Consider the following 277959-nt stretch of genomic DNA (forward strand, 5'->3'; position numbering starts at 1 on the left):
GCGATCTGCTCACTGCAAGCTCCGCCTCCCGGGTTCACGCCATTCTCCTGCCTCAGCCTCTCGGAGTAGCTGGGACTACAGGCGCCCGCCACCATGCCCGGCTAACTTTTTGTATTTTTAGTAGAGATGGGGTTTCACCGTGGTCTAGATCTCCTGACCTTGTGATCTGCCCACCTCCGCCTCCCAAAGTGCTGGGATTACAAGCGTGAGCCACCACACCCAGCAATTTCTTTCATAATAGTAGAATCTATTTCCCCACCTTCTTGAAGAATCTGAGCTTAGCCATGTCACTTGCTTTAGCCATTATGATGTTAGCTGACTTGACCCAAGTAGAGGTTTGAAAAACTGGCCGGGCCCAGTGGTTCACTCCTGTAATCCCAGCACTTTGGGAGGCTGAGGCGGGCGGATTAACTGAGGTCGGGAGTTGGAGACCAGCCTGACCAACAAGGAGAAACCCCGTCTCTACTAAAAATACAAAAAATTAGCTGGGCATGGTGGCGCATGCCTGTAATCCCAGCAACTCGGGAGGCTGATGCAGAAGAATCATTTGAACCCTGAAGGCCAAGGTTGCGGTGAGCCGAGATTGCGCCATTGTACTCCACCCGGGGGAACAAGAGCGAAACTCCGTCTCAAAAAAAGAAAAAAGAAAAAGAAAAGCCGCCTGTGTGTTTCTGCTTCTTCTCTTGCTTCTCTGTGATCACCATGAGAACACACCCAGAACATTCCCAGGGTGACCTACTGAAGGGACGTGAATGACACATGGAAGAAAGCTGACTTGTTCCAGCTGAGGCTATCCTAGACAACCCTCAGCTGACTACAAAGTTTTTTTTTTTTCAGACAGTGTCTTTTTTTTTTTTTTTTTTTGCGACAGGGTCTCACTCCATTGCCCAGGCTGGAGTGCAGTGGCTGGATCACAACTCACTACAGCCTCAATCTCCCATGCTCACTCAAGTGAGCCTTCCACCTCAGCCTCCCAAGTAGCTGGGATTAGGAGCCACCACCCTGCACAGCTAAACTTCAATTTCTTTATCTGCTAAATGGGCATACTGCAAAAACTTGTGAAAATTAAATAAGATAAAGTAGATAAACAGTATAGTGCAGTAGCAGGCACACATAGTAAAAACCCAGCAAAGTCCCTAGCTATTTTCTTTTTCTTTTCTTTTTTTCTGAAACAGGGTCTTACTCTGTCAACCAGGCTGGAGCGCAGTGGTGTGATCATGACTCACTTCAACCTCTGCTTGCTGGGCTCAAGCAATCCTCCTACCTCCACCTCTTGAGTAGCTGGGACCTCAGGCACATGCCACCACACCGTGCTAATTTTATTTATTTATTTATTTATTTATTTATTTAGAGATGGAGCCTCACTCTGTCACCCAGACTGGAGTGCAGTGGTGCGATCTTAGCTCACAACCTCTGCCTCCCAGGTTCAGGCGATTCTCCTGCCTCAGCCTCCTGAGTAGCTGGGATTACAGGCGCATGCCACCGTGCCCAGCTAATTTTTTTTTTGTATTTTTATTAGAGATGGGGTTTCACCATGTTGACCAGGCTGGTTTTGAACTCCTGATCTCAAGTGATCCACCTGCCTTAGCCTCCCAAAGTGCTGGGATTACTGGCTTGAGCCACTGCACCCAGCTATTTTTGTATGTTTTTTAAGAGACAGGGTCTCCCTATGTTGCCCAGGCTGGTCTGGAACTCCTGGGCTCAAGCCATTCACCCACCTCAGCCTCCCAAAGTGCTGAGATTATAGGTGTGAGCCACCACACCCAGCCTTTTTTCTTTCTTTCTTTCTTTCTTTCTTTTTTTCTGTACAGACAGGGTTCCCTATGTTGCCCAGGCTGGTCTCTCAGGTGATCAGCCTGCCTCAGCCTCCCAAAGTGCTGGAAATACAGGCATGAACCACCATGCCCAGTCCCTATTTTCTTTTCTTTTCTTTTTTTTTTTTTTTTTTTGAGATGGAGTCTCACTCTGTTGCCCAGGCTGGAGTGCAATGGTGCCATCTTGGCTCACTGCAACCTCCGCCTCCCGGGTTCAAGCAATTCTCCTGCCTCAGCCTCCCAAGTATCTGGGATTACAGGTGCACACCACCACCCCCGGGTAATTTTTGTATTTTTAGTGGAGACGGGGTTTCACCTTGTTGGTCAAGCTGGTCTTGAACTCCTGACCTCAGGTGATCCACCTACCTTGGCCTCCCAAAGTGCTGGGATTACAGGTGTGAGCCACCGCGCCCAGCCTATTTTCTTTATATTAAAATATTTTTGGCTGGGCATGGTGGCCTGCACTTGTTATCCCTGTACTTTGGGAGGCTGAGGTGGGAGGATTGCTTGAATACAGGAGTTTGAGACCAGCCTGAGCAACATCAGGAGACCCCATCTCTACAAAAAATTTAACCAGCCAGGCGAGGTGGCTCATGCCTGTAATCCCAGCACTTTGGGAGGCCGAGATGTGCGGACCACGAGGTCAGGAGTTTGAGACCAGCCTGGCCAACATGGTGAAACCCCGTCTCTACTAAAAATACAAAAATTAGCTGGGTGTGTTGGTGGGCACCTGTAATCCCAGCTACTCAGGAGACTAAGGCAGGAGAATCGCTTTAACCTGGGAGGCAGAGGTTGCCGTAAGCCAAGACTGTGCCATTGCACTCCAGCCTGGGTGACAGAGAGAGACTCCATCTCAAAAAAAAAAAAAAGTATGCCATCACCCACAGTTAAATTTTTTTTTTTCACAAAGGCAGTAAGTGGCAAAGCTTGGATTTGCACCCAAATATTTAGTGTCTTTAACCACTTGGATGTCAGATTATAGCAACTAGAAGCCATTTCTTTTTTTCTTTTTTCTCTTTTTTTAAGACAGAGTTTCACTCTTGTTGCCCAGGCTGGAGTGCAATGGTGCAATCTCGACTCACTGCAACCTCCGCCTCCAAGGTTCAAGCGATTCTCCTGCCTCAGCTTCCCGAGTAGCTGGGATTACAGGCATTCACCACCATGTCCGGATAATTTTTGTATTTTTAGTAAAGACAGGGGTTACACCACGTTGGTCAGGCAGGTCTCGAACTCCCGACCTCATGATCTACCCCCCCTCGGCCTCCCAAAGTCCTGGGATTACAGGCGTGAGCCACTGCGCCTGGCCGCTAATTTTTGCCCCACTAATTTTTGCCTCAGGAGGCTGAGGCAGGAGGATTGCTTGAGCCCAGGAGGTCAAGACTGCAGTGAGCCTTGATTGCATCAGTGCACTCCAGCCTTGGGAATAGAGAAAGACCCTGTCTCCAAAAAAAAATACTAATAATAATCGCTGGGCGCGGGGGCTCACGCCTGTAATCCCAGCACTTTGGGAGGCTGAGGCGGGCAGATCACCTGAGGTTGGGAGTTCGAGACCAGCCTGACCAACATGGAGAAACCCTGTCTCTACTAAAAATACAAAATTAGCTGGGTGTGGTAGTGCATGCCTGTAATCCCAGCTACTCGGGAGGCTGAGGTAGGAGAATCGCTTGAACCCGGGAGGCGGAGGTTGGAGTGAGCCAAGATTGTGCCATTGCACTCCAGCCTAGGCAACAAGAGCAAAACTCCATCAAAAACAAAAACAAAAACACACACAACAGATACACTCAGAGATTGCGCCCTCAAGTCATATACTGCACATGACAAGTACAAATACCAGAGCTAAATCCTAATACTCTCCCCATTCTGAGTTTGTTTATTGAGGCTTCAAGGCACTCAATAAATGTTTGCTGAATGAATGAAAGAAAGCCAGAATTCTCATTTGATTTCATATTAGGGGAATTGGCCCTAAAACTATTTAAGAGGCAGACTTAAACTTATACACAGGTCCCAAAACTTAGGCCATGTCAAAGGACAACATTACAACAAATTTAGCTTAAAGATCTCAGTTGGCATTATTTTCGATTCTAGAATCAGGCAGCACTTCATTCCGTAAAATAGAATAAATGTTCCATGAGCTCAGCAGAAGAGGTTGGCTTTTTTTTTTTGAGACGGAGTCTTACTCTGTCACCCAGGCCAGAGTACAGTGGCATGATCTTGGTTCACTGCAACCTCTGTCTCCTGGGTTCAAGCGAAGTTCAGGCGATTCTCCTGCCTCAGCCTCCCAAGTAGCTGGGATTATAGGTGCGTGCACCATGTCCAGCTAATTTTTGTATTTTTAGTAGAGACCGGGTTTCACCATGTTGGCTAGGCTGGTCTTGAACTCCCGACCTCAGGTGATCCACCCACCTTGGCCTCCCTAAGTGCTGGGATTACAGGCGTGAGCCACTGCACCTGGCCTGAAGTTGGTTTTATAAACAGAGAAGAGCTGAAGAAAGCAGAAGTAAGGAAGAATGTATTAAGTTACTTCTCAAAGTTTTTTCTTTTCCTTTCTTTCTTTTTTTTTTTTTGAGATGGAGTTTTGCTCTTGTTGCCCAGGCTGGAGTGCAATGGCACAATCTCGGCTCACCACAACCTCTGCCTCCCGGGTTCAAGCGATTCTCCTGCCTCAGCCTCCCGAGTGGCTGGGATTACAGGCATGCGCCACTATGCCCGCCCGGCTAATTTTGTATTTTTAGTAGAGACAGGGTTTCTCCATGTTGGTCAGGCTGGTCTCAAACTCCCAACCTCAGGTGATCCGCTCACCTTGGCTTCCCAAAGTGCTGGGATTACAGGCATCAGCCACCACGCCTGACCTTCTTTTTCTTAGAGACAGGGTCTTGCTTTGTTGCCCAGTCTGGTCTCAAACTCCTGACCTCAAGCAATCCTCCCACCTCAGCCTCCCAAAGTGCTGGGATTATAGGTGTGAGCCACCACACCCAGATTTCAAAGTTTTTTTTTCTTGTAAGGTGGTGAAAGGGAAGCAAAACAATTGAAAAACAACTGATTAGTTAACATCGGGTTTCTTCAGGTTCTTTAATCCTTTTTTTGTTTAAGGATTAAAACAGAGAGAACTTCATTATCATGTGGTTAAAGATTTAAACTGATCTTTTTGAGAAACTGGCTGTTATCTCTCCTTATTTTTCAGAAGGTCGGATAACAACTTAGTTTAGCATGGGTGACTCCATCTTGAGTTTTAGTTCTATCTGTTTTGGCCTAGTGCAGTCCCTTCCCTCCCTCCTTCCTTCCCTCCCTCCCCTCCCTTCCTTCCTTCTCTCCCTCTCTCCCTCCCTCCCTTCCCCCCTTCCTCCCTCCCTCGCTCCCTTCCTTCATTTGTTTCACTCTGTCGCCCAAGCTGGAGTGCAGTGGCACAATCACGGCTCATTGCAGCCTTGAATTCCTGGGCTCAAGCCTTCCTCCCCCTCAGTCCTAGCTAGGACTACAGGCATGCGCCACCATGTTTGACTAATGTATTTTTTTTTTGGTAGAGAAGGGGGGTCTCACTGTGTTGCCTAGGCTGATGGCTTTCTATAATTTTTATTTAATAAATGAAGTGCTGTTTCCAACTCAACAAGGCCATTAACTGGCCAATGAGAGGATCAGATCCCAAGGGCCATTGGTGGTGAGAAGGGGAGAGACTGACCCACAGGGAATTAGCATTGGATGTTAAGAAATGGGAAAGCACATTGAAACAGAAAGGAGATGAGTCAGAGGAGACATTCCAGGTGAGAAGCAGATCCTGTAAAATGTCCTGTGGGTTGAGAGGAGGGGAGAGGTGGAAGGAGCTTGGGAGAGCCCAGACTGGTGCCTGGACCATCTGGCTGTAGCAAAGGCAGGAGTCAGAAAAAAGTCTGGAAAGCCACTGAGAAGGCCTTGAGTGCCTGCCCGAACATGAGGAGTTTGTTCAAGGAGATGGTTTATGTGTCCCCTCCTCTGAAAAGCCTCCCTGGGTACTCCCAGACCAGGCCAACCTGACACATTTTTTCTGGGGCACCAAATTCCCTGTGTCCCACTCAGATTACTGCTTGATGCCTGCTCCTCCATGGCTATGTAAGCGGCCTGAGGGCAGACCCTTCAACACTCCTGTGCTCCCACCAGGGATAGGCAAGGAGGAGGCGAGTGTAATGAATATCATGCACCTCATGGATTTTCAGTGGGGATCAAGACGATGTTTTGTGAAACCAGTTTGGTGTGGGGGGGGGGGGGTGGTTTGCTGGGGACACTTTGAACTGTGTGGGACCTAAGGCAGGGCCATTACCAAAAAACCTAGAAGTTGAGAATATACCCCACAGCCTTGGCAGTGGCAATGGGAAGGCAGAGATGGGCAGCTAAGGAGTGACCGTCTACAGGAGCGGCCTCTGACTCAGGGTGGCCGTGAGCAGAGGAAGGCACAGTGGCTTCGGAGACTGGTGAGCAGCAAGGAAGAGAAATCCATGTGAGGCACGGACCTGCCTCCTCCCTGCCCAACCCTGTGTGCTCTCAGCTCTTCCTCCTCTACCCTCTACAAGTTACTTTTCCCACTGGACAGCACCCTTCGGGGTCTCTCTGTCAGGCACAAGGGTTTGAGACACATTCCACAGCGTGACACAGCCTGGGAATAGGCTTTATTGGGGGAAGAAAAGACAACAAATCATCAAGAGAAGCAGCATGGGTTCTTTGACCCTCCTCTCATCACCCTCCCCACCCTGCTGGGTGTGGGGGTTTGCGGCGAGGGTGGGGAGGGCCCCGAGCCAGAGCAGCCAGGCGCTCTTCCAGTGTGCATTCCAGTGGGAGGGCCTTCCTGCCATCACGCTGCCTTTGTGTAGAGCTGGCATGAAAAAGCATCTTTGTCAGTGGAGGTACACCAGGCTGCTTGGCACCATGCAGTCTAGATTTGGGGTGCCAGCCCATTACAGGAGCTGTCTGAGAACACCAGCATTTGAACACCCTAGTCCTGTAGACATCGCAGTGCCTCCCACTGGTGGAGGGGGCTGGGGAGAGGGAAAAGCATGCATGGAATACTCAGAAGAATCCCCAGTCTCCTGGTGAACTGAGCATGGATGTGCCCCCTCTTGCCAGGAGAAGGGAGGGCTATTCCTAGTTAGCCCATTCTGCAGGCCACCCAGAATGGAAGTCCAAGGACACGTAAAGACACTCATCCGGCCGGGCGCAGTGGCTCACGCCTGTAATCCTAGCACTTTGGGAGGCTAAGGAGTGGATCAGTTGAGGTCAAGGGTTCAAGACCAGCCAGACCAACATGACGAAACGCCGTCTCTACTGAAAATACAAAAATTAGCCTGGCATGGTGGAGTGAGCCTGTAATCCCAGCTGGAGGCTGAGGCAGGAGAATCGCTTGAACCCAGGAGGCAGAGGTTGCAGTGAGCTGAGATTGTGCCACTGGACTCCAGTCTGGGCAACAGAGTGTGAGATTCCATCTCAAAAAAAAAAAAAAAAAGACTCACCCATTCTACTAGGCATTACAACCAGGGGGATCCCCCATGCCCTTACTAGGATAGCACTCGGCTTTTAACCTACCCACAGCCCCTCTCACACATAGCCTGGTAGTAGTGTTATTTAGGTTCCTGCAAATCTGTTTTTTGTTTTTGTTTTTGTTTTTTTTTTTAGCAGACATGGTAACCAACATCTAAGTGCCTCTTGCACTCTAATTCACAGCTTCCAAATTTCAGAGACACCAGACATACCAAATGCATCTTGCCTTTCCTCAGTATGGCCCACCTGAGACTTTAGCAAGAAAATATTCACACTCTTGAGGAAGCCTAACCATCCGCTGGAAATTAATTGGATAAGCTGCCCTCAGCGGGGTCAGAGGTCAGGTTAGAGCAGGTCAGGTTAGAACATAAGAAGGTTGGTGAGCCCAGCCCCACACAGCTATCACAAAAGTCTGTGCCATGAACTTCACAAAGTAGGTTCACCTTAAGGTTCAGTGGAGCCTTCAGTGTGTCCTTAGCCAAAGCTGTTTGGAAAAAATTGTGACATTGGACACCGGGAGTGATTCCAAAATTGCAAAGGAAGAGCTGAGATAAATGGAGCTAAGAGATGTATTGATTCATACTTTGATTCCAACAACCGATGCCCACTCACATGTTACTCACCAGATGCCACATACACACTTAGCCACATGCACGTTCACACTCTCATATGCATCCATTTGGTGCCTGCCCACGTCCATTGCCAAATCCCATACTCCAGGTAAAGGGAGGTTGTATGGTTTCAGTCTCTTCAGTTATGAAGTGGCCTTTCCTAGAAAAGTCCAGTTTTTGCCTGTTAGCCCATCACCTGATCTTGGTAATGGGGGTGGGGTGCCCCTTCACTGGATCACTCAGACAAATATGCCAGGGATCTGCTTCAGTAGGCCAGATCATTACTTTTTGTTCTCTTTTTTTTTTTTTTGAGACAGAGTTTCGCTCTTGTTGCCCAGGCTAGAGTGCAATGGCACGATCTCAGCTCACTGCAACCTCTGCCTCCTGAGTTCAAGCGATTCTCCTGCCTCAACCTCCACAGTAGCTGGAATTAGAGGCATGCACCACCATGCCCGGCTAATTTTTTGTATTTTTAGTAGAGACGGGGTTTCTCGATGTTGGTCAGGCTGATCTCGAACTCCTGACCTCAGGTGATCTGCCCGCCTGGACCTCCCAAAGTGCTGGGATTACAGGCGTGAGCCACCGCGCCTGGCCTTTTTTTTTTTTTTTTTTTTTTTTTTTTTTCGAGATGGAGTTTCTCTCTGTCGTCCAGGCTGGAGGGCAGTAGTGTGATCTCAGTTCACGCAACCTCCGCCTCCCGAGTTCAAGTGATTCTCCTGCCTCAGCCTCCCGAGCAGCTGGAATGACAGGTGCCCGCCACCATGCCCAGCTAATTTTTGTATTTTTAGTAGAGATGGGGTTTCACCATGTTGGCCACGCTGGTCTCAAACTTCTGACCTCATGATCTGCCCACCTTGGCCTCCCAAAGTGCTGGGATTCAGGCATGAGCCACTGCGCCCAGCCTGTTGTATTATTATCTAGTGAACTGAATCCCATCTCCTCTCACGTCTTACTTTTATATCCCAGGAGTCCAGTGTTCACCTTTAACGTATCCAGCAACTGCTCAACACACCGCAGGAGAAGCTGGGTTTTGCTGATTCTGGTTCCTGACCTTTGGGCACCTCCAGCAACCTTCGATAACTCCCTTCTCTCTCTCTCTCTCCACACATACACACACACACACACGCACGCACGCACGCATACACACACACACACGAAATCATGATTATCCTTATCATTTCAGCTCAGATAGAATTAAATCCACATTTGGGCCTCGCACTGTGGCTCACGCCTGTAATCCTAGAACTTTGGGAGGCCAAGGCGGGCAGATCATGAGGTCAGGAGTTCGAGACCAGCCTGGCCAGAATGGTGAAACGCCATCTCTACTAAAAATACAACAACAAAAAAAATTAGCGAGGCATGGTGGCGCGTGCCTGTAGTCTCAGCTACTCGGGAGGCTAAGGCAGGAGAATCGCTTGAACCCGGGAGGTGGAGGTTGTAGTGAGCTGAGATTGCGCCACTGCACTCCATCCAGCCTAGCGACAGCGAGACTCTGTCTCAAAAAAAAAAAAGAATTAAATCCACATTTTACAAGCATCTTACAAAATGGGGCCTCTACATCTGAGGTGCATACAACTGGAGCAGGAGGGGCACATTTTTGTCACAGGTGAAAAAAACAAAACAAAAACAAAAAACAAAACTAGTGGATATGGTGGTTTAAGTTTAATGAATACATGTAAATTTATTTTAATGCATTCAGGTGACTATGTCATAATAACTTGTTCAATATACTGAATGATTTTAGGCTAAGGAAGGATTTTTTCAAATGAAAGGGTTTGGATGGACACTCGGTGACTCTCTAAAATATACTCTTCAGAGGAGGTAAAAATAAATACGTGAAGGTAAAACGGCAGGGTGGGGGTGGGGAAAATGTGAGGCTGTTGTGTGCAAGGAAGGGCGGGTATTCATACTGAAACTGCAGAACTAAGCAGGTGACAGCTGCACACCGCTCCTTTCCCTGGCCGGGCTGCCCCCAGCTCAGTGACATCACAGACTGTGACGAACCCAGACGTATTTGGTGGAAACCAAGCCACAATCTCAGAAGCAGCGCACAATTTGAGTAGAAATGAGTTTTTTTTTTGTTTCTCTTCCCTAATACCCGCAGAACCCCTACACTCCCGTTATCCTCGCAGCCCCTGGCTGACTGTGTCCGACCTAACTTCTCGCCCCCTGGTTTCAGAACATCCTGGCAGCGGAATAGAGGGCGTTGGGGGGCGGTGCAGGCCAAAACTTTTTGGGCTGCCCCACCCATGCCTTTCCGGTTAGCGGTGCAGCTCCTTAGACGAGTAGGCTAACCACAGCCCACCCGCCTTTCTTCCAGCGATGCAACGATCTGTTCGCGGCTCAATGCCGCACGCTGTTCAAAGCCGAGGCTGGAGCTGGTGCTCCCCGAAGGCCCCGCCCAAGGAAGGGCACGCTTGCGTGCTCGCGGCGGCGGCCATCTTGGACTCGGGCAGCCGCCCACCTCTAACCTCTATGGCATCGCTCGGCGAGGGAGGCCACCCTGCACTCTGGGCCCCCTAAACCTGTGCTCACGAGCCCCACATTGCCCTCCGGCCTCCACGTAAAACTCGAGCCAGTTTCCTGGTGGCAAGTCCTCACTCCTTGGGTGACTCTGAGAAAGCACCCGTTTCCTTATCTGTAAATAGTAGTTTGAGTACCCCCACCCCCGTCTCCTACCTATTATTTGGGCAGATGATGAACTCTCAGCATAAAGCCTGGCACATAGTATGTGTTCTATAAATGTTGTCTGTGAGCTTTTCCTGTACACTGCGGGGTGCCTTGTAGCAACCACCTTCCAGCCACCACTGCCTGCAGCGCCGCCCTTTCCCTTTTCCAAGATCGCGTCTGTACTAGACTCTGAAGACCTTGTGGAGGGAAAAGGGGCTTGGCAAGCCCACCCCAGGAGGGTGAAAGTGAAACTCACGAGTTCTCTTGGACTTGCATGTGACCGTTCTGGAAGGACGTCAGAAACACAGACCAGGGTGCCCAGGACTGGAAAGACTGTAGATTTTGGAACATTTCAACGCCCCCATGCTTGTTATTTTTATCACCCCTGGCTGGGTACCCATAGGGACTCCCAAGCAGCATAAAACTAGAATGAAAGCCCTGTGTGTGTGCTGACTGTGGAGACATCAGGAAGGGGGAGCTGGGACATTGTGTCCCAGGCAGAGCTAAATGTGGGGGAGAAGGGCCTTTTGGACCAGCGTGGGTGGTAGCCCCAGGGTGGGAGAAGAATTCAGCCCAGGTCAGAGGTGGCCTGTGGGGGTCCTCAGATATGTGCAGCTGCTCCACCAGCTCTGTAGCTAAAGGACCTCCCAGACTTCCTAAAGGGTGGGAAACTGCATGAAACCCAAAGAGATGAGAGAAGTTCATGGGGAGGGGCGAAGGCCTTCCATCGGGGTGGGGGTTTCAGAACCATACTCAGACCTCTATGGGATTCTGGAGGCCTAGTGCGAGGTTTTATTCAGTAATAAGCCAGATGCATGCCAGGCATGCCCAGGTTCCCACAGTCTGGCCTGATGGAAAGAGGGGTAGCAGAGAATACAAAAACGACTAAGTCAGGGTGAGGGGATTGCACAGTTTATTTCCAAACACTCAAGAGGATAGGGGGTGGCCTATGGGCTCCGTCTGCCTCCCCTCCCTGCATTTGGCTGAATCAAGAACTTCTCCCCCCTCACCCCCAAGACCCTAGGCTGTGCCCAATAGAGAAGGCACTCTCACCCCACCCTGAGGAGACCTAGACAGGTGAAGAGCATGGAGGGTGGGGGGACAGAGTTCAAGTATTCACAGTTCCCGCATCTACACCCCTGGATTACACTGTGCCAGAGCCATGAGGAAGGATCCCACCTCCGGGATTCCTAGTGGTGTTGATAGTCCTTCTCCCACTTAGAACCCTCCAGATGAGCTCCCTACTCCTTTTCCCTGACATAACAAACCAAGTCCTAAGCCCTGTAGTCTGGGCAAGGAAGGGCCTTAGCAGGCCACTCACCCAAGGCCCCCAGGGATGGGGGTGAGAGCCTTCACCTGTAGTGAATGGGTTGGGAGTAGGTGTCTATAAGGAGAGAGGAAGGGAGAGAACTGAGAGGACCTTGGGAGGCAGGCTTGGAGGCTTCTGACACATGAGTTCAGACAGCTCTTGTCTGCGACTCCACCCCACCCCACACCCCAAGCCCAGAATCCCTGAGAGTCCAACTGCAAAGGCAGTATGGCCGGAGGGAGGAATGGGAGCAGGGGGAGAGTTGAGCAGGACCCTGGCCCCCCTCTCCTAGTAGGTCCTGCTCCTGGGACACATGATGCTTAGGGAGGGCCAGGACCAGGCTCAGGTCCTAGTCCCATCTCTTAGGGTGCTGATCTTCCAGAATAGCTGAATCCTGGGGAACATAGACCCATCAACCCCCACACCCCAGACGTCCTGGCCTCAGGTAGAATGGTGGGAATGGGCTCTCCCAAGGGTATTATAAAAAGCTAAAACCGTTAAACACTTTCTGGGGAGAAGTGGCTCCCAGTCTCTTGCCTCCCCAAGTTATCAGTCTCCCCAGCGCCTATCAGACAGGGCTAAGGAGGTCCCAGAGAGCCGAGGGAGGAGATGGCCACAGCCCCTGGGCCCAGAGAGAGGGCCCACTAGCACCATGCAATGTTGAGGTGCCTCTGCAGCCTGACTGGCCCCCACGCAGGGGCCCTCCGAAGCTGGAGTGCACACTTGCTAAAGCTTCTGTACTCTTGAGGGGGGACCCCTGCAAGGGAGCAGAGAAGGCAAAGACTTCGCTTAAGTCCAGGCAGGGGTCTGAACTGGGACCCCAAAGGGCACCCTTGGGAGTCATGATTTGAAGAATCTTCGTACCACAAACTGGCCCAACAGAACCACACCCAGAACCACCAGCACGTTCAGGATGGGACCATTGCCCAAGTTCAGGGCTGCCACCTGCCGGGAGAAACAAGGTGGTCACAGAGAGGCTGGCAGAAGATGTAGGAACCCGAGGAAGGGGTGGGGCCTGGGAGAGGGGCAGCCCCAACAGCAGGGAGGACATTGCAATCCTTGGATACTCACCCAGCCACCCCTCTGTGCAATCCACCGGGCAATGCAGTGATGCAGCATGAAGTCGACCACGAAGCGCGTCACCTGGCCCAGGAAGCCAGTCAGGCCGCGCTGGTAGACGTGTAGGGCCAGACGGTAGCCGAAGCCCAGAAGAGCCACCACACGGCCCCAGTTGATGCCACTCTCAAACAGGCTGTGGGCAGAACATCCCATACCGTTGGTGGAGAGCCCCCAGGAAGCCCTTCAGCCTGCCTGGCCTCTCCCACCCCTCTCCCAGCTGGAAGCTAAATAGCTTAGCTGTGAATTAAGGCCGCAGAGGCTGCCCCAACCTGGCCTGTATTTGGGAACAACCTGGGTCTCTGCGAAAGGAGAAAGCTCAAGGGCAGATGAGCTGGATGCCACTGCTGGGGTGTACACTCAGGTGCAAGGGGGCACAGAGAGGGCAGACGGCAGAGCAAGTGGATGGAAGCAGCGAGGAGATTACCTGTGGGTGTTGCTGCTGGCCTGGCAGCCCGAAGGACAGCAGAGAGAAAAGGACAGAAAAGATTAGGGTAGTTCCTGTCATCACAGTGGTATGAAGGCTGGCCTCTAAGTTCACGGACTGGATATTTCAGCTCTGAGCACTAATTCTAAAATCTATCACTTACTCCTACCTTCACCTCCAGCTTCAAATCTACTCCGACACTGACCTCCCTAACTCTGGTGGTAGCAATGGCTAACACTTTGTAAGGTGGACACTGATCTAAGCATATTTTCCCTATTTTACAAACCAGGAGACTAATGGCTAGGAAGCTTCACGAAGGCAATAAGTGGCAAAGCTTGGATTTGCACCCAAATATTTGGTGTCTTTAACCACTTGGATGCCAGATTATAGCAACTAGGAGCCATTTCTAGGACCTGGCAGAGGTTAGCACTCTCACCATCTTCAGTGTGATATGTGGTTTCAAATTGGAACCATGAAGGACAGCTGTGTCCCAGCTGGGCTGGGGAGCTGTGGGGGACGTCCCCACCTCAGGCCCCCTCTAGAGTCCTGATCTAACCAGTCAAGACCTTGGAGTCAGAGCTCAAAAGAGCTGTGAGCTAATGCCCAAAATACAAGTCTGGGACCCCAAAAGAGAAAAATAGGGGGCCGAGACCACATGTGAGTTCACAGCAGACATTGGACACTGACAGAAGGCGTCTCCCCATGCCGGGAGTGCATCATGCAGGCAGGGTATGGTGTGGTCGTGACACGACAGGGGAGTGACTGGAGCTGGCAGGGAGGTGGCTGGGGTACCTGGAGGCAATCTTGGTGAAGTACTCATAGGCATTCTCTGCCGTGGGCTGCAGGTGCTGTAACATGGTCTGGAACTCTGAGTCATAGCGTCGGTTGATGTCGTCCCCGATGATGGCGAGCTGCCGTCCCACCTGCCCCATGGTGCTGTAGGAGCAGGAGGCACGCAGGTGAGCCGGTAACCAGGCAGTCGGGGCCAGGCCCTGGCTCATGGCAGAGGGATTCTGCCTGAGCTGTCCATGGCCCTGTGCACCCCTTCTTGGAGGTCTCCGACAGTGTTCTAAGACATGAGCACTGGGCTCCGGGACAAGGGGCAGGCATGGGCTAAAAAGGATACAAGGTCCTGGATGGGGGTGGGAGCCCAACATAAAAGAGGGGCAACCATGAGAGGAGGGCAAGACCCCCCAGGCCTCCCCAGCTCCCAGGACCTGCACAGAGACCCATGTGAGCTACTGCCTCCCTGAAGATGTCCTTGTGGGCCCAGCGGTTGTAGCTCACCTGCTAGGTTGCAGAGGTAAGGTGACCATCTCTGGGTCGGCAGGGGCAGCCGCCCCTTCAGCCTCCTGTTCCTGCTGATGGCGGTAAAAAACGTAGCTGCGGAAAACCTCCTCTGTGTCCCGGGCTACCTGCTCCTCTGAGGATCAAAGCTGGGAGTCAGGGAGAGAGGGCCGAACCCTGGCAGCTCCATGCCTTATAGGGGGTTCACTCTTCCTAAGGCCATAGCCGTCGTCACCCATGGAAAGAAATATCCCAGCCAGGCGCAGTGGCTCACGCCTATAATCCCAGCACTTTGGGAGGCCGAGGTGGGCAGATCACCTGAGGTCGGGAGTTCAAGACCAGCCTGACCAACATGGAGAAACCCTGTCTCTACTAAAAATACAAAATTAGCCGGGCGTGGTGGCACATGCCTGTAATCCCAGCTACTCAAGAGGCTGAGGCAGGAGAATTACTTGACCCCGGGAGGCAGAGGTTGCGGTGAGCCGAGATTGCGCCACTGCACTCCAGCCTAGGCAAAAAGAGCGAAACTCTGTCTCAAAAAAAAAAAAATGGCCGGGCGCGGTGGCTCATGCCTGTAATCCCAGCACTTTGGGAGGCCAAGGCGGGCGGATCACGAGGTCAGGAGATCGAGACCATCCTGGCTAACATGGTGAAACCCCGTCTCTACTAAACAAAATACAAAAAATTAGCCAGGCGTGGTGGCGGGTGCCTGTAGTCCCAGCTACTCCGGAGGCTGAGGCAGGAGAATGGCGTGAACCCAGGAGGTGGAGCTTGTAGTGAGCCTAGATCACGCCACTGCACTCCAGCCTGGGCAACAAAGCGAGACTCCATCTCAAACAAACAAACAAACAAACAAAAAACAAACAAGAAAAGAAATATCCCTACTTCAGCGCCTTAGCCGCCCCTAGAGCTTATGCTGTGTGGAGAGTTGTTCCGGCACTTGCATTGAGTCCTCACAGTAGCCCTGGGAGAAGGCAATCCCCAGCTGGCAGGGGGAAAATGGCACAGGGTGTCTAAGTAATGTGTACAAGGTCATACAGCCAGAACAAGCCGGGGAGCCGGGACAGTCCCGGGCATTTGGGGTCCTGAATCTACGTTAGTACATCTCAGCTCCGCAGCACTTTGCGTGCAGGGAAATGTGGGAAACAAAATCTGAAATTGTAGCCGCGGCCCAGAAAAGTCACACAGGGAGATAGTGACAGACCTGGGACCTGATTCCCAAGTCCAGGGAACAGCCTGCCGTGAGGTGTGAGCTGGAGCTTCCCTGGCTGTCTCCTGGGAAGAGGGAAGGAGGGCAGCCATCTTACTTCCTCCCCAAGTCACAATAATTGCGTTCCCTGTTGAGCAGACCTGACTGGGTGATTGGCCAGCTTACTTCCTTATTTCTCCCGCTGGAGGGATACAGCAGTCAGGCCCCACTCTACTTCCTGCCTCCCTCGCCCGTGACCCCGCCCTCTGCCCCGGTGGCACTGTGCCCACCTTACACTCACTTCCTGGCGTCTCCCAACCTCCAGGTCCTCCCCAGTCCAGACTCCTCCCCCTCCCGGGCTTAACCTTGACAGCAGCTCCAGCCTCTGAGCCCGTGGGTGGGGAATACTCTTCCCCACCCACAGTGGGTGAACCGAGGCGAAGGAGCCTGCCTGAGTCCTGCTGCTTCCATCCTCACGACAGCACTCATGGTTATGGGATGGGCGAGGGGGCAGGAAGACCCTTACCAGAAGCAGAGGGCAGGGCAGGCTCTCCGCACTCCTGCCTGGGAGGACCTGGGCCTTGCCCCGAAGCCATTTTTCAGGTCTCAGTGGAGGACGGGATCAGCCTGCGGGGATGGGCGAGAAAAAGCAGAGATGGGGGTGAGCACAGACCTGTGACTGGGGACCCCATACAGGTTGCCATGTCCACATAGGAGGGAGGATCCCCCATTCCCAGAAAGGCCCTTAGTCCTCTGGGACTTTGGCCAGGGTGGTCTCAAACTCCTGACTTCGTGAGTCTGCCTCGGCCATCCACAGTGCTGGGATTACAGGCGTGTGCCACCGTGCCTGGCCTCCTCTGGGACTTTTTATTCTTACTCCAGCATGGGTCCCAGTGAAGTCTGCTGGGAGGAAACAACTTACTGAACACTTCACTGGTGACCCTTCGAGAGAGATAGGGTAAGAAGGTGAGGCAGCCAAGGGCAGACTGAAGTATCTGCACCATTGAGGAGGGTGTGGCTGCAGCAGTGCCCGCTGGCTCTCAAGTTCATGCCACTCCTGGGGCAAGAGGCTGGGGGGTTTTCAGCCGTTCCTGAGGCCTCCTGCAGCCCACCCAGCACATGCTTGTTGCAAGCGAGCCACTGCCCAGCCAATGGCCCATGAAGGCCGCCCTCAGAGGCCCTACTTCCCTCTGGCTGGCCAGAACACACCTGTTTTTTAACTCTGGGCTGTTAGCCGCAAACATTTCCTGAGAGCCTAAGATATACTCTCCCACTTAGGAGTGCTCTGTGGGTGTTGAACACTGGAAACTCACATGAACCCAGCAGGGTGAGCGCCATCATACCCACTTTACAGGCAGGAAAAGTGAGGCACAAAGAGTTGAGTGCCCGAGGTCACGTTGTTAGTCACGGAAAGTCAGGTTGTTTGTCTGAATCTCCGTGAGTCCATGTACTCAACACACATGTAAGGTTTCTTTTCCAGTTTGTGGACCTCAGAGTGTGTTCTTTCTCAGGGCAACTTTCCCTATTTGCCTCCTGTCTGTGCCTTCCCCACTCCTGCCTTGCAGTGACCGGAGGGAGCCCTCAGGACCAAGGCCTTCTTCGAAGCCCCATAACCTGCCTCATTCTCCCACCACACACATGGTCTTCTGTCCCCAGCCCCAATTTTCCTCTTTGCCTGGTCCTGACCGCAGCCCCAACCTGCTGTGACCCCTCATCAGGGCGAGTGTTTCCTGGATGTCAGCTGTTTCACTTTCAGTTTGCACCCCTCCCAGAGCCCCATTTCCCCAGGCAGCCTCCAGCCCTCAGAAGGAGAGCACCCTCCTCCTATCCCAGAGGGAGGGGGTGTGCAGCCCCACCCTGGGCCAAGCACACAGCCCCACCCCCACCGCCCAGAGCCTGGGGACCTTCGCCCACCCTCCTTCCGCTAGGCCTGGGAGTGTTTTCGAAAGTGCCCCAGGAGCTCTCAAGAAGGGGTGGAGGAGGGCTGGACCACCTGTGCCCTCACCCAGCTCCCCACTCCTCCTCACTCTGCTGGACAGGGACAGGGCGAAGGCAGACCCTCCTCTCCTCCACCTCTAGGGGCAAGGCCTTGTTAAAACAGAACTTTGCTGCCGGGCACAGTGGCCCACGAGGTCAGGAGTTCAAGACCAGCCTGGCCAACATAATGAAACCCCGTCTCTACTAAAAATACAAAAATTAGCTGTGCATGGTGGTGTGCGGCTATAGTCCCAGCTACTTGGGAGGCTGAGGCAGGAGAATCGCTTGAACCTTGGAGGCGGAGGTTGCGGTGAGCCGAAGTCGCGCCACTGCACTCCAACCTGGGCAACAGAGCGAGACTCCGTCTCAAAAAACAAAAAAAACAGAGCTTTGCTTGCCTCCCACCCCCCGTAGCTCCTTAAATAAGATGGCCTTCCTTCTTCCCCAGTCTCCAGGACCCGGCACCCCCAGGACAGTAGGGCTGGAGGATGCTGACTGCACCCCCAACTCCCTCTACCAACACCCCAGGCTCCCGAGGGGGGCAGGTAGAGCCTCAGAACACCCCCCAAGGCCAGCAACCTATGCTGACTCAGGCCTAGCTCTGCCTCCCCATCCAAGTGGCCTAAATTCCCGGTGAGGGGAGCCACCCCCGACTTCCTGGGCTTGCTGGGCCCCGATGAATGTTCCCCAGGGATACATGCCTGGCCAGGCCCTGGACCCAGTCTAGGGATGTTGGGCAGCAGGAAGCGCTGAGAAATTTCTCTCTGCCCTTGACCTTGGCTCTGACCTCCTCTCCCATCTCCAAGACTGTTAAAGGACCCAGTTCTTACAGTTCTCTGGCATCCAGGGCTGGGGCAAGAGGGCAAGCTTGAGGGGCAGCCAGAGGCAGGCATGGCACGATCAGTTCCCCAGCCGGGGCGGCAGACCTGCCCAGGCAAGCCTTGAGCTTCCCCTTCCCCACCCGGCTCCCGGCAGGCTCCCTGCCCCACCTTGGGGCTGGGGCTGCTGAGATCTGGGAGGAGGGACAGGACCCTTCCAGCTTACCTGCCGGGATCCTGGCCCAACCCGGGTGGCTCAGCAGGGTGGAGATGGAGGTTCCGAGGGGTTGGCGGCTGCTGCTCCCAGGGGCTGAGTGGGAGCCCAGCTTCCAGGAACGGGCGTCAGTGCATTCCCGGCATCTGGATGTAGCCTTTGCTTGTCCCTGTGCAGCCGGAGGGACCCGCGAGACTCCAGTGATCATAGAGGTGCCAGCGGCACCCGGCTCCAATCAGCTCCCTCTAGAGGAAGTTGCTCTATGGCCACCGGATGCAGACGCACAGGCCGACAGCCTGTAGGGGTGATCTGGGTGGGCCAGGCCCAGGAGCAGCTCCCGCCCACTTTCCCCACCCCACCTCCCAGCCAGGCAGAGCGGCTGTTAGTGGCCCACTGCTTTTCCCATCCCTGATTCTCAATCCTTGTCTTTGATCTTCTCTCCCACCTCTACATCAGACAATACCAATAAAAAACCCAGGGTGAGAAGTTTCTTAAGCACTGCTGCTTGCCTGGCACTTTAGCAACTATTGTCTCATTGGATCTTCTCAACAACTCTTGTAAGTGAGCGCTGTTGACAATACCCATTCAGATGAACAGAGGCTCAGCTGGTTTAAAGTGCTTTCTCAAGGTCACTGACCTGGGTTAATAATCAGTTCTGGGCCGGGCGCGGTGGCTCACGCCTGTAATCCCAGCACCTTGGGAGGCTGAGGCGGGCAGATCACGAGGTCAAGAGATCGAGACCATTCTGGCTAACATGGTGAAACCCCGTCTTTACTAAAAATACAAAAAATTAGCTGGGTGTGGTGGCGGGCGCCTGTAATCCCAGCTAGTTGGAAGGCTAAGGCAGGAGAATCCCTTGAACCTGGGAGATGGAGGTTGCAGTAAGCCAGGATTGCGCCATTGCACTCCAGCCCGGGTGACAGTGCAAGACTCCATCTCAAAAAAAAAAAATAGTAATAATCAGTTCTGTAGTCGCATTGGGGAATACTAATACTAAATTGAGATTCAACCTGCAATTCAGACCTATGCACCATGCACCTTGGTGGTCTCTGGATATTTGAAATCCTGAAGGTGATAATAAAGTAAACGGAGATTAAAACTCAATAGAGGCTGGGCACAGTGGCTCACGCCTGTAATCCCAACACTTTGGAAGGCTGAGGTGGGAGGATTGCTTGAGCCCAGGAGTTCAAGACCAGCCTGGGCAACAAAGTGAGACCATGTCTCTACAAAAAAAAATTTAAAAATTAGCTGGGTATGGTAGTGCACACCTGTGCATTTGGTGGTCCCAGCTACCTAGGAGGCTGAGGCAGGAGGATCACCTGAGCACAGGAAGTCGAGGCTGCAGTGAGCCATGTTTGCACCACTGCATTCCGCCCTGGGCAACAGAGCAAGACCTTGTCTCAACAACAACAAAAAAGACAGCCAGCTGCGGTGTGTCACGCCTAGAATCCCATCCCAGCCATTTGGGAGGCCAAGGCAAGAGGATCGCTTGAGGCCAGGTGCAGGAGTTCCAGGCCAGCCTGGGCAACAGCAATACCCTGCTTATACAGAAAAGAAAAAAAAAATTAGCAAGGCGTGGTGTTGTATGCCTGTGGTCTTAGCTACTGGGGAGGCTGAAGTGGGAGGATTGCTTGAGCCCAGGAGGTTGAGGCTGCAGTAAGCTATGATCGCACCAGGGCAAGAGGGAGAGTGTCTCTAAAAAAAAAAAAAAAAGGCCAGGCACGGTGGCTCACACCTGTAATCCCAGCACTTTGGGAGCCTGAGGCAGGCCGATCACCTGAGGTCAGGAGTTCAAGACCAGCTTGCCCAACATGGCGAAACCACGTCTCTTTTAAAAATACAAAAAAGGGAGGCCGAGGCAGGTGGATCACCTGAGGTCAGGAGATTGAGACCATCCTGGCTAACACCATGAAACCCCGTCTCTACTAAAAATACAAAAAAATTAGCTGGGCATGGTGGCGGGCGCCTGTAGTCCCAGCTACATGGGAGGCTGAGGCAGGATAATGGCGTGAACCCAGGAGGCGGAGCTTGCAGTGAGCCGAGATCGCGCCACTGCACTCCAGCCTGGGCGACAGAATGAGACTCCGTCTCAAAAAAAAAAAAAAAAAAAAATTGGTCGGGCACGGTGGCTCACGCCTGTAATCCCAGCACTTTGGGAGGCCGAGGCTGGCTGATCACCTGAGGTTGGAAGTTCGAGACCAGCCTGACCAACGTGGAGAAACTCCACCCCTATTAAAAATACAAAATTAGCCAGGCGTGGTGGCACATGCCTGTAATCCCAGCTACTCTGGAGGCTGAGGGCAGGAGAATCGCTTGAACCCAGGAGGCGGAGTTGTGGTAAGCTGCGATTGCGCCATTGCACTCCAGCCTGGTCAACAAGAGCGAAACTCCATCTCAAAAAAAAAATAATAATAATAAATAAATAAAATAAAGCTGGTCGTGGTGGCGTGCGCCTATAATCCCAACTACTCGGGAGGTTGAGGCAGGAGAATTGCTTGAACCCGGGAGGCGGAGGTTGTAGTGAGCTGAGATTGTACCACTGCACTCCAGCCTGGGTGACAAGAGCGAAACCCCGTCTCAAAAAAATAAAATAAAAATAGGGCCGGGCGCGGTGGCTCACGCCTGTAACCCCAGCACTTGGGGAAGCTGAGGTAGGTGGATCACGAGGTCAAGAGGTCGAGACCATCCTGGCCAACATGGTGAAACCCTGTCTCTACTAAAAATACAAAAATTAGCTGGGCATGGTGGCGGGTGCCTGTAGTCCCAGCTACTCAGGAGGCTGAGGCAGGAGAATCGCTTGAAGCTGGGAGGTGGAGGTTGCAGTGAGCCAAGATTGTGCCACTGCACTCCTGCCTGGTGACAGAGCTAGACTCCGTCTCAAAAAATTAAAAATTAAAAATAAAAACAAGGCCGGGCCCGGTGGCTCTGGCCTGTAATCCCAGCACTTTGGAAGGCCGAAGCGGGTGGATCACGAGGTCAGAAGATCGAGACCATCCTGGCTAACACAGTGAAACCCCGTCTCTACTAAAAATACAAAAAATTAGCTGGGCGCCGTGGCAAGCGCCTATAGTCCCAGCTGCTTGGGAGGCTGAGGCAGGAGAATGGCGTGAACCCAGGAGTCGGAGCTTGCAGTGAGCCGAGATAGCCCACTGCAATCCAGCCTGGGCGACAGAGCGAGACTGTCTCAAAAAAAAATAAATAAAAATAAAAACAAATAAATAAATAGACTTAATGGTGTCTGTGCTACCACCTGGACACATAAAACCTGGATGCTAAGAGGGAAGACAGATACTGCCTGGCTGCTGGGAGTGTTCTTGAGGACAGAACAAACCCAGGAAGGACAGAGGCCTGTGCAGTCCTCAATAGCCCCTGCGCTCAGGGTTCAGTTCCCTCCCTGCCTCTCCCTGTTTGTTCCCTGCCAAGCTTCCTGGGGCTGTCACATCTTCTCCTCCAAGTCTCTACCCCCTTTCCCCCAAACCCCCTGCCTGCCCCCCACACCTCCTTCCCTGCTTCATCAAACCCCTGGCCCCTCTACCTCCAACTAATCTCCCCCAACCCCCCGTCCTCCCCAATCTTTGCCTCCCAGAATTCCGGGAAGTTTCCAACTGGAGGTTTTAATTTGAAAACTCCTCCTGTTCTTAAGCAGTTGGTCCTGGGGTGGCTGCTACAGGATCTGAGTTTGGGACCTTCTCAGGATGGAGGCCCCAGCTCCGAAGCCCCGATCACGAATTTTGGGCTGCTCCTCCATGTTCCGCAACCAGGGTGCCATTTCCCTGATGATGAGCCGAGAGGGACGTGTGGGGAGGAGGAAGCCAGGACCATCTGCCTTGCCGCCCCACCCCTTCTCTGTAGCTGTACCCGGGGGCTTCTCAAAACTGTCACGGCAGCCTCCCTTAAAGCTGGGCATGGGGGATATGGTGACCTATACCTGCAAGAGCAAGAAGGCCCGGGGTGGAGAGGTGAAGTCAGTTCTGCCCATAGCAAGCCAGGAGGTGTCGGGCAACCTGCCTGAGAAGGAGGGGAAGGAGCCAGCAGGGGACGCCTCCAGGAAAACAGGGGCCTCAGACAGGTGAGGGGCTGGAATTGGGGGGTGCCCAGGTGGGCAAGGCCTGGGACAGAGGTACTAAGAAGAGGCCTGGACATGAGATGGGGGAAGGGCATGGGCCTGAGATGGGGGACCCATGCTGGGGAGGGTCTGGGGAAGGAGGCCTTGGATGGGTAAAGGTCTGGGACAGGGCACCTGGTGGGAAAGGACAGGGAGATGTGGGTGGGGCCAACGGACAGAAGCATCTGGTGGGGAGGAGGCTGGAGATGGGGGTTTGGGTTGGGGAGGAGGCAAAGATGGGGTCTCCTTTTTGAGGGGTTGTGGATGGGGGATACCAGATATGAAAGAGGACGGGCTAGAGAGTAGAAAGGGAATGTGCCAGGGCCGGGGGAACGGGGGGTCCTGTTGCTCCCAGCTCCTTCTACAGGCCTGGCAGCCATCCCCTGTGAGGACAGGGACCCCCTCTCACTCTGTTCCCCACCCCCTCATCACCCTACTTTTGAGAGCAATAATCCCCTTCTATAATGAGGACCCCAGATGCAGAGCAGGGGGCTGATGGGAGAGGAAGGCTGCAGAGGGCCAGCAGACCTGTGGGTGAGCCTTGGGGGAGGTTTAGGGGGTCTCTGCCACATCTCTGAGCCACACCTGCCTCCCTCACCTGACTGTGCTTTGGGATTAGCAGCCACTTTATCCAGATCCTGCAGTTGAAGGAAGAATACCTGCAGAGAGCCACAGGGCCCCGTGAGGTCAGCCCTGAGGCCTCCACCAGGGAGAAGGCGTGTCTGTTTGAAGGTGAGTGTGGAGGCCATAGGCATAGGGGAAGCGCCAGAAACGGACCCTCTTCTTGTAGAACTTCTTAGGGGTGCGGGGCCTGGCAGGACACTGGACACATTTTGAGGCACTGCTGGAGTTGGACTGCCTGGGTTCAAATGCCAGTTCTAACATGCTGAGCCGTGCGATGGGTGGCAGCTTGCTCAACCTCTCTGCGTCTGTTTCCTCGTCTTTAAAGTGGGAATATAATAGTAGCTATCCTTGAAGGAAGTTGCAAGGATGAACTGAGATACTCTTTGTAAAATGCCCAGAATGGTGGGTGGCACACAGTAGGCATTTGCTAAAGAAAACAGGGCAACCCCACCCACAACTCAGCCCCCTGTGTGCTTGCCCTCCAAGACCTGGACCACCCCACTTGCTGCCAGGCTGTCAGTGACCACCACCCCATTCACAGGAGACTGCATGTTGGCCTCTTCCAGGGTGGAGGCAACTCCCTGGAACCACTTCCACGGTTTGGACAAGGAGCTTCAAAATTCGGCCATGACCAAGGTCTGTGGGTGATGGGGGCATGAGGCGTGGGTTGGGGCCTTTCCCACATCAGGCTGGGCCCCAGAATATGTGGTCTGGGCCTGGAAGGAGCAATCCCCTTTCTTAACCTTTTGGGACATGTTCCCTCCTGCTTCCTGCAGGCCTGGGGTCCTGGGCCTCCTCACCTGCTCAGAGACTGGCTGGACTCCTCTCCAAGGCTTGCCCAGTGAGGAGAAAAGTGAGGAAGAGAAACTGAAGGAAGAGGACAGCTCATTCAAGTTCTGTGTCCCAGGCATTGTTGCCCTCCAGTCGCCACTGAACAACGCTTTCAGATCCACAGACACAGTGGGTAAGGGTTTCCACCCTTCCCCTCCCACATGCCCCCAGGCCCAGGAAGCCTCGCTTTGACCGGCGGCTCACGGGTGCGATACCAGCAGGTACCACCAGATGGTACCAGAGGACCTAAGATGACCACCCGAGACCGGGGAGCAGCGTGTGGCTGGGCTGGAGGCCGCACTAGGTATAACTGGGGTCTTCCTCTGGGTTTGGGAGGTGGTGACTGCGGGGGTGGTACTACTCAAGCACCACCCTTTCCCCAGCCCAGAGGCTTCTAACGCCTTCAGTGGCTGCCTCCATCCCTGGTTTTCCCATCATGCACTGCTGTGACAGAGCCCCAGAGGGTCCTCTCTCCCAGTAGAGCCCCGGGCAGCCCAGATATGGACAGCAGTTGGGTTAGTGGTGATAGCATACATAATATGATGAAAATCGTGGTTCACATTTACATAGCCATTAATGGGGCAGACCCTCTTTAAGCACTTTTCATAAAATCCTGCATTTTACAACTCTGAGGTAGGTCCTATTGCCATCTCCAGTTCACAGTGAGAACTTGCCCAATGTCACACAGCTAGTGATGGGCAGAGCTGGGACTTGAGTGCAGGCAGTTTGGGTTCCAGATCCAGGCTCTTGAGTTGGTTGGTGGTGGGGGCAAATACTTGCCCCTTGCATGCTGTCCCCAGAGGGTGAAGACGCAGGCTCTCATGCTGCCACTGCCAGAGAAGGCCCTCAAAGAGTGAGCTTCCTGGGGAAGGCAGGGTGAAGAAGGGTGGTGCCTGGCTGGCTCCACGTCCTGGAAGAAGAAAGGGCTGTGGCTGAGGATGAGCAGGAACCACACAGAGCTGGGATGAGGCTCAGGGAGCGGTTGCACCTCCAGGTCCTTGGGTTCCCAGCAGGCTGCTCCACCCTACTCCTGCCTGTCCCCTGCCATCTCCCTGTCCCCTGCCATCTCCCTGTCCCCTGCCATCTCTCTGGCTCTCAGGTTTCCTGGAGTTGGAGTTGAAGAAGCTTCTGGGAATGCAGCAAGAGTCCCACCTCTGGAAGCTAGGCAGCCAAGAGGGCCGAGAGCTGCTTACCCTGCCAGAGATCACCCTAGTGGAGGCGAGCATTGTGGATGGCCAGGTACGCTTGGCCCGTGCCAGACCACCAGCCCCTTCCTGGAGAAGGTGGGGCTGGAGGCTTACCATCCCCTCCAGGCCCTGGGCCCTGGTTCCAGCCCCCACTGCCTGGGTAGGGTAGGCATAATGCCTTCTTGGTGTTAGTATTTCTGAATTCAGGACCCTGGCCCCGTGAGTGAGTGCACACTGCATGCACATAAACACACACACACACTCTTCTCCATCAGTCTCTCTGTTTCTCACTTGACTCAGAGTCACAATGTCCATTTTTTTGTCTCAACTTTGCTATTCATTTGCTGTGTGGCCTTGGTCAAGTCCCTTCCTCTTTCTGAGCCTCAGTTTCCTCATCTGTAACATGAGTGAATTTGTCTAGACAAGCTGTAAGGCTTTCCTGTGCATCTGTAATTCACATGATGCTATGTTTTTCTAATCTCTCTCCCATTTGCGTCCACTCCAAACACAAATAGGCTCAGGGGAGCGACCCCACTGGGTCAGACCGAGTACCATCCTGCTGCTCCCCTTCCTTGACATCAGCCTTTAAAGGTTAGGCCTGTCTCAGCTTCTCTGAGTTCATGTTGATGGATCTGTTGAAAATGTGTTGATGACCTTTTTGGTTAATTTCCATCCATTCATCTTCTCGTTCTTTTATTCGGTGGACATTTGCCCTGACAGTCTGTGTAGCTTACAAAAGGAAAGGGCATGGGGTTTGGAGGCCAGAGGTTTTAGTCTGGCATTAGCTTGCTCTGTGATGTTGAGTAGAGGCCTCAGTTTCTTTACCGGTGAAAGGGGACTGTTGCAAGGACCTCCTGAGATGATGAGTGTGCAGCTGTAAGCTGCAAAGGCACTCCCTTGCGGGGGCTTAGCACAGTGCGATTCACTTTGGAGTAGTGCCTATCAGAAAGACTTGCCACCTGGGGCTGGGTGCAGTGGCTCACGCCTATAATCCCAGCACTTTGGGAGGTTGAGGTGGGCGGATTGCTCGAGCTCAGGAGTTTGAGAAAAGCCTGGGCAACATGGTGAAACCTTGTCTCTAAAAAAATACAAAAATTAACCAGGCATGGTGGCGTGAACGTGTGGTCCCAGCTACTTGGGAGACTGAGGTGGGAGGATCACTTGAGCCCCGGCAGTTGAGGCTGCAGTGAGCTATGAGAGTGCCACTGCACTCCAGCCTGGGCAACAGAGTGAGACCCTGTCTCAAACAAAAGGAAAAATATGCCTGCTGGGCACTGAGGGGCATCCTTCTAATTGCCCCAAGCCTGCATGCATGCCCATGTGACAGGAAGCCCCTGTGTTACCTCATCCACAGCCACCTGTTGTCAGCACCTGGCAGAGCCCCTCACTTTTCCCCAGTGGGTGTTTTTTTTTTTCTATTATCTTAGGTTTATTTTCTTATTACTATTACCTTTGTTATTATTTAGGTTCATTACCTTCTTTTTTTTTCTCATGATTATACTTTAAGTTCTAGGGTACATGTGCACAACGTTTCAAAGGTCCTGTCCTCATCACCATTCCCATCTCCCCTTACTGCCCTCAGGGACACTGCGCTGAAGGGGAAGGAGGCTGCCCCCCAGCCTTTGGGGAATGCTGGGAACCTAGGGAGGGGCACGGAGGAAGCAGCAGCGCCACCTTGGGCTTGAGGGGAGGGCACAGACCTCCCTTGGGGTGGTGTCCAGAAGTGAGGGAGGGGAGGGACTGGCTGCGGTGCTGACTCCTGGGGCTTCCAAGGAACCCCCCAAGTTGGAGGGAGAAGGGATTCTCCATTTTGTGGCAGGGAGGTGGCTCAGGGTTGGTGGAGATGTGCCAGCCGAGGGGAGGTGGGGGAAAGGTGTCCTCGGGTGCTTGTCTCTGGGGGACAGGGGGAAGGTTATGAGGTGCAGAGAAGACTGAGGCATCTTCCTTCACCCATTTCTGTCCCCCAGTGCCTGCTTCTTGAGAAGGATGAGATGGGAAACTGGCCTCCGGAGTGAAGCTGGTGCTGGCCCCGAGTCTGCCCTGCCCAGATCCCCGGAGCTAGTACATGCGGTATGTCTCTTCTTAGGGTACATCTAAGGAGCCCCTGTGGCCAGCGGGTCTTGAGACACAGTGTCCATGTGTCTGTAGGATGGGCCTGCCCCAAATTCTATCCCACCCAGCCAACTCGGACCTGTGATGTTATTAATAAAAATCTGCTTGACTTTGGCCTCATTGTTGGCTGTCTTTGGACCCCGCCCCCCAATCTTCAACCCTGGAGCAAGCCCAGTCTATCTGAGGTCTTGATCTAGTCCCCAGTCTGTGCCCATGGGGCTGCTAGGGCTGCCCTGCTGCAGAGTGAAGGGGTCGCAGCAGGGCATCTGTGCAGAGAGGGCAGGAGGTCTGGTTGGCCTGACCTGGGGCTGGGGAAGGACCCAGGGCCCAGAGTGCCAGGGGACCCTGCTGCCCACAAGCCCTGCCCCTGTTAGGAAGGGTGTCCCTGACTTCCCTGCTTCCCCAAGTTCCCAGGCCGTGCTGCAGCCTCCTAGGGAGGATCCGGGAATTCTCCAGCAGGAAGTTCCTGCCCAGCCAGCCCAAGGACAAAGCCAGGAAAGAGGCCCTGGGACAGGGGATCTGCCTCGGGAGGGCGGGCCTGGGTAGGCCAGGGGTCCCTGGTGTCCAGTGTTGCCTACTCTCAAAAGTAAGGGTGGGCTTGGGATGGAGTGCATAATGATGGGCCTTACTGGGAGGGAAGGAGACTGACACACCTGACTTCCCAGAGATGAGATGGGCAGCAGGGCCAGGCCTAGTTTGGACACCAGGAGGTGCTGTTCACCAGAAGGTCCTGCTGGCTTCCCTGTGGGGTCCCCCGTTCCTTCCTTTCTTTCTGCCTGGGTCCAGGCTCTGAAACCCTTCAGCAGATGTATGAGAAAAAGAGCTCACTGTCCCCAGCTCTTTTCAACATGACTGCTATCCATGGACGCTTGTCTGATGGTCCCCATGGGTCCCCACTGTGTCTAGCCCAAGGCCTGTTGCAGAGCTGAAGTTCAATATCAGAACATGATGGCTATTCTTAGTAATTGCTGTGATTGTTAACAACAGCTGTTGGTTGGATGGCCGGCCCTGTGGCCACAGACTTGGCATGGGGAGACAGAAACTGTAGCAGCCTGGTCCCCTGCCCTGGCCCAGGCCAGCCCAGTGAAGGTGGGAGACCCTGCCTCTGTCCCCCAGCCTGCAGGGTGTGGGTGGAGCCTGGAGAGGCTGAGGGCTTTCTCCTGGACTTCCTGGCCAGAGCCCATGGAGTCCTTGACTCAGACCCTGAGCTGGGGCCGGGTGGAAGGGCCCATCTGGACTGCCCCCCTGAGTCAGCCAGGAGGCGGCCTTGTGACCAGATGACTCACCTGTGCCCTAATTGCCCTGTTAATCATTTCCTCCCAGAGTGTTCTCTGTTGGGAAGGGTGGGGCCTTGCAGGGCTTCCCTGGGAGCACCTGGATGAGGGGGCACAGGCGAGGGGGGCAGAAACCTTGGTTCGGGGTGTGGGACCCTGGGCTGGTCACCCTTCCTCTCTGTTCCTCATTTTCCCTGTCTGTCCAGTGAGGCCCATGGCACCTTCTCGTCCACTCTTGGGATTCCTCTGAACTGCGGGGCTCTGTGAGGCTGGGAAGTGTGGTGTGCTGGCGCTGTCCCTGGAGCAGGAGGGGGTCTGTGTGCTGGAGCAGGCCTGAGGGCGTCTTCCCAGACACACAGCGTCCTGGGCTGGTTTCTGTGGAAGGGCTTGGCTTGACATTTCTGGGTGGTGAAGGCAGAGGTGACCCAAGGACCTGCTGTCGGGGAAAGCCCCGTGGTGAGAGCCCAAGCGTTCCTGAAAGGCCTCAGAGAACACTGCAGGCGCAGGCCTGCGGGGCGGGGCTGAGGACTGGGGATCCTGAAGGGCCTCAGAGAACACTGCAAGGGCAGGCCTGTGGGGTGGGCCTGAGGACTGGGGAGCATTGCAGCATTGCCTTCTCCCCCTTGCATGGAGACATCTGGGGACGGCTTCCACGGACCCTCCTGCACCAGCACACTCACTTGGCCGAAGGGCCAGCGGGACTGAAGCCCAGCCCATCACACTCACTCACCAGGCCCTGGGAGGGGTAGCATCCCCCCGGAGGGTGCCTTTCCTAACTTGCTCAAAAGGGACAATGGGCTGGCAGTGGCCCTGATTGGGTCCATGAGGTTTGGAGCATTGCGAAGGGACTTGCCAAGTCTGTCACTCTCCTGGTCTCTCTCTGTTGGTATATAAGTGTGTCTCTGTGTGTGTGTTTCTGTCTCTGTCCCTGTCTCCCCATGTCTCCCAGTGTCTCTGTCTCTCTCACTATATCTCAAGTGGGATGACGGCAAAAGCAAAGAGGCACTCAGGTCCATTCTGAGAGAGTTTAGGGACTCAGTGGTGGCTGAAAGGAAGGCAGTGGGTTGGGTCATTTAGGAACTGGGGGTCAGGGTGGGTGGTCCCAGGAAAATGTGGGCAGGGCCAAAGGTAGGCCTGTCCACCTCAGGAGACTGTATGATCCCCCTCCTGTGGCCCCCTGGCCAAGACCTCCCAGGGAGATGGTGCCTCAGGCTCTGTCTGCGGTCACTAGGGGTCAGCCTCGCCTACACTAGGGTGAAGGGAGGGCAAAACTGGAGATTTTGCTCCGCTTCTCAACTGGGAGATGAGCTGGAAAGCAGAGAGGCAGAGGGGAGAGACTCAGCTGGGTTGAAACCTGGCTCCCACTGCAGTAAGCTCATATGATGGCAGACAAGTCTCATATCTCTCTGAATCTCAGTCTCCACATCTGTGCAATCGGTGAATCATAGGCTTCTCATGTGAGCTGAATGAAGAGCTGCTTTGCTCATAGAAGATTCTCAAAGAATCTGTGGGGCCGGGCACAGTGGCTCGCGCCTGCAATCCCAGCACTTTGGGGGCCATGGCAGGTGGATCACCTGAGGTCAGGAGTTCGAGACCCACCTGGTCGAAATTAGGAAACCTCATCTCTACTAAACCTCATCTCTACTAAACCTCATCTCTACTAAACCTCTACTAAAAATAAATTAACTGGGCATGGTGGCAGGCGCCTGTAATCCCAGCTACTCGGGAGGCTGAGGCAGGAGAATCACTTGAACCTGGGAGGTGGAGGTTGCAGTGAGCTGAGATCGCGCCATTGCACTCCAACCTGGGCGACAAGAGTGAAACTCTGTCTAAAAAATAAGAATCCATGGAACCATTTTTATGAAGCATCTACTACATCCTAGTCCTGTTCTAGGCACTGGGGAATAGAGCAGTGAGCAAGAGATACACAACCTCCACTTTGGGGGGCTTACATTATTGCTAGTGAGATAAACAACAGATACGCCAGGCTGAGAGGTGCTATGAAGAAAGCTGAGACTGGATAGTTGGGGGCATATCACAGAGGGATGGGGAGGCCTTGCTGAGGAGGTCGTGTGCCGGAAGCCAGGGAGGGAGCCATCTGGGGGAAGGGCAGCCATGGGCACAGCGAGCGCGTCGCCCTGAGGCAGGAGCAGGCCTGGTGGGTTTGATGAAAGGGATCCCTAGAGCTGAAAAGGCATACGTGGGAGGGGGTGGGACAGGAGGTGAGGTCAGAAAGGAAATGTGGAGATGTGCTTTGCTGATCAGGGGTTTGGGGGTTAGTTTCCTTCTCTTTTTTTCTCTGTCGCTCGGGCTGGAGTGCAGTGGCGCGATGACAGCTCACTGCAACCTCCACTCCTGGGCTCAGGCGAGCCTCCCGCCTCAGCGAGGACCGCAGGCGCGCGCCACCGCACCAGGCTTGGGTTTCTCGGATCCAGTGTGGAGTGATGTGATGTGGTTTGGGCTGCCGAGGAGGGAAAGCTGTAGGGGGCGGGGCCTGAAACAGGGAGGCAGGTTCCGAGGCTGCCGCAGACGTGGGGCGGGGTCGTCTGGCTGTGACTTACTGCAGAGGGTATGAGGGGGAACCAAGAGGGTCCTTACCACTAGGGGGAGCGCCTTGGCCAGCACCTCTGCTCAGTGGGGAGCCAGGCCCCGCCCCAGGTGGTACCCTCCCCCTTGCCCTACATGAGGGGCTTGTGGGGGACTTTGTCTCCATCATCCTCAGGGGGGAGCGGGGCGGCTTGGGACCTGGAGTCTGGGAAGAGTCGAAGGCCTGTGGGCGGCCGAGGTCACGCGTGGGTGCCTGCGGGGGGAGGGTGGAACCAAGAGGTTTGCACCGCAGTGCCTGTGTGCACCGAAGTGCAGCAAACACGTCTCGGCCGCGACTGCCCGGCCACCCCAGGCTCCAGCGCAGCGTGCGTACCTGGGCAGGCACTCGCATCTGAAAACTGCCGAACCGTGCCACATTTCCTTCCTTCTGGCCTCGCCCTCAGGGGTCGACCGGCGGCGGAGTGCGGGGCCTCCTGTGCTGAAGGCAGCTCCCTGGCCTCCAGAAACTCAGTCAGTGGTGGGAGGGCCGGAACAGACCCGCGCAGTTAAGAACCAGATGATGATGATGTTGCTGTAGTATAGTTTGGAGAGTGCAGAGAAGGAAGCAAGCAATGCCAGCAGGAAGGAATCCAGAAAGCTTCCAGGAGAAGGCACCATTTATGATTTGGGCTTTTATCAGGAGGAGGAAGTTGACAGATGAAATAAGGGGAGGGCATGCCTGCCAGGCGAACAGTCTGTGATTGGGAAGTGTACAGTCTGCACCATGACCCCACTGTCCACCTTCCTGACCAAGTAGGAACCATTTGGACTCCTCTATTGTCCTGGGCCTCCTTGTTTAGTCCACCCTTTTATTTCATTTCATTTCATTTCATTTCATTTTATGAGATGGAGTCCCGCTCTGTCGCCCAGGCTGGAGTGTAGTGGCGCGATCTCGGCTCACTGCAACCTCTGCCTCTGGGTTCAAGCGATTTTCCTCCCTCAGCCTCCTGAGTAGCTGGGATTACAGGCACCTGCCACCGCACCTGGCTAATTTTTTTTTATTATTATTATTTTTTGAGGCGGAGTCTCACTCTGTTGCCAGGCTGGAGCAGGCTGGAGTGCAGTGGTGCTTTTTCAGCTCACAGCAACCTCTGCCTCTCGGGTTCAAGCAATTCTCCTGCCTTAGCCTCCTGAGTAGCTGGGACTACAGGCACGCGTCGCCACACCCGGCTAATTTTTTGTATTTTTTTTTTTTAGTAGAGAAGGGGTTTCACCATGTTGGCCAGGATGGTCTTGATCTCTTGACCTCGTGATCTGCCCATCTCGGCCTCCCAAAGGGCTGGGATTACAGGTGGAAGCCACCGCACCCTGCCTTTTTTTTTTTTTTTTTTTTTGAGATGGAGTCTTGCTCTGTCGCCCAGGCTGGAGTGCAGTGGCGCGATCTCGGCTCACTGCAAGCTCTGCCTCCCAGGTTCACGCCATTCTCCTGCCTCAGCCTCCCAAGTAGCTGGGACTACAGGCGCCCGCCACCATGCCCGGCTAATTTTTTGTATTTTTAGTAGAGACGGGGTTTCACTGTGTTAGTGTGCCTGACTGATTTTTGTATTTTTAGTAGAGATGGAGTTTCACCATGTTGGCCAGGCTGGTCTCGAACTCCTGACCTCAGGTGATCTGCCCTCCTTGGCCTCCCAGTGTTGGGATTACGGGCGTGAGCCTCCACACCCAGCCCACCCATTTATGTTTAGCTTATTTTGTGTCCGCCATCTATCCCACTCAACACCCCCACTCTCACTGCCTTTGCTGGAGCCCTAAATCACCGCCCTGGCCTTCCATCCTCTCACTGCATCTGCCTCACCACTGCCAGGGTGCTGTTGGCTCTCTTCCTCTCTCCCCCCCTATAACCCCTACCCATCCTGTACAGCTCAGCCATGGCACCTACTCCAGCCCTGGTTTCCTCACAGCTCCCTGGTTTTAGGGCTAATAGGATTCACTGCATGTGTTTACTTGCTCTCCCCACGAGAGACAAACACAGCATGAAGGCAGGCCCTGGGGTATGGGTGGGGGTTTCGGGGGAGCTTTGTTTCCATTGTCTGCAGTGTCCAGCATGCTGTCAGGTTCAATATATGGCACTAGACTGAATGAGCAGAGGGTGGCTTGCAGAAGGACGCTTGCGAATAGGGGTGGATGAGAGCTGGAGAAGCAGGCAGGGGCTGGATTACATAGGGCCTTACAAGCCAACTTAAGCAGCTTGGCGTTCATCCTCAGGGCAATGGGAGCGAGGGCTGGAGGCCTGGGAGAGTGGCCTGGTAAGATGTACAGCGAGGGGAGCAGGGGCTAATGTGGAGGCCTTCACAATGGTCACAGTGAGTGAGGAGTGGACCTGAGCTGGGACAGTGGCAAGTGGAGTGGACAGGAAAACAGAGGAGAAGTGGTTCTCAACTGGGGGCAATTTTACCCCCGCTCCTCGAAACATTTAGCATTGCCTGGAGACATATTGGTGTCACAACTGGGGGAGTGCTACTGGCATCAAATGGGTAGAGGCCAGAGATGCTGCTAAATATCCTACAATGCACGGGACGGCCCCCCATGACAAGGAATGATCTGGCCTAAAGTGTCAACAGTGCGGAGGGTGAGAAACCCTGCCCTAGAGGAAAACCCAGAGAATCGCCTGCTGGATGGAGGGAAATGGAGCGCATCTCAGCCTGAACTCTTGGAGCCACGCTGAGGCCTGGCTCTTCTGTATTTTAGCCATGTAATAACCCTGAGCGAGTCACTCAACCTCTTTGCACATCGGTTTCCTCATCGTTTTTTTTGTTTCGTTTGGTTTGGTTTTTTGTTTTTTTGAGATGGTGTTTCCCTCTTGTTGCCCAGGCTGGAGTGCAATGGTGTGATCTCTGCTCACTGCAACCTCCGCCTCCCAGGCTCAAGCGATTCTCCTGCCTCAGCCTCTCAAGTAGCTGGGATTACAGGCATGCACCGCCACACCCAGCTAGTTTTGTATTTTTAGTAGAGATGGGGTTTCTCCATGTTGATCAGGCTGGTCTCTAACTCCTGACCTCAGGTGATCTGCCTGCCTGGGCCTCCCAAAGTGCTGGGATTATAGGTGTGAGCCACTGCGCCCAGCCGGTTTCCTGATCTTTATTTTTTTATTTTTTATTTATTTATTTTTTTGAGACAGAGTTTCGCTATTGTTGCCCAGGCTGGAATGCAATGGTGCAATCTCAGCTCACTGCAACCTCTGCCTCCTGAGTTCAAGCAATTCTCCTGCCTCAGCCTCCCGAGTAGCTGGGACTACAGGCATGCGCCACCATGCCTGGCTAATTTCGTATTTTTTTTTTTTAGCAGAGACGGGGTTTCTTCATGTTGGTCAGGCTGGTCTTGAACTTCCAACCTCAGGTGGTCTGCCCGCCTCTGCCTTCCAAAGTGTTGGGATTACAGGCGTGAGCCACCACACCGGGCTTTCCTCATCTTTAATAAAGGTATTGGGAGGATTAAGTGGTTGAATGCATGTTGAGTGCCTAGGAAGGAGACTGACACATAGTAAGCACTATGTCCCTGAACTACTGTGATTTTAAAGCATCAGGTCGACTGGGCGTGGTGGCTCACGCCTGTAATCCCAGCACTTTGGGAGGCCGAGACGGGTGGATCACGAAGTCAGGAGATTGAGACCATCCTGGCTGACATGGTGAAACCCCGTCTCTACTAAAAATACAAAAAATTAGCCGGGCATGGTGGTGGGCGCCTGTAGTCCCAGCTACTCGGGAGGCTGAGGCAGGAGAATGGCATGAACCCGGGAGACGGAGCTTGCAGTGAGCCAAGATCGCGCCACTGCACTCCAGCCTGAGCGTGACAGCGAGACTCCATCTCAAAAAAATAAAAATAAAAAAAAAAATAAAGCATCAGGCCTCTGTCCAGACTCCTGCACTGACTCCACATCACCCCAGTCCTTCAAGGGCTGACAAGACCCCTGGCATCTGGCTCTCCCTACGTCTATGACCCCATCTCCTATTGCTCTCCTTCTTGTTCTACATGCTCTGTCCACCCTGGGTTCGTTTTTTTTTTCGAGATGGAGTCTCACTTGCTCTGTTGCCCAGGCTGGAGTGCAGTGACACAATCTCGGCTCCTGGGTTCTGCCTCCGCCTCCCGGGTTCAAGCAATTCTCCTGCCTCAGCCTCCCAAGTAGCTGGGATTACAGGCATGTGCCACCATGCTTGGCTAATTTTTGTAATTTTAGTACAGATGGGATTTCACCATATCGGCTAGGCTGGTCTCGATCAACCTAACCTCAAATGATCAACCCGCCTCAGCCTCCCAAAATGCTGGAATTACAGGTGTGAGCCACTGTGCCCAGTCGCACCCTGGGTTCTTTGCTGTTCCTTGCCCACACCCAGCTTATCCTACCTCAGAGCCTTTGCTCTTGCTGTTCCCTCTGCCTTGGAAGCCCTGCCTCTGGGAGTCTATGTGATTCACTACCTCACTTCCTGAGGCCTCTGCTCAGCTGTCACTTTCTAAGGGGGTATTTCTAAACCGCATAATGTTTAAAAAAAAAAAAAAAAAAAAAGGCAATGGGTGCCGTGGCTCACACCTGCAATCAGTCCCAGCACTTTGGGAGGCCAAGGTGAGTGGATCACTTGAGCCCAGGAGTTTGAGACCAGCCTGGGCAACGAGGTGATTTTTTTATTTTTCAACAGCTAATTTTTGTATTTTTAGTAGAGACAGCGTTTCGCCACATTGGTCAGGCTGGTCTCCATGCTGGCCAGACTGGTCTTGAACTCCTGGCCTCAAGTGATCTGCCCGCCTCGGTCCCCCAAAGTGCTGGGATTACAGCGTGAGCCACCGTGTCCAGCCTATTTTGCCCTGCTTTATCTTTCCTCAGATCACTTTCATCATCTAACATATTATATATTCAATTTATTTATATGCTTATTGTCTGTCTCTCTTAACTGGAATGGAAGTTTCTTGAGGGCAGGCACTGTTGCCTGTTTTGTTTGCTGCTGTGAGCCCAGCTACCTAGCATATATAAAGTTTTCCTTAAATAGAGCCAGGCATGGTAGCTCGCATATGTAATCCCAGCTATTTGGAAGGCTGAGGCCAGAGGATCACTTGAGCAAGACCAGCCTGGGCAACATACCAAGACCCTGTCTCAAACAAAAATCAAACATAAAATATTCCTTAAATAGTGCATGAATGAATGGAGTGAGTGAAAAACTCTACTAGGAGTCAGAGAAGTAGGAAGGGAATGGAGAGAAGATAGGATGGTAGAAAGGAGTGCAGGGGCTGAGTGGACCCTGAGAGAGGCTAGGGTCCTGGCCTGGCCTGGCCTGGGGCACAGAGCCTCAATCATCTGCTTTCCCCAGGCCCTTCCACCCAGGTCTGCTCTGCTTACCAGCTCCTAGACATGGCTCTTCCAGCCCAGGCAGATGGCCAGGCCTGAACAGAGTGTCCTTTCCCCTCTGATAAGCTGCCTCCTTTCATGGGCACGAAGGGCAGGACGTGTCCTGCTACTCAGGAAGTGCCCAAGGGCCTGGGTGGGCCCCTGGAGTGGGCAAGGGGCTGGGCACTTGCCACCTTGGCAGCTACCCTGTGCGGAGGCAAGGCAGAGAGGAGCAAGGGGCAGGGGCCAGGGCAGATCCCTACTCCTCCCCAACATGCCCCACTCCTCATTCAGTCAACAAGTCTCTATTTTAATTTTTTTTTTTTTTTTTGAGACAGAGTTTCACTCTTGTTGCCCAGGCTGAAGTGCAATGGAGCGACCTTGGCTGACTGCAACCTCTACCTCCTGGGTTCAAGCTATTCTCCTGCCTCAGCCTCCCGAGTAGCTGGGATTACAGGCGCCCCCTACCATGCCGGGCTAATTTTGTATTTTTATTTATTGATTGATTGAAACGGAGTTTTGCTCTTGTTGCCCAGGATGGAGTTCAATGGCACAATCTCGCCTCACCACAACCTCTCCCTCCTGGGTTCAAGCAGTTCTCCTGCCTCAGCCTCCTGAGTAGCTGGGATTACAGGCATGCACCACCATGCCTGGCTGATTTTGTATTTTTAGTAGTGATGGGTTTTCTCCATGTTGGTCAGGCTGGTCTCGAACTCCCAACCTCAGGTGGTCCGCCTGCCTCTGCCTCCCAAAGTGCTGGGATTACAGGCGTGAGCCACTGCACCTGGACAACAAATCTCTATTGAGAGGCTGTTGGGAGTACAGCTGTGAACAATCCCTGCCCCGGCTGGGTTTCTATGATTGGCTGCAGCTCAGCTTCTTTTGAATCTGAGACCAGGTGTAGGTTTCCAGCCCCCCTCACCCCAACAGGCCTTTTTTTTTTTTTTTTTTTTTTTTTTTTTTTTTTTTTTTTGATACAGAGTCTCACTCTGTCGCCCAGGCTGGAGTGCAGTGGCGTGACTCGGCTCACTGCAACAACCACCTTCCAGGTTCAAGCAATTCTCCTGCCTCAGCTTCCTGAGTAGCTGGGATTATAGGCACCTGCCACCACACCTGGCTAGTTTTTGTATTTTTTAGTAGAGACAGGGCTTTGCTATGTTGGCCAGGCTGGTCTGGAACTCCTGACCTCAGGTGATCCACCTGCCTCAGCCTCCCAAAGTGCTAGGATTACAGGTGTGAGTCACCGTGTCCAGCCCTGAATACAATTTAAATGCTATGTAAATGGTTGTTATACTGTACTGTTTTAAAATTTGTGTTGTTTTTTTTTTTCAGATATTTTCAAATGGAAGTTGTTTACATCTGTGGATGTGGAGCCACAGATACAGAGGGCCGACTGTAGTAAGCAGAACATTGCCTCAAAGCCCTTCCCGGTTCATTCCTTAGTCCCTGCCTACTACGGCTCCTAGGCTGAACCCTTGCTGGACTGGACCCAAAGCTGGGCGATGGCTCACTGGGCTCTGAAAATGCAATGAGGGAGTGAGGCAGACTGCCCATCATTCCTCCAGCCCCCAGAGGGTAAACAGAAAGCACTTGGCCAACCCTGATGGCAGTGAGCAGCCACGCACCTGACAGATGAGCCACTAGCAGCATGTCCCACCCCAGTCCCTACTGTTTGGCCAGGACCAATATGTCCCTGATGTTTGTCTTTGTGCCCATGCTGGCCGTTAGCCAGGCCCTGCCCTCAGCCTCTGGCACCCCACGTCTCCAAGGCCTGAGCTCCTATCCCTGGCCTACTGGCTGAGCAGGGCGAGAGCCGAATGAAGACAGGATGAGCCGTCACCAGGGATCCCGGCCTCGGGGAACTGAGGCCTTAGATGTGGCTGGGGCTGGAGTAAACACTAGACTGACTGGCAAGAGAAGGGCATGTGGGAGGGAGGCTGGGAAAACGGGTGCCTCTGGAGGGACGGGAATGTCTGGGGCTGATGGAGGGAGATGTTTTTCTGTCTACCTTTTTTTTTTTTTGAGATGGAGTCTCGCTCTGTGGCCCAGGCTGGAGTGCAGTGGCATGATCTGATCTCAGCTCACTGCAAGCTCCACCACCTGGGTTCACGCCATTCTCCTGCCTCAGCCTCCCGAGTAGCTGATACTACAGGCGCCGGCCACCACGCCCAGCTAATTTTTTTGTATTTTTAGTAGAGACGGCGTTTCACCGTGTTAGCCAGGATGGTCTCGATCTCCTAACCTCGTGATCTGCCCATGTCAGCCTCCCAAAGTGCTGGGATTATAGGCGTGAACCACCACGCCCAGCCTGTCTGCCTTTTTGTTGTTGTTGTTTGAGACGAAGTCTTTCTGTGTTGCCAGGCAGGAGTGCAGTGGCGCGATCTCGGCTCACAGCAACCTCCACCTCCCAGCTTCAAGCGATTCTCCTGCCTCAGCCTCCTGAGTACCTGGGACTACAGGTGCGTGCCACCACTCCCAGCTAATTTTCGTATTTTTAGTAGAGACGGGGTTTCGCCATGTTGGCCAGGATGGTCTCAATCTCTTGACCTCGTGATCCACCTACTTCGGCCTCCCAAAGTTCTGGGATTACAGGCATGAGCCACCACACCCGGCACCCTGTCTGCCTTTTTACCACTTGAACGTTCCTTGTGACTGTGAAACCCGGTCCAAATACACGCACATACATGCTTACATGAACACACAGATAGATGACAGCTGGGAGAAAGCTGCAGCAGTTGCCCTGGATGCCCTGCCTGCATCCCTCAGCTTTCCTCCCCACCTTTGAAGGCTGTTTACTGAGCTCTTTGGCAACTCTCTGCCCGAAGGTCTTTTTTCTGGCTGTGGGAGGTTGGCTGGTCATGGCCACAGGGCAGGCTGGAGGTGCTAGGGAGTTAAGGCCCCAGAAGCAGGCTTCAAACAATGATCGACCAGCAGTTGATGAAAAACCCTGCTGGGCACGGTGGCACGTGACTAATCCTAGTGACTCAGGAGGCTGAGATGGGAGGATCACTTGTGCCCAGGAGTCCAAGGCTGCAGTGAGCTATAATCCTGCCACTGCACTCAGGCCTGGACAACAGAGCAAGATCTTTTTTTTTTTTTTTTGAGACTGAGTTTCACTCTTGTTGCCCAGGCTGGAGTGCAATGGCATGATCTTGGCTTACTGCAACCTCTGCCTCCCAGGTTCAAGTGATTCTCCTGCCTCAGCCTCCCTCGTAGCTGGGATTACAGGCATGAGCCACCATGCCTGGCTAATTTTATATTTTTAGTAGAGATGGGGTTTCTCCATGTTGGTCAGGCTGGCATCAAACTCCCGACCTCAGGTGATCCACCTGCCTTGGCCTTCCAAAGTGCTGGGATTAGAGGCATGAGCCACCGCCCCCAGCCAAGTCTCACTCTGTCGCCCAGGCTGGAGTGCAGTGGCGCGACTTGGCTCACTGCAACCTCCACCTTCCAGGTTCAAACGATTATCCTGCCTCAGCCTCCTAAGTAGCTGGGATTACAGGCGTGTGCCACCACACCCAGCTGATTTTTGTATTTGTTTAGTAGATACGGGGTTTCACCACGTTGGCCAGGCTGGTCTCGAACTCCTGACCTCAGGTGATCCACCTGCCTTGGCCTCCCAAAGTGCTGGGATTACAGGCGTGAGCCACCGTGCCTGGCCAAAAGATATCTCTAAAAAAAAGGGGCCGGGTGCAGAGTGGGTCATTGCTATAATCCCAGCACTTTGGGAGGCTGAGGCAGGAGGATTGCTTATGGCCAAGAGTTTGAGACCAGCCTGAGAAACATGATGAGATCACATCTCTACAAAAAGTAAAAAATTATCTGGGCGTGGTGGCATGCACCTATAGTCCCAGCTACTTGGGAGGCTGAGGCAGGAGGATCGCTTGAGCCCAGGAGGTTGAGACTACAATGACCCTTGATATTGCCACTGCACTGCAGCCTGGATGACAGAGCAAGACCCTGTCTCAAAATAATTAATTTATTAATTAAACTAGAAACCCCCTGCTGCCAGGCAGCTTGCTTGGGTCAACTCTGAGGCATATTCTGGCCTGGCTCCCCGAGCTCCCCAGAGGTAACTGATTCAATGACACCTCCATTCTTGGCATCCTTCCCTCCCCTGCCTCACTTCTTCACTCCTTTGCTGGTGTTTGCTATGACCACCTCCATTCATGTGTGTGTCCTCTGACCTTTGTCTCAGGGTCTGCATTCTGGGGACCCCAAACCAAGACAGAGATACCAAGATGAGTCTTCAACAAACTTATAATTAGACTGAGAGGTGAAATCCACAAAGTTAGGATAATGAAGTACTATTAATAATAAGAGAGCATATATAATAAATTTAGCCATGATGACTTGCCTCTTTTAAGCACTGGCTCTGTGCCAGGGACTGATCACTGGGCTCAATGTCTGTTATCTTATTGAATACTCACCAGAGTCCTTGTGTCACTCCATCTGCATTGCTATAAAGAAATACCTGAGACTGGGTAATTTATAAAGAAAAGAAGTTTCATTGGCTCATGGTTCTGCAGGCTGTATAGGAAGTATGACACCAGCATCTGTTCCTGGTGAGGGCCTCAGGAAGCTTCCAATCATGGTAGAAGGCAAAGGGGGAGCAGGTGTCTCACATGGTAAGAGAGACAGTGAGGGAGAGAAAGAGGTAGTAGGTGCCACACTCTTTTTTTTTTTTTGAGATGGAGTTCTCGCTCTTGTCGCCCAGGCTGAAGTGTAATGGCACAATCTCAGCTCACCACAACCTCCACTTCCCAGGTTCAAGCGATTCTCCTGTCTCAGCCTCCCAAATAGCTGGGATTACAGGCACACACCACCACGCCTTGCTAATTTTTTGTATTTTTAGTAGAAACAGGGTTTCACCGTGTTAGCCAGGCTGGCCTCAAACTCCTGACCTCAGGTGATCTGCCTGTCTCGGCCTCCCAAAGTGCTGGGATTACAGGCATGAGCCACCGTGCCCGGCCGGTGCCACACTCTCAAACAACCAGATCTCACGTGAACTCAGAGCAAGAGCTCACTCATCACTGCTAGGAGGACACCAAGCCATTCATAAGGGATTCACCTCCATGACCCAAGCACCTCCCACCAGTCCCCACTTCCAACATTTGGGATTACATTTCAACATGAGATTTGGAGGGGACAAATATCCAAACCATATCACATTGCCCCATGACCCCCCAAATCTCATATCCTTCTCACATTGCAAAACACAATCATTCCTTCCCAGTAGTCCCCAAAAGTCTTAACTTGTTCCACCATCAATCAATCAAAAGTCCCAAGTCCCAAGTCCAAGATCTCACCTGGAGATGAGTTTCTTCCACCTATGAGCCTGTGAAATCAAAGACAAGTTATTTATTTCCCAGATACAACGGTAATACAGGCATTGGGTAAACATTCTTTTTCCCAAAGAGAGAAATTTACCAAAAGAAAGGGTCAAGACACCCCACACAAGTCCTAAATCCAGCAGGGCAGTCATTAAATTTTTTTTTTTTTTTTTTTTTTTTTGAGACAGAGTCTCACTCTGTCCCCCAGGCTGGAGTGCAATGGTGTGATCTTGGCCCACTGCAAACTCCTCCTCCCAGGTTCCAGCCATTTTCCTGCCTCAGGCTCCCAGATAGCTGGGACTACAGGTGTCTGCCACCACAGCCGCTAATTTTTGTATTTTTAGTAGAGACGGAGTTTCACCTTGTTGGTCAGGCTGGTCTCGAACTCCTGACCTCAGGTGATCCACCACCCTCAGCCTCCCAAAGTGCTGGGATTATAGGCATGAGCTATGGAACCCGGCCCAGTCATTAAATCTTAAAGCTCCGAAATAATCTCCTTTGACTACATGTCCCATATCCTGGGTAGCTCTGCCCTGGTGGCTTAGGAGGGTGCAGCCCCTGTGGGTGCTCTTTGTTGAAGCTGAGTGCCTGCAGCTTTACCAGGCTCAGTATGCAAGCTGCCCGTGGCTCTACCATTCTGAGGTCTGGAGCATGGCAGCCTCCTTCCCACAGCTCCACTAGGCAGTGCCCTGATAGGGACTCTGTGGGGATTCCATTTCCACATCTCTCCTCCCCTGTGGTAGGCTGTACCTCTGTGGCAGGCTTCTGCCTGGGCACCCAGCCGTTCTCATACATTCTCTGACATCTAGGGAGAAGCTGTCAAGCCTCCTTCATGCTTGCACTCTGTTCACATGCAGACTTAACACCACATGGAAGCTGCCAAGGCTTACGGCTTGCACCCTCCAGAATGGCAGCCCAAGCCATACCTGGTGCCCTTTGAGCCACAGCTGGACATGGAGCAGCTGGGATGTGTGCAGCCCTGTCTCAAAGCTGGGCAGGGCAGCAGGACCCTGGGCCTGGCCCAGGAAACCAATCTTTCTTCCTAGGCCTCTGGGTCTGTGATGGGAGGGGCTGCCTCTAATGATTTCTGAAATGCCTTCGAGGCCTTTTTTTTTCCATTGTCTTGGATATTAGCACTTGGCTCCCTTTTAGTCTTGAAATTTTCTCTAGCAAGTGATTGCTCCACAGCCTGCTGGTATTCCTCTTCTGAAAATGCTTTTTTCTTGAGCTGAGCACAGTGGTTCACGCCTGTAATCCCAGCACTTTGGGAGGCTGAGGTGGGTGGATTGCCTGAGGTTAGGAGTTCAAGACCAGCCTGGCCAACATAGTGAAACCTTGAGTCTACTAAAAATACAAAAAGTTAGCTGCCATGGTGGTGGGCGCCTGTAATCCCAGCTACTAGGGAGGCTGAAGCCGGAGAATCGCTTGAACCCAGAAGGCGGAGGTTGCAGTGAGCCGGGATCATGCCATTGCACTCCAGCCTGGGCAACAAGAGCAAAACTCCATCTCAAGAAAAGAAAAGAAAAGAAAAGAAAACGCTTTTTTCTTTCTCTGCCACATGGTCAGGCTGCAAAGTTTCCAAACTTTTAAGCTCTGCTTCCCTTTTAAATATAAATTCCAACTTTAAGTCATTTATTTGCTCCCATATCTGATTATAGTTGTTAGAAGCAGTCTGGCCGCATCTTGAATGCTTTACTGCTTAAAAATTTATTCCACCAGATGCCCCAGTCATCACTCTTAAGTTGAAACTTCCACAAATCCCTACAGCATGGGAACAATGCAACCAAGTTCTTTGTGAGGGCATAACACGGGTGACCTTTGCTCCAGTTCCCAATAAGTTCCTCATTTCCATCTGACACCTCATCAGCTTGGCATTCACTATCCATCTCACTATCAGCATTTTGGTCACAACCATTTGACCAGTCTCTAAGAAGTTCCAAACTTTCCCTCAACTTCCTGTCTTCCTCTTAGCCCTCCAAACTCTTCCAACCTCTACCCATTATTCAGTTCCAAAGCCACTTTCACATCTTCAGGTATCTTTATAGCAATGCCCCATTCTTGGTGCCAATTTTCTCTGTTGGTCCATTCTTGCATTGCTCTAAAAAAATACCTAAGACCATGTAATTTATACAGAAAAGAGGTTTAATCGGCTCACAGTTCTGCAGGCTGTACAGGAAGCATGGCACCAGCATCTGCTCCTGGTGAGGGCCTCAGGAAGCTTCCAATCATGGTGGAAGGCAGAGGGGGAGCAGGCATACCACATGGTGAAAGAGGAAGCAAGAGAGAGAGCAAGGAGAGAGGTGCCACATTTTTTTTTTAACAACCAGATATCGTACAAACCCAGAGTAAGAACTCACTCATTACCATGAGGAGGGCACCAGTCATTCAAGAGGGATACTCCCCCTTAACCCAAACACCTCCTACCAGGCCCCACCTCCAACACTGAAGATTACATTTCTTTTTTTTTTTTGAGATGGAGTCTAGCTCTGTTACCCAGGCTGGAGTGCAGTGGCACAATCTCGGCTCACTGCAACCTCTGCCTCCTGGGTTCAAGCGATTCTCCTGCCTCAGCCTCCCAAGTAGCTGGGACTACAGGTGCGTGCCATCATGCTCGGCTAATTTGTGTATTTTTAGTAGAGACAGGGTTTCACCATATTGGCCAGGCTGGTCTCGAACTCCTGAACTCGTGATCTGCCCACCTCGACCTCCCAAAGTGCTGGGATTACAGGTGTGAGCCACTGCACCTGGTGAGGATTACATTTCAACATGAGATATCCAAACCATATGAGTCCTCTACAGTTGTTACTTCATAATCCCTATTTGACAGATAAGAAAGATGAGGTTTAGAGAAGGCTTTTGTTCAAGGTTAAGAGCTATACTGGCCGGGAGTGGTGGCTCACACCTGTAATCCCAGCACTGGGAGGCTGAGACAGGTGGATCACAAGGTCAGGAGTTCGAGACCAGCCTGGCCAACATGATGAAACCCCGTCTCTACTAAAAGTACAAAAATTAGCCAGGCACAGAGGCGGGCGCCTGTAATCCCAGCTACTCGGGAGGCTGAGGCAGGAGAATCGCTTGAACCTGGGAGGCGGAGGTTGCAGTGAGCCAAGATCACGCCACTGCACTCCAGCTTGGGCGACAGAGCAAGACTCTGTCTCCAAAAAAAAAAAAAAAAAAGAGCTAGGCAGTGGCAGGTTGGCCTGGAGAGCCTAGGCCCCAAACAGGGATGGTCCCTAAGCACTGACTGCATTGTGGAGAGCAGAAAAGAGAGAGGCTAGAGGTCCTTGGCATGACCTTTCAGGTAGGGAGACATTTAAGCTGAGCCTTGAAGGATGGGCAGACATTGGGAAGATGAAGAGTCCTGTGGAGGGCCTTCGGCCTCAGTTTTCTCATCTGTCAAGTAGGCCTAATAATAGTACCCCTCCCATAGGGCCATTTGGGGATTAAGTGAGTTGATATAGACATAAAGAGCCTGTAGTAAGTGTTCACTAAATGCTAATTATTATTGACTATGAATGGGAACAATGTGAGCTGTCGGGTGTGGTCCTGGCTGGAGGTCTGAACAGGTTCCAGAGGCAACCTTCCAGTTCCCGATCCCAGCACCCAGGCCCTGAAGGGAGAGAGCTGGAAAGGCCAAAAAAAAAAAAAAAAAGTTAATCAGTCTGGAGAGTCTGGAGCCCCTGAACTTGGGATTTTAGTCAGGCAGGCTGCATTCCTGCATTTTCCTTTTTCAAAGAACATCACAACCTCTGTCACCCAATCTTCACATCTCCATTCCTGACAACCTGGAAGTCCTCCCTGCTGTCTAACCTCTTGGCTTCCTCCTGTGTCTTTTGTCTGTGGGGCAAAGGAAGAGCTAATGAATCTCAGTGATTGGCACTGGAGTTGGCTGGAAGCAGGGCAGCTGGAGCCTGTGTGTGGTCCACAGACTGTGGTGCCAGAGAAAACTCACCCTGGGTTCAAAGGCCTGTCTGGCTCAGGATGGAGGGAGTGGGCCAGGGGTCCCCACTGGAAGGTGGAATCAGAGATCTTGGAGGCAGCTGCAGGTGGAGGCTGGAGACAGGCCTTGGTGAAGTCCCTGTCCCAACGTCGAGGTTCCTCCCAGCCACTGCTGGGGAAGTGTTCGGGGCAGGGTCTGTGAGGGGTCCTCTGCCGGGCTGCTGTGCCTTTGTCTGGGCATGACTCCTGAGTGAAAAGAGATTCTCCTCGCAGATTCCCCAGCTGTGACCCTTCTGCAGCACGGAGGTGACGCCTCCAGGCTCTGGCAACAAGCAGACCCAAGTTTAAGTCACAGCTCTGTCACTTATTAGCTTGTGACATTGAGCAAACCCCTTCACCTCCCTGAGCTTTCCTTATGTGAAAAATGAGGATGCCTTGCTGGCTGTACAGCCTTCACCAACCTGTTAAACAGCTGAGTTTCCATTCCCCATCTGGAGCATGGGAATGATCTATTAGCTGTTTGATCGGCAGCAAGTCCCAACAGCTTGGTAAGCCTCAGTTTCGTCATCTGTAAAATGGGGACTGGAATGAGTTAAGACTAAGCACCAACACACCTAAGCACCATGGCACCACCTAGGGGTGGGCATCGGGTGTTGGCGATGGTTGGTTATTTTTTCCTCCTTTCTGAATCCTCCCCACATGCCTCACCCTGGGTAGCTTTCCTCTCCGCTCTCCCAGCCAACTCCGGACAAACACGGAGAGCTGCTGGTATGCTGGGGTCACTCCTGGGAGTGGCTACATTTTGAAATAGAGCATAGAATGACAGCAGTGCCAACCACAGGAAGGAGCTGCTGAAGTTCAGCTTGGCCCAATCCATGTCTATCACGGGCTTGCAGGGGGTCAGGAGCTGGGTTGCAACTGGGGGTCATGGCAACCAGCGGCACCAAGGCCCTTGGGGAGTCCTCTCCTTCATGCCCCTGCTTTGGCTGGGAGGGGAGAGGAGACTGCCGGCGCAATGGTTCTTCGGGGTTGGTTCACCCGGGGACTCAGGCTGAGTGGGGGCAGTGCTTGGCAGGAATCCATCTCTGTCTTCTGGGAACCACCCTTTGGAGCTCAAGGAGACTGATCACAGGCCCTTCTATCCCTGGAGACCCCCTTCCAGGGACCCTGAGATTCCACACTTTGCTGCTTCCTGCAGCAAAGTGACAGGGATCCCAATGTTTCCTGTGAAATGAGCCCCGCACAGGGCTGGCACACAGCAGGCCCCCACTGAGGGTCTGTGGGATGAATGAGTGATTGGAGATGCGGAGGAAAAAGCAGAGCACGTAGGTTGGCCCTCAGCGCCCCTCCGAGTCCTTCCATGGGCTCTGCTAGGCTGCTCCTCTGTCCTGGGCTTCCTCCCTCTCCACAGGGACATGGGAATGCTGGGATTAACGTCCCCAGTACTACCCTCAACCAAGAAGCGCAGGAGATAGTGGTTAAACAACCTGCTCCCCACCTTGGCTGTCCCGCCTGTTGGTGGGACAACCTGAAGCTGTAGGGCACAGCCCCTGAGAATGTCGCCAGCAGGGTAGAGCCCCCGTGCCAACCAGGCTTGTGCTTCCTGGGGATCTTCTCCCAAATAAACCGCTATCCCCAAGTCCTGGCCTCAGCGTCCACTTTAGAGGAACGCAAATGAACCCAGGGTCCCAAGCTTTGCTACTACCAGCTATGTGACCGTGAACAAATGAAATAACATCTCTGAGCCTCAATTTCCTCACTCATCTGGTGTTTCCATGATGGCTGCTCTCCACCGTGGTGAGGGTAGCAGGGTAGCATTGCCTGGGAGGGTGGGGTGCAGTCTATGGACTGAGAGCACCTGGCTGGTTTCCTCTGGAATTGCTCTCCTGGGGTGGTGAAGCTGTCTGCATACTGTAAAAATGGATGCATGACATTGCACATTTTTCAGAAGCCGTGGAACTGCACAAAACGAAAAATGAGCCCTCATGCAAACTGTGGTGTTTCATTAATGATAATGTATCAATATTGGTTCCACAGTTGTAACACACATATCACACCAGAGCACCACGGTAATCACAGGGGAATCTGTGAGAGGGTGAGGGGGGTATATGACAACTCTACATTATCTGCTCAATTTTTCTGTAAACCTAAAACTGTTCTGCAAAAATAAAGTCTCTTAATTAAAAAGAAGAAGAGCAATCTGTGGGCAGCCAGCGCAGGGCTTTCTTCAGATTTGCTCTCCCAGGAGTCCCACCCACCCTGGATGAGGGTCAGAAGGGAGGAGGACGTTGGCTGGCCTGCCACATGCATCAGTTAATCAGTGGGATGATTAAGCCACTGGACTTCTTCCCTGCCCGGGATTCCAGGAGGGACTGGCCTGGTCACAATGTGGACTCAGGAGGTTAGAATTTTCCTGTGAACCAGGCGGATGCCCTGCCCATCCCAAGGCCCTCGGGAGGCTGGGGAGGGGAAGCAGGTGTGGAGAGAGAATGAAAGCCACCTCCCCAAGCGTGAAGTTCTGTCTGCTACTACACTGTGACATGCCCCATCACCCCCTCAGTCTAGGGGCCCCAGAGGGCAGAAAAGTCACCCTCACACCCCACATCCTGTCATCTCCAAGGACCGCTGTAATTTGCTCTTGACTCCCTTGAATCTGCCCACTTCTCTCCTTTCCTGTTTCCCTCCCCCATACCCAGCCCCAGCACCTGGACCCTGTGGCAGCCCCTCCCAGCAGTGCTGCACTCAGAGACTGGGAGTGGGCTTCAAAACTCAGCTACCAGCCAGTCCTCCCAGGCAAAAGCCCTCCATGGCTTCTCATTGCTTAAGACAAAGACCAATCCCTTCCTGTGGCTCCAAGTCCTGCCTGGCCTCGGCCCCATCTCTTGCCGGGGCCCCTCCTGCTCCATTACAGCTGCGCTGCTTGCTCCTTCCTGAAGCGTGTTCACTGTGTTCCTTCCTGCCTCTGGGCCTTTGCACTTTCCATTCCCCAATGCTTGGAATGTCAGTTCAAGTGTCACTTCCTCAGGGAATCCCTCCTGCCTCTCCCTGCCTCCCCACCCATCCCCTACTGCTCTAGCCTCCCTTGGGAGAGCTCCAGTCTTGTATCATCACACGCTACTCTCCCACCGCACATGGCAAAGTTGCAATATAATTTAGGTAAGTGATTCAGACCTGCACCCAAACTTGAATTCCAAGAGGGCAGGGCTGTGTCTACTTGGGGTCACTATAGTACCCGAGCATCCTGTACAGCACTTGGCACACAGCGCAGACTCAATAAATATTTGTCAAGTGACAGAATGCAGCCCTCCACCCCAGACTGCTTGCCTCGAAAGTTAGAGGCTGGGTTTGGTCAACCACAGACTGGAGAGCCCCTTCCAGAGAAAACCTGCCCAACTTTGAAGGCCAGACTCTGAGGATTTTTGCAGCGCCAGGGCCTCAGCGCCTGGGGATGCTTCTGAGTGCCCTGGTTGCCTTGGCATTCTGGTGCCTGGCTGGGGGTTGGGGGTTGCACTCCTGCAGACCTCAGTCAGGTCTCCTCTGTTCTTAGGCTGGCCCAGCAGCCGGTGGGGCTGTGGGAGGAAGAGGCCGACTGCTCAGGCCAGGCCTGCTCTACATCTGGCCAGCAGCCTCCCCCGTTGCCCTAGGACAAGGGCCCCAGTGTCTGCTCAGCTTTTACAAACAGCAGGCCTTTCTCTCCCTCTCCACTCTGGAGCCTCAGCTGTGACCCCTCCCTGCCCCCTCGGAAGGCACAGCCCTGGATGCATGACCTTTTCCTTCTGAACGATTCGGAAACAGAGGCTGACAAACCCTGCGCAGGAGCAGGTCCTGTATAGTGGGTGAACCCCTCTATTTCATCCGTTCCCAGCTTTGGCCGGGCAGCCAGGGCAAGGAGTGGCTGGGAGGGCCTTAGTCCTGCCAAGGTGGGGTGGGGTGCGGCTAGAGGCCAGGCCCAGCCCAGGTGGACTTGACGTCATGCTTTTCACCTCTGTCTCTGTCAGACAAAGCCTGCTCCTTCCTGCCTGGCCCTGCCCCCGGGGGAGTTTTCCATGCTGCTCTCCTTTCTCAACAGGATCACAGGGCTGATGCTTCCCCTCCCAACCCACCTTTCTTGTTGGCAGGTGAAGTGCCAAGGCCTGGGCACACTCACAGAGACCTGCACCGCTTCCCTCCTGGTGCAGGGTCCCCCTTCAGAGTCTGGAGACAGGAAGAATGGCCAGAGGCCACCCCCCTCTCCTTGGGAGCTCCTGCCAGGATGCCAACCTGGGCTTCAGGATGGGATGACCTCAGAGGGCAACTCAGAACTGTAATTAGCCTCCACTGTAATCCCCGCCACTCCCAACTCAGACTGAGAACTCAGGGGGCTTGGCAGCTCAGCCCAGCCCCCCAGCTTCCTCCTCCTAGCCAGCAGGTGTAACAGGCACTCAAAAACTGATTACTAAACAGGGAAGGGGACTTGGAGGCCTGATTTGTGGAGCTCTTGATAAAATCTTGCTTTATACATGTCCTATTCTTGGTCATCCATACAAAACAAAATTCCACCGTTAGATGGTCATTCCTTTAGATCTACACGCACTTGTCTTTTTTTTTTTTTTTTTAGAATCCTCAGGTCTAGGCAAATAATGACAATTACAGACAATATTTGTTGACTGGGCGAGGTGTTTCACAAAGTAGTTACTTATGCTAGATATTTCCATCTGCCCCTCCAGCTCTCTGTCCACTCTTCTGCCCTGGCTCTGTGCCCCAAGAGGCTGACCTTTGTGGCCTGAGTCACCCAGCTCCCTTGCCCTCTGGTTTCCCATTAAGCTGTGCCAATGGGAGGCACTGGTAAGAGACTGGAGGGCGGAGGAGAGAGAGGTGGGGGTATCCGTTCTATCAGGTCCCGCTTCCAAAGCCAGACTGGCAGTGTCTGGGCCTTGCCCTCTGGAAGGCTGTATTCCCCTCCTTGGCCTTTTCAGGCCTAAGTGGTATCAGCTTCCTGCAGTTGCCAGCTCCAGGGTGCTGCACTACCCTTGGTGCCCACACCTCTGCAAATCCATCCATTCACTAACCTCTTTTTTTTTTTGAGACAGAGTCTCACTCTGTCACCCAGGCTGCAGTGCAGTGGTACGATCTTGGCTCACTGCACCACCACGCCTGGCTAATTTATGTATTTTTAGTTAGAAACAGGTTTTCACTATGTTGGTCAGGCTGGTATCGAACTCCTGACCTCAAGTGATCCACCTGCCTCGGCCTCCCAAAGTGCTAGGATTACAAGTGTGAGCCACCGTGCCAGACCACTAACCTCTCTTTAATCACTTGTTGGGAGTGTGTTGCCAACTTCCTGCCAGGACCTGGCAGATACGGGTCTACATTTTTATTTTACATAGAAGGAAATGGAGACCCAGAGAGACTGGGAGCTTCTCTACCCAGTTAGTGGCTGGAGCTAGGACTCCAGTAATTTTGCTCCAGGACTTGTTTTTCTTTTTCTTTCTTTCTTTCCTTCCTTCCTGCCTTCCTTCCTTCTTGCCTGCCTGCCTGCCTGCCTGCCTTCCTTCCTTCTTTCCTTCCTCCCTCCCTCCCTCCCTTTCTTTCTTTTTTTTTTTTTTGACAGAGTCTTACTCTGTCGCCCAGGCTGGAGTGCAGTGGAGCAATCTCGGCTCACTGCAACCTCTGCCTCCAGGGTTCAAGCAATTCTCTGCCTCAGCCTCCTGAGTAGCTGGGATACAGGCTCCCGCCACCACACCTGGCTAATTTTTGTATTTTTAGTAGAGATGGGGCTGTTGGCCATGGCTGGTCTTGAACTCCTGACCTCGTGATCCACCCACCTCATTCTCCCAGAGTGCTGGGATTACAGGTGTGAGCCACCGCGCCCAGCCCAGGACTTGTTTTTCACTGTGACTGTGAAGGTGCCCTGGGAGATGTCATAGGTTACCTACCCTATGACCTATCCTCTCAGGGAAGAGGAGGAGGGGGCACCTAGTAATGGAGTGTCAGCCTGGGGAAGACCTGGAGTAGCGGCCCCTTGGTTTCAGGACTCCAGCACCAGGGGGCTTATTCCAAGGCCAACACCAGAAGAGGGCAAGGGGCAGGCTTTCTTTTTTTTTTTTTTTTTTTTTTTTTGAGGCAGAGTATTGCTCTGTCTCCCAGGCTGGAGTGCAGTAGCCCAGTCTCGGCTCACTACAACCTCTGCCTCCCATGTTCAAGTGATTCTCCTGCCTCAGCCTCCCAAGTAGCTGGGACTACAGGCATCCGCCACCACTCCCAGCTAATTTTTGTATTTTTAGTAGAGACAGGGTTTCACCATATTGGCCAGGCTGGTCTCGAACTCCTGACCTTGTGATCCGCCCGCCTCGGCCTCCCAAAGTGCTGGGATTACAGGCGTGAGCCACCGCGCCCGGCCAAGGGGCAGGCTTTCTTCTGTGGCTGGTGGGAATCTCGGCAGCGGCTGACTTTCATCTTTTGCTTCACCAGGCTAGGACCATGTGTTGGAGTTAGCTGGCTGCATTCCTCCAGTCCCTTGCATGTGGTAGGTGGTTAGCAAATATCTGAAAGAAATAGATGTGGCATTGATGACTGGGGCATGGGGGTGGGGGTGAGGAAAACAGAACAAGTTCTGTCTCCTTTCTAGCCTTCCCAAGAAATCGGGTGTGCCAGTGTGTCTGAGTATGTGGATGAGAGTATGTGAGTGAAAGTGTTGGTGTATGAGTGTGAAAGTGTATAAGGGTGTGTGTGTGTGTGTGTGTGTGTGTGTGTGTGTGTGTGTGTCTGTAGGCTCCTGGGGCAGGAAGCACTGTACACTCTCCCTGGCTGTGGCTAAATGGTTACTGTGGGCTGGGGTGCCTGCCCAGGGCAGCTTATAGCATGGGGAAGGAATTCTCTGGGAACCCCAGCAGGCCTGGATTGGCACCCCACCCACGGCGGGTGACCCAGCTGGATGGCTGCTACACTGAGTCAGGCCTTCTGGCCCGGCCTCGCCCCACCCTGCTTGGCCCTGCTGTCAAATCAGGACTGAGGGTCAGAGGAGCCCTTGAGAACTCCCTATTATCTGCCCCCAACCACGAGACTATCTGTCTGCACAGCCAGCTGCCATAAAGAGGGTGTTCTCCTACGCCTCCCTATCACAGTCAGAGAGGGCCAGTCAGAGCTTAAAGAACAGTTAGAGCCAAGGGTGGAATCTGGGAAGATGATGTGAACCCTGTTTACAACGAGGTGGACACTGAGACTTAGAGAGGTCTGATCCTTGTGCAAAGCCACACAGCAGAGCTGAGAGCAAGTCTCTAGAAGGTGGAGGGGAAAGAAGGACATTGGTGGAGGACGCCTCGGTTCAGAGCTGCTTGCCCCTCCCCAGATCCCAGTCCCCTTCCCCAGCCCCAGTGTCCTCTCCTGAGTCAGGGAGAAGGTCTGGGCACTGCCCGCCTTCCTTTCCTTGCGTTCTCAGGCCCAGGGTGGATGCAGAGTGTAGGAGGAGGGTTTCCTAGGGGCTCCAAGCTGGCACTTGGAGCTTGGGGGTAATGCTTTGAACATCTTTATTTGTATCTATTTTTGGTTATAGTTTATACAGCCACATAGTCTGAAATGTAAAAGTTTTAAAGCCGGGCGTGGTGGCTCACACCTGTAATCCCAGCACTTTGGGAGGCTGAGGCAGGTGGATCACCTAAGGACAGGAGTTTGAGACCAGCCTGCCAACATGATGAAACTCCATCTCTACTAAAAATACAAAAAATTTTTTTAAAAAATTAGCTGTGCTTGGTGGTGCACACCTGTAATCCCAGCTACTCGGGAGGCTGAGGTAGGAGAATTGCTTGAACCCAGGAGGCGGAGGTTGCAGTGAGCCGAAATAGTGCCATTGCACTCCAGCCTGGGCAACAAGAGTGAAAATCTGGCTCAAAAAAAAAAAAAAAAAAAGTTTTAAAAAGAGATAGGGTAAAAAGTGATCTGTTCACCAGTCTCTGGCCCCCAGACCTCCCACACAGAGACCCCTAAAATCACTGGCTTCCTGGGAATCCTGATCAGAGCTTCTTATTCTCTTTGGGAGGTGGGGCTAGTGGGTGCTGGTAGATACCCAGCCATTGAGGTTGGAGCCTGGGCCGGGCAGATTGGTTATGAAGGGGATGATGGTGACCTCCTTCCTGGGCCTGAACTTGGCCCCAGCTTAACAGCATTCCACTCAAGCCACTCAGAAGAGGTGCAGCCCGTCAGTTCTTCCCAATTCCTTAGAGCATCTCTGGGAGCTCTGTACTCCCCACCCAGGGGACCCAGGCACATGACACCCTAAGCTAGGGCTCCCACAGTCTCCTTGTGTATGTATCTCCTGGTGTAGTTTATATACTTTCCCCACTTCTTTCTCCCTGACAGTTCGATTCCACACAGATTTATTAAACACTTACTATTTTCTTTTTCTTTTTTTTTGAGATGGAATTTTGCTCTGGTTGCCCAGGCTGGAGTGCAATGGCACGATCTCGGCTCACTGCAACCTCTGCTTCCCAGGTTCAAGCGATTCTCCTGCATCAGCCTCCCAAGAAGCTGGGACTACAGGCGCCCGCCACCACACCCGGCTAATTTTTGTATTTTAGTAGAGACAGGGTTTCACCATGTTGGCCAGGTTGGTCTCGAACTCCTGACCTCAAGTGATCCACCTGCCTCAGCCTCCCAAAGTGCTGGGATTACAGGCATGAGCCACCGCACCCGGCCTAATTTTTGTATTTTTATTTTTTATTTATTTGTTTATTTATTTATTTGAGGTGGAGTCTCGCTCTGTTGCCCAGGCTGGAGTGCAGTGGCACGATCTCAGTTCACTGCAAGCTCCGCCTCCTGGGTTCACACCAATCTCCTGCCTCAGCCTCCCAAGTAGCTGGGACTACAGGCGCCTGCCACCATGCCCAGCTAATTTTTTGTATTTTTAGTAGAGACAGGGTTTCACCATGTTAGCCAGCATGGTCTCGATCTCCTGACCTCAAGTGATCCACCTGCGTCAGCCTCCCAAAGTGCTGGGATTACAGGCGTGAGCCACCCCGCCGGCCAATTTTTATATTTTTAATAGAGATGGGGTTTCACCATGTTTGCCAGGCTGGTCTTGAGCTCTTGACCTCAAGTGATCCACCCGCCTCGGCCTCCCAAAGTGCTGGCATTACAGGTGTGAGCCACTGCACCCTGCCAAGCAAGCACTTACTATTTTCCTGACTTGGTCTGGAGACACAAAGTGAAGTGGACACAGCTTCCTTCATCTAGCTAACAGTTGGCTCAGGGAGCCCAGAAAGAACAGAGTGTTTCAATCCAAGATGGCTCATGATATGTTCTCTGATAGTGTGGGAATAAAGAAATCTCATGTTAAAAAGTCTGTGTTGGTGAGGATATGGTTCACTGGGCACATTACCATGTAGCTGGCAAGAGGGTAAATTAGAATATCCAAGTTGGACAATAATTTGGCAACTCCTCGGAGGTTGACAGTGCACCTTCTCTATAATCCAGCAATTGTACTTTCTAAGTTTTTACTCTAGAGCAGGGCTTTTCAGGCTTTTTGACAGGTATCCTCAATAAGAAATATATTGTGACCCACAGCACACATACCATGCAACAGACAACTTTCACCCTACTAGTTACCCTGATGATGTGTTACAAACATTGATATTTCCTAGTCAATTTTGAGTTTTAAAAATGCTGATCTTGGCTGGGCACGGTGGCTCATGCCTGTAATCCCAGCACTTTGGGAGGCTGAGGCAGGTGGATCACGAGGGCAGGAGATCGAGACCATCCTGGCTAACATGGTGAAACCCCGTCTCTACTAAAAATATAAAAAATTAGCTGGGCGTGGTGACAGGCACGTGTAGTCCCAGCTACTCGGGAGGCTGAGGCAGGAGAATGGTGTGAACCCAGGAGGTGGAGCTTGCAGTGAGCCAAGATCGTGCCACTGCACTCCAGCCTGGGTGACAGAGCAAGACTCCGTCTAAAAAAAAAAAAAAAACGCTGATCTTCACCCACTAAGTTGATTTCCTAAAGCATTAATGGGCCTGAATCCATAGTTTGAACAACACTGCCCTAGAGACACACATGTCTGTGCATAAAGAGACAAGAATGCTTATTGCAAAATTGTTGCAATAGCAAAATTTTGATAAGTCTTTATCTGGGACCTGTCACCAGCAAAATGGATAAAGCAATTGTGATATGGTCAGGAAATAGATTATCACACAGTAGCTATGTATCAAAGGATGCACACACAGTGATAACATTTATACAAAATATAAGACCCTGCAAAGTGATATCATACATTGTTTATGGATACATTGAAATGCGATGCAAACATAAAAACCTGCATGAAATGAAACCCACCCAAATCAGGATAGTGGCTGTCTCTGGAGGGAGAGAATGTAGTTGGAGAAGGGTGCATAAGGAACTTCAACTGATTTTTTTTCTTTTTAAGACAGGATCTCACTCTGTCGCCCAGACTGGAGTGCAGTGGCATAATCATGGCTCACTGCAGCCTCCTTGATCTCCCTGAGCTCAGGTGATTCTCCCACCTCAGCTTCCCAAGTAGCTGGGACTACAGGTGCACACCACCATGCCTGGCTAATTTTTCTTTCTTCTTTTTTTTTTTTTTTTTTAGAGACAGGGTTTTGCCATGTTGCCCAGGCTGGTCTTGAACTCCTGGGCAAAAGTGATTTTCCAGACTTGGCCTCCCAAAGTGCTGGGATTAGATGTGAGCCACCTTGCCTGGACACAACTGAAATTTTTTAAGTTTTAATTCTTTTTTTTTTTGAGATTGAATTGCACTCTGTCACCCAGGCTGCAGTGCAGTGGCATGATCTCGGCTCACTGCAACCTCCACTTCCTGGGTTCAAGTGATTCTCTTGCCTCAGCCTCCCGACTAGCTGGGACTACAGGCATGTGCCACAATGCCTGGCTAATTTTTGTATTTTTGGTAGAGATGGGGTTTCACTATGTTGGCCAGGCTGGCTGTGAACTACTGACCTCAGGTGATCTGCCTGCCTTGGCTTCCCAAAGTGCTGGGATTACAGGCATGAGCCACCGTGCCCAGCCTAAGTTTTAATTCTTTAAAAAAAAAAAACCAAATTTGGCAAAATACAAAGATTTGACAAAGCTAGAGGAAAGATACAGGGCACTCACTGTATTTTTATCTATTACTTCTTAAAATATTTCATAATAGTACTTAAAAAATTGGTGCTCCAGTACTTTAGGGGAGAAGACTTTATTCTGACCATGGGAAACTGAAAAGGGGAAGTGCCAGAGAGAGCCACAGGAGCCCAGGCACAGGGGTACGAGTGGATGAGGTCCTGGGGAAATGAGAAGGGACACACTGAGTCCTTCCTGCCTGGGATGCTGTACTGACATGTTGGTATGGTACTCTCTCCATTTAACAGATAAGCAACAGGCTGAGAGAATGCCTGCTAGAAAGTGGCAGGGCTGGGACTCTAATCCAGGCCTGTAAGAGTCAGAGTCCGGGCCGGGCGTGGTGGCTCACACCTGTAATCCCAGCACTTTGGAAGGCCAAGGTAGGCGGATCATGAGGTCAAGAGATTGAGACCATCCTGGCCAACATGGTGAAAACCTGTCTCTACTAAAAATAACAAAAATTAGCCGGGTGTGGTGGTAGGCACCTGTAATCCCAGCTACTCAGGAGGCCGAAGCAGGAGAATCGCTTGAACCTGGGAGGCGGAGGTTGCAGTGAGCTGAGATCGCGCCACTGCACTCCAGCCTGGGCAACAGAGTAGGACTCCATCTTAAAAAAAAAAAAAAAAAAAAAAAAGGAGCCAGAGTCTGCACTCTTGGCCAGTCCACAGCATGGATCCTCCTTGAGGAGCAATTGTGTTTTCTGCAGAGGGTGGGAGGACAGCAAGACTTGAGGGTCTGGTGTGTTGGGCTCAGGTCTGTAGACTTCTGTGGGCAGTGAGGAGGCATAGGAAGGCTTCAAGCAGGAAGCAGGGGAGGGAACTCACTGGAGCTGTACCATCTGTTTCTTAAACTTTGGTCTTCGTTGTTGTTTAACCAACAGAACCTTTCTTGAAACAAATTCTAACTCAGAACGCAGGTATATAAAATAGCTTACAGTGGAGCTGATTTGGAAGAAGCAGGTGACAGGGGCCCAGAGCCCTCACCTCTGAGACCTCCTGGTTGGTGGAGAGACAGAGGCTCTAAGTACTCCTAGGATGCCGAGGGGTGGGGAGAACCAAGGCCATGTGCTTTAGTCCAGAGAGACCCAAAGTGGAGTGACCGCCATTCCTGGCTGCTACACCTCGGCTGAGTTATGGAACCATCCATATGGATGTCAGGGGAGGAAGGAGGTGGATTCCTGAGTGTGGCTGTGGCACAAGTTCTGAGTGCAGCCACTGGAGGCAAGTTTTCAACTTGTCCCTCTTCATCCTCACAGTCTGGGGAAGGGAAAAAGGCAATTGGGCCCAGGCTGACAGCTTAATCAGAGCCTGGTGCCCAGCAGAGGCCTGACATAATAGGCCTTCAATAAATGCTTACGGAATGAAGGCATATTTTTCCCTTCTAACTTTTGGGGAAGATACAGGAGGCCTGACTCCTGGGAGCAAGTGAAACTGTCCCAGGGGCTGCCCCTTCTCAGTGAGGTTCCAGTGACCCATCGCTGTGGCTCAGTTGGTGTGGGGTAATAGGAGAATACCGGGCTAAAAATCAGAGGCTTGATTGGCTTCTGCCTCCAGTTGCCAGGAACCTGCTGTGTGCCCTTGATGGGTGGTGTTCCTTCTCTTGGCTTTGGTCATCTCTTTTTGGCACAGTGGACTGGATGAGGTTTTTTAAACTGCAGTTTGCAACCCATTTGGGACATTAAAAAAACCAATTCAGTGGGTTACAATCAGCATTAAAGCAACAAGAACACAACTGAAATAGAATAGAAAATATCAGCGTGCATCAAAGGTCATAAGAGTAAGTATTGTTTGGTGAACTATTGTTTTGCTTATATATAGATGAAGGTGTGGACTGGTCTGCTGTAAAACTTGTTACTGTTTGCCCTGGTGAAAAAACAAAACAAAACTGTAAAACACGGTACTTAGCGATCCTGGAGGTGTCCTTCCCTTCCACATCGTTCCTGGGGTCTTCGTAAAGCAAACAAACAAACAAACAAACAAAACAACAACAACAAAAAACCACTGCCTGGGGCTCTTCTCCTCCCAGGGTCAGCAGCTGTCTCTTTGCTTTTAGCTGTCTCCACCCCTCCCCTAGCCTCTCTTCTTCCTGCTTCAGTCACCGAGTCCCCTCCTCCCTTTCTCCCAGGGACAAACGCCCCCCCACAACTCAGGAAGTGGGGTTGGGGTGTCCGAAGGGAGCAAAAGTGATCGAATGGCGGTGGCAAAGGGCACCCTATCTTAGGCGTTCAAATAAAGGACTAGAAAGCAAACACCCAAGCACCGGGGAACAGAACAGAAAGTAAGCGAGCCGGGGACGCGAATTTGAGGGCAGGACTTCGGGAGCCAGAGCCTGGCGGCGCTGCCGCAGCGGGTCACTCCCAGGGGGCCGGCACCCAGACTTGGCATCGTTAGCGCTTGGGTGCGCTATCAACTAGCGAAGGTAATTTTCATTCCTGCTTTTTTTTTTTTTTTTTTGAAAGGAAAGACGGAAGGAGCCAAGAGTTTTGGAGCCAACTCCTGGAGAGGGAGCGGCTGAACTGATTCGGAAGTTGGATCTCTTTGTACACAGGAATGCGGAGAGAAAAAAAACAAAACCCACCCCATTGCTTCATTTCCCCTCCAAGCCTGAGCACTTTCTATTGTGCAATGAAAAGGCTTTTCACGTTGAGAAAAATGAATCCCGAATTTGCTCTGCAAAGGGATGAGCGCGCCTCTGGGCGCCAGCCTGCTCTCAGCTGGGCGCGGAGACCGCGCGGTGGCCGCAGGGCGGCCGCGGCCAGGGCGCTCCAGGGCGCGTCCTCCGCGAGCGGCCCCGGGGTGACGCCCGCCGGAGAACTGGACTCCCCCTTCCGCGGGCGCCTGTACTGGCTCTTAGCCAGCCGAGGGCCCGGGTGCAGATAGTCCGGGAACCCCGAGGGCGGAGAGCTCCCCACTACGCCTGGGCCTCCCAGGGATGGCAGTTCCGAGAGCCCCCTAGACCCGGTGCCGTGCAGGACGCCTTTGGGGATCAGGAGGGCTGGCGGCGCATTCGGCGTCCGGGAGGCCGGGCCCCGGACGCGCGAGGAGCGCGGGGCGCGGGGAGGCGGGCCGGTGCACATGGGTGCCGGCGGGCGGGCTGCGGGGGAGGGGGGGCGGGGTGTGGCCTCCCCGCCTCCCAGGCGGGATTTGCATGTGTGGTGGCCCCAGACTTCCTGCTCCTTCTACGCTGCAGGTACGCGCGGGCCGGGCGGGGCGGGCGGGCGGCGGGCGCGCCAAGACGTGGGCACCTCCTCACCCGGACCCCGGGCCCCGCCGCGCCGCCTCCTGGCTCCCGTGGCCGCCAGCCCGCCCCGGCCGCAACAAGCGTCGGGCTCCGAGGTGAGAGCGCACCCCTCTCCGCTCCCCGGACGCCTCAGTCCTCCGCACTGAGCTTGGCCACGCGCCCCTAGGCGCCCCCCACGCCCTGGGCCCTGGCGGCCCGCAGCCATGAGTGAAATGTCCAGCTTTCTTCACATCGGGGACATCGTCTCCCTGTACGCCGAGGGCTCCGTCAATGGCTTCATCAGCACTTTGGGGTGAGTGAGCCGAGTTCGAGAGGGGCGCGGGTAAAGAGGGGGCGCCGTGGGCCCTGGTGCCAGCTGCGTGCGTCCAGCCGCCGCCGCCCCCCGACAGAGGGCCTGGACGTCCCCCTAGTCTCAAGGAGCGGGAACGGCTCGCCTCCTTCTTTTACAGAAAGGAAGTGAAGTGTTTGCTCAGGTAGGACTCGGGCTCCCTACTGGAGTTGGCAGGAGGAGCCCCCCTCGGCGCAGCCTCTACCCTCCCGCGCACGCCTTTGGAGGGGGCGGAGGGGCCAAGGCTTCCTTTGCAGGTGGTCCCGGAGGCGGGCAGGTGGGTGGCTGGAGGCTGAGTTGGGGAGGGGCAGCCGGGCCGAGACGTGCCCGGCTCTGAGGGTAGGGCGGAGCGTCGGGAGTGGGCAGGCTCAGCTTGCAGCCCGTAATCCTCTATTACCGATCCCGTGGTGCCTTTGAGGGGTCGCACCTTCTCCTCACAGCTCTCTGCCTGTTCTTCCCAGCTTCAGTAGGAGTGTCTTCTCAGCCCTCCCCTTCCAGGCTTCAAGGTCCTGGCCAGCTGCCCCTTCTCCCCGCCTCTCCCATTCAATTTCCTGCGCCGGTCATCTGGCGCCCTTGGGTCCTTGGTTCTAGCTTCTCTCCAGCACTTCACAAACATTAATTAATTCTGGCCGCCACCTCCCAGGGTCTGGGCTGGATGAACAGGGAATCAATTCACGTCCCTGGAGAGGGCCAGGCCTGTAGCAGGGAGAGGGCAGGAGAGAAATTAGGTAGAGAGGATGGGTTTATCTTCAGAGGAGCAGCTGGGTGATTCGCTGGATGGGAGCGTAGGTGGTTTTTCCAGCCAGACCCCAGGGCAGGGTCGGCTACCTTTGTCCCGTTTTCAGTCTGGGGGCCTGGGTTAAATTGTCTCATCCTCCCAACCACACATGGCTGTCCTCTAGGGTACACCCACCCTCCTCTGCTGATCCACTCAGTGGGACCAGCCAGCCGTGTGGTGCCTTCTCTCTATGGCCTTGGAGGACAACCTGGCACCCTTAGCTCAGGACTGCTGCTGGACAGGGCCCAGCTCACCCCAGGCCTGGGAGGTGAGGGATCACTGGTCTCTCCCAGGGTTGCTGGGAGTTACCTTTCATCTTGGTGTAAAGGGAATGGATTGTGGGATTGGAGGGCTGGCTCTACCAAGCAGGGAGTTCTCACCTGGCATTCCAGAGTGCCCTGCTCGCCTTCTCGCAGAACCATCCAGGTCCCTCCTGGTGCCCTCCCTTTCACACGTGGAATCCCTGGCTGTTTGTCCCCACTTCCACTAGATCTGACTTCTTCCCAGCTTCCTAGAGGATGGGGGTGGAGCCACATCTGGGCCAGCATCTGTGCAGGCCTCCTCCAGAGAGCAGTGACTAGGCCCTGGCTGCCCTGAGGCCAGGGCTGCCCATAGTAGGTACAGAGTAAACACCTCTGATAAAGCTGAGGGAAGGAGGAGAGGGTGTGGGGGCTGGGAGGGACATAGGGAAATATCGTGGAAGTCCCCTCCTAGTGTCTGAAGAGCACCAGGGACTTTTGGGAAATGACCACCTCTGTTGCTTAGTGCCTGGCTTAGGGCTGAACACATGATTTTCAAGCGCCTGTGAGTTTTGTTTGTTTGTTTTTTGTTTTTTTTTTTTTAGACAAGGTCTCACTTTCTCACTCAGGCTAGAATGCAGTGATGCAGTCTCGGCTTACTGCAGCCTTGACCTCCGGGGTTCAAGCAATCCTCCTGCCTCAGCTCCCAAAACTAGCTGGGACTACAGGCACATCACCACACTCGGCTAATTTTTGTATTTTTTTTGTAGAGACTGGGTTTCACCATGTTGCCCAGGCTGGTCTCCAACTCCTGAGCTCAAGCAATCTGCCCACCCCAGCCTTCTAAAGTGTGTGAACCACCGTGCCCTGCCTAGCACCTGTGAGATTTAACAAAATCAGGGAAAACATCTTATTGCTGCTTCCCCTGCCCTCGTGCAGGCCTCACTCCCTCACAAAGGATTCCCTCTGTTGCCTCCAAAACTTCCTCCCACCTCGGCCCTTCCTGCCCCAGGAAGTGCTTCCTCCAGTCCACCTTGATCCTGGGGCAGATCCTGGTGACCTCTAGAAAGCCCTTCTACGCCAGGGTGCCCCCTCCCTCTGCAAACACCTCCAACATCTCCTGATGTTCCACCAGCGGACGTCCACCCTCCTAGCATGGCTTGCTAGCATCAGCCTGTGCAGGTCTGCGTCATAATTTTCTGGGGCTTTTCCACCTTCCCATACCTGGAACTCTAGGTGCACCACATGACTGCAACCTGTCCCGCGCTCTCAGTCTCTTTACCTTTGCTCTTGGGTTGTTCCCGCCCTTTAGCAAGTCTCCACCTGGGTAAATCTGTCCCACCCTCTAAGGCTTAATGCAAAGTGGCCTCTTTTGAGAAATCCAGCTTCCCCTACCCCTAGGGCAGAATTAACCCTTCGTCCTCTATGCTTTTGAACTGCTTTGTACAAACCACTCTCTGGTGTTCCTCACATTGGAGGCTTCCCTGTAGGCCCATCTAATGCTGGGCACTTTGCCAGGATTAACACCATTCATATATTTAGCAGGTCCACAGGCACTGTACTGGGTGCTGGGAACTTGGTGGTGATTAAGGGAGCTGTGCTTCCTGCTTCCTTGGAAGTTAAGAGTCAAAGAAGGAATGATTTGTAAGTGCTGTAAGTAATCAGTCCAGCAGCTTCAGCGTCACCAGGAAGCTTGTCAGAAATGCAGAATCTCAGACCCTGCGCCCGTCCTACTGAATGAGAATCTGCATTTTATTAAGATCCCCAGGGGACTGGTGCATTAAAGTGTGAGGAGTGTTGCTCTGAGTGATTTTCTCTCTGCCCCATCCTCCTCAGAATCCTTCTGCCTCCTTTCTGAACTCTGGTCCCCTCTGCTTTTCCCGAGGCTGTTGGTGCCCATGTCTGTGAACCCGTAGGCTGATTTGACTGAATTCCTGGGCTAACCCAGTGCCCAGTGTGTGGGCCCCAAGAGGTACCCAGTAAGGGCTGGATAAAAATGAATGTGTTGAAGGCAGGGGTGGCCTTGGTGGGCAGATGGGCCAGGTCACCTGGGAGATGGGAAGGGGGCATTGGTTGGGGAGGGAGGCAGAGGCAGCATTCAGATTCTGGCCAGAGCTCTTCAGTGCAAAGCGGAGGAGGCCAATTAGAGCCTCCTGGAGAATTAGGGGTCCTGGTGAAGATTGTACATTAACTCTAGGTGGGAAGGACGGGAGGGATCTGGGGAGTGGATCCAGGAGCAGTTGAGACCGCCGGCCGGCCAGCAAGGGAAAGCAGGCCTACGCCTGTTCTTGGCAGGAGAGCAAGGCCAGTGCCAGCGCTTTATCCCTCACCCTAGGTGGGAGCAGCAGAGGCCAGGGCTGGAGTAGCTGATTAGGGCCAACAAAAAGTGGAGGATTGAATGTGGCCTCAGGCCAGTGGCTAGGGAGAACTGGCCTTGGGTACACAGGGTGGACCCATCAGGATCTCAACTCATCTCTTGAAGATCTCTTTTTTTTTTTTTTTGAGACAGAGTTTCACTCTTGTTGCCCAGGCTGGAGTGCAATGGGGCGATCTTAGTTCACCGCAACCTCAGCCTCCTGGGTTCAAGCGATTCTTCTGCCTCAGCCTCCCGAGTAGCTGGGATTACAGGCATGTGCCTCCACACCCAGCTAATTTTGGTTTTTTTTTTTTGAGACGGAGTCTCGCTCTGTCGCCCAGGCTGGAGTGCAGTGGCACGATCTCGGCTCACTGCAAGCTCTGCCTCCCAGGTTTATGCCATTCTCCTGCCTCAGCCTCCTGAGTAGCTGGGACTACAGGCATCCGCCACCGTGCCCGGCTAATTTTTTGTGTTTTTAGTAGAGTTGGGGTTTCACTGTGGTCTCGATCTCCTGACCTCGTGATCTGTCCGCCTCGGCCTCCCAAAGTGCTGGGATTATAGGCGTGAGCCACCGCGCCCCACCTTAATTTTGTATTTTTAGTAGAGACTGGATTTCTCCATGTTGGTCAGGCTGGTCTCAAACTCCCGACCTCAGGTGATCCGCCCGCCTCGGCCTCCCAAAGTGTTGGGATTACAGGCATGAGCCACTGTGCCTGGCGAAGATCTCTTTTGAGTACCCGGAGAGGTGGCCCCAGACCCACAGAAAGTAAACTGGGGGAGTGCAGGTGAACTGGGTCTTGGAGCTGAGCTTTCAACATTTGTCAAAGTGCCTCTGCCCACCCATGGCTCGGCCTTGGAGCCTCATTTGGAGCTCTCAGGGCCTCTGGACCTGGATCACCCAGGGCTGGGTAATCATAGTGAGTAGGAGACGCTGCCTCTTACTCATGGGGTTCCCTGTCTACCTGCCAGCCTGACCTGCTTCCCTGGAGGTCAGGACCCAAGAAGTATGGGGGTGAATATAGAGGAAGCCCCAGGTCTCCAGGCTCAGGATCCCTAAGTCAGAAACCTCAGAGGCATAGCTCTCAGGAAGGGTGTCTGTCTCATGTTCCATCACCAACTTGTTGGGTGGTTTCCGTTTTGTTTTGTTTGAAATGGGGTCTTTGTCACCCAGGCTGGAATGCAGTAGTGTGATCTGGGCTCACTGCAGCCTTAATCTCCCAGGCTCAAGCAATCCTTCCACCTCAGCCGCCCGAGTAGCTGGAACTACAGGCATGTGCTACCACATCTGGCTAGTTTTTGTATTTTTTATAGAGATGGGGTCTCCCCTTGCTGCCCAAGCTAATCTCAAACTCCTGGGCTCAAGTGATCCTCCCTCCTCGGCCTCTCAAAGTGCTGGGATTACAGGCATGAGCCGCCGTGCCTGGCTGTTGCTGGATGTTTTGAACAATGCCCTGCCTTCTCAGAGTGAGTTTCTGTCAGCCTGCATTATCCTCTATGGTGCTCTGGCTGTACCTGAGAATCGCCTGGGGATTAAAAAAAAAATTTCAACTCCCAAGTCCCATGCCAGACCAATTGAATCACCATCTCTAGGGCTGAGGTCTGGCTGTTAGATTTTTAAAAAGTTCTCCAGGTGGTTTTAATGAGTACCTGGGGCCTGGATCCCTGATCTAGGGGCCCTCCTAGGCTGACAGGCTGTGAGGAAACCTGCCTGCTAGGTCTACCTGCCCCTCAGCCCAGAAGGCCCATCTCTTTGCCCTCATCAGACTTCATAATGTCATTCAACAAACATTTATTAGGCATCTACCATGTGCTAGGCAAGGCACTGTTTTAGGCACTGCAGAATCAGTGGTAATCAAGGCACAGATCCAACTTGTTCCATTCTGTGCAGTGGGGCCCTTTGAGCCTAAGTCTCTGAGACACATGTAATTCCAGGAGTGGGGGACTGCCTTTCCCTTGCTGATAGCATTCCCTGGGTGGATTTCAGACCTGTCTTGGCTTTCTTTCTTTTTTTTTTTTGGAAAGAGTTTTGCTCTTGTTTTCCAGGCTGGAGTGCAATGGCACAATCTCAGCTCACCACAACCTCCGCCTCCCGGGTTCAAGCAATTCCGCCTCAGCCTCCCGAGTAGCTGGGATTACAGGCATGTGCCACTACGCCTGGCTAATTTTTTTGTATTTTTAGTAGAGATGGGGTTTCTCCATGTTGGTCAAGCTGGTCTTGAACTGCTAACCTCAGGTGAGCCGCCTGCCTCGGCTTCCCAAAGTGCTGGGATTACAGGCGTGAGCCACCGCGCCCGGCTTGGCTTTCATTTAATTGTGATTTCATTGGAAGAAGATGTTAGACTTCTGTTCTGTATCCCAAGGCAGAGTCTTGGTCTTAGCCTAATCCATGCAACTCATTTTTTGAAAATATATGTATTTTTTCAGATTAAAAAAATATATACATTCCATGGAGAAAATGTGAAAAACTCAAAAGAATGATCTGTAATACCACTATGGCTTACATGAACATTCCCTATGACCTTCTAGCCTTTTATATTCATAAATGAACATTTACAAACAATATCGAACTGCACGTATGGCTTTGTACCCTGTCCTTTTTTGGATATATATAGTGAGCGGTATTTTCCCATGCCAACACACCATTGTTATGGCTGCACAGCCATGGTATGCTGTACCTTAATTTATTTAAGCAACTCTAGTATTCAGCATTCAGGCTGTTTGTACATTTTTGCTGTTAAGAACAATTTGCCCTGAACATCCTAGTGCATACATGCCTGAACACTTGTCTAGTTATAGTTATCCTCTCGAGTAATACGTTTCCAGAAATGGCGATCAAAGACAAAGTACACCTTTAACTCTTAGGCTGTCTAACTTTTTGTGTTTCTGTGGTGGTGGAGGGGTATAGGAACAGAACTCGGTGCCACAGAGGGTCAGACACGATTCATGTCATGTGTGAGTGTTGCACTAGCATGTGGGGAGTAAGACCACCCTCTGCCCTTAAGGTTAGGTACCAGGCACTTCCCGGGCAGTGCGAGGATGTGATGGAGAAGGGATGAAGTGGAGAGGGTGTGGCGCAGGGTTGGCTCAGCCTAGACCCAGTGCCACACATCCACCTTGGGACTCCAGGGTCTCAGGCTGCATCCAACTGCTCGGCCTGAATCCTGCCGGCCTGAAAGAATCCTGCTGGAGCCACTTGCTTACACTCTGCCCTGCCCTACATTCCTGACCCCATATCCCCTCCCTAGCTTGGCCCATTGGGGTGGTGGCTTGGGTTGGGGGTGGGGACACATGCTGAGTTTTAGGGTGGGGCCACACCAGCTTTCTGTTTTCAGCTTAGGGGGAGGTTTCTGGGTTTGGATGACCTCTGCACACATGCCTGGAGTCCCTGCATGTCCACCCCCAGCCCTGCTCTCTAGACTTCACCCCATATGGGGCTGGGGCACCCCTTTCTGGGAGAGAGGGCTGTGTGAGTGGAGGGGAGGAAACCTGGGGTAGGGGAAGGAGGAAAGCAGAACCCAGATCTCTACTAAGTTCATCACAGGCCTCTGAATGTGAGCTCTGAGCCCCCTGGGTATGTCAGGCTGGTCATGCGAAAGGTGCCAATGGTACCCAGCATTTGTACCTGCAGTCACAATTCCCTGGAGTCAGGATCCCTGGCTTGGAGAGCTTGGGGTCACACAGCAGGGAACTGAGGAGAGAAGGTTGTAGGGCCTTTCAGGCTAGGGACTGTGAGAGAAATCATGGGTGCAGAAAAGAGGCTGGGCGTTCACAACACAGTGAGTCCAGGGTGTGGGCTGGGGACAGAACTGGGTGGAGCCACATTACAGAGGGATTTCCACTTGGGGAGACAGTCAGGAGAGACTCATTGCAGAGGCTTCAGTGAGGGAGTAAAATGACCAGAGTGGTATGTTTTTTTGGTCAGCAGGTGGGCAGAGCCGGAAGGGGCTGTCAACACAAATCTCAGTCCAGGAGCAGCTGCAGGTGCTTGAGGCAGACACCTGTGCATATTTGGTTAGCAAATTGCTCTCCCCATCACTCAGCCAGCCAGCCATTAGCCCTTCCTGCACAGTGCAGGAGAGCCCTCTTCTCCAGTATGAGTCTAGAAATAGATGATGGGGGTGATATAGGTAATGGGAGGGAGAATTAAGTCTGTGTCTCAAAGATGATGATGATGATGGCATGGGTAGACTTTACAGATCACTTATGTTGGGCGGCCCTGGCCTTTACCTATGGTCTCACAGCCTGAGGCATAAACATAATTCAGGAAAAGTAGCGGGAAGCATTTAGAACACCAATTTGCTTACCACCTAGACTTAATCATTGTTTACAGGGGTCACATTTGATACGTGTATTTTTTGCTGAAGTATTTTATGATAAATTACATACATTGCATCTTTTTCACCTCTAAATATTTTATTATACATCCCTATGTAACTACAGTGCTGTGATCACACCAATTAATAGTTTCCTAATAGCATTCAGGGCCCCATCCATAGTCAGATGTGCCCATTGTCCTCGGTGGTATGATCAGAGTTCGCTGTAACCTCGAACTCCTGAGCTCAAGCGATCCTCCTGTCTTGGCCTCCCAAAGTGCTGGGATTACAGCCACTGCACCCAGGTTGTCCGTGTTTGACCGACCATTGGTTTCTTTTTTTTTTTTTTTTGAGATGGAGTTTCCCTCTTGTAGCCCAGGCTGGAGTGCAATGGTGCAATCTTAGCTCACTGCAGCCTCTGCCTCCCGAGGAGTGATTCTCCTGCCTCAGCCCCCAGAGTAGCTGGGATTACCAGTGCCAGCCACCACGCCCGGCTAATTTTTGTATTTTTAGTAGAGACGGGTTTCACCATGTTGGGCAGGCTGGTCTTGAACTCCTGACCTCAGGTGATCTGCCCGCCTTGGCCTCCCAAAGTGTTGGGATTACAGGCGTGAGCCACCACGCCGGGCCTGACCATTGGTTTCTTTAAATCAGGATCCTAGGCCGGGCGCAGTGGCTCATGCCTGTAATCCCAGCAATTTGGGAGGCCGAGGCAGGCGGATCACGAGGTCAAGAGATCAAGACCATCCTGGCCAACATGGTGAAACTCCGTCTGTACTAAGAATACAAGAATTAGCCGGGCATGGTGGCGCGCGCCTGTGGTCCCAGCTACTCGGGAGGCTTAGGCAGGAGAATCGCTTGAACCCGGGAGGTGGAGATTGCAGTGAGCCGAGATCGCGCCGCTGCACTCCAGCCTGGCAACAGAGTGAGACTCCGTCAAAAAAAAAAAAAAAAAACCATCGAGATCCTGTCAAGGTACTCGTGTTACATTTTCTTATGCCTCTTTAATCTAAAACAGCGCCCCGCCCCCATCTCCTTTTCTACCATGAACACTGAGTTTCTGGCAAGGCGGGGTTGTGGTGTAGGCTGCTTCATTTTCTGGATTGATTTGTCAGGGCTGCCTTTGTTGCTTTGTTTCCCAGAGAGCTCTGCGGAGGTTTGGAGCCAGGGCGAGCTGGCCTGAGGGTCTGCCCTGCCGAGGGTCCTACAGCCTCAGTTACTCTGTCAAGTGAGAAAGACTGAGGGAGTCCAGTTCTGGGTTATGGAGAGTGGGAGACAAGCCTGGGGCTGGCAGGCCAAATATATGAGGCAAGGGCTGGCTGGCGGCCCATGGTTGCACCTTTTCTCCCTCTCTTCCCAGCTTTCCCTTTGGCCTCCTGCTCCCTGTCTTTCTTCTCCTTGGCCTTACAGATATGTCCTCCCATGCACCCAGCACCGCTGTAGACCCCAGGACTTGTCGTAGAGACCCCAGGACTTGTCAGAGAGCCTGCCTGACCCTGACAGCCAGAAACCCAGGCCTGTGGCAGAGACAGGGTGGCACACTGGCCCCGACCTTTATTTCTACTGGGCCAAGTTTAGTTGTTCTTGCTATCTCCATTCTTTCTGGAGAGACTATTTGGGTTCTCTGCGTGTGTGGCTTATTGCCCTTTCTAGACTTTAAGCTTTCTGAAGGCTTTAGCTGTACTTGTTTTAAAATTCCATATATTCCATATACTGCCTGGCCCCTTGGTTGGCACAGGGTGGATTCTTGGTAAAGATATGTAGAGGTAAAGGAAATGGTTGCTTTTGCAGGGATGCAGGAGTTAATTTCTTTTCTCTGATGAGCCAGGAGCCCCAACCAGTGAATCTGGGTTCCTCTCTTAACATTCCGCCTAGTAGGTGTGACTTTGGCTATCTGGAGAAAGGGCCCCCCAGGCTTCCCACCCACCACCAGCCCATCCCAGTGTTCTGACAGTGCCTGCTGTTGGAGTGGCCTCCTTGGGGCTGGCCTGCATCTGTGGAGTGGTGGCCAGTTGTAGGGTCTAGCCCTACGGGGCTTAGTGGGTGTTCTCCCCATGTGCGGAGATGAGAGATTGTAATAAATAAAAGCACAAGACAAAGAGATAAAGAAAAAACACCTGGGCCAGGGGGACCACTACCATCAAGACGCGGAGACCGGTAATGGCCCCAACGGCTGGGCTCGCTGATATTTATTGCATACAAGATAAGGGGGCAGGGTAAGGAGGGTGAATCTTCTAAGTGATTGACAAGGTGAAGCAAGTCATGGGATTACAGGATAGGTGGCCCTTCCCTTTTAGGTAGCCGAAGCAGAGAGGGAAGGCAGCATATGTCAGCGTTTTCTTCTCTGCACTTGTAAGAAAGATCAAAGACTTTAAGACCTTTACTATTTCTTCTACTGCTATCTACTGCAATCTTCAAAGAGGAACCAGGAGTACGGGAGGAGCATGAAAGTGGACAAGGAGTGGGACCATTGAAGCACAGCACCAGAGGGAGGGGTTTAAGCCTCCGGATGACTGCGGGCAGGCCTGGATAATATCCAGCCTTCCACAAGAAGCTGGTGGAGCAGAGTGTTCCCTGACTCCTCCAAGGAAAGGAGACTCCCTTTCGCGGTCTGCTAAGTAACGGGTGCCTTCCCAGACACTGGCGTTACAGCTTGACCAAGGAGCCCTCAAGCGGCCCTTATGCAGGTGTGACAGAAGGCTCACCTCTTGCCTTCCAGGTCACTTCTCACAATGTCCCTTCAGCACCTGACCCTATACCCACTGGTTATTGCTAGGTTATATTAGTAATGCAACAAAGAGTAATAGTAAAAGGTAAAGATTAATAGTGATTGCTAATTGTCCATGATCATCTCTATATCTAATTTGTATTATGACTATTCTTATTCTAACTATTTTCTTTATTATACTGAAACAGTTTGTGCCTTCAGTCTCTTGCCTCGGCACCTGGGTAATCCTCTGCCCACAGCCAGTGTCTGGGGCTGGGAGCCAGAAGACGTGGGATCTGGAACTTGCTGTTCCATTAACTTGTGTGACCTGGGCTGGTCAGTTTCTCCTCCATGCCCCAGGGACAGTTTTCTCATCCACAGCTGAATGGGGGAGGGGGAGTTGTTCAGGGTCCCTCGGGGATTTCCCCAGTCTGTCATTCCCCCTCCCATGGTGCTCTGATGGTGGCCAAGCTGGTAGGTGCAGGTTTTGAGTCAGGCTCCCTGATAGTCACCTGCCCCACTTCTATCTAGCTCCCTTCCTCCTCCTTATCTAATCTTTCCAGACAGCACTGACCTGCCCTGCTACCTTTCCCATGGCGCCCACCTAGATCTCAAAGTCCACGCAGGGTGGAATGGGGTAGAATGGGATGTAGCTGTCTTCCTCTCCTACCTCAGATCAAGGTCTTGGGGTGTAGACCCCGTGGGCATTTCAGGGACTGTGTCCTCCTGCAACCCTAGAACAAGCTGTCAACCAGCTCCTTTCCAGAGGGCCCAGAACAGCCTTGCCTGCCCACAGGCCTCCAGCCAGGACCCTTTCCCTGTAGCCCCATCCTCCTGCTCCCTCTGCTGTTCAGACTGGTCTTGTGCCTCCCAGTGGATGGAAGGCGCACTGCAGGGACTGTCCTCTGGGCTCCTGAGCCTCTGCTGGGCTGGTCCTGAATGGAGGGGAGAAGGGGACACACAGGTGTAGCCAGGGCTCCTGTCCTCGGCACTCAGCGTGGTCGCAGGAGATCCCGGAGGGTGGGGACCACACCCAGCACATAGTAGGCTCGTAGTGAGGTCTGTTGAGTAGATGGAGACCTGGGTTGTGTCTGTGCCATTCTCTGACCAGCTGTGTGGCTCAGGGGTTCCATCCACTCTGTGGGCCTCACGACTGGACTGTGGTAAGAACACAATGAGATACTGGATGTAAAAACGATTGATAAACTATAGAGTCGCGCGATGGAGGGGCAGTTTTTCTGTGATCTTGGCTGGGGTACCACCGGCCTCTAGGTGAGGGGCGATGCCAGTGGTGGGCGTAGCGGGGCGTGGGCAGAGAACCACGCGGGAACCTCAGTTTGGCCTTGAGATGGCAGGAGTGGGATGGGGCGTCATCCTAGTAGAGGCTGGACAGTGAGAGATCGGTGGGCTGGTAAAGGGTGGGAACAGACCTTTTCCGGGGCCCGTGGGTGGAGGGACGTTGTGGGGAGGCGTTGGGGAGAGGGGGGTGAAGCGAAGCGGCCACTTACCCCTGTAGAGCGCGGCTCTGGTTTCAGCGCCCAGGTGCGCACTCAGCAGGGCACCTGTGGTCCGGCTAGTTTGATAAACACAGGTGCCCGCCATAAGGAAGAGTCGGGGTGGGGCGCTAAGGCCAGGGACGTCGGTGCCAGCAGGTGGGGAGGGGTCCCCCGGGGCCGCCCTCCGCGGGCAGACGAGCGGGGAGAGCAGGAAAGCGCGGGCGCAGCGGCACATCACCCGCCCCGCCCCCAGGCGCGTCTGGCGGAGGCGCGGCGTCCTGGCAGCGGCCGGCAGTCGGAGGCAGGCCGGGGCGAGGCCGCGCTGGCCCTCCCTTGGCGGCGGCGGCGCGTCGGGGGAGACGGCTGCACGTGGGACGGCGAGTTTCGCTTCGCCGCGGGGGCGGGGGCGGGGCCGGGGCTGGACGCCCGGAGGTCGCGGGCCGGGCCAGGCTGGGGGCGGGGCGGGGCGGGGCCGGGGCGGGGCCAGGGCGACCAGACCCACGCTCTCCCGAGCCGCGCGGACCCAGAACCGCTCCCACCACGCAGCGATGTGGAGGTCTCGGCCTCGCCCGGTGAAGCTCCCTCTCCATCCAAACTTACCTAACTTGTGTCCCGGCCCTCGGGCCTCCCTCTGGCCCCAGGTCTCCCAACAGCCTATCTGATAAGAGCTTTCTTGCTTATCTGTTAATGACTTCACGCGACGCTCCCTCCCGTTCCCTCCTGCTCCCCTGTCGCCGGAGATCACCTTCATGGGATCCCTTAGGCCTAATGAGTATGCACAGAGACACGGGTGAGGGGAGCTTGGGGGCACGGTGGGACCTTGCAAACATCTGCCCAGGGCCACCTTTATCTACACACACCAGGTGGGGGCTGCGCTCAACTTCTGGAGAATAAAACAAGGAAGGCAAGGTGGCAAGGTGCCACCCCTTGGAGGTCTTGGGGGACACATAATGGAGCCTAGCATTCCCAGATGATGCCTGTTTTGCTGGTCCTGGCGGACCCAGGAGAAAATGCCCAAGGTCCCATCTCCTGCCTCCCAAGTCCTCACTCCTGACCGACCCTCCCTGCTTTCCGTAGCCCTGCCCAGGGCTTGCTTCTCTGCTCCGGTCCCTTCCACAGACCATTGTCGTCTGCTCAGCTGCACATCTGGGATGTTTTCCTTCCCAAGCTTGTTTGAATTCCCCTCCGGAGTCCATGCTCCCCTTCTGACCGTTCCCTCCCTTCTCTAAGTGGCTTCTGTTTGCACTCCTTGCTTTGTGGACTGCAGGGCACTGGCATGGGGAGGGGCTGAGCTGGAGAGGCGGGGCTTCAGAAGCTGTGCCAGCGTGGGCTCGGACAAATGGACATCCACCTAATGACCAGGTGGGCTTGTCCAGAGGGGTGAGGAAAAACACTTTGGCCCCCAAATTTGCATGTCTTCCCTGCCTGTGTGACCCAGACAAGGAGTTCCCAGGAGAGGCGTGGAGGGGTCAGGGATGAGGATGAGTTTTTTCCTCAAACAGGGACCCTCTGAGGAGGGGGACTCTGCGGCCTCTTCCTCTTTCCCCCGCTACAAGGCCCTGTGTGCTGGTCAAGATGGGGGCTGTGGGGACTGCCGCCAGCCTCTCTTTAGCTGCACAACTTCCATGCTGCCCTGCGGCTCCATCACCCCTGGTCAATGCTTTCTTTCACCATCAAAATTCATCCATCCTGTGTCCCCTCCCTTCAGGGCTTTGCTAAGAGACAACCAGCTAATCTGATTCACTAATATCTTACAAGAAATTCTATGAATTATTCAAGGCTCTGAGCAGCTCCTGCTTCTCCCACACCTTCTCTGATTGGCCAAGCAGTGACCTCTCCCTTCCCTGAATTCGGACGAAACCCACGGCTGGTACCACCAGTCGGCTCTGATACATATTCTTTATGTTATTTATCTTCTGAGTATGTGATTTGTCTTCCCAATGAGATTTTAAACTCCCTGAGGCAGGGACCTTGTCTTTTGCTTCTTGTGTACTTTACTGCACAGCTAGTAAAACGAATTAATTAACTCAGTATGTATTTTGTGTGTCCCCTCTCTGCACCAGGCAGTGGTTTGGGTGCTGAGGATACGGCAGGGAGCAAAACAGACACGTCTGTGCCCTCACGGCACTTAACATTCCATGGGGTCAGGCTAAGGGATAGTAAAAAAATAAGTAAACTAGCTAGCCAACCAGGTGGTGATAAAGGCTGTGGATAACAATTACACAGGGAGGGGCATACTGAGTGTGGCAGGAAGCAGTTTGCAATTTTTAATAAAAATGGGAGAGATGGTCTCCAGTCTCCATGGGAACAGGCTTGTTTGAGCCCAGATCTGAAGGAGGTGAAGGTCCTGGAGGTAGAGGGTTCTGGGCAGAGGAAACAGCCAGTGCCCACTCCCCTGGGGGCTTTGAGGAGCCTGGACGGGGCTCCAGGGCTGGAGCAGAGGGGTGAGGAGAAGGGGGATGGGGAGGAGATGCGATCAGAGAGGTGAGGGGGTGGACCACGTGGGTCTTTCAGGCCATGTAAGTTCTTTGGTTTTATTCTGAGATGGGTGGTTCTCGCGAGTTCTGAGTGGAGTGCTGGCCTGATTTGACTTACCTTTTAAAGGGATCCCCTGGCCGGGCTCGGTGGCTCACGCCTGGAATCCCAGCACTTTGGGAGGCGGATGCAGGTGGATCACCTGAGGTCAGGAGATAGAGACCAGCCTGGCCAACATGGTGAAACCCTGTCTCTACAAAAAAAATAAAAATAAAAAAAATAAAAAATTAGCTGGGCATGGTGGCAGGCACCTGTAACCCCAGCTACTTGGGAGGCTGAGGCAGGGAATTGCTTGAACCTTGAGGCGGAGGAGGTTGCAGTGAGCCAAGATCATGCCACTGCACTCCAGCCTGGGTGACAGAGTAAGACTCTGTCTCAAAAAAATAAAAAATTAAAGGGATCCCCCTGCTTCTGTGTGGGAAATAGGCTGAAGGGAGTGAAGCGGGAACCCAGGAGACCAGTGAGGAGGTAGTTACTGAAATCCAGGTGAGAGCTGGTGGGAGCCTGGACAATGTGGTGGTGAAAGTGCCAAGAAGAGGTCCAATTCTGTACCTGATTGTGTATTTTGAAGATGCAGCCCACAGGATTTCCTGACAGGTTAGTTGTGAGGTGTGAGTGGAAGGGAGGAGCCAAGGATAGGTCCAAGGTTTTTGGACCAAGCAGTTGGAAGGATGGAGTTGCCATCGACTGAGATGGGGAGGACCTCTGGAGGAGCATGTTCCAGTGGGAGGCCAGGAGCTCAGCTTGCACAGGCTGAGTTTGCGATGCCTGTGGACACCCAAGTAGAGATGCCGAGTAGGCAATTAGATCTCCGAGGCTGGAGTTCATGGGAGGTGAATGTGGGAGTTCTCAGTGAAGGTATTGGAGGTGCTTTTAAGTTCATGAGTGTGGTCAAGATGCGCAACGACATGAGTGCAGATGGAGAAGGGAAGAGGGCCAGGGACTAAGCAGGTGCTGGAGGTGGGGAGAGAAAAGGAGACAGAGGACCCTCTGCCCACCCTGTCATTCTGCAGTCCTGCACAGCGCCTGCTCTGACGCCGGGCTGCCTGGTTTCAAAGCCTGGCTCTGCGGATTGTTTAACATCTCCATACCCTGGTTTCTCTGCCTGCAAAATGGAAATAACAAAGTAGAATTAGAAACTTTAACAATATATGAAAACATGAGGCAGTTCTCCAGTACTCTGGGGACACCACCTGGATGTCGTGCAGTTCAATTCAATTCTGACACTATCTACCTGGAGTCAGTGTCAGATCCCACAGGTGGAAAGCTCAGTCCCCCAAGACTAACGTCACCTCAGACGCCAGTCGCAAGTCCGGGCTTCTGGTGCTTCTGACCAAACAGCCATAAATCAGGGGTTCCCACAACCCCCTCTTTATGTTTAATAATTTGCCAGAATGGCTCACAGAACTCAGAAAAACAGCCAGATGGAAGAGATTAATATGGAGCAGGAGATACAGAGCTTCCAGGCCCTCTCCAGGGGTGACCCCCTCCCAGTACCCGCATGTGTTCACCAGCCCAGCTCTCTGAACCTGGTTTTTTGTTTGCTTGTTTGTTTGTTTTTTTTTAACGGAGTCCCGCTCTGTTGCCCAGGCTGGAGTGCAATGGCTCAATCTCAGCTCACTGCAACCTCTGCCTCCAGGGTTCAAGCAATTCTCCTGCCTCAGCCTCCTGAGTAGCTGGGGTTAGAGGCGTGTGCCACCACACCTAGCTATTTTTTTTTTTTTTTTTAGACGAAGTTTTGCTCTGTTGCCCAGGCTGGAGTGCAGTGACTCGATCTCGGCTCACTGCAACTCTGCCTCCCGGATTCAAGCGATTCTCTTGCCTCAGCCTCCCGAGTAGCTGGGGTTACAGGCGTGCGTGCGCCACCACACCTGGCTAATATATTTTTTTTCTTTTTTAGTAGAGATGGGGTTTCGCCATGTTGGCCGGGTTGGTCTCAAACTCCTGACCTCAGGTGATGAGCCTGCCTCGGCCTCCCAAAGTGCTAGGATTACAGGCGTGAGCCACTGGCTCCTGGCCCCTTTTGGGTTTTTACAGAGGCTGCCTTACATAGGCATGTTTTTTGTTTTGTTTTGTTTTGTTTTTGTTGAGACGAAGTCTTGCTCTTTCACCCAGGCTGAAGTGCAGTGGCGTGATCTCGGCTCACCGCAACCTCTGCCTCTTGGGTTCAAGCGATTCTTCTGCCTGAGCCTCCTGTGTAGCTGGGATTACAGGCGCGCGCCACCACGCCCAGCTAATTTTTGTATTTTTAGTAGAGATGAGGTTTCACCATGTTGGTCAGGCTGATCTCGAACTCCTGACTTCATGATCCACCCACCTCGGCCTCCCAAAGTGCTGAGATTACAGGCATGAGCCACCGCGCCTGTCCACATAGGCATGATTGATTAAACCATTGGCCATTGGTGGTCAACTTAACCTTCAGCGGCTCTCTCCTTCCAAGAGGAGGTCGTGATGGGGGTGGGGCTGAAAAATGGGAACCCTCAAATTACACGGTTATTCCCCGGCAGCCCCATCCTCAGGGGCTTTCCAAAAGTCACCTCATTAACATAAAACCAGGTGTGGTTGAAAGAGGCTTGGAATGAACAAAATTCATGCCATTTCATCTTTATTGCTTCCGATCTATTTCAGGAACTGGATACAAAAATCTAAACATTGTAACTCTTCTTGCCTTTATCACTTAGGAAGTTACAAGGGCTTTAAGAGCTCTGGCCAGGAGCCGGGATGAAGACCAAATATATATTTCTTATTATATCATAACGCTTTGCACTGTGCAAGGTGTTAATCATTCCAAAGAAAACACACAGAGGCTCCGTTCTCAAGGAACTCACCTTGTAGACACAGCAAGTCAAGAAGTGGGGAGAGACGCTGCCAGGACCAGGTGCTGGAACATGAAGGAGGGAGGCCCACAGGGGCTGGCCAAGGAAGTCTTTGCAGAGTAGGAAAGCAGAGCTGAGGGTGGAAGGATGGAGTTTTGCTAGGCCTGTGGCTTCATGGGGCCAGAGTGGAGTGAGTATAAAGGCACTGCAGGCTGCCAGGACTGTCTCTGGAGAGTTGAGAGCTCCAGGGACCTTGGGATCAACTGGAGGTTTAGTAGAGTTGGGGCAAGGAAATAGTGAGGCTAGCTAGGGAGTAGGTAGAGGTCAGATCACAAAAGACCTTGTTAGGCTGGGCATGGTGACTCACACCTGTAATCCCAGCACTTTGGGAGGCTGAGGCAGGTGGATCACGAGGTCAGGAGTTTGAGACCAGCCTGGCCAAGATGGTGAAACCCCGTCTTTACTAAAAATACAAAAATTAGCCAGGCGTGGTGGCGGGTGCCTGTAATCCAAGCTACTCAGGAGGCTGAGGCAGGAGAATTGCTTGAACCCGGGGGCCAGAGGTTGCAGTGAGCCGAGATCGCGCCACTGCACTCCAGCCTGGTCAACAGAGTGAGACTCTGTCTCGAAAAAAAAACAGAAAAGACCTTGTTAACCAACCCAGGGAGAGGAGGTACAGAAGGAGCATGGGCTTTGAAATCAGCTCTGTGGGTTTAGGCAAGTTATTTGATATTCAGATTCGGTTTTCTCCTCAGTAAAATGGCACTAAAAAGAAGCCCCTTGCTGGGAAGTTGGTGAGAATTCAGAGGTAACAGGCGTGGAGGTGTTGAGACAGAGTTGGCCTTTGACATGGTGGGTGATCAGCATCACTTTATCTTAGAGGCTGGAGTGGCATTGACAATTTTTAAATGCAGGAAGGGTGGCTGGATGGGTAGATGGGTGGATGGATGGGTGCATGGGTGGGTGGATGAATAGATGGATGATTGGGGGCTGGGTAGATGGATGGGTGGAGGGATGAGTGGATGGGTGGATAGATGGATGGGTAAATGAATGCCCTCAAGAGATGCAAGATTAACGCCAGCATGGCTCTAAGAGGGAAATTGTCCTAGGGTGAACCAAAGAGGAGAATATGAAATGAGGCCTGACTGAGACTGGGAAGGCGTGAGAATCATCATCCTTCCTTGGAGACCTAAAGACTCATGCCGCTAGTTTGGTGTCTCCTGTGCTTCTCTCATCTGTCTGTCTCTGGTCTCTCTCTGCTTCTGTTTCTTATGCTTTTTGTCTTTCTGACTCACTGTCTCCCTTCCACTCCTCTACGCTTTTGTTTTTCTCCTCCTCTCCTGCTCCCTTCACCCACTGCCCGTCCCATCAGGTCAGCAGGGTCTCAGGGCTGGGACAGGAGATACACCTGCAGCATGTGACAGGCCCAACTAGTGGCAGAGTCCCCCCAGGACAGCTGCAGCTCCAGTCAGGGGGTTGGGGTGGGCTGGGTGTGCTTCTGTGGTCTTCCTGGGGTTCTCCCTGCCCCCAAGAGACACCTTGCCTTTCAACGGTGGTGCCAGGAAAGAATGACTTGATGGTGGGGAGCTTGTTAGAGATGGAGGAATTATCTTAGGGGCTCACTGGTGCCCTGGCATCCCCTGCTCTAAGGGAGGGATGCTGTGGGAGATAGTTCTCTTCTCTCCTGCTGACCGAGCTGCTTTGTTCCCCAGGCTGGTGGATGACCGCTGTGTGGTGGAGCCCGCAGCCGGGGACCTGGACAACCCCCCTAAGAAGTTCCGAGGTAAGACCTCCGCTTCCTCTGCCCCCGCCTCTCCCAGGCTGCAGGGTCCTGGACCTGCGACTGAATTTATTCAGCTGCATTCAGCCCCAGTGGCTGGATTAGATGTGGCGCTGCCCTGCAGACCTCATTCCGCTGTCGGCAGAATCCCCCTTGGCTTGCACTGCTGCCATCTTGGCACAGACGTGCCATTCCCTTCATTTTCTGGGGCCACACCCCACTTCTCAGGGTCGCATCCACTTCTGGCCAGGGGCCCATTCTCCCCCCAAAATCCCCACAGCCACAGGGCTTTCTTTGTCTGTGTGACTGGATGTTTTCTGAGGGAACGGGTGGAAAAGAGAATTGTCTTAGACTTTAGGAGGCCCTAGTGACAGCCCTTCCCTGTGCCTCAGTTCCTCACTGCATGGTAAGAGATTTGGACCCCATGGTTTCCAGAACTCTTCTGACCCTGGCTGTGTCCTCAGCCCCCTCCTGTGTGTGAGTCCTGCCCTGCAGGAGGCTCTAATAACAAAGCCCCTTGGTGGGAAGTTGGTGAGAATTCACCTTGGGCAAGTGACTTCATTCACGGGGCCTTGTCCTGAGTGGTCAGTGGGCTCCTCGGGCCACCCAGCAGGCTGAGGGCCTTTGTGGGGATTAAACAATATCCTGGCTGTCATTATGCCAAGCCAGGGTGAGGTGCTATTGTTGTGCTTACCTGTGAGGGCTGAGACCGACTGACAGTCAGACAGACAGGTCCTGGGCGTGTTGGGTAGGGTAGGAGCAGGCAGCAACACGCTGGGTCTGCTGCCACCAAGTCTGCCCGCGTGGCTGCTCCTCCGGGGAGAGCTTAGCTGGGATTGTCCTTGAGGGGGATGCTGGAAGGGGAGCGGGATTTAAGACAATCTGGAGGCATCCTTGGCTGGCTGGCTGGCTGGCTGCCAGGGGCCTTGCCCATCACTTGGAACCTGCAGAGGGGCCCCCTGTCTGCAGTTCTGTTCCTGCTGCCATCACGGGGCTCTGAGTGAGGGTTTTGGCTGGTGGAGGTCTTAGGTGGGAACTGCCCTGGCCCTGGACGAACCTCACCACCATAAGGCCCCTTCACCCTACACCGTTGGCCCCTGCTGCCTCTCCACCTCATCCTCTCCCCCTTGCCCCTCCCACTTCCCTGCAACCACACCAGCCTCCCTGCCATTCCTCATGGTCACCAGCCACACTCCCACCTCTGCATCTTTGCTGTTCCCTCTGCCCCGAACGTTCTTTCTCCAAATATCCACGCAGCCCAGATGCTCAGCAGCTTTAGGTCTCACATCTTCAGCAAGGCCTTCCCCGACCACTCAATACAAAATCGCACTGCTGGCCCCACCTGCCTTCCCTGCTTTCTTTTTCTCTGTAGCATGAATCTGCTGTGCTCAGTGTATTTTATTTGTTTGTGTTTGCCATTTTTCTGCCCCGCTAGAATGTCAGTTCCACCAGGGGTGGGATTTCTGTGTTTTTGTTGTTGTTTGCTGTTTTACCTGCAGTGTCTGCCACACGGTAGGTCCCCGAGCACATTTGAGTAATCAATGCATGCACAGGGCCCCTCCCCAGCATCCTCTTGCCCTGCCCCTCACTCAGGCCTGGCTGCTCCGTGTCCTGTTGTTGTGACCCACCCAGAATTCCCCCAGTGGAGCCCAGGCTCTGTGGGTTTCATGTGCTCACTTGGAGGCACAGCTCTGACCTCGCCTGTCCCAGTTCCCTGAAGGATGGACGGGTAGAGACAGGAGGCCTGGGCCTCTCCTGGAGTCAGAAATGGGAGGGCGTTGAGGCTGCAGATGGAGGGTGGATTGCCATCTAGTAGCAGGATTTAGTCTAGTTCTTGGAAAGAACTTAGAGACAGAGAGAAAGAGAGAGGTGAGCGTCCCATGGGTGGGCTCTGCCAGGACCGGAAGGGGAAGCTTTGCATGTGTGTCGAGGTGTGTGTGGGCAGCTGTGTGGTGTGACAGGCTGGTGACAGGGAGGTGGGTGTGACTACTCTCTGACTACTAGTGAGGTTGAGCACCTTTTCATAAGTTTTTTGGTCACTGAAAATGTACTCTTTTTTTTTTTCTTTTGTTTTTTGAGATGGAGTCTCACTCTGTCACCCAGGCTGGAGTGCAATGGCACGATCTCAGCTCACTGCAACCTCCGCCTCCTGGATTCAAGCGATTCTCCAGCCTCAGCCTCCTGAGTAGCTGGGATTACAGGCACGTGCCACCACACCCGGCTAATTTTTATATTTTTAGTAGAGACGGAGTTTCACTATGTTGGTCAGGCTGGTGTCGAACTCCTGACCTCGTGATCCACCCACCTCGGTTTCCCAAAGTGTTAGGATTACAGGCGTGAACCACCACGCCTGGCCGAAAATGTGCTCTTATTCCTTTTTTTCCTTTTTATAAAAGCAAGACAAATACATGATCTAGGATCCCCCACTCTACCCTGGTCCTCCACTCTACCCTCCTCACTCAACCTCCTTTCCCCTTCTCCAGGGGCAACCATATAAGAAAATCTAACTAGGTAATTTATTCATTCTGTTAAAACATCAAAACATCATACAAACACACACTGAGAGTCTGCTCCCACCCTCTTCCCACCCCCCACCCCCTCCACCACTGCCTCTTTAGGTCATCACTGTCTTTAATTGCTTATGTCTCTTCCAGTGTTCCATTCTGCAAATACAAACATATATCCAGATTTTCCCTTTTCTTACAGAAAGATAGCATTCTATATACACTATTCTGTTTTTTTGCTGGTTTTGCTTTATAAATCTTGCTGTAGACAGACCCTTCTGGAGATCTTTCTCTCTTAATATATAGAAGCTCAAACTTCCTCTTTCTCTCTTTCATTAATTATATTCACTTTAGCCAGGTGTGGTGGCTCATGCCTGTAATCCCAGCAGTTTGGGACACCCAGGTAGGTGGATTGCTTGAGCCTAGGAGTTTGAGACCAGCCTGGGCAACGTGGTGAAACCCCGTCTCTACAAAAATTCAAAAATTAGCTGGATGTGGTGGCACACCCCTGTAGTCTCAGCTACACAGGAGACTGAGGTGGGAGGATCGCATGAGGCCAGGAGGTCAAGTCTGCAGTGAGCCGTGATTGCACCACTGCTTTCTAACCTGGGCGACATAGTGAGATCCTGTCTCAAAAAAAAAGATGAAAAAAAAGTATATTCATTTTAGTTGCATATCCTGGACAACCGTGAGAAAATAGTCTCCTACAAATTACATAGTAATTTGTCTTAAACATTAAAAAAGATTATTTATTTATTTATTAAGACAGGGTCTTGCTTTGTTGCCCAGGTCGGAGTGCAGTGACACCATGGCTCACTGCAACACTGACCTCCTGGACTCAAGCAATGCCTCACCTTCCAGAGCAGCTGGGACTACAGGTGCGTGCCACCATGCTTGGCTAATTTATTTATTTTTTGTAGAGACAGGGTTTCACTGTGTTGCTTAGGCTGGAAAATAAGCGAACTCCTGGACTCAAGCAATCTGCCCGCTTCGACCTCCCAAAATATTGGGATTACAGGTGTGAGCGACTGTGCCTGGCAAAAGTCACTTATTTTTAATTGTGGTAAGATTCACATAACAGGGAGTTTACCATCTTAACCATCGTTAAGTGTACAGTTGAGCAGCATTCCGTACATTTTCATTGCTGTGCAACCATTACCACCATCCATCCACAGAACTTTTTTCATCTTGCAAAACTGAAACTCAATACCCATTAAACAATAACTCTCCATTTCCTCCTCCCCCCAGCCCCTGCAACTACCATTCTACTTTCTGTTTCTATAAATTTGATTACTCTTGGTACCTTATATAAGTGGAATCATACAGTGTTTGCCCTTTTGTGACTGCCTTATTTCACTTAGCATAATGGGTTCATCCATGTTGCAGCATCTGTCAGAATTTCTCTTTCTTATGGCTACATAGCATTCCACACATAGAGTTATGTGGCTCTATTGTAATTTGTTTCAGCAGTCCCCCTGATGAACTCTTGGGCTGTTTCAAGTCTTTTATTATTCCTGTTGGTGCTGCAGCAAAGACTCTCTTCTGTGGTCATTTTATGTAAGCGCAGGTGCGCTCCGAGAATGCAGGCCCAGCACTGAGGTTGCTGAGGCAGAGGGCGGGAGCTCTGTGATTGCCACTTGCCCCCCACTGCCATTGTATCATTTTGTACCCTCACCAGCAATGTAATAAGAGAAATCAACCCCTTTTAACTCTTTTCATGGTTTCTTCTGCTAGCTACCCCCGTGTCTCCAAATGTTATGATTATTCTATTTCTTTTTCTTTTTCTTTTTTTTTTTTTTTTTTTGAGACAGGGTCTTGCTCTGTCATCCAGGCTGGAGTGCAGTGGCGCAATCATGGCTCGCTGCAGCCTTGACCTCCCAGGCTCAAGCCATCCTCCCACCTGAACCTCCTGAGCAGCTGGGATTACAGGTGTGCATCACCACGCCTGGCTAATTTTTTTATTTTTTGTAGAGACGAGGTCTCACTGTGTTGCCCAGGCTCGTCTCAAATTCCTGGGCTCAAGCAATCCTCTTGCCTTGGTCTCCCAGAGTGTTAGGATTATAGGCATGAGCCACAGTGCCTGGCCACTACTGCTTGATTTACCAATTTTAGAGTATCTGTTGGTGCTAAGATAGATGATAATTTAACTTTCATGGCCTGTTCTTCCACTGCCCCCCTCATCCTCTCAACAGCATCCTGTGGCCTGTAGATTCTCTAGGGTCACCTTTATAAACCTGAGAGTCTCAGTTACCCTTTTTTTTTCTTCCTCATTCTGTCAATTCCTCCAAGCACTCTGTCCATGTCTCCCTCCCACTACTGCCATGTGTATTTTTTTTCTTTTCTGAGACAGGGTCTGGAGCGCAGTGGCACAATCATGGCTCACTGCAGCCTGGACCTCCAGGGCTCAGGCGATCCTCCCGCCTCAAGCCTCCCAAGCAGCTGGGATCACAGGTGCATGTCAACAGACCCAGCTAGTTTTTAAAATTTTTTGTAGAAATTGGGGGTCTCACCAAGTTGCCCAGGCTGGTCTTGAATTCCTAGGCTCAGCGATCCTCTTGTCTTGGCCTTCCAAAGTACTGGGATTACAGGTGTGAGCCACCACGCCCAGGCTGCCACGTGTATTTTTTTTTTTTTTTTCCAAGACAGAGTCTCGCTCTGTCACCCAGGCGGGAGTGCAGTGGCGCAATCTCATCTCACTGCAACCTCCGCCTCCCAGGTTCAAGCAATTCTCTGCCTCAGCCTCCTGAGTAGCTGAGATTATAGGCTTGCGCCACCATGCCCGGCTAATTTTTTTGTATTTTTAGTAGAGACGGGGTTTCACCATCTTGGCCAGGCTGGTCTTGAACTCCTGACCTTGTGATCCACCCGCCTCAGCCTCCCAAAGTGCTGGGATTACAGGTGTGAGCCATTGTGCCCAGCCTATACCACATGTATTTTTATTTATTTTTATTTTTAATTTTAATTTTTTTTGAAATGGAGTCTCGCTCTGTCGCCCAGGCTGGAGTGCAGTGGTGCAATCTCGGCTCACTGCAAGCTCCGCCTCCCGGGTTCACGCCATTCTCCTGCCTCAGCCTCCCGAGTAGCTGGGACTACAGGCACCCGCCACCATGCCCGGCTAATTTTTTGTATTTTTAGGAGAGACGGAGTTTCACCATTTTAGCCAGGATGGTCTCGATCTCCTGACCTCGTGATCCGCCCGCCTCGGCCTCCCAAAGTGCTGGGATTACAGGCGTGAGCCACCGCGCCCGGCCGTATTTTTATTTTTATTTTGTTTTTGTTTTGAGATGGAGTTTCACTCTTGTTGCCCGGGCTGGAATGCAATGGTGCGATCTTGGGTCGCTGCAACCTCTGCCTCCCGGGTTCAAGCGATTCTCCTGTCTCAGCCTCCCAAGTAGCTGGGCTTACAGGTGCCTGCCACCACGGCCAGCTAATTTTGTATTTTTGGTAGAGACGGGGTTTCTCCATGTTGGTCAGGCTGGTCTCAAACTCTTGACCTCAGGTAATCCGCCTGCCTCGGCCTCCCAAAGTGCTGGGATTATAGGCGTGAGCCACCGTGCCCAGCCTATTTTTATTTTTAATTCATCAAGACTGAATGACCTTTCCATTCTCTTCCGTAACCACAATGACATCTTGGGTGTTTTGTTCTATAGGTTGAGTCTAAACATTGAAGGTGATTGGAAGCAGATGCAGGCATTATTTCTTGCAGAGCTTGTACATTACTGCAACTGTATAACTTGCTTTGCTCTCTGTCCTTGACTTGGATCCTCTACTCTGGTGCTTGATTGAGCAGCAGAACCATCTGGGGTAGAAAGGGAGTTGGGGAGAGGTGCCTTTAAATATGCATATTCCTAGACCTCACCCCAGACCTGCCAAGATCTGTGGAGGGCCTGGGAGTTTGTGTATTTTAAAGCTATCCCTCTTGCCCTGGAATGATGGTATGCAGTGGCAGTGGGCATTTGGAGTGGTAGGCACCTTAGTGAGTATTGGATGAATGTTGACTGACCTTATTTAATAAATGAACAGCCTCTTGTCTGCAGCCTCACCAGCCCTGTGCCCCTTCATCCACAGGTACACACCCCGGGACACACAATCCTTACTTTAGGAAACCTCCCTGGACCCTCCACCTTTTCTCATGGCCTTTGATGCCACAATTCCTGTGTGGGCCCAGTCTCCTGGCTACCCGTCCACCCTCCTTCTCTCTGCCCTTCAGCCCTGTGGTTTAGTGACAGGGAAGGCTCAGGCCCCTTCTGTGGTTCTGACAGGGCTGCCTTTGGGCAAGGAGCCCAGCGCAGTAGAAGCCTGGGATGTGTATGGCGATGGGCCCCAAGTCTACCTACTTTTTATTCGTTCACTCAGCATCTTCTGGCACGTGTATGTGTGGGCAAGGCTCCGAGGGAGGATCTATGTCAGAGAAAAAGTTGAATCTCACAAGTTCCAGGTATTACGTTTCCAAGAAAGATATGGAGGAGTCAGGAAGAGCAGGGAGGGCTCTTTTCTGACTTCACTGCTCTGCCGGGGATGCTTCAGGGCAGTGTGTCTCATGCAGGCACAGGCTCTGACCCGCTAGTGGGCTGTGAAGTCACTTGGATGGACTCAGCCATCATCGACAGAAATGGATAGGATAGAATTGGAATGCATTCACCCTATAAGGGCTGTTATGGTTTCATTAATTCTTTCTTCAGCTCTGGCTATTCTCTGGTTAAATATATCCAGTGAGTTTTAAATTTTGATTATTGAAGCTTTTTTTATTTCTAGAAGTTCTACTTGGTTCTTTTTTCAGTCTGCTGTGTCATTTTTTTATCGTTTTCTGTTCTCTGCAGGGACCTTCAAGCTTTTTTTTTTATTGATTGAAGCAGAGAAGACATATCTGTTTTACAGGTGATGTCTGCGTCTGAAGTCTCTGCCTGTGTCTGTTTTTAGTGTCTATTTTGTGGGCTTGTTCTCCCTCGTGGTGTCTGGTTCCCAAGGATTCCTGCTTTTCTTTGAGCATATACTGGTTATTGCATTTGAAAAGTCTGGTTTGAGTCGCCGGGCGGGGTGGCTCACGCCTGTAATCCCAGCACTTTGGGAGGCCGAGGCGGGCGGATCATGAGGTCAGGAGATCGAGACCGTCCTGGCTAACATGGTGAAACCCTGTCTCTACTTAAAAATACAAAAAATTAGCCGGGCGTGGTGGCGGGCGCCTGTAATCCCAGCTACTCGGGAGGCTGAGGCAGGAGAATGGCGTGAACCCGGGAGGCGGAGCTTGCAGTGAGCCGAGATGGCGCCACTGCACTCCAGCCTGGGCGACAGAGCGAGACTCCATCTCAAAAAAAAAAAAAGAAAAGAAAAGTCTGGTTTGAGTCTAGGATGAAGGTACCTTCCTCCAGGAAGGCCCTGCTGTTCCTTCTGCCAGACTCCTGAGGGTCTCGCCAGTTCAAGCCCACTTGAAGCCCAGCTCGTCTGGGGTTACTTGAACCATTTGGGGTATTCCAACTGGTATCTTTAGCTCCTGGCATGAGCTGTTCTACTGTGGGCTCAGCCCTTGTCTGAGACTGTATCCCTTTAGGGTTCCGGTCTCCTGTTGACCCCTCACCTTCTGTGGGCCTGGGCATGGACCTCTGATCCTTCCATTCGAAGAAGCTGTCAAAATAAAAGTCCATGCTTCCGGGAATCATGAAGTCGCCTCAAGGCAAAAGTAGCTGAGTGTTTCTATATCTCTTTTGTTTTCCTTTCTATCTTCTCTTTTTGTTGGATAATTCTTCACCATCTTGTTGATTCTTTAAGTCTTAGCATAACACACATTTAAAAAATCCCGTTGTTTTAGTTGCTTTCTGTCACCATAGATGGTCACCATGGTTCTCAGCCCTGTCGGACCTGGAGCCTGGTACCATGACCAGGGGCAGGGAGTCCTCATGCCGTTTTAAGCAGTGGTGATCTAAGTTTTATTTCTCAGGTGAGTCAAGGTCAGAAAAGCTTGAGACCCCTGCTCTAGGGGCTGTACCTATCCCTTTCTGCCTTTTCTCCTGTCTGGACTAGGGTTCGAAGGGGCTGGTGGGCCATGCGGAGACCAAGTAGCTGACAATCCCCAGGACCTATGGGCTCAGGCGCAGGGCCCTGCACCTCTCAGCCCCTCTGGTCTCAGCTCAGCACCACCGTTGCCTGGCCCCTCTTTCCTGCATGAGCTCCCTGCCCCTGCCAGGAGGAACCTCTGTCCTGTTTCTAGATGCGCCATATCCTCTCCCACCTCCTGCTCTTTCCTCCAGTTGTGTGCCTCGTAACCTTTTCTTCCCTCCAAGGCTAAATCAAACCCTACCTCCTTATACAGGAGGAAGTCATTTCTGGGTTGATGTGTGCATCCGGCAGATTCTTGCTGAGCCAACAGGTTAGGGGCTGGAGAAACAGTGATGAGCTTAACCAGGCCCTGCCAGCCTGCCCACCCCTGAGTCTGATGAGGGTAGCAAAAAACATAAAGTGGAATTCATAAATAATATAATCTATCCATATCCATATTTTTATTTTTTATTTTTTGGGACGGAGTCTTGCTCTGTCACCCAGGCTGGAGTGCAGTGGTGCGATCGCAGCTCACCGCAACCTCCACCACCGACCCTCGGTTCAAGCGATTCTCCTGCCTCAGCCTCCTGAGTAGCTGGTATTACAGGTGCACGCCACCATGCCCGGCTAATTTTTGTATTTTTAGTAGAGATGGGGTTTCACCATGTTGGTCAGGCTGGTCTCGAACTCCTGACCTCATGATCCGCCCGCCTCGGCCTCCCAAAATGCTGGGATTACAGGCATGAGCCACCACGCCTGGCCTATATATCCATATTTATATAATGCAAAATGGTGGCGGTCTAGAGCCAGGGTCTGAGTGAGCCTGGAGCCAGGGGGAGGGAATGAGCTAGTTTAATGTCCTAAGTGTGACAAAAAAGAGAAAAGAAAGGAAGGGAACTTTAAAAATATATATATTTTATTTTTTAGACAGGGTCTTGCTCTGTCGCCCAGGCTGGAGTGCAGTGGCATGATCAGGGCTCACTGCAACCTTGACTTCCTGGTTTCAAGTGATTCTCCTGCCTCAGTCCCCCAAGTAGCTGGGACTACAGTCATGTACCAGCATGCCCAGCTAATTTTTTTGAATTTTAGTAGAGATAATGTCTCGCTATGTTACCAAGGCTGGTCTTGAAATCTTGGCTCAAGTGAACCTCCTGCCTCAACCTCTTGAGCAGCTGGGATTACAGATGCACACCACCATGCCTGGCTAATTTTTTATTTTTTTAAATTATTTTTATTTTTTCCCACCACTTGCTGCCTGTTGATAATTTTTTATTAATTTTTTTTTTTTTGCACAGACAGGATTTCGTCATGTTGCCCAGGCCAATCTCGAACTCCTGGCCTCAAGTGATCCTCCTGCCTCGGCTTCCCATAGTGCTGGAATTACAGGTGTGAGCCACTGAGCCCAGCCCACTTGCCTTTAAATCATGAATGTGGCAGCCACACATGCACCCATTTGGTGTGGCCATGAGTGATGTATTTTCCGAAATAGCAGAAAACTCCTGGGAGAATTTGAACAACACAAAGGACAGCTTTCCCTCAGTTTATATTGGAGTTGCATTCCTGGAAAATTCAGTGTTTGCTAAATCCATGCAAAAAAAATTTGTGTGTCTGTGTATAGCTCTAGGCCCAGAACACTGCTCATAGATGTCCACCTATGCACGTGGGCAGGACATTTGCCATCAGGCATCACCCAGGATAATCTCTGTGGTGCAGGCGTCCAGCAACCCTATTCTGCTCACTAAGTGCCACTGTGACAATTGGTGGTACAACCTAAATCACTCCCTGCCCACTGAATTTCTGGAATATTCCCTGGTGTGTCCCATTCCCCACCACTCTATTGGGAACTGCCTGCCTCTAACAAGGCAGTGAGATCCACAAAATGACGTGGGGAAGCCCTGGGAGTGCCAACCCAGCCTGAAGAAGCAGGAGGACCCCAGCTGCCTCCTGAGGGCCGAGCCGAACCCATACAGATGCACTCTCAGCCGGGCACGGTGGCTAACGCCTGTAATCCCAGCACTTTTGTAGGCCAAAGTGGGTGGATCACTTGAGGTCAGGAGTTCGAGACCAGCTTGGGCAATATGGCGAAACCCCGTCTCTACTAAAAATACAAAAATTAGCCAAGTATGGTGGCGCATGCCTGTAATCCCAGCTACTTGGGAGGCTGAGACAGGAGAATTGCTTGAGCCTGGGAGGTGGAGGTTGCAGTGAGCTGAGATCGCATCACTGCACTCCAGCCTGAGCTACAGAGTGAGACCGTGTCTCAAAAAAAAAAAAAAGACACACTCTCTCCAACAAACTGAGTGCTCTTTCGGAAGTGATGTCCACTCATGCTGGCAATGCTGAGGGGGGGCTAGGCGGGGCAGCCCTTGGTGGCTCCATCTGCTTGTGGAATTGCCATTTTTCCCTTTCCTTTCTAGGAAGTTCTGTCTTCCTTGATCTTTGGTTCACTCGGTTTCTACTCCCGATGGTCCCATGGGGCTTTTGCCTCCTTGTGAACTGGATGGAAAATCTAATTTTTCTTTGGTCCTTGGGACTGGATGACCAGCTTTGACCAGAGAAAAGACACAGCTTTCTTAGAGGGAACAGGAAAGGACCTGAAGAAGGGGTTTTGTTTCTGGGACCCTCCAGTGGCTTTCTCCTCTCCAGTCTCCCAGCACAGCCGTCTCCCTTCTGTTCCACACTGCTGGAGCAATGTGCGATCAGGGACTCACACAGCTGCAGCGTGAGAGGGATCTCAGTGCCCAGGCTGTGGATCCCTCCTGTGATGGGGAGCTCACTGCTTCCCAGCCCAGCCCAGGCTATTGTCACGCAGGCTCAGTCACCCACACCAGCCCCTCACCAGCACCCAGAATCCTCCCTCCCCTCCTACCAGGCTTTCGAACAGGCTTTTCCAATTCCTGCCTCCTTTGGATAAGCAGAAAAATTGGACACCCTTCCTGCAGCTTAGGCTTATGGGAATGACACTTGTTTTATCTACTTGCCAAAATAAAAATTGTACTAGAGAACGTGTTTCTGGAATTTGGATTTGCCTTGTCTTAGGTCAGATTCCTAGAAGCAGAGCCTAAGATGGGTGAATTATTGAGGAAGTTCTCAGGAGAACACAGTGAGGGAGCCTCTTCCTCCCTGTATAGGGCAGGAGAAGAAGCTAAGCAAGGGTGTGGTTTCAGGGGATGATGCGCCTCAGCCTGACCCCACGGGGAGTTCAGGACTATGAGCTGCTCCTCGGACTGTCCCCTCCAGAGGTTGGGCTGTTCTATGCCTGTGTCAGTCACTGGATAGAGGCTGCCCCTGGGGAGAGGGTATGTCATTTCCCAGGCATCTGTGTGCAAGATGGTTTCCATCAGCCAAGGCAATTATCTAAAGGAGGATGCAGATGTGAGCTGTTAGCTGCCAATACTCACAAAAGCTGGGCACAGACATGGCATAAGGGTGAGGCCCCAGCAACCTCTGGTAAATCTCCCAGGGGAAGAGTGCACATGTCCATCCCACCAAGTGAGATGCACTGCTCTCAAACCTGCCTCTGAGCCTCCCCATTCTACTCAGCGTATTCCAGGATGCTCCAAATTCTATGAGGTTCTTCCAACCGCTTCCTCTCTACCTGCAGCGGGGAACAGGCGTGGGGAAGGGTTGGGAGAGCAGAGTTGCAGGCTGAGGTTTTCTCCAGGGAGGGCCCTGAGCCCCAGATGAACCATTCCCCTCACCCCTTACCTGCCCCACCACAGACTGCCTCTTCAAGGTGTGCCCCATGAACCGCTACTCGGCCCAGAAGCAGTACTGGAAGGCCAAGCAGACTAAGCAGGACAAGGAGAAGATCGCTGACGTGGTATTGCTGCAGAAGCTGCAGGTATGTGTGTGTGTGCAGGCGTGCATCTGTGCACATGTACCAGGAACCTGGGTACACAAGCAGCGGCGCTGCTTGTCGGAGCCAGTAGGGGCTCTGTGGCTGAGCTGAGTGGTTTCTAAAACTCGGATGGGCGTGACGGTTCACACCTGTAATTCCAGCACTTTGGGAGGCTGAGGCAGGAGGATTGCTTGAGGCCAGGAGTTTGAGAGCAGCTTGGGCAACATAGCAAGACCCTATCTCTACGAAAAATTAATAAAAAATAAAAATAAAAAAATAAATTCCAATACGCAAGAGATTGGTGTGAATTGCTGTGAAGGAGGGGATGTGGGGGGAGTAGGATCCCTTCCCAGTGACCCACCAGTCTGTATAACTCTGTTGTGTTAATGAGAAGAAAGTGTCCCTTCCTCCAGGCTGGCACAGCCCTGTGCTAGGGTGCATGGTTCAGAGAGTGGAATGTCGACACCATAGAGCAGTAAACAATCCGTACAGCTGTCCATGGAGTTCCCAGTGGCTCTTGGAGACAGTGGCTCTGGGGAACCCAATTTGGGAGCCCTGGATCTAGTCTTAACCTCTCCCCTTGTTTTATAGAGTTGGAGCCTGGGGCCCTTAGATAGGACTGGTCTGTCCATGATCATCCTGTGAGTCTGCAGTAGAGCCTAGATGGCCCCCAGGTCTCTGACTCACCCTGGCTTCCTCAGACATGTGGATCGTGCCGTGATGCTGGGATGTGGTGGTCGCTCATGAGCCCCTTGTGGGCAGTGGCTCAGTTCACATCCTGGGCAGATCTCGGGGTCCCAACCCCGTTCCCCAAACCACAAAGAGAGTGGGAGGCTTTGGCCGTGGTCAAGAACCTTGTAGCCTGGGCCCTGGGCCCTGTTGCCCCACCCCTCGTCGTACAAACCTTGCTTCCCTCTGTCCCCTTCCTCTAAGCCCCATGCCTAGAGGAGATGGGTCTAGAATGGGGACATTGGGCTGTGCCTTATAACTGTGGACTGGGCTGGAGAGAGGGAGCTGCAGGTGGGCTGCCTGAGCTCTGATATTAATACCCCAGCTCTCTTTCTGGGATGGGAGCTGCCACAGGCTTCCTTCCTGCTGCCGGCAGGTAGAGGCTGAGCTGGGGATCTGGCCTCGGGGGAGGGCATTCACCTATGCAGAGCCACATAATCAGAACCACAGGCGGTCACACAGCCACACGCTGTTGCTTTGTGGAAAGTCACATGGTCCATGGCAAGGCTCTCCGGCTACCACCTTCGCCTCGGTCTCAGTAAAGGACTGAGGAGGAGGAAAGGGCAGAGACCACTGCTCTCAGAGAGTGCCACTCTGATGGAGGGGACAGGGCTCCTGCCCTCCAGGAACCCCTAATCTGGTGAGGAGGCAGGGCACCTATCCTTAGGCAGCTTCCAGTCTGACAGGGCACAGAAGAGCCTAAAAAGCTGTCTCTAATGGGATGCAAACCAAATCCTCAAGGCCACCAGCAGTGGATCCATCAGATTGGGATGTGACCACTCAGGGAGGGCTGCCTGGAGGCAGTGGGCTGAATGCCCACAGTTTTGGAAGGGAAGGTTGCAGAGGAGTGGGGGTGGTGGCGGGTGCCAGGAAATGGCACCAAGCAGCCCCTGCCAGCGTTTGGACTGGGACAGGGGTCCCATGTCTGGGGCATCGGGAGTCTGGTGAGGTGGGGGTGGGTGGTAAGACACACACAGCTTTAGGTTCCTGGGGGTGTAAGGGGATTGCGGGGGATGCTCAAGGTCCTGCTGGCATGCCCTCTCCAGGGGAGGTGGCTGGGGAGGGTTAGGGATTTGGCTCCCTGGGCTGTGTGTGCTGTGAGGCCTCAGGCTGCCTTCTGCACTCAGAGTGCAGCACTCTGGGTGCAGCACCAAGAGCTGGGGCAGGGGGTCCAAGGGGTCCTGGAGTCCAAGGTGACTGTGTGCGTGTGTGTTTGTGTGCATGTGTGCGTGCATGTGTGGGGCTGGGGTATGTCTCCCTCTAGGAGCAGCTTCTGAGCCCACCCTTCACTTCTGTGTGTGTCTGCCCAGCACGCGGCGCAGATGGAGCAGAAGCAAAACGACACGGAGAACAAGAAGGTGCACGGGGATGTCGTGAAGTATGGCAGTGTGATCCAGGTGAGGCTGGCCTGCCTCTCTCCCACCTGCCCCTCTCCCTGCCTAAGAGGCTGGGCTGGTGTCTGGTGAGGGCTGCCGGCAGGCATTGCCCTCTGTGCATGTGTGTCCCTGGGTGAATGAGTGGCCCTGGGGCCACCTGTGTGGCTGTGCGTCTGACTGTGTGTGTGTCTGTTGCTGTGTGGCCTGAGTAGCTGTGCCATGGGTGTGTTTATAGCATGGTGGCCATCAGCATGGAGTCTGGAGCCACGTTGTCTGGATTCAAATCTTGGCTCTGCCACTCCTAATGGTATAACTTGGGCAAGTTACTTAACGTCCCCTGGTGCCTCGGTTTCCCCATCTGTGAAATCAGGCAGTAATAGTACTTCCCTCTTGGATCGTTGTAGGTTACTTGAGCTAATCTATGTAAAGTATTTAGAACAGCTTCTTTCTTGTGATCACCAGGGTGTCCATGGGGGTGTGCCTGTTGTGTGCATGTTTGTGTGTGATTGTGGTTGTGGCTGTGGGTGTCAGCCTGTATGTTTGTGACAGGTGTCTGACACTATGTGTGCAGCCAGAATGTGACCAAGGGTCTAGGGGATCCCCCCATATCCCCTCCCTAATGGGCCGACTCCTGGGGCCCGGTGACCTTCCCGCACCCGACCTGACCCCCAGCTCCTGCACATGAAGAGCAACAAGTACCTGACAGTGAACAAGCGGCTTCCGGCCTTGCTGGAGAAGAACGCCATGCGGGTGACTCTGGATGCCACAGGCAACGAGGGTTCCTGGCTCTTCATCCAACCCTTTTGGAAGCTGCGGAGCAACGGGGACAACGTGAGGGCAGGGCCGGGGTTGGAGGGGCCTGGTGGAACTCCGGAGGGGCTTCTGTAGGGTCTTCGGTGTGGGGACTGGATAAGGTCATGCCCATTTCTTAGAAGGGCAGACTGAGACCAGAGGGAGGCCTGGAGGCGTGGCGACAAGAGGGCCCTGCCCTTCCCACTTAACCTGTCCCGCCTGTCTGCTCAGGTGGTCGTGGGGGACAAGGTGATCCTGAATCCTGTCAATGCCGGGCAGCCTCTGCATGCCAGCAATTATGAGCTCAGCGACAACGCCGGCTGCAAGGAGGTGAGGGGGTGGGGGGTCAGCCATGCAGTGCAGGGACGTCCACACACCCCTGGTGGTATAGACACCCTGCTTCCCACCATGGTCTCTGCCTCCAGCCCCATCTGGCCTGCCGGGCAAGCTGGGCCTCACGGCTTCTGCATCCATTTCCCAACACTGCCCTCATTCTCCACCCCACAGGCTGGTGGCCCCAAGGTGGCTGGGCTGGGGTCTGGGGACCCTGGCTAGGAGAAGACACCCTGTCCTTGTGCTGTAATGGTGGCTGGGCTGCTTCTTCCCTTCAGCCCCGCTCTGGGCCCTCAGTGGCTGGGGTCCACCTGGCATCAATGGTCTCGTCACCCTTCCGCAGGTCAACTCTGTGAACTGCAATACCAGCTGGAAGATCAACCTGTTTATGCAGTTTCGGGACCACCTGGAGGAGGTGTTGAAAGGGGTAAGGACTGGGAACCCCTGTCCTGCCCAGCTGGCTACCTAGTCCTCCCCACCAGGGCCCTCTTCCTGCCTTCTCCACCCGCCAGGCCTCAGGCCCTTACCCTCTCCCCAGCTTTGCACCCCCCAGCCTCCCTCCACCTCCACAGGGCCCCACCCACATGGCCCTACCAGGGCTGCCGCTTCTCTCGTCTCTGGCCACAGCCTGCTTCTCCATCCTCCCTGGATCCTGCCTGGTCTTTGTTTTCTCTCTTGTTTAAGGGGGTGTCAGTGGACTGGCGGTCTCCATCCCCCCCTGCCACCCAGAGCCTTTGAGCACCTTCCTCTCCCCGACTCCTGCTGCCGGGATCCACGCCAGGCCCCCGCCCCTTGCCCTGTGCCCTCATTGGCAAGGGAGTGAGGCTGCCCTGTCTGCTGAGTTAGGGGTCACGGCCTGTCTCCTTCCTGGTCCCAGACATGCTGGTGTGGGCTCTGGGAGAGAAGGGGGCCTGGGAAATACTTCAGTGAAGACTTCAGGAGGATCCAGGACTGAGGGCAGAGGGAGCTGTCTGGGGCCACCGGAGAGACCATTCCAGAAACCCTGAACACCAGATGTGGGCGAGAGAGGAGAGTTCAGATGTCTCTTGGGTTGGGCTGCAGGGGATGGTCTTGAGGGAGGGCAGATTTGTAGAGTGTGAGGCTCTCCAGCTAGGGGAGCAGGCAGGAACATCAGCTGTGAAACCTGTTAGAGGGACAGGAGAGCAGTCACCTAAGGAGGCTTAGGTGCTCCTCCCTGCTCGGAAGCCTGCAATGGCTCCCTTTGCCCTCCTCCCCCCGCTGAGCTGCTCTGTTAGACTCTCCTGCCCTGCTCAGGCTGCCTCAGTCCCCCACCCTCCTCATCCTTCTTACCTCCTGGGCTGCTTCCTGTCCACCCATGCCCTGCCCCAATGCCTTCTCCCTCCCTCCCTCCCTTAAGTCTGCACAGCAGCCACAAATTAATCAAGGTCCAGCCATGCACTACCCTTCCTGGAAGCCTTCCCTAATGTTCCAGCCCCGAATCTGTGCAGCACTTAGGAAATGAAGCATCTTGGCCGGATGGTGGCTCACGCCTGTAATCCCAGCACTTTGGGAGGCTGAGGCGGGTGGATCACTTGAGATCAGGAGCTCAAGACCAGCCTGGCCAACATGGAGAAAGCCCTTCTCTACTAAAAATACAAAAATTAGCCGGGCGTGGCGGTGGGCACCTGTAGTCCCAGCTACTCAGGAGGCTGAGGCAGGAGAATCGCTTGAGCCTGGGAGGTGGAGGTTGCAGTGAGCCAAGATTGCACCACACTGCACTCCAGCCTGGGCGACAGAGCGAGACTCCATCTCAAAAAAACAAACAAGCAAACAAACAAACAAATAAATAAAATGAAGCATCACCTGGGCCTCACTCTGTGGTCTACATAGAATTATTTCTGGGGAATCCGTCATGGCTCCGTGGTTCCAAGGCAGCTCAGAAGCAAGGCTTTCTGATGCTAAGTCCACTGCTTTTTTGCCCCTGCCCTGCGCTGCTGGGGCACAGAAGTCACTAGGTTCTGCCATAGTAACTGACCCAATCTTTATATCGTCATTCATTCATGCATTCTTGCATTCACTGCTGCATTCACTCTGCAGGTATTCACTGAATGCTTTGTGTCTAGTGTGTGTTCAGTGGAGGGAAGACAGAAAGTGCCATTAGTGATGATAGCAAGAGTGGCAGCCATGCATTTGCCTGCTGGGCGGCAGGCTCTCAGCGGGAGGAAGGTGATGGAATGATGAAGGTGTAGGCCCTGGAACTGGGCCACAGATTCATGTCCCATTTGCCATTAGTTGCATGACCCTCGGCAGGATACTTACCTTCTCTATGCCTGAGTTTTTCCACCCATAAAATGGGGCTAATGATGTATTTACTCAGAGGGTTGGTGTGAGGATCAGGTGAGAAAGCTTACAAGTGCTCGCACAGTGGCTGGCACGCGGTAAGCGTGCAGTGTGACTTCATTACGCGTATTATAATCCTCACAATTTCTGCAAGGAGGTCATAGTATTCCCGTTTTACAGAAGAGGCAACTGAGGCTCAGATATGTTAAGGAACTTATCTGAGGTCACACAGCTTTTAAGAGCAGAGACAGAGGCCGGGCACAGTGGCTAACGGCTGTTATCCTAGCACTTTGGGAGGCTGAGGCAGGTGAATTGCCTGAGCTCAGGAGTTTGAGGCCAGCCTGGGCAACATGGTGAAACCCTGTCACTACTAAAAATAAAAAAATTAGCCAGGCGTGGTGGCACGCACCTGTGGTCCCAGCTACACAGGAGGCAGAGGCATGAGAATCGCTTGAACCCAGGAGGCGAAGGTTGCAGTGAGCCGAGATTGTGCCATGCACTCCAGCCTGGGCGACAGAGTGAGACTGTCTCTGAAAAAAAAAAAAAGAGAGACAGGATCCAAACATGGTATCTGTGTCCAAAGCCATGGAGATGCCCTCCGTGCTGCCCCCATCCAACGGGAGCAAAACAAATGGGCACGACCTACCAATATTTAGGCAGAAAGGGCCCTGAGAGAGGGGCAGCCATGGCCCCGGGGACATTGAGGGGGTGAGGTCCCCCTTCTTCATGGAAGGGGTGACTGGAGATGGGCTGTTAGAGGTTAGGTGGGGTGTCTAGAGGTACAGGTAGGGAGGCAGTCCAGGGTGGGTTTGAACATGGGAAGGCCTGGGAGAGCTCTGGATTTGGGGTCTGGGATGCGGGCTTAGGGCAGAGAGCCTGGGCTTTGGCTGTTCTCTAGGGGGCTCAGCTTGCATCCCCCTCTCTGTGTGCCGGCTCTGGAAGAGGGGCCCTGCTAGCAGCCACCCCTGTCTGAGGCAGGTGGGGCTGGGCCCTGGGCGGGTCCTTGAGCCTGGAGGGGCCGCAGCCATCCTGAGCCACACCTCGCTGCCTGCAGGGAGACGTGGTGCGGCTGTTCCATGCGGAGCAGGAGAAGTTCCTGACGTGTGACGAGTACAAGGGCAAGCTGCAGGTGTTCCTGCGAACCACACTGCGCCAGTCTGCCACCTCGGCCACCAGCTCCAATGCTCTCTGGGAGGTGGAGGTCAGAAGAGCCCTGCTTCTGGCACCCTGGACTCAGCCTCAGATGCCGCCCCTCCCTCTTCCCCAGCATCCTGGAGGGTGGGATGTTGACCCCTACCTCCCTCTGAGTCCCTCCAGAGTCAAAAGGCCAGGGAGGGTCCAGAACCCACCTATCCAGAGATCTCCAGGCCTCCCTGGGGTCTGACTCCCCATGCCTGTCCAGTCTCTCCTTCCTGCCTCACACCTGCGTGCCCCTAGGTGGTCCACCACGACCCCTGCCGTGGAGGAGCTGGGCACTGGAATGGCCTGTACCGCTTCAAGCACCTGGCTACGGGCAACTACCTGGCTGCTGAGGTGAGCGGGAGGCAGAGGGCATCCTGGGGCTCATGTGTGCATGTACATGTGGGTGTGCGGGAGCGTGTGTGCACATATCTGCATATGTGGCACATGTGCCTATGGACCCTGACTTCTCTGCGCTGATGCATTTATCCAATATTATCGAATAAAGGCATGACTGTAAAGAAGTCTAATAAATATCACTGTGCTCCTACTATGTGCCAGGCACTATTCTAGGCACAGGGGATACAGAGTGAGCAAAATTTCCCGTCTGTCTGTAATGCACACACTTGTGTGTGTTGGAGCATTGGTGTGTATGTGTGTATGTTCATTTGTGGTTCTATGGAGAGGGGCCATGAAGGGTTCCCCTGGAATGATATGGGCACCCCTGGGAGGGTGCAGGCTGCCTGCCCAAGCCCAGGGCCCTATGTAGGTGACCATGTTTTGCAGTGGGTCGTGTGGGTATAGTTTGGTGTCCAGTAGCTCCCCCACATCTTGTATCTCTGTCCAGGAGAACCCCAGTTACAAAGGTGATGCCTCGGATCCCAAGGCAGCAGGAATGGTGAGGAGCAAAGCAGGTCTCCAGCGAGACCATGGGCCTGCCTTGGGGGTAGGCGGCGGCAGGGGAGGCCGTGAAACCCTGGGAGGTGGGCTGGAGGGAGACGACCCCTCAGATGGGATCCCAGGTGCTTCGCGGGCTTGAGAGGAGGGAGGGCCTTCTACCTGATTTGGGGTCCTCATCCAGGGGGCCCAGGGCCGTGCAGGCCGCAGGAATGCTGGGGAGAAGATCAAGTACCGCCTGGTGGCTGTGCCTCATGGCAACGACATCGCCTCTCTCTTTGAGCTGGACCCTACCACCTTGCAGAAAACCGACTCTTTCGTGCCCCGGTGGGTATGCGCCATGTGCCTGGGGGTTGACTGGTGGTGCTCAGGGTGGGCCCTCCTGTCTCTGGGACTCTCTGGATCCCCCCACTCCTCCTCCCTCCTGAGGTCCTTTGGCCTCTGGGGTCTCTGCAGTTCCCATCCCTCTGAGGATCCAGCTCTGAGGTCTGTCAGCGGCTGACCAGCATTGCATGCTTGCCTGGTGCCCGGCGCCTGCCCTAGTTGGTCTGGGTGCTCAAGCACGGGCTGCATGGCAGTTTGTCTAGGACACCAGCACAGGGAACCCAAACACTGGATGGGGAGGCCAGACTCTCTGACTTTTGGGGTCCTGCCAACCCTGAGATTCTAGGACGGAACATCAAGAAACTTCTCAAGTGTCAGTCCAGGCTTTGGCGTGTCCTAAGCTGTATGACCTCAGGCCGCTACTCACTCTGCCTCTGTCATTTTAGTGGGAACATCAAGTTTCCCTGTCAACAGGGCTAATGGGAGAGTTAATTGAGTCACTACATAGGCCCACAGTCCCTTCCCTGAAACTCTTGGGGGCAGATGGATTTGGTATTCAGATTGTTTTTCATTTTAGAAAAGTAAACTTGTATTTTGTAATCATAGACATTGAGTATTTTTGTGTAATGCATGTGTTTCTATGAAATGTGTGCATCTTGACATTCAATGGGATAAATAGTTAAATAGCCTCATTTGTCCAAATGAATTTTGGTCCCAAGTGTACAAACAAGCTTTGGTTTTGGAAGCGTGGACAAGGCTGCCCGTGTCAGCGCAGTGGTCAGGACGGGGCCTGGGCGCAGGGCTAGCTCTGGCTGTTCTTCTCTGGCTTCAGCCTCCTCATCTGGAGGGGCACCAGTGGCTCCTGTCCCACAGCTGTTGAGAGTGTGGAGTAGGGTGGCAGCTGTGGCAGTGTTGGGGAGGTAGGCCGGCAGGCAGCATGACCCGCTCCATGGTGCACTCCCGGAGTCCTTGCCCTCCCACCTGCCTGCAGGAACTCGTACGTCCGGCTGCGGCACCTCTGCACCAACACGTGGATCCAGAGCACCAATGTGCCCATTGACATCGAGGAGGAGCGGCCCATCCGGCTCATGGTGCGGGTCCCTAGGGGTGGGGGTGGGACTCGGGCCAGGGCCGGAGCTTGTTCCCAGGTGCCCTGCTGACCCCTGTCCCTGCAGCTGGGCACCTGCCCCACCAAGGAGGACAAGGAGGCCTTTGCCATCGTGTCAGTGCCCGTGTCCGAGATCCGAGACCTGGACTTTGCCAATGACGCCAGCTCCATGCTGGCCAGCGCCGTGGAGAAACTAAACGAGGGCTTCATCAGCCAGAATGACCGCAGGTGGGCTGCAGTGGCACAGGGGTTTTCTGAATAATCTTGCCCTCCCAGGGCCTGCATTTCATGAAGAAAGGAGTCATGAAGCAGAAGCCGGGCAAATTGGGGAGAGAGTGGGGGACTGGCCCCTGTGGGGTCCTGGCTGAGCCTGGGACCCCGGAGTTGGGTCCAGGAGTTGGGTGCCTTACGACTCAGGTACTCCCAGAACTAACCCTATGATGGAGCTGGTTACTGTGTTGAGCCTGGTCTCAAGGCCATTTATGATGGGACTGAGGCTCAGAGAAGTTACGAGACTTGCCCGGGGTCACACAGTAAGTGGCGGAGTCAGGATGCAAATGCAGCCCCCTTCACACCAGACTCCCCACCTTGTGCCCTGCACTTCCTTTCCAGGTTGGGATATTCTGAGATTCTGTGTCTCGGGGCCACTTTGGAATCCAGGGTGGGTGGGGCTGGGTGTGTTTGGAGAGCATTTCAGGGGAAAGCTGGGGAGAGGAATTGTAGGCTGAGGATGGGTTTTGTGCTTTGGCGGCTGCTGAGTGAACTCAGGAAAGCCATGTTTTGGGAGGGACTGGCTCCCCATGAGGGGCACCTGCTGGGTGGGCATCTCACATTCGTCATCCCCGGGTCCCCTCACCCAGGTTTGTCATCCAGCTGCTGGAAGACCTGGTGTTCTTTGTCAGCGATGTCCCCAATAATGGGCAGAATGTCCTGGACATCATGGTCACTAAGCCCAACCGGGAACGGCAGAAGCTGATGAGGGAGCAGAACATCCTCAAACAGGTGCGTGTGCACTTATGAGGGGTTGCGGAGGGCCCAGGTGCCCAGGAGAGGGATGCCTTCAACTGCAGGCTCATCCCCCACTTTAACAAAAATCAGTATCTATGGGGCACGACCACATGCCAGGCACTTCCCTAAGTACCCCACATGTGTTGATGAATTTGATCCTCACTGCCTGGAGGAGGCGCCGTGATTCTTACCCCGTTTTACTGGTGAGGAAGCTGAAACACAGGCCAGAGTCGCTTATCCCAGGGCTCACAGCTAGAAAGCGGCAGCCAGCATTTGAGCTTGGGATGTCGGGTCCATAGCTGTGCTTCAAAAAAAATTTTTTTAATTTTTTTATTATGAGAATCGTCAAATATTGAGAAAGTATTGGAAGAATAGTACAGGGAACAAGGTGCCTCACCATTTTGCTGCCTTGGCTTTACGTAGCTCTATTCACACATCCGTCTTTCTGTCCACACATTGCAAAATAGGCAGCATTTTACACCCAAAAGTTTCTGCAGACATCCCTAACAATAGGGACATTGCCTTATATAACCATAGTACATGATCACACCTAAGAAAATTACAACAATACCAAGTCCATATCACATTTCTCTAATGTTCCCAGAATGTCTTTGTAAAGCTTGTTTTTTTTTTTAGAAACGAGGATCCAATTAAGGTTTTTTCATTCCATTCTGTTGCTCTGTCACTTTGGTCTCTGTTTCAGAACAATTTTTCACCTCTCCACCCAGCCCCAACCTTTAAAACATTTTTGTAATTATGTAACATTTTACTTTGACAAGGCAGGCCTGTGTCTCATCTCTTAAGCTCTGGCCATAGCGGCCTGGTCTGCCTTTTCTCTTAGCCTTAGACCCTGAGCTGCCGAGACCCTCTGCTCTTCCCCCAGGCCCCAGATCTGAGCTGGGATTAGAATCCACATCAGGGAGGGATAGGCTGGGGTCAGCTTCGGGATTCCAACAAGAAGTAGGGAGAGCTGGGGCTGGAATTGGGGCTGAGGATGGCTGGGCTGGGGTTGTGGTCCAGCTTAGAATCAGCTTGAAGCTGATGTCCGGGCTGGCTTTAGGGCAGAGTCAGTTGGGGCTCAGGGATGAGTCCTGGGTTGACTTAGGGGTGCAGACAGGTGTTGGGGAATCAGTCCTCACCCTCTGTGTTCCCCTAGATCTTTGGCATTCTGAAGGCCCCGTTCCGTGAGAAGGGGAGCGAAGGTCCCCTGGTGCGGCTGGAGGAGCTGTCAGACCAGAAGAACGCCCCCTACCAGCACATGTTCCGCCTGTGCTACCGCGTGCTGCGGCATTCCCAGGAGGACTACCGCAAGAACCAGGTGCGCCGCTGCCCCGCTGGCCCATTCTCTGGCTACGCGTTCCTTCCTCAGCAAGTGATTTCCTCAGGTGCATGTGCTGTGCCAGGCACTGTTTTGGGGCCTGGGGTCCGGTAGGGCACCAGACAGCAGGGCCAGGTTCATGGGAATGGGACCTGGCCCGGTGCTCACAAGGGCCTTGCACTGGGTTAGATGCTCTGCTGCTGAGCAAGGGTCCTGCTCTTTCATTCTGCACTGGGCTCCCAAGTTATGTAGCCAATCCTTCCACACAAACAAGGTCCCTGCCCTCGTGGATTTCGCTCTAGTGGGAAACAGCCCACGAACTAAATAACTATGTAATCTAAGCCACTCTTCTGCTCAGCGATGCTTCCTTTCCTGGACCTCCGCCTTCCTAGGGTATTGGGTCCTTACCTCAGGGTTTGGGGGCAGCGTTCCAGAGCAGAGCTGAGCCCTGTGGCCCGCCTGTGACTCTCTGTGACCCCCAGCCTGTCTGCCCCCCAGGAGCACATCGCCAAGCAGTTTGGGATGATGCAGTCCCAGATTGGCTATGACATCCTGGCCGAGGACACCATCACCGCCCTGCTGCACAACAACCGCAAGCTCCTTGAAAAGCACATCACCAAGACTGAGGTGGAGACCTTCGTCAGCCTTGTGCGCAAGAACCGGGAGCCCAGGTGGGTCCGAACCCCCTCCCCCGCTGGTGCCTGCCCCTCCTTCCTTGCCTGGGTAGAAAGTCTGCTGGTTGTGAGAATACTGAACTATTCCTGCACCTGTTGGTAACTGCCACCCCGAATAGCACTGGGTGGCTCAGCACTGGGAGGCCCAGCACTGGGAGGCCCTAGCCTCCCTAGCCCTTCTCTGGGATCCCCCAAAATTTGGCCCACTCTAGCAACAATGGGAATGACTCCTTGTACCACTAGAGGCCCCCAAGACCTTCTCCAGGGACAAAGTCAGAACCTGTATTGAACCAGTTGTTAAATATTTTGAATATCACCTCGTTCCTTGCGCCTCCTCACCCTGTCCGCCTGAACCCCCATCTAGCCTTCCCAGACCCCAGGGTGATGCCCTGGGGCTTTCCCTCCTTGGGGAGCTGGGAGTCCATCCCACCCATCTGTAAGCCTTGGGAGGGAGCTAGTTCCAGGGTGGTGGTGCTGCCAGCTGGAGAAGGGGAAGGGTGGGCTCTGTCCTTAGAGGGACCAGCCTCCGAGACCCTCTTCCCACCGCTGGCTATCACCACCCCAGGTTCCTGGACTACCTCTCTGACCTGTGTGTGTCCAACCACATTGCCATCCCCGTCACCCAAGAGCTCATCTGCAAGTGTGTGCTGGACCCCAAGAACAGTGACATTCTCATCCGGACCGAGTGAGCCCTGTGCCCCCTGCCCGCACTTGGGCTCCACGCTGCTGACCCCCAGCTGTCTTAGAGCTTAGGCCCTGTCTGGGTTCAGGCTGGAACTGGCACCCTTGCTCTCTGCAGCTGTGAACTCTGTGCCTGTTATGTGCCCCACTGTGTGCCTGGCACTGTGGGGGAGTGGGGAAGGGGCACAGAAAAGAATGAGCCACGGACCCTGCCTTTGAGATGCATATGGTCTCTCTGGGTCCCCGTGGTGGCTGGCACTGTGTGGCTGGGTGTGCTCAGGGAGGGGTCCAGGCGTAGCGCCCTGGACCTGGCTCCCTGTGACAGGATGCTGGTGGTCTGCAGACTTCGGCCCGTGAAGGAGATGGCCCAATCCCATGAGTACCTGAGCATCGAGTACTCAGAAGAGGAAGTGTGGCTCACGTGGACTGACAAGAATAACGAGCATCATGAGAAGAGTGTGAGGCAGCTGGCCCAGGAGGCGCGGGCCGGCAACGCCCACGACGAGAATGTGCTCAGCTACTACAGGTGCCCCGCCCCAGCTCCTCCCCTCCCTCTTCCTGTGCCTTTGGGCCTTCTCAGTAGGCCGTCAGTCAATCCCTGCTGAGGATGAGCTCTGACAGCCTCAGGTGGGGCTCCTGCCTCCTCAGAAGCAGAGTCCCTGCTGTCACTCCCCTGCCACGCAGCCTCATTCCAGGAAGGCTGAGTGAAGAGGACCGTGTGCCCCGAATAGCACTGGGTGGCTCGGCACAGGAACCAGCCTTCAAAGAAACCCAGACTGTTTCCAAACATGTATATTATTAAAATAATCTCACCAAATTAGCTGGCCATGGTGGCGCACACCTGTAGTCCCAGCTACTTGGGAGGCTGAGGCATGGGGATAGCTTGAACCCGGGAGGTGGAAGTTGCAGAGAGCCAAGATCACACTACTGCACTCCAGCCTGGGTTACAGAGAAATACTCTGTCTCAAAAATAATAATAATAATAATAATAATCTCTTTAGATGCCCTTCTTACAATGCTTGCCACATAGCAGGCACTTTTTTAAGCACTTGTCCTGATCCCTCATTTGAGCCACATGACAACCCTTGTTGTAGCTACTATAGTTACTCCTGTTGTAAAGCTGGGGAAACAGTGGCACAGAGAGGTAAAGGAACTTGCCCAAGGTTACACAGCCATCAGTAGTGAGCCAAGGCCCACACCCAGGCTATCTGGCTCCAGAGCCCCCAGGAAGTCATGTCTGTGAGAAGGAAGCAGAGGGCCTGGTATTGCCAGGGCAGCACAGAGCTTCCTACGTTCCTCATTTTTGTATCCCCTCTATCAATGTCGCACCCCTTTCACCACCTACCCACCTCCCCTTCCTCTCTCTCCCGTCTTGCCCTCACCCTCCCTGGCCAAGGCTGGCTCTTCTCACCTCACTGCCCTCCCCTGTCTCCCACCCTTTCTCTCATCTTTCAGACGTCCCTCTTCCCATAAAGACCTGTCCTGGCTGAGCCTTAGCCAGGAGGGGGAGAACTGCAAGTACTCGTTATCACAGACAGGTTTTCCGTTCACCTTTCTAACTCAGAATTGCAGCTGGTGCATCTTTAACATAATCCCTTTGCCACTTTACTGAGTCCTCACCAAGTCCAGTGCCCAGTGCCAGCAGCCTCCTGGCTGCCGTCTGCTGTGTCCTCACCATCCTCCCTGTCCTGCAGGTACCAGCTGAAGCTCTTTGCCCGCATGTGCTTGGACCGCCAGTACTTGGCCATCGATGAGATCTCCCAGCAGCTGGGCGTGGACCTGATTTTCCTGTGCATGGCAGACGAGATGCTGCCCTTTGACCTGCGCGCCTCCTTTTGCCACCTGATGCTGCATGTGCACGTGGACCGTGACCCCCAGGAGCTGGTCACGCCGGTCAAGTTTGCCCGTCTCTGGACTGAGATCCCCACAGCCATAACCATCAAGGAGTGAGAGGGGTGGAGGCAGGGTGGGCGGGGCAGGGGCAGAGGCTGGGGTGGGTGTATCTCAGGGACCTTCATGCCTCATGGCCTCCACCCTCAGCTATGATTCCAACCTCAACGCGTCCCGAGATGACAAGAAGAACAAGTTTGCCAACACCATGGAGTTCGTGGAGGACTATCTCAACAATGTGGTCAGCGAGGCCGTGCCCTTTGCCAACGAGGAGAAGAACAAGCTCACTTTTGAGGTGGCTGGGGGAGTGCCCAGGGGCTGGGGGTCCGTGGGGCTCTGGTTGGCCCCACACTGTCCTCAGTCTGACCCAGGAGCCAGCTGTGGGATCCATGACCCCACTTCCTTCTGTGTCCCCAGCCAGTGCAGGGGGACCGCATAGAAGGCTGGGATTCTCCAAGAGGCAGGCTCCTGTTCCAATGCCTGGGAAAGGGCTGCCTCTACCTGCTCCGCTCTCCCTCCTGGGAACCCCGCCCTCATGACGCCCCTTTCGCCCTAGTTTCCCCAGTCCCGGCCTGCCCTCCACAAAGCCCCGCCCCTGCGCGCCGGCCCCTCCCACCTCACCTCGGCCACGCCCCCTTCGCAGGTGGTCAGCCTGGCGCACAATCTCATCTACTTCGGCTTCTACAGCTTCAGCGAGCTGCTGCGGCTCACTCGCACACTGCTGGGCATCATCGACTGTGTGCAGGGGCCCCCGGCCATGCTGCAGGCCTATGAGGAACCGGGCGGTGAGGCCTTTGCCCGGCTGGGGCCACCCTGGCGGTCCTCAGCCTCCTCCTAGCACAGGAAGTTCCCTCAGATCAACACCTTCCCCAGCCCCTCATTCCCCCCACCCAACCTGGCTCTGCCTCAAGGGGATATCTTGGGCCCAAGCCCCTCCCTCCTCAGCAGGACCAGAGGGGCCCCTGCCCGGACTCCCTGGAGACCCCGGGTCTGTGGGAGTTGCCTTTCAACCCTGCTTGGTCTTGAGGGGAGATAGGGAGGAGCGAGACAGCTCTGTCATCGTGTGTGTGAGGAGCAGGGAGGCACAGCCTGTCTGAGGGTTGAGCGGCAGCCCTGCCCTCCCAGACACTCCCAGGCTGCATAAACTCATCTAAACAAAAGATGCCTAGAGCCTGGCACTGGTTTTCGGGGCTGTCCTCCCCGCAGTGTCCTCTCAGTCCCCAGGCTGTGTAGCTGCTCTCATGGTTTCCTACAGAAAATTCTCAGTCATCTCCCCACACAGCTCACCTTTGCCCTGACACCTCCTTCTTTTCCCAGATTTGCTTAAAGCTCATGTCCTCCAGGAAGCCTTCCTGGGTTAGCCCTGTCCCTTCCTTAGCAAGGCTTTGCCCTGCAGCTGACATAAACAGAATGTGCATCCTCTGCCTCCCTCATCAGACCAGGGACCCCTGCTGTACACCCTCTACAACCTCCTTGGCAACCTCCTCTGCTCCCCGCTCCACAGGCAAGAACGTGCGGCGGTCCATCCAGGGCGTGGGGCACATGATGTCCACCATGGTGCTGAGCCGCAAGCAGTCCGTCTTCAGTGCCCCCAGCATGTCTGCTGGGGCCAGTGCTGCTGAGCCGCTGGACAGAAGCAAGTTTGAGGAGAATGAGGACATTGTGGTGATGGAGACCAAGCTGAAGATCCTGGAAATCCTTCAGGTGCCTGGGCCAGGACCGTGTGGGAGGTGTTGGGTATAGGGGGAGGGTAATGGGGCGGGTACAGGGAGGCTGGGCAGGGCGAACCCCTTCAGATCTCAGTATTTAGTACTGGAAGTCTCCATCATGATTGGCTGTCAGGCCCAGCGGTTCCCACAGTGTGGTTCTTGGGCCAGCCTCACCTGGGAGCTTGTTAGAAGTGCACATTCTCGGTTGGGCGCAGTGACTCACGCCTGTAATCCCAGCGCTTTGGGAGGCCAAGGTGGGAGGACTGCTTGAGCTCAGAGTTCAAGACCTGCCTGGGTGAGACCCTGTCTCTATTAAAAAAATAGTAATAATAATAAATAAATAAAAAGAAAAACAGAAATGCACATTCTCCGGCCCCACCCTAGACCTACTGAGTCAGGAACACTGGAGAGGGGCCCTGTGGGCTGTGTTGTGACAAACCCTCCAGGTAATTCTGATGTGCACTGAAGTCTAATTCAATTCTCCCATTTTACAGATGGGGAAAGTAAAAGCGGGGAGGGGACTTTCCCAAGGTTACAGGGATTTTGAAGCAGAGCTAGAGATTTAAAAACCTATTTCTTGGCAAGGTGGACGCAGTCATCCCTGTTCTGGTCTCATCTGAGACTCCCCAGCCACACCCTAGGAAGGGGCTCATCCCCGAGGAGGGATGAGGATGCTTGCTTTTGCCTTGCTGTCACCAGAGGGCAGGAAGTGTAGTGCAGTGACCTCCACGGGGGACCTCTGGCGGTCAGAGTGGAGGGAGCCTCTGACTCATTCTGAGGGCTGGGCCTTCCATGTCTGCATCCTGGGGCTTGGCCAAAGGCTCAGTGCCCCACGAGGCTGTGTGACTCACCCATGTCTGCAAGCCCTGCATCCCCACGTCTGCCCCACAGTAGCCTCTCCTCCTCCCTCACAGGCCTCAGTTTCCCCTCCCGTGAGTATCCAGGGTCTGTTTGGCTGAGCAGGATAGGAGGACAAGAGTCAGTTTTTGGACCTGGGGGCGTCATTCTCCTTCCTGTCGGTGTCTAGCCTGGGAAAGAGGGACTGAGTGGGCCGGGCGCAGGGGTGCTCGCTGCCTCATGCTGAGAGGAGGCCCCCGTCCTCCATCACTGGGGCAGGAGCTGGGGAGAGGGCACCCTGGGCCTGGGGAGAGGGGTCTTGTTTCTTTTGCTGTGACATCCTGGAGCATCCCAAATGACTGTGCTGAGGACCCTGCTGCCCCAAGTGCTAGAGCCTATTTGGGGGCCCCCATGAAGTAGGAAGGGCCTTCTGACCTCAGATCAGTCCTCACCCCATCCTCACCTGACCCTTTCCCCATTCTTTCCCCTCTTCTCCAGTTCATCCTCAATGTCCGCCTGGATTACCGCATCTCCTATCTGCTGTCTGTCTTCAAGAAGGAGTTTGTGGAGGTGTTTCCCATGCAGGACAGCGGGGCTGATGGCACAGCCCCTGCCTTCGACTCTACCAGTGAGCCCCTGCCCTGCCTTCAGGCTGAGGCTGTGCGACTCCCCCAGGGATACACAGCAGTGGGGTGGAGCCAGCTCCTCAGCCCTGCTCCTTTTTCTAGTCTGCAAAGGCCTTTTCTTTCCATTGTCTTATTTAATTGCCTCAGAGAGGGGGAAGGGCAGGGATCCTTCCCTTCGTTTTCCAAATCGGGAAACTGAGGCTCACAGAAGGGCAGGGACTTGCTCGAGGTGACAGCCAGTCAGAGGCTGAGCTAGACCAGGACCTTATCTCCTGACTCCCAGCCTGGATCTCTGCCCACTTTGTACTGCCCTCCAGGGCAGGAGGGGGCTGTGGCTCCTCCCCTACTTGGTTCCTTTCCAGAAAGGGGCAGGCGGAGCAGCTGCTGTGTAGCCAGTGCAGGGAAGAGGGTGGTTTGAGTGTCTCCCTGTGCTCCCCTCTTTCCCGGGCTGGGCCTACAACCTGCTTCCATTTGCCCCTCTCCCCACAGCTGCCAACATGAACCTGGATCGCATCGGGGAGCAGGCGGAGGCCATGTTTGGAGTGGGGTGAGTCCAGGGTTGAGCTGCAGGGGTGTGTGGGTTTGGGAGGCTCGACACCCCCTCTTGGGCTGGTCTGGGTTCCTGGGCTGGGGGCTGGCTTTTCCTCTCTGCCATTCCCTCTGCAGACCCTCACCGGGCTTTGTGCTCAGCCCCTCCCCTGCCTCCCCAGTCCCAGAGATCTGGGGGGCCCTTTGGTTCCCAGTCATCCCACCATTATTGCACCCCTACTCAGGGCAGGTGTTCCTCTCTTGTGCAGTGGACTTGAGTCGGGTAGATGGATAGCTGGAACAACGTCCCCAGTCCCACAGCAGGGAGGAAGTGTGGGGACATGCATCCCATCCACCCGAAGCCCTGAGGGGCTGGAGGCAGAGGCTCACTGGGGGCTCTTAGCATCTTGGGGCCAGGCTTGTGCCTGGGTCTAGCAGGGCTTATGGACTGCTTTTCAGAATGGTGATTGTAAACTCATAAAATAAAGCACATAACAAGACAAAGGGAACCAATGGCTTGGAGCGACAGTTATCAAAATATTGGAGAAAACAAATTAGTAGTGACAGTTATATATGTGCCTCTTTACTAATACGTTAAGTAGCGAGCCGCACTGGTGGGTGTAATTAGTACCATTACCTCAAGGCAACGACAAATATAAACGATATTTTGTGATTTCTCTTAACAACTCTGAGGTGATGTGAACACATCTGTTATATTTATTGGTGACAGACTTACAGGTGCCACAAATATTTCCTCATTGAAGGAAATGCTGTATTTTGGTTAGAGGTTGGGAAAAATAAAGATGTAACATTTTCTCCATCTCTGTTCATGGGCCTAGCTTCTATCCATGAATCCCCCTCATGGTGGCAGTGGGATCTGTGTTAAGAATCCTTGCTTCTGGCTGGGTGTGGTCACTCATGCCTGTAATCCCAGCACTTTGGGAGGCCAAGATGGGCAGATCACTTGAGGTCAGCAGTTCGAGACCAGCCTGGCCAACATGGTGAAACCCTGTCTACTAAAAATACAAAAATTAGCCGGGTGTGTTGGCGCACACCGGTAATCCCAGCTACTCAGGAGGCTGAAGCAGGAGAGTCATTTGAATCCGGGAGGTGGAGGTTGCAGTGAGCCAAGATCATGCCACTGGCTGCATTCCATCCTGGGTGACAGAGCAAGACTCTGTCTCAAAAAAAAAAAAAAAAAAAAAAAAGAGTCCTTGCTTCAGTTGCTTAATCAAGGGGAGTCCCAAGAGATCCCAGGAGACACAGGTCACTCCAGGGATTCAGGGGAGTGGCTGTTAAACTGCTGAGAAAGTGTCAACATTTTAAACACATTTAGACTGGCCCTGCATCTGCTAATTGGGTGGCGGAGAGTGTGCTTGTGCCAGGGGCCCCTTACCCACCACGGACAGCAGGGAGCGTGCCAGTCTCACCCATGCGCCCTGCACCCTTGTGCCCGCAGGAAGACGAGCAGCATGCTGGAGGTGGACGACGAGGGCGGGCGCATGTTCCTGCGCGTGCTCATCCACCTCACCATGCACGACTATGCGCCGCTGGTCTCGGGTGCCCTGCAGCTGCTCTTCAAGCACTTCAGCCAGCGCCAGGAGGCCATGCACACCTTCAAGCAGGTGACGGGACTACCTGGCCCTGGCCCTGGCCCTGGCCCTGAGCATGAGGCCTGCACCAGGCATGGGGGGACAGTAAATGATGATTAAGGAACTCACAGCTCAGGGGGTAACTTGGGATGCCCATTTGGGGTTTTCAGCCTTGCTGAGCTCCTAGGTGAAGACTGAGTCTCCTGGCCTGGCTCAGTGCCTGCCATTTCTTATGATGTGGATGGCACTTTACATTTTGCAAACTCTATTATATGCACCTATGCTAAATGTTTCGAATCATGCCTAGCATGCAGACAACCCTCACTGACGTGACTGGCATTTGCTATTGTGATGTCACGCAGTCCCGACAGCTCCCTGTGAAATATCAATACCAGTCGGCGTTGGCCTTTAAAAAAATAAGTGCCTGCCACGTAACAGGCACTGAGCACTGGACTTGCATTATCGCATGGCATTCTCACAGCAGCCCTGACGGCGAGGTTACTACTCTCCCTCCCATTCCAGAGCGGGGAGAAATCCAGGCCCAGGGAGCTTTCCTCCATTGCCCACTGACCCAGAGCGAGGATGGTGGCACTCAGATGCAGGCCTGGGTCTTTCAGGGTTCAGGGCTGCCAATATGTTTTGCCCTGCCTGTTTGGGGTCTCAGTGGATAAGTGACAGACCACAGCCACATGTGACACTAGTCAGTGAGTAACCGAAGCCAGGTTATGTGGCAGCTCAGGGCAGGCAGTGCAAGGAGGCCTGTGGCCATCAGTGAAGGCTTCCTGGAGGTGGTGGGCTTATGGCAGAGCCAGAAATATTGAGTGGGAATTGGCTCGGTGAAGAGGGACAGGTGGTGGTAGGTGATGCTAGGAGGGGAACCCTCGAGTAGGGAAGGTGCTGGAGGTCTCTAAGTGGCATGGACCTGGAGCCCATCTCACCAGCCAGGCCCATCCTCCAACTTCAGGTTCAGCTGCTGATCTCAGCGCAGGATGTGGAGAACTACAAGGTGATCAAGTCGGAGTTGGACCGGCTTCGGACCATGGTGGAGAAGTCAGAGCTGTGGGTGGACAAGAAGGGCAGCGGCAAGGGCGAGGAGGTGGAGGCAGGTGCCGCTAAGGACAAGAAGGAAGTAAGTGGAGCTCCAGGGGGCCAGGGCAGGCCTCCCTGTGAGGGCTGGGCCTGGCTGACCTCCATCCTCTCTCTGCTTTCAGCGGCCCACGGATGAAGAGGGCTTTCTGCACCCACCAGGGGAGAAAAGCAGTGAGAACTACCAGATCGTCAAGGGCGTGAGTGGCCAAGGGTCCTCGGGGTAGGGCTCTGCAGCCCCAGTGGTCCTGGGGGCTCCCGCTGGCCCGGCCCCCGTGCCTCTCCCTCTGCTGGCCACTGGCCCTCAGAATAGACATCTTCCAGCCTTTGCTGCACATTAAAAACAGCCCTGCCAAGGTCCAGATGGAATTATTTTAAAGCTGAAGGAATTCCATGAAATTCCATTTCACAGTCATATTGTTCTATTTACTTTTATGGGTGGAATTGGTTTTTTTAGTGCTTCCCTGGCCTGTTGCGAGGGTCTGATTCAGCGCCTATGACCTCCTTCTCCCTCCCTGTCCCGGGTGCCAGCTGGAACTTGGCTGTGGTGGGCCGGGCAGAGGGCAGCCTGAGAAGTAGGGAAGGGGCTCTGGCTCACCCGCCTCCCCTGCAGATCCTGGAAAGGCTGAACAAGATGTGCGGGGTCGGGGAGCAAATGAGGAAGAAGCAGCAACGGCTGCTGAAGAACATGGATGCCCACAAGGTCATGCTGGACCTGCTGCAGATCCCCTACGACAAGGTGGCTCTGACTTCTGACTTCTGACTCCCCAGGGCGGCTTCCCCCTGAACCCCGACCTGACCTGTACGCTAGGCCCTAATGCAGGCAACCTCTCCCAGCCTCGCCTGGCCTCTTACACTGCCCTGTTTGCAGGCACACCTTCACCCTGAACCCTGTCTTAGTATCGGCTTAACCTTTGACCCTCTACCCCTCATCCTAATCCCCTTTGACCTTGATTTAACCCCAGCTTCATGCTGATTCCTGACCTTGACTCCCTTTTCTTCCCCCTCTCCAGCCTAACCCTGATAATCTCAGCTTCATCTCAACCTTTGACCCTCAGCTTCCTTACCTTGACCCATGTTGACCCTAACTGAACCCAACCTCTCCTTGACCCATGACGTCAATGCTGGCCTTGTCCTGACCCCTGGTTTTGATTCCTCATCCTGACATCTTATGCTGACCTGTCCCCAGGCCCACCCTGGCTCCTGACTCCAATCTTAGTCTCATCTCCCCTTTTGTCCTTCAGCCCCTTGCCATGACTGATCTTGATCTCAGTATGTCCCAGGCCTCACCTTGACGCTGACCGTGACCCTGTCACCTTGCCCCAACTCCAGCCTCATCTCGGCCATAGAGCTCCCGCCCCTCACACATTTCCATCCTGACCTGGGGGCCCCACTTTCCCTTTACGCTGGCCTCTTCACGGTCCCAGTCCCAAGCCCGACCCACCCCTGCTCCTGTCAGAGCTCAGCCAGGGCCTCGCCTCCCTCCTTGGTGGGCCCAACACCCTCTCCCTGCCTCCTGTGTCCAGGGTGATGCCAAGATGATGGAGATCCTGCGCTACACGCACCAGTTCCTGCAGAAGTTCTGTGCGGGGAACCCCGGCAACCAGGCCCTGCTGCACAAGCACCTGCACCTCTTCCTCACGCCGGGGGTGAGGGCGCAGGGCTGGGAGCACCTGGACGAGGCGGGGGATGGGGGGTTGGGGGCGGGGCCCAGATCTCTTTCTGACAGATGCCCCCCACTGCAGCTCCTGGAGGCAGAGACCATGCAGCACATCTTCCTGAACAACTATCAGCTCTGCTCCGAGATCAGTGAGCCTGTGTTGCAGCACTTCGTGCACCTGCTGGCCACGCACGGGCGCCATGTGCAGTACCTGGACTTCCTGCACACCGTCATCAAGGCCGAGGGCAAGTACGTCAAGAAGTGCCAGGACATGATCATGACTGAGGTGAGGGCGGGGCTGAGGGGTGCTCAGGCATCTTGGGGTGGGGGACCGGAGCGGAGGCTTGGCGGGAAGTCCACAGAGTTAGAGAAGTCAGACGGTGGGTCACAAAAGGAACACTCAGCTGCTGACCATGGAGGGGACGCAGAGGGAGAAGTGAGGCTGCAGATGTGGTAGAACTCAGCCTGTGGGCCTGACAGAACTCAAGCAGGGTCCCAGTAGCATCAGGCACCTAGCAGAACTCAGACAATAGGCCAGAAAGAAATCAAGCACCCATTCCTTCACTTGTCACTCGTCATCATTTATTTAAAATCAGGAAGCACCTGCTATGTGCCACGGACTGTATGTGCATGGGGGACATCAGCTGAGTGTCAGCTCCTGGGGGGCATGGGCAGGGACCCCCGTCCTTTGTGTGCATCGCCAGGGCCCCAGTGTGTGGCGCATAGTAGGTTCTCAACAGACACCTGTTGAGTGAAGGCACAAAGGATAAAGGGCTGAGTCTAAATCTGGAACAGACGTGGTCCCTGCCCCTGAGCATCTGACAGTGTAGGCGGCAGGGGAAGAAAGGAGCAAACGCTGAAGGGAGATTAGGACATCATAAACAAAACATGATGTGCTGGAACTGCTGTGCAGTGTTAATTATTAATTTCTATTATTATATTACTGCGAATAATGCAGTCGCTGGCACGAGAGGGATGCAGTGTGTGCTCAGTGAGGAGGGTTTAAGTAACTGCTGCGGGAGCACAGAGGAGGGAGGGGGTGAGCAGGGCGGGATTATCAAGGCTTCCTGGAGGAAGCTGCCTCTGAGATGACCCCTATGGGACTTCTTTCCAGTGGGGAGAAGCGGGGACTTTCTGGGTCCTGGGGTCAATATCTCTGCTGGCAGAGGGCCTGAGACAGCTGGGGAACCCCCAAATCCCAGCCTGGGGGGGTTTTCCTGATTTCGGGTAAGGGCTGTGGTCAGAGTCCCAGTTTCTCCCTGGTAAGCAAAGGAGAGGAGAGCCCAGGGCTTGCTGGACCGAGAGAGTGTGACATGTGCCCCCTCCCGCCTGCAGCTGACCAATGCAGGTGACGATGTGGTCGTGTTCTACAATGATAAGGCATCGTTGGCCCACCTGCTGGACATGATGAAGGCTGCCCGCGACGGCGTGGAGGACCACAGCCCCCTCATGTACCACATTTCCCTGGTGGACCTGCTGGCCGCCTGTGCCGAGGGCAAAAACGTCTACACCGAGATCAAGTGCACCTCCCTGCTGCCGCTGGAGGACGTGGTGTCTGTGGTGACGCATGAGGACTGCATCACCGAGGTGGGGATCGGGGGACTGGGCAAGACGGCTGGAGACGGGGCGAAGGGGCGGGTAAAGCCACGGGACAGGAAGAGTGGGTGAAGCAAAGCCAGGGAAGTGGGCAAGAACCGGGAGGCCAGGGGACAGGAGCAATGTGGCAGCGAGAGCCTGGCCGGGCGGCCCTGCCGCGCCCCTGACCTCCCGCCCGCTGCCCAGGTGAAAATGGCGTACGTGAACTTCGTGAACCACTGCTACGTGGACACGGAGGTGGAGATGAAGGAGATCTACACCAGCAACCACATCTGGACGCTCTTTGAGAGCTTCACCCTGGACATGGCTCGGGTCTGTCCCCATGAGGGGTGTGGGCGAAGCCCCCCAGGAGGGGTGGGAGTGGAGGGGCCCCATGTGAGGAGCCGCCAGCCATCCCTCTGTCCTGCCTCAGGTCTGCAGCAAGCGTGAGAAGCGCGTGGCTGACCCCACCCTGGAGAAGTACGTGCTGAGCGTCGTGCTGGACACCATCAACGCCTTCTTCAGCTCCCCATTCTCTGAGAACAGCACTTCCCTGCAGGTGAGCTTCTCCTCTCCCGCCACCCCAGGGCCAACTTGCCTAGCTTTTGTGAAGGGAAGGGGGGAAATAAGAAAACATATTTATATTTGCTTATAGTACAGAAAGAAGTAACAAAAGGATACATAAGTGTATTGGTTACCTTTTTTTTTTTTTTCTCTGTGGCCTAGGCTGGAGTGCAGTGGTGCGATCTCTGCTTACTGCAAGCTCCGCCTCCTGGGTTCACGTCATTCTCCTGCCTCAGCCTCCCGAGTAGCTGGGACTATAGGTGTCTGCCACCACGCCCAGCTAATTTTTGTATTTTTAGTAGAGACAGGGTTTCACCGTGTTAGCCAGGATGGTCTCGATCTCCTGACCTCATGATCCGCCCACCTCAGCTTCCCAAAGTGCTGGGATTACAGGCGTGAACCACCGCGCCCGGCCTAAGTATATTAGTTATCTATACCGTGTTAACAAATTATCCCCAAACCTAGCAGTTAAAACAACAAGCATTCGCTATCTCAGTTTCTGTGGGCCAGAATGACAGTAGGAATGGTACCATCCAGCAGGAACTCCTAAGTCCAGTGGGTGTGGTGGGTCCCGGAGTGGCAGCACTTACCAAAGATAAGGTAGACGTGCCATCCATGGGATGGTACAGCCAAAGCAGGGATCATGACAGTCTCCCTGGCAGAGATCCTTCGTGCTGGCTAGTTGATCACAGTGATCTTAGAACTGAAATAGGCAGGCAGCCTTCTGAAGGCCTAAGCAGAAGGGCTCCAGGCCAGTGTACAGAAGCCTGATTTGAATCTCGAAAGATTCATGGCTCTTCGGTCAGATTCCTAGACTTGAGCCAGTGCTCAGCCCAGAGCCCCCCTGAATGAAAGCGAGCCAGGCTTCCTTAAGGAAGGGCCCTGCTACATGACCGAAATCAAAGAAACACTGGAAGGATACAAAAGAAACCAATAAAAGGGGCTACCTAGAGGCATAGGGGCTGGGGTGGGGTGGGATAGTGCTTCTAAGACTGGGGGGAAAAATGCTGAGTCCTGCCTTCCCAGGAAGGGTGGTGTATTTTTACACACATTGTTTGGGCCCTGGGATCCCACTGGGACGATGGAACTCTGGTAATTGGTATCAGCTTTCCCCATCCTTGATCAGCTCCAGGGCAATGAGGGTGATGGGGGAGAGACTTCTCAAAGTGTTATTTATTTATTTTTTTTTTTGAGATGAAATCTCACTCTGTGTCCCAGGCTACAGTGCAGTAGCACAACCTTGGCTCACTTGCAACCCCTGCCTCCCAGGTTCAAGCAATTCTCCAGCCTCAGCCTCCCGAGTAGCTGGGATTATAGGCGCCCGGCTAATTTTTGTATTTTTAGTAGAGACAAGGTTTCACCATGTTGGCCAGGCTGGTCTCGAACTCCTGACCTCAAGTCATCCACCCACCTTGGCCTCCCAAAGTGCTGACATTACAGGTGTGAGCCACTGCGCCCGGCCTCAAAGTGTTATCTTTTAAATAACCTTTTGGTTTTTGAACCATGTAAATCCATCACCTTTTTACGACATTAATTTTTTTAAACATTTTTTAAAAGGGTCAGCAACATGGCTATGAGCCCACGGCCTTGGGGAGTTACAGGGCTGCCGTGTACAATTGGGCAGGTCGTGCACTGCTGAAGGGAATACAAGTACCTTTTTCCAACTGGCACAGAGGCACATGGTGGCTAGTGAAGGCTCCGTCTCTCCACCCATGCCCATTCTGATTGGGCCCTGGTTCCTGGACCTGGGGTTGCCCAGGGTGGGGGCCTGGGCTGCAGCAGCGGGCTCTGTGACTTCTTGCAGACACACCAGACGATTGTGGTGCAGCTGCTGCAGTCCACCACACGCCTCCTCGAGTGTCCGTGGCTACAGCAGCAGCACAAGGGCTCCGTGGAGGCCTGCATCCGGACCCTCGCCATGGTGGGTGAGTGTGCCGGGGCACTGGCCAGCTCCAAACCACTCCTCCTGCCGCTCGCAGTGGGGACACCTGCCCTCCTAATAAACGCTTTATCCCTAAGCTCGCCCATCTCCTGCTCCCAGGTGGTTGTCAGTAAGTTCTTCTTGGCGTCTGCCTCATCCTGGCAATTGAGAGAAGCTGTTTTCTCCTCTGGGTCAGTTCCCCAGAGAAGGATGCTCGCCGACATTCTCCAGCTAGAGTTTTTATGGGTATTTGCAGATGGGCTCAGGCAAGAGGGAGGCCTGTGGATTGTTAGGGACAGATGGGGAGGAGGAGACGACAGGTGAGAGAGAGGAAGGGGAAGTCAGGGTAGAGCCGGGGGGAATCAAAGAGGCAGAAACTCCTTTTACCCAACAAGGGGAAGAAAGCCTCTCAGCCCCTCAAGCGTACGTAGGCCGGGGTAGGGGGGGTCTCTGTCCCCCAGACCCTTGGTCTAGTTCACTCTGTCTCCTGGTGTGGCAGCCCTGAGCCTGGCCTCTGGCTGGTCGAACTGCCCCCGCGCCAGCACTCCAGCACCCCCTCCCTTCTCACCCAGCCAAGGGCCGGGCCATCTTGTTGCCCATGGACCTGGACGCCCACATCAGCTCGATGCTCAGCAGTGGAGCCAGCTGTGCAGCTGCCGCCCAGCGGAACGCCTCCAGCTACAAGGCAACCACGCGCGCCTTCCCCCGCGTCACCCCCACCGCCAACCAGTGGGACTACAAGAACATCATCGAGAAGCTGCAGGTGGGTGTGGGGCTGCCTAGCATCTGCCTCGGGAGCTGCTTGGTTGACTCAGCAGCTCCCCTACTTTGGAGGGGCAAGTTCTCGGGGAGTGTTTCTTCCTGTCCTGCCCACACTTCCAGGAAGGGGCTGGTTGGCTTCTCTACACTCTGGGGCTGCTAAGGGCCGGCCCAGCAGCAGGGGACTGGGGATCCTCCTTCCAGAGGAAGCCTGGAGAACCCAGAGGCCTGCTAGTGGGGTTGGAGCTCATGAGGGGGTCGGGACCACCCCTCACTCCTGCAGCGCCCTCTTGTCTATGCAGCACATTTCTGTGCGCTGTCTCGTTGGCCTGTAGAGGGGGTGTGGTGGATTATTTTCCCCATTCGGCAGGAGACTGAGGCTCAGAGAGGGTAAGGGGTTTGCCCAAGGTCACACAGAGCTGGGAGAGAAGCCAGGCTTGGCAGCTCCCAGCCAGGGCTCTGAGCAGACAGACATCACGCTGTGTTCAGGGTGTCTCTGTGGGTGTGGGCCCCTCAGACAGAGGCAGGGCAATCTGTGGAGCTGTTTGGCATTTGGGTTGGGGGAATGGCAGTCACACCCAGGTCATTTCCTGGGCCTGGCAATGACTCTGCCCTGCCCACCCCAGGACATCATCACAGCCCTGGAGGAGCGGCTGAAGCCCCTGGTACAGGCTGAGCTGTCCGTGCTGGTGGATGTCCTGCACTGGCCTGAGCTGCTCTTCCTGGAAGGCAGTGAGGCCTACCAGCGCTGCGAGAGTGGGGGCTTCCTGTCCAAGTGAGCGAGACACTGGGGTGTGGGGGCAGCAGGGGTGCAGCGGCGGGGGACAGGGAAGGGCCCGGTGGGGACTAGATAGGCTCACAGGGTCACAGGGCCTGGGGGTGTTCCTGCCTGGGATGGGGTGGGGAAGTAGCTGGAGGGAGGCAGTTTGGGGCTGCCCTGAGCTGCCTCCTTGGCCGGCTCAGGCTGATCCAGCACACCAAGGACCTCATGGAGTCGGAGGAGAAGCTGTGCATCAAGGTGCTGCGGACCCTGCAGCAGATGCTGCTCAAGAAGACCAAGTACGGGGACCGGGTGAGTGCCCTGGTGGGGCAAGTGCTGGGTGGGCCAGTCAGGAGTGCCCAGGGGCTCAGGGTCAAGCCCGTCAGGCCAGTGGTCAGTGGTGGGCTGTACCCACAATGGGGCCTCACTCCCATCCTCCCCCAGGGCAACCAGCTGCGTAAGATGCTGCTGCAAAACTACCTCCAGAACCGGAAGTCCACCTCGCGGGGGGACCTTCCCGACCCCATGGGCACTGGTCAGTATCGCCTTCCCCTGCCCCCGGGCCCTCCCTTCCACTCTCCTGTCGCACCAGCTCTCCCTCAACCGAGTCCCCCCTCCAGGCCTGGACCCAGACTGGTCGGCGATCGCGGCCACCCAGTGCCGGCTGGACAAGGAGGGGGCCACCAAGTTGGTATGCGACCTCATCACCAGCACCAAGAACGAGAAGATCTTCCAGGAGAGCATCGGCCTGGCCATCCGCCTGCTGGATGGTGGCAACACAGAGATCCAGGTGTGGGGGGCCTGGGGCCTGGACATGCCCTCCTTTGCCTCCGTCCCTTTCTGGAGGAGGTGGGTCTTGAGTTGGGCACTAAAGGCCGAGGAGGGTGTGAAAGAGGAGAGGCCTGAGCAGTGGCTGAGAGGTGAGAAGGGTGGGCATGATGGCGGCAAGATGGTGAGGAGACGGGCTCGGGCCTGGTTGGGGTGGAGGGGTATGCAGGGGTGATGAAAGGACCACGTGACACAGGAGCAGATATGGGGCATGGAGCTGCCCATGGGTGGCCATGGATGCTAGCTGCCAGCACCCAGGCCTGCAGCCCCAGCGGCCCCAGCAGTGTGGTGTGCCTGCCCCACGCCCTGAGTAGGAGCAGGGCCCAGTGCTGAGGCTGCTCCCTGGCCACTGTCCACCTCCAGAAATCCTTCCACAACTTGATGATGAGTGACAAGAAGTCAGAGCGCTTCTTCAAGGTGCTGCACGACCGCATGAAGCGGGCCCAGCAGGAGACCAAGTCCACGGTGGCAGTCAACATGAACGACCTGGGCAGCCAGCCACATGAGGACCGCGAGCCAGTCGACCCCACGACCAAAGGTCAGGGGTCTGAGGCAGAGGCACGGCGTGACAGGGCTCCCAGGATAAGATGTGCAGGGGGGTGGCCAAGGGTGTGGGCAGCTCCAGCCTCACCAGGTCTCACCCACAGGCCGCGTGGCCTCCTTCTCGATACCTGGCTCCTCATCCCGCTACTCGCTGGGCCCCAGCCTGCGCCGGGGGCACGAGGTGAGCGAACGTGTGCAGAGCAACGAGATGGGCACATCCGTGCTCATCATGCAGCCCATCCTGCGCTTTCTGCAGCTGCTGTGCGAGAACCACAACCGGGACCTGCAGGTGAGCGCCTCGCCACACACCTGCCCCTTCCCCCGCCGGCCAGCCAACATGCAGACCAGGCACGGTGGCTGGTGTCCCTCTATGGCATGTGTGCCCTGGCCTGGGCACTGCTGCTTTGTGGCCGGTGGTTCCCCGACCCCTGCAGCACACAAGATCGTGCTCCCCAGGCCGGCCTCCCTCTCCGTGCTGCAGCTGTGCTGTGCCCAACCCTTCTGTGCCCCGCAGAACTTCCTGCGCTGTCAGAACAACAAAACCAACTACAACTTGGTGTGCGAGACGCTGCAGTTCCTGGACATCATGTGCGGCAGCACCACGGGCGGCCTGGGGCTGCTAGGGCTCTACATCAATGAGGACAACGTGGGCCTCGTCATCCAGACCTTGGAGACCCTCACTGAGTACTGCCAGGGCCCCTGCCATGAGAACCAGGTGAGCTGTCCTGGTGGCACCAGTGGCAGCCAGGGTGGCAGCGTGGACATGTGGGTAGATGGAGCCAGCTGGGGCAGGGAGAGAGGCTGAGGTCTCTGGAGCTGCCACAATTCTGAGAGGGCCTGGGCCCTATGTCCCCCACTGCCTCCTGCCAGACCTGCATTGTGACGCACGAATCCAATGGCATAGACATCATCACCGCACTGATCCTCAATGACATCAGCCCCCTGTGCAAGTACCGCATGGATCTGGTGCTGCAGCTCAAGGTGGGGCCCAGTGGCAGGTGTGTGAGTGCTGGGTGTGCATGTGATGTGCATGCACGTATGTGTGACTTGTGTGTCAAGTGTGCATAGTGGTGTGTAATCTGTGGGTGTTAGCATTATGTGTGTGATGGGGCATCATCTGGATGCACAAGTGTGTGGTGTGTGCAGGGTGTGTGTGTAATATACGCATGTTTATATGTACACGAGTGCACATGTGAGCAAGGATGCTGGAACATACACTCACTCTGGATGCAAATATGTTCTGGTTTAGCTGAGGACTTGCTGTGTGTGTGTCTGCTGTCTGGGTAGCTGAGTGTTTGCCACAGTGAGGGTGAAGGCAAGCCTGTGGGTGGGCGGCTGTGCAGGATGCTTCTCATTAAGCCGGGGGGAGGGAGGATGGGAAAGTCATGGCACCTGACCTTTTGTGGGATGGGAGAGCTGTTATGGAGAGGAATGAAGGAGAAGTTGTCAGGGGCATGGTGTCCTGAGACTGTGGCCTGCCTCCCTTCGCCCCTCCACCCAGGACAATGCCTCCAAGCTGCTCCTGGCTCTGATGGAGAGCCGGCATGACAGTGAAAATGCTGAACGCATCCTCATCAGCCTGCGGCCCCAGGAGCTGGTGAGGCTGGGCAGGCAGGCGGGCAGGTGGGCGGGACTGGGTGGAGTGTGTTGGGATGGGGATGAGGGCCCGGCTGGCCCTACTGCCCCAGGAAGAGAGCACTGGAACAGGCACTGCCCCTCCAGGTGGATGTCATCAAGAAGGCCTACCTGCAGGAGGAAGAGCGTGAGAACTCAGAGGTGAGCCCACGTGAAGTGGGCCATAACATCTACATCCTGGCGCTGCAGGTACCAGTTCCACCCGTAGCCCCCCGGGTGCCTGACGGCCATCACCCCCCGGCCACCATGCCCCGCCCCAGCTGCCGTCACCCCCCCAGTCGCCACTGTCGCCCCCCAGCCACCATGTCGCCCAGCCACCATGCCCTGGTGGTGACTGTGCTGCCTTTTCCCTCAGCTCTCCAGGCACAATAAACAGCTGCAGCACCTGCTGAAGCCGGTGAAGCGCATTCAAGAGGAGGAGGCTGAGGGTATCTCTTCCATGGTGGGTGCTGGCCCCGAGACTGGGGTGGGGGCGGGGCCTGGAGCCCAGGGAGGACCCAAGGGCGTGGCCTGGAACAGAGTGAGGCCCTAGAATATGAGCCAGGCTAGAATTTGGGGGTACAGCTCAGGGGGCTGATTGGGACTGGCAGCCAGGGGTGAAACCCAGACAGAAATGTAAGCAAGGCTCAGGTGGGTCTGGGGTGGGTCTGGAAGCTTCAAGCAGGAGCCGGGCTACACTTGGGCAGGACTGAGGAGGCCCCTGCTATCCTCTGGGATTCTCTGGTCGTGGCTCTCCCACTCCCCTCCCTTTGGCCCCAGATTCTCAAGGCTCAGTCCTAGTTGGGCTGGGCTTAGCCTGGTCTGGCTTGGTGGGGACACTTGCTGAAGTGTAGTTCAGAGCTAGGCGAAGGCCTGGGAGGGTGGGGGCTGAGTGCCAGGCCTGGATGTGGAGGCTGGGGCCTGACCTCCGTGCCCTCCCCACCTCCAGCTCAGCCTCAACAACAAGCAGCTGTCACAGATGCTCAAGTCCTCAGTGCCGGCACAGGAGGAGGAGGAAGACCCCCTGGCCTACTACGAGAACCACACGTCCCAGATCGAGGTGGGCCTGTGGGCAGCAGGGGCGGGCGTGGGGGCCCGCGCCGGGAGTGACCATGTGCTGTGTGTGCTCAGATTGTGCGGCAGGACCGCAGCATGGAGCAGATCGTGTTCCCAGTGCCCGGCATCTGCCAGTTCCTGACGGAGGAAACCAAGCACCGGCTCTTCACCACTACCGAGCAGGACGAGCAGGGCAGCAAAGTGAGCGACTTCTTCGACCAGTCCTCCTTCCTGCACAACGAGATGGAGTGGCAGCGCAAGCTCCGCAGTGAGGACCCGCGGGCGGGAGGGTGGGGCGGTCTGGAGCTGCTCACTGATGCCCTGTTATAACGGCCTCTCTTGCCTGCCTGTGGGTGCCCTGTGCCCACCCCCGCCTCACCCCAAGGAAGGGCTCTTCCATGTGTGGCTTCCTCTTGAGCGGGTCCCCGCATGCAAGGGGCAGGGGGTACTCACCAGGGCCCTCCAGCAGCTCACCATTGCCCTCCTCTTCAGGCATGCCGCTGATCTACTGGTTCTCCCGCCGCATGACCCTGTGGGGCAGCATCTCCTTCAACCTGGCCGTGTTTATCAACATCATCATTGCCTTCTTCTACCCTTACATGGAGGGCGCGTCCACAGGTGAGAACACAGGGCTGGCCGGCAGGTTCGCCAGGCCCTGCCATGCCTCCCCCCTGGGTTGGGGCAGAGCCTTGACCAGATGCAGAGTATGCAAAAGCACCCCCTGCGCCATCCTGTGGGCTCTCGCCCCATCATGGAGACACAGGTGCGGACCAAGGGGATGATCAGGGTCTTTGACCTCATGGGAGATAGCGCATGCAGGCACGTGCACATGCGCAGATGTGTCAGCCAAAAACAAGACCTGGTAGCCGCAGCCGGACAGGGCCTCCCGCTTAGGCCTGAGAGGCAGGTGTAATGGAGGAGGCTAAAACCAGGCAGCAGGAACTTAACCGGGAAGGCCGCCAGGAGAAGGTGGCTTTTCGGCACCTGTTGGACCTGCTCTGGGGCCGTGGTGGGCTTGAGGGAGCCCTGCTCACCCTGCTCCTGGCCCCCAGGCGTGCTGGACTCCCCTCTCATCTCACTGCTCTTCTGGATCCTCATCTGCTTCTCCATTGCGGCCCTGTTCACCAAGCGCTACAGCATCCGCCCCCTCATCGTGGCGCTCATCCTGCGCTCCATCTACTATCTGGGCATCGGGCCCACGCTCAACATCCTGGGTGCCCTCAATGTGAGTGCCAGAGGGAGCCCCCATTCCCAAACAAGCTCATGCTCACTGCGCATTCAGACGGCAAGCTGGCCTGCTGCTTCCAGGAGCCACTGCTCTGTCCCATCCCCTCCTCTCTGTTGGGCTCCCAAGTTCCTTATAGACCGGTGGCAGGGACTGTTCTGTACCTTCTTCCTTTCCCTCAACACCTGAGCGCAGCTGGCACTCAGAGACAGAAATTCAATTCAAGAGTCCCTTTGGAGCAACAGGGTCAGGGTGGCTGTGCACACTGTGCTGGCTGCGCACTGCCCAGAGGCACTGCTACGCGGCAGACGTGAAGATTCATATATAATGACAGTCTCCTGACAGATGGAAATAAAGTGCTTTGAGCAAGGAATACCTTTCCCTGATAGACCCAGTCAGCGGTCTTCTCTGTCCCCACCCTCCTTTGCCTGTACCTCACTGTCTTCCTGGAACTGAGGACCCAAGGGGCTGCCTCTGTATTCTGAGTCCCAGGCGCCTAGATGCATTTCTGGAAGCAATTTCATTAATGCCGTGCCTCTCAGGCTCTGAGCTGGGCACTGGGGCGCATGTGTGCAGATTCAGGGTGGGTGGTAGGGCGCTGACCCTCATGCCTTGCACTCGCCCCCAGCTGACCAACAAGATCGTGTTTGTGGTGAGCTTCGTGGGCAACCGTGGCACCTTCATCCGGGGCTATAAGGCCATGGTCATGGACATGGAATTTCTCTACCACGTGGGCTACATCCTGACCAGTGTCCTGGGCCTCTTTGCTCATGAGTTGTTCTACAGCATCCTGGTGAGGCCTTCTGGGTGGGCTGGGGCTGGACGGGGGCACGGGGTGGTTGGGGCTTCCCATGAGTTGTTGGCAGTTCCCCGGCACCAGTCTCTCTGTCCAGTCCTTTTGCTGCTGGGCTGGGAGCAGTGAAATTTCAGAGTCTTTCTCTGCCTGACCCAAGTGTGGCCCTCAAGGCCCTGACGGCCACTCCTGATGGCCACCTGACCCCTTTCTCCGGTGCAGTGGTGGTTCAAGCCTGGACTCTGGAGCTGGACCGGGGGTTTGCATCTCAGCTGGGCTACTACTAGCTGTGTAACTGGGCAAGTTTCTTAACTGCCCCATGCCTCAGTTTCCTCACCTGTAAAATGGGGATAACGACAGCCCCTGCCTTCTAAAATAATTGTGAGATGAAATGAGCTAATGCATGGAAAGCACTTACACTGTTTCCTGGCATGTAGCAAGTGCATTGTAAGAGTTGGCTGGTATTCAGCCACCCGTTTCACCCCTCGTGCCTTCCCCTGGGCCACTCCCTTTCTGTGACCTTAGAATTCCAGGTTCCTTGAGAAGCTCCCCTGACAGGCCCACCCAGCTTGGTTACGGCTAAGTGCAGACCTCCCTGGAGGAGCCCTGGAAAACTGTCTGGAGCCCAGGCAGCCCTCAGGGTTCCAGTGGCATCCCCAGTGAGATTGGCCGGCCCAGCCCCTCAAGGCGCCCTCCCTATCTCAACCCCATCCTGCAGCTCTTTGACCTCATCTACCGCGAGGAGACGCTGTTCAACGTCATCAAGAGTGTGACCCGCAATGGCCGCTCCATCCTGCTGACAGCCCTGCTGGCCCTCATCCTGGTCTACCTCTTCTCCATCGTCGGCTTCCTCTTCCTCAAGGATGACTTCATTCTCGAGGTCGACCGGCTGCCCAACAACCACTCCACAGGTCTTGGAGGCTTCCTCTCCTGGGCAGGTTGTGGGGAATGAGGTTGGGTCTCACAAATGTCTGGCGTCAGGACCAGGACCTGCAGCGCTTACCTCACCAGGTTCCCGTCTGCTTCTCCTCTTGGCTTCGGGGATGTCTAGCTAACACCAGTCTGCCTCGCTCTTTTCTGGAACACACTGAATGGGTGGGAGAGCCTTGGGTCTCTGGCCCCTAAGGAACCCCTTGCTTGAGGGCTGGAGTCCCTTGAACTGTCATTCATGTTAAACCCAGTATTTGCAGAAACTGCCCGTGTGCCAGGCCTAGGGGTACAGAGACCCCTCCCTGCCCTTAGTGTGCAACCCAGTGGGGGGCAGAGGCGTGATGACCCTTCATTGTGGCTGGACAGTGGAGGGCTGGCAGGATCAGGGAAGGTTTCCTGGAGGATGTGACGCTGGGGACAGAGCCAGGGGATGATAAGGCCAGGCGCTGGACCTCCTGGTGATGTCATCCATGTCCCCTCCAGTCAGCCCCCTGGGGATGCCACATGGAGCTGCTGCATTTGTGGACACCTGCAGTGGGGACAAGATGGACTGTGTCTCGGGGGTCTCAGTGCCCGAGGTCCTGGAAGGTGAGGGTGGTGTGTGTGCAGGAGTCTGGGTGGGGTAGGGGGAGCAGGCAGCCCGGGCCTCAGCACACTCTCCGCTTGCAGAGGACGGGGAGCTGGACAGCACAGAGCGGGCCTGTGACACTCTGTTGATGTGCATCGTCACTGTCATGAACCATGGGCTACGCAACGGTGGTGGCGTGGGCGACATTCTCCGCAAGCCCTCCAAAGATGTGAGCACTCCTGCCCACTCCCAAACCTGTGGGGCCCAAGCCACTGTCCAGATCAGCAACTGTGAAGAGTCCTGTCCTTGGCCTCGCATCAGATATTCAGGGTTGAACCCCCTCCCCCGAACTTGTATCCACTTTTCCCTGCTTTCCACACCTGGCCAGTTCCATGACATTACTGCTCAGCTGCCCCCTCACCCTCCCATTCATAAGGAAAGACTTTGGCAACCAAACTTTGCCCCAGGGCTAGGGATGGTGACCACTGGCTTTCCTAGCCCACAGCAGGCGGGCAGAGGGCGGAGCTGAGTCAGCTTTATCAGGAGGCCTCATAATTTGGCTTGGGCAGCCACGTTCCCGAATGTCAGGCCTTCCCGTTGCTTGGGAGTGAGAGGCTGCCTCCCTGGCCAGACAGAGGGTTTCTGGAATGTGTGAGGCCAGGCGTCCTGAGGGTGGGCAGAGGTGTTCAGAGCTGCCTCTTTCCCTCACCAATGTTAGGGGCAGAGACACGCCGAGACTCGTAGCCCTACCTCCCCGCCAGACTCCTTCTGCAGGCCTTCACCCCGGCGTGTCTTGAGTCCACGCTTTCCTAACCCAAACTCAGGGCTTCTGCTTGCAATTCTTGCTCTGTGGAGCCAGGTTGGGTCCACTCTGCCATCTGATGGCCCCCAAGCCAGAGGCCCTCATTTCCTTCTGCTGGGGGCTGGGTCCCCAATATCACAGCCCTGGCCCCAACCTGAGTCCCGTCTTGCCCGGGTGAATGTGGGGACCACTGGGCCCAGCCTCCCTGCCTCACCCCCTGCAGGAGTCTCTCTTCCCAGCCCGAGTGGTCTATGACCTCCTGTTCTTCTTCATCGTCATCATCATCGTGCTGAACCTCATCTTTGGGGTAATCATCGACACCTTCGCTGACCTGCGTAGTGAGAAGCAGAAGAAGGAGGAGATTCTTAAGACGACATGCTTCATCTGTGGTGAGGGTTGCTTCCTGCTCTGTGGAGGCCGCAGCGGGGCTGGAACATCATCTGATGCCAGCGGCAGTGGCAGTTTGGCCCTTCCTGCCCTGGGGAACCCTGGCCTGGGGCTGATGATTTGATGCATTTGCTCATCCCAGAACTGGGGAGAACATGACCCTGCCTGAACTTGGAGTCAGAAGGGAGTGAGACAGGCCCATCCCTGTAAACCCTTGGGGTTTCTAGGTGAGGACACGAGCCCAGTCAGTGCCTGGAGCTTCTGGTCTCAGTCCAGTGCTTTTCCCACCCCTGAAATGAAGTGCTATTCCACTCACCAGCCAGCTCGGGCTCAGGCAGGTGTCACCTGTATGGCCTGTAGGACCTCGCTCATTTAGCCACTCGTGCTTCCCCTGAGTTCAGGGAATTCTGGCGTTTACTCCTAGAGTCCTCGGTTGCCGCTGTGGGAGGGCTGCAGCTGTGGCAGGGCAGGATCTCCACTAAGTGGCTGCTGCTTTAAATAGAAGTGACCCAAATAGCCCAGAGCGAGCTGTTGGAAGCGCTCATCCCGAGAACAGATGCCTCCACCCCCCGGAAGCTGGGTCCCCTCCAGCAGGTGACCCTGCAGTGGCTCTTGAAGGCTGATGGTTTCATTCCCGCCCTCTGCACCCTCAGGTCTGGAGAGGGACAAGTTTGATAACAAGACGGTGTCATTTGAGGAACACATCAAGCTGGAGCACAACATGTGGAACTACTTGTACTTCATTGTGCTGGTCCGCGTGAAGAACAAGACCGACTACACGGGCCCCGAGAGCTACGTGGCCCAGATGATCAAGGTGTGAGCAGGGGCTGCGCTGGGCCTGTGGGCCCAAACCAGCCATTCTAGAGTCAACATCACTGTGCACCAGAGGCCTCATGGTGTTAGCTTCTGAGTACCCTGGGCTCTGGAGAGGAGTGGCCCTATCTGCCCTGTCTGTTGGCCCTGGGAGGCCAGGCGGAGGGGCTCGGACAGCTGCAGACACTTGTTGAAAGGTCAGCAGGGCGAGAAGCAGCAGCTGGAAGGAGCTCTGGGCTGCACGGAAGCCCGCTGTTGCGGAGGGGCCTCCTCACAATTCTGGGTGTCAGGAAAAATCCCACAGCAAACCCATCAGCCCCGAAGAACACGTGTGGTATCCCTGGGCCTGTGGTGTAGTGATGCTGAGGAGGGGTGGAGTTGGGGAGACCCTGCCCGTGGCCAGTGATCTGTGGGCCGCTCTCAGGGAGTGTTTTCTAGCTCGGTGGGAAGGCAGGCTGCTTCCTAAAAAGTCTGAATTAGATGGTCCTGGCCTGAAGGGGAGCCTGGAAAAACTTTAAAAATCACTTAGAGAAATCAAATGTCATCTGTCCAATTTCTGTAATAATTGAGTGAAGGCAGTGAATCATAAAGAAGGAATTCTTTATCGTTTAGTCTGTATTTCAAACTGATCTTTGTTTACAGGTTTATCTGTTGGTCTAAGAATTCACAGCTTGCTACAAGGAAGCTGAGAATTGCTGGTGCCCCCTCCCTCCCCACTCCTCTGTCCTGGGAAACGTGGCTTTGCCTCCCAGACACGTGTCAGATGCCAGCTCTCCTCGGCGGAGCCTCCCAATCCCTCAATTTGCCATCTGTCTGACTCGCATCTTCCCGGGGCGTGGGGCGTGCTTGTCAGGCAGGCGGGCGGGAGGAAGGAAGGAAGGAAGGAAGGAGATCCAGGGTCTGTCTGGGTGCAGAGGCCTTCCTCCACCTCTCAGGGGGTGTCATGAGAGTAAACAGATGGTGCTGATATCAGCGAAGGACTCAAACTCAGCTGCCGACGCTGCCTAACGGAAGTCAGCCTGTCTCAGTGGCAGAGGGTTGACTGCCAGCTCACTCTGGCCCCAGGGAGGACCAGGTCAATTCAGATTTTCCCATGACACATCCCTGACGAGTAATTTTGTCAAGGGTGTGGCAGAAACCTCCCCCCACATTACTGTTTTTCTAAATGAGGACTTTCTAGGCCGGTCCCACGCCTGCTTACCCCACTGGTGATGTTTTTCAGAACAAGAACCTTGACTGGTTCCCCCGGATGCGGGCCATGTCCCTTGTCAGCAACGAGGGCGAGGGGGAGCAGAACGAGATTCGGATTCTCCAGGACAAGCTCAACTCCACCATGAAGCTGGTGTCCCACCTCACTGCCCAGCTCAACGAGCTCAAGGAGCAGGTGTGCACCCCGCCTGATCCCAGGCCCACCCTGGGCTCCATCCCTGGGCAGTCCCCGCCTGCCTTCATCCTTCCTGCCTCACCCTCTTCCCCACTGGCCTCTGGCCCTGGGCCTGGATGTGAAGGCAGGTTCCAAACCCACTCTCTCCTACATGGCAAGTCAGACTGGGGTTGACAATCCCTGCCTTGGGCCGCTAAAGACAAGGCCAAGTGGAAACTTAGTACAGGGTGATGGGGCCCTCTGTCTCTCATCCCCTTCCTCTTACAGCTGCCAGGTAGGTCCTTTGAGGGGATCCCCATCACTGGAGATGGGGAGTTTAAGGCCCTCTTGCCTAGACATCCTCTTCTGCATCTGGCAGTGCCTGCATGAAGATGAGGCAGCCTCTGTTAGTGGGCTGGTTTCCCAGCTGCATCAAATCCAGGGTTTGTGACACGCTAATTGAGAACAAGGGTTTGGTGCTGACATCGACATCCTTAAAGCACCCCGAGGGGCCCTGGCCCACCGCCAGTGCTGAATAGCAGCTGGGCCCACAGGGGAAGACGGGTGCCAAGCCCTTCCACAGCACCCATGGAAGGAAGGTGCCAGGCGGCCTGACCAGGCCTGTTGGCATCTGCTTAACCCTAGATGACGGAGCAGCGGAAACGCAGGCAACGCCTAGGTTTTGTGGATGTCCAGAACTGCATGAGCCGCTGAGGAGAGCCACTGAAGGCCCCAACAGGGGATGCTCATCACTGGAGACTGCGACTGGGAAGAACACTGCCCCCTCCCTCGGGTTGGGTGGCCCTGCCAGCTGGCCAGCCTCCACTCCCACTCTGCCAGACACCCGACACCCACCCAGGCTTTGAAGAGCATGGAGGGGGAGCCTCAGAGCTGACAGTCCTGCTTAGAGCCCTTAAAAAGACTTGAAAGTTCACTGGGACTCAGTTTACCTTAATGCCTTAGCAGAAGATAAATCCTACCTAGAGACCTTTGTTCCTTAAAGCAATAACTGACAACTCTTTGTAGTCCTCCTTGTGGGTAGTTAAGAGTGGGGTCACCCCTTTATCTCCAAGCACTACATTTTGGCTGCTGCCGGCCTCTGGGGGAGGTGGCAGTAATGCTGTTACTAGTGATTTTAGGGCTTTGTTATTTAACTTATTCCAAGGGTGCTGTGCTCAGCCCTGCCCATGGCTGTGCAGCTCCCTCCGTGCCTCAGATCTGCTGTAGCCAGTGCAGACCTGTCGTGTCCATGCCACCTGTGGCATGGCTCCAGGTGGCCTGATGACTCCACGATGGACGATCTTGCTCCCGGGACCTGCCTATTCCCAGGCTTCCTGGGGAAGAGTTGTACGCCCAGGCAACAAGGGCTGAGCTGCGTTTGCGTGGCTGTTTCATGACCGCTTGTTTTTCTCCTTTTGGTGTAATGTTTTACAAATCCTTTGGCCTGAGAACTAATATGTTAATTGCCTTAAATAAATTAATAGAAATCTAGTCCATTAAAAAGGGATGTGTTTCCTGCACTCTCCTGGGGCTGTGGGGATTAACAGGACACACTGGCAGAAGACAGGAACAAGAGCCCCTTCCTGCTGGCCTGGCCTCTCCTCAGGCTCGCAGGAGATGTGCTGAGTGACATCCTGTCTCAGGGGTCCTCTCCTGAGATTTCCCTACCCAGAAGTGCATTTCAGCATAACTGGTTTCTACGGCAGTCCTGTCGATTTTATTTTATGCATTTCAGAACATCCTGAGGAGTCTAGACACAGACGAGGTTAAGAACCCACTTCCACTTTGTACCCACCAGGGGCGCTGTGGGCCCAGCCCTGTCCCTCACGGTTCCAGACAGAAGGATGCTCAACATCAGTAAGAGCCAAGGTTCCATGGAATAACGAGGTGACCCTGTGTGTGTCCTCAGCCAGCAGGGCCTCTGACTTGTGGCCACCTACAGAACCTGCCCACAGTGCTGAAGCCAACTGCAGCTGAGGCCCTGCCTGGCCAAGGCCTGTCTATAGCTTCCCTGTCCCTTAAGCCAACTGGGCAATGTGGGTTTTTGCAAGGTCAGGGACAGAGGCCTAAGGTCCGTCCTTCTCTGAGTCAGTGGGGATGAGGGCCAAGCAGGCTTTTTGCCTCTCTTGGGCCTCACACCTCTCTGCTGCTTTCTGTTTGCAACAGGATGCCCTTTTCAGTATTTACTGCTATTTTTGGCTTCCTCCCAGGAGCTCCTACAACAAAAGGGAGCCTGAGTATCTTGCCAGGAGACACCAGACCCCTGCCGGAGGGGCGGGGGCTCCCGTGGCAATGCAGGAAGCACCTTGTGCCGAGGCCCCATTACCCTCATCAGATCCAGAGGGAAACCTGCATTTCCTCTCCCCAGGAGATTTCCCTACCCTAAGCAGCAGTCACAGCAGATGGCTCAATCACCATCCCTTCTCAGGCTGAAACTTTCTTTAGAGCAGCAAGGGCTTCCTTTCTGGGAAAGCTAGAGGAGATTCCCAAACCGTAAGGTCAGGGGGAAACTGGGACAGTTTTATTGATGGCAATGTACAAGACTCCACACCTAGGTATTGCACGAGGTAAGGCCTGAGCTCAGGCCTTATGATCCTCCTCAGGACCCTTGGGGGCAAACTTCTCCTGCAGTTTCTTCCACGTGCTTTTATCCATTTCCTTAATGTCTTCCAAGGTGTCTGCAAAAGGGGAAGACAAAAAGAGAGAGGGACTGAAGTCTAAAACTTGATGACATAGATTGGACCCATTGGGCTTTCCCGACACAAGCATGCCTTACTTTTCACACAGTGTGTTCCTGAAAAAGGTGTAGACCCAGCTTCTGAAGAGCAGATCAAACAGGGTAACAGAAGTGACCACTTGCGGTGACTGAGCACTGTGTGCCAGGCTCTGTGCCCAGCATGCTCTCAGTGCTCTCCTACCCTCTCCTCACCCTCGGCATCAAAGCGGGGTGTGCTGCTCGTTGCCCTGCTCCGTATGAGGGCAAAGAAATGGCCCTGCGCTGTCCGCTGTGCAACCCACAGACCCAGATGCTTCATCGCAAAATTTGGCCTGCTCCACACAGCCCTTCCTGTCCCCAATTTTCAGGTGTGGAATCTGAGGCAGGAAGCAGTGAAGTAACTTGCTCAGGTTGCACAGCTGGGAAGTGGAGCAGGGATTTGGATCCTTGTGTGTGGACCCAGCACATGCTGTGGAGTTGAGCAGGCACTGGGAGGGGGATGGACTTGGGCCTGAATCCCAGCCCATCATCTCCCACTCTGGGTCCCCTCAAGCAAATTACTTAACCCTCTACACTTCGGGTTCCTCATCTGTAAAATGAAGATAAAAACACACATCTGCAGACAACTTGGGGAGAGGTGAAAAAGTAAGAAAAAAAAACACACGTACCTCAAAAGTTGTAAGGATTAAAGAAAATCATGGAAGTAACTCGCTTGGCACACAGCCTGCACTCAATGAAAAGGCAGCCATCACCACCACAATGCAGGCGGGAGGGGCTCTTGTTTAAGAAAATACATGTCCCCACACCCAGGAACCAAAGCAGGGTTTCTTGGCCTTGGCACTACCAACACTTTGGGCCAGATAATTTTTCGTCGTGGGCTGGCCTGTGCATCACTGAAGGCTGTTTCGAAGCATCCTGGCCTCTACCCACTAATGCCAGTAGCACCGCTGCCCCCACCACCAGTTGTGACAACTAAAAATGTCTCCAGACATTGCCACACATCCCCTGGGGGGCAAAACCATCCCCCCAGTATGGAATCATTTGTCTAAAGTCTCTAGAGCTAATGTTCCATGAAATATAGTTTTACGTGCATGTTAAATTTTAGATATTCTTATAATATTGTTTTGCTTTACTGGCTTAAATTTTCATGTTAACAAAACTACTGGAGAAAAAAAGAGTATCTTTTCTGACCAAAAAAGGTAACAGAAAAAAGCCCCTGCTCTGGAGCTTTTCCAGAAGTCCATGCTTCCAGTGTCCAGATGGACATTGAGGCCTCCCTTAGGCGCTTTCCATGATCCCAATCCCAGGGTGGATCACACACATGACCCAGAACACAGCACATTTCAGACTCGCCAGGCCCTCAAAGCCTCTCACTACAAGGTGCTGTAGGTCTTTTCTTGTCCTGTCAGAGGAAACATTTGGTAAGCTTACGCCACACAATTTGCAACAAAAATATGAGGCTTCCTGTGAAAACAAATTCTCAGCAAATTTCCTGGAACTAAACTCGCAGCCAGAACAAGCTGCAGCGCGGACCAATGGCGGGACTATCTCCCAGCCTTCATTGCTGCCTGTTTTCCACTTGCAGAAGCTGCCCTGAGGTGAACAAAACAGAGGCCAGAGGCAGGGCCTCTGGAACTTACTTCCACCCTCACTTCAAGTTCAAACTTTGCTCAAACTGTCCAGGGCCCTCACAATAATGGGCATCAATGCTGCTAATTACACGGACCCAGGGATATAGGAGTAAATTTACACATTGAAAAAAATTGCCAATAAAGTGATTCTGCCTGGCCAAAATATCTTCACCACAGTTTCCCAGAGAGTACTGGAATAAAAATAGGGTTAGAGTTGACATGTAATAGCAGGTGACACCACCAGGTTTTAATCTCAGAAGAGAGTTTTCTAGAAGCCCAAATCCTCAAAACTAAGTTGCTGAAGGCTGCCAGAAGAAGAGGAAAGACACATTTCTAGAATACCAGAAGGAAATGTGTCAAGGCCATGCCCTCCCAGAAAAGGTTAGCCTATTTTTGTATATAATATACTTCGCAACAAAAATAGTAATTTTCCAGTACCTGCCTACTTCATCCCTGGTTCTCCGGCCCCCCTCCTTATGGACAATGGAGATAGGGAAGTAAGGAAAGGACGGGCTTGGCAGGATGTTTCCTTTCTTGATAATCAGAGTCTATCAATGACTCTAAAACATACCTAGTTAAACTCATATCTAACCCACAGACCACGTCCCCTGGGTCACATAACTCTTAGGCGGATATCCCCAAACACGTTTATTGAATGGCTTTTTGTTTTAATTAAAACCTTCATTGTTTATAAAGCCCTCTTAAGACCATAAAAATAAAATTATTTTCCTTCCATCCTGATTTCAACTACTTCCATTTGGCAAATATGTATTCCCCTGTTCCCTGCTGCCCAGCCTTGAATTTAAAAGCACTAAAGATAGATTTTCTTTTTTAAATAACGCCTTTGACCTTCTCCACAGTATATGGTCAAAATGCATGAGCCCTGTGGCTTCAGAATTTCCTCTGGGCTGTTCTACAAGACTTTCCATCAAGCAAAGCTGTCTTCTTAGACAATTCCCCTTGGCCACTCAAACTCAGAATCATTTGCAAACCCATGAGAAAAGGCAGCTTGTGCTTTCATTACCTGTGGACAGGATCAGCTTGTACTCTTCCAACGACAGGCCACTGAAGCTGGTGTCTCTGGGGCGAGGGTACTGGTCACCGGGGCAGAGAGGAAGTGAAGGGAGGGGAGAGATCAGCACACAAGCCCTGCCCTCTAACTGCATTTCATCTGGGCCCTGGGCAACCAAAGGCCAGGAGGCCTAGCAAGGAGAAGAGCAGTGCCACCTTGAGGTCAAGACTTGGCCTCGCAAGAACCAGTATAGTCTCCAGGAGGCAGCTCCAACTATAACGTACCCATGAGTCCTCCCTGGAAAATGCAGGTATGGGTGGGGCCCCCGATTCTGCATTTCTAACCAGCTCCCAGGTGATGCCCATGCTGCTGCTCATGGATCACATGTTAGTAGGGAGGATTTAGAAAAAATCAATTTTCCACATAGGCATATGGCCACATATGTTTGTGGAGTTACTGAGCATATTTTTCAAGCATGGGAAAAACCACTCTAAATGGAATTTGACAGTAATCATGTTGGGCCCAGCTCAGGAAAAGGAGAGCACTTTCCCAGTCATCCCGTCTTTATCACCAGAGTGTGGGGAGGTGTCAGTTCCATCAGAGTGGATGGGAAAATAGGTATAAATGCAATGGCTGTCAGACACCCCCAGGAGCACACACTGGCATATCAAATACATGGCTTCTATTCATAATTGGTGTTCTTTGTTTCTTCCCTATTCCCTATATTCACAATTTTAAACAGCTTTTATTTAGGTGGCCTAAAAGCCTCTATCAGGCACCTCTGTTGGCTTGGTTGAAATTACTGGTTTCATTTGAACGCAGCAAAACCAAGTCTTTACAAAACAATACATAATCAGATTTTCACTCATTCTTATTAGTTGTCCCGTCAGAAAGCTGGGGATATAAAAGACTGTGGCCCACTCACCTTGTGTTTGTAGTAGTTTGAATGGAGTCGCGCTAAGCTCTCGTACATCTGATCACAGGCCTCAGGCTCTGCAACCTGAAAAGCAAAGAACCCCAAAGGAGGTAAGCAAAGGAGTCCTGCCTCCCACAGTGTCTGTACCTTGAAGAAAGACCATACTTAATAAAGCATTCACATGAAGCAGGCCTGCAGCTAGCACTGGCTTCTCCACTCTGCGGGAAGCAAACCTGGACTACAGCTCTGCTATTAGAAACTACTTTTTGGAGGCATAGCTCTGCCTCATCAACTCCCCAACCTGCAGAAAAATCAGATCAATTAATCAGCAAACAAGCGTTTGCTGAGCATCTGTGACTTGTGAGCCACGACACCAGCTGCAGTGGGAGATGCCACAATAGAAAGGTAAGGTTGGAAAGGCATGCCTAACAAAGGGGCTGCTGGGCAGAGTGCGCTACAGGGACTCAGTGGGGGAGTCCCCACATGCTCAAGTGGTCAGTGCATGATGCAAGTGAGACGATGCTAGGTTCTGAAGGAAGCACAGGGGTCAGCAAGCAGAAGGGAGAAGGGCGGGCCTTCCTGGGAGAGGAGATGCCGTCAGCAAGGAAGAGGAGGCAGGAATCCTGTGGGATGCTTCAGGCCAGACCAGTAGGATGCTTTTCTTTTTTTGAGACGGAGTCTCACTCTATTGCCCAGGCTGAAGTGCAGTGGTGCAATCTTGGCTCACTGCAACCTCCGCCTCCTGGGTTCAAGCAATTCTCCAGCTTCGGCCTCCCGAGTAGCTGGGATTAAAGGAATGTGCCACCACACCCAGCTAATTTTTGTATTTTTTAGTAGAGACAGGGTTTCACCACGCTGGCCAGGCTGGTTTCGAACTCCTGACCTCAAGTGATCCATCTGCCTCAGCCTCCCAGAGTGCTGGGGTTACAGGCGTGAGTCACCATGCCCGGCCTCAGACCAACAGATTCTTTTAGCAAAGGCAAAAAAAACCAAAATCATCTGAGTTCTCATCTGTGATAAGTGGGGAGCTGCTGAAACTCTACAAGAAGGAAAGAAACATGAAGAAGGCAACATTTAAGATAAAATGGGTAAACTGAGGAGAACCAAGATGGGACCACAGTTAGGTCCTGCTAGAAAGGAGATGGCCCAGAACACTGAGGCCTTGCCATAGAAAAGGTGATAAAAGTCAATTCTCTGGTGCCAGAGACAGTGGTGCCCCTGCTGGACATTCTCAGGAAGACAGGTAGCGTACAGAGGCGGCGTGGTCTTTTCCCTTGCACTGCTTCTAACTTTCCCTTTACTCTGTCCTTGCTATTACTTATGTATAGTTCTTTACATTTTTCTGCCAAGAATTTTGAAAAGCTCCCCAGAACAAAACTTTCTCTTTTACATTTTTTTCCCCCAGAATTCAAATGATGGATTTTTTCCTAACTTAAATCCTTCCTTGGAGAAGGCAGAGCATAAATAAATCAGTAGTAAAGCAGTTTAATAGGCAGCTCCACTGCTGCCTCTCTGTGCATGTCAAATGAGGTCCCTACTTTACAGCAAACAAAAAAGACAATCCATCATTTAGTTCTACCTGACCCATTCCTGGATTCAGGCTACTCATCATGAGACTGTACAGCTAGATACATCAGAAGAGGAAGGATTATGGCCTGAGGAGGTGGCCAGTGTTTGCCGAATAATAATCAAAGTCATTATCTGAGTGGACAGAATGAATGGAAAAGTATGAGGCTGGTGTCTCCCTGCTGCTGGACAGCTCTTCTGGGGAAAGTCCCATTAGAATGGAATTCTGCACACATCTGGATGAACACATCTAGAACATTTCTTCAGCAGGGCACGCACAGCCAAGAGCTAATGCTAGAGTGCAGTGGCACGATCTCGGCTCACTGCAACCTCCCCTCCCGGGTTCAAGTGATTCTCCTGCCTCAGCCTCCCAAGGAGCTGGGATTACAGGTACCCACCACTACGCCCAGCTAATTTTGTGTATTTTTAGCAGAGACAGGCTTTCACCATGTTGGCTAGGCTGGTCTGGAACTCCTGACCTTGTGATTTGCCCGCCTCGGCCTCCCAAAGTGCGCTCACTTATAAATTTCACAGAAATTCATCGAGACCCTATAGTATGCTTGACCCATCTATGAGCAGGGGACGCTTGGGTGAATAAGTATCTCCAAGGCTGTAGGGAGCAGTGGAGTCAAACTGCCTGGGTTGAATCCAGGCACCATCCCTTATCAGCTATGTGATATCAGGCAAACCATTCACTCTTCCCCCATGAAACACACGTAAAAAAAAAAAAGTTGCCACAGTTTATCTTTCTCTGTATCTGTACATACGTATCTTTCTTCTGATCCACTTGAAATTAGGAGCATAATGCCCCTTCACCCCATAATATTTCAGTGTGCATTTCCTAAGAACAAGAACATTCTCTTATATAACCACAGTTCAATGATCAAATTCAGGCCACTTAACATCGATACAACACTATTATCTAATGCACAGTCCATATTCCAATTCTGTCAATTGTCTCAATAATAATCTATGGAAAAACAGGATGTTCTGCTGCATTTAACAATCATGTATCTTTTAGTCTCCTTTAATCCGGGACAGTTCCTCGGCCTTTGTCTTTCATGCACTGAACATTTTTGAAGCATACTGGCCAACTTAACCTTTCTTTTAAAAGAAAATATAATAATAGCCCCTACTTCCCAGGGTGGTATGAGGATAAATGAGGTAATGCTTGGGCTGCTCTGAATTCCGGGCCTGGAACACCGCTAAATGTGAGTGATTCGTTTTTCTCAGTTATTAGTAGTAAAGAGTTGTAGTAAACACAGGCCCCTGTCTCATAATGTAAGAGGGGAAAGGACAGAACAGTTCAGAACCACCCTGGTGGGAGTGGAACGAAGGGGCATGTACGAGGTGCTATGGGCCTGCGGGGCCAGGCAGGAAGTGCTGGAGAATGAGCGGCTGAGGATGGGCGCATGTCCCAGCAAGGGAGTGGGGTGCTCCAGGCACAGGACCAGGTGGAGCCCATGCCCAGGGAATGGGTCAGCATGTTATCAGTGGATCAGCACGGCTGGTATGCACTGCCGAGGGTGGCGCTGGAAACGGAAGTGAGGAAGGATGAGAAACTGCTGAGGCTTCACTCCTGACTGACCCCGGTGGCTCTCAGCGGTCACTGAGCACTCCGTGGTCTGCCAAGGGAGCAGCTGTTTGCTGTACCCGGTCTTCACCTGATGGCTGCTTACCTGGACCTTCCCGTCCTGCCACCATCCCCACCACCTTCCCAACCAAGCTCTTAGGAAAGGAGTCCACACGCTGATTTGCCTTCCTCCCATAGCCTCTGCCTCTCTCCTGGGCTCCTAACACTGCTTCTTGATAAACCTGCATTCCGACCAGATCCGCACCCTCAAACACCTTGTGAACTCAAGTTCCCTTCCTGCTCCAACTTCTCTAGCAGTAAGAAGTCACCAGTAGGCTGCTCAGCAACCTTATATCACACCCTCAAGCAGGTGTGGTATAAGGTGCTGTCCTTCCTTGCCACCTAGTCCCATCCCTGATGAGCAGCAGGACAGACAGGAGGGGCACAGGGGGCGGGTCACCCTTGCAGAGTGCTGCTCCTGTAAGAGTAAAGTGCACAAAGTCTAAGTGCAAAAAGCAAAGTGACCCTCAGGTACTCTCACTTTTTTTTTTTTTTTAGACAGAGTCTCGCTCTGTCACCCAGGCTAGAGTGCAGTGGCACAATCTCGGCTCACTGCAAGCTCCGCCTCCCGGGTTCATGCCATTCTCCTGCCTCAGCCTCCCAAGTAGCTGGGACTACAGGCGCCCGCTACCATGCCTGGCTAATTTTTTGTATTTTTAGTAGAGACGGGGTTTCACCATGTTAGCCAGGATGGTCTCGATCTCCTGACCTTGTGATCCGCTCACCTCGGCCTCCCAAAGTGCTGGGATTACAGGCTTGAGCCACTGTGCCCGACCACTCTCACTTCTGAAGCTTCCTCTGTGTGAAAGAGTCAGTCTCCTAGAGAGTTCCCAGAATTCCTGGACTCAGTTGTAATCTGAGAAAGAAAACCAAACACCTGAGTCCTAAAAACAGACTTGCCATCCAGTTTCCCCTCTGAGGTCAGAAGGTATCTAACTGAGGCTCTAAAAGCAGCTCAGTGGAGGTGACAGGAGTTTGAGACATGCCCATTTCTAGCCAAGTTCTTACTGCCTGAGGAGTGATGAAGCCTTGGTCAATGCTGGGTTCCTAGCCACAGATAACTCAAGCTCAGCAATTAAAAAAGTCATGCTTACTACTTAAAAGGATGTCAGTGGAGACATCTGTCGAATTCCAGAAGCCTCACCACATTCCTATAGCTTACACTTTATTCACAGACTCCAGCACTAACATTCCTGAGTTCTGAAATGCAGTTTTTCTGATGAAATGGACTGGCATTTTTAGAAATATTCTTAATACAAGCTTTAAATTACCTGATTTTGCATTCACACCTAATGAGATCATGGACATTTTAGGACTAATAGCAGTGCTGGGTTTGAAAAAGGCAGCAGTGGGGACATTATGAAAAATTCAGCACTGCTCCCCAAATGTGAATAAAATAGATGTTCATCTGACGAGCGTCCTTTATAGCTCTATTTTTGCTCCTTTTGCATTTCCCCTGTTCAGTCGTCAGTAAATTTCTCTTTACCATATTAAACTTTTATACATACAAATCTACATCAGTGCTGCAGGCACTGATTTCGATTTTCCAAATTGAATTTTGGGTGGTGACAGCAATTGGTGCAGCGGCCCCTATTCTAGTCACACAAAGGGACGCATAAGCACTTTTGGGAAAGGGTGTTGCAAATTGCTTTGCTAATTAAGGTAGAGCTGGATTCGGTCCAGGAGGATCTATAAAAAAAGGTTTTTAAGACTTGGTAATGAATTTCTGAAATGAGTTCATTCTGTTATGGGAGCCTATTCCCTTCAATTGAGTTGAAAATGTATTTCTTGAGCACCTACTATAGAAAGAGTGCTCCACTAGGGGACTGTGAGGGGCCATAAAGAAGAAGACCCAGGCCGGCTGTGGAGAAGCTGGCAGGCACACTACAGAGACAAGATACACATGAATTAGAAACCAACCCTGCCCGGGGCAATGTGCAAGTGAGAGTCAGAGCTGCGGAGCACAGGCCGCTGCATGAGACCCGAGGTGGGAGTTGGGCACCAGGCTGTGCTGATGGGGAGGTGTGGCAGGAAAGGGCTGAGTTTCACTGCAGCGACAGTGCACAGAGTGAGGAGTGCCGACCTGGACATGAGTGACACAGGAACCAGAAATGACTGGGAGGATGAGGCATGAAGAGGCATAGGACAAGGGTGTTTTAGGCAGACAGGGCTTTTAAGGGGAACCCAGGGAGGGCTCCAAGAGCCTGGGAAGCCACCAAATTCTTGACAAACTCTGTGTTTGAGTTTTTTGGGGTTGTAGGGGTGCAGTGATCCATAGCGCACTTAAGTCTCAAAGGATCAGAATCGCTTGTACCATGGCCAATTTGGGAGACCATGAGAAGACACCCTTGCTGAGCCTGGGGCTCATGTTGGGGTGGTGAGAGGCAAGGTTGGAAACACAGGCTGGGACCAAGGATCAGAGGCACTGCAGGTCTCACAAAGTTGCCTGCCACCTGTCCAGGAGGCAACGGGCAGACCCCAAACATCTTTGAATAAAGTAGTGACCCACCAGAAGTGGCCAAGAATTTATCCCTTCAGGTGGAGCACTGCAGCTCTACATATGCAGAGATAAATGCCACCCCTTGGTGTGAATACTACCCTAGCTCACACTGGCACCATTCAGAATTGGGAGAGAAAAAAAGATGGAGATGTTTGCATTCCCTCTTAGAGATGATTCTCCTTACAACTCCAGGTTTTCGATAGGCTCAATACATAACTAAAAATAGGATAATCTGTTCTTAGGACACTCTTCAAAAACATGACTTCAGGGGGCCCACAAGTGGGGGTGAGCAACGTTGAGATGGCTTCACCGTGGCCAGCATATGCCAGGTGGCTTGGGAGCTAGCTCCCTGCCACACTGAGGAATGCCAAGGACCAGGCCTCAAATGGATGACTGAGAAAACAGAATCATAAAAAAACCTTTGAATTCTCCTCTGAGAAGGTGGAAATACCATTTACATTATTAGAAACCCAAGAAAAAGTTTAACTTCTTTCAAACTGGGCCAATATTATTATACTTAAACTTGGATATAATACAGTTAGAACTCCCTGGTGGGCAAAGAGCAGCAGCTCTTCTAGGACACCCCTTGGAGTTGCACCTTGTGCTACATAAGTGGGTGCTGGTGTGCAGTCCCGGATCTTTTAGGAAGCACCTAATGAACTCATTAGAAAGATCTGCTACTTTCTCTGTTGTCAAGTCAACAATTACATTGTTGTGCCACCTTCCCCCACGTTGCAATTCTTTTATTAAGCTCTCAGTGCTGTAGGAAACACGTGTTCTTAGACAAACTCTATTCAAAATTGGCAAAGCCCATAAACACTGACTTTTTAAAACTACACAGTAGGATACGGGGTGTAAGAGGAGTTATGTGTGTTCCTGCTCCCACCACCACCTCTCCACTTGGTGGGTTTAGGCTGGACCACAAGACTCCCCAGAGGGCAATTTGAGGTGGAATAAATGGAGGCAGTGGTTTTTGTACTCTGGTTTTGAGTATGAATTATTGATTTGCCCTTTAGTTAACCCAGCTTTTCTCCGCCTGGTGTCCCACCCAGGACCATCTTTCTTCCCAACTGGACTGGTAGTGGCTGGGGCAAAGAATAGGTGGGTAAACACAGGGAGTTCCATTTGCTGCCCAAACTATCTATGGCCCAAAAAGGTTTGAACAGGCAACCAGGGGAAGGAAGTGGTTTGACGTTCATGGAATAAGAGGTTGTTCTAACAATAACTTGCAACAGGAGCTGAGGAAAGGCCAGGCACCCAGGAGACGATGCACACTAGGGCCAGGAGGGCTGGGTCTGTTTCTCACTTGGCTTGTCTCTTATGGCTACAGAACCCCCAGTGCGTTGTCCTGTTTTTCTGATTTGTCTCCTCATCTGTAAAATGGGAACAGTAATGGCTACCACTCAGCTGTACTAAGGATTAAATGAGATCACGCCGGCAAAGGTGCGCTATGCACCTTTCGGGGTGATCATTAGGACGAAGGAAGCCAAGAGGCTGAGAGGAGGACTGACTGCCTCTCTCCTCTACGGGAATGGAAAGACGGCATGAGCAGAGCTACTTTCCCCTCTAGTTCTGTCTTCTGGCAACCGGCATAACCAAGGAGGAGCTCCATACTAGTCAGTCAACTGGATCTAATCCCCACCTCCTGCTGCCAGTTTAATGAAGAGCCTACCAGAATCATCTTGCTTTCTCAAGGTCTTTATAAATGATCTGGGGGTGTCAGTAGGAGTGACTCACAGTAGTGTTTTCAATTCCAGCGAGGAATTGCGCCCTTCAAAAATTACCACAAAGATTTACTAAGGCCAGGTGCATTCTCAGGTGACATTAGGATGAGGCACCGCAACAGTGGTCCTGAGTAATGCACCTGCTGCCATCGTGATGCACTGGTCACTCTGACAGGAATGCATTCATCAGCTGCTACAGAATCACTAACACAGCCATGACTTGCATCTGCAGCTGGGACTCAAACCTGTGTAGGCCTTTGACTGATCAGGAACGACTGCCCTAGGTAATGACAATTCCAAAAGAGAAAACTCTTTCCTCCTTTGCTGGCTCCTCTTACACTAACAACCAAGCAAGTGAATGTAACGCTCTCTCACCTCCCCAAGGATGGAGCCTCTGACTGCCCAACTGTAAGCTCCTTGGTGGTGAGGGCCAGGTTATGGCCTTCTTCCATAGATCCTGCAATTTCCCAAACATGGTAAGCTCTCAAATCAATTCTCACCACTCAGGACACACAAATATTCCTTTCTCACTCTTCACAACTTCTCTTCATCTAGTTCTGCTACATCTGAAACTATATTCAAATTATCTTTGTCTCATGAGCCACAACCAATTACTTACTTATCCATTCAGACATTTACTGAGTGTTTTTTATGGGCCAAGAACTATGCTAGACACTGGTAGGGGAGAGGGGGAAAGATAAAAATGGCATCATCTCTATTTTCAGGAAGCTCATACTAAAAATATGCAGGGAGTACAGCTTTAGAAAGTTCACGGGGTTTGTAGAATTGGGACTAGATAAGATTCTTGCTTTAAAGATCCTTACACTTTGGGCCAGTGAAGACCACCATGAATGATGGGAAGGCCCTGGGTATCGTATAACCTGGGCCAGACACTCCCCAGGCTGCCAGCCAATCAGCAGTCCAGTCACAATGATGCCACTGGGCGTGCTCCTGCTCCTTTAGGTGGGCTGGCTTGGCTCTGTTTTGGGCTAAGCTGCAAAAAAAAAAAAAAAAAGACCATGTTCCTTCTGTAACAAGTCTTGGCCAAGTTTCACAAGTCATTTCTTCAGACTGTGGTATATGCATCTCATTATCTCATTTCATTTCTGGTCTCTTGCCCGAGCCCCAGGCTCAAATATAGCACGGCCTACTTGACATTGCCACTTGGAAATTAGTGTACTTGACATCTCAGGCTTAACCTGCTTAACACCGAACTCAAGATATTCTTCCTACACTTCACCTATTCCTACCTCAGTAAATGGCACCATCTTAGACCTAGATGCCCAGGCCAAAAAATATCTAGGTGCTATCTTTGGTTCCTCTCTTTTCCTTTATCCCACATCCCATATATCAGCAAGTCCTGCTGACTCAACCTGCGCATAACCCGAATCCAGCCACTTCCATCTTCTGTGCTGCCGTCCTCTTCCAACCCCCCACCATCTCTCGCTTATAGTACCATAATCGGCTTCTCTCCAGCCTCTTTTTTTGTTATTGCCCTCTATAGCCCACTCACCAAATACAACCAGAATAGTCTTTTAAAAAGTAAATTAGGGCACATCAGTCCCCTCACTAAACATGCCCAGTGACTTCTCACTGGCCTTACAATGAGGTCTAACAGCTAATCAGAGCAGATAATATCCTACTATGCCTGGCTCCAGACGTTCACCTTAGCAAATTCCACCTTACTTACTACCCTGCAGCCATTCTGGCTTTCTTTCTGTCCTCAAACATGTCAATCTGCCTCCTGCCTCTGGACATGTGCAGTGTCTGGAATATCCTTCCCGCCAAGTGTACATGGCTGGCTTATCCTCTTGCCTTAGGTCTCACCTATGTGTCATCTCCTCAGAAAGGCCCGACTAACAACATTACCCTTTTATCATGCTACCCTATTTTCTATCGATCACAATACTTATCTGTCTTACGTACACCTACCTGCTTATTGTGTCCTGAACTACAATGTAAAACTTCATGCGGGCAGGACTTCACCTGTTTAACACTGCTGTTTCCCTAGCACCGTTCCAGGCGTATGGCAGGTGCTCAATAAATACGAGCTATATGAATGAATGAATCCCAGAGCTGCAGCGCCAACCTGGAGGAGAGCAAGAACATAGGCCTACTACTCACACAGAGCTGCGTGAGCTGACGACCCAAACCTGCTGCACAGGCTTACAGGGGCTCAGGAAGAACGCAAACGCTTAGCGGGGACCTGCAGAGTTAACTGGGGATTAGCTCAGTCAATACACAACACTGCGAAATAATGAGGTAATGGTACCGTGACACGGGAGCAAAAAGCTGAGGCTGTCACCAGCTGCCACTGGTGGTGTGGGTCTCAATTCTGTCTGCACCTTGAATCACCTGGAGAGCTTTCAAAACTCTGAGGTCAAGACCCCACCCCTAGAAATTCTGCATTTTAAGTTTCTGTTTGTTTTTTGATTTGTACAGACGGAGTCCCACTATGTTGCCCAGGCTGACCTCCTGGGCTCAAACGATCCTCCCGCCTCGGCCTCTCAGAGTGCTGGGATTATAGGTGTGAACCACCGCACCCGGCCCATCTGGAGTTTTAAAAAAACTTCTTCGGCAATTCCAAGGTGCAGCCGGGGGAGAGCGCTGAATACAACCGGCGTCGCTATCAGTAGCTCCCTGGGGGGAAAACGGGGTCCGCACTCACGTGCTGCCTGGAAAGAGGGCGCGCGCATGCGCAGATTCCCCTGCTAGCGCGCTCGTTAGTCCCGCCCCTGCCTCGTCCTTTTCTCCCCTCGTCCCAGCCGCCTCCCCGCCGGTCACCTGGGTATTCTCTCCCTCCCGAAAGGCCTGTGCTACCCGCTGTCGCAGGTAAGCGCCCAAGTCCCGGCCCCGTTTGGTCTCGTCCACTGGCCATTCCTCACAGAGCTTAAGAAAACGCCGGTACCGGCTAGCCGCCATTTTGGGCCCCGCGTATTCCCGCCTTAGGGGGAGGAGTCGGCGCCGACGGATGGCGCTTGCGCACTAAGTCTCGCCGCCTGCCTTAGGAGTGGGGCGGGAGGCCGGAGTGGGCATGCGCGACTTTGCGGGCGCCCCGCTGCTCTCCGGGTAGGGGCGCTGCTCGCCTTTCTCTGCAAGCAGAGCTAATTCATTCTTTGTCCTCCTGGAACCGGCCCAGCTACCAGGGGCAAGGCGGACGTGGAGTACCCCAGAGAGAGCTTTGCTTCTCTTTTTCAATGACTGCACAAGCTTGATACTAAAAAATCCTCCTCCGAGGCCTCCGCTGTTTTGCATAAACCAATACATTTGCATGTAAATACAGGTTACTGGATGAAGATGTGTTTGAACGTTGTTCGTGGGTGCCCCTGTACCTGTCACTATCCCTTGGTACTCTGCCTCAATTCCTTCTTTAGTGCTTCCTAATTCTTGTTCCTCTCTGCCCAGTCCCTGTTAGTATCCTTTCTGTTCCCCCCTTCCTACCCCTCATAAGCCAGACATTTTTCTGTGGGAGGCCCAGGTTTTCTAGCATGAGCAATGCCAACTGGGTTGATTCAGCCTAGAAAAACTTTTTTTTTCTTTACAATTTATTATTTTGTATTGTGGTAAAATACACATAACAAAATTTACTCTTAACCATTTTTTTTAGACGAGGTCTTGCTATGTGGCCCATGCTGGTCTCAAACTCCTGGGCTCAAGTGATCCTCCCACCTTGGCCTCCCAAAGTGCTGGGATTACAGGTGTGAGCCACCACACCTGGCCTTAACTTTTTTTTTTTTTTTTTTTTTTGAGATGGAGTCTTCCTCTGTCACCCAGGCTGGTGTGCAGTGAATGGCGCAACCTCCGCCTCCCAGGTTCGAGTGATTCTCCTGCCTCAGCCTCCCGAGTAGCTGGGACTACAGGCCCGCCACCATGCCTGGCTATGCTTTGTATTTTTAGTAGGGACAGGGTTTTACCATGTTGGCCAGGCTGGTCTCGAACTCCTGACCTCAGGTGATCCACCTGCCACGGCCTCCCAAAGTGCTGGGATTACAGGCATGAGCCACGGTGCCCAGCTAGCCATTTTTAAGTGTACGGTTCATAGGTATGAAATAGCACTGAATAATGTTGTGCAGCCATCACACCATCTCCATAACTCTTGTAAAACTGAAACTCTATACTCATTAAACAATAAATCCCCATTCCCCCCTCTTCCCCCAGCCCCTGGCAATGACCATTCTATTTTGTCTGTATGATTTTGACTACTCTAGGTACCTCATGTAAATGGAATCTTGCAGTATTTTTGCAACTGGCTTATTTTGCTTAGCATAATATCTTCACTTCAAAGTTCATTCATTTTGTAGCATATGTCAGAATTTCCTTCCTTTTTAAGGCTGAGTAATATTCCGTTGCATGTATATACCACATTTTGTTTATGCATCCATTGATAGACACTTAGGTTGCCTCCATGTTTTAGCTCTTGTGAATAATGCTGCTATGAACATGGATGTACAGACATCTCAAGACCTTGCTTTCAATTCTTTTGGTATATACCCAGAAGTGGAATTGCTTGATCATATGGTAATTCTATTTTAAGTTTTTTGAGGAACTGCCATACTGTCTTCCACAGCAGCTGCACCATTTTACACTCCCACCACTGGTGCACAAGGGTTCCAATTTCTCCACATCCTTACCAACATTTGTTATTTTCTGGTTTTTTGATAGTAACCATTGTAATGGGTGAGGGCTGTATCTCAATGTAGCTTTGACTTGCGTTTCTCTAATGATTAGTGATATTGAGTATCTTTTTATGTGTTTATCAGCCATTTGTATATCTTCAGAGAAATATCTATTCAAGTCCTTTACCTGTTTTTAACCGGGTTTTTTTGTTGTTGTTGTTACTGAGTTTTAGGAGTTCTGTATATTCCAGATATTACTCCCTTGACAGCTATGTGATTTCAGAATATTTTCTCCCATTAAAATGTGTTTGTTTTACCAAGTCTTCTCTTATATGTGTCTAGCTACATCACCATGTGGACTGATTTTTGTTCTCAAAAGACTGTCCCACCATCTGCATTTTTCATAAGAAAGCCTCAGCCTCCCCGTGTATCGCCACTGTCCTGTATTTAGCCAAGACCATCCAATGTGTACAAAACTTTGCTTCCTCCAAACCTTTTCCTTATTGCCTTACCTACATTTTAAAGGTGAATCTAGGAGAGTCCTGCCTTCAAGAAGTTGACGGCCAAGTCTGGGAATGTGTACATAACCAGGACACAAAGTTACAGATGACGAGAGCTTTAACTGAAGTGTTAGACAATGCTAGAGAGTTTGGAGAAACACATGTCTGCTGTTCAAGGGAGAGTGGGAGAAGATCAGGGATGGCTCCAAGAACAGCCAGAGGCAGGCCTGGGGTGGCAATGGGAAAGAGAGGGAGGAGTTTAATTTGAGGAAAGATCAATGGGTGATTTTAACTGGAATGGCTTTAACTGTTCCGAAGATGGTAGGAGTCAAGACCATTAAAGGAAAACCTCTGGGGACCAGAATGTGTGATGCCCGCCTGAGGTAAGGAGAGTTCAGGGGGAGTGGAAAATGAGGCGCCCAAGGGCACCTCCTCCAGAAAGCTCCCCTGATTAACCCCACCAGGTTCCCAGCCCAACAGTCCCTCCCTGCTCCATCCTCACCTCATAGCCACGTAGTTTTGATGACAGCCCTAAGGCACAAAGGGCAAGGATTGTATCTATTTACTCACCAAGGTCCAGGCACCTAGGGCTGTGCTGGGTGCCCCGAGGCGCTGTCATAGCTGTGGCTTTGAAGAGCACCTGGCTGGTCCACATCTGTCCTGAGAGGCAGAGCCAAGGTCCCTCTGTCTTAGGCAACCAAAAAGTAACATTAGGTGGCAGCAAATGGTTTTCATGCCGCTTGAGGTACAAGGACAATGAGAGGTTGAGAAGAACGCTGGGCTCCAGAGGAAGCGCAAACAGATACTTCCTCCTAAGGTGCTCCCTTCCCCTGTACCCTAGCTTCTCCGTCAGGCTGTGGTTGTCCCTGGTTCTGACTGCCCTGCCCACCTCTTTTCCTCCATATGGAGGTTGTTTGGCATGGTGGTTAAGTAGTAGGGTTATGCAGTCTGACAGACCTGGTTGGAATGTAGGCTTGCTCATTCATTCATTCATTCATTCACTTACTGATCTATAGCCCTGATCACTCTATCAGTATAATTTTCTGGGGCCCAGTGCAAAATGAAAATGTAAAGCCGTTTGTTAAAAAATTGTTAAGGTCGGGCATGGTGGCTTGTGCCTATAATCATAGCTACTTGGAGGCAGGAGGATCACTTGAGCCCAGGAGTTCGAGACCAGCCTGAGCCACATAGTGAGACCTGCATCTTTCCAAAAAATTTAAAAAAGTAACTGGATGTGGTGGTGCACACCTATAGTCTTAGCTGTGTGGGAGGATGGCTTGACTGCTTTGAACCTAGGAGTCAGAGGCTGTAGTGAGCTGTGATTACACCACTGCACTCTAGCCTGGGTGACAGAGTGAGACCTTGTCTCTAAAAAAATTGTTAAGAATTTCAAGACAATAACAGCAGAGCATTAAAGCAAATGTAGCCCCTTCTGAGTGCAGGGCCCTGGGCGACTGTGCAGGCCACACACCCATGAAGCTGGCCCTGAGTTCCTGTCATGTGGTGAACAAGACAGGTGAGGGCCCAGCCCCTATGGGGACAGACAGCAACCAAGCAAACATATAATAAGAATAGTGCTCTGTATGTGTTAGCTCATTTGCTGAATGAACAAGATAATTTCAGGTGTGCTAAGTGCGAAGGATAGATCAAGGCAGGGTGCTGGGTCCACAGTGATTGGGGCAGGGGAGGGGTCAGTGGTCTGGAGGCCATCCCTGAGCAGCTTGGGAGTCACCTGAGGGGGCAGCAAAGGCAAAGGTCTTCAGAGCAGCCAACCCCAGGCGGGTTATTTAATTGCTGTAAGCTTCAGTTTCTTCATCTTAAAATGAGAACTATGATGATAAATTAACACTGAGTATTTACTATATGCCAGCACAATTTTTTTATTTTAATTTTTATTTTATTTATTCTTTTTTAGAGACAGGGTCTCACTCTGTCACCCAGGCTGGAGTGTAGGAGCACAGTCATAGCTCACTGCAGCCTCGAATTCCTGGGCTCAAGCGATCTTCCTGCTTCAGCCTCAGCCTCCTGAGTAGCTGGGACTGCAGGTGGGCACCACGATGCCCAGTTAGTTGTTTTATTTTTTGTGGAGATGGGGTCTCGCTATGTTGCCCAGGCTGATCTCGAATCCTGGACTCAAGTGATCCTGTGGGCTTGGCCTCCCAAAGTGTTGGGATTATAGGCATGAGCCACTGTGCCCAGCCCAGGCACAATTCTAAATGCCTTACACATATGGACTCATTTAGTCCTCACAGTGACTCTCAGATTTATGTACTACTGTTATCCTGCCATTTTTACAGAAACTGAGGAAACTGAGGCACAGAGAGGATAAGGTCACCAGCTGGTAAGTGGCAGAGCCAGGACTTGAGCCCAGGCTGGGTGGCTCAGAGCTGTGCCCTTGGCCACTCCCCCAGGCGCCTCTTCAGGCCCCCTTGCAGCATTATCATCATAAACCATGTGCGTGGTGTGTTTATACACCTGGTGTAGCCTTGGCCAGTGCCAGCACAAAGTAAGCCAACACATCGCAGTGGCTCTTATTGATCATTTTCTAGGCCCCCTTTTCCTTTCCCTGTGCCTGCAGGTGGTTTCAGCCAGTCTGGACTGACCGGCTTGTCAATCACCCAGCGCCATTCCCAGCACATTAATAGGCACTGCCTGGAATGCAGCTGGGTGGTGCCAGCACCTTGGGGAGTTGATGACCATTTTAACACCCACCTGCCGGCTGTCACTCATTCCACACTGAATGCAGTCCCCTTGGCTCGTTGAAAACCCCCACCAGGGCCTCACCTCCCAAGTCATTTGGAATGAGTATTTGGGCTTTATGGAGCCCTGATTGCTCTTTATAGAAACTAGGCATCATCGGGGGAGGAGAGAGGAGGGAGGGAGCACTGCTTCAGTTTTTCAAGTTATAGTGATCCCAGTAATCGAGACACCGAATTGCACATTTAAATCGCTTGCAAGTAAAAAATATCGTTTTGTAATGCCGGTGTTAATAATGTAAACATTAAAAAGGAATTAAATACTTAGCTTCATTGTGGAGCACGACTGCCTGAGTTTTCTTCTTTCACCTTATTCAACTGGTGGAAATGATTGGCTGCAATACCCAGATATGTTACCCAAAAAGTGGGTCTGGACTTGCATCAGAATAGTGAGTCATTTCATGCCCCCTGTTAAAGGTAGCTGGAAGGGTCACTCTGGTAATAGACTGCTGCCTTATTCTGGAGGTGAGCTTTTTTTAAAGACATGTAAGTGTTTGAGGTGTGCTGGGATAGGCTCAGTGGGGACCTGAAGTGCAGCCGAATATATCCAAAGCCCCTCAGTTCTGCGGAGATGCCTGTCATCTGCCCCAGGGATGTGCTGCCTCTCTGCATCTGTTCCGTAGTAGATGTCACCTGAGAGCAGGCTTCCTGACCCTCATCTAAAGTAGCAGCCTCTTCTCTCTTGTTTGCTTTTGCCTCAAAGCACTGGTCACTGTTTGACAGCAGGGCCTGGTACCCAGTCGTCTGTAAATATTTGTTGAGTAAAAGAATCTGAAGAGAATGAACGACCTGAGAATATAAGCCCAGGTCATCTGGCACCCCCCACCCCCACCCCGTCCCCAGCCTCAGCCCTTCCCCTTTAGGTTGCCCATCTTCGAGGGCGGGGGAGGAAAGGCTAAGGGAAATTGGGAGCAGGTAGATTTCCAGATTTTGCTCTGGGGATTTTTTTTTTTTTTTTTTTTTTTTAGACAGAGTCTTGCTGTTTCACCCAGGCTGGAGTGCAGTGGCGCAATCCTAGCTCACTGCAATCTCCATCTCCTGGGTTCAGGCTGTTCTCCTGCCTCAGCCTCCTGAGTAGCTGGGACTACAGGCGTGCATCACCATGCCGGCCAGTTTTTTTATTTTTAGTAGAGACGGGGTTTCACCATGTTGTCCAGGCTAGTCTTGAACTCATGACCTCAAGTGATCCACCCACCTCGGCCTCCCAAAGTGCCGGGATTACAGATGTGAGCCACCGTGCCTGTCTGCTCTGGGATTGACTCTCAAACTTTCTGTCCCATTTCAGGGCAGTTTAGTAGTGGAAGGGAGAAGTTCTGAGGATGCATAATAAAAATGGCCGGAGCCTGGCTGCAAGTCAGCCTGCCTGGCTGGCGCTCAACTCAGTGTTGTCCCAGGCTGCTTTTCCCCCTCCCTCCCTCCCCTCTAAATCTTGGCACCGCACACTTTCATTTTAGTTCTTTTCCTCATCTTCTGTTTTATGTTTTTGGCCACAGAGGATGCAGATTTAAATCAAAAGTCAGTTTAGATCATTTTGAAGAGCTGCTGATGAGTGGTCTTGCCTTGCCATTTGTTTTATTAGACTGCGTCCTGCCCTTTCCTGCGTGGTCTAAAAGCTCCGTGCAGCTGGGAAGAGTGATGGGGCTGCCAGGGTGCTGCCCAGAGGCCCAGGGCTTCCCAATGACATTGCATTATGGAAAAGCTGTAGTAACATTCCACTCTTTAGCCTCCTCTTTAATCACACAGGGGACACTGGAGGGATGGGGTGGCGGTGGGGGGTGAATATCTCCCAGGCTGCCCTGAGCCCCTGCTCCACGGAGATGGGAAGCATCCGTGTTTGCTCTTCCACATCTCCTATCTGGAGGACCAAGTTAGAGTTCCCATGGGACAGAAGAGGAAACTGAGGTAGGGGAGATGCTTAGGAAATCTACCAGCACTCGGAGCGCACTAACCATATGAGGACATGGGCAGAGGAAGGATCTAGGTCAGAACCTGCAGCCCTGGCACTGCCAGGCCCCTGCCATCCCCTCATGCTCTCCGCTTGCTCTGTATGTCTCTGTTTCTCCTTAGGTCAGGTATCAACTTGACTTGAGGTTTATGGAGAAAGAGGTTCTCATCAAACCTATTTCCTCTTTTTAGGCACACAGTTAATTATACGACACATCAGACCCCCTGGCATCTGGGTGGGGCCACATGGCTAGTTCTTGCCCATGGGATGTAGATGTGCCTTCTCCCTGCTGTCTGACTCTTACCCATCAACAGCAGCCTTGTAGATTGTGTTTGAAGAGGGTGGTGTCACATGATGGAAAGAGCCTGAGTTCCTGAATGACTGTGTGGAGCAGGGGGCTCTCCGCTAACCACATTGGATTGTAACGTTATGCTGCTGATACTTAGGGATTGTTTGTTAGCAGTTAGCCTAACTCCAACTAATACCTGTGTATTACTAATTCAGTTATTCAATTAGTAATTACTAATACCTGTGTACCTCGATTCAAAAAAGAAGAGGGCTCTTCCCTTACCCAGTTGGGTAAGGGAAGCCAGCCGAGAGGCTCTTACAGTCTTCCAGACAAGAGGGAGCCATAGAGGTAGAACTTTCAGAGGTCCTTTTTAGTTTTCATGTTCTGGGGTTTCTCCATTTCCATCTTAATCTCTCAGTGCCCAAGTATATCAACCCCTTGTGGCCACTCCAAACCGTTACTTGCCATTCCCTGGGCAGAATGCTCGATTCCCCTTTCCCATGCTTGTTGATACTTTTCCTGGAACACCTGCCCCTCTTCATCACCTTTCAGACTTGACTCTCTTTCAAGTTGCAGCTCAAACACCACCTCCGCAATCACCCAGTGAGGCAGTGAGCCCTCGCTGCCGCTCCTCTCCGGGTAGCACTGCACAGCTGAGCAGATGGTCCTCATCCCCTCTTAAAGCACCCGTGAGATTTTCATAAGGAGGTCTGACTCCTCTGTTAAATTATGAGGTTCTTAGCAATAACGATATGATCCTCATGCTTCCTTGTTTCCTGTATAGGCCTTAACACTGTGTTGTTTGTACTGGGCACTCAAGAAGGAAGGGAGGGAGTCAGGGAGGGAGGGAGGACTGATTAATGAAATCACAAACAAATGAATGAGCTACTTAGCCAGATTTTCAAGGGCTTAGCACTGTGTTGTATGTACCAGACACTCAGTAAATACTTGGTGAGAAGGAGGGAGGGAGGGAGGGAAGGAAGGAAAGAAGGAAAGGACAGAATAATGACATCACAAACGAACGATCTACTTGACTAGATTTTCAAGTGTTTTCACCATCTGGGCTCATTCCATTTCTCTTCTACTACTTCCAACCACAAAACTCCCATTCCAAATGGGTTGTTCTGTCCACAGACTCATGGGCATGTTGGACTTTTCCATTCCCCCACTCTCCACCTGCCCTCCCCTCACCCATCCCCCAGCCCTTCTCCACTCCTGTCACCCTTCAGGGTTCAGATGGAGCTCCGCCTCCGTCAACAGTTTTAGTGATGCCCCTGCTCTGAATGAACATCTTCAACTGTAAATGATAGGGTTGATCGTCTGCCCCACACAGGTGATCCTCTGTCTCACTTGGTCCTGTCTTGCATGGTTTGTGTCAGTTCATGTGTGTTATTCGCGCCTCCCTAACTAGAATACAGGCTTCCCAAGAGCTGCATCTTCCCCAGCGTGAGCCAGGAGATGAGCAAGGAATAGCTGCTCAGTGTACTCTTGCTGACTGCCAGATTATTTAGGGCTCCCTCACTCTTTTTGCCATTTTCAAGTAAACACAGATTGGAGACCAAAAACATACACACCCCACCATGTCTTCTTTCCATGCCTTTCTCTTCTCCTGCTTCCCAGATTGGAGCAACTGGGTGGGCTCATTCAGTTTCTAAATTCATTGAGTTTCTGAATCTGCAGAGTCATGCACAAATTTTCAGATCACAGCAACCCCTCAGAGTCTATTAGTCCAGTAAGAATGCGCTAAAACCAGTAGACAACTTTGTTCCCCCAACTTTTTTTTTTTTAACAACAAATTACTTTTTTTAGGAACATATTTAGGAGGAGATGGGAACATGGGCTGGGCCTCAAATGATTTGGAGGAGGAAGAAGGCCTCATATATGAGGGGTGCCATGGGATAAAGGAATAGCTGAGAGAGGGGGCATCACCTGGGCAAGAATTGGGACCCCAGCCACAGAGAATAGTTGTGACACAGCTAATGCCCTGGGTGGGCCAGCCCCCAAAGACTTGGATTCCAGCTGATCATCTCTGTGCCATCCTCGGGCAAGTCCCCTCACACTGAGAGCTGAGAACAGGTGGAGAAATGAGAAGCTAAGCAGGGGGTTTGGACTTGGCTGATGTGGTTCCAGATTCTCAAGCAAGGAACTGGCCTGGAAAAGGCAGTATTTAGGGCTCTGTTTTGTCATTAGCAAATATTTAGTTTTAGGCTGACTCCCTTTTGTCGCCCAACATGCTCTGACTCAACTCTCCCACCTTGGGCACACAGCATGCAAATGAATCACATCACTGCCTTGGCCAAACATAATTTGGGAAGTTAACCTGCTTAGAAACCCATAGAGTATGTTCTAAAATTAAACAAAAGAGTTTTTTTTGGTTTTTTTTGTTTTGTTTTTTTAAATATCCAGTCCATTCTTTGTTTTTATTAGTGTGGATTTTGGAGTGTGGATAGTAATTGTCCATGAGAATAAAAAAATTACTTAATTGTGCATTGTATAAGATTCAAATAAAAGGACCACTTCTCAGGTCTGGTGCCTGCCTTGCAGATACATGCAAATATTTTATTAGCCACCATTTCCACCCGAGTTCCCTGAAGGATTGTAGGAAATCAGTGAACTGTTCTTGTGGTATACGCTAGTCGCTTGTAAATTGGAACTACCACACAGTGTGATCAGAATAAACAAATGGAAAGGGTAATAAGGCACACCAATAATCACTGGTGACCTCAGCAATTTTATTAACAAATTTATTTCCCTAATTGGGTAATGTATCTCAGTGCTTGACTCAAGGGCATTGTTATAGGTTTCCATACTGCAGAAGAAGGAATTAATTAGAACTGTTTGTTCTTATTCCATATTTACACTTGTCCACCAGTCTTGTAAACATTGTCCCTGGTTTCCTCAGTCCTCCAGGTTCTTCTGACTCCCCAACCCACCCCCAAAGTAAATAAATAGAAAGCAGAGAGTAGAGCTGGACATCAGTGGTCCCTTTTTATGTGTGTTCACCCCCACTGCAAGCCGCGTCTCATGGTCAGAATGTGGCAGAAAGGGGAACTCCAAAGTCTGCTAAGAGATTCCTCATTTTAAGAGATTTTGGGGGAAAAAAAAGGAAAAAAAAAAGTCTGTAAAGGGACTCTCCTTTCCACAGGCAAAAATGGAGAATCTGGGGTCTTGCTTTGCCAGAGCTCATACCTGGGCTTGGCTTTGTCCACTTAGAAGCTGGGTGCAGAGCAGGTGAGATGGGCAGATCTGTTCTGCTTCATCCTGTCTCACCTAAAACTCCGCTTAGGAAGATAAGACGCATTCATGAGCTCTGCCTGCCCTTGGAGTGGGCAGTCCATACAAGGAGAAAAACCATGAGCTCATGAACTCACTCTTCAAGGCTGCTTCAAGTCAAGTTTTCTGCCTCACAGCTTGCGCAGACTGCAGCATGGCAATGAGTAAACATTTTTAGATGCAAATATTCCAGAATGTCACAGCAATGCTGGCCTCTAACTTGGGCTGCCCCCTCCAGTGTACTCCAGAAGGTGCCACTTTATCCTGGCTGTCCGTTCTCCGACGAGCAGCATTAGAGCATGATGCCAAGGGATGTGGAATCACCTCCAGAGCTGATTTGTTCAGCAGCTGTATATATAGTCTGCCATATATAGAGATGGTTTTTGAAGGTAGATAGGACTATTATGAAGACATCGAGGGTGTCTGGACTACCCTAGCAACCAACAGGTCCCTTTTTGAGATCTATAGCCCAGAAAAATCCAGATAAGCCCAGGAAGTTTCATTCTCCCTCTTGGATATCCTGCAGGATTCTGATGAGGTTTTCCAGGCCAAAAATATAGCCAGGGTCTGGTCCATCGTAGGTGGTGTGCTCATTCCAGGAGCCCTTGTATGTGGTATGAGCAAAGTCAATCATGCGGACGTCCACCTTGGTGAGACCACCAGGAGAGCTACCGTGGGCTGCCTGGGGAGCCTCGTGAGGATGCGGGCTGCCTGGGGCTCTTTCTGGCGGTTCCTGCCCATCATAGATGACGAGGAGAGAGCTGGAGTAGAAGCGGTATGAACTCTGGCTCCTAATGACGGAGAGGAGGGCCTGGAGCTGGTGCAGGATGGGCTCCAGGAGCTCCCTCCGGAGGTGGCTTCCATTATGTAGGAACTGATAGAGGGTTTGTCTGAACCCCTCCACTGAGAGTTTTCTTCCATAGTACTTGTCTTTGCAGAGAAAGTACTTCTTATCTGTTTGATAAACCTTACATTAAAAAGAAGAAAGAAAATGTGAAGATTGGAAACTTAAACAAATTGTATCTGGTATGGTTGCAGCATCATAAGCTAGGATAATATATGAACAGATTTTTAGGAGATGTAGGGCAAGAGTGACTGAAATGAGCAGAAGATGATCTTCCATCAAGTGCCAGGGTAGCTTTTACATTTTAAAATGCTTTCTGTGCAAGTCTTTAATAGTAATCCAAGGTCTAAAGATCCTTTACCCTACAGAGGTGACCCTCCACCCACGAGGAAAACGTTTGGATCTTCTTTCTTGTGAATTTCCAATGTCAACCTCCAAATCATGATTTAAGCCCTGGCTTCTGGCCCTCTTCAATTCAAATATTAGCAAACCCAAGCTAGAAAGCTTTAATAGGAATCTGAAATCACAGCCAATGGCCTTGGAAAGCCAACTAGATTAAAATTTCTCCAACAAAGTTTATAAAGTCCTTTCTCTGCAGATTCCAAGGCAACAGTAATACCTCTTGAAGTGGAGTGGGGTGAATTGTTTGAAGATAAAAAGACAGACTAGGTCAGGTATGGACAGAGTTTCTAGGCAGCCAGTGCAGTTGAGGGGAGCCTGGTGGAGGAGGGAGGTTCATGGCAGCTCTGTGGGGCTGGTGGCTCCTCTCCTTGGCACCATCTCTCCTCCCCTCCCCTGTTGTGTCTTGGCCACCAGAAGGGAGCAGATGGAAGAGAGATGCTGATGGGGGACAGTATCTCTCCCATTTCATTCAGATGGCACAGGCAGCAGCTGAGGCTGAACCAATGCCAGCAGTGGGCATGGCCAGAGGGGGGGTGGCACCCCTCTGCCTGGCATACCTAGAAGGGGCAGCCTGTGCCTGGCCAAGACAGTTTCTCAGGTCTTTCCTGCCTTCAGATTACATGATATGTTTATAGAAAACCAGTGTTGAAAAAAATAGGAAAGATATGATAGACTTAGTGTTGCCTTTGGAGGGCTGCAGATTGGCTGCTAAATTAGCCATCATAAATACATGACAGGCATCACTTTCTAAATAAATCAGATCAATTTCAGAAGATTTGAGGTCCAGAGAGAGATTCCATTTACACCACAAATCATCACACTCCATTCTCTTGAGGACTACATTCCCGGCTTTCCAAAGGACATCTGTGCAACAAATTTATAGACTCAACTTCCAGCTTCAAGGGGTGGCGGTTTCAATTAAGGAAAGCTATAACGTTTACCGTCAAATCAGTGTCTGGTTTTGCTTTGAGTAGACAGACTATAAGAGGGAATGAGTAGAGGAAGTTTATTTTCTCCTGTTCTCCTGCAGCCCCTGCCATAAGCCACATCAGAGCCCCAAAAAGGAGGCGTGGAGTCTGAGTTACAGAAAATAACCGTTCCTTTGCAGGGTTAGCAGGTTATGACCTTCCCACTTTATTAACCAGAACTGGTAGCAAAAAGCAGCAGAAAACGTGGATTAAGAAGGGGAAATGGCTAATAGAAATTTAAAGAGCTGACTGCCATACAGCATCTAAGAAGGAGAGAATTCAGCTTTATCATTCAAGAGAAGGAGGACTCAGGAAGCCACGGGGTGCACCAAGAAGCCCTTTCTCTTAGTTCTTCCCCCAGCCCAGCCTCACACGCCGCCATCAAAGGTCTGCTCACAACATGAGCAGGAGCCACATGGCCGCTGTGGAAAGTTTCAGCTGCCAGAGATTGTGAGACCAAGTTCAAATGTGTTCAAGTTCAAATGTGTTGGTTTTTGACATCACTATTCTGAAGGGTGCTCTTGAAAAGATCCAGTGTGGGCCGGGCGCATGGCTCGCGCCTGTAGTCCCAGCACTTTGGGAGGCCGAGGCGGGCAGATCACGAGGTCAGGAGATCGAGACCACGGTGAAACCCCGTCTCTACTGAAAACACAAAAAATTAGCCAGGCGTGGTGGCGGGTGCCTGTAGTCCCAGCTACTCCGGAGGCTGAGGCAGGAGAATGGCGTGAACCCGGGAGGCGGAGGTTGCAGTGAGCCGAGATTGTGCCACTGCACTTCAGCCTGGGTGACAGAGCAAGACTTCGTCTCAAAAAAAAAAAAAAAGAAAAAGAAAATTTCCAGTGTGTCATAGACCAGGGTACGCATTTCCTCGTTGGAAGACGGGCTCCTGGCCACCTCTGTGGCTCCTCCAGAGTGAAGGGCTCTGCAGGGGGGCAGTGGCATCTGGATGGGAGACATCCTTGCCCCACCATGGACGTGCCGGGATGTCCCCCACCGTGGTGGGTCCCCTGCGACCTACCTGCATGCCGCAGATGCGCACACCCAGGCAGGCTGAGGTGCTCTGCGCACACTTCCTCATGTGGCGGGCCTTCTTTTCCTCCGACGCATCATCGCCGTGCTGCCGGGTCCCCATCTTCAGATCCAGGACGCAGGGATGCGTGTACTGTGACACTACGTTTTCCAGCAACAAGAACCCTAGTCACACTAAGTTAAGGAAGGCTCTGAGGACTTCAGAACTGCTGCTCCGCCAGAGGCCGTTTGCATGCCTCAGAAGCTGCCTGGAAATTCCCTATTCTGGGCACCATTCTTCACTCCCATTGCCTTCCTTACAGACAAGCTCATCCTTGCTATTAAGAATTCGAAGTATTAGCTTTGCAGGCTGCTTTAATAAGTCCATTTATTTAGGGGGAGTTTATGAGTATGTGAGCTTTTTTTCCTTTTCCATTTTGCTCTGAGGTTGAAATTTAAATGCAAGCGTGAAATCCCTAGCAGGCCATGTCCAATTTACATTTTACGGCGGAAAATCATAAGGCTAAAACCTTCAGTCCTGCTGAATGGACCAATACCTTTTGGGGGAAGTGGGTTGATGTTAGCTTTGGAGATGAGTTGCAGGAATATTAATTTCAGTGGAGTAATTATCCTGCAAAAGCTTCTTAGGGATTATGATTGCAGATGTGTCTTGGTAAATACTATGAAACCAGCCACCCATTTGCAGGAAAGAGCACAGCAGTGGTGACGAAGGGGCATTTCAAACCTAAATTTTCTCCCTGAAAACTCTGTGGGGGAGGGGGACTTACCTCCTCCCATAGTCCACCCCATGGGCACTCCCCTAAGGGAGGAGCCACACTTCCCTCTCGCTGTGTGGGCCCCATGGGAAGACGCCTGCAGGGAGAATTTGGAGGGATGGAAGGGAGGTTGGGGCTGGGGGCCCATCCAGCTCTCTGAGCCCCCTGCTGCCCCTGCGCAACATGGCATTCGTCATTCCTGTCTAACCACAGACGCTCCCATCCCAACCCATCTTTACTGCCAAGTGGCAAAGACACAGCCAGGGCCCACCCAAGGCACTGCGCTCAGTGTAATTCCATCTGCCTTCCCCATACTGTCTAGCTGTTCTTTTGGAGGCACCTGATTTCTTCTAGGACCCGGGTTTGAGGGCTTGTGCCTTCCAGCTATCCCTCACATCTGTCTCTCCCTGCTACCCTCCATTGGCCCCGTGTTTGTGTGTGTTTCCTCTACCCACCTCTGCCCCTCTGTGTCTCTCTGTCGCCCCACCCTTGGGACCACGTGTGAGGGGGATGGCAAGGATACGATGCCGCTTGTTCTCTGGGTACTCGGAGCACAGGCGGGTCAGGTGGGCCTGGTGGCAGTGCAGGCCCCACGGGTTGAAGCTCTTCCTCTCAACCTGGTTTCCATTAGTGTCTTCCACCAGCGAGAAGGCTGGAGCGTTGAGGTGGGGCTCGGACCTCAGAAGAGCCTTGGCTGGGCTGCGGCGGAGTGGAGCACAGGACAGTCAGAGCAGAGGTCTGGGGAAGGGTGCCGCTGCCTGTGGCTGACTGGGCTCTCTGAGACGGGCTCTGACAAGGTGGTCCCAGCTGCTCTCCAGGGCAGCCCTCACCAGGCTGGGGCACCCTCCCTGCCCACCTCGGGTCCTGGGGCCAGATTTCACGACACTGCAGCCCTCAAGGGGCTTCTCCAAACCCTGGAGAACTTATTAGAACATGTTGCCCCCTTAGAGGGCTGAGGTGATTTAAACTCACTTGTAAGTGATCTGGATTATTAACGGCCTTACTATTGAGGCGACACACTAAGGGGGCAGTGGCCCTATCCGGAATCACAAGCCTGGAGTTGGACTCTGATAATCCAGCAGGCAGGCCGCCACCTCCCTGAGACCTCAGAAGGGCACAGGAGTGGGGTGGGGGCTGTGGGGAGCATGGACCATGGCCGGCCCTCTTCTCCTGCCCTCTTGGCATCTTGGCGTGGCCATCTGTGAAATGGAGATAATGCACCTGCTTCCTGACTCCAAGCCCAGAGGCTTAATGAGATCTGCAGCACTCCTTGGGAAGGGAGGTATTTTCATTGTATTAGCTCCCTTTTGTTTCCCATAAATGTTTTAAAAAGCCCCGGGGAGCCTTTTCACCTGAGAAAGGTCAGCTGACATTGTCAAAGGTTTTTGGTAGGGACCTCAGGCGCCTGAGCCTCCTGCATCTACAGGGACCCTCTGAGCACCACATTGACCTCCCTCCTGGCCCCTTCCAACTGCTAGGGAAAGAGATGATTTCTGAGAGCAATTAGCCACACTTTTCCTCTACATACACTATTATAGGGTTTTTGTTTTGTGCACTTCCTCCCCAGAGACACTTTGTGGTCTCAGTGAAACAGATATTTAATTAAACAAATATGTACTGAATACCTACTCAGTAGACAACTCTGCCTGTGCATCAACTTCTGAGATAAAATGCATCGTAATCCTCCCTTCTAGGAGTGGCATAAAGAAAATCCATTCCTTTCTTTGGTCACATTGGTTATTCTAGACAGAGCATTCATCTGAATTTCTTTTTCTCAGCACCAGCCCTAATGGGGAGTGGTTGGCCTTGGGCACAGGTGGGAGCAGTGCCGGTCCCTGCCGAGGGACAGGGTTTCTGTCATCCTGCCCAGTGGCCTCACCTCTCCTTGGGTGAGCGTGCCAGCTGGGCGTGCGGCCACTGGGCAAGGGCACAGGCGCTGCCACTGCTGCCGGTGGTCTGCTGGAGCGTCTGCCAGATGGCCACCGCCGCCGACTCTGTGGAGACCTTGAAGGGCTCCCGGCTCTCCTTCACTGGGTTGGCAACCAAGCTGAGATGGCCTGTGCTGTCTTTCCAGAGGTGCACTGTGACGGTGCCTGCAAACACACAGGGAAGGGGAGGGGAGGAGCCAGATGAGAGGGCCTCCACACGGACATGCAGGAGCGATGACACGTTGGGAATTTAGCTTAATGGCCCTGGTCCACCTCCCCCATTCCCCAGCTCCTCTCTCAAGGAAGAGCTATGGGACCGGCCTGGTTTTGCCTGAACCGATCCTGTCCCAGAATGAGCCCTGGAGCTTGGAGAAAATAGCCTTGGGCTGATCTTGGCACATCCCCTGCTTTATCGCACTTCCCTGCCCCTTTGCGCTTTAAACAAAGTCAACTCCGCACATTTTGTCCTCGCATTCCAGTTCCTCTGTGCACAGTCACACCTCCCAGTCATGCCACAGCCAACCCAGCTCTGCCTGACCTGGGGGCATTGGGGCTGGTCCTCTGCGAAGGGGCCTCCCATCTCAGAGTGCCAGTGAGGGAAGCTGGGCCCATCCCATCCCTCCCCCGTGCCCTCTGCGTCCTGATCACCCTTCTTCTCCCTCCCACGTGTCTTTATCGGACCTGCTTCTTCCAGGAAGCCTTCCTCTCACAGCCTTCCAGGGCTCAGGGCTCCCCTTCGTCCCTTCAATTGCCCTCCCCTGTCTGTCTGCCCTTGAGCTGATGGCTGGCCATTCCCTCCGGTTAGATGCATCTGCACATGAAGATTATTGGTGGAACATGGTTCTTTGATGAAACAAGCCTTGTGAGATTTCCCCAACTGTGGTACATCCTACCATCGGTGTTGGTCACTGAGGCACAAAAAAACACTGGTTGTGAAAGTGAAGAGTATCTGAAACGCCCGTACCCTACGTGCTAAGGGGCATCCTCCTGGGCATTGGCCGGGCTTGGGTAATTAGCTGTGGCAGGCACATTAGCAGCTCTGTAGCCACCCTTTAGCTTCCTCCCTCTGGTGGTGGCAGAGCCCAGGCCTTCCTCCGTGGAGCTTGGCCTCCAGTGGTGCCTGGCCTCGCCAGAGTCTTGGTAGTAGCACAGGAGATGGCCACCCTTGTGGTTTTGGGAGAAGCGGAGGTGAGAATACATGTCATCTCTCCTGCAGCTGATGCGCTCATCCTCTCTGCGCCTGCCCTCACCAGCCCACTCTGCACCCCCTCTGTCCTGCTTTATGCTGAAGGAGTGACCTGATGGAGTATACCAGTGGCTCCCTTGCCCTCCAGTTTCCCAGTGGATTTGCCCAGTGGGGGGCGCTGGCAGGAGATGGGAGGGTGGGAGGAGAAAGGTTGGGCCTTTATTCCACTAGTTCCCACCCCTCTTCACCATGTTCATACCCTGCTGTGTTCCTCTGTGGCCCTCCTGGCCTGGGGTGGTGACAGCTTTCCAGTGTTGCTGGTCCCTGGGTCCTCCCAATCCCTGGTTGTTCCCCTGAATCCTGCATATATTTCTGCAAACAGTTCCTTTTTTTGTTCTTTTTTTTTTTTTTGTGAGACGGAATCTCGCTCTGTTGCCCAGGCTGGAGTGCAGTGGCGCAATCTCGGCTCACTGCAACCTCCGCCTCCCGGGTTCAAGCAATTCTCTTGCCTCAGCCTCCCGAGTAGCTGGGATTACAGGTGCTCGCCACTGCACCTGGCTAATTTTTGTATTTTTAGTAGAGATGGGGTTTCATCATCTTGGCCAGGCTGGTCTCAAACTCCTGACCTTGTGATCCACCCACCCTGGCCTCCCAAAGTGCTGGGATTACAGATGTGAGCCACCGCGCCCTGCCAAACAGTTCCTTTTTAAGGTTCTCTTCATTTAATCTCCTTTGAGTGTGCCTTTTGTTTTCTGCTGGGCCCTGACCGAAAGAGGGTAGGCCGCATGTTTTTATGTCCTTCAAGGTGTTTTATTTCTCCCCCCAGCCACGTGGTCACCTTCTCAGAGTAAGTGGAAATTTCTGCTGAGCCAGCTGTGAAGGCGGCTCCTCTCCGCTTGCATGCCTGCCGGGCCCTCCTGGGCTGGTCAGCGTGGACACTCATTTTCAGGGCTGCTCTATAATTTAGCAAGTCGCTCTCCAGAGCTGCCTGTGCCTAGCTCAGCGGTCTCCCTGGGCCAGTCCTGTCATCTCAGATTCCCAGTGCCCTAATTTTGCAGCCTGAGAGTGACATTCAGCTCTGCCCATCTCCTCACACCATCCCAGGCTCCCGTGTCCTGTGAAGTCGTCATGATGATAATGATAACGCTGCCCCTGAACCTGGCATTTTACCATTCGCCTGCCACTAGCGTTCACCCCTAGGCCAAGCCCACTGTTGCTGTCCTGCTTGTGAGACAGGGGCTGACAGCAGGTTGAGGAAGGAATCACAAAGCGTCATAGCCACCCTGTCTTCCACCTGCTGGGTGGCATGTTGCTGCTTTTCCCTTGCTACCGCTAAGTCACAGTACACCTGTAAGGGTGTCGACGGTGGGCACCGAGGCTCGGAGAGATGGGATAACCTGCTCAAGGTCACATGGTCGGTGTGGGGTGGAGCTCTGGGAGGGCCATGCCAGATGTGGGGATGGAGGAAGGGACAGGCTGTTTCAGAGGGTGTGGTGTTGTCACGCTGTTTACCCCAAGTTTGCATTAGGGACACTCCTGCTGTGTCCCCAGTCATGTTTGTTCTGGTCATTCTGTTCCATAGGAGAGAACAGAGAGGCTGTGATTCCTTCCCCTCAGGGAGGGTCGTCAGCGCTGAGGGCTGGGAGCCCAGGCTGCAAGGAGACAGAGTTTACATTTACAGGCCTGTGTCTTGGGGAAGGAGGGTTGGAGTGCTTTGTTCTAGGGAGGAGAACTGACCTTTCAGAAACCAATGACTGTCCCGAGCCCATCCTTCCAGGGGCAAGAAGGGGAGAGAGCCACCAGCCTCGTGCAGTTCCCGGGGAACCCGGAGGCCTCCTAGCTGCCTGGGGAGCCTGGTGTGCCGGTCCTGTGCAGGGCCCTTTTGGGTCTTGGAAAATTCAAGCTGCCCTCCAGCACTCCCCTGGCCTTGCCACACATGAGGCTATGGTGACAGGCCTGCCAGAAACCACAGTCTTGGGAGCCCCAGGCCCAGGAGGTCTCCCTGGAGGGACAGGAAGCGTGACCTTCACCCGCTCCTCCAGGCTCCAGCATTTGTCTGATCTCATCAGTTCTGAGTGTCTGAGTAAATGGAGGAGAGCAGAGGTGCAAATAACCCAAAACCAATAAAATCCAAAAGTCATTTCCACTTCTCATATTGTCAGAGTTACACAGCCAGGCTCTGCATCTCTGCCTCTCTGTCTTTCTGCATGCCTCTGACGGGCTGTGTCTGTCTCCAGCTCTTGTCTGTCTTTCCTTGTCACACCCCTCTGTGGCTCAGCGCAGCCCTTCCCTCTGAAGTCGGGGACCCCAAGCAGATAGCCCCCTTACAAACAGTCTCCAGTTGCCTGCCCTTGGCAGAGCAGCATGCCAGTGGAATCCAGGCTCTTGATCTGTTCAAGAGCCATGCAAGCTCCAGCCTGGTCTCCAGCTTGCCCTGTGTGTCTGTGGGGACGAGGCCTTGGAGGCCCACGGGTTCCCAGAGCTCTCCTGACCAGGAGAGTGTGGGACCCAGCCAGAGTCTTCCTGCCTGCCCAGCCCTCCCCATGCATCTCGACCCGAGACCATGCCAGCTGGACAGACAAGAGAGCTTACTGCCACAACTGGCATGCCCAGAGCAGCTCAGCAATTTTGGTTTGGCCGAGTAGCCTCCTGAGCCTCCGTGAATATTCTATCATGTATTTATTTTTAAGTTTATGAGAGCATTTACTTGCTGCCGTCTGTAATATGAATCGGGTCAACCGTTAACCAACTGGACCTACGAGTATGTCCTCATTTCCCAGTGCTGGCCGGCAGCCTGGGAGGAGAGGGATGCAGCCCCAGGACCATCATGCCTGTGGAGCCCAGCAAAGGTCCCAGGCGAACTCTGACCCAAGAGGCTGCCCTCTGGAGTGGCATCCCTGCCCATCATCCTCCCTGATGCCATCGTGGCGCAGGGTGGCGAGAAGGGAGAACGTGCACTCTGTGGCATGTGGTGGCCACTTCAGAAATGGCCCCTCTCAGTGGGGGCTGTTCCTATAGGGAGGAAAAGGAGACCCTTGTCGTAGCCTTGTGGGGATTCAAGTGCCCCTGACCTGAGGTCCTAGCTGAATGACCCTGGGCAAGTCACGCCCCCTTCCTCCTTGGGCTAGATGACCCCTGAACACTGACACCCGAGTCCACCCCTTTAGTGACAGTGTAGCTGAGTGGAGCTGGCCCATGTGGCCAAGAGCCCACAGTCAGTAACCAGACCTCAGGGCTTGGAATCCGGGCTCTGCCTCTCAGTGTCCGTGTGGCCTCAGGCATGCCAGGTAACCTCTCTGTGCCTCAGCTTCCTCATCTATGACAGGGGCGGATAAAGGTCGCTGCCTCAGTGTGCTGCGAGGATTGTGTGAATTAGTGCACGGAAGCTGCTTATAGTTGTGTCAGGCACAGCAGACATGGAGGTTTAGCAGATGTGGCTTTGCTTAGCAGCAGCCTACACCACCCGAGAGCCCTTTCAGGGACTCTTCCCATCTACGACCAGACCTTGGCCACCTGTCCTCCTTCCCCTACCCCGGGCATCTGAGCACCTGAGTCCTGGTTCTGGGCCTTTTCCTAGAGTCTCCTTAAATATGCATATTTCATTAGTCAGTGCTTGGACAGTGGCCCTGTGTGAGTCGTGTTCTGGTCAGTGAGTGAATCAGCATTTCTGCTTCATCAAAACTTCAGCCCACGGGCTCTGTCTGCCCCTACCTGCAGGCAGAGTAGGTGGCCGGCTAGGTGGTTTCTGAAGGGTGTCATGGGGTGCCCTGACCCGGGTCCCTCCTGGCTTATATAGAAACATCATCTCCTGTGTGAAGCCTGAAGGCATATGCTGAGGCATCCCCTGTAGCTATGGATACATTTAGCTCTGACGCCTTGGCTCAAATTAATGTACTGAGTTAGCAGAGCCCCAAGGGGGCTGGCCCTGGGATGGGGTTGACCTGAAGGGGGAAGCAGGGCGGAGCAGAGGCCTAGACAGAGATCAGTGCTCAAGGGTGCTGAGAGTGGGGCCCTCCTACCCCCACTGGCTCAGGGCCATGTGCAGATGGGGAGCAGAGGAGGGGATGAGGACGGCCTCCTGAAGGCCAGGCCAGCCTCTCTGCCTCTCCCACTTAGCCTGCGGCTGCCCGGTATCCATCTCAGCCCCAGAGCTGTGTGGAGCAAGCGTGAAATGGTGCTGGCAGGAGGCCGCCCCACACACGATCCTGCCACTCCTCTGCTGGGCTAAGTTTAGTTGTGAAGGAACAGACATTAATTCCAGTGGGTGCTCTGACAAGATGGGAAGTGACCCCACAACCAGCCAGGCAACACCAGCCTGCGGGCCGGGAAGACCCCAGGGAGAGGGAGGCCCACACAGGCGGCCCATGGACCATCTTCCCCTGTCTCTCCGTGTGTGACGCTGATCGGTCTTGTCTTAGACTCTCAGGAGGTCCTGGCAGGCCGGCCTAAGGTCCAGGCATGTGTGAAACAGTGCTTGGAAGCAATGTTCAAGACTCCGGGCCCTGCTCCCCCTACCGGCGTTAGGTCTGGACCATGCTAGATAAGAATTCCTGGCCGGGTGCAGTGGCTCACGCCTGTAATCCCAACACTTTAGGAGGCTGAGGTGGGTGGATCGCCTGAGGTTGGGAGTTCGAGACCAGCCTGACCAGCATGGAGAAACCCTGTCTCTACTAAAAATACAAAAATTAGCCGGGCATGGTGGCGGGTGCCTGTAATCCCAGTTACTCCGGAGGCTGAGGCAGGAGAATCGCTTGAACCTGGGAGGCGGAGGTTGCAATGAGCCGAGATCGTGCCACTGCACTCCAGCCTGGGCAACAAGACCGAAACTCCGTCTCAAAAAAAAAAAGAGAATTCCTGACCCTCACCCCAAGACCCCAGGGGATTCTGATTCACAGGTCTGGCATGGGGTGTGGGGTCCTGTGCACCTTTGTGCGCATACACACCGGATTCTAGTAAAGTTGGTTTCCCAGGCCAGATTGCACTTGAGAAACACCAGGCCCCATCCTTCCCAGTTATCTTAATCATTGAAATGCAAATGTGTTTTTGACTGACTTATTTGGATATTATTGTCACCTTCACCACCAATACTTTGACAACGAGGGCAGCAGCTTGCAGTCATGGGGTCTACCGTCATCTAAAGAGGTTACTTCTCTGAGCACTCACCTCACCGCTGGGGCCGACTGCCTGGCAGAGTGTGGCTGAGCCCTTTGAGCCTCACTTTCAGAAGGCTGGGTGTGGACAAATCAGCCTGTCCTGGGGAGCCCGACCCCTGCCTGGAGGCCAGCAGGCAGCACCCTCCCCACCCACTTTCTTTCCCCAGAACCCACCTTGTGCTCAGATCCAAGACACATGCTGCCCCATGCAGAAGTTTCCCAGCTACACGCAAGCGGCAGCCTGTATCCCTGGCTTCGCCTCTTCCTGGGTGAGGGCAGGAGTTCTGGCTTCCCAAGCAAGCCACATCCCAGCATCCCCAAGCCCTGTCCCAGGCCTGAGGGTCCTGCCATCCTCCTTGGCTTTCAGAGGGAGGTTAAGGAGGCCCCATTTTGCCCTGTGTTTACAGCCAGCATGAGATGGCTGGCTATGGCACCCGGAAGGCACAGACCAGAATGCCGCCTTGGAGACTGGGTGGGACCAGGGTGTTGTTTTATTCTCTCCATCCCTCAAAGCCTGGTGGCTTGAGCTAATTTATAAGGAAACCAAACGGCATTACACTCTAGACCTGGAGGCTTGAAGAGTTCAGAGAAACTAGGACAGTAAAGGCCAGCCCCGCTGGGAGAGGGGCGCGTCTCCATGGTAACCCTTACACACACCCACAGCACAGGAGGATGTGGTGGGTGCATTGGATGAGCCGGCCCCCGTGTGGCGGCAACCAGACGTGGCCTGGCTGCCTAGACACTCACCTTTGTACTGTGGGGTGAACCGCTTCATGGCCAGCGGCAGGGATTCATAGAACCTCTGCTCCCGGGAGACGAGGGGCTTGCACACCGTATGCTCGTCATACTTCATCACGCTCATGTGCCCCCCGACCTGGTGCAGGAAGGGCTCCAGCTGCACGCCTGCCCTCATGTCCCCGGCATCTGCGCTGTTTTGCACAACCATGGTGGCACACGGTGGTGGTGGGGGGTCCCTGCACAGTCTGCTAGAGGAAGGTGTGAAGTAGAAGGGGCAGCTCCCAACAGCACACGGGGCTGTCAGCGGTCCTCAACTTTCTCCTTCTTGGCCTTTATTGCTGTCATAGTGCAGTTGTCCTCCTGTCTGTGGGTTCTCAGCGGGGTCCTCTGGAAAGCAGGGGAGGAAGGAGGAAGTTATATGAGGGAGGCGGTGGCTGGGGCAGGGCAGCGGTTGGAAGGGCCCACACAGCCTCGACCCCAGAACAGGTTCCTCACTGGTACCTTAAACAAGACTGTAAATATCCATCAATTACTTCTGGAATAATCTGTCATGAGAAACCAGTTACAGTGGTTACCTCCATGGAGCAGGGATGAGAAGGAGACTTATTTATTTATTTAAGATGAGGTCTTGCTCTGTCGCCCAGGCTGGAGTGCAGTGGCATGATCTTGGCTCACTGCAGGCTTGACCTCCTGGGCTCAAATGATCCTCCCATCTCAGCCTCCAAGTAGCTGGGACTACAGGTGTGTGCCAGCATGCCCAACTAATTTTATAGTTTTGTAGAAACGGGGTCTCACCATGTTGCCTGGGCTGGTCTCAAACTCCGTGATCCACCCACCTTGGCCTCCCAAGTGCTAGGATTACGGGCGTGAGCCACTGTGCCCAGCCAGAGACTTTAAATAATGTTTTGTACTTTTTGAATTTAAATATTAAAATATTTTAAAAATTCAAGCAACACACTAAGCTTCTAGTGTGCAGAGACTGTATCTTAACTTCACCTGACACGTTGCCTGCCTTCATCTGGAACACTCATCCCAGGCCCAACAAGAAGCAAGCTGAGCCACTGCTGCTGGGGCTCTCACTGTTCTGCCGGGGGTTATGGGTACGGGAGTGCTTGCTTGCTTGCTTGCTTTATTTATTTATTTAGAGACAGAGTCTCACTCTGTTGCCCAGGCTGGAGTGCAGTGGTGTGATATTGGCTCACTGCAACTTTTGCCTCCCGGGTTCAAGTGATTCTCCTGCCTCAGGCTCCTGAGCAGCTGGGATTACAGGTGCCTGCCACCACATCCGGCTAATTTTTATATTTTTTAGTAGAGATGGGGTTTTGCCATGTTGGCCAGGCTGGTCTCGAACTCCTGACCTCAGGTGATCCGCCCTCATCGGCCTCCCAAAGTGCTAGGATTATAGGCGTGAGCCACCACGCCCAGCCAGGAGTGCTTTATTTTTGTACGGCATGGGTGTGCATCATTGATTTACATCATGACACCATGACATAATTGCTGTGGGACCTCAGACAAGTTACTGAACTTTTCTGGGCCTCAGTTTCTCCTTCTCCCTCTGTAGAACAGGATAATAATGATACCCACTTCATGGAGTTAGGGACATGGTTAAGATAAGGCCCATGGAAAGGACAGCCCGCACCCAGAGCAAAGCGTTCAGTAAATGTGATCATTATGTCTAGCATTATTGCCATGCTGGTCCTATTTTCCTCACAGCTCTGGGTTGTAGGACAGGCAGGCCACTTTGCAAATGAGGACAGTGAGGCCTACAGTACCATGCGCAGGGTTGCGGCTGGCCAGGAGAGTGGAAAGTAAAGCCGGGGCCTGCTCTTCTCTAGGCCTGGCCCCCTCCTCCCCTTCCCACTCCTCTTACCCTCCCTGAGGGTGGGCCTATGGGTCTCAGGCGAAAGCTGGGGCTCTGGGCTGGAAACACAGCCCCTAAAGACGTCCTGACTTTGTCTCAGGAGAGTGAGAAGGAGACATTGCAAGGGGAGGCTCTTCCTGCCCTGTTCGTCCTGTCCTGAGAGCACATTCCCACAGCGGTGCCCGTCACCACCGAGTTATTAATACTCTCTCCCTCTGCTGGACTCCTGGTCATGGATGCCACCAGGCTGGGCAGTGCTGGGCATGATTAACGCTCTAATTGACCTTCAGTCCAGGCCACGAGCACAGCCAGCTGGATTCATGCACAGCAGTGCCCATCAATTTGTTCAGGCCTGTGGCTCAGAGAGGCTCCTGCCAGCGGCCCGGACCTCCAGCTCACTCGGACATTGAAAACCTCAACACAGCCTGTTCATTCCCCAATACTGGGCCTCTTCCACATTGGCTACTGCCCTACAGGCCAGAAGTGCCTGTATAGGAGGGAGAAGGAGTGTGGCTTTTGGCTGGTACGTAGGATGTGGGGTGAGGCTTCTGTGGCTGGCTGCGTAGCTGGAGTGACTGGGTGAACCGGGGCTGCTGGGGTGGGAGGATGGAGGCCTAATGGTGAGGGGGCTGAGCCTAAGACTCCAGCCTAGGCATTGCTCCATCTCTGCTCCAGTGTGGCACAGAGGTGAGCCCCATCTGGAAGCTGTTTCAGGACCTGAGAAAAGAAGTTGGTGACAGGTATCTGGACACAGAGGAAAATTGGCCCACAAAAAAAGCTGATAACTGCAGTTTGCTAACCCTTTGGTTATGGGACAGGATATGCCAGTTGCCTGTAAACCCAATCCTACTTGCAAATTTGGAGAAGGCAAGAAGGAGTAGAGCAGAGAAGCCAAGGCAGCCTGATGCCTCTCCTCTTGCTGGGCTTGCTGGCATGTCGGCCTTTGCCAGCTGACCTGTCCCCAGGCAGAGGCACTTTTGGTGACCACAGGGACAGCTAGTCTGTAAAGTTCATTTATAGCCACTCCTGGAAGAGGCAAGACTCCTGCCTCGCACACTTGTATCCCCAGGGCTGGCCCCGCACTAGCCAGGCCTGGCCTCAGCGGATGCCAGCCCAGCTCCACAACCGCGTCCCAGCCAAATCACACCTGGGCCTCGTGCTGCTGCACTGGGAAGTCCACGCCCCTCGTCTTTCCCCCGGCTCACATCCCCAAAGAGCTCTAAGGACGTGGATGTCACTGCGGCAAGGTGTGGCAAGGAAATAAGGGCAATAAATGGTTACATGCATACGGCGCTTGCTGTGGCCACGTTCTAGTGCTTTGTATAGAGTAACCCATTTAAGCCTTACAATCCATAATAACCCTATGAGGCAATTCGTGTTACCAGCCCCGTTTTACAGATGAGAAAACGGAGACACAGAGAGGTTAAGTAGCTTCCCTATCTGCACCTAGCTAGTATGGGAAGAGCAGGGATTTGAACCCAGGCATGGTAGCCCCAGAGTGTGCGCCCCAGCCACACTGCAGGGGGCTGAGGGTTGTTGTTTATATACTTTAAACTTCAGGAAATTGAGCCACAAGGAGGCCAGGACTTGGCCAAAGTCACCTATAAGTCCCTGGCAGTGCTGGGGCAGGTTTTCCTGTCTCCCAGGCCTGGTCTACCCCTGGCCTGTCCCCTGTCCCCCTTGATGACATTCAGTACATGTGCTAGGAGTGGGTGGGCTGGAGAGGGGAGCACATCTGTCTCCTACCTCTGCAGAAACCACCACAAGCGATCAGGCTGAAGGCCCACCTAGAGCAGGGGTTGGTATCGACCTTCCCCACAGCCTCCTGGCTGGGGGTATCAGTGAGACCCGAGAGGCGCTGTCATTCCCAGCAGGGAACTGGTTCCTGCTGCAACCTTCCCCTCTGATCTCAGATGTTCTCAGGAGCCCTGGCTATACCTCCTCAGAGAGCGCAGTGTGAGCAGGGAAGACCCCTGGGCCTTCAGCACAGTCTGTGGCACAGCAGTGAAAACTCCCTTGCCCCTGGACTTGGACAGATTGGCAGCGATTGTCTACCAGGTAGCCAGCCTGTGAAAAAGAAAAAACCTGGGCTTGGCAGCTAGGGAAACTGAGGCCCTTTCTCTTGGGGGTCAGCCTAGGATGTAGATTAGGTGACATCTGCAGGGCCTCCTGCTCCTGAGCTGTGTGGTCTGCAATTCTGACACAGGTTGGTGGGAAGGGGCAGAAGGAGGAGGGAGGAGCAGTGGCTTCTGCCCCCGGAGCTTCAGCTAGGGCTGGGCAGGGTGGGTTTCGCCGCTGCTCGGAAAGGCAATTTGTGGCTTCCCCTTGGCACTGATGCTGACCTCAGATTCCCAAGGAAGACTAGGGTTCTTTATCTGTTTCTCCCTTTGTGTGTGGCCTCCAGCTCTGTGGGATTGAGCTGGGGAAGGCCCCTGTTTTTCCCATTCCCCACGGGCAAGTCCCCGTTAAATCATTTAAGTTGGCAGGACCTTTCTCAGCCCACACCTTCCTTTTGCCGCATGCAGGCACTTCTGCTGTTGGCATGGGCCCTGCCTTTGACCAGTGCCCTGGGCCTGTTCTGTTTCCTAAGAGCCTTGGGCAAGAGTCAGAAGTCCAGGGTCTACTCCAGGCGCTCCTGGAGCTTGCTGAGGCCTGAGATGAACCGGGGAAGTGCTCTGAGGCTTGGCTTGTTGTCCTCTGCCACAGCCTTGTCATGATGCTCGGATGACAAAGTGCAGACACTCCTTTGTGGAGTCCTCCTTCCAAGCATTGCCACCACGCGGGGTCTGTCACTGCCTGCGTTATTCTCAGGACCGACTCCCATGAGTCAGCTTGGGTGCTGCATGGCAGGTGAGGCGCCTGCTGCCAAATATCCTTGGCTCTCTTTAGTGCTTTGAAGGGAGACAGTTGTCCCTGTCTTCAGCCCACATCTCCTCCCACATCCCTACAGCTCAGACCCCTTGCCCAGCATCCTTCCCTAGGGCTCCTTGGGGAGGCATAGGGGGAGTAAGAATGAGGCAGGGAAGAGGGTGAGATGCCTCTAGCCAGAAGAGCTCAACTTAAAGGCTGCCTAACCCCTGCCACCACCAGGAAGTGGACAGATGGCCCCAGGTCTCTGTGTCCTCCTGCCCTGTCGTTGCATCACGTCCTGAATGAAGTAACGCTGGGCCTCACTCCAGGAGACTCCAGGGCTAATTTCTGCTGATGAGGCGTAGCCACCGAGCTGGTTGTTAAATGAGGCCCCAGGCTGTCTGTGCCAGTACAGACCCTGCTCCGCAGCCCCACAGGGCCTGAGTGACAGCCAGCCTGTGCTAGCCTGTGAGACACTCCCCAGTCAGAAAAGAGGGTCACTGACAGCAGGGCCGTGAGTGGGTTTGGCTTCCAGAGTGGAGACACATGACAATACCAGTGATTCTAAGACCCCAAGACCTCGCTGATGCCAGACACAATGACAGATGCCACCCATCAAGCCGAGGCAGATAAGGGCATCATAACTTGTCACAACCCGTCGGCACATTTTTATTTCCGGAGAGTCTTTGTATGTTATAACCGCTTTCCACATGCTAAATCTGAGTTCATTAACATTACGGAAGATGCATCTCTTTTAGGACTCACACTCCCATTTTAGGGAAGGTGGCAGACGAAACCACAAATCAAACTTGTAGGGGTTCAAAATAGGAATAGATTAGTCATGGACTATATCTTATCAAAGCCTGTTGGCTTCTTATATCCACAAACAGACTGGCTGACTGTGGCCATTGTCAGGGCTGTTCACAACATTCTGTTTTTCCCTGTGAGAATGTGGTATGATTGCAGCTGTGAAGGTAAGCGTGGCCCATGTGATTTGCTTTCGCCAGCATCACGTGGATGGGTGCCATGTGTTACTTCTGGGTGGGAACTTCAAGAGATGTTCCCCCCATTCTCTTTCCCTGGCCGTGGTGATCTTGGAAGCACATGCTGAGATGTGGCCTCTGTCAGCAGGGTCCCTAAGTGACTGTACATACTGCATATATAGCATTATGGAAATAATGCTTCACTCTATGAAGTCACTGAGATTTGGGGGTGGCTTGTTATGCAGCAGGACCTAGTCCATCCTGCCTGATGCACTAACTCACAGCCAGGCACCCAGTATGGAGCTCTTAAGTTGAAAGCAACTTCACTTCGCCTGGTGTGGTGGCTCACGCCTGTAATTCTAGCACTTTGGGAGGCCAAGGCGGGTGAATCACTTGAAGCCAGGAGTTCGAGACTAGCCTAAGCCAACATGGTGAAACCCCGTCTCTACTAAAAATATTTTAAAAAGTAGCCGGGTGTGGTGGCGCATGCCTGTAATCCCAGCTACTCGGGAGGCTGAGGCAGGGGAATTGCTTGAATCTAGGAGGTGGAGGTTGCAGTGAGCCAAGATCATGTCATTGCACTCCAGCTTGGGCAACAGAGCGTTCACAGTGGCTCACGCCTGTAATCCCAGCACTTTGGGAGGCCAAGGGGGGCCAAGGCGGGCCAAGGCGGGCACATCACCTGAGGTCAGGAGTTCGAGACCAGCCTGACCAACATGGAGAAACCCTGTCTCTACTAAAAATACAAAATTAGCAGGGCGTGGTGACACATGCCTGTAATCCCAGCTACTCGGGAGGCTGAGGCAGGAGAATTGCTTGAACCTGAGAGGCGGAGGTTGCTGTGAGCCGAGATCGTGCCATTGCACTCCAGCCTGGGCAACAACAGCAAAACTGCATCTCAAAAAACAAAAAACAAAAAACAAAAACAAACAAACAAAAAAACAAAGAAAGAAAGCAACTTCACTTGAGTCAGGTACTCAAATAGTTCATTGCACAAACATATCCTATATCATAGCCACTCCTAAGGGTCAACTCTGGACCCCTGGCTTTACAGTCCCACCTCTGTTTCTCCAGATAGGAATTTTCAGATGGAGACACTGAGGGTCAGAATGGTTGCAGAGTTTTCCTGGGGTCCAGAGCTATCAGGCACCAATGCTGCCGTGATGAGTCTGTCTCACTCTAAAGTCGACGCCCATTCTGACCACATGCAGTCCCCTTGGACGGGGAGTGGCTGCTGAGTTGCTCTGGCTGTCTCTGGGAGTCTCAGAGACCCAGGACCAAGACCCAAGTCAGGCTCTTAGGGCCAGGGTGCTGTCTGGGGCCCTCTTTATGCTGTTTGCCTCAGTAACCTGTGTCAGGATAGGGAGCTTTCAGAAGCTGCACCTGACTAGGCAGCAAGAGCCGCACACCCAGGGGCAGCATGCTGCTGGTGGGCAGTGTCTAACAAAGTGCTTGGCAGTGTGGATTCTTAGGGCCCTGGGTGAGGGCTCCCACCTGGGGGCCTGCCAAGGCCTTACCCAAATCCTCCCCACCACAATCTGCAGAGCAGGAAAGTAATCCCCTAGAGGCGCGATAATTCCCAAATGTATGTGAATATGTTGGTAATTAACAAAATACACATTCATTTAAAGGCATTATTGAATTCCTAGTAGTTTTTGTCATCATCTATTGTTCTCAATCAACAGATCCTAAAAGTATAATGAGTATTGCATAGGGACTGGTAGGGAAAAAACTATGTTGACAAATGGGTCCTGGAGAAGAGGTTAGGAGAGGTACTGCTCCTGGCTGAGATCAGGGTGGCTTGAGGGGTCTGGGAAGGAGTCCAGGAGGAGGGGAGATGTTGGCTCAGCCTTGGGGAGCTTGGGGAGGGCCTGCTTTGGGGAGTGTGTGTACAAGGAGCAATAGGGAAGGGCAAGGAGATGGTGGGAGGCGATGGCTGGAGGGGAGTGTTGTGTGGAGAAGGAGGATGCGGGAGTGCTTGGCTGGCCTTGCCAGTGCTGCAGCACCAGGGCGCCTGCAGAGGCAGCCGGCAGTGGAGGGGGACGGAGGGTGAGCCTAGCCTGGCCAGCCGGAGGAGATGCTGGCCTGGGCCCCAGCTCAGTGCAGGGAGGTGGTCCCCTGAGATCACCAAGGTGCTGAAGCCTTCGGGACCACATCCTGATAAATCTTAGGTGGTGGGGAGAGGGCTTTCTGGGTAGAAGATAATTAAGAAACAGCTTGTAGCAAAAGAAAACTGCAATATAAAATGTGGCAGGCGGCAAAGCAGCGTGGTTTATGGCCTGCCCTCTCACCTCTGAAGCTCTAACTTACATTTCACAGGCCTCTCAGAGCCAGAGGTTTGGTACAAGTACCATTCAATGTCTTTGTGATGCCCGAGGGAGCATTTTTTAATCTATTAGAGATGAGAGGACCCAAAAACCATTTAAAACCACTTAGGTTGTAATGGGCAGGAGAAATTTGGAGTTTCTCACATGGCTGAGGGGTTGTGCATCATCTGGGGCCATCCAGGTTGGAAGGCACAAGCTTATTTTCCAGGGGGAAAAATGGAGTTTTAAAATCCATTCTAAAAATGACTCAAGGGCTGTAGGATGGTGTGCCCTCTGTCCATATGGCTTCCTGGCTCGGTGGGATCAATATCTAGTGCTGGGGGACTTCACAAATCACTTTCCCAGCCATGGCTGAAATATGTGGCTTAGGAGAGCATCTCTTTCCTGGAGAAGGCTTGGTTTCTAGAATCACAGAGCAATACTTCATATTCCTCAGTCATAGAAACTTATTTCGGGGCTGATTTTATCCTTTGAGAGGGTTTTTTTTCTTCTTTTTTCTTAACATTTAAAATCTCCCAACATTTCTCCAGCTTGAGGACCAAATACGATTTTAATACAGCGATTATTAGTTTAGAAGCCCTTCAGCCACTGACAAATGTACTTAGCAGCACCAACAATATTCTGATCTTGCTGTCAATGTGGGAGACACATGGGGGAAAGATGACTCACAAAGTCGAGTGCCACCGGAAGCTGCTCTGGGGGAGGCAGAGGCTGCGAGGGCTTCTCCGTCTTGGCCCCCTAATACATCCTGACCCCTGGACACGCAGCTCCTCAGCTATGGTTAGCAACTGCTTTGACATCCCCTCCCAGGCATGCTTTTCTCCTCCGGACTTTGCCTCTTGGAGCTGCACCCAGGATTTTGGGTATTGCTAAACACCCAGACCTGCCTACACATTTCCCAGCCTCCAACACCCTGCCCCACACCTGCCGCCTTCCTCTAAGTAATATGATCAGCCACCACCTGTCTTGTGCAAGAGACCTATGAGCCACAGATGTAAGGTGTTGCCAGCGGTTAGCATGGCAGTTTTATGGTTGCAAGATGGAACAGCTCTTTAAGGTCAACACACAATAATGGGACGGAGTGTGTGTGCGTGCATGTGTTTGCATGTTTGTGTGAGTGTGTGTGAATGCTTGTGCGTGTGTGGGAGTGTGTGGCTGAGGGAGAATGCAGGCAAGGTTTTTCCCCACCAGAGGGCAGCAGCACACACGTTGAGGCCCCAAATGCCTGAGAGGGATTAAATGAAAACTAAAGCCAGCACCCACCTCCTCGCCCAGCGACCGGGGGACACATTCTTGGAACTGCCCTAGGTTTGCCTGGCTTTGCTCAGACCTGTCCCAGAGAGCCCCGACGGCAGCTGAAGTTCTGCCTCCACCAGGCAGGTGTTTTTGAACAGCTCAGAAGCCATCATTGAGGTTGGATTCTCCCCATAACGTTCTATAACATCTCCTCTTGCCTTCCCTCCCGCTGCTTAACCAGGGTCAGGGGCTGAGGGGGAGGGGTGGGAATGGGCTGAGGGGGAGGGGTGGGAATGGGCTGAGGGGGAGGGGTGGGAATGGGCTGAGGGGGAGGGGGTGGGAATGGGCTGAGGGGGAGGGGTGGGAATGGGCTGAGGGGGAGGGGGTGGGAATGGGCTGAGGGGGAGGGGTGGGAATGGGCTGAGGGGGAGGGGGTGGGAATGGGCTGGGGGTGGTGGGGCATTTGAGAGCCCATCTGGGTAGAGCAGGACGGGGTCTCCAGCGATCTCCACCCCATCTGTCTGTCCCACCCAGGCTGTGGCACCCTGGTGGGTGGGTGAGGCCTCTCAGCTGCCAGCTGGGCCTCCCAGCGCCGGATGAGTTGCAGTAACTAGTATTGAGGTAGCACAATGCAACTGCAGCCCGCGGGCCAGCACACGCTCCTACCCTGCGCCTCCCCAGCCAGTGCACAGGCTTTCTTCCCTGAAGGACCTGATGCTCATAAAGTTTATTGCTGTTCCCTGTGGCTGCTAGTGAACAAGAGAGCAACCATCCGGGTTTCTGCCTGGGAAGGATTTATTCAGTGCTCTGTGGAGGGCAGGAGAAAGCAGGAGATGCCGCTGGCCAGGGGGTGGGCTTGGCCTGGCCTGTGACCCCCGGAAGCAGCAGGGTGAGGACGGGGAGGGCTCCAGAGGCCACAGGAGCACTGAGGGGCAGGGATGCAGAGAAGTGGCCCAGGAGGGGACAGGAGACCTGATTCTGCCTCAGGCTCCCTGAGCCTGCCTCTCTGGGCCTCAGCTTCCCTATCTGTACTGAGAGCTGTCTGACCCTGCCATGTTCTTACCCTCCTATGGGACAACCCCCCTTTGATTCAGCAAGGCAAAGTGGTGGGGAAAAATCACCATGGTGGGGGGTCGGGGGGTTGGCAGAGGCTCTTCCTAATTGAAAGAGATTTAAGAGACCTGCTTACCCAATGCCTTTTGACTGGATCCTCTTCTAACAAAACATTAACAGACATTTAGGACCAGCTGGGGAAAGGAGAACGCAGACAGGATGCAGACGCTCATGGGTAGTTGTTCATTTGTTAGTGGACAGTGGGTTATGTGAGGACCTACTGAGGACTTTGTGGCAGGGGAGAGGCATGCCGTGATGTCAGAACACTCTAGCTGTAGTGTATTCGATGAAATAAACACGACAAAACTCGGGCCGCTGCTGAAATCAGGCGCAGGATGTACAAGTGTTCATGAGATCATTCCCTCTATTTGTATGCTTGAAGTTTTTCATAATAAAAGGTTAAAAAATAAATGGGTAGCTTTTAAAAAATGTAGAAGGCAGAGTCCCTCCCCATGGGATCAGAATTTCAGGGGAAGGGGCCCGGCATGGGGGGTTTAAGGCCCCCAAGGCAAGCTCAGTTCTCAGGTTCACTAGGGTGCCTAGAAGAGTCATGGGTGGGGGCCAAGACTCCACCACTGCCCAGGGCATCAGAGAGCACTGCTTGGTGGGGACATGCCTCCCACCCCCAGGACCGCCATCCCGTGCCACCACCACCCTGCACAAGGCCCCAGGCCCCCAGGCAGCTGCTGTAGACGCTGATGTCATCCAACCTTGTGCCGGCCTCCTGCCCCCTCCCGTGGAAAGCTGGGGCTGCTGGGCTAGGACATGCTGTTCCTGTGCCCAGGGGATGCTGCCCGCGTTTCTTGGACACCTGCCTCTGTTAAGGGTTAACGCAGCCCCCGGTACTTGCCCCTCCCCCCAGCTTCCTCTGTAGTCCCAGTCCACCCTGAAGTGAGAGGACTGCAGGCACCCCGGAAGGGGAGGGGTGGAATTCCCCTGGGAGAAGGGAGAGGGATGAAAGAGGAACAGATGCCAGAATTCCTATACACTGAACTGTCCCAACGCCCTACCCCACCCCCGCCACACACAGATGGACAGACCTCCATGAAGACGCTGGCACCTCCATGGGGCAGACTCCTCGCCAGCCCGGAATGGAGACGAGACCCCAGGGTATAGACAGGCCCTGTGGACACAAGACCCTCTCTCTCCTCAGTCAGGCCCCATCAAAGAGGCTGGCCCTGCCCATCCCTGCCTACAAGGCAGCACTCACCAGAGCTTCCTCTGAGATCGTGGGGAGTGTATGGAAGGCAGGGCCCAGGAGTCTTGTCTCTCAGTACCCACCATGTACAGGCATCAGGCAACGGCCCGTCCCAGCGTGGAGCATTCGCTGTTCACCAGAGCCCTGGTGCGCGAGGTCTGCCCAGGAGGGCCGGGTTGCCGTGGCCTGGGGAGGGAAGGGTCACCTGACCCTTTGGGGAAGGGCTGGTGGGGACTGGCATGTCCAGCTGTCAGCTGGGTTTTCTGTTGCTCTGGGGCAGGGCCAGTGGGGCTGGAAGGGAGGGGACAAAGAGGAAGAGAGAGACGAGGGGAGGAGGAAAGGAGGAGTGGTCTGAGGCAGGGGAGAGTTCAGCTCAGCTGCCCGCATAGATGTCAGGACCTGGGTACCAAGGGCCATCACCCCAAGGCCCTGGTTATTTTTTGATTCCTAATTCAAAAGAAAAGGGGTGAGTCTCGGGTTGGGGGGTTCATGCTTTCCCTTCTGCTGGGCTTCTTGCCCCATCCTCTCTGCAAGAACCTCACTGCAGCTTATCCCAAGCTGTGGCTGCCAGAGAGAAGGAAAGTCAGGCGGCAAGACATTCAGTCAGTCAACAGTTAGACTGAGGACAATAAGTCTATCAACAAGCATTTTTTGAGGCCCTCTGCTAGGGTTGACCAAGTGCCCCCAGTGTCAGGGGATTACAGTTGGGGGGCTCAGCAAGTCAGAGGGCAACTCCAGGATAAGTGTCTGGTGAGAGAATAGAGGACTTTGCAGAGAGTGAGGAGAGCGTCCTGGAGGAGCTGACCGGCTGAGAGCTGAAGGAAAAACAGGGTCATTTTGTTGAGTGGGGGAGGGTGGTGAGAAGGGGGCTCTAGCTACAGGAGAGGCTGTGCAGAGGCCCAGAGGCAGGCGGGAGCAGGGTAAGGGAGGTGGAAGCTGCAAGGAGTGGGATTTGGGAGAGATGGGGCAGGGACAAGGTGGCCTCACCAGCCTCTGTCCTCAGCCTCTGGGAGGAACTAAGGTGCTTTATGCCAGGAAGAGTCGGCTCAGGCTTGTGTTTAAAACTCTCAAAGGTGGGCAGACAGATGCTGTCCTCTGGGAGAGTCCTAGCCTGGTTGGGAGAGGGGGCAGTGTGGGGAAGGAGAGGGCGAGTTCCTGAGATGTTGAGGAATCAGGCTGGGTGGACCGGGAGGGAGGGGGTGGGAGCAAAGGACAGGGTTCATCAGGGGACAGGCTTCAGGTCCAAGTAACCCTGGACCAGTATTAGGAAGATCAAACTACCCTGGACATCTGGCTAAAGTTCCCCTGGGCACTGGTACCTCACCTGCCTTTCCTGGGCTGCTCCATGTGTGGATGAGGGGCTCAGCCTCCTCTCTGGCCAGAGACGCTGCTTGCTGCGCTCAGGCCCAGGTTGCCCACTGGTCTGGTTCAGCCTCTCTCGGACTCATCCCCCAGGACTCCCTTACCCATCTGCTGGTCCCCCCAGACCTGTTGGTGCAGTACTTTCTCCATTTCCACATGTCCATGGAGAACATGTTCCAGGACAGCCCCTTCTCCCTCACTGCTCATTTCACAGAGGCAAGATGGGGCAGGCGGACTGGAACCCACTCTCCTGGCCCTCACCCGCCAGCCATTGTCCATTCAGTGCCCTCTATACCCACTCCAACGCTCGGCACAGCAGGAGCCGCTCAGCAGATGTGTTAGCAGCAAGAGAACAAGGGGTGGCTGGGCACGGTGGCTCACCCTGTAATCCTAACATTTTGAGAGGCAGAGGCAGAGGCAGGAGGAATGCTTGAGCCCAGAAGGCTGAGGCTGCAGTAAGCCATAATTGATCATGCCACTGCACTCCAGCCTGGGTGACACAGAGAGACCCTGTCTCCAAAAAAAAAAAAAAAAAAAAAAAAAAAGAACAAGGCGTGATGCAGAGGCTGCAGCCCGTGTGGGGCTACCTACCTGCCCAGCTGCCCTCAGGTGGCTGAGCTCCTCTCCCATCTCCACTATGTGGATGGACGTGGGCCTCCCCACACCCAGAGAGGGCAGAGCCCCACAGAAATAACAGGAATTCCTGGGGTGCCCTGAAGCCTGGTTTAAAGTGGGGTGGGGATCCCATCCTCCCCTCCCTGCCCCCTGACTCCCCCCTGCAGGGTGACTGACTGATCATATTTCACCAGGGAAGGCACATGGCCTCCTGCGTGCTCCGTCCCTCCCCCTGCCCAGCTGTGTGCTGGGCTCCGGTTACCTGGCCCTGGAAGAGGGTATGACCTCCTTTCCTCCCAGCCCTGTCCCACCTCTCCTCTCCCTATCAGGCTGGACTCACATCCCTATTCTGGGAACCCCAGAACCACCACAGGGATGAGCAGGAGGCCCTTCAGGTTCTAGAGGGGGAAGGACTTCCCACTTGAGCAAGATGGCCAGTGAGTGCCCTGGCCCCCGGGTCTCCAGGAGGGCCTGTCCACATTCCACCACTTGCTTTCTGCGTTTGTTTTGCTGCTGTTGTAAAGAGCAAGGTTCCGTATTGACTTCTTATTCTTCTATTTGTGTAACAACATTTTCCAGCCCCTAATATGTGACCTGAGACATACAGCAGTAAACACACACAGGGCCCCGCCGTCCAGAACCGGTGATCTGGTACTTTCCTTACGCAATCAAATAGGGCACTTTATTTCTGTTTTCCGACTTCAGCCAATTTCTCTCCATGGTCATTTCCCCAAAGCTCAGCTTCCCTTCCAAGATGCCTGCTGCTATGCGTCTTTCCATAGCCATGTCTGGGACCCGCCTTGCTCCCTTCTGCTTCCTAGTCAGTGGGGCACATAGCCCCACTGACTAGGAAGCAGCAGGGGTGTCACCACTCAGGTCCTCAGGGACAGACAACCTCTGCAGGCCGTGTGTGTGTGCGCGCGTGCGTGTGTATGTGTGCGCGCGTGCGTGTGTGTGTGCGCGCGTGTGCGTGTGTATGTGTGCGCGCGCAGCCCCGGGAATGGGAGGTGCTGAGGGGAGCCGCCATGCCCACCCTATGGCCGTGATCAGTAGAAGCAGGGTAGGGGGAGGGCTGGCCCTGCCCTGAGCTCTTCACACACTTCATCTTGTTTGGTCCTCACCATAGCCCTGTGAGGGAGGGGCCATCGTTCCCCTCATTTCACAGCGGAGGAAACAGAGTGGCCTAGCCTGGTCCTGGCTACTGGAAATCAGTCCTGACCAGCGTGGTACTCACTCTTCTGTGGACTGGAGCATCCTAGGCCAGCCCTTAGATGCCACCATTTGGAGGAGAAAACCCCTGGGGCTCATAGGCATGCACTTACTATTTGGTGGGCAGGTCTCTCTCTGGCCAGCTCCTCCTTGGCCTCTCCCTCGCCAGCCTGGACTGACCTTTGAGGACTTCCCCCTTCACTGCTGCCTTCCCTGGCTGTTCATCCATCACTATGTCCTGTGGATTTCATGTCCCAAACATTTCTCAAATTGGTCCCCTTTTCTCCATCTCTGTGGCCCTGGCCTGGCCCACCATGTGGTCATGGATGACTTCAGTAGCTCCTCATGTGCTCCCACATCTCTTTACAAGCCTGCTCCTACAAGCCATTCTCCCCAGAGTGATGTTTAGAAACAATTCAAGTCACGTCACTTTGCTGCTTAATACTGTTCAGTGGCTCCATCCTTAGAATAAAGTCCAAATTTCACCCCTAGCGCTCAGCCCCTGCCCACCTTCTAAGCCCCACCTCACACCTGGCTAACTCCTCTTCATCCTTCAGATGCCAGCCCCAGCTCCAGTGTCACCACCTCCGGGAAGCCCTCCCGGCCCTTTCTGACACAGTCCACCACCTCCTCCCTTTTTTTAGAAGTGCTTATGCCAGCTGTAGTTGCATATTTATGTGTGTGACTTGCTCCTTGCCTGTCTCTCCTCCTTGGGGACGGTGACTTGGCTCATTTTGCTCAACGCTATGTCCTCAGCATGTAACCCAGCGCCAGCCTTCCAATACTTGTTTGGTGAATGAATGAATGAGTGGATAAACACGTGGACACATTCTGGGTCTCTGGCTTTCCCTCCTGGGCTCGCCATGCTCTGGCTTGCACAACAGCGGTTTCCTTTCCTCTCCCTGACCCCAGTTAATGGGGGCCTTTGGCTCGGTTGCTGTGGCTCTGTGGCGTCATCCCTCCTCAACAGCTGCCCCCGTCCCTGCTCCCATGACCCAGTGTTCCTGCCCTAGAGACAACAGCCTCCACCTCATTCTAGGACATGTCATCACCCCTTCCCACAGTGTAAACATGGGTGGCGGCTACAGACCTGCCCAGGTTCCAGTAAAGCCCCTCCTCTCATGCTGGGCTCCCCTCTCGCTGCACCCCAGCTTGGCATAGCACCTTCCCCTTCCTTCTCCTCCCCGCCGCCCCACTCCCTAGAAAGTGCAGGATGGAACATGCCCTGAGAGAGGTCACTGTCCAGCCCTTCGCAGCAAGGGGGGGCCTTGAGGCTGGGCGGCTTGTGGCTTCCCTATCATCACATCCCTGCTGGCCTGACCTGGCCCCCAGCTCCCAGCCCCACCCGGGAGCTTCCAGCCTGGGTGTTGGATCCAGTTCAGGTGATTGCATCAGAGCCTGCCCTGTCGGGCTCCCAAACAGCTGAAGAGACTGGGGTAGAAGGGCCGGCCCAGACCACTACAGCCGGGAATCTGGGAGGATGAGCTATTGAGCCACAGACTGCAAAATCTGGGAGGTGATAAACTCTCTCTGGAAGGCAGATGGCCCCACTGACTGGGAAGCAAGGGTGTTACCACTCAGGTCTTCAGGGACAGACAACCTCTGCAGGGGTGTGTGTGTGTGTGTGTGTGTGTGTGTGTGTCCCTGGGAATGGGAGGTGCTGTGTGTGTGTGTGTGTGTGTGTGTGTGTCCCTGGGAATGGGAGGTGCTGTGTGTGTGTGTGTGTGTGTGTGTGTGTGTGTGTCCCTGGGAATGGGAGGTGCTGTGTGTGTGTGTGTGTGTGTGTGTGTGTGTGTGTGTGTCCCTGGGAATGGGAGGTGCTGTGTGTGTGTGTGTGTGTGTGTGTGTGTGTGTCCCTGGGAATGGGAGGTGCTCTGTGTGTGTGTGTGTGTGTGTGTGTCCCCGGGAATGGGAGGTGCTGTGTGTGTGTGTGTGTGTGTCCCCGGGAATGGGAGGTGCTGTGTGTGTGTGTGTGTGTGTGTCCCCGGGAATGGGAGGTGCTGTGTGTGTGTGTGTGTGTGTGTGTGTGTGTGTCCCTGGGAATGGGAGGTGCTGTGTGTGTGTGTGTGTGTGTGTGTGTGTCCCTGGGAATGGGAGGTGCTGTGTGTGTGTGTGTGTGTGTGTGTGTGTGTCCCTGGGAATGGGAGGTGCTGTGTGTGTGTGTGTGTGTGTGTGTGTGTGTGTGTGTGTGTGTCCCCGGGAATGGGAGGTGCTGTGTGTGTGTGTGTGTGTGTGTGTGTGTGTGTGTGTGTGTGTCCCCGGGAATGGGAGGTGCTGTGTGTGTGTGGGTGGGTGTGTGTGTGTGTGGGTGTGTGTGTGTGTGTGTGTGGGTGTGTGGGTGTGTGGGTGTGTGGGTGTGTGTGGGGGGGGGGTGTGTGTGTGTGGGTGTGTGGGTGTGGGTGTGTGTGTGTGTGTGTGTGTGTGTGTGTGTGTGTGTGTGTGTGTGTGTGTGTCCCCGGGAATGGGAGGTGCTGAGGGAGCCACGATGCTCACCCTATGGCCGTGATCAGTAGAAGCAGGTTAGGGGCCAAGGGCCGGCCCTGCCCTGAGCTCTTCACACACTTTATCTCGTTTGGTCCTCACAGTAGCCCTGTGAGGGAGAGGCCATCATTCCCCTCCTTTCACAGCGGAGGAAACAGAGTGGCCTAGCCGGGATTTGAATCTGGGGCCCCCACTCCTAACACAGATTCATTATCCAGCAGCCCGCGGTCACACCTTGGTGCAAAGACACATCTCCACCCAACGGGGGAAGGGCACGGGTCACCCCTCCACTTCCCCAGCCAAGCCCGGGGCCATGTTTGGGCCTGGGGAAGGCTGGGAGGAGGGGAGGAGATGGCTGCCTCTGCACGTGGACACAGGCTGGGGACTTGGCACTGGGCTAGCTCTCCCAGCAGCGCTGGGTCATTCATCCACATCCCCCAGACCACACCACATCTGGCTGAGGCCCAGGGAAAAGATATCCCTGCTGAGGGCCACATGGGGAGCTGGGACGCAGAGGACCCAAAGCTGCCACCTCCCAGGCCAGGACAGCGCTCAAGAAGTCAGGTTCTTGTGGACTTTTAATCCATGCAAGAGCCAATGTGTGACATTGAGAAGCCAATTACATGCCATTGATACTGCAGCCGTGTCTCCTTTGTCCCACAAACAATCTGTGTGTAACATTTACGAGGCCTTCATGGTGGCTGACATCAAGGACTGCAGGAGGAAGGTGGCCAGCCGGGGCCCCGCCCTGCCCACTGGTCCTTGGAGAACTTTGCTGCCTTCTGTAGGGTGGAGGGCCGCTTTCCTCAAGAGAACAGGCTGCCACCTGCCTTCCAGGCACGAGGGGGAGACTGGGAGGACCCTGCCCTGAGCATCTCCCCAGGGCATGCCTGAGCCTGCCACTCTTGTTGGTTTGACAGCTTTGTTGGCTCCGCTCAGAGTAGTCCTTTAGAGAAAGAAAGAAAATCCTGGAACACCACAGCTGGAGGGGCCTTGAGAGGCCAGCTGATAACAGTCCTTTCATCTTCCAGGAGAGGAGAGACAAAGTTAGGCTGCAAAGAGGTGAGAGGCCCTGCCTGGGGTTGCAGGGTGGCTAGTGGATGAGCCAGAACTAAACCCCAGTCCCAGAATGGCCAGTTCCTTCTGCTGCACAGAATCCAGGCTGGACTGTGGATGTGGACTCACCTGGGCTCCATTCTTCACTCTGCCGTTTCCTGGTGATGTGACTATGGCTGGGCATCTTAACCTCACTGGGCCTCAGTTTCCTTATCTGTAAAATGGGGATAATTTTCTTTGGACTGTTGTGATGTTTCAATGATATAATACAAGTAAAAAGCATTTAGCACAGTGTATCACACAGCATTCCCCAAAATCTTGAGTATTGTTATTTTTTAATTTTTTTATATTTTAGAGACAGGCTCATGTTCTGTTGCCCAGGCTGGCTTGCAGTGGCACAGTCATGGCTCACTGCAGGGCTCAAGTGATCTTCCTGCCTCAGCCATCTAAGGACACAGGACTATGGGTGTGCACCACTGTGGATTTTTTTGTAGAGTTGGGGGTATCACTATGTTGCCTAGGCTGGTCTGGAACTCCTGGGCTCGAGGGATCTTCCTGCCCTGGCCTCCCAAAGTGCTGGAATTACAGGCATGAGTCACCACGCTTGACCTATTATTTTTAATAACATGGGGCTTGGTCTCTGGAAGTGGAAATGAGGTTGTCATACTTTCTAACTCTGATTTTGGATTCATGTCTTGACATGGTTATGTCGTGGCTCAGAATATTTGAATCTGGCATTGTCCCTCAAATCCAGGACACACGTAAATTGCTGTGGGAACAGAGGGTAGGAGAGATTAATCTACTTGCCATGGGGGTGGAGTGCAGGCCTCCTAGGGGAGAGGGCATCCAAGCTGGGCCTTCAAGGACTCCTGTAGTAGTCTCCAAGCAGAGAAGTGAATGAAGGGAACAGCAAGGGGAGAAGCATCCACAAAGGCCCAGAGACCTGGAAGAGCATGGCATTTCTGGAAGGCTTCAAGGTGGCTGGGGTGGGAGTGGGGATGGAGGCAGACAGTAGGATACCTCATCTCTCCTCCCTCTCCAGGGGTGCCCATTTCAGCTGAAGCCAGGACTGCAGCCCCTTTCCAAGACAACACTTTATAGCTCACATGGACTTTTCCTCATTCTACATGGGATTGCCCTGCCCTGGCCTCCCAAAGTGCTGAGATTACAGGCATGAGCCACCATGCTTGGCCTATTATTTTATTTTATTTTATTTTATTTTATTTTTTGAGACAAGAGTCTCGCTCTGTTGCCCAGGCTGGAGTGTAATGGCGCAATCTCAGCTCACTGCAAGCTCTACCTCCCGGGTTCATGCCATTCTCCTGCCTCAGCCTCCCGAGTAGCTGGGACTACAGGCGCCCGCTACCATGCCTGGCTAATTTTTTGTATTTTTTAGTAGAGACGGGGTTTCACCGTGTTAGCCAGGATGGTCTCGATCTCCTGACGTCGTGATCTGCCTGCCTCGGCCTCCCAAAGTGCTGGGATTATAGGCGTGAGCCACTGCGCCCAGTGGCCTATTATTTTTAATAACATGGATTCCACAGATGAGGACATAGAAGCCCCCAGAGGGAGCGGCCCCCCAGATATATCCAGCTGGGCTGGGGGAGAGCCAGGTGAGGACCCAGATGTGCAGACTCTCCTGCTGGGGGTTGGACTTTCAGACGTGGGTGGTGGGAGCTGAGGAGGATTAACTTGGGGAATGGGGAGGCGCAAGGCGGCATCTCTCTGCTGGAAGGAAGGTGCGGGGCTGGGGCTGTGATTGCTGGGCAGGGATGATGGCCTGGGGGGCGGCCACGCGTGTTATTTATGGCTGTTTATTTGAGAGTCCTTCAGGGCCGCTAAAGTAATTGAATAAGTGAGACTGAGCAAATGCAGGCGATCATTTAATTGTGGCAGAAAATGAAGTTGGTTGCAGCTGGGGGCTGCCAGCCCATTACTGTCGGCCCTGGTTTCTGCTGAGCTGGGCTGGCGAGGCTGAAGCTGCTATCCGTCCTTGGCCTGCCCACACACTGTCCCCTGGCAGCTGGCCCTGCACCTGGGCAGGTTGGTGGTCAGGGGATTTGTTCTCTGGGCATCCCTCTCCCCATGGTCCCATCTCTGCCCCAGGAAGGCCCCGGAGGCTGCTGTAGACAGTGGAGGAGACTGGGGAGACCCAGGAGGGCAGGGGATGCTTGGAGCCTGGTGGCAAGAGCAGCGGTTCAGATCACAACGTCTGTAACGACAACGTCAGCAGACACATATAAAGCCTTTATTATGTGCCAGGCACTGTTATAACCATGAATATGTATCAACTCAGTCAATCCTCCGGTAACTTTGTGGGGAAAGTGCCATTATTATCCCTTGATTGCACAGATGAGGAAACTGAGACACAGGCTTCTGACTCCTCACACAGGGTTGAGAATCCCCTGGGAGGTTCTGCGATTCTGGGGAATCCCCCGGGAAGCTGCCGCAGCCATCAGGTGAGACATAGTGAGACCTGGCCACGAGGGTCCCACAGGGGCGTGGGGCTCTCCTGAGCCCTGAGGACCCTTACGGCCCTGCAGACTTTCTCCCTCACACCTCTCTCTTATTTTAGCCTAGCTGTGCCCCAACTGCCTGCACCCCCAGACAAGGCCAGGGCAGAAACCCAGACCCCAAGTTCTGAGGCCGGAGGAGGCCACTTGCAGGCCTGGGCCCGCTCAGTCCCCAGAGCTCCGCTGGTGCCCTTTCCAGCCCCTGCAGGTGCAGATAAAATTAGGCCTAGAAGGCGAGAAGCCAGTTCACCTTCCCAGACTGGGGCAGTGACAGTGTCCCCAAGGCAGTGCCGGGAAGGGCAGCCTCGAGCAGATGGGGAGCGTGGGGGCAGGGGTGGGAGGCTGGGTCTAGACTGAATTGTCTAGACTGAATTGGAGGTGACCGCAGGCAAGTCCCTAGAGCTAAGGTGGCCAGAGAGCAAATAGAAATACCAAACGCCCAGTCACATTTGAATTTAATCCCATGCGACTCAAATTTCAGTGGGGTCCTGTGTTTTGTGTGGCAGCCCTCCCTGCAGCTCCAGGCCTATTTCTTCACCTGTCAAGCCGGATGTACAGGCTGCCTGCCACACTCACTGGGGGCTCCCCCCGCCGCTGTGAGGCTCTGGGGAGACATCACTACACCACTCATTCCGCACCTGTGCTTCCTCTCCGGGCCAGGCACAGATCTGGGTAGTGGAGTTAAGCAGGGAACAAAATCAATAAAAACCCTTGATGTTAACTGGCAGACAGCTAAAATTTTTTTATTTTTTATTATTTTATTTTATTTATTTTTTGAGATGGAGTCTTGCTCTTGTCACCCAGGCTGGAGTGCAATGGTGCAATCTCAGCTCACTGCAACCTCCACCTCGTGGGTTCAAGCAGTTCTCCTGCCTCAGCCTCCAAAGTAGCTGGGATTACAGGCATGTGCCATCGTGACTGGCTAATTTTGTATTTTTAGTAGAGACAGGGTTTTGCCATGTTGGTCAGGCTGGTCTCGAACTTCTTACCTCAGGTGATCCACCTACCCTGGCCTCCCAAAATGCTTGGATTACAGGCGTGAGCCACCATGCCCAGCCTAACATTTTTTTAAAAAGTAAAACAAGTAGAAAGTAGATGGTAGTGTGGTAGAGAAAAAAATGCAGCGAATTAATGATGGGATGTATTGGGGGTTTCAGTGTTAAATAAGCGGGTCAGGGAAGGCCTGGCTGAGGTGTCTTTTGAGCAGAGACTTGAGGAGGTAGGGATTGCCAGTGTGTAGATGTGGGAAGAGGAAGCCAGGAAGAGGCGCTGCAAGTGCAAAGGCCCAGGGGCAGGAGTCAGGAGGCCAGTGTGGCTGGAGCAGAGGAAGCCAGGGGAGAGAGGCAGAGAAGAGGGTCAGAGAGGGGTGTGTGTGTGTGTGTGTGTGTGTGTGTGTGTGACAGAGAGAGAGAGAGCGAGAGAGAGACTCTTTGGCTTCTCCTTTGAGTGGACAGGGGTCAATCCTAAACAATCTGTGAAGCCCAGTACAAAATGAAATCTTGGGGCCCTTCTGAGCGTGGAACTTATTTCGTGTGTCATGAAGCCAGCCTTGGGGTCAAGGAATGAAGCGGGGCCAGTGAGGATGTTTTGCATTTGTCAGGCTGGAGGTGACAGGGGTGCTAGACTATCCCCCATTTTATAGATGGAGAAACTGAGTCCTAGGGGCTGTAAGTCACTAGTCTAAGAGCACACAGCTAGTAAGTGACCAAACCAGGAAGAAAACCCAGTTCAAGGCGTGTCCCCTGCTGTGTTTGCAACACTATCTTGGTCTCCAGCCCCATCGCCCCCTGCGGGGCACTTGTAGGTTCGTGCTGGCTGCACTCTTCCCAGTACGGGGGCCACAGGTACCTCCAGGTCTTCCTCTCCTAACTTCTCTGTCCTGGTCTTCACCGCACTGCTGCTCACCTGCTGCAAGGCCCCTCCGGCCACTGCCTCAGCCTTCACCTCTCACATGGAGGACACCCTTATCCTCTGCACAGCTGGCCTCTCTGAGGCACAGCCTTCCTCATGCCCCTACCGAGGCTGTGGCCGTTCCCCTGGTGATGGGGTGAGTCGGGCCCCAGTCTGAGAGCCCCTCCTCCCTCACCTCCCCACCTGCTCCCTGAACTTGGCTGCCCAGATATCCTTGTCCAGCGACTCCCTCCATCCACCTCTCTCCTCTTCCCATGTTTTACCCTGATCAGCAGGCCATCTCCTCCAGGGAGCCCTCCCTGCTTGTGCAGCTGATGTACTTGCCCTCTGCTGAGTTCCAGAGGCGCCTTGGTGCCACAGCTAGAATAATATTTACATGTTGTAACACTAATGTAAACATGGGATGCTGAGTTAATAAAAACTGTGGTGTAAGTACAGAGGCGCCTTGGTTCCCTCCAGCCTGCATCCTCCACCCAATTGGGCCGTGAGCTTTTTAAGGGTAGAGGATTGTCTCTTTGTCATTCCTTCATTTGTTCATTTATCCATCCATGCAGCACCTGCTACGTACCAGGCACTATGCTAGTTCTCGTAGGATTTATAATAAGAAATCAGAGATGTGCTTCCAGTTAATCCCCACCGTGAACTGAGTACCGTATCCAAGAACCCAACTAAATGATAGCAAAGGATGAAAAAGTGTGTGCCTGCAAGGACAGGGAGAATAAGCCAGAGAAGACTGCAGATGAGAGAGCGCAGCTCAGAGAGGTGAAAAGAGATAGACAGACAGGTGGTAACTAGCTCCCATCCAGCTTTTTCCACTCTGGGGCGGGCCGGCCATCAAGGGATCCAACAAGAAACAAGGTAAACGTCTCTCAAACTGGAAGCCTTACATACATCCGAGGCAGGGGGGATCAGCTGAAAGCTCTCAGATAATGCCCTCCACCAAAATGAGGACAGAAGCCAAGAGAATGGCATGGCGTCTGGGAGGCAGGGAGTCCAATTCTGGAGAGTGGTGGAGGCGAGTCCCAGGGCCTCAGGGCTCTGCAGGTCTGGAGAGCGCTCCAGGGAGGGAAGATGCCGCCAAAGGAACAACAGACTGATCAGATTACCAGAGGTATGTGACTGCCTGGAGAGGAGGTTTAAAGTCTGGTCAGAGAGTTTGGGGATAAACTGATGAAGATGCATAGAAAGCTCAGGGGCCGGGGCTTGGTGGCTCAGGACTGTAAATCCCAGCGCTTTGGGAGGCCAAGGTGGGAGGGTCACTTGAGCCCAGGAATTTGAGACCAGCCCGGGCAATTTAGGGAGACCCATCTCTTCAAAAAACAAACAAACAAAACAAAAAAAACTGGCCAGGTGTGGTGGCACGTGCCTGTAGTCCTGTAGTCCCAGCTACTTGGGAGAATTTCCTGAGCCCGGGAGGTTGAGGCTGTAGTGAGCCATGATGGTGCCACTGCACTCCAGCCTGGGTGAGACCCTGTCTCAAAAGCAAAAACAAAAACCTCAGGGAATAAACAACCAACAGGAAAATTAAACTTTAGCAACCAAAAAGTTTTTTTGTTGTTGTTTATTTTTTTGTTTTTGAAATAGAGTCTCACTCTGTTCTCCAGGCTGGAGTGCAGTGGCGCGAACTTGGCTCACTGCAACCTCCGCCTCCCAGGTTCAAGCCATTCTCCTGCCTCAGCTTCTCGAGTAGCTGGGATTACAGGCACACGCCACCACACCTGGCTAATTTTTGTATTTTTAGTAGAGATGATGTTTCACCGTGTTGGCCAGGCTGGTCTTGAACTCCTGACTTCAAGGGATCCACCTGCCTTGGCCTCCCAAAGTGCTGGGATTACAGGCGTGAGCCACTGTGCCCTGCCCAGAAAGTTTTACATTAAAGGAAATATAATCCTAATATGCTGTATGGCTCAGCTAGAATAATATTTACATGTTGTAACACTAATGTAAACATGGGATGCTGAGTTAATAAAAACTGTAGTGTAAGTACAGAGGCAGGATGGGGGAGGAGGAGTGGGCAGTGGGCCAGTTAAATCCCCCTAATGGGAAGTTAAAATACAATCTTTGCTAAGTCAATAGATAAATCGGAAATAAAAAAGCCATGGATTTGTCGTGTATGCATATTACATAGAAGTGCGTCGGCCAACAGGTGGAAGTAAGCCTGGGGGTGGCAGGGACAGATGTTCTTTCTTCATAGCCATGAAGTCCTATTTGACTTTTAAAAATTATGTCCATGTCACTTTTTTCTTTTTTGATACAGAGTCTCGCTCTGTCACCCAGGCTGGAGTGCAGTGGCGCGATCTTGGCTCACTGCAACCTCTGCCTGCCGCGGAGAGACTACAGGCATGCACCACTACACCTGGCTAATTTTTTGTATACACAGGTTTTTGCCATGTTGACCTGGTCTCGAGCTCCTGAGCTCAAGCGATCCACCTGCCTCCTGAAGCGTGGGGATTACAGGCGTGAGTCACTGTGCCCAGCTATGTGTCACTTTTATAACAAACTTTTTTTTTTTAAAAAAAAAAGAAGGGAGGGGAAGGCCAGGCGTGGTGGCTCAGGCCTGTAATCCCAGCAGTTTGGAAGGCCAAGGCAGGTGGATCATGAGGTCAGGAGATCAAGACCATCCTGGTTAACACGGTGAAACCCCATCTCTACTAAAAATAACAACAACAAAAAAAACTAGCTGGGTGTGGTGGCGGGTGCCTGTAGTCCCAGCTACTTGGGAGGCTGAGGCAGGAGAATGGCGTGAACCTGGGATGCGGAGGTTGCGGTGAGCCAAGATCGTGCCACTGCACTCCAGACTGGGTGACAGAGCGAGACTGTCTCAAAAAAAAAAGAGAGGGGAAAGGAAAAAAGTAAGCCCCTAGTGTATGGGTCCATGCACCAATGTGGACCCCCCACCATGCCCTGCTGAAGCACCAAAGGATGCGCAGTGCAGGTGGATCAGCACAGGTGGCATGGCTAAGGACTCAGAGAGGGACTGAGCCTGCGAGCCTGCGGGAGGTCAGAGACAGATGCCGTTGTGAAAAACTAATCCCTGCTAAGGGGTTAATTGCTCCACCTCTCAGCTATCACAAGGGCTCTTCAGCAGCTTGCTGATGCTCCATATATATTCACTGGCTAGAAGCTTTGACCCTACATTAGAAAGCAACCCCTGGGTGGGATGTAGCTCACGGCAGCCACCCCTGGAGAGGCGTTAGGAGTGCTCAGTGGAGACTGCACCCCTCCCTTCCCCCATGGGTCATCCAGGCTCAGGGTCTTATGTTTCCCAGGTTCCATGTTGAATGCATGACCTGAAGGGTGAGGGTGCAGGTTTGCATATATAGTTTCCATATGCACGTGTGTGCACAGGTGTGCACATGTTGACATGTATGTGAGGGCATGTGCCTGTGTGAATAGTGTCTTCAGTGAAGGGGCGTGAGTCTGTTCACTCCCTGCACACAGGAATAGGATGGGGAGACTCAGAGCCTCCTTCTCCTGTTTGTTTTCTTTTGTTTGAGATGGAGTCTTGCTCTGTCGCCAGGCTGGAGAGCAGTGGCGTGATCTCAGCTCACTGCAACCTCTGCCTTCTGGGTTCAAGCGATTCTCCTGCTTCAGCCTCCCAAGTAGCTGGGATTACAGGTGCCCACCATGATGCCTGGCTAATTTTTGTATTTTTAGTAGAGACGGGGTTTCGCCATGTTGGCCAGGATGGTCTCGATCTCTTAACCTCATGATCTGCCCACCTCGGCCTCCCAAAGTGCTGGGATTACAGGAGTGAGCCATCGCGCCTGGGCCCCTGCAGATGTTTTTAGAGCTGGCCGTTAGCCAGAGCTGTGTAGCCCACAAAGGAAGTCCTGGGAGCCTCCGCCTGCTCTCTCGATGGGCCTCTGCCATTCTTCTTCACCAGGAGACTATGCATCCTCTTCTCTCCTTTGACAAACCTACTTGTAGGTGAGACTCTGAGAGGTTTGCATTTTTAAAAAGGACAAAGTGTTAAGCTAAAGAATGAATCTTTAATGGTGGGATTTCAGGCCTCTTCCTCTTAGGAGAGGTTTTGTTTGTTTTGGCTCTGGCTTGGTTTTGGCAGGGAACCTCCCCTGTGTCCCTGGAGCCACCCTGAAGCCCTAAGATCCCTCCTGGACACTGTCAGCTGGGTCACTCTCCCCTTTTGACGGAGCATTTCCTGGGGTGGGAGTCGAGGTGGGGGACATCAGCTTCCTTAAGCTCCAAAATAGCCCACCTGCCAGGGACCCATGCCCTCTCTGCTCAGCCTTCAGCCCGTCCCCTTCTCTCCTGCCTGCCCTGCTCTGATACAGCCTCCCCCAGGGGAGGCCAGGAAAGATCCACCCCCACTCCTGAGGGGCTGGGGCTGGCCAGGCTGCAGTGGGCAGAGGGCATCCCAGCCACCTCTGCATCTGACTCCACAGCTGTGAGACAGTGCCAGCTCTTACCTGGACTTAGCCCACCTCAGTCGCTGGGGCTGCAGCTGCTCTCTCTGAATGGGAGCCTCCAAGAGTCAGATGCAGAAATAAGCCCCTCATCTTCTGCTGGGGCCCCCAGTAGTAGGCTCTGGGGGCTTTGTGCACCAGGGCAGGCTGCAGGGATGTATCAGGCTCTCCCCTCCTCTCCAGAGTTGGGGACAGTTTCATACTCTGCCTGCCACCTTCTCTCCAGGGCAGCCTTGTCTCGGGCCCCATGATCTGCAGGCCTGCAGGGCCAAAGAGGGAGAAGCCTGGGTGTCTCTGTTTGGCCGAGCCAGCTGGGATGAGGGTCTGCGGACAGGGTTGCGTCCCTGGCCTTCCCAGGGCCCAGTCTCCTCATCCTCAGTCTCCTGGCCCCAGGAGGCCCCCAGTGGAGCTGAGAGGGCTTAGTGCTGGGGATGGGGCTTGATGGACCCTGACAGCCTGCTCTGTGGCACTCAGAAGGGGAAGAAGATCTCAGCCCTAGCACAGAGGGCTGGGAGACTCAGGCACAGAGAGCCTGGTCAGCAGGCCCCATGTTGGCCACACGAGTGACCCTTCTGGGGGCCTGAACCCAGAGCTCTGTCTCCTGGGATGCCAGTAACCCTGCTCCAGCCCCGCAGCCTGCCCGGAGCCCCTGTGTGTTCAGCCTGGGGCTCCTCACTGGAGGCGTCAGAGCTCCCCTCTCCCGTGGCCCCAGCCCAGCCTGGCTGCTGTCCTTGCCCTGGCCTGACCCCTGCACGACACTTGTGAGAAGCTCTCAGCCTGGGCTTAGGGCCAGTGACTGGGGACTCTGCCCTGAAGCAAGGCAGCCTGACTCCGGTGTCACTCCTGTCCCCAGAACTGGTGGGGAGGTTGGCCTTCCTCCCCTCCTGCTGCACTGCTGACCCCTGCTGGCCACCCTTGCACACCCTCCCCACACAGGCATTTCTCCACAAGGACCTGCTGCTTGAATGCTCCCAGCACAGGGGGCTCAGCACCTTGCACAGCCTGCTCCAGTGAGAGACACTTCTGCCTCTCTGAAAAGTTCTTTATCATTAGCTGAAGTCTGAATATTAGTTACTTCTGTTATTCTTAGTTATACTGTCTGTAGTCACATATTTTCATAATAACAACAACAGATACTGTCTGTGTGCCAGGCGCCGTCCACTATGTCATTTAATCCATTCAACAACTTCGAGATTGGTGCCTGTGTCATTCCCATTATGCAGATGGGAATGTGAGGCCCAGAGAAAGTGTGTCATCTAAGGCCACCCAGCCACGAAGTCAGGAAGCCACTGAACTTGGAATTGGAATCCAGGGCCCAGGCCTTGCCAGCTGTGCTGTGGACGGCACTGCCATCCCACACCCACCATCTGCTTGTCCCTCTCTGGCTGGTTCTTATTTCCCCACCAGGCCCTGTGGCCCCAACTTGAGCTCACTCCTCCTCCTCCTCCTCCAGACCTTGCAGCTGGATTGACTCTGCCTCCTGGAAGCCCTCCAGGGACAGCAAAGGGTGAGGAGTGAGCCACCTGCCCCCTCCCTCCGTATCTTCTGACAGGGAGGGGAAAGGAGGGAAGGGGATAATGGGGTCATATCTACAGGTGGTGTTAGTGGATCTTCAGTGAAGAGGGGTCTGATCCTACTGCTCCTCTCCCCTCCAGACCTGAGGTCCTCACTCAGAGCCTGACAGGGCCCCAGGAGTCTGCATTTGGTGGGCTGGTCTGGGCCTGGTCTCACACTGACCCTTGGCAAGATGGCCATGGCTGCGGCAGTGGGGGTAACATCTTCCTACAGGTTCGTGCCCTGGCCCTGCCCGGCAGACACCAGGTTCTGTTGGGGTCTCAGTAGTGCTGAGAGGGCAGGGCTGGGGTACAGACTTCATTGCCCCTCAGAGGACAAGGAACAGGGAAGGGCATGGAGGGGCTTCCTAGGTTCCAGCCTCCCTGGAGCACAAGGTCACATGCGGAGTGAGGAGCTGTGTGGGAGCATGAGGGGTGGGATTCCGGGCAGTTCTGGTTCCCAGAGGTCTGGAATCCCCCTTCCTTTTGTGACCCTTGGCCACACTCCAGGGCCGCAGTGCTCCAGTCATGCTCAGGAACCTTCAGCCCTGGCTGCTACCTCAAACTCCTTCCATTTCTCAATTTAACACAGAGACCAGGCAAACAGCTCCTCAGGGAGAGGTACCACATTCAGGAGGATTTGGATTCCTGTGGGTGAGAAACTCGGCCCAGCTTTCATCAAAAGCTTACCTAGAATCACACCATCTCAGTGTAGGGCAAGACCTCAGTGCATGCATCCAGCTCTATCCGTCCATTCAGGGCTAGCATCCCTGCTGAGTGACCATGTAACTCTGCTTACATACCTCCAGTGACAGAAGCCTCACCACCTCTTAGGGCAGCCCAAAGCCTTCCTCCTCCTGTAGAGCTGGGGTTTGTTTTCAGAGGCTTTCACTCACAAAGCCCAGCCCTGCCCCTTTAGGCGTCCTCAGAACCAGCCTAACCCTCCCTCCTATAATGTTTAGAACAAGTGACCATCTTCCTGCAGAACCTTCTTCCCAACCAGAGCCGAGAGAGAGGGCCAGTAAGAACCCCCTTGGAGAACTGGGAGGTGCCCTCCAGAAGGGAGAGAGGTATCTAACTTATCTAACTCCCAACCCTCAGCTGCCGCTGAAACTCCAAGCCCGGCCTTGTCAGCTTTGGTGGGAGAGTGGAGAGAAAGTTCTTGTAAAACTGACCTGTCTTCCCTGCACTTTGGGGGATCTCAGAGGCCCAGGCCAGACTTGCAAGGGAGATGTGTAAAGAGAGAGAGGGCTGGCGGTGCCCGGGCCACAGGGAAGGAGAGACGGGGTGTGGAGGAGGCTGTGTGAAGCCCAACAGATCCTGGGCTTCAAACCCAGGTGCCCTGACTCCTGAGCCCCCACTGCCATCCCTAGCCTGGATGCTACACCTTTATTGATGCAGCCGCAGACCAACCCTGCCCCTGCCAGCCCCTGCCAGCCACTGTTGCCCATAGAACTGACCATCATCATTAAACCCCCAAGCCCACACCGACCTCAGCCCCCCACCCCCTCCCCACCTCAGGCCTGTGCAGTCAGGTCTGTGGCCCCGACGGTGGCGGGTGTTTCACTTTTTTCCTCCTGTGAGCCTCATTCCTCCCAATTCCTCAGCACATGGAGGCAGGACACAAATAAATGAATAAGGTGAAATAAACACGTTTGTCCCTGTTAAGTTTCATCTCGTTAGATCTACCCCATCACTCCGGCCTGTCAGCTTCTCTTTAGATCCCAGCTCTGTCATCTGGCATATTTGCCATCGTTCTCTCCAGCTGTGTGGCATCTGCAAATTTGATAAAGTACATGGAGCATGTTTGTCTTAGAGGAAGCCCCTCCCCGCACTGGGTGGCTGGAGCATAGGCGTGTGCGTGCGTGTCAGTGTGCCCATATGCGAGCATACACACACACACACACACACACACACACACACACACGCATGCACTTCCCTCTCTCTGGCCCGGACTCCTCACTCCTGTCCAGTCACCTTCAAGATCCTGGTGGGGCCTGTAATCCCAGCACTTTGGCAGGCCAAGGTGGGCGGATCACAAGGTCAGGAGATCGAGACCATCCTGGCTAACACGGTGAAACCCCATCTCTACTAAAAATACAAAAAATTAGCCGGGCATGGTGATGGGCGCCTGTAGTCCCAGCTACTCGGGAGGCTGAGGCAGGAGAATGGCGTGAACCCGGGAGGCGGAGCTTGCAGTGAGCTGAGATCGCGCCACTGCACTCCAGCCTGGGTGACAGAGCGAGACTCTGTCTCGGAAAAAAAAAAAAAAAATCCTGGTGGGGATTGTGGGCACCTGCTCCACACAGGGCCTGCACTGAGCAGCAGCATACTGTACACATGAGTCCCTGCGTGGGTTGGGATGCTCTGAGATATCCACCCTACCTCACTTCCACTTCCACTGACTGACCTGGTTGGGCCCTGCTAGCTTCTTCCACCAAGCTTTGGTCAAGGTTGACTGGCTGGCATGGACCCCGGCTCTCCTGGGACTGCTGTGTGGCCCTCCCTTCACTGCTAACCTGCCTGTGCAGCACCCAAACGTGCAGCCTCATCCTCTGCTGTGGCTCTGGCTGCTGCCGGTGGAGCTGGCATGGCTGCGTGGCATGAGGACTCCTTGCCTATGCACCTACTGGGCGCCGCTTCTTTCATTCTTCTCTTCAGGGGACTCCAGACCTTGTGTAGGTGGTAATTGCACACCGAGGGTAGCCAGCTTGGAGGGATTGGCTGCAGTGCCTCACTACAGAATCTGCCAGACACTGCCCTGGTCTCTGCACCAAGGCTTAGCAGAGCCAAAACATCCTAGGGCCTGGATAGGCCTTCCGGAGTCTTCACACCCATTCCCCACCTTCCAGGCACTGAATGTTGGTGGGTAGAGGACTCAGGTGTTCCCCCGCCTCCCCTACTGCAATGTGAGTGTGTGTCCTCCCCTCATGGAAGATGGCGATAGCCAGTTACCTGTGCCGGCTATCACAGGCCATCGGATGCTGCAGTAACAAATCCTGGATTCTTGGCTTATGACAACATCGGTTGGTTTCTTGATCACACTGTACATTGTGGGGCAGCTAGAGCTCCTGCTCCCAGTCGCTGTTGCTCTGGGACCCAGGCTGAGGGGCAGCCCTCAGCTGCAGCACCACACCCTGACAGAGGAAAAGAAGGGGCTCTTAATGGTTGTGTCTCGAAGTGCCATTTGTCGCTTCCATTCACATTTCTTTGGCTAAAGCAAGTCATATGGCCATGCCTACTTTCAAAGGGGTGGAGAAATCTAATCTTTTCTGGTGCCAGAATTTTGGCAAATGGCTTCAGTGACTACTCTGTATATGAGCTGTTCCTATCCCTCAGAGTTGCCCCCAGTTCCCACGATACCTCTTGGATGCTCATTCTGGGTCCAGTGTAGCATGTCCTTCCCCTCCCACCTGGGGTCTGCGTACCCAGGGTTTGCCCTGGGTGCTCTCCTTTGCTCTGCAATGCATATCTCCCCTCTCCTCTTCTGCTCCCAGTGCCCATCCCTTTCTTTGAGGGTTGCTCCTCTTCCCTGTGCCCTTACGATTCTGACCAGCTGCCAAGCATGGTTCTGTGTCCTGACCCAACGGAGGCACGGGGCTCGGTCTTACCCCGCCCCTGCCCCACCATGGTGCTCCCTCCCAGGGATTGGTTGGGAGGTGGGTCCCTCCTTCATCTCATATGTGTCCTCTAGAAGGGACCTCTAGAAAATGTGGCTCATGCCCAGGACCTGATACTTCCCCTGCCCCTGGGTGGAACTGCTCTGAGGCCTGCCACCCTGCCTCTAGTGGATTGGTTTACATGAGTCAGCACATTCACCTTGTGCTGAAGTTTGTCTGAGTTGTGTCCCTGGGGGATTTTGTCCATTCTTGTGTTAATTATCATTGGGAGTAACAGTCTACCCCCAAACTTAGCTTCATGGTATAACATTTCATAAAAACTGCACACACACACACACACGCACACACACACACACACAAAATTAATGAAACCCAAATATGGCCTGCACCTAAGTTAATAGGATTGTATCAAGGTCAGTTTCCTTGTTTTGATAGTATGTGGTGGTTATGTGGCATATTATCATTGGGGGAATCTGGGTGAAGGGTACACACGAACTCTCTGTACTATTTTTGTATCATCTTGTGAGTCTTAAACTATTTCAAGTTAAAAAGTAATAATAATAGGAATTTGGTGGCATAAGACAACCATTATTTACTTATGCTTCCACCCTTTGGGCAGTGTGTGGTGGGAACAGCTTATCTTTTCACATGGTGCATCTGGGCTGGTACAGAGTGGCTGCACTCACGCATCTGGTGTGTCAGCTGGGATGCTGGAATGGTGGGGCTGGCCAGGCATCTCTCCCCACAAGGCATCTCCAGCTGGGCAGCTGGACCTCTTTCTATGGAGACTTAGGGCCTAAGAGGGCAAAAGGGGAGGCAACAAGGCCTCCTGAGGCCTCAGACCGGAGCTGGCCAGTGTCCTTCTCACCACATTCCACTGGTCAGTGCAGTCATGGGGCCAGCACAGATTCAAGGGAGACAAAATAGACTCCACTTCTGGATGAAAAGAGTGGCAAGGAACTTGTGGCATCTTCAACCCACCACCATTGCCAAGTATGTCAGAGACTTCTGAGTTTGTCAGCTCAGATCTAGTCCAACTTTCTCACTTGGGATGAGGAGATGGCAGCTGGAGACGGGAAGAGGGTCAGCCACATGGGAAGTGTCATGGACTTAGGGACAGAGCTGGACTTCCAGCCAGGGCTAATCCACCCTCACCCCATCCAAGCCCTCAGCTCCACGGGTGGGGCAGCCTCACCAGCCTGGCATAGCTGCTGGATTCTGTTTTGCACATGTTGGTGTTTGCAATCAGAAAGTTCAGCGGTCCTTCCAGTGTGCTTAAATTAGTCCCCATGAAAACCAAATCATTTCATTTGCAGAGAAGGGCTTAATTGCAAGGGGAACGAGGCAAAGGGAATTCTGTTGCCTGTTTTCATTGAAGAAAATTACCGTACTTTCCTCTGTCTCCTTACTAAACAGAAGCAGCTTAGAAATTGGGCTGTAATCATCAGTGATACCTCCTCTACCCTTTCTTCTCAGAGGTTGTTGTTCAGCCCTTTCCCTGTTCCAAGACTGTACTCGGGACTGTTCCTGCTTATCTGCCCGGCCAGGGCGGCCCAGTCCTGGTCCCTTAGTGGGTAACGCTTTCATGGTTTGCAAAATAGCCATCCATCCCTGGAATCTCACCACACCTTCATGATGCTGAGACAATCACCCTGACTTCATGGAGGAGCCTCAGTGATGAACTGGGCCACACTCTTGGCAGGAAGAAACATCCCATCACTTTCTTTAGAAACCAAGTTAAACCTGCTTCAAGCTCTCACTCACAGGGCTGGTGAGAAGTCATGTTTTAGAGGGCCTTCCTGGCCAGCGTCTTATACAAATCCTGGGGTTTGTGTGGTTCCGTGCCCGGCCTCTAGACCATCTTCACCACGGCTTCTTCTGTCATGTGGTGCTGGGGGCTACGCAGGTCCTCGGTGCTCCCCTGGCTGTTCCACTCAAGGAAATGCAAGTAAACACAGCTGCTCCTGGCCAATTTGTCTGGCTAGTCTGGGAGACTTGTCCCATCTCATACAGTCCAGCCTGGTCCCCTCTGTGGTCAGAACAAGGCTGCCTTCCCAGAGATAGCCTGCAGGGGGCGGGGTGCATGCTGTAAGGCAGTGGGAGGGCTGGGGCTGTGGCAGATCAGAGTCACTCAGATTGGAAAAAGAAACACGAGTAAACAAAACCAGGCTGAAAGGAAACTGGAGGAATCCAGACGTTAGAAACTCAGTGCCAGGTTGGGCGCAGTGGCTCATGCCTGCAATTCCAGCACTTGGGGAGGCCAAGGCAGGAGGATTGCTTGAGCCCTGGAGTTTGAGACCAGCCTGGGCAACGTAGTGAAACCCTGTCTCTACAAAAAGACAAAATTAATTAAGCATGGTGGCATGTGCCTGTGCTCCCAGCTGTGCCTGTGGTCCCAGCTACCTGGGAGGCTGAGGTAGGAGGATTGCTTGAGTGACAGAGGCTGCAGTGAGCTGTGATTGCACCATTGCACTCCAGCCTGGGCAACAGAGCAAGTCTGTCTCAAAAACAAAACAAAAAAACCTTATTGCCAGGTTCTCCTCCTTCTAGGATCAAGGTTTCCATTAATCTATTTCTTGAATATTTATTGAGTGCCTCTTGTGGGCCTGGCAGTGTTCTGATTGCTGGGGACACAGCAGTGAATTAGCCAGACAGAGGCTTGTGTAGTAATGCGCCTAGATACAGGGATAAAGTGATTTGCCCAAGATCCCAGCCACTGAAGGCCAGAGCTGGTCCTGAGGATGCTGAGCCCTAGGCCTCCACGCCCACCTGTGTGCAGCGTCACTCCTGGGAAAACATGGGGGCGCCAGGTGGCATGGTGCCCACGGGGTCCTCCCACCTGCCCTCATCCCCTGCCTCTGTGTCCCTGCACATCATGGGACCCTCTGTTCAAACTGTCTGCTTGTGTCTAGAACTTTCTCTGGGGATGGGTGGAGAGGCTGGCCTGGCTGCCCGGGGAGGACTGTTTTGGAACGTTGGGTGACTTACTGTATAACCGCACTCCCGCGCCTTCCTTTTTGGGGAGGCCGACAGGATAATGGATTTGAGTCCACACACCTGCCTCAGCAAAGGGATTTTTTTTTTTTTTTTTTTTGAGGCTCAAAGTCAATGGTGTATTAATTAAGGGGGAACAGCTGCTACCGCAGTTCTTATGATAAGTCAGTGACAAATGGCCATGTTTACCGTCTTCTTGAGTCGAGACTCCGGAAGGTGGCCTGAAGCTCCTTGGTGGATGTCCATGGCTGAGATTTGTGGGGTACAGCCTCCCCTTCCCTGCCCCTGAAGCTTCTTTATCGGTGTCCACTGTGGCCCAAGAGGGCCGTTTGTCACCGAGAAAAGACAGGTCTGCAGCTCAGGGAGCTCTCAGAAGGGATTTGGGCAGAGAAACTGGGACTTCTCAGCAGTCACTCCAGCCCACAGATGCCCTTGGACAAACCCACCACCCCATACTGTCCCTTGTGAAATAAGAGCTGCTTGAAAGGGGACTTGGCCCTGAGAAGCTGAGGAAGGTGGAAAGCCTGCTCTGAAATGTCTGCAGCCTGAGTGAGGCCGAGGACACACCTCGGGGCCTCTGTGCCAAGGCGCTCTGTGTTCCAGAAAGGAAGGAGCTGGGCTGGCAGGGGCCTTTTGTTATTTGGTTTATTTTGATCTCGCTCCTGCTCTCCAAACAGCTTCACAGAAATAGAGCCCTGCATTAGCTCCCTTCTCGGCTTAAAACAAAACGTGGCAGAGGGAAAGTCTTTCATGAGGAACAGAAAAGGGAAAGACAGGCTCATTTTTTCCCGAGTTGCGTTTCCAGGTCCTTTGACTATGGACCCAACTGTGTGACTCTAGTGACGAGAATAACAGGCTGGTGCTCACTGTGAACGGGAAAGGTGACCACAACAGCCTACAAGCCCCATGGGGCATGGCAGGCCTGGCTGCCTTCTTCTTGGGGTGACTGACCTTGGGGCCTCTGCAAAAGGAAGGACAGCAGTGAGATCCAGAAGCACATTCAGCAGCCCTGGCAAGGGAACCCTCATGTGCCTGCCAGACCACATGGGTGGGCAATGAGTGGTCTTCCCTATGGTCGGGCCTCAGAGGAGACAAAGAATTCGGCCTCATGAAGGGACGCTACCAGCTGCTGGGAAGCCCCATCCAACCTCACCCTGTTCTTTCTTCCTCCTCCTCCCGGGGCTGGTGCTGAGCACCTGAGGGGAACCTCTGGGTCTTGAGGGGAGGCAGAAATGGAGCCAAAGGAAAAAGGCCCCACTAGCCCCCACTTCTGGCCACTCACTGGGACCAAGCAGGCGCCCTGCATGTTGCAATCCTCATAGCCACCCTGTAAGACAGGGCCATCACACGTTACAAATGTGGCAACTGAGGCTGTGAGAGTTATACAGCTTACTCGAGAACTGGTCACTGGGTGGCAGAGGCCAGAGGTCTGGGAGGAACTGCAGAGCCCGTGTCCTGCTCTCTCCCACCTTCCCTTCCAGCCACCTCTCAGAGCTGGTGCTTAAGAAGTCCACACATTGCCATTCCTTAGACATAGCTTTGGGGGGAAGGGAAAGAACCATGGGCAAGAAACATCCGTTTTTAATAAATAGTTTATTCATCCAGCAGTTTCAGCCCTGATACTGAAGCCTGTTGCGGTGTTTCTTATTTTTCTGGCTGGAGCCTGATTATGAGAACATGGCCTCACCACGGGGCCAGCGCTCAGATTCTTGCCCTGCCGATCATCCAGACATCAGAGGAAATGAGAGTATTGCTCAAATGAGGGAGACTGGAGCTTTATTAAGGAAACAAAAAATACCAATAAGACCAGAGAGGGGTGGTTCATGTTTCTGGAGGCAGCTGTGGAATTTCCTGTTTGCTCCCCCTCTCCTGCCTGCCGCAGATGAGGACACACGGGGAAGACTCGCTGGAGAGGCTTCTCGCACTTAATAAGGCCCCCGTCGGGGTGCTTCTGGAGCCTGCCTCCCAGGGAGCGGGCTGAGGAGCTGGCGGGAGGGCCGGTGGGCGGCGGCGCGGACGCTGCTCCCTTGTGGCCGGCAGGGGGCAGCCTGCGGCCACTGCGCCTCTCCCGCCGCCAAGAGCCGCGGCCGGGGTAACAGAAACGCCGGCTGCGCTGAAGTTCTTGTTAAACAGCCCCGGGTCGGGGCTGTGGTCACAGTAAAGCAAGGCGATCTTCGCACACAGCAAGTGCGAGGCTCTCGGCCCTGACGCAGGGCTCCCAAGCTCCCGGAATCGGCGTTCTGGCTGCAGGCCTGGTCTAGAGTCGCAGCTTCTGTGAGAAGCAACACTGAGGCGGGCCCACCCTGGGGCTGCCCAACCCTCCTCTCTGCTCTCAGCCCCCGTCCCTACTTCGGGATCCTCCCAGGAGGCTGTGCCGGCTGCTCACTCCTCCTGACCTGAGGGACCCTGTGTCTGGGCCTGGTGTTTCTAGACGGTCCCCCCTACAGTCACTTGCTCTAATTTCTGGCACCTTCCCTCTTCAGGATAGAGGCCCAGCCAGCCAGAGCACAGGCTTTCTCCCTTCACCCTTGAGCTCCCAGGTAACACCCCCCTGAAGGCACATGGACCAAGCTGCTCCCCATCCCGCCACCCTAAACGCCATCCCTGCCCCACCTCCCAGGTGACAGACTCCCTGGCGTGGCCATGCCCCAGCCCACCAGCCCCATGCTTGTCGGCTGGGCCTGACAGCTGCTGCTCTTGTTTTCTATTCATGAAAACTAAACCCTTCTCCCCGTTTCTGCCAGCAAAACAGGGCAGAGTCTGGGCTGTCACCCTGGCTTCTCCCCCTCCCTTTAAAGGAAGCCCACATTTTCCTGCGAGCCGAACTCCTCTGAAGAGTCTGGCAGACCTTTGGAATCGTGTCAGGACGAGACTGAAAGTCAAGGCAAGTGTGAATTCAGCACCAGTAGGCCTGGTGACCCTCCCGTGCCTCTGGAGTGGGCTGTCCTGGGACAGGCTGACCGGGAACAAGTCCCTGCCCGGGGCTTATCGCTCTGAGTCGGAGAAGGAAGAGGGCTTAGTCCATCTCCACACCAGCATGTCCTCTCCTGCAACGCGGTGGGACTCTGTCTGGATCCGGGATTCGTTGGAGGCCAGGAACTCCACAGCTCGGTCCCAGACACGCTTCATGCGCCTCCTGCAATGAGAGGGACAGGGCTCTGCATGGCACTGCTGAGGTGAGCCAGCCTGTGGATGCCCCTCCTACAAAGGGGACACATTTCCAGGCTCTGGCATGGAATTTATGTAAGAGAGGAAAAGCTGGTAGGTACTAACATGACAACTGCAGAGGAGAAAAACGTCTTGGGCCATAGAGAAATGATTCCTCAACCTTCACTGATCCAAACACATTCAATTAAAGGGAGCTGAAGGGCCGAGGTGTCTGGAGCACCCCCAGGTCTCCAGGTGTGCAGGGCTGTGCTAGGCTAGCTGACTATTGCTGGGACCTGTTGCCTGCGGCAGCCCTTGCCGAGCCAGTTCCAATACCCCCGCCAACTGCATCTTGATGCTGCTCTGGGTGGGCTCATTGAAGAGTGAGCACTGGGCTGTTTCATCTAAGCTCCACAGCACTCCAGGGGATGGGATGAGCTAAGCATCAGACGGGGGAGGCCAAGAAGCTGGAGCTGCTCTAAGGAACCAGAGCCACAACGGAGGGCCCCTTCAGTGGCCAGAGTCCCTTCTCAGCTGGGTCTCTAGGGCCTTGCACCCCCCTGGACAGCCTCCCTCTCATCTCTTCTTCCCCCCTTCCAGACTGGACAAGAAGGTTCCAAAGCCATGGGGGAGGGTCACTTTGATCTTTTCCCTTTGTGAAGCATGGTATTGCAGAGACCCCAGCCTTTTCTCATCACTGCAGACCACCTCCCCATGACACCATGTGTGGAGAGACAGTGACTGTGAGTGTGTACGCATGGGAGCAGAAGGGGAGGACAAACGGAGGTGGCCAGTGAGTCAGGAGGCAGGGAGGGGGCTAGGTCTTCCCCAGGGGTCAGGACCTGCCACCAACCAAACCCCATGGGCCTATTCAGCAGCCCCCACTTGGCTGGTCTGGCCGAGGCCACACATTCCCTGGAGACTGAGCTCCAAGGTGCTGGGTCCCTGAGCAGGAAGCGGCCAGTGTTGAGTGGGCAGTGCCTCACTCCAGCCCCTCCTTCCCAGGCCAGTTCTTCCCATCTCCCTCAGTCTTTCCCAAGCAGGCCCTCATCTACAGGGCAGACCTGACTGGCTAGCCAATGTCTCCTGACGTGCGGAGCTTGGCCTGGACTGACTGGGTGGCTTGGGAGGTAAGTCAAGAGAGCAAACAGGGCATGGGCGTCTGGGGTTCACATGGCTCTGACCCTGAGGGCCGACTACCTGAGTGGCAGCAGCTCTGGGTATCTATGCTAATGCATGAAGGCTTGGGTGGTAGCTCCGGCTGCAGGCAAGCTGCAATGCCGTCTCATGCTCTTATTTAAGCGAATATGTGTGTGGAATATCATTTAAGCCCAAGGCATAATGGCTACCCTTGGATGATGCCCACGTGCTAGGCACTGACTTTTTTTTTTTTTTTTTTTTTTTTGAGATGGAGTTTCACTGTGTCACCCAGGCTGGAGTGCAGTGGTGGGATCTCAGCTCACGGCAACTTTCGCCTCCCGGGTTCAAGTGATTCTCCTGACTCAGCCTCCCGAATAGCTGGGACTACAGGTGACCGCCACCATGCCAGGCTAATTTTTGTATTTTTAGTAGAGACGGGGTTTCACCATACTGGCCAGGCTGGTCTCAAACTCCTGACCTTGTGATCTGCCTGCTTTGGTCTCCCATTTTTTTTTTTTTTTTTTTTTTTTTTTTGAGACAGGGTCTTGCTCTGTCTTGGGCTGCTGTGCAATGGCATGATCTCGGCTTACTGCAACCTCTGCCTCTTGGGTTCAAGCGATTCTTGTGCCTCAGCCTCCTGAGTAGCTGGGATTACAGGTGCATGCCACCATGCCCGGCTAATTTTTGTATTTTTAGTAAAGATGGGGTTTCACCATGTTGCCCAGGCTGGTCTGGAACTCCTGACCTGAGGTGGCCCACCCACCTCGGCCTCCCAAAGTACTGGGATTACAGGCATGAGCCACCGTGCCCGGCTACTAGGCAGTGACTTAATGAACTTTGAGGCCACCACCCTGATACCAACCCCCCTTCCCTTAGGGCTTGTCACTACCTAATACCACATCTTTTCCTTATGCATCTTGTCATCTGTCTCCTTCCTGAGAACAAATGCTCCAGCTGGGCAGGGATTTTTGTTTCTTCCACTTCCTGCTGTCTCCCTGTGACCCAGTAGAGTGTCTGGCATGTAGTAGGTGCTCAATAAACATTTGTGGAGGAACTGAATGAATGAATGAATGAATGAATGACAGTCTCTTCATCACAGCCCTGTGCGAGGCAGTGGGATCACCTGCATTTTAGGATAAGGAAACTGTGGCACAGGTTGACTGAGATGCTCATGGTCACATGATACTCCTGCCAAGGCCAGGAATTGGGTGGGAGTTTGAGTACCCCAAATCACCTTCCCTGGGAGGTAGAGGGCCTCACGCTGAAACCAACAGCAAGCGCCCCTCAGAGTGAGCACAGCCCATGCTGCTGTGAGTCTGCTCACCCTAAACTTCCTGCCTGCCACCTTTCCAGGGGTGAGGTGAGCATGACAGGCACCAAGCACCTTCATGTTTAAGATAGACCTTTTTAAATTTTTTTAAGAGATAGGGTCTTGCTCTGTTGTCCAGGCTGATGTGCAGTGGCATAGTTATAGCTCACTGTTGCCTCGACCTCCTGGGCTCGAGTGATCCTCCTGCCTCAGCCTCCTGAGTAGCTGGGACTACAGGCATGTGTCACCATGCCCACTAATATTTATTTTTTGTAGAGATGGGGGTTTGCTATGTTGTCCAGGCTGGTCTTGAACTCCTGGGCTCAAGCAATCCTCCCACTTAGGCCTCCCAAAATGCTGGGATTACAGATGTGAGCCACTGTGCCTGACTTAAAGTGGACTGCTAATGGCTCTATTTTTCTGATTCCCCTTGGGTTGCAGATAGGGATGATGTTGACAGTAGAGCCTGGTGGCGGAAGCACAGAAATGCCACTAGCCATGGGACTCTTGAGCACATTCCTCCACTTCCCTGTGCCTCAGTTCCCTTATATGTAAAATGGGGCCACTTCTGTTGTGTGCGTGAGCCATGGTGAGGACCAAGTGAGTGAGTTTGCATCTGTGGAGAGCTCCAAGTAGTGCCCAGCTCCCAGCGAGCACTCAGCAAGGGTGAGCTCTCAGCATCATCCAGCAGATGACAGCATCTGGCCAGAAACCACAGCAAGTGTCTGCTGGGGAGTGACCACAACCAGAGCCAACACTGGGGGGCCCTGCTGGCTGTCTCCTGGGACTCTGCCCTCCCCAACCCTGGTTTTGTCAGGACCCCAGTGTACAACTCCAGCAGTCACAGCCCATGTGGAAGGCGCCCTGCAGCTGCACATGACAGTGGTCCTGCCACCCCTTCCCATGAAGCTATGCGCCCTGGAAGCTGACCCCATTCATGTTGTGAAACTTTGCTTTCAATTACATGTATATGCATGAGTGTGCGCATGAGCGTGTGGGAACTGGACCATGATGTTGCAGGTAACAGGTGTTTTTGACTGCAGGTCATGGTTTAAAAAGTTTGAAAAACAATTTCCTCCTCCTTGCCAGTGACTGTTCATAAACAGACATGTAACAGATTCTGGTCAATAGAGCCTCAAGGAGTGTGTTACTAGAGGCTACTGGGAACATGTTCTCTTGCTTATAAGACAACAATAGGAGGCCCACTTTTCCCCTGCTGGCTGTGACAAGGCAGACAGTGCCCCAGCTGCTGTTGGCCACCATCTGCAACCATGAGGGACCCCAGTCTGCTGATAACATCCATGGAGGAGTGTGGGACCACGAGAATCACAAGAGCAATGGAACTGGAGACCTGACTGTTTTGTGCCTGGAGCCCATGCAGCTCTGAACTTCCACTTACAGAGACTGAGGAGATCCTTCACTACTTGTGCCCTGGGGGAGGGAGCTGCTATTACTTGGAGCCCAAGGCCTCCTAACTGGTATCACCACTGCCAGCGTTCTCTCTACAGAGGTGTGGGATTGTGCTTTTTCATATGTCTTCTCTAGCTCATCCTGCCATAGAGCCGAGCATGCTGGGGAGCAGCAGGAGGGGGAGCAGAGCCACTCTTGGCCCTGGGGTCTGCACTGCCCTCAGCTGACATCTGATGCAAGGCTCCGGGCTTCCTTCTGGGGAGCTCAGTGGGGTCGGACCCCATCTTACCTCACACCCAGCGCCCCAGCCAGGGACTCACCGGCTCTGTGGAGGGATCAAGCTGTCGCGCACGTGCAGAATGCCTACATATGGATAGCGCTCCATGTCCTGCTCCCAGTCCACGTAATGGTCCTGGACCACGTCTGCAGGAGACAGCACACCATTTAGGGCAAGAACCTTCTGGCTGGCGTCAGCAACCCTTTTTTCACCAGGGGGCCACGCACCTATAATCTTCTTCACCATCTCATACATGGCTTGTTCCTCCTCTTCTAACTTTCGCCACCGATATTTTAGGAGAATTAGGAGCCCCCACAAAAAAGCCAAGCCTGTGAGGGAACAAAACACTGTTAATCCCTCACACTTCGTTTGGCAGTGGGTCTCACCATGGACAAGATGCTGTGATGGAGGCTGTGGGGGATCCGCCACATGGGTTTGGGTACCTACTACGTGTCAGGCTCAGGGCCAGCACATGAGAAACAAAAGATACAGAAATGCAGAGGGACGACAGATTATTAAGTGATCATCTTCCTCCCGCCGGCTGTCACCACAGCGGCATCCCCAGCCATCCAGATCTCGGCTCCTCCCAACTTCATTCTGGGGCTTTCATCTCCTCCCTTGTGAACCAGAACATGGTGTTTCATACATATATACATGCCGGGGCCCTTTGTATGCCAAGATGCTGCTGCCGATAATGATTTCTGTGCCTGATGGCACGGGGGAGGGAGCTGTGTGCACACCGAGGCGGTCTGTGATTTGTAGCTCCAACTATCTCTGGAGAGCCGTGGTTTCTGTGACTTGGCCTTTTGCCTTCAGAGACGCCCTGAGGTCTCTGCTCAAAGGCGGCCCCCGATGTCAGGGGATAAGACTGCCTCCTTTCAGTGCAGCACCCTGAGTCCTTCTTGCTTTCATCAGGTATCTATAGCTCTCCAGGAGATGTTTAACATTTTTCAGGGAGTAAAATTAGGCCAAGCCCCTGCTGTGCCTCCTGCTTGAAGCTGGTCCACACTGGGATCCCTGCAGAGCCCAGAAGGGGTGGGGCCCAGCTCCTGCTCAGGCCAGGCTCCCGCTCAGGAAATCTGACAGTCCCCTGCCCTGAATCAAGGACATTTTCTGGTTATCCTCACGGATTCCTGCCACCAATCTCCAAAGGTAAAGACAACCCAGGGCAGAGGCTGACTTGTTCATCTCCTCTGTTTTATGAGACAGACCTCAGGTTCCTCAGGTTCCTCCGGGCCTGGAATTTCTCTAGATCACACTCATGCCTAGGAGTGCGCTTGACTGCACGGAAGGGGAGGGAAGGCGGCCGAGGACTTACACCAGAAGAAGATGAGCACGTTGGTGACAGCAGTGAGCAGGGCCCGGCTCAGGCGGCAGCCAACACCCATGCGGGGGCGGGCAGATTCCAGGCAGACCACCTTGTCCACCGTCGTCACCAATTCAGACTGGTCTTCTCCTTTCAACCTGAATCAGGACACAGGGCTCTAAACATGTTGGAAAGCTCCAAGGAGAGGCAGCGCAAGCCCCACTTCAAACAGGAGGAAGCAAAGGAAAGTGGGGACGCAAGGCCTCTACTTGCTTACAGAATAGGCTTGGTATCCCGGCTGCACTCTTTCCAGAAATTTCCCACATTGGCTACTTAGAATGAATAAAGCTTTAAAGACGGCAGCAGGCTTGAACCCCTACCACTAAAACGACGTCCCCCTCTGTCAGATCTTTGACAGCCTCTCTCAGCGTGCAGGAGATTAAACTGTAAATTGGATTCCCACCTCCCAGCATAGAGAAATGGAAATGTTTACTGAATCACTAGCTTTGCAATTGCATGGCAAGAACTGAAAGACAGAATCTGGGAGGTTGCGCTTTTCCTCCATGACGAGGAGGCACATAAGCTGTTTAAGCGTAAAGATCATGGGGCATCCATGAGGCTCATGGGGAATGAAAACCACCAGGCTCTCTGAGGCCAGACCCCAGCCACGGCGCCTCCACCATGGTCTCTGGCCAGGAGGTGTCAGGACCTGCAGAGGTGAGGACACCAGAGCCTTCTTCCAGCTAGGTGACCCAGGGCGAGAATATCATGCTCTTGAGGCTGCATGCTGGAATGGCTGGCATCCCAAGTGTCCTGATTTCTCAGGACCCACTTTCAATATGGTCATCCTGAGCGGCTCTGCCACCCTCCAGGCTGCCTTCCCCAACATGAAAAGGTGAGTGTCATCATTCTTCTGTGTTAGCAGCTTCAGTGAGCGCTGCTGCTGAGGATAAAATCCGTATTCTCCTCCGCCTTTTCTAACACAGGAAAATTGCTCAGCTACTCAGGGCAGCTTTTTTTTTTTTTTAAGCCAACGAATTTTAATCGTGCCATGCATCCAGTTATCCAGCTTGAGGTTGAGCTGCCCGAGGGGCTTCTGCTGGATGCAGTGCTGATGGAATTAGTAATTTGGGTGGATTAGAGAGGAAAAGAACAAAATTCTAGAGGATGTTTTAATATCAAGAGCTATAACCTGAACAGAGACCCCCACAAACACCGAGAGTGGGAAGTGGGGAGGTGATGCTGTTCTTCCAGCAGGGGACAGGTCTCTCGAGGCTGCCTGGCTGTTAGCTGACACACCCCTCCCCCTGGGCTGAGCCGCCAGATACAGCCTTTCAGCCTCATGAAAGGGTTTGCTACCTTTTCTAACAGTGCTCACCAGTGATAAAAATGAGGCAGAAACTGCCTGGTCAGAATAAAATCCAGTATTTCCTTATGCGATTTCCATAGTAAGTAAAACCAACATATAGAAAGAATAATTTCATCTACAAATAAAAACTAGCTCCCGAGGAGGGGAAGTGCAGAAAAATACCTTCCCCAACAAACCATGTGGCGTTGTTGATGAATGAGAAAGGCACAGACTGAGTTACCTGAGACAGGATTTAGCTGGAACACCAGGCTAACATCCTAACACTTGGATTCTGTGTCTCATCTTGAAGCTGCTCCATACACTGCATTCCAAATGCTTCTTGCTTTTGTTGCCCCACTTCCATCCTAACCCACATGACTCAGCTGGGAGACCCAGCCTCCAGCTTCAGACCTGAGACAGCTCTGTTGGAGCACAGGTGTTAGCTGACGAGCGAGGACAGTGGCTGCAGGCACCCATGCTGCGTCGCTACCCTGCCCACACTCACCAGATGCCCACGTCCTTGTTACTGCTCAGTATCCAGGTCAGTGCGGCTTCAAACTTGGCGGAGGAGCTGCTGGTCACATTCTGTGGGAGGGCGCGGGAGAAGGTTAGTTCTGCGTCTGGGCGGAGCAGTTGGAATGTTATTCTGCTGCTGGATTAAGGAAGCCCTCTCCCGTGTCTTCCACAGCCCCAAAACCCCGTTCTGCTAAAAGCACAGCAAACTGGCAGGAAGGAAATCTGGGGCTGATGAAAGCCAAGGAAGAGGCTATAACCAGAGGAGGTGATACGGAAGCACAAGCAAGAAAACAGTGCGGGTCTGAGGTGGCCAAAAGAATATGATTCTCGCGAGGATGGAAGCATCAGGCCAGAGAGCTGGCAGCTCATCTTGGGGTAAAGCGAATAACAGCATTGGGGCTGGGGGTGGGTGAGCCCAATGGCCGGTGCAAGTGGTCTGGCCTCAGGCAAGTCCCTGACCCTCTCCAGGCCTGTTTCTTCATCTGTGAAATGCAAATGGAACCAGATGACCCCTAAGTTCCTGGACAGGCAGGCGACCTGGAATGCCAGCTCCATAGTTCTATAATCTACCATCCTGAGGCCACATAGGAAATCAGACGGCCCCTGGGCAGTCTGAATGGTAATCATGAGGGGGAGAAGGGACAGCATGTTTCTCCTGAAAGCCGAAGGCAAGAGGAGCAAAGTGAACCAAGGGAGAAGCAGGTAACAGGCACATCTACAGCGCAGCAGGTCAGGAGTGAGCTGCCCCACTGCACATGGCGGCCTGGCTCTGGGGCAGTCACTACCATGGCTGCCTTAACTGAAGGTAGTCTAGCACAAAAAGCCATAAACCAAACCTTAACTTAAGGTAGCCTAGTACAAAAGCCACAAAGCAAACAAAAAACAAAAACCCCAACAGGGCTTGAAAGACCAATAGGAAAGCACCAGGCCCTCCAAGGAATGGATAAGCACTGAAGCCTACTTACGGCTATATATTCTTGGGCTTCCATAACAGGAATGCATTTGCTTTTTAGATTCTCTGGATTTCCACACTCAAAATTACCTAGGAGAAAAAAAACCACACACTCAAACACAAAGGAAAAATCACTCTGAAACAGACTAAAAAATGCAGCAAGAATCAAGCCATCAGCTCTAATAAGGAGCATGTGGCCTAGCGGCTCCTGGCTTCTGTGGGGCATCTTCACTCTGCAGCAAGATCAAAAGCCACTTAGCTTGGATCGATTCCAGATCATTAAAACCTGACCTGCAAAGCAGTGTGGCGATTTGCATTAAATGACTAAAAAGCTGCCCAATACCAAGGTCTCTTTGCAATTGATCCCTAAAAGGATCAGACAGATAGCTTCGGAAGGTACTGGAATGGCACTATAAATAAACACAGCCTGAGAAAAAAGAAAGGCAGGGAGGCCATGGGCACCATGGGGATTCTGACTCATGACACAGGCAGGCGACCTGGAATGCCAAGTCTATTGTCTTGAGGGGCCCCTTGGAGGAAGAGGATGTCTGTGTGCTGGGCAGTGGGGCCTCAGCACGGCACGCCAAGGGGCAGCTCCCCGGAGTGGCTTTGGAGGCCTGCTCCCATAGGATGGAGCTGGCAGCCTCCCGCCTAGTCCTGCCCAACCTCCCCGGTCCAGCCCAGGGGCCATCTCCTCTGGGAAGCCCTCAGCCCCTGGGGGCCTTTTGTTTGATGAAATGGCCCCAGATTTGGTGACCTGCCACAGCCCTTGGTCCTCGCTCCTGTGCTGTGGTTTGCCTGACTCCCCGAGAGCAGGGAGGGTACAGGGCCAGACATGCATACGCTATTTAACACGTGTGTGTGGCCTGACTTCCCTGACCCAGCACAGCCTGGGGGACTTCGGGTGGCCAGTGAGTGTGTTTCTGCATGCTGGGGAAGGGAGCAGCTGAAGGTCGTATTTTAAAATTTTGAAACTGAACTGAAGCCTGTCCCCCTCCCCCAACACAGCCAGATCCTCCTACTTCAAAGTTGATCTTGACCCCAGGGGTCCCCTGAGACACAGGTGGCTTCTATCATGCTCCTTTTCCCACTAGGACTCTTCCTGCTCTTGCCAGGCCTGCCTGGACCACGTAGATGGCCTCCCGATTCGGTTCCTCCTCTCCCTTTCCCAATCCAGTTGTTTTGTCAATAACACTTGAAAATGATTCTGCTTAAATGCGCTACTCAAGCTGCTGCCGCGTTCGCCTTCCTGGCACCTGGCTCTCAGCATGATACTCCCTTGCTCAAAGCCTCTCTGGCCCTCACTGCCTGCCAGATCAAGCTCTGGTGGCCTGGCATCCAAGGCCATCTATGGTGGGGCCCAACCAACACTTCCAAACTTCATTCCCTCATCTTCCCCTTCCTCCATGAAGGTGCTGCTTCCCACCTGAGATGTTAATTTCCTGCCGCTTTGCCTTGTCCTTCCCCACATACACATAACCAGTCTTACCTGGGCTTCAGGGCCTGGCACAGATGCTACCTCCTGTGACGCTCTCCTGACTGCTCCAGCTAAAAGGCACTGTGCCTCCCAGAACTTCTGGCCTCTTGGTTTGTGTCTAATCACATTTTATATCACCCAGGGGTCAGGGAGGTAGGTGGCCTGTCTTTTCTAGTAGACCCCAAGCAGGGGTTGGGCCCTGCAGGCAGGGCCTGGAGCTGAGTCATCTCACTGCAAGGGCCTGCACAGTGCCCAGCCCACAGCGGATCTCTAACAGGAGAGGCGGGGAGGGGTTGAGGACTACTAGGGAGCCTCTGTGAGGCACACTCCTGTCTCGATGAGATATGTACCTTCAAGGCGGCCCCCCAGGCTTGTCGGAGGGCAGCAAGTGCCAGGGCCCTTGAGGGCATAAGGCAGGACCACATATGGAGGGCAGGATGGAGGAGAAATATCTACTAGGACCCAATTTCGAGCAGTGCTTCTCAACTTTAGGGTACACTCAAATCCCCTGCGGATCTTAAGATACAGACTCTGATTCACTGGGTTTGGCATGAGACCTGAGATTCTGAATTTCTAGTGAGCTCCCACGTGATGCAGATGCTATGGGTCGTTGGACCACAATTGAGACACAAAGGTTTGGAACACCCTTTTAGGTCAGAATTGACATCCCAAGCACCTGGGCTGTACAGGGGAATTCCTATGATGCTGTGAGCAGGAGCCCCAGTACCTGTTTCTCCTCCAAGTGCTCATGGATGCCTCCCCTACCATCTCAATCTCTCGCTTTCAAGAGGGAGGAGGCAGAAGAGCTGATGCTCATGAGATTGACCCTGAGGACTGAGGGCCCAGGAGAAGTCCACCCGACCCTAATTTCCCAGTGAAACCTTAGACAAGGGTTGACCTCACAGTCCTAAGAACTGTCCTCTGACCCCACAGGTAAGAGGCGCCTCTTGAATATCCCTTAAGATAGAACTGCTCTATCTGGTTCTTGTGTCCAGCACATTTAACACAAGGCGCACACGCTGATATTCACCTATGTCAACTGCAAGTGATTTTGAGAGCCTCCTGGATGCCAGGCGTCGGGCAGGACATAATAATGCAGGTGATATCTCTGGCCTCAAGGAATAACTTCACCAAATAAAACAGTAGGGGATGCATCTTCTGGATGCATTTTCAGGGGCATTTCACAGAGGTGCTGAGAATGCCCTCCTTGAGAGGACAGCACTTGACTCTCATTTGTAGAGAACACATAGATCCAAGAGTCCTTGGTCAGACAGGGAGATGAAGACCCTGAGAGGATCAGGGACTTTGTCCGAGGTCCCACAGCCACATGGTGATCAGGACCAGATGTGACACCAGGACCCACTACACAGACTGTCTGCTACTTGCACAGGCAAGAGGCCTCTCCCCGGCCCAGCCAACCACCTGGTTCAGAGGGTCCCTCTAGGGTGGAGGACACAGATTCTGACAACACCTGGGGCTTGGCCCCTTCCCATGCCAACAGAGACCCCCAAAGCATTAGGTAGTGGGCATCCCCAAGAAGGAAGAACAGCTGCAGGAAGGCCTGTTCACATGCCAGGACCTCCCTTAAAGAGGAGCAAGAATCAAATGTTTTGTTCAAACACAAGGCTTATAAAAGATGTGCCTGAGTGAGGAGGTGAGAAGGTGAGACTCGGCTTCTGAATATGCCTTCTGGGAGACAACCAGGGAGTGTCTCGACGGCCAGCAGCAGTGTAACTAAGCCTGATGAACCGGGTCAGCCACCCATAGCTCTCACAAGAGGAATCTCAGGACTTACGTGACTTACTCACCAGCTTGGATGGCCAGGAAGTTGTAGAGTTCATGCAGCAGCTCCAGCAAGGCTGCCTTCTGCTTGGCCTGACAGAACTGGAAAGGCATGGGACAAGTGGTCAGCAAGGAGGGGTGGGTGGGAGGGGTCCGTCTGTCCATCTTTACTTCTCCAGCCACACTGTCAAATACTAAACAGCAAGGAATATCTCATACTTTTACAAAATAGAAAAAAATTCTGCCAAGTGCTGGGCCTAGGGAGAGAGTTGATAAATATTGGGTTAACTGCCTGAGAAAGACCCTGGAGAAGCAGAGGCAAAGCTGAAAGCAGACACTGTAACCAAGGGGCTGCATCCCAGAGGCTCCTGGCTCCTGCGTTTCCCTCGGAATGACGGCCAGTAAGTGGGCTGAACAGAGGCGACGTGGTTGGGGGATGATGCAGTTGCTCAGCTTCCTCAGACGGAAGAGCAACTGCTGTCGGAGTCTGCAGAGCTGGGAGAGCTGGAAGAGCTAGGAGAGCTTGCAGACAGGGCAGAATGTCAGCAGCTGCCATCTCGTCTCCTGTTAGGTGGAATCTCAGGGCCCTCATCTGAGTAAGGATTGTGGTAGGATTCAGTGCGAACTCACACAAACCACTCAGCAGAGGCTGCTACCACCTAAAGGAAACAGGAGGACAGACGGTACCAGACAACGAGACGGCCTGATTAAGACAACACACCCACTCCCAGCCTGTCCCCACGTTTTCAGCAGCACAAAGGCAGAAAGAAAAACACAAAGTGTCACCGTCTTCAACGGCCGAAAAGGGAAAGAACATGAATCTGAAATTCAAATGCCTGTCTGTGATCTCAGTAAGCCTGGAGCCATGCAAAGAATAAGACTTTCAGCAAGAGCCTCACCAAAGCCAAGAAACACGTCCCCACCTGCTTGTTCCTGTGTCCACCCTCCAGAAAGGCCAAGGGTGCCCCATGAAATCTTAGCTCCACAAAGCCTGCATTGAGATGGCCCAGCCCCTGCTTTCTGATGCTCTGATGAAGATCTGAATGGTTACAAATAGGAATATCTGCATCTGAAGCCCTCGCTGGCAGGTGCTGAATGCGGTCTGCCCACGGAGCATATCTGTAGCGAGGACCTGGAGGGTACCTGTCTGGGCTCACTCAAGTGGGGCCTGAGTGTGTCCAGATCAGAGAAGGCCAGGGAACAAATGTGCCATTCACTTGTGGGTCTGATTCATTTAGAGATGTGAAGGACCAAGAAATAGAAACCATGGAACCTTTTTCTAATTAAAAGACAAACAAAACTAACAGCACTGAGAAGTCTCACAGAAAGTTATTTTTTCCTGTTTTTGTTTTAAGTCTTCAAATTCCAGTTTCCCCTCTGGCTGCCTGTGTTTCTGGGCCACTTCCTCTCATCATCAACTACAGTTTTTATGATAGAAGGCAGATTAAACTTACTATGAATCTGTTTTTACAAAACAATTGGGAAGCAAAGATATTTGGTGGATGAATGCAATAAATGGATGTAATAAAACACCCCCAACTATGACACACCCGAAGCCAAAGAGAAATAAAAGCCGCTATTTGCACCAGGATGCCCCCTCATTTACATGGGTAGGACAGTCAATGCAGGGGCGGCCAGAGGACCATGCGTCATTTTCTTTCCCAGCCCCTGGGCTACCGGAGATGTTAACTAAGGACTCGGGAGGCCAGGCATTGCACACTTAATAATTAGACTACTAAGTCATGCCCTCTGGCAGCACAAGACTCCTCCTGGTACAATTTATGACCTGAAAATTTACTGCCCCATATCTTCTCCAGACTGTCACCAGAACCAGCATCCCAGCTCCTTGATAATGCTGCTTTCATGATTCATAAATGGATGGGGCTGCTCGCCTTCCCCAAATATTATTTGTAGGGAATATTAGAGCTTCATAAAACAAATCTAAATGTAGACTAAGAGGGCTAATTCCACTTAAGATGTGTTCCAAACAAACTCCCTATGTTTCAAATCAGAACAGCATTTTCAGAGTCACAGCTGCACCACCGGAGAGAGAGAATGTGGAATTGAGAACTTGGCCTCCTGATGCTTAGAACCGCCAGCCCTTCCTCCCAGTGCTAAGGAGCTTGAGGGTCCTTCAACAACAACCTACTGCATCCCCCTAGATTGACTCAGGCAGAAGATCAAAGTCCCCGATGCTACATGTGATGGGAAAGTGTCCGTAACAAGCCCAGGGTTGGATTTTGGGAGGTCAATTCTATTTCAAGTATTCCTTCACTGCCACAATTGAGCCTGACACGAACATCACAGAACACAGTGTGACTCTGGTACATTACAAGAAGCACTCCCTGAAAATGATCCTATTCTTTTTCTGGGGAAGTTTACCTCCTGATGGAGGCTAATATCCTCAGGAAGAATAATAAAAACCAAAGAAACTCAAACTCACCTCATCTGTTTTTCTCTCACAGTCCACTGGCAATAACTTCACTGAGACCAAGAAAAGAAACACAGAGGAAATTAAGTGTGGGTTGAGAAAGGAATACAAAAAGAGACTACTCACAACATTCGGAGGGAGTAAAGCATTACCAAGCCAAGGGTGGGGATTAGAAAGATGTCATCTAAGGAAGGCACTTTTAAAATGCAGACAGCAAAATGTAAGGATATCCAAATCCTGGATTAGGAATTAAGATAGCTGGGTCCTTGTCCCAGCTGAAAATGATTAGCTCAAGTTTCTTGGGCAACTCAACCACTCTGAACCTGTTTCCTTGTCTGTAAAATGGGATCAAATGGGCCTTCCCTGCTTAACTCAGGGAGTTAGGCCCAAACAAAACAAAATATAGGAGTTTTGTAAACGATATGTTAAACAGAGATTAACACCATAATGGGAGCGGAAGTCCAGGTAAATACCAGCATACATTCTAGCGCTGTTGTCTTAAAGCATCTCAGCAGTGAGTACCAGTGTGATACTGTTTGACATCACCAGTGTAGTTATAGTACCATGACACTCCCAGGTCTGCTTAATTTCTGTAGCAGGTCGACAAACTATTCACATAGTTGATAAATGCTCTCATAGTGGGGAAATCATTTGGGTGTTTGCACACGAGTCTGTTGATACCCTTGCCCACAGACTTGTACACTCCCAAACATCCATCTGCCACACCAGCTAAGACATACTTTAGCTTTTTCCTGTATTTTGGCAGTTCCTGCTAGGCCTGGAAGGGTGTGGCCTTGGCTGGAAGCTGGGAACACTATTGGTCACATTCGTGCTTTGTAAAGAGTATTAAAAGTTGGTGAACTACAGTGGCCCTTTATACTAAATGTATAATGAAATGATCTCTATGTTTCCTTGCAGAAAACACACAATCCTCAGCTATTCCGGATACATACTGTATCCTGCAGACCTCTCATTGGCATATCTAACCATGTAACTTAAATGTGGCCAGAAGGATGGCTGTGAGCATCCTTGAGTCATAGTCTCTCTCTTAACACACTCCATGAGGGTGCTACAAGCAATGATAAGCGCCTCCAGTTGCGATCAGTTTAACCTGTCTGGCAAGCAAGGCTGGTAGATTCTCCTGTTGACAAAGCGGCGGCCCTGTGATTCAAAGAAGTGGAGAGTGGACTTTTTGGTGCCACAAAGCTGGGACCCCCAACCAGATTCTATCTGTGGGCCAGTGAAATCTGGAGTGCCTTCAAACAGGCACTAAATGTGTGAGTAAGCCAGAGGCCAAAAGGGAAGAACCCAAAGGGATGGGGTGAATCTGTTAAAGGGGGGTGTGGCTTCCTCTCCAGGGAGAAAACCAGAGGTTGGGGGAGCAGTGGCTACAGCTTGTGATTGAAAGGGAGACGTTAGAAGGGAGGGCTGGGGCAGAAAAGAAGAACAGGAGAAAGTGAAGGCAGAGATTATTGCAGATGCAGGAGCCTTGGCCCTCTCTTCCCACAGCTGGAAGAAGACAGGCCTGGAAATGAGAAGAAGTCAGAGGCAGCTGACAAGGCGGGAAGTGCGCGGCCTGGCGCCGACAGGAACGAGGAGTCCTCCGGCGGACACACGCGCGCCCAGGGCCCTCCCCTGCGCCGGCCCAGGACGTACTGTTGTCCTCCGCCTCCTGCGGCGCTGAGGGCTTGCCCATCTTCACCCAAAGGATGCCCAGGAAGACGAGCAGTAGCCCCAGGCTGGCCCAGAGCAGGAGCCGTGATAGCCAGCGCTCCAGCCGGCGCCCCACCTCAGGCCGGGCCCGCGCCGCGCCAGCAGGGCCCGCTCGAGTCGCCCGCAGGCCCGGGCGCGGGTCGGGGCCGAGGAGGGAGGAAGGCAGCCGCGCCGGGGCGGGAGACGCTGCCCACCAGCGGCGGGCCGCGAGACCCGGGCCCTGCGTGGCCCTGTCGGGCGTCCGGGCGTCCTCGTCCTCCTCGGAGCTGCCCCGGACCGAGGCGCGGCGCCTGAGTTGCGCCGGGCGGGCAGGATAGGCGAGGCCGCGGCTCCCTACCCAGGAAGCCGCGGAGGGCCGGATATCACCGTAGGCCCCAGGGGTCGCGTAGGCCGAGCCCGAGGCCGGCTGGGAGAGCCAGGGCTCCGCCCGCGGAGAGGCCGCGGCGGGCCGGGCACGCAGCGGCGCATCTTCGCGTAGCCGGGCCTCTTCCCGTAACCGCTCCTCGCCCCGCGGCCGGGCCTCCTCCCGCAGCCGCTCCTCGTCGCGCAGCCGGGCCTCGCCCCGCAGGCGGCGCAGCTTGTTGCGGTAGACATCCCGGGTGGTGTCGGTGATGGGTCCTGGCTGGAAGCCCAGGGCCTGCAGCTCCCGCCGCAGTTCCAGGTCCGACAGGCCGGCCATGGCCAGGACGCCGCCCCCCGCCCGCCCCTGGCGCGCACCGCACCCGGAACTGCTCCCTCCCGCAGGCGCGGCGGAGCGGGCGGGGCCATGCGCCATGATGGGAAGGTCGGTCGCCATGTTGGGAAGGTCTGCACTTGGCCTTTGGGTCGGCCATGATGAGGAGGTCGACGTGGCTCTTAGAGCCGCCATGGTGGGAAGGTCCAAGGGGGATTAAATTTTTTGTTTTGTGTTGTTTTTCCCTCTCTCTCCGCTCTCCCACTTCCCTTTGTTTGTTAGATCAAACAGTATTAATCTCTGAGTCCTCCAACCCTAGCTCTGCCTCTGGCACGTGGTAAGCGTTCAGTAAAGTCGGTGTTGATTTAATAGATGAATTGGTTAATGGTGAACGAAGCCACTGCCACGAATGGAGAGACAGGATCATTTGCCTCTCTGGGCTTGGGGACTGATGTGTGATCCGGTTTTATTTGGGCCGTAGAGTACACTCCAGGCATGCTCCAAGACCCTGTCCCGACTTCGGGCTTGTTAACTGGGTGACACTGAGCACCAAGTAGGTGTGATCCCTGCCTTAGGACAGACACTGGCCCCCAAGGAGCGCCAGCCTTGAGGAGACGCAGCTTCCATGGTGGAGGCAGAGGAGCAAAATGCCCTTGGGGTCTAGTGGGCAGTTGAGGCCTCTCTGCGGAGGGCCTGTGTCTGCCTAATGGGATTTTTACAAAGAGACATGGGAGAGAGAAGACTCAAGAGATACACGGTCTTGCAGCCTCACTGGTGGTTTGGGATGTGGGCTTTGGAGCCAGACAGTTCAATTTCAAATTCCTACTCACAACTATTAGATGTGTGATCATATTCAATTAACATTGTTAGCCTATTTGCCAGTAAACCTCAGTAGAGTTGCTGTGAGGATTAGAAGAGGTAGTTTGGCTAAGGTGCTTGGGACAGTGCCTGGCACACGTTCATGCGTGTTTATACTTAACCCACATCTTTGCAGTGTCAGTGCTGTGTAGAGCCTCCCACAGGGCAGGTGATTTGGTTACACGAAGGCTCTTAGCAGGAAACCCCTAAGGGAAGCAAGGGAATGTGGCAACTGGAAATAGAGCCAGTTTATAATCTTCCTTCCACATCCCTCAACTCCCATTCCCAAATATTTATTGCCGGCCCAATAGGTTCCATCCATTTCTAACCCTGCCATTCCATTCTTCCCTTCCCCCAGGCCTCTCCTCCCTGGAATTGCCCCGTATCTGTCCCAACAGCCCCCTTGCCCATTCCCCACTTTATTCCCTCCCCTCCCTGACACCCTGGGCAATGCTATGCTCCTCTGTCTGGGTTTTGCATTCCTGCCACTTGCTCCACCTCAGGGGTATTCAACACTGGCCACAATTGCTGGGAAAATGACAGCCTCAGCTTGGTCAGCTTCCACTGTTAGCCTCCCCATCTCCCCCAACTTAGCTGCTCCCATGTGGTGTGATTTCTGTCACCAAGTGTTGTTTTCCTTTTCCCTGCCTGTGTTTGCATGGAATGCCATGAATTTGATATAGTGATTGCCTAACACATATACCACATAATAGTATTTTATTTCTTTCTGAAGCACTGTTTGCATGACAAATGAGTTGGTAACATTTGTGCAACTCCTTGCAGCTGTGCGGTTCAATATATAAAGAATGAGCCTTTCGGCATCAGTACTGGCCCCATGTATTCTAAGAGGGCTTGAAACTAATGCTTAAACAAAGTTATCGTTACAGCATTTCACAGAGTTATGGTCTGTTTTATCACAATGGATCTCAGGGCGATTTAAAAATATGGACTGAACTGGAGCCATCCCCAGTGGTGGCACGCAATGTGGGCTTTGTCAGCTTCCTTGTGTTTGGGGACACTGCTGCTGCTCCACACACCTGGGGTCAAGTGGCCCACAGCCCCTCCCCCAGAACCCTGTTGTCTTCCCTGTGGTGTAGAACCCACTGTGCTTGGAGTTGTGGCCTTTGGCCACCCATGGTCAGCCCTTCTACCTCCAGGGTGGCTTCTGGCTATCGATGGCCTTGTCTTGCAGGATCTTACAGGCAGGCCTTTGGGTGTGCACCAAAGGGCACCCAGTAACCACTTAACTGCGAATTTGCTGATCAATGCTCCCCTTCCCCACCCCCTCTGAGAAGGAACCTCACAAGTTAGTCAGGCGTTCCTCCCAGTTTTGGGGCCTTTCCATTTCATCCTGAACTCCCAGCTCCAGTCACGTTCCTGCCCAGATTTATAGCCCCTCTTTGGTTTAGTGAAGTTGGCGTGTTGCTTTTTGCTTTCCTCCACACAACTATCCACGTGCTCCCCTCCGCTTGGAAGGGCTCCACCTCAGCTCTTCTTTGCCACTGCTGCCCCTTCAGGAGCTACCCACGAAACCCGCCGGGGGTTCTGGGAGCCAGCCGTTCTGTGCCTTCAGCCTGGCTCTCCTGCTGGGCCTGTCCACGGCAGGAAGGCGTATTGTAAAGAAAAGGGCAATATTGCAAAGTCAGAGGCTGCTCTGCATGCCCTCCTTTCTCCTCACTTTGCTGTGGATTTTTTTTTAAGGTGAGCAGCAGCTCAGGCTGTGGTCGGTCTTCCTGATGTATTAAAGGCAGAAGAGGAAAAACAAGCTCCAATATCTAAATCTACTTAGTAACCACATCCACACATTTAGCAGAGGTGAAGGGCTGCTCGGAGCACGCTCTGGATTCCCCGGGGGGCTGCCATACTCCCTTCCGTCCTGTTGACCTCTCTCTGTCTTGGCAGAGCCTTATAATAATCACAGCCATAAATCTTTTAGTGGGTTCCATTCTCCTCCTCCTCCTGCAAAAAGCCTTGCACACATTTATTAGGTCCTCAAAGATACTCAGGGACCACAGACTCGTCCTTGATCCGCCTCATGGAAGGCCTCACGTATTGCCTCAGCTATTCAAGACTTCCTTCAAACTACATCATAGGTGACAGTGGGGGCAGGGCACCGGGAGATTGTGGTTGAAAAGTGGGGGCCATTTGGTTCGCAGATTTTGACTGGAATGACCCAGGAACACCCAGCTTCTCACTGCTCCATCTCAGTGCCTTATGGAAGAGGAGGGCACTCTTTTCCTCTCTCTAGGTCTGAGGGTGCATCAGCTAAGGGGGAAAATGGAGTCACAGAGAAATGCCAGAATGGTATTTCATAATCTGTTGAAAATTAAACAAATCTCTCACTCTTTTGACTGCTCCCACACTTTGATATCCATGAGTAAGAGTTCCTTCAAAGGCATGGAATATATTACCCAATGTCAATAACAAATTTTGAGAAATTTGAGAAGAAAAATGTAATGCTTTGAGAATATTTTCTTTTGGGCTTTGTCCATGATTAGATTACACTAAATTACAGCATACAGATATCAGGCAATTACTCTTTGCTTTTAACTGTTCAATTTCATGGCAAATCCACATAGCTCAGTAATGCTAAAATCACACCGATGTTGTTACCAAGAAAATACCTCATCATTTCCATTTTGTGAAGCTAGGTTCAAGTTGCACTGTAATGACCTGTAGTCCTGTTAAGTGTAAAGTACATTCCAGATGAACACGGGGTAATCTGTACCTCTCTGTAATTGCCAGATATCTGGAGAGATTCTTGCAGATGTTGCTGGATAAGCCTGGGTGAGGTATGAAGAGGAATGGCATCTTTGCTCTCCTGGTTACTCTGGCTACCCTCCCTGTCTCTGATCCTGGTTGGTCTCTGGTCCTACTCATTCTATTGCTTTAACCAGGAGCATGTCTCCTTTTCTTCCGTTTTGTGAAAACATGGTCATTTTCTCTTCACTCAGCTCACAGAATCCTCCCCAACCTCCTCCCAATTTTAATTTCTTCCAAAGCTGTGGATATCCCGTAAGCAATCAAGTCGGCTGTCCTGGAAACTGGAGGAGCTTGTTGGTGAAAAAAGAATTATTTGAGCCGATTGTGAGAAATCGAACAGTGGCAAGAGGAGGAAAACGAGAGAAGAAAGGAGCCGACACATCTAAACAAGCAGCCAGGGCACTGTGCATACAGATGTAGGTGGTAGCTGGGTCCCTGTTGCGGCTCATTACCGAGAAGCACATCAGAGGCCGCGGGGTGAGGGTTGGGGCTGCCGGGCAGCAGCGCTGAGCTTTGAACGGGGCTTTTCTGCAGAACGGACAGCACCCTCTCCCTTCCCCAGTGCTGTAGTTGCTGAACCAATTCCCACCTAAACAGTGCAGACCTCCTGGGCAGAGTCTCCTGGGGGCCCCGTGTCCCTCCCTGGTGGGTGTCTATTTCAGCGAGCGGCTCTTCAACACCCAGAATCTCAGGGAAAATTCCCCAGCCAGTGCTGGGGCCCCGCCCCAGAAATGGGCACCCCCTCTGGTGATAGGGGAGGGCGGTCTCGCTACAGGGGCAGATTCCAGCCGAGGGTGAGGGAAAGACACAAAATGCATTTTCCACAGGGAAAGGGACCACTGTGAGCATCTCGTTTCTCTGCTTCTTGGAGTGTGTTACAGAAAATGGGGTGAACTGGCGTGGTGAAGCTAGGAAGGGCAAGGAGGAGGCTTGGATCCAGATCTTCCAAGCAGCAGGCTTTATAGATTTCTGTGTCTCCCCTGCTGTCCCCCGCATGCCCTTCTGCTGCAGCCCTCTCTCTCTATTACCAGGCATCTTGGCAGCATTTCCCGGGAACCTGCACCTGCTCCGAGGCTGATGGGTATATGTGCTGGAAATGCGTGTGAATGTTCAGCGTGGCGGGGGTGGGAGCCCATGGAAGGTTTGAGTGTTTCTCAGGAGAATTCAGAGTACCTCAAATGAGGGTGCCTTGTTCAGTGTTGGAGTTCGTGTTCTGGTAACTACTTTCTGTGGCTAAGCCTGGGTGGAAATGCAGAATGGACACTGTATCTAATTGCTGGTAACCTATGGATGGAGGGAGCTGCAGTTCCAGTGTGGCCCCAGTTTATAAATAAATGAACATTCATTAATGTAAAATTAAATTAGAATGAAATTTCCCATCCAGTTTTGTTTAGAAGGCAGAAATAAGTGGGTTGGCTGTGTAATTTTGCTGCGGATGCTGGAGCTGGTAGTCACAAGGTGCTAATAGTAATTTGCTCTTTGCTTGTGCCTCCATCCCAGATCTCAAGGCAGATATTACCACCTTGGTTTTGCACAGGCTCATTGAGGTTAAAGAGCTGGTTGGAAGTTACTTGGCAAGGGGTTGAGTGCAGAGGCCCTAAAATTCTCTGGCCCGTTAGACCCTGAGCGAGTCAGTAAACTAGAAATGGACCGAGACCCAAGAGACCTGAATTCCAGTCCTCACTCTGTCACTGACTCAGTGTGTGGGCAAAAAATGATCAGTTTCCTCACCTATAATGGAAGGGCCAGTGGTACTCTTCCACTTGTTTGGATCTGAGTTAATATTTGAACTTAGAACTCACAAAAGGCACACAATGCTAATGTAAGCATCATTTATGGCCAACTTTCTCTGAGCTTTACTTTCACCCGCTTTTTCTTGCGACCTGAGTTTGCCCTTTGGGAATTAAAATATTACATAAGAGTCATTTCTGTATATTTCATGCTTTATTTGCTGGAGGGGGATTTGCTTTGGAAAGGGTGTTTTCCTTCCAAGCCCAGCTGGCAGGCTGTGTGAATTCCCAGGGCCTCACTTGGGTGGGAGGGGCCTTCCAAATCTGTCCACCTTCTCCCCAGCGTGGCCATCACTTGGCTGCTGGAGGAAAGCAGAGGTTTGCACTCAGTACCATCATCAGGTCTGCTTATGAAACTGCCTTCTAAAACTTGCCTGCAGGTCGGAGGGAGGAGGGGGCACCAGGGCAGGCTGGGCGGGAAGGTGGGAGGTTTTGCAAGGAGCCTGGAAGCTGTCTGCAGCCTGGGGCAAGTCATTTAACCTCCCAGTTTCTCCATCACTAACAGCACTTCCTTGAGTCTCTCCTCTCCTCCTGGGGACTATGAGAAGTAATTAGTGGCTGTTTGTCAGAGGAGATGTAGCTTTGCTCAAGTAATTCGGGCAGACCTTGAACTGGGCAAGGCCAAATGGGGCTCAGGACTTTAATTTGCAGAATGAATGGGGGAAGGGAAAGCTGCACCAAGGTTTCCTTCGGAGCAGCTGCCCTGTGGTGATGTTGTGGAAGGGAATGAAAATATCTGGAGCAGGGGAGTGGGGTGGGTAGCTGGGAACCCAGCCTGAGACCCGCCTCCCTGGAGAACTGCTGCGGCCACCAGCAGGTATCACAGCATAGCCCAGGGAGAAGACAGCTCCACATTCTCAAGTGCAAAGCAGCCAAACAAATTGCCACCCTGAAACCCTGCCTCTGGAGTATTAACGCCAGGGTGGGCGGAGGCCGGCCAAGCCACTGAGACGCCCGCCCTCCCCGTACCTTGCTGGGGAAGCATCTCACTCAGCAGCCCTTCCAGGGCGGCCTGGTACTTTTCCAGCTGTCTGGAGTTCATCCTTATTCCAATTTCCAGAGGAGCAGTCAGCTGTGAAATAAGGCAGCGTTAACAACAAGGGAGAGGTGTGGAGAGGGCCCTTAACCCCTGGGTGCACTACAGGTGGCAGGAGGGACTCACGGGAGCCATACCACCCTGCAGACCCCACTAGAGCCTCTAGGGATGGCTGGGAATTCTGCCACCTTCCCCTAATTCTAACCAGAGAGCTGGATCCTGAAGGTCACTGAGTCCTGCTGAGGGGATCAACACACCTTCCCTAACGGGGAAGCTGGGACAGGAGGGGTGGGGTCAGCAGGAACCCCAGCAGGCTTTTCTCACGGGGAGGGAATTCACTCCCCCCTCAACAATAATAGCCAACATCGTGGAGCCTTACCCTTATTCTAAACTTTACACTTATTCTAAGTGCTTTATGTATATTAACCTCTCAACAGCTCTGTGGGGTAGGGACGGTTAGTGTTCCCATTTTGCAGATGAGGAAACTGAGGACAATGAGATTGAGTAACTTGCTCAAGGCCACACATGTGGTAAGGAGCAGAGGAAGAAGACGGTACACCCAAGGGGCCTGGCTCCAGGGTCTGTGCCCACGACCACCAGGCTACCTCTCCTCTTGTTGTCTGGAGGCTCTCCACCAAAGAGGTAGTTGCAGTCTTGAGGCAGAGCCTAGGGTGCTGATTGATCTCCCCGTCGCCTGGATCAATGCTCTTGCTGCACAAACTAGCCAGCAGACTGGGAGACTCCTGGCCTCTCGGGAGATTTGCCCTGGAGGAGTCCCAGCACCCGCTCTCCTGCCTCCCATCGGGCTCCCTGGGTTCCAGGAATCGGCCTCCTAGACCCTTGGGGGCTCAGGGTGCCTGAAGGGCATCTGAAGGGCCCCAGTCCAGTCCTGCCTGTGCCGTTCCCAGCTGTGGTTATGCCTCTCCCTCTAGACCCTCTAGCAGGGTCCTTAACACAAGGAGGCTGAACTGGACAATCCCAAAGGGCCCTCTCAGCTCTGTATGTCGTGGTTCTAGGAGATGGAAAGAGGTGAGAGGTGCCCCACCCAAGCCTCCCCAAGAAGGCTTCATGGACATACGATGTCCCCTGGCATCCTTGGAGTTAGTGCCTCAAACTCCGACTCAGGTGCATTTAGGAGGTGATTCTGAGTGTGCTCCCTGCTCGCCAGCTGCTGGATTCCCTCCCAGCTCCGCCCTCAGGAGCCCAAGGAGTTCGGAGTGGATGTGGGGGGAAAGGGGCCCCACCTCGCTGAGTGCCGAGTGCGGCGACAGCACCCAGGTTGTTTTCTGGGCCCGACAGCACCAGGAAAGATCACTGGCCTGTGTCCAGTGGGAGGTGGGAGTCCAGCTGGGTTCTGCCCTGACTCCTATGTGACCGTGACAAGGCCCCTGCTCTGTCTGGATGTCAGTCTTCTTGCCCCTCAGGCCCCTTTATGTGGAAGTGACCCACACTCAGGCCTGGGCCTCTTCTTCTCCATCCACACTTGTCCCCTCAAATGGCTCACCCAGGCCTAGCTTGAAATTCCCTCTAACCACAGATGACTCCTACATGTGTGCCTCCAGCCCTCACCTCTCTTCTGAATTCCAAACTTGTATGTCCACCTGCCTTGGCAATGTCTCTGCCTGGATGCCCAAGAGCATCTCATGGTTTTCAGGCCCGGTCTGACTCCCTGATCTTCCTCCTGCCATCCTGTAGCCAACCACAGACTACTCTGTCTCCGTGAGTGGCAAATCATCTTTCACTTGTTCTGGCCCAAACCCTTGAAGTCAAGTTTCACTTTTTCTTTACATCCTATATCCATTCTTTCAGCAAATCCTGTGGGCGTCTACCTCCAAAATATTTTAAAAATCCAACCTCCTTGCCCTGCCTCCACCAAGACCTCCCGGGGCCGAACTCTCTCTCTCTTTTTCTCTGTCTCTCTTAGACTATAGCAGCCTCCTCAGCGGCCTCCCTAATTCTGCCTTTGTCCGGTCCCTTCAGTCTGTTCTCAGCAGCTGGAGAGACCCCTTGAAAATGTAAATCAGATCCCATCCCTCCTCTGCTCAAAACCCCCAAGGGCTCCACTTCAGCAGAGTGAATGGAGAGTCCAGTGGCCTGTGAAGTCCACAGTCTGCCCCTACCCCTCCACCAGTCTCTCTGGCCTCCTCACTCTTCCTGAATGCACCAGGCCCTCTCCTGCCTGAGGACCTTTGCACTGGCTGTTCCTTCCACCTGGAAGGTTCTTCCCCCAGAAATCCTTGTGGTTCATGCCTTACTCTCTTCTGGTCTTTGTGCTGCTACCGTCTCCTAGGACACCTGCTGTTGCCCACTGAGATCCATAACCCACCGCATCTCCTTGCGGCTCTGTTTCCCTCCGTAGCACATGTCATTGCCTGCCACACTGCTGAGTTTGCTTCCTGTCTTTACCTTGTTTGTGGTCTGTTTCAGTCGTCCTAGGATCTTGTTTCTTCTTCCCTATGGAGTGTGAGTTTCACAAGGGCGGAGATTTTGTCTGTTCACTACCCTGTCCCCTGTGCCTGGAACATTGCCTCAGACCTAGTGGGGGCTCATTTATTGATCACCCAAATAAACGAGTCTGTGAAATAAAAGAGCTCACGGGACAAGCTCAAGGTTCTCCCCAGCCCCAACAATCAACCCTGGGTGTTGAGGCCTGTGGCTGGCTCCTGGGTTTCTGTCTGGGAGGGGGGGAATTGGCACCCTCGCCACCTCTCTCCCAAAGACTGTAGCGCCTCCTGCCTGGCCTCCTGCCCCCACTCATGCTGCCCCAGCTCTAAGAGGGCTCCGGTGGCTTCCCTGCTTTGAATCCCCAGTGGCGCTGCATGCAGGCCATGCCTGGGCTGGCCGTGCTGACCTCTCGCCCACTCGACTCGCCCCTGCCACAAGGGCCTGTGCCCACCGGTGCTCCTCAGTCTTTGCACTCACTGTTCCTTCTCCCGGGAGGCCGTTGCTCCAGCTGTTTGCACAGGTGGCTCCTTCCCTTCATTTAGGTTTCAAATCAAATGTCACCCCCTCCAAGAGGCCTTCCCTGACCTGTCTCAGGGACAAAGCAGTCCCCCAAGCCCCACTCAGTCACTCTCCTACTTCCTTATCTGGTGCCTGAAATGGTTGATTTATCTCGTTGTTGGAGTCCGTCTCTCCCTACGAGGATGGAGCTCATTGCCTGGATGTCTCGCTCACTGCGATATCCTAGGACACTCTGAGGCTCAGTGTGGCTTGTGGGCCCTGCCTCCAGGCCAGGCAGGGGAATGCATGCCCTGCTCTGAGTTTCTCTCCCTTGTCCCAGTTGTCTGCTCACCTTGATCATTTCGTTTTCTTCTTCCTCGATGGGCTCCGCAGGGTCTACAAGACCTTCCTCCCCAGACCTCTGCCATACACTCAGGGATTTCTTTTGCCCTTTATTCCGTTCCTTTTCCTAGGAGCAGAGCAGAAAATTGCACAAAACCGCCCTCCCTCAACCCACCCTGATGGCCCCTTGCCTGTCTCCATCTGCCCAGGGTGCTACCTGCCCTGAGCTCCGTACAGACTGAAAGAACCCTTTCCCCCAGGAGCCTCCTGCATGAGGAATCTCAGATACTAACTAGTAGTTCATGGATGGCCCTTGAGGTTGCCCACCAATAGGTCAACTTGAAGAGGAATCCATTCCTTTGTAGTTAAAACATTGCACCCAGATTGTTACTGTTAATTAACTTAAAAAGCTGAAAATAATGGCTGCCCTTCATGCATATTAAGTGTGAAAATGTGTCTTTCTTAGTAGAGAGCCTATAAAAAAGGTAGCGAGACAGCCTAGCCTGGGAGGGCGCCATGGGGTGGCCCGGGAACTCGAAGTCCCTGGGAGGTGATTTATAAGAGGCAAGACAAGAGATAAATTATGGAGGAGGGAGTTTGTAGCTTCTTCATAAAAATCCCGGTGCCTGGAAATTATGAGGAGAAAAGCCATGGAGCAGATTAATGCAGTGTCCTTTGCTTGCCATTTTGCTAGTTTATGTTCCACTGGGTTTGACTGTTCCTGTCCAGCCCCCAGTCTTGCCCAGCATGCTGCTGGCCAGGTCCCCGAGCACTGAGATCCTCAGTTCTTTGCTTTCTCTGACGACACTCTTGGGACTCTGCTGTTGGCCTGCCCTGAGACGTGGTGATTCTAGAACAAACAGTCATCCTGTGGGGAGCGTGCTGGCGTAGAGGAAAGTGTGTTGGGGCCTGCAGCAGTCCCTACCCAGTTCCCATGTCTGCTTGAAGAAGAGGAGCTGGATTCAGCCTTGCTTCTAAAAAGAGCCCTGTTCACTGGGAATGTGGATCCCCACACACTTCCCCACATAGAGTAGGCAGTTGCAGACAGGCTGTGCCCCAGAGCCTGGAGACCTCCCTGGGCACTAACTCATGTATTCATCCCTATTGGAGTCTCAGTTTCAGACAGGGTGGAACATGAAAGTCCCTTTCTTCATCTCCTTAGGTTAAAGGGAACCAAACATCTGCATAGATACTCAGCATCCCCTGAAGTCTAAAGTAAAAGGCAGCAGGGAGGCAGAGCCAACAGTTCCATTTTCCTTAGGCTCCGCTGCCTGAGTTCCATGAGGCCTGCCTGGTTTTCTTTTGGGCCCTAAAGAGGAGGCTTTGGCCACTGCTACATGGACCGCAGCCTTGTTTCCCGCCTCTGGGCACTGGCTCCCATTGGTCCCTTGCTCTTGATCTCTCGAGGTCCCCAGCTGAGTTCCACCTTTTCCCTGCAGGCTTCCAAGCACGCTGCAGCCCTTGGTGATTCTCCCTCCTTGAACCTGAGCACTTAGCATCAGCACCACTGATGGGGCAATTCATCATGTCCTGCCTGTGACATCTCTCTTTTGTCTTCGACTGTTAATTTTTCATATGTTCGTGTCTTGGCACCCCAGCCTGCTCCCTGGAGATGGGGAGGTGCTGAGATTCTTTTGCATGCTCGGGCCCATCGCCCAGGGTGGCCTCTTGTACTGCAGAGCAGCTCAGTAAATATTTATTGGCTTGTTAATTTAAAATTTCCTCCAAAGGATAGGCAGGGGTGGGAAAGATGTTGCTCATACGAGCCACTGACATATCTGAGTGATGCCAGTGAAGGTGCAAAGGTGGCCAGAGAGGCAGCTGGGACTGGGGGTTATCTTGGGTCCTGGTCCTTCACACTTTCCTTGGTATCACCAGCATAGGTCACGGTGACCTCAGCCTTGCTAGCAGGGCAGGCAGCAGGGGGTTCTTACCTGCATCCTCTGGAGTTCGCCATAGGTGAAGATGGGGACGAAGGCTTCCGTCTGGGAGGCCAGCATGGCAGCTGCATGTACCACCAGCAGAGCAGCCACAGCCTTACGGGATACCATCTTGGAGCTGGACAATGACAAGGAGCTCTTGTCACTAAGTTTGGGGTACAGTGGCAGACTGCTGCGTCCAAGGCAGGGGCCCTCAGTTCTGGCCCATGCCCCACCTCTAGCTGTGTGATCTTCAGCCAAAGCTCAGCCTCTCTGGATTTGGGCCTGGTATCAGAGCTTGAGCAGATGAGCTCTGAGTACCTTTCTGCCCCAGAGCTGTGGCAGCTGGCCAGGCTCCCTGCCACACACCAGGGAGGAATCATTTCGTTTGTCCACTCTTCTCTTTTGTTACAGGTGAGGTCTTCTGGGGTCAGCTGGACTCATAAGGCAGGAGGGACCTCATCTTTCAGAGAAGGAATGCCTAGATTATCAACAGAACAGTGCCCCAGGACCCAGGGAGACCTCCCTGCCCCAGTGCCTATTAGAATGACAAAAGGGGTGGACCCAAGCCCAGATGACCAGGGCTCTGCCTGGAAGTGCCAGGCCAGGACCCTGGGTCTGTAGAGCCTCTGCCATTGCAAAGGATGAGCCAGATGGAAGAATTCAGCATGGAGCTGTATCCCTGAGCCAAGAGGGCACCCCATTCCCCTTTGAGGGAGCAATGGCTTGGGAACAAGCCCCCCGCCCCATGCTCCAGTGCATCTAGCTGCCTTTGGCCACCATCCCGAAACAGTAGGGAGCAGGCTTCCTCTTTCCTCACACCCTGGAACCCAGTGATTGCTGACCAGGAAGCAGGTATGTGTGGAATGGCTGGCAGGACATTGGGCTTTAGTGGGCTTTTGGAGCTCGGGTCCTGGCGGGGAGCAGGTAGGCATGGTGACTACAGGGGTGCAGAGCCTTGAGAAAGGGTCCACTGGGCAGACTTTGGGCAGGGACAGGGTGGTCCTGGGGTGGGGGTGGGGTGGTCTAGCTGAGTGCCAGCCACGGTTGACTCATTCAAAGGCAGCAGGGGCTGGAACCTTGGCCTTTTGAGGCCCAGTGCTTTTCCCAATACCCCACTATACTTTGCCTCTGCCCATGGCAGGCAGAGGAAGGCACAGGGGGCAGGCCTGTTGAATGCATCTTGGGCACCACTGTTCCTGCGCTGGGTGGACTGCTGAGTGCAGGGGCCAGGCCTCTGAGCAGGGAGGGGAGGCCGGGACAGCCCCTCCAGCAGTAGGGGTAGGGGTGAAGGTAGTTACAAAGTTTCAGATAAAGCGCTCCTCCAGTCCCCGGGCAGCCTGGATTCTGTCGGCAGGAAAGGGTCTGCCCTGGAAAGGCCTCGGGGCTCCTCTGCGGGTCTCAACCTGGCTCCCCCTTTGAACAGAACCTTCCAAGGCTGCAGGCTTGCATCCTGCCTCTCAGCCAAAACCTGTCTCCTCAGTCATCTGAAACCACCCTACCACGCCAGACGCTCCCTCTGCCTTCTTGCTATTCCAGCTCTCTCTTCTTCCCACTTCCTATTTTCTCTCCATTTTGTTCAAACTCCATGAACAAGAACAACAGAGCTCAGACAGCGAAAGCCTCCCCATCCCAGCTATATGCAAATTCCCAGCAGGCTGAAAGGACCACCCGCCCACCCAAGACCACCTCCCAGGAAGCTGAGGCCTTGTGCGGAGCCCCAGAGGAGCTTGAGCTGAACGGAGAATGGGTTGAGGTGGGTGGGACCCATCACTGTTCTTCCCTTCTCATTCCTGTGTGTTCCCCGAAGAGTCTCTGGGGTCTGCTTTTCCCCCTAGCAGAGACGGATGTGTCACATTTATGGCATCCCATTTCCTTCACAGAGAGGCTATAGATCCTGTTTCATTCTGGTGTATTTAATTCACTCCATAGGAATCAATAAAAACTTTAAATTAAAAAAAGGCAAAATCCAATTGCTGCTCATTTTCTTGATCCAACTGGCAGTCGGCATGTCACCTACGTTCATGTGTGTCCTGGTGAGCTGGAGGTGGGAGAAGGAGCTTTTCATTGTACAGTGAGGCACTAACTTTCCTTTCCCATCGTCAGAGACGGGGGGCTTCAGCCTTCAAGTGTCCAGCTCTGCGTGAGGTGGGTGACCGTCTGCCCTCCCCTGCAGCACTCCTGGCCGGGCGAGCCTTGCCTCCCCATGTGCTCTCCCTCGGGGTCAACATGTGCCACCTCGCCCGGCTAATTTTTGTGTTTTTAGTAGAGATAGGGTGTCACCATATTGGCCTGGCTGATCTCAAACTCCTGACCTTGTGATTCGCCCACCTCAGCCTCCCAAAATGCTGAGATTACAGGCATGAGCCACTGCAGGGCCAAATTTTTCTAACCTTTCCAGAGCAAAGCCACCATGCCAAGAGGGGCCCTGCACCCATGATGAGCTCTGGCTTGGGTTCCCGGCCCACTGTGGATGTGCCAGACCCACCCACAACAGCCTCTGCTTTGCCAGGAGTTGCACCCACCTGTTTGCCTCCAGCCTCTGTGCCTCAACCCTGCCTCTGCTCACTGATGCCCTGGAATCAGCTCGGGCACTCAGTGCGAAGCCCGGCTGGGCACTGGAAGGTGGCAGAGGGCCCTGGACCAGGCTGGCTCTGGCTTGCACCACCATTCTGCTTTAGGGCTCATGCTGACCACTCCCCACCCACTTTCTCTGAGGGCTACTTACGGCGTGCACGTGGTCTGAGTGGGTCTGGAGAAGTCTCTCTGCTTGTCTTCTGGTGTCCGGCTGATCTGACGGGTTCTTATATACCTCCCAACCCTGGAGCTGCCCTTGGAGCCCATTAACCTTTGACCACAGCTTTGGGGGCCCTCAGTGGGGGAGCCTGGATTCTTGAAGCTCGTGGAAACCCCGGGCAGGGCTAGCCACACTATGGGCTTCCAGGGCTTTCCTGGAAGGAACAGCGACAGTCAGGGTTCGTTGGAAGCCAGCCCCCACCCAGATGGCATTGTCCCATCCACTGAAAACTCAGCTGCCTCTCAGAGGTCATTTTAACAAAGCCTTTTCTTTTTTTGTTCCTTAAATATATGACATTGGTGAGCGTCTGCAGGCCAACACTCTAGTGATCAGATTTTCTGTCAGCCTGTCAGAGTGCTGTATTAGAAAGATAACTTCTCTTCAGTCTTCCCTCTGAAGCCCCTCATGAAAGAAAGTGTTCAGGAGTTTGTGGCAGTGTTTCAGTGGATTAATGAAAATAAAACTACTGAGTCCAGACCCAGGGCTGTGTGGGGCCAGATGCCGCGAAGGAACCGAGGAAATGCAGAGGGGTGACAGTGTGGGAGGTTTGCACGCTGCAGCCCAAACGGGGAGAAAGACACCTGCCTAGGCAATGTTTCATGGTAATCATGCAATTCAAACAGTATGTGTAAAGATTCAAAGAGGGAAGAGGGAAGAGGTGAATGTGATCTGGAGTCAGACCTGGCTTGCTGTTGCTGGGGCTGGGCAGGGCCAATTCTGGACCGCAGCATTACCCAGGAAATGCTTAACACGAACGTTGTGATTAAACGCAGCAACCCCGTGAGGTGGGTGCATTTATTTCCCCCATTCAATAGATAAGGTAATGGAGGCACTGCTAAATAGCTCATCTGTGACTCTTCTGCAAGGTCTCTTTATACTAGGATGAAGGCCAGACGTGGCCAGGTGCAGCAGAGGGCAGGAGTGAGGGCTTCTGGAGATTTGGGGCACACACAAGCTTAGAATGGTGCGGTGGTGTCACAGGAGGTCCCCTGTGTGGGCTGGGAGCCGCTCAGTCGGGTCTGAGTGTGGGGACCCTTAGCAACCAAGCAGAAGGATTTAGATTTGATGGAGGAAATGGAATATTGGGCGTCTTCATGGTACCTTGAGGGGGATGTTAGGGCAAGAACATCACTCTGGAAGATCTCTAGTTTTCTAGGTACATGTAATGGACCAGGCAGAGGCCGAGGTGGGGTACAGTCTGGGTGTGGAATCCCAAGGGTCTGGGTGGGCAGTGGCCATTTTCCCAGGTGACATATGTTGGCCAGTAGCACCTTCCAGAGACGCTGTCCCACACATCCAGAGGGGCACTACTTCTTTCCCAGGAGACCCTGCCCAGCCAGTCCTTGGGTCTGCTCTGGCCCTTCCACTCAGAAACAAAAGTTTGCAGTGCTTCAAACCCGACACAGATAACTTCTACCTTCCCCGCTCAGCAAGGCTTAATGAAAACAGATGGCAGCTCGGTGTCCTCGCTTCCTGCCAGCAGGGTCTCTGCGTACAGCACTCCACTCTGTACCCACAGTTAGAACTCTAGCACGCTGGACCAGCGGCTGTTGTGAGATGTGCGGTGTGGATCTGAAGTCTGAGACTTATCTCAGGAATTAGAGCTCCAAATGCTGGGGTTTGCAGCAGAGTTACCATCCCTTAACCTTGGGCCTCATTGGAGTCTTACTGTCCCTGTTTCAAGAGGGGCTTTTAGGAAGAGGTCACTAGGCTGGGCAAGGTGGCTCACACCTGTAATCCCAGCTTTTGGGAGGCTGAGGCAGGAGGATTGCTTAAGGCCCAGGAGTTCAAGACCAACTTGGGAAACATAGCAAGACCTCATCTCTACGAAAAATAAAAACAATTAGCTAGATATGATGGCATGCACTGTGGTCTTAGCTGCTCGGCAGGCTGAAGTGGGAGGATCATTTGAGCCTGGGAGATGGAGGATAGAGTGAGCCATGATCATGCCACTGCGCTCCTGGGAAACAGAGTGAGACCCTGTGTCTGAAAAAAAAAAAACAAAACCGAAAGACAAAGTCACAGACGTTGGTGGGGGCAAAGTAGTCCCTTGAGAGTCGGGAAGTAGTCTATCAGCTTCTCAGGCTCGGGGATGCTCTGGGGAGCTCCATCCATAGGGGACTGCTGTGACGGGGCACATCACACCTGCATCTCTAGCACCTAGACCAGGACAGGCAAAATGGGCCAAACCAGCCTGCTACTTTTTTTTATAGTCTGTGAGCTAAAAACTGTTTCACATTTTTAATAATCAAAATATCAAAAGAATATTTAGTAACATGCAAATTTAATTTCCATGTTCATAAATGCAGTTTTATTGGAACAGATCCACTCATTGTTTATGTGTTACCTATGGCTGCTTTGGGGCTGTAACAGCAGAGTTTAAGTAGCTGTAGTAGAGACCTGTGGCTTACAAAGCTGAACATATTTGTTATATGGACCTTTATAGAAAATGTTTGCTGGTCTCTGACCTCAACAGTGTCTGGAGCATGTGATAAATAACAGCCAGATGTCACATGTATCTGCTTTTTAAAACCTTACAACAGCCCTGAGGTTCATGCGGTTATTATCCCAACTTACACATGGGGAAACTGAGGTGGAACAATGGACCCAAGGTTACACAGCTATTCAAATGGCCAGGCCAGGATTCAAACTCAGGGAGTCTGGCTTCAGAATCAAGTTTTTATTTATTTATTAAATAACTGTGTTCTTCTGCCCCTCATTGTTTGGTGAGTGTGCATAGGGATGTTTATAGCTGGGGAAGACACAAAGCAGTGGCCTCGTACCAATTCTACAAACCTGTCACTCTCTCCTTAAGCCATCCCCTGCAAGGTCTCTGAGCATGAGGCAACCTGAGCTGACCAACCGGAACAAGTGCCGCTTGTGCTGTGTGTCCTTAGGCTTGGACAGGCCAGGCTTGGGCTGGGAGGAGCACTGCAGATGGCAGACCAGGCCTATCCACTGAGCACAAGGAGATATCTGAGGCCACTTTCCCAGGGCCCCTCCACACTGGAGCTCTGAGATCCATGCCCTGCCTCTGCTGGGCCAGTCTGGGCTCTGGTCCAGAGATGCCTCCAAGACACTCTGAGAAATGATTAGGAGCCTCCAAGCCTGAGACGGGCCTGTAGTGAGAGATGGGGAGAAGGGAAGTGCAGGAAACAGTAAATAACCCGGGATCAATTTTCTGGGCGTGAATAGCACTAACCTGGATCACTCCCATGATTCAGTGTTTCCGACCCAAGTAATTTGCAGTATTAGAGTGTGACATCTGCAGTTTGGTGTGGAAGGAAGGCAAACCAGGGTTCACAGTGAGCTATGCCTGCTAATGCAGAAGGGGAATGTAGACTCACAGGGGGCTCCAGGTCTGCTTTGGGGTCACAAGCTGCTGGGATGCAGTGGCCTCCCCTCACACTCCTCTGGGCTGCAGGCTGTGTGGGCCAGCCCTTTGGGAACCATCTCACCAGGAATACGTCTTCTCTCCCCTGTTTGTGCCTTGGTCCTCGTTGGGCATTTTCCACTGCCACGATTAGTGCTTTAGAAATGGAGCTGGGTAGATAACAAGCTTAATAACTACTACTTTGTCTTTACCATGTACCTTGGCTCTCCCTACAAATGCTCAATTAGTGGCTGTTTCTCTGCTGCTAGAAACTGGACAAAAATAAAAGGAAGGCATAATCTGATGTTTTTCATTTTCCAAGTGGGAATTGCCATGGATATGCAGCAGCCGAGGCAGAGGGGAGGCGTAGAAACCTAACCCCAGTCTGGGAAAGGAAGTTGACAAAACTCAGAGGAAATGGCTCAAACCACATGTGAGCACTTGATTGCTTCTTTCTCCCACAGCAGGCAGAAGTATTAGCAGTTTAGCTCTCCTCTCCTCATGACCTTGAAAATATTGTTTGCCAGGTACTGCCATAACATCTTCATTAATGGTCTGGAACAGGGAGGCAACGGCATGTTAATTAAATTTGCAGATGATACTAAATTGGGAGATGTAGCAAACATCAGGGAGGACAGAGATCTAATACAAGAAGACGTCAGGAGTTAGAACTGCGTGCTGGAAATGGCCAGGTGGGCTGCTGGACATATGCCACCAAGGCCCCGAGGACACAGGATGGAGGATATGGGTGAGAGGGAGGGACCAGCCAAGAAGAAAAGCTGCAACTGGGGGCTCCTGCGGGCAGGGCAGCTTGAACACCGCCCTGTTCTCCAGGTGGGTTCCTCAAAGAGCCAGAGGGCAGCGGCCAGACAAAGGCAGAGTTCAGAGGAGCCAAAACAGCCTAAGGATTGCAGGAGTGCCAACGCTGAAGGAATAACAATGAAAAATGAAAGGTTTCAAAGGTTGGCTTGTCCAGAACGCTGGTAAGAATTAAATGTGCATCCCTTATGTTAAGCAAAGGCCAAGGCAAGGCAAAGAACCTAGGTGCAGGAGGGACGGCAGGAGGAGAGAGAGTTGTTGCTGAGCCCTCGTGTCTAAAGTCCTTGATGTCCCTTACAGAGCCAGAGGTGTGACTGGACTCATAAGCAAAATTACAAGTTGATGGTGATGACGTTTAAAACTGGGTCAAGCAAAGCTCTGAGAGATGTATTTTGGCAACGACTTTGCCCTGGCCCAGGGGACACAGGCTTTGGTGACCTATGGAGTATTTTTATTGTTTTCCTTCTATGGCTCAGGATCTTTTATCAGAACTCACAAATGATTTGTTGAGAAATGACACACAGCAGAAACCATACGCCAAGAGCCCCATGATACAGACACAGTGCAAGTGGAGAGGAAAACACTGACACAGAGAGGGTCCGGCCAGGATTAATTTCCAATTTGCCGAGCTTCTTGTTTGCGTGTTACATCTGCTACTTGAATTACATTCCTGCATCTCCAATTTCCTGTTGAATCCATTCAATGTGCACTGACAACCTGGACCCGAAACAATCCAATAAAATGCTTTTCTTTTTGGTTCAGCCTCAAGGACTATTGACAGTGTGCACACAACCTGGGGACTCGGCTGAGTTTTACAATAGCATCCCTGCTGATTTCCCAGTCAATATTTCCCCGGGGGGTTAAAATACTCCTAGAAATGTCCCATCACCAACTTGCTTCTGGGTTTCCTTTCTATTTATGGGGGTTTATCGCCAAAGCTGCTGCTATAAAACTTCAAGAAGAGATCACATTACTTTTTTTCCAAGGACGGGGTGTGGGTGCTAAGAGCAGGGTCTATGCACTGGACTTCTATGGGATTTTTTTTTTTTCTCTTTCTTCTGGGAATTGAGCTTGTGGTACCAGATCTTTTAATCGAGTTTTAAATATATATACTTATATTTTTATGGCAGTGATGGATGTGTGTGAAGAGAAAGCAGATTGCTTTGGAAGTGATGAATTAATTCTAAGGAAACGTTGGCCTCTTGTAAGCCAAAGCCTCTTCTTTCTCTTCAACCCCTTCAGGGCAGGCAGCGCTCCTGGCTCCCTGACCTGAGGGCACCAGGCGCTAGAACAGGAGGCAGGGACAGCTGACACATTTTCATAAATGATTAAGGAAGTCTGAAGTCTGTGGTTGAGAAAAGTTTGCACTTTGATGTTTAAGAAGGAAAGAAGTCTTGGTAGAGGTTTTATGCCATGAGAATGGGAGCCAAAGTAGCTTCAAATGTCAGCCTTATCCAGGGTGGATTCAGGTAGAAGACGAAAGCTGTCCAAATTTTTTCTCTTCCATTGCATCAGCAAACCTCAGTTGTTGACTTCCCCACATCTGCTGGGCTGATGACTTTTGGATCTGGGGGGCTGCCAGCAGCTGCAAATGGAAACAGCGGGCCACATGCAGCCTCTGCCGTTGACAGCTGTGGGTGGCAGTCACATGGGTCTCCTTCCACCAGCCCACTCTGGAGTGGCAGGAGAAAGGGGAGAATTCTGTTTCCTCTGGGGTCCAGGGATAGGGCTGGGTGGCTGGGTGAGATCTGGGGAAGTGTGAGAGGCTGGTGGAGGAGGGTGAGTTCACCCAGGAATTGAGTGTGAAATTGTTTGCTGGTCAGGTCTGGTGTAAGGGGCCAAGCTCACCTTCCATTCCCTGGGGACCTCAGGCCCCAACCCCTTCACAGATGTCTGGCTAAGTAGAGGCCAGCTCTGCCACCATAAATGACCACAATCCTCCATTCCTAATCCTTGTGGCCTAGTGTGTGCCACATCTAACTATGCAGCAAATGGGCAGGTCCCGAAATCTCAGGCAGGATAGTAGGGTGAGCCAGAGGCATGATCTTGTGTTCACACTGCAGCGTCCAGGACGCAGGCAGGATGAATTTGGAGACAGCAGTTTAGATAGTGGCAAGCCTCAGCTCCTCTTACCTAGATCTAAAACAAGAAAGAGCTGCCCAAAGCACTTCTGAAGACAGGGGCATTAGAGCTCACCCTTCCCTCCCTTGACACCATCCATCCCTTTTCTTCTTCTCCACTTCTCAGAATAAGATTTTCCTTGAAAGAGCAACCAAGTTATTAGGAAATTACAGCCAAAAACACTGCAGGACCTTGAGAGAATATCCCCCGCTCTCAAGCAAGACTCCATCACAGAGATCATTCATTCAATCATTATTCACCCAGGGCCTGTCTCATGAATGTTGGACTGTCAGAACTGAAATCCATCCCAAAGTAAAGCTCTCCTCAGAGAAGATTTGAGTTCTTCTTTGTAAAAAGGAGATAAAAAAGGGGGAGTTTATTTAAAATAGACGCGTGTTAGCCCTCAAGGGACTGAAGGCATAAATTGCAAGAACAGCTCCAATCAAACCTGAATCCTCCCGCTTTCAGGTTTTACCAAGGAGGATGGAAAATGAAAGGGAATGGAGTATCCCCACTCACTTCCAAGTCACATCAAGGCAGTCAGCTTGTGACAGGAAGATTACCTGCAGGAGGGCTTTATTTGATGTGAAAAGGGTTAACATCATCTTAGTAGATTAGGAATTCTCTGGCTCTCTTAGGAGGGATAAGTGAATTCAGAGCTTTTACCTGAAGGAATGTGCATGAACCCTTTTTAGACACTGGAAATGAAACGGGGAAATTCCCTTACTTCCTTTGCATTTAACACACACACTTGTGATTAACACAAGTTTTATTATTTTCATTTGGGGGATGGCCTTGCTGGGTTGCAGAGAGGTAATGCGGAGTGGGGTAGGACTATGTTCAGTTCAGAGCAGTATGTAAAAGGCGCAGCAATGGACCCACTGGTGAGTGGTGAATAATTACTACCTAGTGTTGAGCTCTGTGCTTGGCACTGGGTGGGGGTGTGCACACGGATGTTGTAAGCACAGCCTAGCCCTGCAGGAGAACTTGTTCTCCTCGAGAAAGAAAGGTGAACAGCCAGGAATCAATGCTGAATACAAGTGCCCATGCACTTAGCATGGCAGCCAGCTCTGAAGGACTCCAGAGAAGAGAATATCCTTAAGGCTGGAGTCATCAGAAAGGGCTCTTAAGAGGGGGTGGGTGAGCAGACTTCAGCTGGGTGGTGAGAAGGTGTACAGCCTCAAGAACCTCCATGCCCATGCCATCCTCTTCTCCCCTTCTGCCTCTCTCTACCCTCGCTGTCACATCCCTCTGCCCTCAGCATCTCCCACACTCCACCTCCACCCTCCCCAGAGACTGGGGGCACATTTCAGGCCAGCCGTGTTATTGGATTTTAAATGATGCGATGGCTTTTTAATTCTTGCCTTAATTGCCTTTCCATGCAGGGCACTGAGGATGGCTGATTACCAGGCAACTGGGCCTGCTGGTGACATTCCTTATCTGATGTCCCTTCAAGCTGCAGTCAAACGGATGTGCTCTCAGGGCCTTGACAGTGAGGTTTTCTTAGGCCTAGAAGCCACCCCCTCCCCAGCTTCCAGCCTGCAGGCACCTGGTGGCCTCTTGGGCCCGAGTGCGCTGTCCGTGGTGCTGATGGCCCTGGCCACCCTTCACGCAGCTTTGAAACTTGGAGTGCTGAATAATTTAAACAAATAGACTTGGACGTATTTCCCTTTTCCCTAAGGGCAGCCAAACATCGCCTGCTGAGTCTCTGGAATGATTACCCTCATTCAAGGGTACTCAGGAAAACAAGAGATTCAGGAAGCTGGAGAGAGGAGCGTGGGCTGGCTCAGCCTCCCGCTGGGGGCAGGGGGTGGTTGGGGGGGGCTTGCTGTTAGCTCCCAAGGGAAGGGGCTGTTGAAATGGTGAGTCCAGCCCTCCCCTCAGCCACTGGCTTTGTCAGGTTGTTACAGGGGTCCAGTTTGTCCCCCCAGTGTTTTTCCAAAAAGCTCATGATGACAGGGCCAAGGACTCCTAAAAGACCCCCAGCCGGCTTAGTGTGTGGAGGCTCCCACAGAGGCCATCTCTACACAGAACCACACGGACCAATGCTGCATGGGGAGGAGATGGCTCGCTAGAGGACAAAACAGCCTGGGCATGGCAATAACCACACGGAGGGGCTTCCCATCGCCCTCCCACCCCCAAGCTGCCATCCCAGAGGTCCCGCATGCCCTCTTCAGGCCTGGGCCCAGCTCAAGTACCAGGGAGGGGGCCCCAGCCTCTTCCTCCCATTGCCCCTGCTCCATCTTGATGCTGCCTCCCTGGTTGCTGTTCTCCTCTCCAAGTATCTTTTGGTGTCCTTCACACCCCATCCGACAGCCTAGCACTGAGTGGCTACCCCCGATGTGCCCTCTTCACAGACCCCAGCCACATTTTCCTTCCTCACTGCCCCTGTGTGCTTCACTCGGATCCCTCCTGTGTCCAGCAGGTCTAAGGTTGTAAGGTGCTGACCAGGGCACTGAGCATTGGTGGGTGCCCAGGAAACAGGAATGCAGTCCTCTCTTGAAGGCTAACTCTCTCGGCGGGTACGGAGGGCAACAGGGCCACTTTCTCTCAGGAGGTGCAGCCCAAGGGGCCAATCCTGGGGGGCCAAGGAGGCCAAACTCACTGAGGCCACCAGGAGGGAGTGCTCTCCTCCACGATGGGTGGGGCAGGGGACTTAAGTATAATTTGGTGATGGGAGGGGCTGAAGCAAGAGAGTTCTCCCTAAATCACACTGTATTGCTGGGTGGGGAGAGACTATGAGAGCCCAGGGGCCAAAGACTGTCAAAGGGGAGCCACGGGGTATGAACTCTGGGGCCTCAGCCTAGTGCTGTTGCAGGCCCCTTCCCCAGCTGTGCCCCATCCCACCACCACCCACCTGCTGGACCGGCCTTCCTGCTTTCATGTCGGCATTTCAATTCGCTGATTTAACATTTCCTCAGAAAGCAGGATTGGATTTTTCCCCCACTTGATTTCCTAGGGTTTGTCTCCTCATTGTTTTTCTTCTTAAAAGAACAAAGGCAAAGACAAGCACCTGTCTTTTATGCTCTGAAAAGCTGCAGCTGTTGGTGGTAAAGGAGGTTGGGGGAGGCGGGAGAGGGTGTGTTTGGGAGATGGGACACAGAGAGGCAGGGTTTCCATGCCCAGTGAGGTGAGCCCTGCCTCTGGGAGAAGCCCTCGCCACTGCAGATCCCAGGCCTTGGGGGAAGGTGGCCGGCACCAGAGGACGCTCCCTTGGGGGAGCAGCCGGAGTGCTGCCCTGACAACACTGAGGGTTTACACATGCACTGGCCCAAAGGCTGGATGAGGGTCACCCCACACAGCCAACTGCAGCAAGACCTGGCCCTCCCACCCTCCCTACCACTCCCTCTAGCAGGGACAGTGGAGCGATCAAGAGGACTGTGGGCAGCCAGGGCCATCGGCACCACTCCTCTGCCAGGAGCAGCCCTACAAGGAAACTACAGGCAGGAAGGAGTTTGGCTGTGTTCTAGAAGCTGACATTCCACATGGTGTGGAGTGGGCCTGGGGGGGCAGTGGGGTGGGTGGATGAGCTGTGGGGAGGAGGAGAGAGAAGCCATCCCACAAGGCCCAAAGGGCCACGTGAGGACACTTATCATTCCCTGACCACCGTCAGCAGCCACCCTTCCTCCCATCTGGGGGCAGAGGGAGAGAGCCAGAGGGGCTGGACTCATCCTTTCTCTCTCTCCCTTTCAGCGAGGATTTGCCACATAACCTGGCTTGGCTGACTGCTCACTTCTGCCCTGGACTTTGAGTCTCAAGTGGCCAAAGATGGAAAAAAGTCAGGATCCCTCTCAGTGGTAATGGGGGAGCTTTGGGGGTGTTCTGCTCAGGCTGTTCCCGCCAACAGATGCCTCTTACCTGTTTTCCAAATCTAGAGCCTCCTGTCATCACTTCTGAGCCCCCCATTTCTTTTCTTAAGATAGCCAGAAGTAGGGGGTGTTCCACAGGGGGCACACATCCTGATTGACCCTGGATAGTTTGAAGGGGGTGCCACTGAGGGACGTTAGATGGGGGGGAGAAGACATGGTGTGGGTCAGGGTACCATGTGGAAAGAAGATTGTGGGAGGAAACAAGAAGTAGGGACCTCAGTCGGGAGGCTGCAGGCCAGGGGAGGGAGGATGGTGATGATGGAAACCCAAGATTCAGAATATATACTTGGAAGCAGATTTGGTGATGAAAGAATCAAGGGTGATGTTTAGATTTCTGACTTGAGTGTGGTGTGGACGGCAGTGGTATTTACTGAGCTGGAGAAAACTGAGGAAGGAAGAGATATGTGTTAGGCGAGGTGGCATCCACAGTTCCGTGTTGAATATTTTAATGGTGAGAAGCTCTATCAGTGACGGTCCAAGCAGGAAAACGGAGCTTTCGCCAGGCAGTTCAATCAGGGAATATAATATGCAAAAAAATTACAGAGGTGCTGGGGGAGCTGAGCAGGAGATGGGGAAAGAAAGACCTGAAGATTGCTAATGGCAGGAATCTGCTCCACCCTAGGTTGGAGGAATAGGGACAGCCTGGGAGCTGGGCTGCCCAGTGGGAGCTGGGATGCAGAGAAGGGGCTACCCAGTGGCCTCCCAGGCTGGAACTGGAACTGGAATTGTGGAGGGACAAACTCTGGAAGCCAATAAACAGCCACTCGCAGAGACACCACAGATCAGAGGAGTGGGAAGAAATACCCGGGCTTCTCCTCTTCTCCCTCCTACCAGCCTCCAGCCGGTGACTGCTATTGGTCTAACCTGACAGGAAGCCAGCAGGCAGGGAGCCTGGGAAATGTAGTTTGCAGGGGCAGCCCACTGTGATCCATTGCAGAGCAGGGGAAGGGGGCAAGTGCACAGGATCCTCACAGATGCCACCAAAAATCACTCTGAGTTTGACAAGTCTCCCTCCAGGAGTATCTGTATTATTTTTATCTTTTTTTTTTTTTTCATTTTTGAGACAGAGTTCAGCCTGTCAACCAGGCTGGAGTGCACTGGCACAATCTCGGCTCACTGCAACCTCCGGCTCCCGGGTTCAAGTGATTCTCCTGCCTCAGCCTCCTGAGTAGCTGGGACTACAGGTGTGTGCCACCACATCTGGCTAGTTTTTGTATTTTTAGTGGAGATGGGGTTTCACCCTGTTGGCCAGGCTGGTTTTGAACTCCTGACCTCAGGTGATCCGCCTGCCTCAGCCTCCCAAAGTGCTGGGATTACAGGCATGAGCCACCGTGCCTGGCCCAGGAGTATCTGTATTTCTAACAAGCCCTATTCAAAAGGATAAATCTATAATGAGGAGATTCAGGTATCAGGGACAGGTGAGTTTGGGGGCCATGGATTCATGAGGGTCCCTCCTAGTTCCTCTGCAGGATGTGATCTTTGTTCCATCCAGGCTGAGTCTGCCTTGGAAGTCAGAGCTGGACTTGTTCATATTCTAAGAAAGCCACCCCCAGATCTGCCACCTCCATCCCCACCTTTCCAGGCTCTATCTGCAACATCCTTCTCCTTTCTTTCTTTTTCTTTTCTTTTTTTTTTTATTGGCAGGGAATGGAAATGGGACTTGTCAGAAACCTGCCTCCAGGATAAAGAGAAGAAGGGGAAATGTGATTAGGAGAGCTGTGAAGTGGTGATGACAGCAGCTGCTTAATATGGAAAAAGGAATCCTAATTATTGCTTGGACAAGCAGGAAGTAAAAAGTCAATCAGAGCCAAGGTGGAGGGCAAACACACATGTCAGGGCGGGCTGCCCCCGCTAAGAACCCCATGCCTTCTTGAGGTGGAGGAGCCTCTGATTGAGAGGCAAGGAGATGGTGACCAAGGGAACTGGGCCAACCAGCCTCTCAGCCTCGGGGAAACTGGTTCTCCTGAGGAACTGGCAGGGCTGAGGCAGGACAGCTGCATTCTTATTCCAGCCAGAAGAGCAGGGGCTTTGGGGGAGTGTTAGGCAATGCATCTGGCCTCAGGGGCCTCAGTTTTTTCATCGGTAGTGACCCAGATGTGTCCGATTTCTCCAGTCTATGGGGTCTGTGATTTTCAGGGCGACGATACTCTGAGCCCCTCCCATTCCCGCCATGTGGCAAGTCCAGTCTTTTCCAGATTTCCCTCCCAAGTAGTTCTAGGGATCCCTAAGGAATTCTTGCACATCTCCCAAAATCCGTGGTGGCAGCTCTGCCAGCATCTCGCTCCCACTGACAGCTGTTCCTGGTCTCTGTCTGCCACGTCTTCATTGTGGGCATTTTCAGGTCAATTCCTTCCTCCTCAACCCCTTCCTTCCAAGCTGGGACACAGCCTAATTCCCTTAATTTGCAAAGTCTGGCAAAGACCAGGCTCTGGGGTTTAAACAAGCTTTACTTAGGGCTTAGCCAGTGTAAAGAAAAGTTGGCTGGCAGGTGCCCTGATCCTGCCTCCACGGGCACCTCTCCAACCCTTCTCCCGCTGGGTGGCTCTCACCTTAGGTTGGACTGATACCAAGGGGCCACTTACACCTTTAGTGAAAGCGCCTTTGGCCCTAACCCTGTGACCCAGGGTCCAGATCCCCAACCTCTGCTGAGCTGAGAGACAGAGAGAGAGAGAGAGGCCACATTGCCTCCAAAATCATGTGCTTCTCATCAAATCCACTCTCTCCAGTCCAGAAGAGGAGTTTAGCTGCACTTTTACAAAAAAAATCTGCTAAATTATTTTTCTCAGAACAGAAGAGCTGTCTTCCCACAACACGAATCAGAGAAGTGCTGACAGCTTTGACACAGAAGTTGGTTCCCATTTCTGGCCAATGAAGTTGCAAAAATATTGGGGCTTGGCTGGGCTGGGCTGGAGCCCCTTTTCATGTAGATCATGGGGTCAAGGTCTGCCTTGTTGGGGCGGGGTGAGCATTAAATACACAATGGATGCCAAGAGGCTGGTGTATCTGGTAGGTGCTCAATCCATGCTGAGGCGTTTCCCCATCTTGACTTGGTTACCTCAACTGTAATATTAATGTAAGGAAGGGGGTAGGCCATGCTGGGGGCTTTGGAGGCCCCTCCCAACCCTCTTAGTACCAGATACAGGGAGGAGGGAGTTTTCTGGGTGATGGCAAAGGGCTTGGGGGTGGGACTAGACCAAGCATTGTGCACATGGGGTCTCCTGGAGGCTGGCTTCGTGGACCCTGGAATGTACTGAAGCTGGATTCAGGTCCAGGCACTCTCCCTCCCTGCTGTGCTGTGTGCTTCTTGGGCAAAGCACAACCTCTCTGTGTTTCACTTTCATCTACTGATGACTGGGCATATTTGTCTCGTCCAATTCCTCACTTCCTGGTTGACTCAAGAATTGAATGAGACATGGATGTGAAAATCTTTCTTCAACTTAAGTGTCATCTCCACCAAGGATGGGACCACCTGTCTGATTCAGGTATGAGTTGCCAACACCTGAAGGTGAAGGAGAGCCAGGCCTGGGGTTGTGTGAACCCAGGGGTTGCAGGACCTAACCCATGTGTGGAGGGTTTGGAGAAGCCGCCTGCACCCATACATACCTACACATGCGTGACGCTGTTCGTGTCATTGCACCCCTGCTGGCCTCACTGTTAGTGGAGTGACTGCCTAGTCCTGCACCTGGGACACAGTGGTGCTTACTAAGAGCTTGCAAAATAAATGGATTTGTGTGTGAGAAGCTCTGGCTTAAAAAGGAAGAAAATGATCAAAGGGGTAGAGAAAATCAATAAGGATGGAAATATCTCAGCAAGGAAGGCACATCTTCAGGTAGAAATATGGTCTGCTGTTTGTTCATCTGTAAGCAGTTGCTGAGAGCTTTTCATGGGGGATATGGAGATGGACAAGGCATTGTCCCTGCCCTTCAGGGGCTCACAGCTACATCAAAGGGGAAGCAAATGATTCACAACCTCAGTAAAGGGTGGGCCAGGCAAAGTCCAGAGGACACAGAGGATAAAAGTCAGTGGGCCTTTCATGGTAGATGGGCTCCAGGAGGGCTCCCAGGAGGAGGAGGCATTTAGATGCAGAGCAGAGAGGATGGTGCTTAGGCACAACTTTTCACAGGACCTGATGGAGTGGCACAGAGGTCAGGCAGGCAAGATCCTTCAGCTGAATTGTTGGGGCTGTGGGCTCTGTTCTGGACACCTAGAGGGGGAAGCTGACTGCCTCCACCCCCGTGCTAGACCTGGACCCTCTCCCTGTGTGTCTGCTCCTGCTGGGGGTGGGATGCCCACTGCTTTTCACTATGCTCTGAGCTGAGGCCTTCGATCTACACCTGTGTTGCAGCATCAAAATGCAGCTCAATTCGACTGAACACGTGTTTATGGAACAGCCACTGTGGAGCCCACAGCAGCGGCCCTGACTCGCTTCTCCCCTGGGGGTTTGGAAGGGAAGAGGATTCTGACTCGGTTTCTGGCCCAGGATTGTTCTTACCCACCACGATGGGGAGGAGGTTGGGGGAGGAATAAAAGGCAGGCACAGTTACGACCAAACGAGAGGGACACACAGACCAGTGGATCCCGCCTTTTCAAGCATGAAGATCCATGGTTGACAAAAAAGTCTCAACCGCTTTGAACACTGGATGTGAAAGAATTACCATTAAGCTTTTTTCTTTAAGTGTGATAATGGTGTTTCGACTCAGTTTAAAAATAAAGTCCTTATCTTTTAGTGATCTATAGTAAAAGATTGAAATAGGAAATGATACAGTGTCCGGGGTTTGCTTCAAAATAACTAGGCAGGGGACATGGCTGGGGTGTAGATGCAATGAGACCGGCCAGGAGCTGAGGGCTGCTGATGCTAGGGAAGGGGTATCTGGGGCTCCCCAATTCTCTTTGCTTGTGTGTGTGCGTGTGTTTAAATTCTCCAGAATGAAAAAGTTAAAAAGAAAACCAAAAAAGAATAAAACCCAGCATCACTTTGAAAATAAAAACTTTCAACTGAGCTTTTAGTACCAGTCACTGTGTAGGAAATACACAATGACAAAAATCCACTATGGATTCAGCAACGTTTTGGATGCATTTGCATTTTATTAATCACAAGAGCATCTTTAGACATCTGAAAAATGGCAGTGCAAGTGTGTGGGACAGTACGATCAGTCTGCAGGCTGCGTTCAGCTGGCGTGCGATGTAGGAGATCTTTGACAGTTCTCGAGCCAGCTGGGGCTGAGTGTGCCGGCTGAGAGCACCCACTGGGGAATGAACAGCAGTGGCCTCAGTCTCCCCAGGAGGGTGACTGTGGGGTGACAGGGATCACGGGCCAGTTCCTGCCACAGACCTGCCACATCTGGTTGCTGTGCATGGTGGGGAATGGCTTCATTAACACCTCGTAACCCCATTCCACCTGCTGTGCCTCATTAAGCAGGTGACACATATTCATCAGGCTCAAGAGAGAGCCAGGGGTGTGGAGGAAGGTGGCTCTCCCAGGTCCCTTCCCCTGCCAGAGTGGAGCTCTGGGCACTTCCGAGGTTGAAATTTGGGGTCGGCCCAATTTTCCCCCTGCCTGTCCCCACTTCTCCCTCTGGGCAGGTGCTGGCGCTTTCTCCACTTCCCAGCCTCCCCTTTGTTTTTTCTGGCTTCTTCTCCTGTTGTTGCAGTCCCAAGGCAGGGCTCAAGAGGCCAAATGGGAGAATGGAGGGAGATGCTCTTCACGCCCCATTTTGTGTTCTCATCTGTGTCCTTCCAGGGAAGTCACTGAAACAACCTGAGGACTTCTCCAGGAGGATTTACAAAGAGGACATGGGGGAGGGCAATGCTTAACCCAAAGGAAAAACATCCATGGAGGAGGAGGGAGGGGGCAGGGAAGCAGGGGAACTGAGGGAGGTGGGAGAGAGATGGGAGGAAGAGAAAAGAAAGAAGGATGGAGCGTGTGGTGGGCGGGGAAACTGGTACAGAGCGAGGCAGGAAACAGAGGAACTGGGGTTTCCTGCTGTCACCCAGGCCCTGAGTGGGCTTGGTCCTGACCTGGGGAGACTCCAGTTGCAGGGGCATCTATGTCCTCTCCTGCTGCAGCATGCTACCATCCATCTGCATCCCAGTGGATCGGACTAGGTCCCTGTCACTGCTGTCACTTCCACTGTGACACAGCAGTGTCTCTCTGCCACCAAGAAGTGGTCTACAGGCACTTGGGCTGGCACAAGCAGAGCCTCTTTTCTCTCTGCTTTCCCTCTCTTCCCCATGTGGCGGGCAGCTTGTGGCTGGCACTCTGGAAGGAGGGTTTAGAGAACCCCGCCACCCACCCCCAGGCCAGATGGGAGGTAGCTGGAAGTGGGAGCAGGAAGACATTTGTCCAATGCTGTGAGACTATGGTGCTGCTAACCTCCTGACCCCCACCCCAGGCTGGAGCTGAAGGAGTTTCTAGGAGGGGGTGCACTGGACGTGCAGGGCTTCTCAGACTCGGTGCCCACGGAAGTCTACATGGGGCTCTAAGTCAGCATTTCTGGGCCAGTCCTCTGTGTCGTATATAGATTGGGAGATTTTGCCACATGGAGGTCTGCTCAGCCTGGCCACCTCCCCAGGAGAAAGAGGCCTGAATTTGGGGTCCTGCAGGACCACTAACTGGCTATGTGACCTGAGGTGAGTTGCTGCCTGCTAGGGTTTGAATGTGTCCCCCACAGTTCATGTGTTGGAAACTTAATCCCCAATGCAACAGTGTTGAAAGGTGGGACCTTTAAGAGGTGCTTAGGCCATGAAGGCTCTGCCCTCGTGAATGGATTAATATCATTATCGAAAGAGTGGGTTAGTTATTTCGGGAGTCGGCTTGTTATAAAGGTAAGATCAGCCCCCTCTTACCCTTGCTCTCTTGTGCCCTCTTGCCCTTCCATCTTTGGCCATGGGACGACACAGCATGGAGGCCCTCACCAGATGCTGGCACCTTGATATTGGACTTCTTGGCCTCTAGAACAGTGAACCATATAAACTTCTATTGTTTATCAATTACCCTGTCTGTGGTATTCTGTTATAGCAACACACAATGAACTAAGATACTGCTCTCCCTGGGCTCATTTCCCCATCTGCTGAGAGGCCACACACTCCCTACCAGAGCTACTCTTGGGACCCCAGGCTAGAGGGGTGAGGAGGAGGGAGTTGGAGCCCCTTCCCGGAGGTGCTGGGCTGCACTGGGGCTCCTCCCGCAAGAGGGCTGGAGAGGAAGAGATGGACTTTGAGGGCCTGCCTGGTCCTGTGCTCCTGCGTGGCTTCTGCTTTTCCTTCTGCCCATCCAAATCCAGCTGTCTCCTCTAGGAGGTCCTCCTGGATTGCACTAGCCCTTTCTGCCCTCCTTTCCTCTGACTACAGGGCTGAGTCCCCAGTCCCGTGCTGGGACCAAGAGGGTGCAGGTATCAAGGCTGAGGCCTTAGTTATACATATTTTGCAAAGAATCCTCTAGAGCAGGTCTCTGGCAGAATCTCAGTGCTGCCCCTCTCACCCCCGGATTCCTCACCTAATTGGATCAGGTGTCTGGACATGGACCAACCAACTGTGGCTGGGGAAATAGGGCGGGACCACGTGATACAGGTCCCGGCGCTGGCACATCCCTGTGGCCAAGCTGGGAACTTCAGGGTATATCGACCCCTCCCTCTCCCTCCTCCTCCCTCAGGCCAGGAGTCAACAATGTCTGTTCCCAGTGCTGCTGCTCCACTGTCCCCAACCCAGGACCCCATCACCCCTCTCTGAGATGTCTGCACCTGCTTTCTCCCTGGTCTCCAGCCTCTCTTCTCCTCCTCCTGCCAGCCCATCCACTCTCAGCCTTGCTTCTGAATGCCTGACAGCTCCTCTTTCTGCTTCAGGACTTTGAGAGCTTTCTGTGAAGTCACAGCCACTTAGGGACTTTCAGCACCTGCCCACCACCAGCTTTTTCTGGCCCACCTCCAGTGTCTTCCAACCCCCATATCTGAGGCCACCCAACACCCCAGGCTTTTGGTCCAGTTCCTTAAAAATGCAGATCCTGCCTTTCTCCAGGCTGTGTTCATGCTGTTCTCCTTGGCTGGGGTCCTTCAAGGCTGAGCGAAAACGCTACCTTTCCTCTGGCTGCTTTTCCTGATTCTTCAGGTGGAATTAATTGCCACCTGTGTCCCCATTGTATCTGTAAACACCTCTAGCATGGTTCCTCCTCCTTTCTATTAATGCTGTTTTATCTGTCTCACTCCCCATCACGGCTTTGTGTCTAGACAATGGGGACTGCCTCTTATTCATTTAAAATTTTGGCCTGCACACAGTAGGCACATAATAAATGCTTGTTAGGTTGAATAGATAATTGCCATTCACACCATGCATGAATTGTTCGTTTTCTTTTAAAACTTTGAAAATTATTACAAAAATAATCTCTACAGGTATTTAAATGTTCATAACAATGCCTAAGTGGGTAAATACAAAGCAAAGGTCCCTCACACAGCTTAATTCCCAGTCAAATTCCCCAGTGTGAGCCTAGGAAGAGCTGGGGTGTTTTCTCTAAGCCAGTGGTTCTCAAAGCTGGTCCTCCTCCCGGCAGCAGCATCAGCGTGTGTTAAGAATGCAGATTCCTACTGAACCCCATGCCTGAGGCCCAGGAGGTGGTGCTCTCACAAGGCTCCAGGTGAGAGCGCTGGCCCAGGAGGTCTGGTTTCCAGCCTGAGAACCAGCTCTATTTGTGCAGAAGCTCCTACGCCTGGGGCCTTCCCCAGAGCCCCAGCCCCGGTTTTGGATCAAAACTCCAAAGTCAGCCCTTTTCCTGGTCTTTTGCCTCTCTCAGCCTCAGTGGGTGGCAGAGAGAGCCAGTGTGGGCATGGCCAGTGCCCTGGCCTGGCGCCAGGGGTGGCTCTGGCTGGGCCACTGACTTGCTGAGTGGTGACACTGGGGGAGTCACTGTACTTCTCTCCTCTCAAAAAGGCGGGGTGTTCTCTGAATGTTTTCCAAAAAAGATGTGAGCAAAAAATATTTGTTCTTGGAGCTCTCTGAGGGCTTATGCTTTGGATAAAGAGAATTCTATGGAGAGACGCTACCAGTTTCCAGATTTTCTAGGAAAAGAGATGAGACCTCAAAGTGGTGTGAAAGACCTCCCTTCTCCCCTGCGCTTTCCAGTGCAGAACAAATCACCTCCCCTCAGATACTGCATGTGTGTGGATCAAGGCAAGAAAAAACTCTACTGCATAATTCACTCTGTAAAGAGCTGGGTGTAACAAACATTTACTAAGCACCTACTCTGTGCTGGGTACTGTTCCAGATACTGGGGATAGAGCAGAGAAGAAAACAGACAAAAACAGTTACCTTGATGGAGTTTACATTCTAGTCAGGAGAAATAGACAATAAACCAAAAAAGAGCTAAAATATGTAGAGCCATGGGGGCTAAGGGCCGTGAAGGGGAATGAGGCAGCTGCTCTCCAGTTCTCCATGCTTAGGGCCAGGAGGCTGGGTGCGTAAGTGCTGGAGTTGTGAGGCTTCTCCTACGAAACGGGAAGAGGGAGTTGCCAAGGGCTCTTCACAGGAACCAGGACGAGGGCTGCTCTGCCATTAAGGAGTTCCCAGTGTGTTTGGAGAAAGAGGCCAGATCAGCCACAGGGCGTGGTGGGTTTCTTCCACGGACAGGATGTTGTTTCTGAGCTGGCTTCGGGCAGCACAGGGAAGGTGGGAGACCTAGGCTGGAAGGTTCAGAGTAGGCTCCGGAGAAGAGGTGGCATCTGTGCCGGGCCTTGAGAAATGAGTAAAGTCACAACTGCACGGGAGGGAGAGGGCACTCCAGGTCAAGGTACAGTGTGCGCCAAGGGTGGCAGGGGCTGCTCCCCCTTGGAGGAGGGCATGGGCCACCCCAGCCCCTGGGCTGAGCTCCGCAGGAACTGCTGGGTTTGGGCCCTTATGAATTACACCCTGTGTAACACTGCACCCTCACTGCCACAGCGCCTTGTAAAGGCCCGTGATGACAGCCTCTACCCTTGGCAGCATACTGACATCATTCTTCTGTTTCCTGCAAGGACCCCTGTCCCCCTCCCACTGCCACCGCCCTCTTCTCTCTGTCCGCTCCTAGTCTTAGACAACAAAGAACAGTTTCTGACAAAAATCAAAAGAGAACGTTTTCATTGGGGGAGTGGGCTATAGGAAGACACAGAGAGCCATTTCTCTTTTCTTCAAGGAGGCCCCAGGTCAACCCCGGTCCCAGGAAGCCCCTGAGTGGGTGGGGAAAGCCAGTACAAATGAGTGGGTCTGGTGGTCCAGAAAGGTGTTGAGAAGTCTCTGTGCCTCAGTGTCCCTTCTCAGGGCTATGTTGTGGAGCTCAACGGAAGCAGGGCCAGGCTTGCCAGAGAGAGGCCCGGTGGTGGGTGTTTTGCCTCCACCCTGCGGCTCATTGCAGGACTGCGGGCGTGTCTGGGCCTCAGGGACCCCGGGTTAAATATGGCCCTGTGGAGGAAGGCTTGTGGGTGCTGAGGCTGATGAAGGCAGCCAGCCATTACATAACCATCCTGTTGGGCTTTACGCTCCCGGTGGAGATATTTTTGCTGCAATTGCCAAAAAAAAAAATAAAAAATAATAATAATAATAATAATGTGGTGGCACCTCCTCCAGTCATTTTTCTACTTATTCCCCATAAATGAAAAGGCAGGATGTTTCCCAGAAGGGGTGCAGCTAGAATTTCATTTCTCCCTGGCACCTGAGAGCCTGGGACGAAGGGAGAGCGCTGCATCCCCCCTCGGGCCCACCCTCCCTGCCCACCTCCTCCATGACACCTAGGCCGTCCCCGGTCCCCAGCCCCAGACTCTTCCTCACTTTCTCCTTCTCCCACTATCCCACAGCTACGACTCTGGCTGAGTCCCCTTGCCTTCAAGTTTCCCCGACTGCCTCCCTTCTCCCTGCCCCCTCCTCCCCTCCCTTCTTTCTCTGCCCCCTCCTCCCTTCGCCTCTCCTTTTCAATGCTCCCCCGGGTCTCCTGCACAATACTCTTCCCCATCCCTCCTCCACCCTTTCCCCCGACCCTTCCTTCTCTCTCACTTTCCAGGGTTCTTTCCATTTTGCAGATGAGCAAAGAGACCCAGAGAGACAAAGGAACTTGCCCAAGGTCACAGAGCCCATCCACCTGGGTGTTCTCGCTCCAGAGCCCAGCTGGTGATGGTAGCATTGTAGGTGCTTGGCGTGCCACAGCTGCTGTCCATCTCATCTGTGAGATGAGGCCTGGACAATGGTCCCTCTAGCCAGGCTGTCTGTATTGCAGTCCTCTGGGGTGTCCACCTGGGAAGCCGCAGGTCTGGCTAGACCAGCCCCTTGCCCTGTGGCCCAGAAGTGTTGGCATCACCTGGAGACTGGGTAGAAACGCAGAACCTTTGAGTCAGCTTCAGTATTTTAAGGATATACCCCAGGACGTTCATGGGCACATGAGAGTTTGTGCTGGAGTCTTTTCTTCAGGGTGGGGAGTCCATATTCTGCTAGTCTTGCCTGCAGGAGGGAGACATATACCCTTCAGCCACCCCAGGTGTTTGTGCAGGGTGATGGACCAGGCTGGGTGGAGCCGTGTGCTCACAGCCATGGGCAGCAACCCCCTCTCCCGGCCCTCTTCTGCATCAGGAAAAGCATGTCAGAGTCCCCCACCCAGGCCACCTGGCTCAGAGTGGGGCTGCAGTGGGCAGGTGCTTGGCTGATTGCCTCTGGGTCTCCTGATTCCTGGCCATGCCCTGAGAGATAAAGGCTTGGAAACCAGAACCTGGCATTCGTGGGCAGGGCCTGTCCACCTCTTTCCTGAGTGTAGGTAGGACACATGGGTGGCTGTGGCCCAGGGGCAGAGGCAGGATACCGAGGGGAAGGGCTGCAGGCCAGGCCCCTGCTCTGTGGTGCCTCCCAGCCAGCCACCCCAGGCCTGTCTCAGGCCTCCCACTCAAGGTTCTAAGAGTAGCTCCTGGGAGGAGGGGGCATTCGTCTCCTGGGCCCCATAAGGATGCTGCTCCCAGCCCTGTTGCTAGTGTCCAGGGGCTGGAAGGGACAACTGTCTTCCCACTCAAACCCTTTATTTGACAGGAAGAAACAAGACCTGTGAGGGAGGGGGCTTGGACAAGGCCCACCGCTTGGCTTGTGGAGGGTAAGGTGAGAGAGAAGCAGTTGCCTCACTAGCGGCATACACCAGGACGTAAGTGGCTCAGGCCAAGAATCCTGGAGTCACCCTCGCCTCACCTCTTTCACACAGTGTGGCAGAGTAATGATGGCACAAGTTCTTTGTTCTCTCCGCTGAGAGATGGTGGGGTCTAATTCCTCTCCCCTTGATCGGGGCTAGCCTTGGCGACTCACTTGACCAACAGAAGGCAGTAGGAGGTGATGTTCTGGGATTTCTGAGGCTAGATGGTAAGAAGCCCTGCAGCTTCTGCCTTGGTTTCCTGAGATGCTTGCTCTTGGAACCCAGGAGCCCTGGGAGAGGCCCACATGAGGAGGGGCTGAGACCTCAGGTGGATGGGCCAGGCCAAGCCCCAGTTGCAGCATCAGCCTGCGCCCACCAGCTGTATGGGACTCACCCTGCTTCCCAGGCCACCCTGCTGATATCATGTGGTGCAGAGAGGAGCCTTCCCCACTGAGCCCTGTCCACATTTTGCAGATTCATAAGCAAAATAAATGCCTGTAGTTGTTTTAAGCCACCAAGGATCGGGGGTGGTTTGTTGTATAGCAATAGATAACTGGAACACATCCCGAATCCAATCTGTCAGCAAATCTCGTCAGCTCTGCCGTCTAAATATATCCACAATCCAGCCACTGTCATCTTTTGCTTGGAGATTACAATGGCTTTCTAATAGCGTCCCTGCCGCCTGCCCTTTGCCCCTGCTGTTATTCTGTTAAAACCGAAGTCAGGTCACACCTTTCTGCTCAAACCCTCTATAGACTCCCCTTCCACTCAGACCGGAAGCCAAAGTCTTTTCCATGGCCCAGAAAGCCCCGTGGGGTTGGATGCCACTTCCCTCCCCGTGCCCACCTCCTTCTTGCTATTGCCTCCTTCCACTCCAGCCCTGATCTGCTTGTTAGTCTGGGATCATCCGAGTCCCGCTCTGGCAGGGCCTTTGCACCACTGCTTGGCATGCTGAGTGGAAGGAAGCTTACCGTAGATGTCCCTAAGGCTCCTGCCCTCATTTCACTTAGGTCTCTGGTCACATGTGTCCAGACGGATTTCCCTGCCCATGTGGTAGAAAGTGGTATTCCTGTTTGTTCCAACCTCCTTATTCTGTTGTATTTTTCTCTGTGGCACTTAGCACCAATGTCATTCTATGTTTATTTTGTTTAATGTATTTCTCCCCTCATTAGAATGTAGACTCCTTCAGAGGAGTCAGTTTTGCCTGTTTGCTTCACTACTCAGCAGGTATTTATGGGGTGGAGGAATGAATGAAGCTGGCTTGGGCTGGCCAGGCGTCCTGCAGGGCTTGGGTTCCAGGGCCCTGCTCTCCTGGCCTTCTCCTGCAAAGCAGGCTTCCCAGAGCTCCTTGCTTCTGCTCAGGTTGGAGGAGGTGAGGAGGGCGCATAGTGTCTCGCACAGTGGGGCTCTCAGCCTACATTGCCAGGCAGGTCCTTCAGCCTCCTCTCTGCCTGGAGTCTCCCTCTGGAGATGCTGGCTCACACCTGCTCCCTTCCCTGCCCCTGTGGCCAAAGTAGCTGTCTCCTGTCTCCGCTGCTTGTTGAAAGAGGCATGGATCTCAGTATCATCCTCCTGCCACCTGCCCCACAGGAGTCTGCTGAGATGGCCATCTGGGAGCTCACCAAGCCTCGAGAACCAGCATCCGAGTGCAGTGTCAGGGGTTCCCTGCTGTTTGTGCCAGACGAGGTCCAGAACGTGCTTCTCCACTCAGCTCAGCATCCGGAGCTCTCCCATCTTGCCTCTCCTCCAGGGCAGCATTTTCTTTCTAAATTCCCAGGCTTTTTACATTTGGCTGCCCCATGGGGCTAATTCTCTCACTTTGAGATGGTGCCCATTAACACTTCAACAGGCCTCGCCTGGAGCTGCAGCCCCAAGCCCTCTTCCCTGGAACATCTGCACCCACGTTCACTTTGCTGTCATCGCCCCAGCTGCGGAGGCTGGGCTAGCTTCAGCTACTTTTATTTAGGCTTCAAAAGGAGGACCTTGGCCGCCAGCAGCTGAGGTCTGCAGGGCACTAGAGGTAAACTTCTGCCCTGAGTCTCCAAAAATAATTTTCTGTTTGGCTCCAAAACATGGTTCTGCTCTTCATCTGCCTGCAGGAGGCATTGGGAGGGCCCAGATCCCGAAGCTGCCCAGTGAAAACCTGATGCAGGGAATGTTGAAAGCAGCCCAGCCTCTTGTCCCCTCCCCTCCCCTCCCTCACCTCCCTGGGTGCTGAAAGCAGCCCAGCCTCTAGTCCCCTCCTCTCCCCTCCCTCATCTCCCTGGGTGCTGAAAGCAGCCCAGCCTCTAGTCCCTCCCTCCCCTCCCTCACCTCCCTGGGTGCTGAAAGCAGCCCAGCCTCTAGTCCCGTCCCCCACTCCCTCACCTCCCTGGGTGCTGAAAGCAGCCCAGCCTCTTGTCCCCTCCCCTCCCCTCCCTCACCTCCCTGGGTGCTGAAAGCAGCCCAGTCTCTTGTCCCCTCCCCTCCCCTCCCTCACCTCCCTGGGTGCTGAAAGCAGCCCAGTCTCTTGTCCCCTCCCCTTCCCTCCCTCACCTCCCTGGGTGCTGAAAGCAGCCCAGTCTCTTGTCTCCTCCCCTCCCTCACCTCCCTGGGTGCTGAAAGCAGCCCAGCCTCTAGTTCCTTCTCTCCTCTTCCTCACCTCCCTGGGTGCTGAAAGCAGCCCAGTCTCTTGTCTCCTCCCCTCCCTCACTTCCCTGGGTGCTGAAAGCAGCCCAGCCTCCGGTCTCCTTCCCTCACCTCCCTCATCTCCCTGTGTGCTGAAAGCAGCCCAGCCTCCGGTCTCCTTCCCTCGCCTCCCTCATCTCCCTGGGTGGAGAGGTCGGCATTGCCTCCCAGGTGGATGCAAAGTACCAGTCTCCTCAAATCTAGGATACCAGTGATTTTTAAAGGAACCATTATTTTACCATGAAGGGGGAAAATGCTGCTGATTAAACTAGGATATGCCATCAATTGTTAGACAGATTTCAATTTCAGGGATATTAAAGTGTGAAACAAGTGTGTTCCTTAGGACAGATGAAATATAGTCTAGGTGGAACAGCCCCTTCATCTCAAAGCCAGCACTCTCTAGCTCACACTTTCCCTGGAGAAGAAATGAAAAGTGTGCTTCGAATCCAAAGGCTTTCAGCTCCTACTCCTGCCGGCACTGTGTATGTGAGAGTAAACGGGTGGTGGGGACATCAACAGAGGACTGAGGTAAGAGGGGATCCTGTCATTCTGCCACCCACAGAGCCTGCTGAATGACAGTCACAAGCCCGCACCGCTGTCTTGTCAGCCCAGAGCAAATCAGACTCAGCCCCTGTCCCACTGCTCTGAGTCATGGACTGCAGTCAGAGGGGGTGTCCTCACCGCTTCGCTCATGACTCAGCACCCCTGTGTTCAGAGATGACTTAGGGCCTCAGGAGAGGCGAGAGAGAGGGTGCTGGAGGGAGCCTCACCCTCTGGCTTCCTGCGAGGGAATCTGAAGCCTGCAATGTGGAGCCGTCCACACCAGCGTAAGGCGATAGGATGGAGTGGGAGGGACAGACAGGGGAGCAGGGTGCAGAAAGACTCAAGAGAGGGGACTTCAACTGCAGCAGGAGGGACATGAGTGAGGCCTACAGCAGGAGGGGGTCGGGCGCCTCATCCTTTGGAGACTATAGTGGCCACCTAGGTGCTGCCCACGTACCTCCCTTCAGGACCCCAGTGCTCATTCTCCAGCCATGGGGGACATGGACGGCTGACTGCGCCAAGCTGAGCTCCTCTTCCTTGTGGTTATCCTTGGTCTCTTCCTTTGAGGTTGCAGCATTTCGGGGGACAGCCAGCATCCAGCAGCTGGTAAATGCACCAGTATGAAGGCAGATCCCCTTGCCCCATGTGGGATAGGCTGCAGGGCCTCCTCCCTTCCTCTGTCCTCCCTGGGGTGGCTGAGGCCTTTGCTGTGACCACAGGGCAGCCCAGCCCCTCTGTCTGTCCAGTCCTGCCTGTGTCACTCTCCACAGGTGTTCTTCTGAGCAAACTTCCTGCACATAATCTTCCTCTGAATTGTCTTTGAAAGAACCTGACTGGTCAGAGACCTTGAGAGGAAAAGAGGGAGGCAGCAAGTGGCTGCCAAGGGAAGGAGCGTCCTGCTCCGAAGCTGGGCAGTGGTCCAGACAAGCCCTGGAGACCTCTCCCTAGGCTGTGGGTAGCTCTAGGAAGCTCCCCTAGGAGTGTCCTCCTGGCCAGGCCCAGCTCCCTGCCCACCCACAGAGCTGGGGAGAAGGCAGCAGGTACACCAGGGGGCAGGACCATGGCAGGGGCAGGGATACCGATAGAGCCCAGGCAGGGGAGCTCAGGAACTTTTAACACGCAATACAGCTGCTGGGGCCCCCAAGCATGGCTGGGGGCATTGCAGGCGCCCATACCCATATGCAGAGCAGAGCAGACAGAGCATGTTTGAACTTCATACAAAGCCTGGGCCTGGCCAGCGTGTAGGTCTGTATGACTACATGTATAGGTGTATGTGCATAAATGCATGTGTGTATGTACATGTGTGTGCATGCATGATGATAAGAGAAGACCCACGTGTCCTCATGCTGGTATGTCAGCTCGTGGTTTTGAGTGCATGGTTTTGTGTGTACACATAGGCATAAGTGTGTGCACACAGGCCGGTATGTTTGTGTGTGCCTGTGTGTGGGTACAGGCAACTCATAGAGGAAATGCACCCTGTGTCTCTTCTTCCTCACCCGCTGCAGCTTCTCTTTCTTGCCACAAATCCTCTGCCTAAGCTGTCTTGAGATTGCCTCCTTCTCTGCCTCCTCCAGAAAGCCTTCCTTGGTGAAGCCAACATACATTCCAAGCCACCCTTTCTTGTTCTCACCAAAACGATTTACTTGTAGGCTGGGCCATCTGTATTTGCCCGTGTCTCCATCTCACTGGGAGTTTCCTGAGGGCAGGGTTGTATTTCCATCATCACACTGGGAAGTCCCCGAGCATGGGAACGGCCTCTCCCATCAGGCCAGGATCTCCTGGGGACTGGGACTCTGATTCTGTCTTTCAGATCTCCTGGGGACTGGGACTCTGATTCTGTCTTTCAGACTGAGCTGCATAAGCCCCACTAATAATGCCCTGAGAGAGGGTGGAGAACTGAGGACCTCACTCCCAGGCCTGCACTCAGCCCTTTTCCTGGATGCTGAGCTGTGGGCTGGCTGTCGGGGGGCCTGGGTTCCAATCCTGGCTCTGAATGTGACTTGGGAAAGCTTTTGCTTTCTGGGCTCCAGGTGTCTCATCTGTAATGGAGGGGACTAAGCAGACGGCCTCAGGGCACCTCACTGCCCTGTGTTTGCCTACAGAGCTCTAGTGAAGTTCAGTCTCCAGGCTCCTCTGTGGCCCCTTGCCGTTCCCCATGACTGTTGTCCACCTGCCCATCCCCATTTTAAGCTCGTGGGTGGACCTGGCTGCCAGCGGTGCCCTCCCCCTCAGCCATGTGAGGGAATGAGGAGGTCAGTGGGCCACATGTCCTGGGTTATTACATTAAATAAGCTGACAAAAGCCATCAGAAGATATATCGTTTAATAGGAGATTAAAAACCAACAAGAGCTGCTGGGGTTCTGACCTGAAGTCTCTGTTTTTAATTTAATTTCATTTGCTGCTCCAATCACAACATTCTAAAATGATAAAAGTAGCTGTGTTTGCTCAAGGGTTTTATCATTAATTGATTTGGCTGAAGTTTTCCCATAAGCCATATCTTTTGGAACACGCTTCTTATTTTAGGCCTCTGACTCAGTGGGAAGGGGCCGTTCGAGGCCCGCGGGGGTAGGAGCCAGCGGCGAGGGATGCCCTTGGCCAGCGCCTCCCCACAGGTGAGCAGGCCCAGGCCCTGTGCAGAAGCCCTGCTGGGAATTGGTCAGTGTTGCTGCTTCAGCGTCAGGAACAGCCTTCTCTGCAGCCCTGGATTTAAAGGGTCAGAGCCAGGGTCTTCCCCAACGTTGGGCACATCAGAGCCTGGCCGGCGCCCTGCAGAAGGCTGGCAACCCTTGATGGTGGGGGCAGGTCTCTGGCCAGGCCTCAGCCCCCGAGTCTGTGTAAGTCAGTGGAGCTCAGAGCCGCGGCGTGTCTGGACACGTGTGGCAGGTCTGGTTGCCGACAGGCCCTCTCCATTTTCACTCCCTTCCTCTCTCCCTTGGTATTTGTTTCTTGGTCGCAGGCTGTTTGTCTCTATGAAGCTGGAATACTGGCCTCATGTCCTCATATTTTCATGATCAACCAGGAAAGAATTGCTCTCCTCCAGCTCTAGTTAAAAAGCCCAGAGAGGGGCTCTGATTGGTCTGACTGGGTCACATGCCTAACCCTGGACCAATCCCTGTGGCCTGTGGGGCAGGATCAGGTGAGAGTTGGGCTCCAATTTGGACCACATGGCCAGAGCAGGTGGGAAGCTGAGAGGGTGTTTTCCAGACAGGGGACGCTGACAGGGCCACCAGAAACGAAGTGTCCTGTTACTATAAAAGAGAAATAAAAAGTGTTAAGACACTGTTGACATTTGAGTGTAATTCATGTGAATATGTTTTCCATTCAAAAGACAAATACCTCAGTAGAGTGGTCAAAAGCATTGAACAGAAGAGGAAACTGAGGGGGACATGAATGTATGGAAAGTGTATGGAGAGCCCTGTAAAAAGGGAAAGGTACATCAAACCACTTGGCGAGACACAATTTCCTACCCGTTGGATTGTCAAAAATAAAAACGTCTCCCCACTGAGGATGTGGAAAATGGAAACTACTCACTCTGTTTTTTGGGGGGGGCGGGGGGGAAGGAGTCTCAATCTGTCGCCCTGGCTGGAGTGCAGTGGTGCGATCTCAGGTTAGTAGCCTCCACCTCCCGGGTTCAAGCAATTCTCCTGCCTCAGCCTCCCGAGTAGCTAGGACTATAGGCACGCGCCACCACGCCCGGCTAATTTTTGTAATTTTTGTATTTTTAGTAGAGACAGGGTTTCACCATGTTAGCCAGGATGGTCTTGATCTCCTGACCTCGTGATCTGCCCTCCTCAGCCTCCCAAAGTGCGGGGATTACAGGCGTGAACCACCGCACCCCGCCAACTACTCACTCTTAATACCACTCCTTAGGAGCACAATTCAGCTGCACCTTGTAGGGAAGAAGACACACACGCCTTGCGCCCCCTACTGCGCTTGGGGTGTAAACCCTTGGGGACAATCTCATGTGTGTACACAAGGAACTATAAGAGCTGCGGCATTTTACAGTAAGAAGTATTGCCAGTGAGCTGAGCGTTTATTAACCAGAGAAGGGATAAGTAAAGTGTGGGACACTCAGAAAAGGAATTATTGACAGCAGCTAAAATTAACGAACATGTTATCAAGATGGACTGAAAACAAAACATATGGTTGGTGGAGAAAAGACAAGTTGCAGAAAGCCTCATCCTACAGATTAAAATGTAGAGACGTGCAAATATGATGCATTACTTATAGATACATACATAAGCAGTATTTAAAATCATACATGGGGATGATACCAACTTAGATAACGTAGCTACCTTTGGAGAGGGAAGGAGGCTATGTAAGAAATTGAAGGGAGGTACACAAAGGATTTCAACTGTATGTGTAATGCTTTGTTGCCTTAAAAATTATCTCTAGCAATCACGCCACTGCACTCCAGCCTGGGCTACAGAGCAAGACTCTGTCTCAAAAAAAAAAATTATCTCAAGCAAAATTTTTTAAAATGGAGATTATTCTTTTTATATATAAATATACAAATGTATGTTTATGCGTGTGCATGTATTTTTTATTGCTGTCCTGCCTTTCACTTATTATTTTATAATAAGCATGAAAATGTAGTTTTAATAGTTATATAATATCCCCCCATAATTTATGAATGCATGTCTTGTGGTTGCATATATAGGCTGTTTCTGTTTTTTCACACTGCTGTGACTGTCCTTATAAAGATTATTTTCTTAGGGCAGAAAGCTGGGATCACTGGGTCAAAGATTTGAGCTATTTTTAAGGCTCATAATAATTACTTGGTGAGAGTGTTAGTCAGAACACTTTGGGCTGCAAGTGACAGAAAACCAGTTCAAACCGGCTTAAGTAAAAGGGGAAACATGTTGGCTTATGTTGCTGAAAAGGCTAGGGAGGGAAGGCTGCCTGCAGGGTGACCCAGTGTCCTCAGGGCTCTACCCAGACCCCTGTGCCCCTCTCTATCCCTCAGCTCTGCTTTCTTCTGGATCTGCTTCAGGCTTCCCACATCCTCTCCACATGGCACAAAATGGCTCCAGCAGCTCCAGCATTCACCATCTGTATCCATTTCTGGGGATGCTATAACAAATTACAAGAAACTTGGTGGCTTCGAACAATAGAAATTTATTCGCTCACAGTTTTGGAGGCCACAAGTCTGAAATCAAGTTGTCTGCAGGGCCACTTGCCTTCTGGGGACTCTAGGGAAGAGGCCGTGCCTTGCCTCTCTCAGCATCTGGTGCTGTCAGCATGTCTTGGCTTGTGGCCACATCTCTCTCTGCTCAGTTTTCACATTGCCTTCTCCTTTGTGTCTAACTTCTCTCTGTGTGTGTAAAGGATAATTGTGATGGCATTCAAGACCTACCCAAATTATCCAGAATAAGCTTCTCCTTCCAAGATCCTTAACTTAATTACATCTTTTGCCATATAAGGCAACATTTGCTCTTTTGGCATGTAAGGTAATATTTGCAGGTTCCAAGTATTAAGAAGTGCATATATCTTTGGGAGAGAGGCATTTTCTTCAGTCTACCACACTGTCCTTACAGCTCAAATCCCAGAGGACCAGTTCAGGTAAAAGTCTCAGGAGAGGGCTCTAATTAGCCAGCTTCCATCATGTGCCCACTATTCGAGAATTGATGCATAATATAGTTTGGCAAGAATGTGGGTGTGCGTGAGAGATAGCCTGGAACGGTTTGCCAGGGGTGAGCCTCAGAAAGCCTCCGAGACAAGGCTGAGGCACTGGGGCTCCATTTAGCAGGTCATGGGGGGATGGGAGGTGTCCAGGGGTGTTCAGCAGGGAAACCCTCCAGGGACAGGAGAGAGGGGAGCTGCAGGGAGGCCTGGGGGAGGTGGCTGGTGTGGTGATGAAGGTAGAGGAGTGGGTCGAAAGGTAGGAATGACAAGCAAGGGCCACATCTGAGAGAAGTCTCAGGGGATGGAGCAGCAGGTCTCAGAGACTGGGGAGGGGGCTGTGACACAGACAGGGAAGGTGGAAGGAGGCAGTAGTTTGGGGGCAGAGGGAGGAGGGGTCATTCCCTTGGACACATCCTGAGTTGAGACGATGGGGATGAGTCCTTCTTTAGCTTTTGAGGCTCTGTGAGGCTCTGGCCAAGTCGACCCTGAAGTCAGACTGGGCTAAGATCTTCTCCAAGGCAGAGGAGCAGAGACAGCCTGTCTTGTCGTCCTGACACATTGCAGAATGCAGCCTCCCTTTCCCAGGTCTCCCTGCAGATTGCATGCCAGGGCAGGCGGGTGTTTGGCCTGGAGTGTGTGTTTCCTCCCGCCTCCCCACACCTCCAGAGTGGCAGTTCCTTCATCTTCCAGGAGCGGGGAGTGGCAGCAGATGAACTCTTTAACAAGCAAAAGGGAGAGAGCAGTTCCACAGGCAAGAGTTTCTGCTAAGGGAGCTGCAGCCACAAGGCCGAGCAGCTCCTGGAGTTGACATCTCTCAACCCCTCAGTCCTGCCTTGAGCTAGCGGCCTGCAGGCAGGGCCCCCTGTCAGGGGAACTGAGCCTCAGTGAACCTCACCCCAGCAAAGGTTCCCCCAGGGAACCTGCAGCCACAATGTTTATGTCACAACTGTATTTTGAAGAAAGGGACATTCTAGGTACCCCGGTTTTGTTAATACAAGATGCTGGGATCCCCGGAAATTAGCTCAAGGAGAGACAAAGACTTCAGCCTCCCCTGAGAGCTGATCAGAGATGGCTGTGCTGACCCAGGGTAGGCGGAGACTGGGAGTGGGTGAGGTCCACCCCACCACTGACTTCGCCACTGGATGGGAGCCTCTGTGGCTGCTGGCTGCTCCTGTTATAAGAGGCCCTGTGAGAATGTAGGGAGAGCTGGGCTTCATCTCACAGCCCCTAAGATCCGCCCCCACTCCTCTTCCCCAGACAGGCACATGCACGTGCGTATGTGCGCACACACTCAGAGTCACGCACCTCGCTCTTCAGTCCCCGCTCCCCTTCCACTGCCTCTCCTGTGTTTACATAGCTTCCCCCAGGCAAGGCCTTAACTGAGGGCAGTCAGCCCACACTGGCTGCAAAAGATGGGCCACGTCAGCCTGTGGGGTCTCTTGGGAATCTGGAACTGGGCTCTGAGATATGTGCTTGGATTCAGCATCCATTCCACGCCTTTTGCTGCTGCAGAGGCTACAAACTAACAACAGTGTGGCTCCCGTGCACCTAGGGTTTTCGTTCGTGAGCTAGGTTCTGCTGAATGCAGACACCCACATGAGGCCTGCAGGGCGGAAGTGAGGCAGAGCCAGCTTCCTCATCCCTTAGCTATTTGCCGGTGGCAGGTAGGCTCATGGACACACGAATTTTCCTTCATGGCATTCCAACGTCCAGGCACCAGCTTTATGGGGCCCAGACGTCATATGGTGGTAACAGCAGCTTCAGACGATGGATGGCAGCTAGAGTGATGTGTCCGGTGGTGGCTCTGATTCCTCCCCTTCCTGATGGGGCCAGTTCAGCCGTTCCATACTCATTCCTGGATGCAAGCCTAATGCCGACTGCTACAGCACCTCCAGTGACTTTGTAAGCACCTAATTCCCCATGTTAATTGCCTCTCTGCTTAAAATCCCCGCATGCCTTCTGTTTCCTGCACTTAAACCCTGATTGAAACAAATACAAACGCACTTTGTATGAACAGTCGGACTTTTAGCACTAATCTAACAGGTCACGAGAGGCCCAGGCCAGGGCAGCCAGGAAGGGCTCCACATAAATGAAATCCGGAGCACAGAGGTCTGCAGAGAGAGCTCCCCTACATACACACACCCCTCCCATGCAGAGGGGAGCTTTCTCCCTTCCTGATGCTTCCGCATTTGGGGTCCTGGGCCACAGGTAACCTTGTGTGACAGGATAACATATGGGAATGTTAATTCATATTCCACGGCTCCTCTCCATCCCCAACCTTGGCCGCTTCCGTTCAGTAGTCAGCAGGACAGCTCAGCTGTTGTCTCAAGGAAGGGATGACTCAGCATAAAGAGAGAGGCAGCAGTCTGTGCTTGGGTTCTGAGTTTCCAAACCCAGGCCTCAAGGGGAAACGGAAATGACTCATGTGGATAAACAGTTTGGTAGCTTGGGGGCATGTGGTATGACAGAGAGCAAGTGTGGCATCTTCCTCCCCTCTTCCACGCACACACAGAGGTTTCTGGATCTGGAATTAAGGGAGAGGCAGGGGAAAGTAAGTAGGGTCTGGATAGTTGGGCCTCTGAGAAAGATGAGTCCTGAGGTTACCTGGGACCTTTCAGCTTGGCTCACTCTGCTACCTGATTGGGTTGCTCAAGATCCCAGTTCCAAATTCCTTGCATCTAATTGGCATAGCTCATCTTTTTCAGGCAGGTCCCAAGTCAGAGGTCAGGGCCAGGCTATGAGGAGATAGTTTGGCTCAGGTGACTGCCTCTGGCCTAATCAGCCGTGGCCAGGAGCTGCGTCACACGGACTGAGGAATGGGGTGTCTGAGGCTGGGCAGGGCAAAGGCAGGGAGAGGGTTCTCCTAGAACGGGAACAGCTCCTGGCACAGAGAGTGAGTCCCTCAAGGCAGGGCCTGTAGGTTATAAGTGTTTTTGTGACTCCTTCACCTCATCGGTCCGTAATGGAGCCACTAAGGTGTCAGCTCCAGGAACTAGGAATTGCGCCAGATGGAATATTTATTTGCTTTTGAATTCTTCCGTGTTGCAAGAAACTACTGCTTTGTTAAGAATTCCAGGTATTCCAGCAGTAAATTTCATGCTCCAGTCTCTGTTAACGCAGTGCAAGTTTGGGCCTGTCACCCGATTGTACTGTGCCTCTGTTCCCCAATTTATAAATAATACACCTCTTGGGAGGCTTATGTGAAGTTCATCAGCATAAAAATGCTATGGAAAAGCCTAAAGGAGACCCTACAAATGCGAGGAATGGTCAGTCCTCCGCCTCCCTGTCTCTCTTCCAATTAGGTCCCAGTCCCAGACCCCCACTCCCATGCTACCCATGGCCCCCTCAGACCCTGGGTGGAGAGAGGAGGAGACCCCTTCACCCCTGGGGCAGGCACAGTGAGGGGCCCATGTAGGGCAGGGCAGTGAGCTGCTGACGAGCCTTTCCCGTGATGGATGGCCCGCCAGCTGGAGCTGCAGTTCCAATTTGCTCCACATTTGGACAGCGCTTTACCCACAATTCAACTTGTCAGGCCCACAAATCACTCTGCACAATCAGACCAAGGAGGCAGTGGGGGAGACAGGAGAAAGAGGTCCAGCAGCTCCTGGAGGACCCCGGGCTGGGGAGAGGGGCTGTGGGGTTGGGGTGCACACTATGTGAGGTCTGGCTTCATCCTGGGCCCCCTTTCCCTCCAAGCCCATCTCCTGCAAGCTCTAGCCACCCCACAGTTCCAGATGGCATATGCTTTATTGGGTCCTGGCCTTGTGCCCTCTTCCCAGCCCCCACTTTCCCCTGGAATCAAGAACAAGGAGCCCTGCGCTTATTGTCCCACTGCCCCAGACCATCTTCTGTCCAGCCCAGTGCAGCTCCAGCTACATTGCAAAATCTCCAGGGCCTCCCACTGCCTCCCACCCCTCCGTGGGACAGACCCATGCCACTTCCAGACCTTAGAAGTTAGTACTAGTCAAACAGTCATTCACTCATCCTTCCACTTATTCCTTCCAAAAACATTGATTGAACATTCACTATGTCACAATGGTGAGCAAAACCTTGGAGCCCGTAGTCCAGTGACATTAATGAAACAATTAGAGAATTGTACAACTTCAAACCAAGACAGTGGCTGAGGAGAAAAAGATCCTGGGAGCAATGAGGGCATGGAAGCGAGGGGTCTACCAAGGTCTACAGTCTCTCTTGACTCCCTTCCTTTCAAGCTTTGTTTAGACTCACCTCCTCCAGGAAGCCTTCCGTGATTGCCTCATCCATCTATCATTAATGGGTACTTCATGATGGGTCTCTGGATTCAAGACTGTCCCAGTGTCTTGCCTTTCTGTTAAGTCTCCCATAGGTGAAGACACTCCGAATACAGAGGGTCGGCCTACCCAAGTGTGGCCTAGGTACCACCAGTGCCTCCTCAGGACTCAGCTCAGAGGCTTTCTCCACCAGGAAGCCTTCCCTGGCATGTGACCTGGCCCTGGAGACCCTCTTCTGGCCTCCACAAGCCCTTGGACCCAGAGGCCATCGGCACTGCCCCCCTCACCTCCACCAAATGCCTCAGGGGCACCAGCTTTACTCTAGGGGACGCAAAGAGCTCTCCTGCAGTCCTGTGCCTGCCCCCTTCTTCCCCCACCTCTGCCTTCTGCTAATGATGATGTAGAGGCACAGAAAACAGGCTTTGATCTACAGCAGCTGCCTCCCTTCATGAAGGATTTCCCTGCCTCAGACATCCCTTTCCCTGGGTTAGTCTTGGTGTTCCAGGGTTCCTCTCACCAAAGGCCCGGGGCTGCTGTTGCTCCGAGTGAACTGGGGAGGTGGCTCTCCCATCATCTCCACCCAGCCAGGCCCTCAGAGGTCATGCCAGTGAGGGAGTCAGGCCCCCTCAAAGGCAGGGGCTGGGCCCAGAGCTCACAAGGCTGGGGGAGCTGGGGATGGAGAAAGGCGGGCTCGGTGGTGGCAGGGGCAGGCCTGAGGTGGCTCTGAGTGCCCACCCATCAGCAAACCTCTCTGCAGAATGGGTAGAGAGAGGCACCTGCACTTTCCCCCCTTGGAGTTACCAGAAGGTGGAGGAGAGAAGCAGAGAGGGAAGTGTGAGTGCTGGCAAGTTTCCCTGAACCTGGGGGGCTGGGAGGCAGATGCAGCCCACCACCTACCCTGGCGTGGCCAGAACATCCTCCTGATGAAGCTTCATAGTCAGAATGGGCCCACTTTCAACTGCTCCAATGTGTTCGTAGACAAGAGCCACGTTGGGGACAACTGTTGTCTGTGGAGAGGAACTCACTCTAGGATCCTCAGCGATGCATTTTTTCCTGGTGAATTTCAATGAGGACTCCTTTGCCTGGCATTGATTTATGCTCCCAACCTTTCAGGCACTCATGGCTTGCATAAAGGGAGGGCTGCACACAGCAGAGGTGGGCCTGTTTAGCTGATCTCACCGGAGCTCCATCTGCCCACCCGATTGTGGGAGCTGGCAGGAGTGGGGAGGAGGCCGGCTCCCTGTCTGTCCTGGGGCCACGCTCACATGTCTGCTGCCCAGTGTGGGCCGTTCTGATACTCAGACATCTGGGGGTCTGGGGAGAGGCAACAAGCCCGTGCATCTAGGAGGGCGCAGAGAAAAGCTGCCTCCAGCCCGGAGGCTCCTCTCTGCTCTTGCCTCTTTCAAGGCCCTTCCTTTTGATGACCTGTATTTTCATCTCTCCTCCCTCCCCTTCTGCTTCCCCCAGCCTCCTCCCAAGCCTCCCACGCCAGGCAGTCTCCATTCCCCTCGGCCGCTCCTGCCCATCTCCACCCAGCAAGTGTGAGTGTGCGACTGCACCATCTGCTCCCCGACCAGGGGCCTCTGATGGGGTTTGGCCAGTGGGAGGCACCAGCAGGAGATCAGAGGGTAGGGGGACAATGGATGGGGTGGATCCAGGCCTGCTGGGCTGACAGCCCCAAAGGCCCTGGCAGCAACTGCTCAGCTGGCTCCTCCATACCCACTGATATGGTTTGGCTGTGTCCCCACCCAAATCTCATCTTGAATTATAGCTCCCATAACTCCCACATGTTG

General features: G+C 53.2%; 8 protein-coding genes and 2 long non-coding RNA genes across 24 annotated transcripts; 2 read left to right on the forward strand and 8 right to left on the reverse strand.

Moving 5' to 3' along the window:
- Window positions 1–11493: 11493 nt before the first annotated feature.
- On the reverse strand, window positions 11494–19245 carry BAK1 (BCL2 antagonist/killer 1). 3 transcript variants are annotated; one of them, XM_054490237.2, is made up of 6 exons: window positions 18947–19245; window positions 16452–16552; window positions 14737–14872; window positions 14242–14385; window positions 12978–13158; window positions 11494–12851 (listed from the first exon to the last, which is right to left on the reverse strand). In XM_054490237.2, exons 2-6 carry the CDS (start codon window positions 16519–16521, stop codon window positions 12747–12749), a joined length of 636 nt encoding a protein of 211 aa, XP_054346212.1. In that variant the 5' UTR covers window positions 16522–16552; window positions 18947–19245; the 3' UTR covers window positions 11494–12746. The 3 variants fall into 3 exon arrangements, with proteins under 3 accessions (XP_054346212.1, XP_054346213.1, XP_063522192.1); XM_054490238.2 differs by lacking the exon at window positions 18947–19245 and having other exon boundaries at window positions 14737–14810; XM_063666122.1 differs by lacking the exons at window positions 16452–16552; window positions 18947–19245 and adding an exon at window positions 15941–16411 and having other exon boundaries at window positions 14737–14810.
- A 3384-nt stretch (window positions 19246–22629) lies between these two features.
- Window positions 22630–27696, forward strand: LOC129037906 (gametogenetin-binding protein 1-like). The gene is made up of 6 exons (XM_054490239.2): window positions 22630–23003; window positions 23659–23771; window positions 24150–24299; window positions 24496–24627; window positions 25594–25712; window positions 27586–27696. The coding sequence occupies exons 1-6, from the start codon at window positions 22630–22632 to the stop codon at window positions 27694–27696; spliced, it is 999 nt and encodes a 332-aa protein (XP_054346214.2).
- Window positions 25011–32007, reverse strand: LOC129037907 (putative uncharacterized protein encoded by LINC00336). The gene is made up of 2 exons (XM_054490240.2): window positions 31666–32007; window positions 25011–26759 (listed from the first exon to the last, which is right to left on the reverse strand). The coding sequence occupies exons 1-2, from the start codon at window positions 32003–32005 to the stop codon at window positions 26503–26505; spliced, it is 597 nt and encodes a 198-aa protein (XP_054346215.2). The 5' UTR covers window positions 32006–32007; the 3' UTR covers window positions 25011–26502.
- A 28499-nt stretch (window positions 32008–60506) lies between these two features.
- Window positions 60507–132963, forward strand: ITPR3 (inositol 1,4,5-trisphosphate receptor type 3). Of its 7 annotated transcripts, XM_063666123.1 has the most exons (61): window positions 62873–63112; window positions 63473–63574; window positions 79866–79936; window positions 83227–83315; window positions 89766–89856; window positions 92193–92314; window positions 94351–94437; window positions 95089–95247; window positions 95440–95538; window positions 95885–95968; window positions 98897–99043; window positions 99280–99375; window positions 99869–99919; window positions 100103–100245; window positions 101234–101333; window positions 101418–101578; window positions 102211–102352; window positions 103515–103676; window positions 104175–104347; window positions 104916–105035; window positions 105375–105557; window positions 106726–106977; window positions 107072–107216; window positions 107565–107706; window positions 108426–108625; window positions 109966–110095; window positions 110583–110640; window positions 112081–112246; window positions 113178–113342; window positions 113425–113499; window positions 113913–114038; window positions 114826–114948; window positions 115045–115245; window positions 116295–116546; window positions 116742–116867; window positions 116968–117093; window positions 118903–119023; window positions 119592–119782; window positions 120405–120553; window positions 120742–120850; window positions 120983–121073; window positions 121159–121328; window positions 121730–121904; window positions 122014–122198; window positions 122424–122624; window positions 122780–122890; window positions 123411–123506; window positions 123632–123733; window positions 123900–123986; window positions 124473–124583; window positions 124655–124847; window positions 125072–125197; window positions 125632–125804; window positions 126433–126597; window positions 127316–127508; window positions 128011–128115; window positions 128197–128324; window positions 129121–129286; window positions 129938–130098; window positions 131320–131481; window positions 132106–132963. In XM_063666123.1, exons 1-61 carry the CDS (start codon window positions 63054–63056, stop codon window positions 132172–132174), a joined length of 8268 nt encoding a protein of 2755 aa, XP_063522193.1. In that variant the 5' UTR covers window positions 62873–63053; the 3' UTR covers window positions 132175–132963. The 7 variants fall into 7 exon arrangements, with proteins under 7 accessions (XP_054346218.1, XP_063522194.1, XP_054346217.1 ...); XM_063666124.1 differs by lacking the exons at window positions 62873–63112; window positions 63473–63574 and adding an exon at window positions 60547–60877; XM_054490242.2 differs by lacking the exons at window positions 62873–63112; window positions 63473–63574; window positions 83227–83315 and adding an exon at window positions 60548–60877.
- LOC129037910 (uncharacterized) lies at window positions 70703–73196 on the reverse strand. Its single transcript, XR_008503012.2, has 2 exons — window positions 72815–73196; window positions 70703–72464 (listed from the first exon to the last, which is right to left on the reverse strand). It is a non-coding gene; the product is annotated as an uncharacterized LOC129037910 (long non-coding RNA).
- Window positions 132964–133152: 189 nt separating the features above from the next.
- Window positions 133153–148164, reverse strand: LOC129037909 (ubiquinol-cytochrome c reductase complex assembly factor 2). 3 transcript variants are annotated; one of them, XM_054490245.1, is made up of 4 exons: window positions 147943–148164; window positions 137745–137819; window positions 136832–136901; window positions 133960–134138 (listed from the first exon to the last, which is right to left on the reverse strand). In XM_054490245.1, exons 1-4 carry the CDS (start codon window positions 148078–148080, stop codon window positions 134041–134043), a joined length of 381 nt encoding a protein of 126 aa, XP_054346220.1. In that variant the 5' UTR covers window positions 148081–148164; the 3' UTR covers window positions 133960–134040. The 3 variants fall into 3 exon arrangements, with proteins under 3 accessions (XP_063522198.1, XP_054346220.1, XP_054346219.1); XM_054490244.2 differs by having other exon boundaries at window positions 136832–137009; window positions 147943–148115; XM_063666128.1 differs by lacking the exon at window positions 136832–136901 and having other exon boundaries at window positions 133153–134138; window positions 147943–148113.
- On the reverse strand, window positions 138393–147886 carry LOC134739715 (uncharacterized). 2 transcript variants are annotated; one of them, XR_010126692.1, is made up of 3 exons: window positions 147091–147886; window positions 145983–146152; window positions 141125–141790 (listed from the first exon to the last, which is right to left on the reverse strand). It is a non-coding gene; the product is annotated as an uncharacterized LOC134739715 (long non-coding RNA). The 2 variants fall into 2 exon arrangements; XR_010126691.1 differs by having other exon boundaries at window positions 138393–146152.
- A 9691-nt stretch (window positions 148165–157855) lies between the features above and the next one.
- Window positions 157856–183318, reverse strand: IP6K3 (inositol hexakisphosphate kinase 3). 2 transcript variants are annotated; one of them, XM_063666129.1, is made up of 6 exons: window positions 183192–183318; window positions 171550–171927; window positions 164415–164628; window positions 163059–163234; window positions 161770–161945; window positions 157856–159504 (listed from the first exon to the last, which is right to left on the reverse strand). In XM_063666129.1, the coding sequence occupies exons 2-6, from the start codon at window positions 171746–171748 to the stop codon at window positions 159037–159039; spliced, it is 1233 nt and encodes a 410-aa protein (XP_063522199.1). In that variant the 5' UTR covers window positions 171749–171927; window positions 183192–183318; the 3' UTR covers window positions 157856–159036. The 2 variants fall into 2 exon arrangements, with proteins under 2 accessions (XP_063522199.1, XP_054346221.2); XM_054490246.2 differs by having other exon boundaries at window positions 183121–183318.
- A 25105-nt stretch (window positions 183319–208423) lies between these two features.
- LEMD2 (LEM domain nuclear envelope protein 2) lies at window positions 208424–226377 on the reverse strand. The gene is made up of 9 exons (XM_054490247.2): window positions 225601–226377; window positions 223957–223997; window positions 221540–221615; window positions 218268–218344; window positions 217292–217371; window positions 215451–215596; window positions 214360–214461; window positions 214176–214278; window positions 208424–209985 (listed from the first exon to the last, which is right to left on the reverse strand). The coding sequence occupies exons 1-9, from the start codon at window positions 226334–226336 to the stop codon at window positions 209835–209837; spliced, it is 1512 nt and encodes a 503-aa protein (XP_054346222.1). The 5' UTR covers window positions 226337–226377; the 3' UTR covers window positions 208424–209834.
- Window positions 226378–231880: 5503 nt separating this feature from the next.
- MLN (motilin) lies at window positions 231881–240760 on the reverse strand. 3 transcript variants are annotated; one of them, XM_054490252.1, is made up of 5 exons: window positions 240710–240760; window positions 237997–238120; window positions 236073–236189; window positions 232732–232813; window positions 231881–232043 (listed from the first exon to the last, which is right to left on the reverse strand). In XM_054490252.1, the coding sequence occupies exons 2-5, from the start codon at window positions 238111–238113 to the stop codon at window positions 232033–232035; spliced, it is 327 nt and encodes a 108-aa protein (XP_054346227.1). In that variant the 5' UTR covers window positions 238114–238120; window positions 240710–240760; the 3' UTR covers window positions 231881–232032. The 3 variants fall into 3 exon arrangements, with proteins under 3 accessions (XP_054346227.1, XP_054346226.1, XP_054346225.1); XM_054490251.1 differs by having other exon boundaries at window positions 231881–232040; window positions 232711–232813; XM_054490250.1 differs by having other exon boundaries at window positions 232711–232813.
- Between the last annotated feature and the right edge of the window lie 37199 nt (window positions 240761–277959).

Source organism: Pongo pygmaeus, chromosome 5 (genome assembly GCF_028885625.2).
Source record: "Pongo pygmaeus isolate AG05252 chromosome 5, NHGRI_mPonPyg2-v2.0_pri, whole genome shotgun sequence".
In the NCBI taxonomy this organism is placed as follows: Eukaryota; Metazoa; Chordata; class Mammalia; order Primates; family Hominidae; genus Pongo; species Pongo pygmaeus.

Coding starts and splice junctions, on each gene's coding strand:
- BAK1 (XM_054490237.2), bottom strand. CDS start 16,521: ATGGCTTCGGGGCAAGGCCCAGGTCCTCCCAGGCAGGAGTGCGGAGAG. Junction 14,873..16,451: donor TGCCCTGCCCTCTGCTTCTG/GTAAGGGTCTTC, acceptor TTTGATCCTCAG/AGGAGCAGGTAGCCCGGGAC. Junction 12,852..12,977: donor TTGCACAGAGGGGTGGCTGG/GTGAGTATCCAA, acceptor TTCTCCCGGCAG/GTGGCAGCCCTGAACTTGGG.
- LOC129037906 (XM_054490239.2), top strand. CDS start 22,630: ATGGAGGCCCCAGCTCCGAAGCCCCGATCACGAATTTTGGGCTGCTCC. Junction 23,004..23,658: donor AAAACAGGGGCCTCAGACAG/GTGAGGGGCTGG, acceptor CTTTGGGATTAG/CAGCCACTTTATCCAGATCC. Junction 25,713..27,585: donor CAGAGATCACCCTAGTGGAG/GCGAGCATTGTG, acceptor TCTGGGGGACAG/GGGGAAGGTTATGAGGTGCA.
- LOC129037907 (XM_054490240.2), bottom strand. CDS start 32,005: ATGCGAGTGCCTGCCCAGGTACGCACGCTGCGCTGGAGCCTGGGGTGG. Junction 26,760..31,665: donor CCAAGGCGCTCCCCCTAGTG/GTAAGGACCCTC, acceptor GTATTTTTTTAG/AGACAAGGTTTCACCATGTT.
- ITPR3 (XM_063666123.1), top strand. CDS start 63,054: ATGTTCCACCAGCGGACGTCCACCCTCCTAGCATGGCTTGCTAGCATC. Junction 123,734..123,899: donor TCTACATCCTGGCGCTGCAG/GTACCAGTTCCA, acceptor CTTTTCCCTCAG/CTCTCCAGGCACAATAAACA. Junction 127,509..128,010: donor GCCCAACAACCACTCCACAG/GTCTTGGAGGCT, acceptor TGTCCCCTCCAG/TCAGCCCCCTGGGGATGCCA.
- LOC129037909 (XM_054490244.2), bottom strand. CDS start 148,080: ATGGCGGCTAGCCGGTACCGGCGTTTTCTTAAGCTCTGTGAGGAATGG. Junction 137,010..137,744: donor CAAACTACTACAAACACAAG/GTGAGTGGGCCA, acceptor TCTCCTTGCTAG/GCCTCCTGGCCTTTGGTTGC. Junction 134,139..136,831: donor CAAGCTGATCCTGTCCACAG/GTAATGAAAGCA, acceptor CCCCTTTTGCAG/ACACCTTGGAAGACATTAAG.
- IP6K3 (XM_063666129.1), bottom strand. CDS start 171,748: ATGGTTGTGCAAAACAGCGCAGATGCCGGGGACATGAGGGCAGGCGTG. Junction 163,235..164,414: donor GCACGCTCACCCAAGGAGAG/GTGAGGCCACTG, acceptor ACTCCGCCGCAG/CCCAGCCAAGGCTCTTCTGA. Junction 161,946..163,058: donor CCCAGAGAACAAGCGGCATC/GTATCCTTGCCA, acceptor TAGTGTGACTAG/GGTTCTTGTTGCTGGAAAAC.
- LEMD2 (XM_054490247.2), bottom strand. CDS start 226,336: ATGGCCGGCCTGTCGGACCTGGAACTGCGGCGGGAGCTGCAGGCCCTG. Junction 223,998..225,600: donor GCAGGAGGCGGAGGACAACA/GTACGTCCTGGG, acceptor TCTTGGTCTCAG/TGAAGTTATTGCCAGTGGAC. Junction 215,597..217,291: donor AACAAGGACGTGGGCATCTG/GTGAGTGTGGGC, acceptor GTCCTGATTCAG/GTTGAAAGGAGAAGACCAGT.
- MLN (XM_054490250.1), bottom strand. CDS start 238,113: ATGGTATCCCGTAAGGCTGTGGCTGCTCTGCTGGTGGTACATGCAGCT. Junction 236,190..237,996: donor GCGAACTCCAGAGGATGCAG/GTAAGAACCCCC, acceptor CTCTGCTCCTAG/GAAAAGGAACGGAATAAAGG. Junction 232,814..236,072: donor AAGAAAACGAAATGATCAAG/GTGAGCAGACAA, acceptor CTTATTTCACAG/CTGACTGCTCCTCTGGAAAT.